The sequence below is a fragment of the Camelus bactrianus genome, chromosome 18 (assembly GCF_048773025.1).
Source record: "Camelus bactrianus isolate YW-2024 breed Bactrian camel chromosome 18, ASM4877302v1, whole genome shotgun sequence".
Lineage (NCBI taxonomy): Eukaryota > Metazoa > Chordata > Mammalia > Artiodactyla > Camelidae > Camelus > Camelus bactrianus.
In genome coordinates, this window is record NC_133556.1 from 9436361 (window position 1) to 9724718 (window position 288358).

Consider the following 288358-nt stretch of genomic DNA (forward strand, 5'->3'; position numbering starts at 1 on the left):
TTCTGTCATCTGCAGAAAGGGACAGTTGCATTTCTTCCTTCTTGATCAGTGTGTCTTTTATTTTCTTCTCTTGCCTTATTGCACCGACTAGGACTTCCAGCCATATGTTGAATAAGAGCAGTGAGAGTACACATCCTTGCTTTGTTCTCAATTTTAGAGCAGGAACATTCAGTCTTTTCTCATTAAGTAAGATGCTGGCTGTAGGTTTTTTGTAGATGTTCTTTGTCCAGTTGAGGAAGTTCCCTTCTCTTCCTAGTTTGCTGAGGGTCTTTATCACAAATAGGTGTTGATTTTGTCAAATGATTTTCTGTACCTATTTATATCATCAATTGATTTTTCTTCTTTAGTCTGTTAATACAATGAATTACATTGACTGATTTTAAAATATTAAACCAGCCTCGTATCTGTGGAATAAACCTGACTTGGTCATAACATATAATTCTTTTTATATATTGCTGAATTCTATTTGCTAATATTTTATCAAGAATTTTTGCATCTTTAATCCTCAGGAATACTGATTTGTAGTTTTTTTTTTTTTTTTTTTTGTACTTTGTAACTGTACTTACTGGGAAGGACAGGCAGAAGTGTGTCTACCCTATCTTATCTTGAATGAGAAAGGAGCTTTTAAAAATCCTAATATCTAGGCTGTACTCCAGATCAACTAATCCAGAATCTCTGAGGGTGGGACCCAGGCACTAGTATTGTTTTAAAAACTCCCAGGTGTTTCCAATGTGCAGCTAGAGTTTGAGAATCAGGAAACAAATTTGCATGGAGGTATGAATGATTGATAGTTCATTTGTATCCATTAGGGTCTCAGCAAATGTTTCACAATAAGGAATGTCAATGAAAGGACCACTTCTAGAGCCGTGGGCAGAGTCAAGGGAACCTACAAAGGATGGGGAGGCATCAGGGATTGGCAATATCTTGAAGTTCTTACCACTCCTAGGTCTGAAGGGGCAGGAATGGGATTGGGGTTCCTGGATTATGATGAGACCTGTGGTTGTGATGCCAGAGACATGGCTAGGGAGCAGGAGAGATACACCCCAGCCTCTCTCTGCTCCAGCTATTGGATTTCCCACCTGTACTTCCTCTTTACCCAAAGCTGGCTGACTCAGGAGGAGTCTAAGAGATACTGTCTTTGGTGGCATCATCCTCCCAGAAGAGAAGCCAGCCAGAAAAGAGCAGAGAATGGATGTGGGGGGTACCACACCCCTTTCAAATACTTGGATTTCAACCCAAGCAGATTTTGAGTTGGAGAAATAGGGGCCATCCAGATGAATGCAAGGGAAGGATATTCTGGCGTACTGGCTTTCTGAACAGGTTTAACTCAAAGCACAATGTTTCTCCGCTGAAGTGGAGCAGTGCCATCTCTGGACCAGCAGCATCGGCACCACTCGGGAACTTGTTAGAAATGCAGTGCCTACTGCGTCAGATACTCTGGCAGTGGGGCCCAGTGGCGTGTGTTTTAACAAGCGTCCCTTCCCCCTTCCCTCTTCCCAGGCGATGCTGATGCGTGCTTGAGTTTGGGAACCATCCTAGGGGTTGGCATAAGTGAGCAAATACCCAGGAAGCATCTTGAGAATGGAGGCAGATATGCAGCCAGCTTGGCAAAGGCAGGTGTGAAAGGAAGATGTGATTATTCTAGAATACCAAGATAAATAACAACTTGGAGAGACTTCCCTTCCTGCGCCTGCTGCCATACCTCCAGCTCACTGTTTCTGGTCATCGTTCAGCAGTGTTGTGATAACTGTGGACCAGCTCATCAGCTGGCTCAGTGCTTTCTCCGCAGAGCCCTTTAGAAATACAGACACTGGGGTCCCAGATCAGAACCTGTGATCCCGGGGCCCAGGAATCTGTATCCTCAGTGTTTCGCCTGGGGATGCTGGTTGGAATAGCACCGAGCTGGAGGCTGTCCAGGGTCAACGCACGTGACTGAACATCTCTGGCTGAGGAATCTCACTAGGCATCACTTTATTTTATCCTCCAACTACTCTTTGCGTGGATGGTGTTATCCCTGGTAGGAAACTGAGGCAGAGGGAAGGGCTGACTTGCTTAAGGTCACATCACTGGTAGAGAACAGACTGGTGTTTTAAACCCGGGTCTCTCAGACCCACTTTTCACTGCACTGTTTGGCCAGTGGCTCCCCACTCCCCCACTCCCCCACTCCCCCACCCCTTTCTCCTGTCGCCTGCCTGGCTGAAGGATGTTTGTCCTGTTCTGTCAAACTCAGGCCTTCCACTCTCTGGAAACAAGCAATTGATGGGAAGACAGCCTTCCTTGGAGGGTTGTAACTACACAGCAAGAAGCAGAGGGGCCCCTCAGGAATATGTTCTGTTCACAGGAATCTTTTTTTCTTATGGATTCTGCTATTAACTCTTAAAGCGAGTTTTACTCTGGAGGGGAATTTGTCACGGAACAGATCTTCCTTGGAATAGATCTTCCCGAGTGCTGCCACGCTGCTGGGAGGCTGCCTGCCACTCCGTGGGCATCTGTCTTCCCGGGCTTAGTCCTCCTCCTCTGTCCGAGGCCCTACACCCTCTTTCCGTGGAGTCACTAGTCTGCGGACTGGACAAGGACTGCTGTGGATGGTGCAGAAAAACGAGGCAGAGGACTTGTCTTCAGCTTGGGATAGGCCAGTGGGACCTGAGATTCTCCCTCTCAGATCAGCCCTTGCTCTGGCCATGTCTTCTTTTCACATCCGTCTTTGTGTTTCCTGGGACTTAGGGAAGGTGGGGCCAGAGGAGGCTGGAGGAGAGAAACAGGGGGAAGGGGAGGGTGGTGGAGCCTTTGAACACCTTCAACTACAAGTTCTCCTCTCCTTGCTCCTCCTCTGGATCTGTCCCCCATCCCCAAGCTCCTCGTCTGCTCCCCATTCATGTCCCTCTGTTCGAGACCAACTTTTTGAAACCAACTTGGTGTCCTGCAATTCTGTTCAATTCTGACACTGCCTACCCTGACTTAGGACAGACCCTGCAGGTGAAGGGCTCAGCCTGAAAGACTGTCCCTTACTTCAGACACCAGCTGCAAGTCTCGGATATCCCCAAGTCACTCTTCTTCTTCATTACTTCTGCCTGGCTGACTATAATTCTTGGGTACTGACACCACTCTCAGGTTTGAAAATTTTCTAGAACAACTCTCAGAACTCAGGAAAGCACTACACTGATAATTGTAGTTTTATTTGAAAGGACACAGCTCCTTTCATGGAACAGCCACATGGAAGAGATGTGTAGGGCCAGGGATGGAGGGGCTTCCCTGCCTTCTCCCCTGGGGCCACCTTCCCAGCACAGGGATCTACTCACCAATCTGGAAGCTCCCCCAGTTCTGCTGTTTCTGAGTTTTTAATCTGAGTTTTCGTCCTGTAGGCACGATTGATTAAATCAGTGGCCATATGATTAAACTCAATCTCCAGACCCTCTCCCTTCCCCAGAGGTTGGGGGTGGGGCTGAAAGTTCCAATCCTCTAACTGAGTTGGTTTTTCTGGAGCTCAAGCCCCAATCCTGAAGCTATCTAAAGGCCCTTCCACCATGGGTCAAATGGGACTTGTTATAAGTAATAAAAGGCACTCTTATCCTTCAACTAAATCCAGAGTTTTTGAAGATTTGTGCCAGGAGCCAGGAAAAAAGATCAAAGATATTTATATCTATATCCACACACATATGTATTATATATATATATATTTTTTTTCCCCCATGCCCCCTAAAGATATTTTTTATTAAGCCATGGTTAAGGATTGCATTCTTTTCATCATGGTGGTCTGGGTCCAGGCTTGACTGGCCCTGCCATGAACCACACTGTCACCATCTTCGCCACCATCACCACAACCATTGCTGGAGACTCACTATGTGCAGGTGCTTCTATGTGGGGCTTTCCAGACACTGTGACATTTAATTCCTGAAAAGGCCTCATGCAATGGAATTACACTCATTTTGGAGTTGGGGAAATTGAAAACTGACTTCTAGTTTAGTGACTTTCCCAAGGCCGTGCAGCCAGTGAGTGGTGGAGCTGGGCCAGGTTATTTTGAGTCCAGAACCTTACTTCTGCATCTCTGTGGATACTTCTTCCTGTCTTTTTTCTTTTAAGAGTGACTGGAGTCCTTTAAAAGGACGCTTTACGTGAGTTCCTGGATTCACATCCTTCATGCCACAGAGCTGGCTGAGCCATGGATAGGGTGGGACTGAAGATGCTCTAGAATATTTCTTCAAGCAGGGGACAGAGTGTTTTTGGCTTTTTGAGTTATTTTAGTGGATAAGGAAGCTGTAGTCTAGGGCCCATCTAGGGTTCAGAGTGAGTCATGGCTTAGAGGCTCCTGTTTCTGGGGACTCAGACCTGTTTCTCTAAGGATCTGGCTGGCAGCCATGAGGTCTCTGGTGGAGTTAACAGCTGGGCAGGGTCAGACCCAGGGCTCTTGCCATCCCCAGGGACAGCATGGGTCTCATGATGTGGTTTGGGTCCCTCTCTCTCCCACTTCATCCTCCAAGCCCAGATATCTCACATACCAGTTCCTTAAAGCGTCTAACTCCTTTTATCTGGGAATGAGATGTTTTATTCCCTAGGAGGTCAGGCAGAAAGAGGACAAGAAATCTAGTCATGCTCAAGGATGACTGTCTGGAAGCAGATGTTCCATCTGTTCCCTGATTTTTTTGTTCACTTGCTCACTATCTCATCCATCCATCTATCCATCCATCAACTACCCATCCACACAGCCAGTCATCCTACCAGGATTTATTTGGGTCTGTTTGCAAGAGCCTCCCATTTCTCTGAGGTTTTGCTTGGCTCCAAATTTTGGAGCCTTTTCTGGAAAAAGTGCTATATGATTTCCTTTCCTTTCCTTTCCTTTCCTTTCCTTTCCTTTCCTTTCCTTTCCTTTCCTTTCCTTTCCTTTCCTTTCCTTTCCTTTTTTCTTTTTAGTTAAAATAAATTAAAGATTCATGTTGTTTAGAGGAGTATTTTGAGACTTTCACAACATCCCCAGGAGATAATTGGTGTCTCCCCAGGGAACCACCAGGCGCAGGCTGGGAATGAGGGTGTAAATCACTTGCGTGCTAACAGCAGTTTTAATTAAGTTTTTCCAGAATCAGATGCTTATTTCACTGAGAAGTGCCAGGCCTTGTTGACAAGTGACACGTAACATTTCATTCTCCAGGGATTTTTTTATCATCAGAAAATGTCCTCATGGAAACCTGGTCTCCACATTAATTAAGCAACCAATCAATCAGGGCCTGGTTCGTGGCTCATGGGGGATGCAGACAGGGTGAGAGTTGACCTGGGCCTCCAGGAGGGGCAGAAAGCCAGAGGCCTCCCATGTACTCAGGGCCTAGATCCTTGTACCAGTCATCTCCTCACGCCTCACCTCTGCCTCAGGAGGGAGGTACCAGTATCCCCATTTTGCAGGACAGAGGACTGAGGCTCCAGAATCCTCAGTGATGAGGATGCTCTTACACAGCTTGGAAACAGCAAAGCAGGCACCAACCCCACTTCTCCTTGCCTCCCAGGGGGCACATTCCCCCACAATCTCACCATCACACTGGGTTCCTCAAAGGGTTTCTGATTTAAGGGGGAATGTAAGACCCTGACGTGGCAGAAACAGACAGTTATGGCCCCAGATTATTACTGACCCTGATTGCTGGATTCAGGGACTCTTTCCCCCAGGTTCCCAAGGCCCCATAGGGAAGGGGCAGGGAGGCTGCAGCTTAAATTGGGAAGGAAATGAGGGGCAGGACAGTGGGTCAGATGTCACTCTGCTGCCATCTCTCTTTTGTGGATGGGTGGCTGGAAAGGCATGGTTGGGGGAAGGCTAGAGATGTGGGTTCTAGTCCCACTCCAGACGTGATCTTGGTATGACCTTGGCTGGGCCTTCCTTGTTTTAAAGCCTCTCAAATAGGGTTCACCACCAAGCATCTTCTTCTGGGGAAAGGCTAAGAGTCTGTTTTCTAAGGATTCACTTTAGCCCATTAGAACTATGGACCCCACTGGAAACGACATGGCATAACCCAATCTCTGGATGTGTTCTCAGCTGCTGCTTGTGTGATGTGGCCCTGGCATCTCATTCCGTTCGCTCAGCCCTACTTGCAGTTTGAGCGCGGCCGACTAGGAGACCCCAGTGCCTTAGCCAGAGCCCTTGACACTGGATGCATGTCAGGAGTGCTTGGGGAGCTGTTTAAAATCATGGGCGCACAGGCCTGCCTGAACCTGGGGCTGTATTTTGTGGCCCACTGTGCTCCATTTTGTCTTTCCCACAGACTAATGCACAAGCTGTGGGGTCTAAATAGTTGAGAGATGGAACATCCTGGGGTTTCCTCCTCCTTAGATCAGCCCCTGCCCTAAACCTCCAGGTCTCTCATTGGGTGCACTTCCCCGGGAGAAAGTGCTTAGGACCGCAGGGAGAGGGTAGAGGTCCAGGACCTGTCTCCATCACTGATTTCTGTAGGCCCCTGAACAAAGCACCTGCTAGAGGTTCCGGCCCCCCTCTTCCCTCTGGGAGAACTGCTCCTCTCCCTTTCTCCGTGGGCTTGGGTAGGATTTACAAATGTATCATTGCCACCTCCATCACCACCCACTCAAATAGCCATGGCAAACACGTGAGCCAGACCTGCCCAATCATAATATTCCACCCCTTCTCAACAGTGATTGGTCCAGGGCTGGGCAGGTCACCAAGAAGAGGTAATCAGAGTCCCTCCCTCAGACAGAGAAAGCACCGCAGCTCTGTTTATTTGTGTGTTTGTTTTGTTTTTCTTTTCATTTGGCAATCATTGTGCTTGGCTGAATGAGAAAAGTTAGTCTACATAGTGAGAGAGAAAGATGGCAATACACAGAGTAATGCACATCTGAGAGACAGACAGATAGATGACAGATAGGTAGATGATAGGTAGATAAATAGGTAGGTAGGTAGGCAGACAGACAGATGATAGAGTTCTGGCCCCATTGTTTGAGCTCCTGGGTCCTCTCTCCCTGAAGCCAGAGGCCACCTTTCACGCTCTGGCCCTCTGCCCTGTGAAATGACACTGCCTGTGGCCTCAGTCACCTGCCGCAGGAAGCGCCCTCCACTCTTCCCATCCCACCCTGTCCACTCACCCTCTCTGCCCTGGGCCTGGCCTCCTGGCAGTAAGGGGTTTCTAGGTGTCTTCTGCTGGCCCTTCTGGCAAAGACGCTCCGTGCTTCCAAACTGCTTCAGCTGCCAGGCCACAAAGCTGATGAACGGCCACTCAAGCCACCAAATGTTCTTAACCAAAGTGTTGATAACATAACAGCTTTCCAAGTAAATTCAGAGTCTTTGGTTTCCAAGGGATGGTTGGGAAGGGCTGCGTGTGCTTTTAGGGGCGAGAGAGGCAAATTTCTTTTGTTCTCTGCAGAGCCTTTCTGGGTTTGCCCGCCTCCCTGGTGCTCTGCTGACTGGAGAATCTTCCAGTTGGGCTGGCTTCCAGGCGGGTGACCGTCAGATTCAAATCACTTCTGCTCCCCAGCTCAGCACTGAGGCCCAGGTGCCTGCTGCATTCAGAATGCAGCCGCTCCTTCCTCCAAGAAATCCCTACTTAGCACAGCCAGGGCCTGTACTGTTGTCATTAGGAGGTATAAAATCCTAATTTATATTGCTGGGAGGGTAATTTATACACTAATGTAAATTTCTTTTACTGCTGATTTTTGAGCAACTGATGTGCAATTATTTCCAGCTCCTCTTCCAACGCAATTCTAAAACGGCGGCTGCTAATACCTTAATATTCTTTATGATTGCCAGAGATGATATTTTTCCCGGATCAAATGTATCCAGTGGGGTTTGACATAATTGGGTTAAAGATTTTTTTTTTCCTGAAGCTGTAAGACTTGTTAGGCTTCTCTGAGCCGGGGGAGATGATGGCAAAGGCCTTTGTTTATGTTCTGCTCTTCTCCCAGCTGGGTCCTTTCTTCTTCGTGGAACCACTGGCCTCTCCTGCGTGCCTACTGTGCGCTCAGCTTGGAAGGAAGTGTGTTACACAGACAGTGTTGTGAGAAGAAAAGAAGTTATGTTAAGGGCCCACTACAGGATAGCTCTCTGGGGGAGAAGGGTTTTGCTTTGGGAACTCACAGGAGCATGCATGGCTGGCCTCAGTGTAACGAGACACTGCGCAACCGTGTGTGAAACTTGAGTGGTGATGTTTTGCGCGTTACTATCAGCTGGTGAACATGGTAGAGTGTCTGGAGGTGTCTGGCTGTGCCGAGAAGCTGTTTCCACCTTGAGAGCAAGAGGTGACAGTGTCTTCACAATGTGTCTCTCTCCCTGGTCCTGCTGTGAGCAGCTGAGCACTGGCCAGATGGGGACCAGAGAACACAGGGCCTTTTGATGTCTGTCCCCAAGCCGTGCTCTGGCCTCTGCCCCATGCTGTCCCCTTCCAAGTAATTAACACTGATCCTAATATCATAATTAGCACTAATCTTAACTGCCACCAAGCAGTAGCTTTTGAATTTATCTACCATTTTCCTCACATGTCTAGCTGGGATCTGCTGGAAAATCCTTTTGGCTTTTGAAAAACTGGGACCATTTTAAGAATGTACTTAAAACGATTGAATTGTACACTTAGAAATAGTTAAGATGGTAAATTTTACTTTATGTGTATTTTACCATGATTAAAAATTAAAAAAAAAAACAACCCAAACCAAATTGGGAGGTTGAGCTGGCTGGGAGTGCTCTGCCAGACTCTAGATGGATACGTGCGGGCAAGTCCCATTCCTACTCTGGCCCCCTCTATCTCTCTAGGGACACTGCCTGATTCCCTGGAGATGGCTCTTCCAATCCCCTCATTGCCCCTGGATTAGAAACATTAATTAGTTCCAGGCAGGAACAATCCACACCAGTATCTGACCCAGTCAGCAGGCATTCGTACCCTCTCCTTTTGTGCTCACAGGTCCCAGTTTTGTTCCACATTCAGGTAGGCAGCAATATGCCCAGGGAAGATAAACCTGCCCCCAAACCGGAGAATGAACCTCAAGTTCCCTGGGTCAGTCGTAGTACTGGTCTAGGAGTCAACCTGAGACTAATTCTGGCCAATAAGACATGAGGCATGTTGCTGGGGGCTGCTGGGAAAGATGTTTTCCTCTAATAAAAGAGGATAACACAGGAACCAGGCTTTTTTCCTGTCCTGTCTCACTCTGTCTTGAATGTGGTTATGTGGTGCTTCAGCAGCCCTTTTGTGACCACGAGGTGACAAGCTCCAGGACAGAAAGCCAACAACAGCCTGGGGATGGCAGGGCAGGAAGACAGAAGGAGCCTTTGTCTTTGACGACATTGTTGAGCCACTGTGCCAAATCTAGCACTGCTAACTCCCAGGCTTCTTTTATTGGTGAGAACCAATGTCTTCATTGTTATTGGTCAAGTTTGCTGCTACATCCTGAGCCCAGTGAGACAGAGTAGGACCCACTGGATGCTCCCTTTGTCCTCAGTCCACCTCAGCTTGGAGGGAAGTCCCAGGCCTCTTCCCATGCCACTTAGAAGAAAACATCTCCAGTTCTGCTGCTCCTTTGTCTTCCGTCTTTCTTTCCAATCCCAGTTCCCCTTTCACCAATATTCCTACCTATCCATTTTCTTGAAAAGCCCCCATTCTTTCTCCTTTATTCTTAGGGATCTCATCCCAGGCTCCTCCTCACTTCTCACTTCTGCCCTCGCTCTCTGCTCCAGCGCTTCGGAAACACCTGCCTCCCTCCCAAATGCTCAGTTGCTCTGAGTCTGCCTGGGGTGCCCTCTCTTGGCATCCTTCTGCCTGACTGGTTCCCTTCCTCTCACTGGGGAACCTTCTCTCTTCCCGTGGCTCCTGCCCCTTGGGGTATCTCCTCTGTGACCTCCTGAGGGCAGGGACCCTGGCACATGGTCATGACCCAGCATGCACTTGCTGAGTGACACACGTGCTCTCCTGAGTCTTGTACTTGACTGTTGAGCCCCCTTCCAAGCACTTTACCGGGACCGCTCATCCTCTTGTCCTTACAGCCACATTTGGGGCATGGCTTTTGGGACATTCTGGCAGAGGTATGGGAAGCCCCATCACTTTTTCAGGCCCTAACTAGTGTCTTGGTTCTTTTTATAACACAGTGAGCGAAAGATTCTGAACCAAGATGTAGCCATGAGACTAAAGGGATTTTAAAGAATCTCTTTCATTTTTAAATTCAAGACAATGTTCTGAACGGAGATAATACTTGCTCTGATTTATCAGCCCTTTACTGGAAAAAAAATCCACCCCCTCCAGAAGTCTGAATAGTGGAGGGGGACGAAGACAAAGAGAGTTTTGTCTGTGGGCAGGCTCTGTGGGCATGACCTGGCCTTCCTGGGGGAGGGCCTTTTGATCTGAGATGACTGGCAGTGGTGGCACCCAATCACAGCTTTTCCTTGCTCATTTGGGACCCTAGGAAGAAGACTTCATCTGCTTTCATAACAAAGTAACAAGCGTGCATGATTTTTCAAGCCAAAGAACAGGACAAAAGAATTATGCAAAGCATTTTATGCTTTTTGTTTCCTTTCCTCAGTGTAACATGGATGTAAATGATGTTCCAGAGCAAAATATCCAAGGCTTTGGGGGCCTTCCCAAAAGAAAATAGATGTGTCATATGCCAAAAAGTCCCTAAGCCCGAGACGCAGGATTTTCCATGTGTCTCCTGGCACTTGTAGAGAATACTATCCCCATTTTACAGATGAGGAAATTAAAGCACAGTGAGATTAATTGGTTTTTCTTAAGGTCACACATCTGAGAAGCTGTGGAGCTGGATTCTGAACTCGGTTTGTCTCCAGAGTCTGTGCTGTTCTATCTCCTAACAAAATGACAAAATGAATGACCCCATTTCTGGCTTTCTCATCCTGGGCTTCAGGGAGGACCATTACAGCGATGCCAAGATAAGGCACATGCTGCTCAACATCAGGGAGATGGTCCATTCATGCATCCAAAAACTCAGCACAGTCTCCTTGGAATGTTCCTTAGGGCCGAGCAGGAGAGGCTGGGGTGTGTCTGCATGTGCATGGACTGTGGCTGAGCAAGGAAGGGATTGTTTTGGGGACCTGTGGGTGAGACTCGTCTCACCTCCATCTCCATCGCCCTGCTGTTGTAAGCACGTCTCACCTCTGTCCCCTTCCCCTCCAGGCCTTTGTCATGTCAGGCCCAGGGGTGCTGTCTCCTGAGGGGCTCTGCAGTGCTCCCCGCAGGCTGTGACTCAGGAAGCCCTGAGCCGCTTTCTGGAGCACTTTCCTGCCTTCGTCTGGAGAGTAAATCTCTTCCAAGGGAGCACTTTTATGTTACCAGTGTTGGCCTCTGACCTCTTCAGACAGTTACAGTGTGTGAGTCAACATGGAGGGTCAAAGCTGCCCCTTCCATGGGGCAGACAAAGGTGCTTCGCACAGGCAGGACCCAGAGACATCATGGTGTGGAGGAAAGTGAATCACGGCCTGCTTTAGCTGTGTGACTTTGGACCAATTTCTTAAGCTCTCTGAGCCTCACAAAGTGGGAATGATTCTTCTTATCGTACAGACTTAATGAAGTTAGTATGTATAAACGACCTAGCATGCTACTGCTTCATGGCGTGTGCACCACAAGCAGTGGTTCTCTTTCTTTGCATGGGAGACTTTTCAGTGTGGAGGCAGAGGAAGCAGCTGGGTACAAAGGTAGACTACGTTTCCCAGCCTCCCTTGCAGGTAGGTGGGGCTGCATGACTGAGCTCCCACCAGTGCAATGGGGCAGAATTAATGTGGGTCATTTCCATACATGGTGCTTAAGTTCCTCTTTCTGAATCCTCCACTTCTGTTTACATTCTATTGGAGAGAATTTTGTCAACATGGCCATAACCAACCAAAAAGGGACCACAGATTTTGGTGGATAGTTAGCAGTCTTTATCATATAATCTTAAAAAAATTTGGCATGAACTTGCCTTGCTCCTTCTCCTAACCCACTGGCTAAGAGGCAGATGTAATGGCAGGAGCTGAAGTAGCCACTTTGGACCCAGATTGGAAGGCTGTGTGTTGAGAGTGGCAGAGGTGCCCTTCTAGCCCTGGATTGTTGAGTGAGAAGTAAGATTCCAACTCAGTGAGGCCATTGTATTTTGTGTCTCTTTGTTACCACAACTCAGACTGTCTCTTAACAGGTAGACTCCTGTTACTGATGAACTCGTTAGCTGGCAGAAGATCCAGCCTTTAACTCTAATACATTAGCTTGGTCTCCTTACTCAGGACACTCTGCAGAAATAGAAGGACACTCTCCAACGTCAACACGAAGGGAGTCTCACCCTCATGACTGGTCCTCCTCACAGTTTCTCCTGGACAGCCCAGCGACACAATGGCATTCCGGGTTGTCTGCCTTGGTATCATGGAGATGAAGCATCAACCTTGATACCCAGTAAAGATCTCTAACTCTGATCACGAGAACAAGAACACTTGAGAAAACAGCAACAGGCTGAAGGAAATTACAGGACAAGTCCTATATGCTTAAAATGGCTCAAGAAATAAAAAGAAGGCAGAGGAAACACACGGAAAGAATAGCATACTAGGTTTTTTTTTCAATACACCACCCCCACCTGGTATTGATCCAATGAAAGTCAAACCCCAAACAACTCATGCAAAAACCTCATCGTGAGCTTCAGAAAATGCCAGACATGTGTATGTAGTTAGACTTTGTGATTCTCTGAAGAAAGAAAACTAGCTTAAATATTTTAATTGGACTCGCATGTCTCCTGTGGCCCTTGAACATGTGCTTTCAGGATGCTGCTTGATTTAATGCCCACATCAGGGATGTAGTTCATTTTCCAGAATAAATGGTTCTTTTTAGTCAAGAAGTAGATCCATTGGTTCTTGCAAGGTCTTTTTTTTTTTTTTCCCCTACCTCTTTCCACCTAAACTAAAGTACTTGTGAATCAGAGATGGGTGCAGAACCTTAGACTCATGGAGGTCGATGGAGCTTAAAATCACGTGCTCTGGCCCTTTACAGATGAGTGCTTTGGCTCACAGAGGCAAAGGGACCCGCCCGTGGGAGCAGCTGGTTAGGGCAAGCCGTGGGATTAGCACATGTGCTTTCCTCAGCCTGTGGGAGAAGAATCTGACTTTTACGTTTATGAGCTTGTGTTTATTTTTCACTCTGCTCTTGCCTTAAAGAGCTCTGAGCACAAAGGCAGACCATACTAAGTGGCTGAGAGGCGCGTATTACTTCCGTCTGCGGGGGAGGGTCTTCAGAGTTTACTCTTTGTTTTTATTTCGGTTGTGATGAAAATCTGCCCCACTTTCAGGCCGGTTGAATGATACCCTGCCCCTGGTCCCCTCGGGCCTGCCGTGGTGGGGAGATGAGGGCCAAGGCAGGAGCCGGGGCTGGGTATACTGCGTGCTGGCTGGATGAGGCATAGTACATTTGAGTTAGAATTTTTGTTCTCGTGCTCCATGCCTGCATGATTTGCATTTTAGGCTGGGTTTCTCCTGCTGGGGTATAGGGTTCAATTCTTGGTAGCAAATGTCACAAAATCGATGGTGGGTGGGGCAGCTGGGAGCTCTCCAGAGCTCCCCTAATCTTCTTATGTCAATGTTCCCTATGCCAGCCTGTGAATAAGGCCAAGGGAATGCTCTCTTGATCAACTCTAGGAAGATCAGGGTAGAGGATGGCAGGCAAAGCAAGGATCATGAGCTGCCCTGAGCTGTCCATCTGTTTGCTTTCTTGCATCTTGAATTTTGGGGTAGAGCAGTTACCTTCTTTCTGTTCCAGACTACCAGCTCTGCCCAGTCATGCTGGCCTCCTTGCAAATCTGTGCCTCTGGCTGGAGATGGAAGCTGGAGTGAAGGGATGTTGAAGGCTCAGGACAGCCCACCCACCCATTAGAAAAGCTGCTTGTCATTTGGCCTTATCAGTAGCAGACTGCTGCATCCGATTATGCCTTGGGATGCATCTGTCCAATGAGGATGCAGCTCTTCTGTCAATCTTTGTGGGACAAAATGTAACTGAGGGATCTCTCTCTTAGCTAACCTTGTATGACCCCCACATGCCCGGTTGAAAGAGAAATTCTTTAAAACTGTCACTGGTTTTCACCTGGATGAGACAGTCTTGATGCTGGATTAAACCGGACCTCCTTCCCCTCACTGCATCCTATCAGACTTGTTGAGATGGCTGAACCAGCCCAAGGGGACCCCACCCACACCTCTGTCCTTGCTCAGTATTGATCCTTGAGGGCAAATAGACAGGGCTAGTGGCTGTAGGCTGTTCCCCGGAGAGCCTTTCTGGGGCCTCCAGAGTAGGTCTGAGGCACCTTGAGACTTAGCCGGCATGAACCTACTGCACTGTTCTCAGCTTCATTTTTTCTTAATTAGCTCTAATTACTCTGTCATCATAAATGTACTGACATCAAAAGCCTTCAAGTTCCTTTAAGCAGCTGGCAGTAATCGGCCTCATTAATCTTCCCGATTCCCGTCTTTTGAAGCTGGTTTGCTTTAGAAACAACACTCTATTCAGCACTGCTTCCCACCTCTCCATCGCATGTCCCGGTTCTGCAGCGAAGGTGTGGCCAAGCGCCCCGGAGCTCATCAGCACCCTCCCGCCCGACCCCCGTGCCTGTCACCTGGTCTGAGTTCTGGGGTGGGGGCCGGCGCCTCTCCCTGGGAGAGGCTGGGAGGCCTTGCTCTGAGGTGACAGAGCATGAAGACAGAGCATAGGGTGTCACCCAGGTCTGTCTGGTGCATCGTAGGAAAGAGTCAAGGCCCTTGCAGATACAACCCCTGAAACAGTTAATGTTGGGTGTCCACTCCACTCTGCTCCCCCACCAAGTTTTGCAGCTGAGATTCCAAGCTGTCCAGTATCCCCTTCTCACTTGGGCTCCAAGAATCTGATCAAACTTTGTCAGGCTTATCTTCTTTATTGTGTCTTTGATAATGGGGCCAGTGGGGGCATCCATGAAGTTCAGGTGCTAAGGTAACAAGTTTTGGAAGCAGGATGACTTAGATAGTGTTTTTTGAGGGTGGACTAAGGCAATGTAGAGACGAGGGTGAGAAATCAGTACATAAATGAGGGAGACTAAGGTCATGAGAACTTAGGGGAGGGAAGGGGAGAAACGGTGTGAGTGTCCACCATGGGACAAGTTGAGGCTGGAAATGGGGTGTAAGCAAGGACTCTGGGAGCAGCACCAAGTGTGTGGTGTATGTGTGTGTGTGTATGTGTATGTGTGTGCAGGTGTGTATGTGTATGCATATGTATGTAAGTGTGTGGGTATGATTGCATGTGTATCTGCGTGAGTGTATATGTATATTTATATGAATATGTGTGTGCATGTGTGTATGTGTCTGTTTGTGCAGAACTGAATACAGAAGCAGGGCTGGGCAGAGTGAGGGAACATTGGAGTTTCCTTCCTGTGGAGTCTGGCAGATGCACAGAGACAGCTAAAAATCCAGGGCTGTCATGAGAATAAGTTACCTGGGGACTGGGCTGACATTTGACAGCAGTCATCATGCCCAGATTCCTCCTCACGCCACTGTCCCAGGCAGAGCTCCTGGCTGCTCCTGGCAGGGGTTGGGCCCCCTTCACTTCCGTCTTCCATTTGGTGGTCTAAATTCCTGTTCTCAGATGTCTTTTATGAACTATCTCAAAAGGTTGAGAGATCTTCATGCAAACTGAATTCTTGAAGTTCCATCTTGACAGTTCCTATTGGGCTCCAGACTGAATCCCCACTAAAGGCTGCACCACGCACACCTCAGATAGTCTCTTCTTGCAGAACCAGGCTCCGCTTTCCTCCAAGGCACAAGAAGCTCCCTTCAGTGTCCCCTAGCCCCATCCAGGTGAATCACCAGGTAGTACTACCAATGGCTGCCATTACTGAGTATCCACTTACTGAGTGTCAGGCATCTGACTTTACGGATATTTTTCTCCTTGAATCCCCTGAATCAATGGGGTAGGCGCTACTAGTTCCATTTTACAGATGAGTCAGTAAAGTCTCAAAGGGCCAACGTGATTAAGTGACAGAGGCAAGAACTGAATCCAGGTTTGTGTGACTAAACCTTTTCCTTTCCACGATATCTTACCATCTACCAAATCAATGGCTGGCTTGGCACTGATATATACCAGGAGGTGAGCCACAGACAAGCACACCTGCCCAACTTTGTACCAGGAACTGGAGGGTTTACAGGAAGAAGGCACGGTCCCTGCCTTTGGGGGTAGCGAATCACATCACCCATTACTGCATGACATTTCTGTTTCCATCGGAAGACAAACAGTTCCCATTCCCAATGTTGACTAAGTCCATTCTCAACTCCTAGCCTGTGCTCTTTCGGTCGTGGGATGTCCCTGTCCCTTACGCAGAATGCTTTCTCCATTTAATTTCTAAAAATGAGCCATTCTGTTTAGAGAGACTTGTAGATTCACATGCAAGTGGAAGAAATAATACGTACATCTGGGATACCCCTTTCCACATTTCTCCCAGTGGTAGATAACATCTTGCAAAACTATAGTTCAGTCTCCCAACCAGGAAATTGACATTGCCTGTATTCAGCTATTCCAAGTTTTACGTGTACTCATGTGTGTGCGTGTGTGTATGTGTACGTGTGTTTACTTCTATGCAGTTTTATCACATGTAAGTTCAAGTATCCATCACCATAGTCAAGATAAAAAACATTTCTATCAACACAAGGATCCACAGCCACCTTCCATCCACCCTCATTTCATTTTAATCTTGATCATTTGCCTAGCTCAGCCCTGGCTAGGATGCCTCCTTGAAGTTTGCTGCGTCCAGCTCAGACACCAGCTCTCTGACCGGTCATCTGTGGCCGTTAGCATTTGCTGCCTTGGAAGCAGTACGGAGTACTGAAAGGGAGATGCCTTCAAGGTCAGAGCAATCTGATCAGATTCTAGACGCTGACACTCTTTTACCTGTGTGGCCTTAGGAAAGTGCCTATTACGTCATTGTGCCTCAGTTTCCTTTTCACTAAAATGGGGGTAATTTTCCAGCCTCCCAAGGCTGTTGAGATAATTAAAGGAGGAAATGCACACAAAGCCCCCAGCCCCTCCTGGACATGTGGCCCACCCGGCTTTCCTGACTGCTCAGCTGGACCTCAGGCAGGGGGCTCGGGAAATGCTATTTGGGTTCAACCTTGGGCCAGCATCTCTTGGCTCCTGCTCCTGGGTGGAGCCTTAAAAGAGACAGTCCTTGTTGGGACTGGACAGGGCAGCTCTCCCATGTGGCCAGACGGGCCTTCCTAGGTAAATGGATGTCCCCTTTGTCCCTTTCCAACCTTTCTGCTTTGTAACAAGATGCTCATCAGTCAGCAGGTCCAGGTTCTATCTCCTCGGAGAAGAAAAACTGTGGGCTGGTGGGTGGCATGGGGGCGGTGTGGTGTCCCTTCCGGGGCTCACCGCTTGGAACTGCCTCCCTCCAATGCCTCCTGCCCCACTCCTGCCTTTAGCAGCTCAGCCCTGCAGCTGACAGAACTGATTACTGCCTGTGAGTGATAATATAATTCAGTTCCCCTCAAGGAGAGACGCTATCAGAGAGGCTTTTTTAAGAGGAAAAAATATATAATATACTGGTTGAAAAGGGCTATCTTTCTTCCTGGAAGAACGGTTATTAATCTCTTCCTAGTACATTTTCATATCATTTTGGACATTTATTTCCAGGCGGTGATATTATAAAACCAGGTGTTTGTGTCAGTTCTGATGCTGTGTAACACGCCGGAACATGAAAGGGCGTAATTACCGCGGTGGCCATTGGAATTGCTAACGAGATCCTGACATTTTCAAATCGGACCCATTTCTCAGTGATCCAGAAGTGAGCCCTGCAGCTGTGTGGGCTGCATGTCAATGAGGCAGCTCCCAGCTCACAGGAAAGGCAGGAGGAAGGGGTGGGGTGGGGACGCGTCTGTTCTTTGAGCTGAACCCCAGGGACCGGAGCTGAGGAGTGAGAATGGGGGAGGAACTGACCCTCTGCTTCAGATCTGCCATCTCCACCCACAAGACAGGAAGTCGGTCTCAGGCTTTGGGGCCTTCATTTTCTGATTTAGGGTTGTCAGTTTCAAAGGTTCTTCGCTGAAGACTTACTTGGGGTCTGACACTGGGAAGAGAGAGATGAACAAGATGGGATTCCTTCTCCCTGAAACTGGAGAGGGAGCTCCCCGCCCTGGGCAGGCATCCGTTCTCTCCCTCTTTCGCTAAATGCTGGGAGCAGCACAGCAGCTGGCATTTGTTAGAAATGCAAATTCTCAGGCTCTGTCCCCAGACCTACTGCGTCAGGAGCTCTGGGGGAAGGCGGGAATCTGTGCCCCATCCCAATCAGTCATCAGTGGCTTCTGGTAGAACTTCTCTCCTTTGCTCTTTCTCTGCCCCCACATGCCTGCTTTTACCACCTGGATCATTGCAGCAGCATCTTACTGCCCCCCAACTCCCAGCACACCATCCTACCTACACAACCAGGCCAGACTGAGTAAGCAGGGAAGAGGTAGAGGCTGGGATGTGCATTATGAGGCTCCTGATGTTGCTGGTGAGAAGAGAGGTGGGGTCCGGGGACAGAACATCAGAAAGCTGGGGAGAGGCAGGAGCTGGTGGAAAATGAGAGCTGCTGCTGCATGGGCCAGTACAGATGATGGAACGGGGCCTACGGAGAACGGGCGGGGGACGTCCAGCTGGTGAATGCTGTGGAGCGAATCACAAATGCAACCATCGGTTTTGCTGTTTCCTCCTGCAGTCCTAGGGACTGGATGGGCTTAGCTGGGGGGTCCCCACTCAGCATTTCTCATCCAGCAGCAGGAGAAGCTGAGCTGAGACCATCCTGAAGGCTTTCTCCGTCCCATGTCTGACCTCCAGGCTGGACGTGCTCCTCAGGCATCTCTCTGTCTCCATGTGGTCTTTTCAGCCTGGTGGCTTCAGGGTAGCCAGCTTTAGCCTGTACTCCAAAGTGCACGCCTTCAGGGAGCCGGGCAAGAGCTGCATCGCCTCAGAAATCACCTGCGGGTCACTGCCTCTGTATTCTCTCATGCAGCGAGACAGTCAGCAGACCCGCCTAGGTTCAGCGAGGGGGCTGTGTAGACACCCTCCTGGCAGGAGACTGGAAAAGATCTGGAAGAACACTGGGGAGCAGAACCATTGTTGTGGCCACAGTTTGAGGCTATGATCTGCCGCTGTGGGTTCCCGGTCAGCTGAGTCACTGTCCTATAGGAGGAGGGTTGCTTGCTCAAGGGGGTCAGAAGAGATGATAACAGATAAGATAGATGTGTCTGGGGTTGAAGGGCCTGGTCGCCTGTGAGAGCGAGGGGGCGTGGTGGGGCTGGGGTTTAGAAGAGAAACGGAATTTTAGTATTGGAGTTGGAGCCAGGTGTCTCTCAGCAGGGTCAGCAGCTGTGATTTCCTACTTCTGTTCCATATCGTCCTAACTTTGCAGGGTCCAGCTGGACGGGCAGGACTTCTAAAACTTCCTGGAGTGTGTTTAGAAAAGAATTCTGGTGAAGTCAGTGATGGTAGAACCACTGCACACGTTGTTATGCAGACATCAAGATGGACGTTCATTAAAAGTTTCCGAACAGTTTTCAAAGACCTGGGAGCACCCTTTGATATAACGGTGGCAGAAAATAACCACAATGTGCAATTATATTCATAGAGTGAACTTGATTATGTTAAAAAGCACAGAAGAAAGACAGGATGTAGTCTAAAGCAATGGTTCTCGAACCTGAGCGTGAATAACCCAAAGGGCTGAGCGTTGCCCTGGAGCCCCTGAGTAACTGGGGTGGAGGTGGGGCTTGAGAATTTGCATTTCTAAACAGTCGATGCTGATGCTGCGGTCCGAGGACCACACTCAGGACCACTGTGCTAAAGGTTAGAGGCTTCTTTTGCTGTTAGATTTGTGCCTGATTGCTATCTTCTTTGTTCCATTCTCTGAATTTTCTGTCTTCTACAATGAATGTATATCAGATGTGAAATCAGAAACAAAAACATCTAATGAGGCACAATACGACAGGAATTCTTCTGCGGGTGGGAATGAGGGATGTTCCTCCAGAGTGAGGTGCATTAATTCTGCCAGCCCAGCTGAGGATGCAGGTAGTTTGGGTAAGGCCTCTGTGTACTGCTCTCCCTCCCTTTTGCTCAGGATATGTGGAACCAACTCTTGTTTTCACTTTGGACCAGGGCTGAGCATCATCTGGCTCCTGGGAAGGGGACAGTTTAGGGGTCAATACTCCCGTCTGGCTCAGCTGGCCCCTTGGTGGCTGAGCAGACCTATAGCTGCAGGATTGACGTCTCCTGAACCATTAGGGCCACAAGAAGCCAAGCAAGCTGTCCCACTCCAGGCACCACGCTCGTTGTGAGGAATTAGTCTCAGAGCCTGAAGCAACCCCAAAGAGCAAACATTGGCAACACAATTCCAGTCCCTCTGAGCCCCCACCTAAGCCTCTTCTTCACTTTTCCTTGCTTCACTCTTCTCTAACTAAGTTCTCTGGCCTTACTTCTGTGTATGCTGTACTTTAACTTGTCTCTCCTCTCCCAACCCCTTCAACCCCAGGGCCTTTGCACATGCGATGCCCAGCCCCAGGAAATCTCTGCCCTCAGAGCCTTGCCCAGTCACCTCCTCACCACCCAGGCTTCAGCTTTGTCTTTGTAGCACATCTCCCTGCCCCTCTTCACTTTCCAGTCTGCTGTCCTGTTTCTTCTCCATAAACCTTGCTGTGATCTGACGTTACAATTTTATTTATTTATATTTGTTTCCCTCTACTTAAATAAAATATTTCCCATGGCAGAGAGTCCATCTGTCCTGTTTATCAGGAATCATCAGCACCTGTTTCCCCAGTACAGAGAAACCCCTTAATAAATGGCTATTGAATAAGTTAACTCCTTCCCATCCTCATAAATACCAACCCCCCCCCACCTCCCCGCCGTGCTCCTTGCTGCCCTCACCTGCCTGCAACTGACCAGTTGTATCCAGGTAGGGGTTTGGTGATCATCTGGGATGTTCAAGTCTAAGTTTTTAAACCTCAGTGTCCTGTCAGAATTCAGCTCTTCTTGAGGAAGGAGAAAGGCAGAGAGTCTTCACATGCCTGGGGCAACAGACGGACTGGTAGAGGATGTTTATACGTGAAGTAGACAAGGAAAAGCTACAGAGATTCAATTTCTTGGGGGCCAACCTGCTAAAGAACTCAGAGGTGAGGGAATCAAATGTGACAGCCAGGGTGAGCCCAGGACTGACCATGGACCAACACGAGCCCAGTAGCGATTGGCTAGTGTAACTGGAGGGGTCACCAGGCAGGTGCCATCAGGGAGGTCACTATTTGGGTTTGTGTGATGTCTTTCTGAAATTTAAGGCAGGTGACCAAGGAAGAAGAGTAGCTTTGAGAAGTAGAATCTAAAGGATCCCAGGTTATTGGATCCCAGGAAAACAGAGGTCAGGGCAGATAACATGGGGTCTCAAAGCCAAGTGAAATAGTAGAAAAGGAGAGCAGGGCTTCCTGACAGGGATAACCCCTCATTCAGCAGCAAGAGGCAGAGCACAGATGTGAAGATGCAGAGGTGGATACAGACGTGTCTGTGACGGGCAGCTGCAGCAAGGCGCACAGAAACCCTTACAGGCTAGACAGTGAGCCCGAGGAAACGAGGGGGTCTGGGGCTCCAGCCTCCAGAGACATGATTGCCTTAAGAAGGTGCTGGTCCTGGTGGTCCAGGGACCCCAAGGAAAAGATGCTACAAAGAAGATGCTGGGACAGGAATCCAGAGAGGGACTTTGGCCAAAAGACTTGGCTGCTCCTTAATGGAGAAGAACTTGGTGCTTATCAGCGCCTGTGTGTCCTGTGTGTTACCTGGTGGTTCCACATTATCCCAGGTGACTTGCTTAGGGACCTGAATCCCATGCCTAGACCCTTTAGGGTGCCACGAGGCCAAGCACACAGTAGGTGCTCAAGAGATGTTTGTTGAAAGGAATCGCCTATCAGTTAAGTCCTCCCCTGCCTTCCTTAAAGCTCTGGACTAAAGATGGAATACTTAAATTTAAATACTTTAAATACTTAAAACACAAACTACTTACCCCCACCACAACCCTGGGTACAATCCTGATGAGGTGCCCACTCCCCCCATCCCCGAGACACCAGGGAGGGCCCAGCCATCCACGTCACATGTCACGGCTGCTTCTGCTCCATGTGCTGCTCTTGGAGTTGTGCTAAATGGTTGCAGGAAGTGGAGTGCGGATGTGGATGGATTTGCAGGGATTTGGACATGAGACCAAAACTGTGTTCTCTTAGAAAAACCTATAGCCCATGGGCTTTGCAAAGTTGGTCATTTTGCTGCAAAGAAATTAAAGCCAGTTTTTCCCCTCCTTTGTTGATGCGTGCTGGAGGAAGTAGTGGATTAGCCAATCGCTAATTTGTCAGAAAGGGTAGGCTGTGTCCCGTAACACTTACAGATGTCAGGTATCTGCTCTGTTGGGCTTTGTGCTGAGTGCTTTTGTAAAGGTGTCTTTTGTTTGTCCGGCCTTTTTGCATGTGCCCAGCTGAATGATCACTCTCATTTCATCTTCCCAATGACTCTGGGTGTTGTTATATCCCCCACTAATAGATGAGGAGTCACGTGGTTCCCCTAAAATGATCCTGCTGGTGAATAAGAGAGTCAGAGTGTGATCCCATGGATCTATCCCCAGTGCCAGTCTGCCACTCTGACCTTCACTGGAGTAAGCACCTTCTGATAAGCTGTTCTCTGGGATGGTGGCAGTGAATTGGGTGTGGAGAACACTTCGGAGAGGCCTGGCCTTGGCTGACATGGTCAAGTTGGCATCATTTGTCTTGGGTAAATAAGTGAGAAAGAATAGGTCTGTTTGGAAAGCAGGCTCTGGAAAATTCCAAAGACAAGGTTAACTCACAAGGAAGACTCTTTTTGGCATGTGCCTTTGCCAAGGCAAGCCCTAGGCATAGGGAGAGGTGGTAAGGGGTCCTGACACTGGTGGCTCAAGGAGGCGCCCAGTGGGCGTAGGTCAGTCTAGGCCCCCATAACACTTTTGACCCGGGAGACAAGGTGAAAAGAGCCACAGTGTAGGTCACCCAGGGGTAGTGACTATTCCCTGTGGATCAGAGATTCTTAGGTGAGTGCCCTGGTCCTGTTCCTCCTTTTATTCCTTTCTCTGTCCCTCCTTTCTATGTTTGTTTGTTTGTTTGTTTCTACTATCTATCTATCTATCTATCTATCTATCTATCTATCTATCTATCTACCTACCTACCTACCTACCTACCTACCTACCTACCTACCTATCTCTGTTTACCTCTCTAGCCCTTTCTCTCTCTTTGTCCATCCATCCATCTTTTCTGTCCACTCATCCCTGGCCCTTATAGAAGGTATTTAGGGTTGACATAAACCTCACCGAAGTCTGAGTTTTTCCAGGGTTGGCTTTGATGGAGGCCATTGTCAAAGCCTCAGAGCTGAGTCAGAGCCTCAGGCTCCTCATCTGTAAGACGATATAGTTGGATCAGAGGCCCCTGAGGGTCGCTGCAAGCTTAAATGTCCTATGAGTCTACGAGTGTTTGTCTTGGAGCCAGAAAACCTCCTGGATGATGGCCCCCTGAGGAGATTCCAGGGTTCCCTTCAAGCTTGCAGAATTTTTTGGCAGCCACAGATGGGCCTTGGGGGCAGACGGGAAGCCAGGAGCCCAGAGGCTGCCTTGTGTGGGGGAGCCATTTGACGGAGGATGATTTGTGAGGGCAGAGCTGCGGGCAGCTGGGCTTGGGTTTCCCCGGGTTGCCAGCTAACTCTGACATCTGCTGTTTTTCGCTCCAGTGAAACTGACTTGCTCCAGATAGGCCCCCGCAGACCGTTTTCAGCTGTGCTGGGAAGTGCGGCAGGGCCAGCTGCGTTTCATCTCAGGGCCCTCTGAGAGACAGCAGAGCACATGTTAACTGCTTGAGCTAAGAGGCCAGCGGATTCTACAAGAGAGCCCCAAATTCCAAATGATCGCTTCTGAGCAGGCGGACTTTTATTCCCTGAGGTGTTACCCTCACTTCAAAGAGGTATCTGCCCTCGATCTGAAGGAGGCCTGCCTGGCTTGGCCCTCCCCTTGGGGAACAAAACGCACTGCTTCTGAGTCTGTTTCACAGAGTAGCTTGGCAGAGGAGAAAGATCATAGGCCAGGAGTCGGGACACTTGAATTAGAAACATGAAATCTGTTGCTTCCTGGATGAGGGGTCCTAGACAAGGCATTTGATTCTCTAGGACGTCCATTTCCTCATTTGTAACTTTTGAGGATTGTGTCTTTTCAAGGCCTGATGCCCACTGAGCATATACTTTACATTTTTTGGAGATGGAGAGCAGTGGGCACCAGTCTGAACTTCTTTAGCAAAAGGTATAAACACAGAAAAATACAGTAGTGGCAAATATCATCAGGCCCCAGGCCAGGGACAGTGTTCTAGTTTTGCAAAACCCAAGGAAAAGTCTTTTCTGCACAGGCCTGGATAGAGTGAGCGGTACTGAGGGGTCCTGGCTGACCCAGGCACTGGGAGGCAACCAACCGGGCTAGATCAGTGTGGGTCCCTGTAACTCCGCTGGCCTGGGTGAGAAGGTGAAGATAGTTGGGGGGGCGATTCCCCTACTACCTCTACCAGATAGCTACCCCCTGATAGTATTAGCACCAAGATGAACCCCATAGGTTCTTATTAAATATTTAGGTTCACATAGGAGTGAATTATCATGACTGAAAATGCCTTTAGATGTGAAAAAAAGACAAGTGAGAGGAGGAGAGAATGAGAAAGAGAAAGAAAGAAGGGGAGGATGGTGGGTTTGGGCCATGTCAACTTAGCTGAGCCAGAGCTACATTTCCCAGAATCCCCCTCCCAGCTTAGTCCGGGGTTAGCCTGGGCCACAAGGGTCATGGCGCATGATATAGGAAGGTGAATGTGGAACAGCAGCCACATTCTTCATTCACTTGGCAGGTGGGAGCCAGCCCTGGGCCCTGCTGCAGTTCCCAGGGGCTGGTCTCTGGCTCACCTAATTGGCTTCAGCTTCTCTGATTCCAGGCCAGGTGTGTGTTTGGCTCTGTGAGGAAGGCCACCAGCTTCTCCTGCACATCAGCCCTGTCATCGAAGGTGGAGACTCAGAGGCAGTGAGAGACCAGGGCAAGTTCCAGCCCATCCGTATGGCTTGCAGGTCGTCTTTGTTTTTCCTTGCTTCATATCCGTCTTTCCTACCTGACCACTGACCCTGTGGACCTCAGGCTCCTGCACCAGACACAGCAACTACTTCACATAGCCCACAGGGGCCCAAGGGCAAATCCCCATTGTACATTCCATATTATACACATCTCTTGCTGATTGTGATTCTCTGATCAAACCCTGACTGATAAAGGAGGTGAACGGGAAAGAAAGTGAGAAAAGAAAATGTTGGGGGTGAGAATAATGGTAGATGAAAAGAGTATGAAGCCAGAGTGGTGTGTAACCCCTGAGAGGTGTGGGCAGGTGCCAAAGGACTGGGGTGAGGAGCAGGACCCCAGCCAGCTCCACTGGCAAAGGAAGAGACTGCTTGCAAAATGAGAAGTTGAAGGTTGCTAGTTTTGTTGGGGATGAAAAATAGAGATCGCTTTTAACTTGTGAAGGTCACAACCGGGACTCCTGGCTTGGGCTGAGGCTGCTTTCTTCTGGGAATTCCATTTCCTCTCCCACATCCCAGGCTATTAATTGTCAACCCTGGCTCCACATTGGAATCACCTGGAGACCTTAAAAGATGCTTAGGCCCAGGCCCATGCCAGGACAATTAAAGCAGGATCTGTGGAGTATGGCCTGAGCACTGGTCTTTGGAAAAAGCTTCCCAGGTGTTTCCAATGTGCAGTCAGGTTGAGAACTGCCGACCTAGTGTAGCAGACATGCCCGAAGGTGACCTGCTTGAGTCATGCCGTGTATCACCCTCTCCCCTGGGAGCAGGTGAAACCTGTGCCTAGCTTCTAACCAACAGCATGTGGCAAAGATAATGGGATGTCCTTCTCTTGATTAGGTTATGTTATATGGCTAATGGGGTAAGGACTTGTGAACAAATACCCTGGCCCCCATCCTGAAGGATAATTCTGAAGATGTTCTGAGTGTTTACGGGAGTTGAGTGGGACGGAGTCTGTCTGCATAGTGAAGACTGTTTTCCACTGTGCTGGAGTGTGGTGCCTGCTGTGTTTCGTCTCTGAGCCCTCCTAGGGAGAGCAGAGTGTGTGTTAACTGCTGTGCTGTATAGAGTGGTGACCTCTGTAACTCCTCCTTTATCAGTTTTTCTCCCTTCTGAGCTCAGTCTTCCCACCGCCTTTTCCTTGTTTCCTGGGATCACCTTCCAAAGAAACTCCCTGCACCCAACTCTTTGTCTTGGGCTCTGCTCTTGGGGGGATCCAGGCTAAGACAGGGGCCCCCATGTACAATGCACACATGAGGAGGAGGGCCTTGGAGCCGTTTGCAGGCAGTAGGGCCTCAACATGAATCACTGTATCCAGGTGAGATGCCAGGATGGGAAGGGATGTCTGGAAGGGTAGGTGGTCAGTGCCCTGTGGGGACAATAAAGTCACTGAACTGTCACTACCACGAGATGTGCACTTTGAGACCAAGTTGGAGCCTCAGGTCTTGGGGACAGCCCAGGGCTCAGACCCTACTACCTGCAGAAGGAGAGTGGGGTGTGGGAGAGAAACACTGAGCTTCAAATCAGAAAACTTAGCTCTTGCTGCCTACTTTGCTGCGTGCTGGCTGTGTGCCTTTGGGCAACACATTTCACCTCTATGGGTTTCAGTTTCCTCATCCGAAAGATGAGGATAGTACCATGACTTTGAAGGTTTAGTGACCAAATGGGTGTCAAACCGTTTTGAAAACTTTCATTTGGAGACTGTAGGGCGTGGTAATATCTCCCAAGTTCTCCACACCTCATTTCCCAGATTATTTTTATAGGCTCCCCAAGGGGAGCAAGGTCAGGTGAGAAACTAGTTGTGAAAATAAAGCCAAATGGACGGTAAGGGAGATTGCCAACTGTTAACTCCCAGCTGATGCGTGGTCTGAGACAGTCCATAGAGGAGTCCGTGGACAGGGCCTGGTACCTTTGACACCTGAGCGCGACCAGGAGATGCTGAGTTGTAAGATCTGATGGGAAGTCCCACTGTGCATTCAGTGTCAGAAGCAAGGGTGCTGGCTGTGATGAGGGATCACTGTAAGCAGGAGTGGGGTCCCAAGGGAGAGTCAGAGAGAAGGTCAGATGGGGATCTGATTGGAGTGCTCGGGGGAGAGGTCAGCAGAGACCTCTGCAAAGGGGAGGCTCAGGGGCGGCAGCGCTGGTGATGCCCAAGCAGGGGGTTTCCATGCTCTTCAAGGACAAGATGCCTGAGTGGGGTCAACTCTCTGCCTGTGCCCAAGTCTGCAAGAGCAGAGACATCACTGGGAGGAGCCAGGGGCTCTGGGATCCTAACGCATGTGTTGTAGCAGGAGGGTGAGAAGAAAGAAGAAAGGGCAGTAGTGGAGGTGGTGGCTGGGATTTCTGGGAGTCGGCAGCGTGAAGTGTGAGGGTCAAGAAGAGGTGTTCAGGATTGAGACCAGGGATAGAGAATCGCCTGGATCCACTCCCTTTTGGAGGGCTTCAGGAGCACGGCTGGTGGGGTGTGCACCTCCACTACTTCGTAAGGGCAAAGAGGTGACGACATCTGATACCCACGCGTGGTGCAGGGGAATTATTACCTCGTGAAACTTCCTCCTGAGTTGTTTTGGATCTTGACAAGTTATCCCTTTATGCTGTTCTCCATGTGGTAGCCAGGAAAAACTGAGAGACTGCCAGGATGTTTTAGGGTTTACTGCTAGCGCAGTAAAAACGGCGTAGCTGTGGGATGTTGGGAAGCAGAATCCATTCACCGTTGGCTGATGTTTACAGCGTCCTGAGGTCGAAGCCAGGCACCTAGCTCAGCCGGGTGCAGGATAACATGCCTCCAGTAAATAGCTGCTCTTGGGGACTCAGGTTGTCCCTGGCTTTTCCTATTCCATAGGGAAATCATATATAGAGAGAGCACGCCTTTTGGGTCAGACTCGAGGAAGGTTAAGCAAGGCTTCCTGGGGTTTTGCAGGGAAAAACTGCCCCAAGCTGGACATTTCTACAAAAAGGAGGGCTCCTACCCACTCTCAGAGCTTGAGGATGAGTTTGGAGTCATTCAAACCCCACAGCATCGAAGTGTTAATGGCATAGACTGGGGCCCAGGAGCCACAGTGGGAAAGGACGGACAAACAAAATTTTGCTGGGTTTCTTCCTCTCTGGATCCACTTTCCATCCATTTTATGGATGAGGAAACTGAGGCACAGAGTGGTTAAGGAGCTCACTCAAGGTTACACAGCTAGCAAGTGGCATGGTTGGGGTCATTGGCTCCAAGGTCCACACTTGCTGGCTCCATCCTCCCTCCCTCCCTCTCTTCTCCTTCTCCTTCTTCTCTCTCTCCCGCTCCCTCTCTCTCTCCCTCATTGCTTAGGCTTTAACATTATAAAAGTAGTACAAACCCAGTATGGAACATTTGGGAAATACAGAGAAGGAAAAATGTCCACATTCACAATCCCAGACCCCAATAAATTTTTATCCCCCAATCACGCACATTTTTAATGATTGCAGCTCTAATCTAGATACTATATTTATGCATCTTTTTTTCCCCCACTTCATACTGTGTTGTGGTCATCTTCCATGTTTTCTCACGCTCTGCTTTGGGTCTGTGCCGCAGTACACTAGGCACTGGGGATCCCAAAGAGAACAAGAGAGTGAGGCCACAGTCCTCACGGAGCTTTCTGGCTAGTGGAGAATTGCATACATTTATAGTATAGAGTCCTCATGAGAATCTGTGTTTCCTAGGTTGTTCCATTACCCTTGGTACAGTCACAATGCTGCATTCTACACTACGTAATGTTTTGCACCAAATTTTATTCTTACTTGTTTTCCATTATATTCGCTAGTCCCTGAGTCACTGTCTTTCTTGAACTCTCTAGTCTCAGCAAATCTCTCAAGCAAGGGTATGAAGTAGCCATTTGTTATTTGGCTATTTTTAATTTATATCACCATAGGTCTTTGGAAAAAATGTTACTTTGACCCCCGTGTCTTTTGGCTTCCTCTGTCCACTGTTAAACCACATCTATTTTATGATTCTGCTACATAATAATTGTTTTACAATGATTGTTATATAATGCTATGAAGAAAATGACAGAGTAGCTGTACCATGATATACATAATCCCCTATTGTTGTGTACTTAGGTTGTGCCCCTTTTCCTCCATGATATACAACGTGGGGATGAACATCTTCCATGCACGCTCCTGTTCTTTCCATTTACTGAAATCTCACCTTTCACCACTGAAAACATCTGCCCGGTGAGCTCTCTGTGGCCAAATCCAATGGACTCTCATCCATCCAGCTGATGGGTCAAGTAAGGAAGGTGGAAATTCTTTTCTGTTATCGGTTGCTACAAGATATGGAATATAGTTCCCTGTGCTATACAGTAAATCCTTCTTGTTTATCTCATATATGGTAGTGTGCAGCTGTTAATCCCATACTCCCAAGTTATTCCTCCCCGGCCCCCTTTCCCTTTGGTAACCATAAGTTTGTTTTCTATGTCTGTGAGTCTGTTTCTGTTTTGTAAATAAGTTAATTTGTGCTGTTTTTTAGATTCCACATATAAGTGATATCATATAATATTTGTCTTTGACTTACTTCACTTAGTATGATAATCTCTAGGTCCATCCATGTTGCTGCAAATGACATTATTTCATTCTTTTTATGGCTGTGTAACATTCTCTCTATATATATACACACACACATACATACATACCACGTCTTCTTTATCCAATCATCTGTTGATGGACACTTAGGTTGCTTCCATCTCTTGGCTATTGTAGATGTTGTTTTAGGACCTAGTCTTTAATGAATTTGACTAAGCCAGACCCTGTTCCAAGTACTTTGCACACGTCTTTTAACATGACCCACATAGTCCCTTTGCAACAGGTGCTGTGACAGTCATTGCTGGTTGAGGAAATTGGAGTTTATTAGCCATCCCACCTGAATGTCCCATAATCTTCAAGTCCTGTCATTTCCACCCTGTTGGTTATCTCCTGAGTTCTTCTTCCCTCCACCTCCTCGCCCATCTCTGGTCTGGCCTTCAGCATCTCTCTCTTTGACAGCTGTAGCATCATCCCAATGTCCTACAGCCTTGAGGCCTTGCCTTCAGCAAATCTTCTCAATGCACAGAGTGGTCTTCCTAAAATAAAGCGCTGTTATGTCTGGCTGGCTTGGGCTGAAGTTTGAGGTGAAGGCATTTCCCCTTTGGCCTTTGATTCTGAACACAGCCATGTGTGTGCCTCCCTCCCCCCAGAACTGTATTGATTCCACATAGTTGTGCCAATTTCTGCCAGCCGCCCCTTCTGGGGTTACCTGTAAAAAGAGGTGGGTGTTCCTATCCAGAGGATGTGTAACGCCTCCCCATGCCAGCTCCTTCCCCTGTTGGCTGAGCCATGGTGCAGAGTCTGAGCATGCCTGGAGTGGAGCCCTTCTCTCCAGGTCTGGCCTAGACTTTTCTGCAGTGGTTTATACCCGCTTGAAATTAAAATCATCCTACATCTTCCTTCCTGCGCCCCCACTAAGCAGTGAGTCTCGTTTCGAGGAGGACGCTCCATGCATCTGGTAGAAAGGACTGGAGAGGGCTCATTTGCACACAGTCAGCTGAAACGCATCCAGCCCTTGGACAGGGAGTCCACGGTCTGGGCCAAGGCACACTGTTCGTGCTCCTTGGATGCCAGTTGGTTAGTCTTTCCCATGGCTCTTGCATAGGGCTTGGGGGCCTGGCAGGGGATGTGGTCAGGGACTTGGCTGGCAGGTCATTACATTTCAGGAAAGTTGGGCCCAGACCATAAGCTGTCTGGGCCCTGAGCCTGATGAGAAAGTTCTGGGGAGCAGTACTTCACAAATGCATTCTTCAGTGCTATTAAAGCAGCATATTCCTTTGGAAGCAGAAGAGACGGCCACCGTTCCCCGGTGTTTGCTCAGAGGCCCAGTGACCCTGGAGGTTCTGTTCCATTTGGTTGACAGTGTGCGATGACAGTGTATGTGGCAGCCGAGCTGACTCAGGCTGGTTGTAAATCACAGGGTAGGACCATTCCCAGGGGTGGAATGAGTTTCAAATTTCCACCAAGAAAGAGTCAGTAAATGTCTTCCAGAAACTTCAGGCTCCAAAAAGTGTGGCCACATGTATTCCTCTACAGTCAGCAAGTGGACTCGACAAAACCCATCCTGTTATCTCTCGAGAGGAACTTTGTCATAAGCACTGAAAACCTTGGATGTGTTCAAATCTTTTAATCCTTGGACCATTCCAGTAATTTGTCTTAAAGAAATAATTAGAAAAGAACACCCAAGATTTATACACAAACGTGCTTGACATGTGGTTTTATAACAGCAGAAACAAAAACAAAATACAAAACACAGACACATACGTATGAAAACAGCTTAAATGTCTAATGATAGGGATTAATTTAATTTAGGTACACCCCTGTTGGGCTGCATTCAGCCATTTAAGAAAGCATGTTTTCCAAGAAATATGAGACCTAGAAAAATGCTCATTTGCTACAATGTTGATCAGATAAAACAAATATGTATGAATAGAAGAAACATTGAAAGGGAATATCCCCAAATACTAATAATCTCTCTGAGAAATGGGATTATAGGTGAACTTTGTATTATTCTTTGTACTTTTATGTGTGTTCAGATGCCTTCAACATGATATGCCGATGTTGTAATCCTTAAAGAAAAGACGTTTAAAAAACTTTAAAAACCTTGGCATGGGGTTTAGGAGAACAGACTGTCTGCACTGGTCAGATGTGCATTCTGATCCTGTGGGAAATGAGGAAACCAGAGGATGGTGGGGGATGCAGAGGCTCAAGCCAGTACCCGGGCAGGAAGCTTGAGATGTTATGACTGTCTTGAAACATCTGAAATGGAATCAGGCCTTGGAATGTCCCAACAGCCAGGACAGAGCTGTCCAAAAAGAGCCAAAGGGGACTTTCGTCTGCCCCACCATTGTGCCTGCTCCTGCTGCCCTTGGCAGTTGCTTGAATGGCACCTCCCCAGCCAGAAACCTGGAACCACCCTTGCCTGATGTCTCTGCCCCACCCGACTGATCTCCAACTGGCTCTTGTAAACTTTCCAAAGGCCTGTCTTCTACATCTTCACTGCCCTATTTCAGGACCCCCTCTTCTCTTGACCAGGCTATTGGAAAGAGTCCCAGCTTGCTCTCTTTCAGTTTGCATTTGTCACCACAGCCGGACTGTTCTTTCAGAAATGCAAATCTGCTTCTGCCGTGCCCTTGCTTAAAACCCCTCCGAAGCTCTCTGTTGTGTTCAAGGTAAAATCCAATCTCTTAGTTTACAGTCCTTCTTGATCTGACTCCAGCCTGGTTTCACAATCTCACCTCTCTATACTTGGCTTTATGCCCTTTGCTGCCTCCATCACTTCAGCCTCATAACCGACCCTTTCATGGACCCGCATTCTCTCTGCCACATTATCCTTCTCCTCTTCTTTTCATCCCTCTGGAGTCGGTTCACTGTCATCCCCCACCAGGCAGAGCACATTTCTCTCTAATCTGAGTTTTTCGTAAAACTGTGTCATTCTTTTCGTCTCACTTGACACATTGCCTCATTTGGGAGGATTCACATCTCCTCCACTAGAGCATAAAGTCCTTGAGACAATGGCTGGTCCATCTTTGTCTTTCATAGACTCCAGCATAGCACCTGGCAGGTGATGGGTATTTCTAAGTGTTTGTTGAATGGCTGACTGAAGTGAAGGATAGCAAGGTTATGCCTCATCATAAAGAAGAGTCTGCTAACCAGCACTAGGATTATGCTATTTAATCTCCAGCACCAACTCAGATCAGCTGTAAGTGGCTCCCTCGCATCCTTTGTTCTGAAGGAGTTTAAGGGTGCTTCTCACATAAGGGATAAGATGTTTCAGTTATTTCAGGTTGTTTCAGTTACTTATTGCAGTTTAACAGATCACTTCCAGATTTAGAAGCTTAAAACAATGGTGATTATTTATTTTGCTCACGAATTTGAAGTTTGAGTAGGACTTGGTGGAGGTGGCTATGTCTGCTTCGTGTGGCATCAGCTGGCTGGCTGGGTGGGTGGACTGACTTCGTGGGCCAGCTGGAGGATTCACTTCCAAGATGGTGCACTCGCATGGGTGGCGAGCTGGTGCTGGCTGCCAGCTGGAGCTCTCCTGGTGCTGTTGGTCAGGGGCCTCAGTTCCTTTCCACACAGGGATCTCCATGTGGCCTCCTGGGCTCTCTCACAAGGTGATGGCTGGGTCGGTTCCAAGAGGGTTTCAAGAAACCTGGGTGGAAGCCACTTCTGCTATATTTTACTAATCAAGCAAGTTACTAAGGCCAGCCCACATCCAAGGGACAGGGGGTGGAATTAGACCCAATCTTTCAATGGGAACAGCGTCAAAAATTTTGCCCTGAGCATAAAAAAGGATGGAGATGGCACCAATAATGGCCTATTTTCCGATTGTATTCAAACCAGCAGAATCAGCTGCACAGCAGGATAGCATGGATGTTTTGGAATTGCAGAAATATCAAAGCCCTAGAGTCAGATTGCTGGATCTGGCAGTTAGGTAAGCTTCCTGGGAAGGCAGTCATCTTCCTACTAGGGGAAGAATTCACACATGGATCAGCAACTGCTTTGTGGAGATGTGGTAGAGGGCAGTCAAGCTGCCAGTGAGGAATGGGATTGGATTGAGGTGAAGGACATATATTTAGTTATATTTATCGGCTCAGTGTGATCAGTGATTGCCATACCATTAGCTTGGTGTTCCCAGCTCCAATCATCAGGCTCTGTGATGGAGCAGACTGGGTGATGGTGATAGTCGTGCTGATGATGGTGATAATGATGATGAAGATGATGATGTAATGATGATGGTGGTGGTCATGGAGATGGTGGTCATGGTGGTAGTAGCAGTGCTGCTGATGATGAAAAAGATGGTGGTGATGGTGGCGGTGATGATGATGATAGCTAGCATGTGTATAATATTTACTATTTGCAGGCACTGTCCTATGTATTTTATATATATAAAATCACTTAACCCTCCTACTGACCCCATAAATTAGATTATTATTACGCCCATTTTACAAATGAAGAAACTGAGGCAGAGAGAGGTGACATAATGAACTCAAAGCCGATCAGCCAGTGGATGGTGGAGCTGGATGGCCATCTGGTGGGTGTGCAAGGGAGACTTCCTGATCAGTGTAGCAAGTTGACCCTATGGTTTTCAGTTTTCATTCTTCCCCTAATGGTAGTGGTCTTGTCTCGCTCTGTGAGGGGCCCTACTCAGCACGCATCTGGCCCTCTGGAGTCAGAAGTGCTGGAGTTGGCCTGAAGGTGGCCTGTGACCAGCAGGAATATCATACAAGAAAATGCAAGCGTCTGATGAGGAGGTGACTCCAAAGTTCTTCCTGGGCAGAAGGCAGTAGTGTTACTGGTCTGAGTACTGGTTCTGGGATGATGCCGAACCCCTGACACATCTCTTCACATCAAATGGCACCCTTTGCTGGGCCTGGAGCATGATTTTAGAGCCACCAAACCTACCACATACTTCTCAGTGCTCTCTGGGCCCATCAGGTCCCTTTTTCACATTGTGGTTTTCATTGCTTAACAGGTAATTCTTACCTTTTCCTTGACAACTCCTCCTGCCCTTTCAGGGCTGAGTGCAAGGGCTTCCTCCCCTGTGGGAAACTTCTTCTTTTATGGCCCCAGCCAGAGGCAGGCCTCCCTCTGTGCTTGTTCCATGGTTCAGCCCCATCTCGGAGTTAACACTCAGGACATGTAACTGTCCTTAGGATGCTCTGGCTCTCTCCCGTGAAACTGGGCGCCCTCGTCGGTGGGGAACCCTTCTCATTCCATCCCATATCCCCACTTTGTGGCACAGTGTGGGACCTTCATTGATGGTTTTAAATGAATGACCCTCCCAAAGCATAATACGATTAAGATTCTCCTGCTATCATGTACGCCTGCTTGGGGACATTGCCTCTTTTCAGAAACTGTAACTATATATTTTTAAAATCTCATCTTGATATCCCTTCCTTAAGCAATAATTTATTGCCACTCTTTAAGGAGTCACAGTGTCTAGAACTCTGGTTCTCCAAGATGAGCATTCATCAGAATCCCCTGGAGGGATGGTGAAAACAGAGATCCCAGTGTTTCTGAGTCAGGAGGTGTGGAGTGGGCTTTGAGAGTGTTCATTTCCCACAAGTTTCCAGATGATGTAGCTGTGGCTGGTCTGGGGCCTCCCTGAGAACCTTTGCCTGAGACTTCATGTACCAGGAAGTCGGATAACACTCAGGCTTTGAGAGTATGCACCCCTTACTTTTGTTTTTAGGATCCACAAAATGTATGCGCTGCAGTTTGATTCCATCAACACACGACTCAATTTCTGTTTTTAATAATAACCCTAGGAAACAGAAGTGTATCTTGTGGAAAATGATACCTCCATCAAACAAATGCCTAACACCAAACATTTGAATTACACTCTGATCTTTCCACTTATTAAAGACAGCATTAAATTATTTGATGTGTTAGTGGCAGCCCAGAGAGGAGGAGGACACCCTGATTTTCAGAAAACCAGCGAACATGCAAACAGTGGGCTTTTCAATGTGCTTAGAATACATGGAGGAATTTCTTTTGGGGAATGTATTTCATCCAAAAGGCAGAAGGTACGTGAAATGTGAATACATATAAGATTGATGTTAAAAAAAATTCATTTTCATGAGCTGTAACACAGATAAATTGGAGATTTAAATGTGGGGGACCTCAGGCTCTAGGCAGCTGGAGAGGGAAGATGGGAAAAGGAAATGACTTTTAAATATCCTTGACCAGTGGCCTCTCTCTGTGTTGGTGCTAGTTGTAGATTACAGCCTGGCAATAGATTTTCTTCTGTATCACACTGCTTGTCTCCCAGGCAAAGATGGCAAGGACCAGAGAAAAGATGGTGAGATGTATACAGATGAGTTTGTTTGAAAGGGACAGGCAGTTCATGCACGGTTTAGGTAATCCCAGGTAGGGAACCTACCAGTGACTCAGCACTGAATCAAAATCCCTGATGTAGGGGAACTCAGCCCCTTACCCAACCAATTTCCCAGTTGTCTGGTGAGAGCCTTGGGGCACTGTCTTTCATAATCTTATCCTTATACGTCTATAACACCTAGAACACTGCAAATATATAGAAGAGACTAGGATCATAAATTCCACTAAAGAAGATGGTCAGTCCCCCAGATAGTAGCACGTATTTGCTTTTCAGATCCTCAGACAGGTCCAGCATCCCTGGATGAATGATGCTCCTGGTGACGTGCAGCACAGAGATACCGATGGGCTTGGAGTCAGTCAGTGAGTCAAGGGAGGGAGGGGTCAACATAATGGTCTTTGCCTCCTGAGCCTCTGTTTTTTGTCAAACTCTTTTGCTGGAAAGAAAGAGAAACCCACTGTGCTAGCTCAAGGGAAAGAATTATGATGAAGATACAGCAGGCAATGCCATGGACGTCTGATCCCAGGAATGAAGTATAGCTGGGATAGGACTGCCACGTTGCATTGCAGAAGCTGTTACTGCACAACTCCACAGACACCGTTTGTATGGACTGTGACGTACATGGTATTCTCTGGAGTTGAGTGACATGGCAGCCTTGCATGGGAACATATCTGAAGAGCCAGGGACCAGGACCTCTTTCTCCATCTATCAGGTTTGAGGTGATCCCTCTCAGTTCTACTCGTCTTTGTGTGTCTTCCCCATTCTTCTCTTTCATCCATCTTCTGTTTACACCTCTTGGCTGTGGCCCAACATGGCTACCTGTCACACTCTCTTCTTGACCACCTTTCCATTCCAGCACCTGCCACTGACTGTCAAAAGTCTCCATCTCTTATTTCAGATTCTTGGGCGGAAGAATTTGATTGGTCCCGGCTCAAGCCTTGTCGCTGCTCCATCTAAAAACCTTGGGGGTCCTCCTAGTTACCCTCTCTCTCTTTTCCTACCATATCTAATCTCTCCGCAATATCAATCCTTGGCTCAGCCATCCCGGTATATCCTGAATCTGGCTGCTTCTCATGCCTCCTGCTGCTACAACTTTGGTTCAATCCATGATCTTCTTTTGCTCAGATCATTGCAATAGCCTCCCAGTGACTCCGCCTCTTTCTGCCTTTGTCCCCATTCCTTCCATTCTCAGTAAGCAGCCAGAGTGTGCTCAGAGGTTCATGTTAGTCAGGTCACATCCTCAAGCCCTGCAAGGACTCCCTTGCATCAGAGTAAAAGCTAAGGTCTGCACAATGACCTTCAGGTTGCTGTAGAATCTGGGCCCAGTTATCTCCCTGTTTCTTCTCCATCTACTCTTCTCTTCCCTTGCTTTGTTCCTACCATATTAGCTCCTTCGTGTCCTTAAACATGGCAGGCACGCTCTTATCTCAAGGCCTTAGCATTTGCTGTTCCCTCTGCCTGGAATTCCCTTCCCCTGGAAGCCACTGGTTTATTTCTTCGTAGGTCTTTCTCTGTGTATTCCTTTGGGCCTTCCCTGAACCCCTTTTTGCAACAGCATCACTCCCCAACTCCTTACCAACTTTTGTCGCTGTCATCATCTTCCCCAGCATCTTCTATTGTCCTATGTATTTTGCTTATATGTTTTATTTGTCTCTTCCTACTAGAAAGCAAACCCCACGAAGGCAGGAATTTTTGTGGATTCTATATTCTTAGCACCTAGATCAGCACCTGGCACTGGAAAAGCTGCACTGAATGAACAAATGAACGAATTTAGAAAAATGAGTAAATCAATCTAGAAACTCATCACTCATATTCTAAAATAATACTAACATTCACTTGTTGAAAAAACGCCACACACAAACATGTGTGATATATACAGGTAAACAGCTGTCAATTTCTAATTTTTTTCCTCAGCAGGAAGCTTGAGCCCAAACTGTTGGGGTCCAGTCGGGGCCCCTGGCTACCCTACCTTTTGCCCTTCCAAGTATTGCTTCCCTGCCAGTGAACCCACGTCCTAGGAGAGGAGTCCAGCCCACATCAGTTTCACTCTGCAGTTGTTTCCTGCTGACCAAAAGGGGGGGCCACAGGGTTTAATTCCCTTGCCTGAGCCTTCTTTTTTCTCTTTTTCCTTTGAGTCACTTCAGCTTTCCCAGTGACGTGCTCTCCATTTCCAGAATTCTCCTTGCAGAACTCTTGCTACAGGAGGGTAACGATGTCCCCCGGGGAGCAGGGCTGTTCTTCAGATAGAATCCTGGGAGTGATCTGAAAGCCATCCTCCAGCCACAGAGGGAATCCTGCAGCAAGCGGAATCCAGACTTTGACCAGAGGATGGCACTGTGGTTGTTTCCAAGAGGGAGCCGGACAATTTGAAAAAGCAATTTCCAAATGGCAATAGCAGCTGTGCTTTCAAACCCTGCAGGGAACATCAGAAAAAGTTAACCCTCAAATGGTGGGGGAAGCTGGGCTGGAGGCAGACGTGGGGATCTTGGTGGTGGAGACCAGGCCTGGAGGAAGGCAAGGGCTGGGAGAGGGGCCAAAATGGAGAGAGAAAAGGGAGATGCAAGGCCGCCAAACTGCTGGGGGCTGGCATCCTCCTGGGTGGAGGCTGAGGGCTCTGCTTACCCAGCGCTTTTGAGGGCTTTTGACAGGGATCAGCATCCCCTGTCAGTGGGGGCTGGTCTTCCAGAGTTGGATTCAAATGACAGGGGACAGTGGGGGAGCGGTGGTGGGGTCCCTCCTGCTTTCCTCCTTCTGTGCCCACTTTATGGCAGTTACTCAGAGTGTGAGTTTTGGTCCCCCAGAGGGTCCAGACCAAGACTTTGGGTTTTCCATAATGCCTGGCATGAAATAGACATGCCATACATGAATGTCAGAGAAATAGATAATTGACTGATTGAATGCATGAATCTTAGACAAGGGGAAAGAATGAGGAAGGCTCTTCAAGAGAAGTAAGCAAAAAAAGGGTGATTTCAGGTGTCTTTCAGACTCTCCAGGATTTCTACCATCATTACTGCTGCCAGCAAAACACCATCCCTTGGTGCTTTTGCAAAGCGGTTTCATTCATGTTATCTGTGTCTGTCCACCTGTCTGTCCATTTGTCCATTCCTTGCTCCCTCCTACTTCCCAGAGCTCCTTATTTATGCCTCCTTTCTAACACTCGATCACATTCCTCCTTGTATTAGAACCATTAGGTACCAACTGGACAGGGGTATTTGAAGGCATCCTGTGGTGTCTAGGACAAGGCGGGTGCTTGGTCAGTGTCTGTGGGATGCCCGAGCACACAGGAGACACTTTCCCCAGGCGATCTTCACAGCCTTTGTGGCATTTAATCCTGCATCACCTCTTTAAGGCAGGTATTATTGGGGTGAATTGTATTTTTCAAAGATGACCACATCACTTAAAAGGTGTTCTGTCCACAATTCCAATGTGTGGAGAGGGGCTCCCCCCGATACCACCAAGCAAGACAGGTCTTGGGAACCCTGAGCCCACGTGTAAGAAATCCAGTTACTCTGGAACCTCTGTGTAGAAGAGGTCAGACCACAGAGCGGTGGGAGAAGCCTTGGCTGTTCTAGCCCCAGCTGTTTGAATCTTCCAGCTGAGGCCCTGGACACCATGGGGGCAGAGATGAGGCATCCTGTGATGCCTGTCCTAATTCCCAACCCACAGAATCCATGAACGTAATGAATGGGTGTTTCTTGCTGCTATGTTTTGGCCTGATTCATTATACAGCTGTAGCAATGGAACGCTCTTCTACCTTCCCTTTTTTTAGGTGGGAAAAACTGAAGCCTAACAAGCAGATGAGCTGGCGCGTGGACCCCGCTGTCTTAACCCCCAGCCTAGCACACCCTCCAGAGCATCTTTCCTGATGTCGGCTTTCATGGTCAGGCTGAAGCTGAAGAAGAGACATGGACTCAGTTCAAGGTCGCTTGGGGCTGGGGGAGGCCTTTGGTTTTGTTCAGGCATCCGCCAAGTGGGAAGGCAGGGTTTGAGATCCGCCGGGGATCTAGCCAGTGAAAGTGGAGCTGGCAGTTTGGGGTTCCTGGTTCAGGGCAACCGACAGTTACTGGTATGAGACTAGTGGCCTCGGGAACATCGGCAAGTGTTGGGACCCTTTAAAAGCAGCTGCTCACCCTGCAAACCTGCCAGCAGCTGGTTCATGAAGAGTCACAACTCTCATGCAGGGGTCAGTTGATGTTACTGTCACAATGGCTCGCATTTGAGGGTGCAGCCAAGAGGCCACGGGGCAAGGAAAATCCAGCAAAGCACAGCATTGCTATGAAGACATAGTTGCTACCCATTTGTCTTGGCCAATAATGCCCCTTTCAGGAACCTCCCTGAGACCAATCAATAATCTTGTGGCACAGTCACCTTGAGATAGTTCTTTTTTTTTTTTTAATAATTTTTCATTGAATTTAATTTTATTTATTTTGGGGGGAGGAGGTAATTAGGTTTATTTATTTTTAGAGGAGGTACTACAGATTGAACCCAGGACCTTGTGCATGCTAAGCATGTGCTCTACCACTTGAGCTGTACCCACCCCTGAGATGGTCTTGTCAGTGGAGGTTCTCATCACAGCCTGACTTGGGGATGACCAGCTCTTCCTGGTGGGAGGGCCACAGCCTCTCAGCGGGTCTGGATCACAAGCTGGTGGGCTCCCCTTCTCTGAGATGAGCAGCAAAGCCTGGCTTGGGGGTTGTTGACAAGGAGCCTTTCCATGGCAACAGCCCAACTCTGCATGTGAATTTCAGCATCTGCGGGAATCAGACACCGCAGGTGGGCTTGACAGACCCCACCGCCATTGACAGCTTTGTGGTAATAAGTCCTGAGGGGTCTCTGGCTCTCCCAGGTTTCCGGAGAAGCCCCCTTTCCCAAGTCCAATTTGGACCCCTGGTTGGGAGGTAGCTGGCAGGAAGATACTATGATGCAGAGGGCAATAACGTGACTTCTGGCAACTATGATGGTGTGTTGTACGCAGCCAAGACCTTGTTTGTATAGTAGCAGCAACGTAGTTGTTGTTTATGGGGGTCATTATGCCTGTGACCCATGTCAGTTGCAATGTTGAGCTGTTTGGGAGCCGCTGTGCTGTCGGGATGTGCGGTCATGGCGACATTGGGTCCGTGGAGGCTGCAGTGCTGTCCAGTCCTAACGCTGGTGGGTTGGTGGGCCGGTGGGCTCTGTGCTGTCCTTCTCTGTGTTCACAGGGTTAGGCAGTCGGCAGTTCTTCTGCTTTGGATGGTTCAACCCAGTGCTTCTCAGACTTTAAGGTGCTTTCCAGTTACCCAGGGGTCTTGTGAAGATTCAGGTTCTGATCCAGGAGATCTGGTGCACAGCGGGAGAGCCTGCATCTCTCACAAGCTCCCGGTGGGGCCAGTGCTGCTGGGCTGTGGACTGTATTCTGAGAAGCACTATCCAACAGAACCTTCTGCAGGGTTGTGGGTATTCTATTTCTGCACAGTCTGAGGTGATAGCCACTAGACACGTGGCTACTGATCGCTTAATAAATGGCTAGGGTGACTGAGGAATTGACTTTCAAATTTTATTTAATTTTCACTAATTTAAATGTAAATAGCTGCATATCATTAGTGACTATCATATTGGATGGTACAGCTCTGGAATGTACTATAGTGTGTATAAGAATTTCCTCGAGGGCTTCTTAAAACACAGATTGCTGGGGCCCCATCCCCAGGTCTGGATTAGAGGTCTCAGGATTTGTATTTCTAATGGGTTCCCAGATAATGCTGATGCCGTGGGTCTGGGGACAGCTCTCTAAGAACCATGTCACCTGCTAATCTCTCATCCCTGAGCACCTCTGAATGCCAGCCGCAGCAGGACAAAAAGCCATATGCCATGCCAATGTTATAATTTGATTTGATTCATACCTCTAATGGGATGCAAGCTGGACTCCATCAAGGGAGACATTGTGGGAAGTTTTGGCAGGGGCGTTATTTTGAAGCCAATAGATGGATCCCTCCTATAGGCTGGCCTCTAGAAATTCAAAGGCTCCTACCTGGGAGGGACTTAAGAGATCATCTGATTTGCACTCCCAGTTTACAGATGAGGAAACTGAGGCCTAGCCCAGCACAGTCAACTGTGAAAGGTGCTACGTGACATTCAGCACTAGAACCCAAGTTTCCAGAGTCCTAGCCCAGAGTGGGCACCTCTGCTCTACACTGTCCCTGAGCCCCAGCTGGAGGGGGAGAGTGCCTGGGACACAGACCCTGCAGGTTCCACTTGCAGAGAACAAGGAGTCTCTTCAGGGATGACATGGGCCCTGCAGGTTTCATCCTGTAACCAAAACGAGGAGGCAGCTCTTGATGCCATCACTGGGTCCAGTCGTCACCACCCAGAAACTACAGCACTGTGCTTTTTCTCCTTCTTTCCTATCCCTCTGGGCGATTTGGTTGGTCTTTAGCAGCTCTGGTTAAAAAAGAAAAAAAAAAAGACATGGGAGAAGATTGAAACCATTGGTGGCAATGCTATTTTGAGGACCTTATTTATACATTTTAATAATCTATGTCGTCCCTGTTCCCAGCGCTGAACATGCAAGGACAGATATACCATGGTGACATAAAATTGTTGCCATTTGTCAAACTCCCACTGTGAGCCAGACATGGGGTCAAGTCCTTTATATTCCCAATCTCATTAAAACTTCACAAAAAGCCTGCGAGGTAGATGTTATTGTTACCATTTTTCAGATGGGAAAATGAAGGCCTAGAGTGATTAAGTAACTGACCCTGGTCATGCAGCTGGTAAATGGAAGGCTAGAGAATTGAACACAGTCTGCCTGATGCCAAATTCTGGGTCTTTTTCATTGTGCCAAGGAGGGGTAACCTGGGAGGTGCCATAAGCCCCCCCAGCTCCGCCTTTGCCTGCCTCAATCCTGCTTAGCATCCAGGAGTGAAGGCAACATACCTGAAGAATGAATCAGCCTGGCCCCGAGCCAATGAGCCAGATGCATAAGTCAGAATGATTTTAGTTATAAGTAATAGAAACCCAAATTAAATGAAAAAAAAAAAAAAAGAGAGAGTTACTGGTTTGTTTCCCTGGGAAGCTCAAGGGAGATGAATGTGGTCTTCAGGTATGGTTGGATCTTGGGTTTTACCCATTAATCATGGGACGTCTCTTCTCTTTTTCGTTTCCTGGTGCTTTTTCTCTGCTTGAGTTTTATTCTCAGGCACACTCTCCCCATGTGCCGGTGAGGATCCCTTCCAACAGCTGAAGATCTACCTTGTCCTTAAAGCTAGGGAATCCCAGTGAAAAGAAAGCAATGCCCTCCCCTCAACTCCAGCCACAGTCCCAGGATGAATCCCATTGGTTCTGCTCTGGTCATGTGACCCTTCACTGACCAATCACTGCAGTGAGGGGGATGCAATAGTCAAATTATACAGACCTGAGACTCATAACTACTCCTGAAGATGGGGGTGGGATCTGTCTTACCTGGATGTGTCTTTGAAAGTAGGACATTTTCTGTTACCAGAAGAATGCCTTAAAAAAACCCTACCACTACTGCCATCTGCTAAACTGGTCTGAACAGTAAATTGAAGGCACCTTCTCTGCTCATGGAGTGGCCTGGAATTAGGCTGCTCTATGTGCTGTGCCAGTTCGAGATGGCTTTTTGAACATCAGCTCCCTATTTAACCTCCTAATCTCATTGTGCATCCTCTGGACACCAACACCTGTCTCACCCCATGGGATCTGACCTGGCCACACTCCATAGAGCTGATCACATGGACTGCTGGCTTCTGGTGGGGCAGGGGTGTGTGTCTTAACCTCCTGGCTTCCTGGCTTCTCCTCATGGTGCCCTTAGTGGCTCTTACTTTCACCCGGCAGCCCTCCCAAGACCCTACTATCCCCTGTGAGACCACCTCCAGCCATACATTCTCAAGGAGAAGGTCATTGAAGGAACTTGTCTTCACATTTCCTGAGTAACTGGTTGGCTGGACATATCTTTGTGTTGCTCAAGAAGTAGAAAGTGGCTATTCTGATTTGGAAGATCCAGACTGTGACATTCCATTTCTTTGTTGACTCATTTATTTTCCCAAGCGGAGATTATCCTTGGGCCCTACCAGCTTTCTAGATGGCATGTCCCCGCCGGGGACAGGTCAGACCTCATGATGATCTTTTGGATCCTACCTAGCTCCCAGACTGTTCCACCACTGGGACCAGGCTCTGTGATGTGGTTCCTGAACCTGGGGTCCCCCATAGTACCCCCTCATACCCTAGAACTCCTCTTTCTCCTCTCTGAACAGCATGGCCTGAGTCTCATGCACTCTGGTGCCAAACTTCCCTGATGTATGGCAGGGATTTTTAGCATCTGGAGGGATGCAAAGCAAAGGAGTGAAGATTTGCCTAGGGAAGGGCTGTCTAGGAAGCACAGCCAAGCTCATTAGGCAGCCTCATTAGGAAGAAAGGAAAGGAAGGGGGTGTAGACAGATGTCAGGTGAGTGAGGACAGGCTGCTTGAGGAAAGGGTTGCTTGTGAATTTTTAAAATTGTGTACATTATATGCATTGAAGCATCTTTAGCATAAAGAAGAGCCAGTAAGTGCCATACAACTCTGATGAACACTTAGACTCTCTCCAATGGGGTGAATGAAAGTGTTTGAGTCTCTTAACCAAGATTTTGTAAAACCCCTGTTCTGTGCCAGGTGCAAAGCTACACCTATGTCATCCTACTAGTTTTAATTCTCCTTATCTTGCCCAGAAGGTGTGAACTGTCTTTAAGTGGCAGAAGCAGGATTTGAACTCAGGTCTGCCCGACTCCCAGGCCAAGAACATTGTTGTGATAAACACAGCGGTGGCGGAAGCCCTTGAAGTTCCTGGGACAAGGTGGGATGGGGGTTCAGTCGCAGGGCATAACAGGTGATGAGCATTGCTCAGGCAAAGGGGCAGAGGCCAGGTGAGATGGAACCCTTGCGGAAATGCCACCATGGATGTCAAGGGGCAAGGATGCTAGGGCCCGGGGTCAGAGAGTTTTGTGTTGATATAATGGGCCATAGAGAACCTTGGAACTTTCCTGAAAAGGGAGTGCAGGGTCAGAAACGGTTTTTGGTTGGGGGAGGGTATAGCTCAGGGGTAGAATGTGTGCTTTGCATGTAGAAGTCCTGGGTTCAGTCCCCAGCACCTCCATTTAAAATACATAAATAAACAAACCCAATTGCTCGCCCTCCTCCAAAAAAAAAAAAAAAAAAAGAAATGATATTTGAAAAAAATTGTTGGTGCAGTTGAGGGCAAGACAGTATTTCAAAGAAAGGGGGGTTGGTTAGGGAGACATGTTAAGAGGAATTCTGTGCGTTGCCCTGATTTTCAGATGAATCCGGATTTCACTGCCGGCTGGAAAGTGGCTTCCTCCTCAGCCTCATTCTTGCCTCCAAGAGAGGCCTGGAGGCTCCAGCAGCCAGAGAGCGTTTCCTCCTCCCCCTGACAAAGGGTCACACGGTGAGGGGCTTTTATTTCTCCCGGAGAACAGGAAAGAGTCCTCATGGGCCTGGCTACCGCTTCTGCACAAGTCTTTATGAGCTGTGAGACGTAAGATTGTAAGGCTCCCATATTTTGCTTTAAAAAAAAAAAGCCAATAACTTAAGAGAGTGTTTTCTCCATAAGGGAAACTTCAAAGATTCTAGAGAATAATACACTAAAAATTATTGAAAGGCAGCATTGCACACATCTTGACTATTGGCGCAGAAGAATGCGGTGAAGCCAGGCAGGCCTCTTCACAGTTAAAGAATTCCTTTGTTTTTCTTCATCACTTGCAATCAAATGCAGGACCGAAGCTGTTAGGCATTTAGCTGTGGCCATCTGTAGGGCAGGCTTGCCAACCAGATTCTTTTTCATCCAGAGGCAGGAACTATTGAAAACATCTCTGCACTTTCCGAAAATAAAAATTGAAAACCTCCTTGCTGCTGTTGCGGGGGAAGGTGGCCTCCCGCTCCTTGCTGTGGAGCAGATGGGAGTTATTTAGGGCAATTATGCAGAGAGGCAGAGAGTGGACGGCCTCAGAGTCTGGGACTGCGTTTACAGGCCGGGTGAATTTGGCCAAGTTCTTTAAACTTGCTGAGCCTCAGTTTGATCACCTATTAATTGGGATAATAATATTTATCCAGACTATTTCACAGGCTTGTTGAGAAGATCAAATGAGGTTGTGTTTAAACTTGTGTGTGTGCAATTGTGCATGTGAGCACATGTACCTGCTTGGAAGAGAGAGGATTTTTGCTTTTCCTATATTTTCACTCTTTCCCATGGGAGAGGAGAGGCTTGTCTCATGGATCAGGGCTTGGAAGCCATCCACTGAGGTTTATTGAGTCCATGAGTTATTGGCAAACGCTCTCTGCTCCAGCCCCACCTGCGTGACAGAGCCAGCCGGCTCGTGGACCTCATCACTCGGCTGTCTGTGGGCAGTGTTGCATGTGGGGTCTGTAGGCCACAGCACATCTGTGGACAAGTCTTATTTTTATGTCCTGAGGTGGGAGATGGGAGGGTCCACTGTGCCTTATGTTTTGGAGGTGACTGTGTTGTGAGGAGAATAAGTTCTTGCCTCACCCAGGAAAGAATTCAAGAGCAAGACATGGTCAAGTGAACATAAGTTTACTTAGAGAGATATCCACTCCATGGACGGAGTGTGTGTCCATTCCATGGACAGAGTACATTTCCCTCAGAAGGGAAAATGGCTTAGGAGATACACACTCCATAGGCAGAATGTGGGTCATCTCAGAAATGTGAGAGGGAGAGAAGCCGAGAGGTGTGGTGTGTTTAAAGTAAAAGTAGGTGCACACTCCACAGACAGAGTGCGGGCCGTCTCAGAAGGTGAGTGCGACAGAGCCAGAGCGAGAGCGACAGAGCGAACGAGAGCAACCACGAGGTGTGGGAGTTGCTACATTTTATGGGCTCAGCAATTTCATATGCTAATAAGTAGGAGGATTATTCCAGCTACTTTGGGGAAGGGGTGAGGATTTCCAGGAAATGACCCCGCCATCCACTTTTTGACCTTTTAAGTTCAGCCTAGGAGTTGTCATGGTACCTGTGGGTGTGCCTTGAGGCTCAAGGTCTACTAGAAGTCAAATCTTCTGCCATCTTGGTTCCAACCAGTTTGTCCTGTCCTCAATTGCTGTGCTATTCCTTCAGTGGCTGTGCCCTGCCCCCCTTTCCTCCCACTTCAACTGGGCACTCTTCTGGTGCAAGTCCAGTGGTTATTTTGGCTCCCAATGGCTAGTGATTTCTGGGTAGGGAGGAAGGAGTGAGCCTAGGGCTTGGAAAACCCTACAGGGACAGAACATGTTTAGGGATTGTTGTTGGACCCACATGGAAGACTGACTTTTGGCAAAATTGTGACCGTTGCAAAGAACATCATTGAGTTTTCTCACTCCCTCCACTGATTTCTGCAAAGACCCTGATGCACTGCAACCCTGCATTTCAGAAAGACCCCGATGCCAGTCATTCATACTTTAAAGAGAATTGAGTGTCCTCTGTGCCCAGTGGATTTGCATTTGAGAATTGTTCTCATTACGGAAGGGAAGCTTCTATCATCTGTTAGAAAGATTTCACCGAGAGGCGTCAGGGGAAGGGTTCTCTGATTCTCTGATATTCTGCCCCCTAGATTTCCCTCTCTGCTTCCTAAATGGGAAACTGGCCCTGTCCACTGTCCCTAGGAACACAGGGGCCTGGCCCTGACATCCTGCTTGGGACACGCAGAGCCCTTCTCAAGTCCTGTCTCTGCTCTTCATGTTCAGGAAGGGGCAGCAGCTGACAGTCCCAGTCTCTGTCTAAGTGAGTCTATAGGGACTCACTTATGTGACCCACTGGCCTCCAAACCTGAATATCATGGCAGCACAAATGCCCCTAAATGGTTGAAAAGTAAAAGAAAGAAAAAGTTATAATTAGCTCATTCATAATTGTTCCTTCAAGGAAAATGGAGCATTGACCTTGTGGAAACAACTCGTTTAACCAAAATAACCCAGATTTACTGAAGACTTACTCTGTGCTAGGCCCTGGGCTAAGTGCTTTGCACTGATGTTTGCATTTAAGCCTGACCTCACTCTTTGAAGTGGGTACTATTATCATACTCATTTTTTAGATGAAGAAACTAAGGGTTGGACAGATAAGTAAATTGCCCAAGTCCACCCAGCATATAAAGAGTCAGAGATGGGCCGGAGACTCAGGTCTGGAAGATCTGATGCTAAAGCCTGTGCTTCTCATCAGCCATCAGTGGGTACCTCCTCTGGTTCTGCTGATGCGCCAGTTGTTTACCCACCATTCACCTTTGCATGAGAGAAAATCAACTATTGTGACTTAACCAAGCAAGAGTTTGTCTTCCCCACGTAATCAGAAGCTCACAGGAAAGCAATCCAGGCCTGGTTCAGGCCCTTCTATCTTTCTGCCCCATTGTCCTAGCGTGCCTCTTCCATCCTCATGGTCACAATGTGGCTTCTGAACTTCGCTGCTTTCTACCTGCATTCCAGGCAGAGAGAAGTAGGAAGAGACAAAGGGATTTCTCCTTATTGGGCTTCATCTTTTTAACCTGGAGCAGCTAGTTTCCTTAGAAAATTTCCTTTTATATCTCCTTGTCCAAAACTATGTCACAGTGTCATCCCTAGCTGAAAAGGAGACTAAAGATGGAATATTTTAGCTCTCTCACTTCTACCATAGAGGAGGGCAAGGAACACAGGACCGGGAGTAGTTAGAAGAGCCAGTCTGTAGTTTTTTTCTGCTTAGGTAACACCTTGATGGCTTTGCTCCAAAGGTTACTGGTGGGCACGGCCGAGGCAGAGCCAGTATTTTCCCTAGAGGGAGAATTTCCATCGACAAGCTGCGCCCAGTCAGCCCTGGCTTTCCTTGGTTCTTCCTGGGTAGCAGCGTGTATGTCTTTACTTGTAGACTCAGTGCTGCAGTTGCCCAAGGCAGCCCTAGCGGGTGGGGGCTGGTCTTGTGGGAGCTGAGGGTTTCACACAGTTTCTCAAGTTTAGACTTTCCTGACCTCTGCTCCACGTCAGCCCAGCTAGAGTCACTGACTTGAATTTCATTCCTTGTCCCAAGTGTCCCAAGCCCCAGCTGGTCTGACCGTGGGGAGTTGGCTGTCTTCTCTAGGGCTTGCCAGCGGTTGTAGTCACCCCACCAAGGTGGGATCAACCCCTCCTCCTAAAACTGTGGTTCAGGTATCGAGGCTGATGATGCCACAGATGCACTAAGAAAGCAGGAGAGGATTTATTACTCATACGATGAGGTTTCCTGGGGAGAGGAGGGTGGGCTCCCAGGCTGCTCCAATAATGGCATGAAAGGACAGGGAAAGGAGACTGGCTTGGGGTTTCACAGTGGTGTCTTAACTTGGGTGGCCTGAACAGAAGACCATAGACTGGGAGGCTTAAACAATAGAAATCTGCAATCAAGTTTCTACAAACTGGAAAGCCCATGATCAAGGTGCTGGCAGGTTTGGTGTCTAGTGAGAACCTCTTCCTGGTTCGTAGACGGTCGTCTTTTCACTGTGTCCTCACACGGCAGAAGGGGCAAGGGAGCTCTCTGGGGTCCCTTATATGAGGTCCCTAATCTCATCCGTGAGGGCTCTACCCTCATGACCTAATCACATACCAAAGACCCCACTTCCAAACGCCATCACCTTAGGGGTTAGGGTCTTAACATATGAATTTGGGGGAGATAACAATTCAGTCCATAGTAGGTGATCAGGGCGTGGGGCCAGTGTGGGAGTTCCCATTCATATGCGGTTTGATTTTTCCAACCTACGCCTTGGCTTTCTTATCATCTTGCCCAGATGTGGGACAGAGGGGAAGGAGGAGTGGTAGGACTTGGAGCCTGACAGCAGTCAAACAGCCAAAATGGAGTCAGACTCTTCATTACGCTGATCCTTTCCCTTGGGCTTCCCTCATGTACCTGGACCATGGGCTGTGGCCAAACACCCGGGACAGGGAAGATGCTGCCTCCTGACTTTGGGCATCATTTACTGCCTGACTTTCCTCAGCAGGGTCCTGCCCCCTGAATGGGTTCTCTTGAATCTCCATCTACTCCTGAACCACATTTTAGTTCACCAGAGCCCTGGACTTTGTCTACTAGATCCCGGTTAACCCTCCTGGGACTGGTTGGTCTGCAGCTGGTTTATTTGGTTCTTCTCTTTTTCTGCCAGCTGAGTTGCGAAGACCCTAGCATCATGCAGAACCATGTGGTCAGAGCTTTTGGGATGAGGACCTATGGGATGTACTGAAGTCATGCCATGAAATCTACCAAATTTGTGACTTTTAGCCCTGGCCTCCCCATTAGACTTACAACTATTTCCATCCAGTGAGGAATGAAAATTCTTCATCCTCCTCTTCATCTAAGACTTTTTGGGCATCTCCTGGTGGCCCTAATCCACAGCACCTGGACATTCAGGGATAGAGGTTTAACCTCCTTCCCGAAGGGACTAGTGGTCAGAATGATCAGGTTATATATTGAAAGAAAATGAGAAAAAAAAAATAGGTGCAAATAATGGGATAGGCAAGATCATGTGATTTTAAGAGCTCACTGAGGGTTGGTACAATCATGGAGGCTTCCTGGGGGAGACAGGTCTGGTACTGATAAATACTAGTGTGGGAGCAGCCATCTGATGCCCCTCTTCTAACATGTGTTCTCCTGTTAGTGATCACTGAGGTGAAGTTTGATAGTGTGAGCCCATAACATTCAGAATTCTCTAGGATGATCATTCTTATGGGGGAGCTTGTTAGAACCACTAAGAAGGATGAGGTTTGGGGTACCCACAGGTCTCTGCAAATCAGGAGCGAGTCCAGTGGAGAAAAGGACGAAGGTTCCCCATCCTCAGTCTGTGAGTGCTCCCCTAATGCTCTCCAAATGTCTTCCATACAAGGAGAGTGACTTTTCAGATCCTTATTCCAAAATCCATGATGGACAAGCAAGTGTTTTATAATCGAACATAAATGTTAGGGAGCCCTCTTATTTTCCCATGAACATTTTAGGCAAATCATTCTACTTCTTTGGGTTACCCAGTGGCCTAATGGGTAAATGGCGACACCAGTCTTAGTAACCCATCATTATATATCGTTGTAAATTTACATGGAGTTTCTCCCTGTACAAACTTATTAATTTTACTCATCACAACTCTATGTGTGCTACTTTATTTATGGATAATATAGAAAAGTGGGATTTGGAGAAATCCAGCACTTTTTCTAACACTCTGTATGTGAGTATATGTAAGTAAAAGAGTCAGAACCCGAACACAGGTCTTTTGGATAACTTTTGTGGCCTTATTGCCTTTCATAATGCAAAACAATCCAACCATGCAAACTGAGCCCATCAAAAATCAAAAGCAAACCAAAGCCCTTTGTGCTGTCGGTTGGGACAACACACTTGAAGACTCCTTGTGGATGTCCAAGTGCGCCGTGAAGCAGGGAGCAGTGCTGAGACTGTACTTTGCTTTGCGCTAGCCCAGCGCTGGCCGAGGTGCTCTGCTGAGGAGGGCGCATGCCAGGCTCCAGGAGGAGGGTCTCATTTTCAGCTTGACCCTAGTGGAGGCAACAACACAGTCCTCAGCCTTCCTAGAATGCAACATCTCCATCTGCTGGAATCTGAGGTCTTCTGCTGGCCTCATGGGTTTGGCATGGTCTTTGGATGTTGATACGTTTTTTGATACACACACACACACACACACACACACTCACTCACACACACTCACACTCACACACAGCCCTTTCTCTTCCTGTTGTTGCCATATTGGCCTTCAAGTCCTTCTTGGTTGCATTACAGGGTGAGCTGGAACTCTTGATAAAGGAGTTCTGTACAGTGATGACAAGAATTGATTTCCAATTTCCTGCAGAATGACTCTATCATCGCTAGTGACTCAGGCAATTTAGCTCATATTCCAGGCCTGCCTGGGGGTTATAGATCATACCGACAGCTTCCCAGTCATGCAGGAGGGGGGATTTTGACAAGATGAGAAAGGAGACATTTTCAGAGAGTTTTGTGTTGGGGGTGGCCAGAAGGGAATGGGATCCTGTTGAGAGTAGCCATGTCTTGGCCATGATGGGGAAGTTGGCTTGTGGTTGGGTTTCCAGGGGGCTGCCCAGGAGACCCCTTTTCCCTTCTCCATACACTCATCAGCCTTACTTAGCGTGAGAACATTCAAAGCCCCAGGCAAAAGATAGAGGCGATTAATTCCCAGTAGACTATCCTTACCAGATAGTCTGAGACGGTGCCTGTCCTTTAAAAGATGAGACACACAAGCTGGGCTTTTTCTTTCTCAGTGGACTCCATTGCAGCAGGTGGAATTCTTTGCATTTACTCATGAATTCATTTTCTTCTGCCAGACTTGCATTGATTGTGCACTGGGTGCTGGATAAACTGATTTGCCCTGGAATGTGTTGAAAGGTCAGACAGCACTCTGCCTTGGCGGAGTCATCCAAGCAAAGCAGAACATGGTCAAGTCCCCAGGAGGCCTCCTGTGGGCTGTGACTCTGCACTAAAGTGTGATTCATTTAATCCTCAAGGCCACTCTATCAGGTGGGCCAACGACCACCTAGAGTTTGGAGATGTGGAAACTAAGGCACAGTGGATAAGTAACTTGCCCAAGGTCATACAAAGTGAGGGGCAAAGCAGAGATTTGAACTCAGGCGCTCTGGAAACAGAGTCTGGGCTTCTAAGTGTTGCATTGCATCCCCCATAGGTGAGGGATGAATATAGATGGCTTTCCATCTAGTGGACTGAATAGAATGCCTGGAAATTGAGTGTCAAGCACTCTGATTTTATTAGGACTTTGTCGAAGTCCTTGGCACCACAAGCAATCACTGGAGGCCCAGGAATTAAGCACATACATGCACAAGTGCAGGTGTGAGTGTGCACGGACATACACACATACATGTACACACACGTGCAAACACACACACGACAAAAAGCTCAAGAAGCAGAAGCAATGGTTCATGACACAGCTCTGCAGAATGGATGCACTGATTTCTCCTCAGTCGTTTAGCCAAGAAAGTATCTTAGAAATTGTTGCTGAGCTACTTGCCAAGCCGAGGCTCACTAAGCTTGACTAATGTAACAGGAAGCTGATAACCAGATGTGTTCTGAGCACCGCCTGGGAGCTGGGCGCTGTGCTGGGCTCTTTGATGGATATTATCAAAGGCCGCTGCCCACACACTTTACTCTGTGAGGACTGCTACCCCCATTTTACAGTTGGAGAGACAGAGGCTCAGGCAGATCTCTCCAGGTCACAGAGCTAGCAAGGGACAGGGACAGGATTCCAACGCACGCCTCATGAGTCCCAGTCCACTCCTTTCCAGGATAATACAGACACTGCTTCCCATGCACGCTCGGTCGATACGTACCTTATTGTGACACATCAGCTCTCTAGAATTGACCTGCCGGGTTTCCCGTGAGTGTGTCAAGAGCAGAACCGGCCGCCTGATCCCAGCCCGAGAAGCCGGCCTGTGGTCAGACGACGCTCCGGCGGAGGCTCCAGCGTGGCCCTCGTCTCTCCTCCTGCGAAGAGCACCACACGGGCTCTGTGCGCTCCGCCCCTCCGCTTCCCCGTGCAGTCTGTTTGCTGTGATCTCCCCTGTCCCCACCCCTTTCAGGAGCCGCGTCTCAGGCTGCCCGTCATCTTGGCTTTCACTAATCGCTTCCGGGGATGGAAAGAGACAATATAATCACTCCCTGCACACCTGTCAGGTAGACGCTGCATTAGGCAGCCTGTTTGAGGTTGTTTTTAGTTCTGATCAAAGTGATTGAAACAGATGTACCTCGTGGGTCTTATTAAACGGCAGAGAAAATTACTCATCAGACGTCTGACTTGCCCCGCGAATTCTTCGTATGCAGGCAATGCTGCCTTTGCCCTCTTAAATAAACAGGTGTTTAGTTTTCTGATCAATAGTTAAGATTGGGCCAGCTGGAGGAGAATCCATTTAATCCCAGACACATAAAGGCAATATTGTGATGCACTTCTGACACAGAGTTTAGAAGTAATTGCTCCCTTGGATGGAGAGAAACATTATCTGTTTCTCCTTCATTCACTTATTTATTCATTTATTCAATAACTATTGACTGGGCACCTATCTCGTCATGTGGCTGGTCCGCTTTTAAGTGCCAGCAATGTTCTAGTGATGAATCTGACATGGTCTCTGCTTCCAGGAAGTCCATGGCCAGGGATGAAGGAAGAAATAAATGTATAAACGATGACATTAGATGTGAGATAGATGGTGGATTACTCATTCGAGAGATCTTTATAGATATGTATAGGGCAGACAGCTTCTAAAATGGCTCTAATTATTGCTGCCTCCTGACACCCAGGCTTCTGTATAACCCCTCCCCTTGGGTGCGGGCTGGACTGGTGACTCACCTCTGATAAGAGGCTCTGGCAAAATGATGGGATGTCACTTCTAAGATGAGGCTGCTTCTATGGGTTGAATTGTGTCCTGCCCACAAAAGATACTTGGTAGTTTTAACCCCCAGTAGTGCCGAATATGACTTTATTTGGAAATAGGGTCTTTGCACTTGTAGTCAAGTTCAGGTGAGGTCATTAAAGTGAGTTCTAATCCAGTATGACTGGTGTCCTTATAATAAGGGGAAATATGGACACAGAGACAGACACACACACAGGGAGAATGCCAAGGTACAGGTGGAGATGGGGAGACGCATGCATGAACTGAGGGACACCAAAGATGGCCAGCAAATGCCCAGAAGCTGGGGGAGAGGCATGGAACAGAGTCTCCCTCACAGCTCACAGAAGAAACTGACCCTGCCAACACCTTGAACTTGGCCTTCCAGCCTCCAGAACTGTGAGATGATATATTTCTGTTGTCCCGCCTCCCACCAAGTCTGTGATATTTGTTATGGCAGTCCTAGCACACTGATCTAGTTATAAAAAGACTGTGACTTCTGCCTCACTCCCACTCTCTCTGGTCCTCTCAGTTGCTCTGATGAAGCCAGCTTCCATGCTGTAAGCTTGTCCCACGTGACAAGGAGCTGCAGGTGGCCTCTGGGCCAACAGCCAGGGAAGAACTGAGGCCTTTTGCCTAACACAGCCTTTGAGGAACTGAATTCTGCCAACAACCACAGAAGTGAGCTTGGAAGCAAATTCTTCCCCAGCTGACAGCTTGGCCACAGTCTTCTGAGAGACTCTGAGCCAGAGGAACCAGCCTGGATTCTTAACCCACAGAAACTGAGATGATAAATGTTGTTTTAAGCTAATATGCTATGGAGAGTTTTGTTATGCAGCCATAGCTAGCTGATACCATCTGTCAGATAGACTGGACACTGTGTGATGCCCCAGGGCAAAGCAGGTGCCATGGTCCTAGCCCTGTGAAGAGGCAGTTTGATTAGGGAAGCCTGGTCTCTGATCTCTGGCTGTCCTGAGTTTGAATCCCAGCTATGTCATTCATTTGCTGTGCTGTCTTTGCAATTTCCCTGACTTAGGTTTCTCCCTCCATAATAAAAGGAATGGTAATGGGGGTCCTCTGTGGATTAAGTTAATTTTTGTAAAGACTTTAAATAGTTTATTTCACATTCAATGAATATTTACTGGGTGTCTATGGCAGGGCACGTAGGGGGTGCTGGGGTGACAGAGGTGACTCATCTGAAGTGGGCCCCTGCTTTTGTGGAGTTTACCTTGCAGCAAAGGAACCAGAAAATGGACAAGTAAACAAGGTACATGTTACAACTTCAGGGAGTGCTGTCTCCTGCGTAGAAAGAGGTAGAGATTTCATTTTACATAGTTCTTTTGGGACAAGAGGTTGGGGAGGGACTCTCTGAGATTATATTTGCCACAGACCGGAATGAATGGGTCAAGTAGGGGTCATGGGGAAGAACGTGCCAAGCACAGGCTGGGTGAGTGAATGCAGGTGTGGCCCAGGGTGCATGGATTTGGGAGGCATCATGAGGGTAGGACTGAATGTTAACAAGTTGCAATGGAGTCACCACCTCCTTGTTATAAATGTACATTCTGGGGCCCTTCAGACCCACTGAATCAGAATCTCTGGGGTGGTGAGTAACAAATCTGAATATGAATGAGTTGATTTGGATGCGTGTTTAATCCTAGGATTTGAGCCTTTAGTAAAGATGTCATTGATGAGGAAAACAGGAAGCACTGCACCATTGGCTGCTTCAGGGATGCCACATTGCTTAGGATTCTCAGCGGCTGCAGAGGGCAGCAAGCTTGCTGGTTGTCCCTCCTGCTTAACTTCTAGAAGCTTTGCTGCCCTCCTGCCCAGTGCCCTTAGGCATCCTCTGTTGCTCACCATTTAGGTCTGCTTCCTTTTGAGAGCTGCAGGCTCCCAGGTCGCTCCTCAGTACAGTGGCTTGTCACAAGACGGAAAGGGCACTGGTGGTCAGAGGAGTTCTTCCTCTTTGGTGGGGATGTCAGAGCTGAAGAGGTAGCCTTCCCAACCTTTCTACGCTGGACGAATCTTTAATGAATAACTTCTTAAAAAATGGTAGTGGTTTGAGGGGGTAATGAAGTAGAATACTGGAACCAAGGTCAAAGGATTTGGGGAGACTCAAGGGGTCTTTTAAATCTGTGTTTGGGTACCTCCTACCTGACTACTTAAATTTGGGAGGGCAACCAACCAAAATCAATCAATCAATCAATCAATCATAATGAAACACATGCCTTAGAAGCCAGTATATGGACTAATCATCTTATTTAGTTGATCAGATACATTTATAATTACAAATCCTTAGAAAATTATGTACTGCACCATGCAGTTTTAAATAGCTACCAAAATTAGAAAAAAGCATCACTAGTTGTTCAGAGAGGGTAGATGTGCTGTGTGTCTCTACGTTTTATCATAGCATGTATGGTCTGTGCTCTGGAGCGCCCAGAGTTTGAGTCTGGAATGTTTGTTTCAAAATAGCTTTTTTTTTTTTTTCTGGAATCAATCTAAACCTGAAGAAGGTGGTAGGCTGCAAAACATCTTATTAATTCAATCATTTGCTTTTTTGTTCATTCATTCACTGATCAAGTGATTCTACTGAGAACTAGGGATAGAACTATGAAACAGACAGTCCCTTGTGATTCTTCTCTTCTTGGAGGCAGTTCCTGTGGGGCCCCCAGGACTGCAGGCCCAGAAGGTGTGTAGCACCTGCCCTTCTCCATGTGTTCCACCAGCTATGTGCCCTCCCCTCTCTCCCAACAAGAACCTGCACCAATACATATGATGAGATGCCTCCCTGCCAGTGAGCATTCATGCCCCATCACTGTACAGTCCCCCCTTTGTCAAATAGTGATTGTGGCTTGCCTATCCATTGTCCCATTGGGTGAGGATTTTGAAAATCTCCTCAAAGTGTCCTTTTGCCTTTTTTCCCACCCTGCATCCTTTTTTTCTTTGAAAACTGGACATGATGGATAGAGCTCCTGCAGCCATTTTTGACTATGGCGGTGACCTTGAGGATACAAGCCTCTTCACTAAGGATACTGGGTCAGAAACATTGGAGAAGGCTGGGCATTGATGATTTTGTGAGTTTCTACAAGGCCATGGTCTGTCTTCCTTCAGATTTATTTTATAAGAGAAAAAGGAAATCTCGATCTTGTTGTCAAATCATTGTTATTTCAGGTCTCTATTACTGGTATATCAGGCAGAAACAATTTTAAATGGATACAAACACCTTACCTGATGTACTCATGGTACCTGCCATGATTGTTGTTACGATGGTAGTTATGACAAGCTTGACATGACCCACTTGGAACCAACCAAAGCCTCGGTGTTTGTTTTCCCAGCTTAGAGCCTGTTGACCTTCAGGTACCAAAACTCAAATGATAACCCTCAAGGTTTCCTTCCCTTTCCTATCGTGGTACCTCCCATTCACCCTCATCCTAACTCCAATGTGTTCCTTTACTCCCAACAGTATCATCAGCTGTATTTTGCAGATGAGAAAACTGAAGCTCAGGGAAGTGAACTAAACAGTCGCCTAAGGTCCAGCTGATAGCCAATGACACACAACCCAGAACGCACCGTGCTCTCGGGGCCGTGGTGACACGCAGAGTGCTGTAAGGGGAAGAACATGGAGTTCGGGGTTTGACAGATCTGTGTATTGATCTTGGCACTGCAGCTTACCCATCGTGTGACGTTGGGTGGTGACTTCATTTTTGTTGAGCCTTAGTTTCTCATGTTTAAAATAGGGGCAATAAACACAGTGTGGATTACTAGATACTGGGAGTGAAGTACTAAGTTCCAGCAGCTGACTTGCGGTCTGTGCCTTTTTCCTCTCTCATCAGGTTTTACAGGAACCACAGAAGGTTTTCCCACATGGATATATGAAATGCAGGAGGAGTGACCTTCACTTGGCCACAGCCTGTCTTACCAAACTGCTAACTAAGGAAACTAAAGATGGCTCTGAGGCCCCTTCTCTATCTAGAGTGGCCAGAAATCCTTAGCGGCAGCTGCCTGAATAAGCTTTCTCCTAAGGCTGATTGTTAATCTCTTTTCCTTGGGCCCTCTGCGTTAGCATTCTGCCTTCCTGCGGGGAGATGTCATTTGCAGGAATGGTTGCTTTGACAGTAGACGTACTAAGAAGGGCGTCTCTAAATCCCGTGCGTACAGCCTGGGTCCCAATCACTCAGGCTCTTGGGAGCTTCTTCTCTTTCCCTAACCCAAGTGGATGCCACTGAAGAGACAGAGAGAAATCTTTGAAGTGGAAGGCACTTGGACTAATGGCATAATTACTCCACAGAACCATTTGCAAAGTAATTATGGGCTACTGTTAGGATGCTCCAGCCTTTTTTTCTTTTTTAAAGTAATGAGGCTTTGCTTGGAGTAAGTGATTACGGGAAAAAAAGCCAATAATATGTGTATGCATTTAAGAAGGAGAGAAATACCCTTCATGCCCTCTCCTTTCTAAGCAATCTGCCCCCTTTCCCATCTCCCTCATGCCAAACCAGAAACTCACCCAGAACCCACCACGGACCCCAAGTGTGCATCGTTGCATTCTCTGCCCTGCTTGCAATGTTTCTGATATTAAAATGCAATTTCGGGAAATACTGGTTGTAGAATAATTTGCTGAGAAATGCACTTCTTCTAGGGATGGAAGGACCTTGAGGCCATGTTGTTAACGTAATGAAGCCCAGGGGTCTTCTAAGTGGGAAAGTTCTCGAGCAGCTCTCATCAGCACTTCATGCCAGAGCTGGGCTTCCTTCTGGCCCTGGCTCACCTCCTAGGATGTCCGCTGGGTCCCTTCCCTCGGCATGGAGCCTGCAGCCTCTGCTCGAGTGGGGCAGCACCAAGCTAATTGAGATACATATTACAATATTAACTTTTTAAATATCGTATTAGCTTTCCATTAGGATAAATGAGGTACGTAGAAAAATTGTAACAGAGCATTAGTCTCTGCCTGCACTTAGCATGTTGATTATGTCTAGATGAGATCCTCAGAGCCTACCCCAGAGACAAATGGGAGGAGGGGGCAGGCTGAAGCCAACAGCACTCTTTCTAGGTGGAAATTCAGTCTGGGGGTGCAGGCAGTAAAGGAGAGAGCAGCATGGAAGGGCTGAGTCTTGGGCGGAAGGGACTGGGATCCATCCAGGTCCTCCCTGATGTGGGTGCCCTGGATCCCAGAGAAAACTGAAGGAATCTTCCAAGCAGCCTGGCACTTAGCCGATAACACCAATTGTGAATAATTATATCACCGTTGGCTGAGCTTCCAGAAAGGACAAGCACTTTGGGGACATTCTCAATTAATCCTTATTTCAGTGACCGAGGAACAGGGGGCCAGAGAGGGAAGGAACCGTCCCAAGGTCTCCTAGCCTCTCCAAACAGCACTTCTGTCTGGGAAGGAACTTTGAATTTAGTCTTGCACGACTATAGTCTGATGCCTTAGTGTCTGGCTCTGGGGTCTTACTGAGCCTACGGGTCTGGGAGGTGCAGGGCCGTCTGCAAATTTCCAGCCAGGGTATCCTAGTCTTCTGGGGCTGCTTTAACAAAATGTCACCGACTGGGTGGATCATAAAGAATGAAAATCTGTTTATTGTGGTTCTGGAGGCTGGAAGTCAGATCAAGGTGGAGCATGGTCAGGTGAGGGCCTCTTCCAGGTCGCAGCCTTCTCCTTATAGCCTCACATGGAGGGGGCGAGGGAGCTCTCTGGGGCCGCTTTCATAAGGGCACTAATCCCATCCATGAGAGCTCCACCCTTATGAACTAGCCACCCCCCAGAGGCCCCACCTCCTAGTACTGTCACATTGGGCATTAGTTTTCCACCTATGCATTTTGGGGGAGTGGGCACAGACATTCAGCCTATAGCACAGGGCCCTGTGGACAGCCATCCTTTGGCTCTGTCTGGGGCTGTGTAGCCACATGGCCCATCAGCCACAGACACGCACTGTCGTCAGTGCAGGATGGTCATTTACTATGAACACCAAAGGTGCGTGGGGACGAGGCCGGTAGCCAGTTCAGATACTGGCCACTGGTCATGATCTGCTCCTGGGTCCCAGGGGATTTGGCTAAAGGAGACAGCCATGCCAGTGTCTGATTTCTGGGTAGCTGAGACCTCGAGTAAGTTAACCACTCTAGGACTCCATTTCTCATCTGTAAAATGCACTTAGTAACTCTATCTCATGGAGTTTTGAGGGATTTGATGAGATAATCCACATGATACATTTGGCACAGTTCCCGTATATATTATGCTTAGAAACATTAGCTGCTATTTAAGTATAATAAAAAGTACTGTTGAGAGCTGGGTTTCTGGAATAAGACCACTTGAGTGGGCCAGCTCTTGGCTCTTCTGTTTATTGATTGTGTGGGCTTGGGCTGGTTGTTACCTCCCAAGGCTCACTTTCAGAGTGCTAAGAAGATTAAGAGTGTTGATACATTTAATGTACTGAGCACAGTGCCTGGCCCATGGTATATTTTTTATTTACCTCTGTGTTCAGCTGTGAGGAGACACATCCATGGGTAGAGGAGGAGGCTGCCTTTTGGCGTCCAGACCCGCGTAAGGCCTGCTGGACAGTGTAGAGTTTGAGGCTGGCAGGCAGAAGGGCGTGGATGTGCCCGAGACCGGCTGGGCACCCAGGCTGTGACAGTCACTGTCTGCACTGCCTCCTCAGGCCAGGCGTGGTCGGGGTGGGGGTCTCTTCTTAAGGGGGTGACAGCCTGCTTGGGAGCATGACTGTGCTGTGTGTGTGCTCCAACATCAGCCCCTTCAGGACAGAGCTGCTCGGTCCATCTTTGCCTTTCCTGTTCAGTTCAGTCCCTGGAACATGGCAACACTGCTGTGAACTGTTCTGAGCTGCCCATAACACAAGAAACAGAGGTGAACATCCAAGATGGTGTATAATTAAGTCCCCTATTGTATGGTGCACATAATTTGAACAGAATGAGTCCAGATGACAGGTGGAGCTTTTTGGAAGAGGTCACTTGAATGGGTCCTGCTTTGAATATGAGGATGGTGTCTGGGTGGGGGATCAGTGTGAACAGTGACCAGGACCTGAGTGACTGTGGTGTGGTGGGTGGAGCAGAGGGGCCAGTTTCTCTGGAGCAGAATGTACGTGTTAGAGGTCAGAGGGTGATGGAGGGCCTTGAGAAAGGGGCAGGAGTTTGAACTCAATGCAGGGGACTTTAGCGAGATGCAGAAAATTTCAGAGGTGGACCGACCTCCTAGGAGTATCTTTGGAGACTGACCTGGTGGCTGTGTGGGATGAATTGAGCGTGTTGAGCAGGGAGCAGGGACTGGAAACAGGGGGCTGAACCTGCAATCCGGGGCTCAGCAGAGCCACCCTCGCCTCTTGTCCCAGGATATCACGCTGTCTGCCTTGTGTTGCCAAGTAGTGCAGTCACTTACCCATGACCTGCAGATTAAGTCTCCTGTTGTGTGAGTAATGAGTTACTCTTGGAAGCTTTTGTGCTAACAAGTAGAATATTTATCCAGGTCCCAGGGAACCCAGGGACTCCTTGGAAAACAGGAGGTGGCTTGGAAGTGGAGTCAAATGAAATCCTTAAGGCTCTGCATCTACTGATCCTTTCAAAAGTCAGAGCCTGTTGATTTTGCGGGCAGAATATTTTCAGTGCGAAGAAACTTCCTGTGAGAAGCCTTGAATGGAAGCCTGCCTGGAGCACACAGAGCTTTTTTTCCAGTCTCATTTGTAAAGACATAATGCATAGGGCATAGGCAAAATAAAGGGGGCAATGGCTGCAGTCTGGGGACCTGGAAAGGGGAACTGCCAGAATCCACAGGTAATGACCCCCCGGTTAGACTTCCTTGTACATGAGACTCCATCTTGGAGTCTCTTACTGAGAAACCCAACTTTGACAGGTGGTGCTAAAATGCTGAAGCCTGGACAATCAGTTATTTCCTCTCCGGGCACCAGTGTCTTGTCTGCAAAAGGAAAATGGGGCATTGGATCAGAGGTCCTCAAAGTGTGGTCCAGAAAACCTTGGGGTGGGGGAGGTGCCTGAGATACTCTCAGGATGTCCGGGAGGACAAACTATTTTCACAGTCTAATTACTGTTGTCTGTTTGCCATTTGCACTGAGTTGCCATTTGCCCTGACGGTGCCAGAGGAACGGCGTCTTAGCTGTGGCATCAAACCACACTGACCTCGTTGTCTTCTCTGCTACGGTGTTCATGCAGTAAAAAAAAAAAAAAGTTTCACTTAAGAATGTCCTTGATGAAGCAGTAAAAATGGTGGATTTTATTAAATCTGGACCCTTGACTACACTTCGTTCTGCTACCCTGAGTGACCAGAGGGGCAGTGCCCATACTGAAGTACAGCATTGAGAGAAAGCACGCCTCTAACTGTGAGAGTTGTCCACTGGACAAGGAGCACCACTTTTCCTCAAAAGAACAACGGACAGAGAAGCCACAGCACACATTTCCTCAAAAATAAACGAAGTGAGCCTGTCACTTCAAGGAAAACAGCACACAGGATTGGTTACCAGTGATAAAACTCAAGCTTTTAAGTAGATATTAGATTGTTGGACATTCCTGCATTGATCAGTTAGTCATGTCTGCTCTGGCCCTGAAGGGGACACAGTGGCACGTGTGTCATCAATGAAAGCCCCTCTTGATTTGCTGGTCTCTGACTATGGGATGTCCTCAGAATGTTTGAATGAACTCAGGCCATTCTGGAAGAACCAGGTAATAGCAGGAAGTAGCAGGCCAGGCCTGGTCAGCCTCGTGCCCCTGTGGGCAGGGCTGGCCAGGGGGAAATGATGAGAGGGTTCTATTTTTGGCTAGTATTCCAGTTTCTCTTTTCAGCAGTGTCTCTCCCATCCACAAACTCAGGTCCTGGCGTGTTTTGTTGCCCTGACTTAAATCTTATTGTATGAAGGGACATGACAAACTCAGTTTTACTGAAGAGTATGTAACTGGTCAGGCTAAATGGACTTGCCTTCCTGGGAGATTCAGCTTTTATTGCCAGACAAAGTCTTCAGCCAGTAAATTTCAAACTTTGAAAACTCTCAGCCTCTCTTCTTTTTTTAAACATAAAAGTCTCAGATCTTCCATTCTGATATTTCTCCATGGAGACTTAGTATTGTCTGTGGATTCCTATCAGTCAAGAAGACTTTGTGAAGCTTTATTTTCTGAAGTTTGTGTTGTGAAAACATTTTTGCGTTTCCAGGTACGAATTATAACATTTGATGATACTCTTTCAACCCTCCCCCCATCCCCTGCTCGAGCCCCTGCAACTCCAAAGTAGCCTTAAAAAGTGCAGATTTCTCTCCCCACTCAACTCTCCGTTGAAGATCCCTGTGTCAAGTTGTGGCGGAATATATTTTCCAAGACGCCATCAATAAGATTTCCCATTCCACATGGGCTTTCAACAGCAAAACACTGAGAGGTGAGGTCTGTGTCCCCTCCAATGGAATCTGGGTCATCTGTGACTATGGAAGAAGAGGCACTATGTGACTTTTGGTACTAGATCATAGAAAGCAATTCAGTTCCCATGTGGTCCTGTTGGGACTTTATTCTTGGAGCCCAGCCACCACACAGCCAGGAAGCCCAGGTAAGAGGGGGAAATCATATGTAGGTGCCTCAGCTTCAGCTGAAGTCCCAGCTGACGGTCAGCATCAACCACCGACAAGTCAGTGAATGTGCCTTCAGAGCTCCCGGTGGTCGAGGTTTATCAGCTGTGTCCCAGATGTCATGGAGTGAGATGAACTGTCCCCAGGGAGTCCTGTCCAAATTACTAGTCCATGAGAAAATAAGAAATTGTTGTTTTAAGTCTCTACATTTTGGGGTGGATTTGTACATAGCAACGGTAACCGGAACCAAAGTCAAAAGAGAATAAGAGACTGTGTCATTGGCAGATAAGGGGAGAGATGTGTTTTGGAATCAACCTTCGCCCCTCTGGCTAATTTACCCTTGACCACTATGGTCCACACTGCAGTTGGGGAAAGACAGCCCATGGGATCAAACCTTGGTTAACTTTCCTATTTCCCTTTCTTGATGTCTGTTAGTGGTTATATTCATGTAAGTTTTTTTTTTTTTTAAAAGGACTTGGAGTAAGTTAAGCTACTTATTTGGGCTTCAGCCTCCTCATCTGTCAAAGGAGGAGTTGGACTAAATCTCTCAGCACCTTTCCAGCTCTGATGTGCCAGTTTCCTCTCTTCATTTTATTTTCCCCATGTTTCTCCTTTTTTCAAGTTTAACAATGAAAATGGTAAGCTCAACAAAATCTCCATGTCTCTGCTAGTATCTAATTCACTTGGGGCAAATAAACTGCAGGAATAGCTTTTTCTGGCTCTGTGAATTTGACAAGTGTGTTTGCATACCGCCTGGCGTTTTGTCTGCATTTTCTCACTTTTGGATGCCAGGAGTCCCACTGACAACACAGCGTTCCAAGGACAGCAACCATTTGTCCTCTTAATCCTTTCATTTTTTTTTCCAGCCTCTAAACTGAAACATTTATGAATCTTTTTTCTTAGGAAGTTCAGTCAAAACAAGGTATAGTTTTTCTTTTCAGGGAAACTGATTGGAATAGATTTATGCAGATGGATTAACATATAATTTAAGAGCCACTGACAGACCAACAATGGACAACTTGGGTGGGTACTGTTAACTCAACCAAAATTTGGAGAAAGAGGGGTCCTGCTGTGTCTCTCTACCCCCACTGTGTTGCTTGATTGTTTTACCAGTAGGCATGAATGGGTAGATTCACTAAATTAGAATAGTCCTTCCATACTAACTACTATACATAAAATAGATACGTAACAAGGTCCTACTGTATAGCACAGGAAACTATATTCGATATCTTTTAATGGCCTATAATGAAGAAGAATGTGAAAAGGAAAATATATATGTATAACTGAATCACTATGTTGTACACCAGAAATTAACACAACATTGTAAACCAACTATATATACTTCAATTGAAAAAAGAAAAGAATAGTCCTTTCAACTTCCAGACTTCAGGAAGATGAGCCCTTATGGGTCCTGGTCAATTAGAATGACCTGGAATGTTAAATCACCTACCTTCGAGGAGTTAGGCACTTGGAGAAGGAGATTGAAGGTTGGAAATTAACAAAATGCTCAGGAGCCATAAAGATATGTTGACTAGGAAGATTACAGGGTATTTAAAATAAAATTTATTTATGTACATTGTATATGAGCTGCCCCTGTTTTTATTTATTTATGTATGAAATATAGTTGATGTACAATATTATGTCAGTTTTAGGCACACTATGTAATGATTTGACATTTGCATACGTTATGAAATGCCCCATTTTCTTTTTGAGATCTAAATATTTGTGAGTGCTTACTGATAAACACTGGCAATGTATATATTTTTATGGCATAGTGGTTACCTGGGAGTTTGCATGATCTTTTTCTTTAAAAGTTAGTCATCATATGTATTTCATATATACATCTGTGTTGTCATCTAAGAATCAAAATAAATAGATAGTTATAAAAATGGACAGAATTTAGAAATATATATTCTGGACTGTAATATAACCTGGAAAGAAAAGATTTATTGGAAGTTTGTTGCTGCATGTATTCTTGGGGACCCTCAGCATAATGCTAATTAAATTGGATTTGAACTTTTTCATTGGCGAATTGAACCCGTTTTTGCTTATTATGATAACTAATATCTTCAGTTTTATTGATCATATTATTTCATGCATTCCCCTCATTCACATTCTATTATTTTGCTTAATGGATAAGTTTTTCTTTGCTTTTATTTTCTCTTTCGATAGTTGATGGTATGCGGCCAATATTTAATTTTCATAAGTGGTCAGTTTTACAGTTTTCAAAAACATCTTTGCTCATGCATTTCCTATAATTATTAAATGCAAGACTAATACAAGAACTTTGGACTCCTCTTTCTGAAACGAGGAATGAATGCTGTGTTATAGCTCTCCCCGCTCAACTCCCGAGACATGCTAACATCACCTCGGGTTCATTGTTGGATGCAGGTGCTCATTCATCTTGACTTTTTTTTTTTTTTTAACAATATATAACCTGTTTTTCATGAATCCCTTTAGACTCAGGCATTCGTTTAAGTACCATATTTATGTCAATTACTTAGGCAACATTGGTGAATGGTGGCAGTGCTTCATTTTATAACTTTTCAGGTGAGTCCTTACTCTTGATTCATCTGGTAGGTTTGGAGATTATAACTTTGGTTAAAGTTTTCAGGAGGACAGAGTGCGTCAGTAACAGACTTTTCTGTGGCACTGCCTCTCTCAGACTATCTTGCCTTGGTCTTGGTACATGAACAGCATTTGGGCTAGGCAAAGAATTCTTGGATCACAGAATTCTCCCTCAACATTCTACAGACATTGCTTCGCCTTTTTCTTTATTTGCATTGGTAGGATCTAGGGTCAACCTTATTTTGGTTCTTTGTAAGTGACATGTCATTATATTTTATTTTGTTTAGTTTAGTGGCATTTTCCCCTCCAACCCTGATATTCAAAAATGTCATTAAAATATGTCTACTTTGTCTCTTTTCATAACTTTCCTTAAAACTGTGAGTCTTTTTGATTTACACGCTCAGATGCTTTTTCAAGCACAGGAAACTGTCTCCTACTAAATCACTGATTTTTCTTTTCCTTCACTTATTCTGCTTTCTTCTTTAGAAATACAGCTAATCTAGAGATTAGATATTGGATTTCTATACTACATGTGTATTTTCTTCTCTTTTATTATATTCATCTTTTTGTTCTTCTCCTCACCCCACTCAATCTTATTGCACTTACCTAGTTAAATATCTCCACAACCAATCTGTTTTTGTCCCCATTGTTGATTTTGCTTTTTAGGGCCTCCAATGTAGATTTTACTCTTGTTGCTGTTTTTAGCTTTCTGGCACTCTTCCTATCTCTGCCAGCTTCTTTTTCACTTGAGCCTGTATTTCTGGTTTTTCATTTCATCACTCAAAACTTGCCTTATGAAACAAAACATATGCCTTCTAAACATTTCTTCTGTTTCCTGTAATCAGTTGATTTCCCAGGTAAATTGTTCCCCTGTACACCTAGAGCAAAGTTTTAATATGTGTATTATATAATCTTTTTTACACCAAAATTTCCTCCCTGTATGTATATATTCGTGTGTGTATATATATATATGGATATGGATATATATAAAATCTCCATCTCTCTCTCTCTCTCCCTCTCTCTCTATGAAACCTGTGAAAGGGAAATTCATCACAGGGACATGGGGTATCTCACAGCACTCAGAATGACAATACGGTGGGCTTCTAAAAGTACTTAGACCTGGACTCAAAAGCCCCTAGACTCTGTCTGCCATTTCCTGCTCCTTACTGGGCATCTGTTTTGTTCTTACCCCTCCTACCTTCACATCCTATCATCTTTCCCTTCTGTAGCCATTATGGTGGAAAACGTAGTGATGACAGGTTTCAGAGCTTTATATCTTACAGCTTCAAGAACTAGAAAATCACTGACTTCTCAGTTTCCTTCCCCAATTCCCAGGGGATAAAACTGGCCCACCTTGAATCAACTAGGCATCCTGGGACCAATCAAACTGTAGCTAGTAGGTGGAGTCTGGGGGAGAGACTGTGATTGGCCAGGCTTAGGTCAGGTGTTTACTTTTGGACCAATCATCTGCAGCCAAGAGTGCAGCTGATCACACTGAACAAAATGGCTGCTCCCTGAGTGGCTGTATGACTAGGAGAAACAGGTAAGGAAGAGCACTTTCCAGAAGAGCCAAGAGGACTGGAGAGACAAAGCTGTGTGCCTATTACATGAGTAAAGGTGATATGGATTTCCAAAAGAGGGCACCTTATATGCAGCTTTTCCTCAGATACATTTGAACACAAGTATTATTTTGGTGGAGAACCTTGGGAATTGGTGTTATGAGGAATGCCTTTTGGAGGTGATGTTGTAGAGGATGTGGGAAGAGAGGTGGGGAAGGTAGTGGGGTGTGCATGGGGACATGGAGGAGCTCTGGCTAGCTAAGGGAGCCGATTTTACACTAGAGATGGACTCACTGCCTTGGTTTCTGGCTGGAGGCTTGGGCTCTGGATCTCGGAAGGTTCACAGTAGTGGTGGTGGTTGTAGGGGTAAAGGCTTGTGCCACCTCCCACTTGCCTTCCCATATTGTTGCTACAGAGGTCTACCCTGGAAGGACCTATTTGTGTTTCCAAAATTCCAGTTTCCTTAGTAGGACTCTTCCATTTGGAGACAAGATTCCAGGCCTTCCTTCTAGGATCTACCGGTCTGGTTCTAGCCCTTGGCTGTGAATTATGTCTTTCTCATTGGCCCACTGAATAGTAGAAACAATTTTTAATCATCAGATTTACCATGCAGATATATGACTGCCATTAGTTAATGCTGAGATTTATTGCAATGAAATTTATACTCTCCAGCGTCCTTTTAAATGAGGCAAAGTAAGATAGTGCAACTCTAGTTAAATGTGCTCTGTGTGACTTGAGTCAGGGATTGTAGCTGAACTACGGTTGTCTGTGCTCAGCTCATGGAAAAGCAGGCTTTCTTCTACTTTAGCAAAGCCCTTCATGGTAAACTTGTTCACCTGAAAGAGGTAAGGGCAGCTTGCTGAGGGGAGATAGCTGGGGAACCCAGAGACCAGGGAGTTTCAAGTTTCTTTCCAGTTACACATTCTTTCAGGCTGAAATCTCCCCAGGATGGTCAAAGAACTAAGATATTCTGTTTTAAGGAAGTCCCACCATTTGCCTTGCACCTCGGCCAGCAATGTGGTCTGGGACAAGGCTCCCAAGAAGCCCCCTGGATTTGGCCAAGCATAGTTTGAAAGCCACTGCTGGTTATGAAAGACCTTAGGGCAGGACCTGGCTCAGATTGTGCTTAGAAGATGCTCAATCAAAAGGAGCTCCCCTTTCCTTGCCCTGACACTAAACTCCTTCCTCAGAACTGTCACAGCATTTTATGGCTTCTTTCTGGAACTCCTATTACTCCTTACTTGTGTTAGATAATAATTCAGATATGTGACTTACCTCCTTATATCTGCTTATTAGTCTGTAATGTACTTGAAGGAAGATTCATTAGTTCTCCTGAAATGCAGTGAAAATCCACATTTCCAAGATTATTTAAGTGTGTGAATGTGTGTGTGTGTGTGTGTGTGTGAGTGTGAGTGTGATGCATGTGTGTGTTTTAGTTTATTCGAATCAGGATTCAAAGCCCACCCATTACATTTGGTATTTTGATCTACACTTTCTCCCACCTTCTTTTTGTATTCCTTGCAATTTATTGACGAAAAATGGATCATCCATGCTATATGATTTCTCACATCGTGGTTTTTGCAGTTTGCATGATTCAGCATAACACCTTTAAATAGAATTTAATAAGCATTTGCAACAGAGATACTCATTCATTTCCCTAGAGTGTATCATCCGCTTTCCTAGGTCTGTGGTGTCGGGCCCCTTCATTGCTGTATTCTTCAGCGGGGCTCACACACTTCTCTGCTTGAGGGTCCTTTCCTCTAGCTGGGCCAGCCTGCTTGTCATCCTGATACAGCACTATCTCCTTTACAAAATCATAGACCGTTAAGGCCCAAAGGACCTAGAGTCAGTCTCATATCTGTGATCCCCATCCAGCTGGAGTGTCCTTCCTTTTACTGCCTCTCATGCATATTCATCACCTTCTTTCAGACCAGACCCAGACGCCCCTGGGAACTCAGTATGATAGAGTGGGAAGAAAGCGTGGGCTTTGGAGCTAGACTCTTGGTTGGCTACTCCCCAAGATCTGATCTTGTACAAGTCATTGAATCACTCAGCTTTAGTGTTTTCATCTGTATTCTGGGAGTGTTGCAAAGACTGAGCAAACCAAAAGAAGCAGAACAAAACATTCTTCCTGTTTCTTAGGCCAAAAGCATAAAGTTACTTTTTACTTCTCTCTCTCACATCCCTTACTAGAAAAAGACCATAAAGAGAAGCTCAGTGCTGCATGATTTGGTCAAGTCTCCTCTTTGAGCCTTTTTAAATACAGGAAATCCTTAAGTAACAGGAATAGCTAACATCTATTGATCATGTACTCCCCATCAGGCCGTAGACAAGGGCCTTATATCTAATGACTCATTTGGCCTTGAAACGGTCCTAGGAGGTATTATTATCATCACTCTCATTTTTACAGATGAGGAAACTGAGGCCCAGAAAAAGGAAGTAACTTGCCCGAGGTTACACAGCTGGTAAGTGGTAGCATCTAGATTTGAACCCAGGTCATCAGTTTCCAGGGGCTTCTTAACCCTGGCTGTGTGGTTGAGTCCTCGGAGAGCTATTACAATATTGAAAGCCAGACCCCACTCCAGATCAATAGAATCGGAGTCTCTGAGGGTTGGATCCAGGCGTGGATACTTCTTAAAAGCTCCTAGATGGTTCTAGTGGGCAGCTAGGTTGAGGGCAACTGACTGTAGTTGTGTGTTGTATGTCTGTTGACAGGATGTAACTGCAAGCGAGACTCACGTCCATGATCATTATTAATCGTATCTGTCCATCTTCAAGTCTCTATTCTTGAGTGTCCTTGGGTGTCACTTCCCTCCTGTGGAGCTGGGTTGGGTGTCTAAGTCCCCTCAGACCTAACAGCTCAGATGTCTGTGAATCAGAGAAGCTCACAATCTCATCAAGTGACCTGGTAGCCAAGGGCGAGGTTGATGGGGGGGCCACACTGGTCACTTTGTTGGTAGCAGCAGGAAGACTCTTCAAAAGCCTTGGCAGGGCCTGTCACATCCCAAGTGACACACACACATGTGTCAGTCACATTTACGTACTTCTCAGGCCAGTTGAGGTGAAAAACGTGTGGGCTTTGAACCGTGGGAGGACTGCTTCATCAGCTGTCAGCTGCCAAACACAGTAACAGTAAGATTCACTGTGAACCCTAGATTTTGTTAGTCACTGTGGTCCCTCACCCGTCTGGGAGATTGACGGTACTGTCTTGTCAGTTTGTCAAATCGAATGACAGCCTCTCCAGATTTGGTTCTGCGTGGACCAGAGAAGCTGTCACAGAAACCTTGTCGACTCAGTGAGCCAGCGGCACCTCGCCGCCGTCATGCAGTGGGAATAAGGAGGACAGGGCAATTAGGTGCTCTCCGGTGTTCACACAAGACGGCTGACAAATTAAAGCTTGTCAGTTTCCTCAAAGCCACCCAGTGATCATACGATTTTGGATGCGGACATAGGAAGGCAGGAATCTGCAGCAGCCGTTGCGAATCCTATTTTCCAGTCTCTTCTTTCGGTTCATCAGATGTGCCTCAGTCAAGCGGGACCACTGGCAGAAGCACCAGTTGTCTCTCAGCCTCACACAGCTTCTGTCAGTTGTCAGTTGCACCAGGTGGAAAGAGAAAGGATGCTGAGTTTGGACGCCAGGGTTTGTCTTAACTAGGCTTCCTCTGGCTTATTTTGTTGTGTGAAAATGAAATGGAATGTATCAGAATTCTTTACACAGAGTGGGCTTAAGTTTTATTTGTGAAACATTTATTTCAGCTGCGTAAGTGGGTAAATCTCTGGGTGTCCTGGGTCAGGAGGTAAAGTGTGTTTTTTATTGGGGGTAATGGTCAAGAAAATTTGAAAACAACTAGTCTGAGGAATCCAGGGTGAAGGAAGGAGTCCTACAAATTTGTTCAGGTGGGCAGATAGAAATAGCCATAATTCTGAGTTTTTACTGTGTGCCAGGCACTGTTCTAAGCACCTGAGAAGTATTGTCATTTAATCCTCACAGCAACCCTATGAAGTAGATACCATATTCCTAAGCCCATGTTACAGTTGAGGAAATAGAGGCATGGCAGGTTAAGAACTGTGGGAGGTAGAATAACAGCCCCCAAAGATGTCCACACCCTAACGTCTCAGACCTCGGAATGTTACATTACATGGCGAAATGACTTTGTAGATGTGATTAAGGCTCTTGAGATGGGGAGATTATTTTGAATTATATGCGTGTGCCCAGTGTAATCATGAGGGTCCTTAAAAGATGGAAGAGGGAGGCAGGTCAGAGTCAGAGGGAGACCTGAAGCTGCTATACTGCTGACTTTGAAGATGTGGGGAGGAGGCATGAGCCAAGAAGCCCAGCAATCTCTCTCTGGGCTCTGCCTGCCTCCATTTTGACTTTTTGCCCTCCGCCTCTCTTCCAAGTCCATAGCTTTCCTTGAGACCTAGCTTAAAGCCCTCCTCTTCCAACTGACTTTCCTTGATTAATATCGCTTCAGTAATAGTACGTTGTTGTGGGGATGTCAACTTGGACTCCTGTTAGCAGATAGAGTGTGTCCACTTGACCACACCCTGAAAACACAGTGTATTCTTATTTTAAAAATCTCTGTGGCATCTTTTAAGGCAGAGTTGATGTGCATCTGCTGAAATAAATCAACATTCTTGTTTTCACTAACTTAACTAACACATGTTAATTTTGGGACATAAGATGTCTCTTTTTGAACATACATACAACCCCTCCAAAGAAAATTTTGTGTGTATATGAGCTAAGAAACATTGAGAAATGATCAGCTTTCTTTTCCTCTTCTTTGTCATGGTGAGATCTGTTGAATTTCAACTAATGTTCTATCTAATACACAGGAACCAGAAGTTGCAAGAATAGAAATACAGAGAAATGAAAAGGAGCAACTTATTAAGATATGAAGATGTACTTTTTTTTTAAATGAAAAGACATATAAACTGTGTATATTTTGTTATGTATTCCAGGTAGCTAAGATTTTGTACAAATTGATTGTTATTGGTTCCATCCATATGCGTTTTGTAAAAATTAAGCATTATGTGATTCCATGGTTATATGATTCCACCCTTGGGGTATTTCATAAATTCTTGAGATTAGAATCATGGCTGTGTAACTTGTGATTTGGACATCTATTTGGCAAACTTGTGTTTGCATTCAGTTATCAGATGACTGCATGAGATCAATGATCCAGCAGCAAGGTTTCAGCTCTCCCTGTGCTATTCTCTAAAGAGATACAAGACCAGGAGGAGTCAGGGAGGTTGGGCTCCTCTCCCAGAGACCTTAGGAAAATAATAACAGGACCTTTCTGGATCTCCATTTCCTCATCTGCAAAAATCAAGGTATTGTATTATAATGGCCTCTAAGGTCCATTCCATTCTATGTTCCTGTGATTCTGATCACAGTGCTGATCCAGGCATGCATGCAAAGCACTGAATATTTAAATGATTGCTCACAGGTTGAACATTTCATCGCTGTCAAGAGCCCAGACTTGCACGGAGAGGCAGCACTTTCTTCTCTACTTTCAGGCTGAATGTAGTTGTACTTCAGATGACTTAATAAAGGAGGTGGGTGTCCTCCTTTGCCGGGGCGCGTCCTTGTGCTGTGCACGCTCTTATGTAAGGGCTGCTTACCTGTCCCACCCAAATGCAGCCAGACCTGTTTGCCCATGACCTTGTGTTAGTCATCTGGCCTACCTGTTCTGAACCAGCCCCATTTGCACTCCCTCTCAGGCACAGCTGCGTCTCACTTACTGTTTCTTTAAACTCCCTTGGGGAGCGTTTACACCAAGACTGTAAAGAGGCAGCCAAAGGGTTAGTTGTGATCTATAACCCCCCCCCCCACATATGCACACACTCATTCAAATATATGTATTTAATTTCATCTTTTTTTTTTTTTTTTTTTTTAAGAGCCGTGAGAGTTGCAGACTTTACTGTCGGACATACTTCAGTTCAGGTTTTGGCTTTGATGTTTTCTATTTGTGTGACTTTGGACAAATTCTTTAACCTTTCTCTGCCTTGGTTACTTTATATGTACAATGGGGTGATGGTAGCCGATGCCACACAGGCTGGTTAAGCTGTTGTGGGGACACCAGCAGAGAATGTGGGGGGCTTGGTGCTCTCACTGAGTGGGCTCTCAGTAAAGGCTAGCTCTTACTGTGTCTGGATAAACTATGAGACACAGTTCATCTCTCCCTTTTCTGGGCAGCCTCTGGTGCTTTTCATTTAACTTTCTCCAGCTGCCAAATGACAGACTGAAGGCTGGTGGGTGATTCTCCTCCCTAGACACTGCTCAGCTCTCCTGATGGGCTGGCTCGTCAGGAGTTTGGGGGGGTCCAGGCTCTAGCAAGGGATGAGTGTTGGTGGCCCACTGTGATTTCTAAGTTTGCTTCTCTGGCCTTAGTGCTAGAATAGAATGATCTGTGTTTGTAGGTCAATGCCAGAAAAGCTTCACGGGGGTTCTAGTGGACTGGCCGGAGCTTTGGGGACCTGCTTCTCCTTCTCCAGCTTGGACAATAATGGCTCCTCAATCAGCCGCTGCGAAAGGGACGGCTGCTCACAGGCAGCGTGGCCTCTGCCAGTGGGGACCTGCCCAGCTGGTGGGGGGCGGGTCTGATCGGACTGTCCTGTGCTTTCATCACACTCAGGCCCTGGGGATGAGGATTCTTTGTGAAGCCTGTGGGGAACTTAGGGACAGGCTTCCACCTCAATACGCAGACCAGTGGGCCTCACACTTTAGAGTGCCTCAGAATTACCTGGAGGGCTTGTTAAAACACTGACTGCAGCCGACTCCATGGAGGCCCTGGGTCCAGGCTGGACCTCGGCCCTCACCACCCAGCTTAGCTCAGCACGGCCCGGCCTTTAAATTAAAAAAAAAAAAAAAAAAAAGAAACCAACCCCCTGCCCCCGCCAAAACCTCCAAAACCCAAACACTGGTTGCTAAGCCCTCAGAGGTTCTGATTCAGTTGTTCTGGGTGGGACCCCAAAATCTGCATTTTTTTACAAGTTCCCTGGTGATACTGGTGCTGCTGCTTTGGGGACCATACTTCAGGAGCCTCTGATCAGGACCACGGTAGCCTCTAGGCCATCAGACAGCTCCCCCAACCATTCCCTTGCAAGCTTGTCTGCCCCGGTGAACCAAGGCCTTGCTCGTATGAATTGATGGCCTCCAACTGGGAGGAGTCAGCGACTTGCAATCCACACTTGTTAATGAGCTGCAGGGAGACAGGACGATCTGAGACCTTGGTGCCCTCTGTCACTGTGTCGTAGTTACAGTGGGGCAGGTTGAGGGGTGTGACATGATTGATGGAAAGATGCCAACAGGCACATTAGAGGTTGCACTATTTCTTTAATGGCAAAGACTATGAGAACTTGCAGAGGCACTTACCTACAGCAGGAGATAGCATAGCCGGGTCCCAGGCGGCGGCTTGAGCTTTCCAGCCCCGCCAACCCCCAAGAAGACGTGCAGCTGCTGCTGACGCCTCCTGCAGGGCGTGAAGATTTTACGAGGCACAAGAAAGAAGCTTGCTTTTGCCAGACAAGCTCAGAGAGGTTTCTGTTCCATTTTGGCACAGCTTCCCCATATGCACATTTTGGTGACTCTGGCCAAGCGCCTGACTGCTCAGCTGGTGCAAAAATGGATACAAAGCCTTGCCAGCACATTCCAGAGAGATGGGTGAATTGAAGGTCAGCTTCTCGAATAGAGCGTACCTCAGTGGGTCCACTCAGCTCCTTGCTTCCTGTCTGAAGTGTATGCCGGCTCTGGGCCCCTCCTGCCTTGGTGTCCATGTTGACACCTTCCCCTGGAAAATCTGCTTTTAGATGATCAGACCTTGCCATGGGGGGGAGCTAATACAGGGTGGGGAGAGGACTTTTGCACAGATGATAAGTCAGAGCAGAAATTTTATTTTTCTTTATGGGTAGAAGTGGCAACATGAAGATAGAGAGAAAAAGAGGATAGAAGAAGGCAGGGGAAAGAGAGAGAGAGGGATCCCCACTGTTCTGAGCATCCCCAGACCAGCTGCATCATGAAGCCCCTGACTCTGTGCTGCTGGGAGGAAGGCCTCTTCCCCATGGCAGCAGCCGTCTGGTCCCAGGAGGACCGACCTGCCTCTGCCCCTGGGCTTTCTTCTTTTGGTGGCCAGCCTGGCTGTCATTAACCAGGCCTTGCAGGCACTCTTCACATGGCTCCTTTAACTCTTCCTTTGCTTCCCCAATCCAGACTTGAAGCTGTGGCCTCTGCCTCCATCACCTGGGCCCGTGCAAGAGCATCAGCACAAGAATTGTGTCTAGGCTAGTGTGTCATTTGCTTGCCTCGTCCCCCACCCTCCTGGCCTCCCCTCTCCTGACTCTGCCAGCCCCACAGCCAAGACACCTCCACATCCCCTCCTCTCTGCTCGGCAGGTTTCTCTGTAGTGGTGCTTGAATAGGCAAGTGTTTCCCAGGAAATCTGTCCAGGGGCCTCTTTCCACGAGACATGTCAGTTCTTTCTCTGTGTTCATTCTTTTGTCTATTAATTTATCAAGCGTAAATGCATTGAGTGTCCCAGTTGCCAGGCCTTAGGTAAATTTCCAGTGATCCATTGTTCCTCCCGTGACTGGACGCCACATGTACCTGTCAGGCTGTCACCTGGTAGCTGCAATGCCACTTGGCTGTTTTGAGCATCAGCTTTCCCAGTCTGGTGGTTCCCACATGCTGTCAGCTGACTGCTATCTGAAGCACTTGCTGAAAACACAGATTCCTTAACTCCTCCCATGGAGATTCCTATTTGGTAGGGCTGGAGTGGAATATGAAAAGCCATAGTATTTTTAAATGATTCCCAATGTGGAGGTAGATAATAGAAGAGGATACTAAGGTTCAAATGAATATTTAAATAATAATGATTATACCAAAAATTTTGAAAAAGAAGAGTGCATGGGGGAGAACAGGTAGATATTAGACCATATTATAAAGTCTTGGTAATAAAAACAGTGGCTAGTCAGGCAGATCAATGGAGCAGAGTAGAAAGTTCAGAAGTAGATCCAAACACCTGGAAGGATTTAGTAAATGATAAAGGAGGAATTTCAAACCAGTGGGGAAAAAATGGATCAATCCAAAAAGAAAAATAGATTGATCCATAAGCTGGGTTGGGAGCACTGGGAAGCCATCTGGAGAGAAAAAAAGGCTGGACCCATACTGCTTGTCTATACCAGGGTAAATTCCAGATGAATCAAAGATCTAAGAGTAAAATATGAAAGCAGAATAGTATTAGAAGAAATCAAGAGAGAAGTATGTATTACCTAGCACTATGTGGGGCTCCAGAGACAATCTTTACTATTGCTATTGTGTCCTATATATCTTATTACTGTCATTCTTATGATTATTCATATTATATTAATAGATAAAAATGCCAGGTGGTTCAGACACACACCCTTAGATAGACTTACATCCTTCCTGTGATCTTCATAAGCTCACGCTGCTCTCTCCCAAATAAGAAACCATAAGAAGAGATGCAGCACTGTTGGGAGTGAGAGTCTCTCAAGAATGTATGTAGGGCAGGATGGAGCCCACTCAGCTGGACCTTGTACAGGCTTAGGGGAGAAAAGCAGATATTCTCTCAAAAAGCCTTTCTTCACTCATCCTTATCGGTTGCCTGTTCCTGATGAGGCATTGTGTCTCTTGGGTGAGAAAAAGCATCACTGATGACTCAGGGGTGGGGCACCAACATCATATTCCCATCTGAACTCGAAAGGTTATTTAAGTCTCATGACTAGATTTTGGGATGATGCTTACAGGCTTGGAAGGTAGTGAAGGAGAGGAAGGGAGGGCTTATTTGTGTCATAGTTGACCTTGGGTTACACAATGAGTTCTTAGATACAACATTATAAGTAGAATTTTTAAGAGACAAAACGTTGCTAAATTAAATTTCATCAAAATCAAAAACTTCTGGTCTTTCAAAACCACTGTTCAGAAAATGAAAACATAAGCCACAGATTGAGAAAATATGTCTGATAATGGACTTGTGTACAGAATAGACACTTCATCAAAGAAGATTTATGATGGCAAATAAGCACATGATAAGATACTCAATGTCATTTGTCATTAAGGAGATGCAAATTAAAACCACAATGAGATACCCTGGCACACCTATTCGAATGGCTAAGATAATCAAAGATTGACCATACTGAGCATTGAAAAGGAACTGATTGTCATACCCAGCTGGTAGAGATATGAACGATACAGCCACTTTGGAAAATAGTTCGATAGTTTCTTTAGAAATTAGACATACACCCACTATATGAACCAGCCAGTCCATTTCTAATATTCACTGAGGACAAAAGAAGGTATTTTTCTATGTAGTGACTTGAACATGAATGTTCATAGTAGTTTTATTGGTAACAGGCAAAAACGAGAAACAACTGAAGGGTTCATCAACAGGTCAGTGGGTAAACAGACTGTGGTATATCCATACAATGGAATACTACCCAACAATGAACAGGAATGAAGAATTGATACAGGCAACAACATGGATGAATCTTAAAATAATTATGTTGAGTGAAAGAAACCAGACAAACACTTATATGATTCCATTTATATAAAACTCTAGAAGATGCAGACTAACCAGGGACTGAAAGCAGATCAGGGCTTTCTTGGGGTGGGGGCAGGAAGGAGGATTTCCAAGGGGCACAAATGAACTTTTGGGGGTGATGATATGTTCATCTTGTTGAATGTGGTGATGGTTTCATGAGTGTATCCATATGTCAAAACTTATCAAATTCTACAATTTAAATATGTGCATCTTATTGTGTGTAAATTATACCTCAGTCAACACTGTTAAAAATGAATTAATGACTGAGGTAAAAACACACATTCACTGGAAGGGGGAAATTCCTGAAGAGAGAAGAGATTTAGCAGATAGATGGAAATTTATTTTGCCAGGATTCTGGAGGCTGGAAGTATGAGGTCAGGGTGTCCGCAGGGTTGGTTTCTTCTCAGGCCTCTCTCCTTGGCTTGTAGATGTTCACCATCTCCCTGGGTCTTCACTAGGTCTGCCCTCTGTGTGTGTCTGTGTCCTAATCTCCTCTTCCTGTAAGAATACCAGTCCTATAGGATTAGGACCCATGCCAGTGACCCCATTTTAACCTAATTACCTCTTTAAAGATTCTACATCTAAGTGCAGTCTCATCTCAGGTGCTGGGGGTTGAAGTCAACATGTGGATTTGGAGGAGGGGGACACAATTCAGCCCGTAATACGGTGTATGTGATAAAGCAACTGTGTCTGGCATGGCAAAAAAAACTCCCCCGAAAATCAAGCAGATAAAGAGTCCAGCTTCTTTGCTCCTTCTTGGTCATGGAATCTCAGCTGAGTCACTTAAGGCACTCCTGGTAGCTCCAGTCCCCTCATCTGAAAGTGGCAGTCGCTGTAGTCTGCTTGCCTGGCCACTGTCTTGCAGCCCTGTGGGAAAATAGGGAGATCGGTCGAGCTCGGTGCCAACCCTGGGGGCACCTGCCATCAGACTTCTGCTTAGTGAGAAACAGACACCCATGAGGACACGCTCCATTTGCTGCTGTGTCCTGTGCCTCACTTCCCAGAGCATCCTACGTAATGTAGCAATACGTGCATCTGCAGCATTGCTGTGAGGACTTCGTAAGATAAAGTACAGAAGATAAGAACGCTTGGTGCGTAATAGGTTCCCAGTCAATGGCAGCTTTTCCTGCTATCAATGAGAAAGTCAGCCTCTGGACCTTTGGAGAAAGCACCTCCTGTTCTCCAAGAGCCCTGCTAATCTCTAAAATGGAACGTTTTGATGCTGCTTCCAAATGTCCTTGAGGCACGATGGTTATTTTTCTTCCCTAACTAGTAGCAGGTGTTTGGCTGTGTCCATTAAAAGCCATTCCGTGCTCCCCTGACAAACGAGTTTTTTATTTAGTGGTGTAGGATCAATAATGTGGTATCTCATGCGTACTATTAAAATGGAAGATGTCTGCTGGGCCGACAATCGTATTATCGATATGTACTGAGCAATAAATTATGTGAAACAAAGTGGAGCAACCGGCTGGCCTTACAAAAGGCTTATCTGGGGCCTGGCTGGCTTTGTTACAGCCGTGGCTGCATTTGGAAAAGCACTCGATGCAGCCCCGGGCAACTTTCCATCTGAAGTGGCTGCTGGCTGTCTCGTCTCTTCGAAGTGAGTCAAGACCTGCTCGGAATAAGCTCTTTTCCTCTCCTTCTCAATTTGGCTGTGACTGAGTATTTTCTCATCTGCCTGCAGCGCCTGTCCTGACCCCCGACCCTTCGGCAAGGCTGACTGCCTACTTGTTACATGCTCCGTGCCCGGTGAGATGGCACTGTGGACCCCCAGCCCTGTTCACATTAGGCATCCTGGGCTTTGTTCCTTTTTTCCCACCTTTACTCCTCAACCCCGACTCAGGCTGGCACTCCTCTGCGTCTAACCTACAGGTCTTGTCTCCTAATTCTGGCCCCTGACGATTGATCCAGTTTTTCCAGGGTTCTCACCAGGATCCAGTTTGCACTCACTTCCGGTCTGTCAGTAGCTGATCTCGCTGAGTAATCATCCCACTCCCATCTGTTGTCAGCCTTCCCCTCGGCGGGAGTCGAGACGTCTCAACCGCACTAACTCTTTTTTCAGGATTTCTGTTTCAATCATTGTGATTTCCACAGAACCTAGCCCTTGGATGCCATCACTTTTGGGTACTGAGTATCAGGGTGTGCTGGGACCTCAGCTTCTTGGGAGTTCGTGAAGAGGAAGCAGCTTGGGGATCAGGCAGGTTAGAAGCCGAGAAACTGACTTGGTTGTGGGGCTGACCCTCGACAGAAGTGGGCAGAAGTCTGATGCATGATGCCAGTACGACTTGGTAAACTTGGGTTGATACGAGGTGGGGGAGAAGTTGACAGTTGAAGTAGAATGTTATGGCCCCCACCCCCTGAATGGGGGTTCGGTGTGGAGAACCCATCAGTGGGAGAAACCGGACATTACAAGAGTCCAAGGCATCTCTTTAAGCCCAGGTGTGATCCTCCAATCCTTCCAGTGTGATCTGGCTCTCAGAATGAGGTCCATTCCTCTAGTTGGCCTGAAGGAATGCCCCTCCATCTTGGAAGTCTGCATATTGGGAACAGTGGCCAGGTTAAAGGAGGACTATTTGAAAGGGTACATTAAATATTACAATGTAGTTTTATGATTGCAAACACAAAATGCCTGATACTTACTTAATAGAGGCTGCAGATAGTAAAGTTCTGCCAAAACGTTTTGGATAGGGACACAGGAAAAGCAGAGATTCTGAAGAAAGAGGGAGCTACTCTACTCTCTCCAGGGGCTATATTGACCTCTTGGAGGGAAGATTACATGAGAGAATTCCATGATTACTAAGAAGGGGGCGGATTTACCCAATGAGTGCTAGTGAATTCCTGCAGCCAATATTTCGTGCTTCCTTGACCTCTGAGCTTTCAACAGGAAGATGGAACCCCAGAATAAACGTTACATTGCTAGCTTCCCTTTGTAGCTGGGTCTGACTGTGTGACTAGGTTCTGGCCAAGGGGATGAAGGCAGAAGTATTGTATGGCAGATTCTAGGAACTCGCTTTAAGAGAGGCATCAGTCCCTGGCTCCTTTTCTTCATCCCCACTTCCATCTTGCTTCTTGGCACAATGTCAAGCAACCTTGGACTGTCAGGATGAGGACCGTGTCCCAAAGATGGCTGAATGTTGAGCTAGAAGGATCCAGGGTCTTTGGGGACACTGTGGAGCTGAGCCTATAAGTGTCCCCCCCCCCCCCCCGGACAGATTTACATGAGTAATCACAACTACTATCATTTTAAAGCCGCTGCTATTTTGGGTTTTCTAATTCCACCTAATGTAGGATTAGAATTAATTCGAGAAAACTTAGCCTAGAAGAATGACTCCAACAACGTGCCATTGGACTCTTCCCTTGGTCCTGCATTGTCGACCAGTTTTTCTGAATGACAGCCCTGAAGAAAGAAGGGATTTATATCAGATTTTCAGGCGACATAAAGTTGGGATTCTTGCTAACATGATAAATAGTCTCTGAAGATGGCCATTGTCAATTCTTCCCCTCCCTACAAGTTTGTGGTGATTCTGACATTAAGAGCTGGCATCTCATTTTCCTCCTCTTGAACCTGGGCTGGTCTCAGTGACCCACTCAGTCAATAGAATGTGGTGAAGAGATGCTCTAGGATTTCTGAGACGAAGTCGTCAGGGGCCATCTGGCTTTTACCTGGGTCTTTTGGCACGTTTGTTTGGGGGATGCTCTTCTCTCTCAGAACCCAGCTGCCAGGCTGTGATACGCCCAGGGTCAATGGTGAGGCCACATGCAGGTACCCTGGCCAACAGCCCCAGCTAAACTCCTAAGTGATGGCCATCACTGCCTGCCGGGCCTGTGAAGGAGCCACTGTAGATGCTGACGCAGGCAAGCTTTCAGATGACTGCTCTCTCAGCTGCCATCCACACGAGAGCCTCACTAGGTCCCAGTCCATCTGCAGAACCACAAGACACGGTAAGTTGCTATTTGAAGCCACTACATTTAGGGATGTTTATTGCATGAGAATAGATCACTGTAGCAGCCAGTATGATCACAGAAAGTCTAATTTGGATTCCAAATCATCTCTATTAATTGGATAAAAAAGAGCAAGAGGAGATTTGAGAAGTAAAGATTATGTCTTGGATACTGGTTTGCTGGCTGCAGCTGACCAAAAATAAAGTCCTGGTTGATAGGAGTAGCTGCCAGGCCTGTGAATAAGCCATGTGTGACATCAGTGGGATGTGGATGCAGGCAAAGCTGGCACACAAACGGCCTTAATTCCCCAACCCTCATTGTCCCTTTAAGTCATCTCCAAGTCTCTGTACCATACTCAAGCCAAAGAGGAATGCCAGCCTACTCTGGGGGGATTTAGTTCTATGCTTGTCCCATCTCTCTGTACTGGGGTCCTGTCCTTCCTCTTGGCTTTACTACTAGGCTGCCTTGGCTGAACACCTTTTCCAGGTCTCCCCTGTTTTGCAGGACCCTTATTTTGTCATACAATCCAATCTGGACAGACAGAATATGTACCCTATTTTTCCCAGCCCCAAATTAATGACTGGCTAATGTCTGTTGAACTGTTTGTCTCAGAAATATTAGCTAACCCCCAGGTATACACTTCTTGGGGTGATGCATCCCTCTAGGCAGAAACTTTTGCACTAGAACATTGCTGTGTAAAAAGTCTTCGTCAAATAGATACGGAGACTCTGCTAAACCAGTCCACCTTCTGCAGGGTACAGCAATGAGAAGAACTGAAAAGAAATCCAGTACTGATGGGAATAATTCCATTAAGGTGTCACCAGTATTCCCTGGCACTCATTACCCACAGCAGCCTTACTTACTTTTCTCTTTCCTTCCGCCCCTCCCTTCCTCCACCCCCACCTCCAACAACCAGGGATTCTACTGAAGAATTGGGTTTAATGTCTGCTATTCATTCCCTAAGCATTGAAAGGGATAATTGGGAGGTAATTGCATTACAGCACAGTTTGTAGTTAACCTTCTATTTTGGCTCTTAACATGCATATCTTTGCTCCAGGAGTACATTAAGGGTAATTATAGGCAATTCCCTGCCAGATCCAGAAAAGGGGGTTGCAATGAGCATAGGATCCCACCAGGAAGGGAGAGTTAATGGAGCTGAGCTTGAAGCATATCCAAGAAGGTAAGTGAATTAAGGTCATCTTGACATGAACTTTGGCCAAGCAGAGCTGGGAGAATTAGTGTCAGATAAAAGTCCTTTCTTGAGAATTACTGCCTCCTAACAAAGCTCAGAGAAATTGTCATACACTTGTTTATTCACCCAAAAGCTTGAGTTCCTTCTCTCTGCTGGGCTTTGAGTCAGGGGCATGCAATATTGAGAAGGCTTTCTGGTGCTTGGAATCAACTGACCTTCGTCAAGACACCGCCAAGATAGGTCTTTGGGTTCAGATGCGATGTGCTTTAACCTTTAGTAGCATTTAAAGAAATAAAACTGTTGTCTCCAAGAAGAATGTCTAGGAAAAGTCAGTTATCTTCTGTAATTGTGTGAAAGCCCCTAGAAAAAGGAACATTTATGTGTAATAGTATTTCCTTCCATCGCAAATGCAAAATAACCGAGAGGAAATCTTGGGTATGGAAGCTACACTTAAATAATGGAACTGCAGCGGGCTTCCAATCGCCAGTTCCAGTTCAGTCCTAATTAGCACAGGATCTTGGGTCAAACTGATCACCTGCCACGTGCCTCAGTTTCCTCACCTGCGTAAGTGAGCTGAACCTGCTCACTTCTGTCACTGCTGTTTTTTCGTCTAATGAGTCCGTGTCTTCCTCCTGCTTAATATTAGGCCAGACGGTCTTAAAAGAATGCTATTCAGATATGGATATTGTTGAAACAGCTTCTTTCTGTTCTGACTGTCTGTGACTATTCAAAAAAAGAATCTGGCAACTTCTAATTTTCTGGCTGTTCAGAGGCAAGTGAAGAATGGGTATTTCTTTATAGACCAAAAAAGATTCACTTCTGATTCCTTCCATTCTCATCATGGATCCGGCTGAGAGGTCTTTCCTTTTCTTATCCTCGTCCCTTCAGCACAAAGGGAAGTGTGATGAGCGGGGCAGATTTTGGAGTGTTGAGTTTCATTGACTGTCTGGTTTTCTTTGCAGAAGCAGCCCTGGTAGTTGCTCAAGAATTCCAGACAATATTGATGAGGATTAATGATCCTGTAAATAGGTGTTTAAAATAAATAAAAGGATGAAAATAGGGATTAGGGAGAAACTACAGTGGGTTAATAAATTAGGCGTTCGACTGCAAGTTCCTGCAAGATTATTTTTGCAATTAGCGGGAAACATTTTGTCACAAACAAAATAAATCTGCAATCAGAAAATAATTTGCAATCAGCTCTGCAAGTAAAATAGCATACTTTCCCGTCAGTCGAAGGTGTTCTGAGAATTAAATGATCAAGTCAAGAGTGACGCTTTCAAAAGGTAAATGGTTAGAAGCGATTATCTCAGCAATTAGTCAACTCTGAAGCGTCACCTGGGGAGGCATTTCACAGAAAGCATTTGCTTTGAAGAAACTGTCCAACTGCACCAAGACTGGAAACACCTCGGTGCGGGGAGGTAGGTGGTCCCTTCCTGGAAATCAGTGATTGCATTGATATAAAATGCTCTGCCAGCCACGAAAGCAGATGTCACCTTCATTAGGACTTGACCCCCAGCCACCGCACAGGAGTGGCTCTCAGTGGATGACTAACAAGCTTCCCAAATATTTCCAAGGATCATGGTCTTAGTTTCTTTGGAGACTTAAATGAGGAGTGAAAGTGGTTTCTGCCGACAATCAGCCATTCAAGCAGTTAGAGGTCCACCTAGGAGGGACCATTAATACGCAAGTTATCAATGTGTTGCCTAGTTTTTACCGCTGGCCGTAAAGACTCAATTCAGTCTTAATGAGCATATTTCAAGCAGTGACTTTCCCTCCTTCCTCTGGCACTAACGTGGAAAATGCAGATTGAGAAGGACAAACAGACTTCTAGTGTACTCACAGGGACTGCTAGTCTTCCCACCGTCTAGGGAAAAAAAACGGTCTCAATTTGCAGAATTTGTGTACTAGAGGCAGGAAGGTTATACAGGAGTTCTCACTGTACCTCCGTCTCAGCCAACTGGTTGCTATTCATGCATTATCCAGCATTTTCCCACCTAATTCTTCTCTTAAATATTTATAAAACTTGTGCAGGCTGCAAAGATCCAAGAAATAAAATAGAATTATCTTAATAAAGAAAAGGTTGGGATGTGTCATTCTGATTTAGAAAGCCCATTTCATGGTGTGTGTTAGAACAAGAAATAATTAATTTGAAAAGTCCTTGATCTCTGACTGCAGTCGCATTAGTGATATTATAGTATTAAATATAATAGTATTTCACCTTCATTATCCTTGTGTTCATTCAGAGCCCTTGTCTTCACGGTAAGAACCGTGTCTGTGGCTGGAGATGATTAAAGTATAAAAGATCAAAACTGAAAGGGGTAATTTTGTGAAGCTGACTATTTACTCTGGATCTTAGCCACTTCTGAACTCAGATAGATATCTCTTTGTCTCTCTCTGCCTTTTCATTTTGGAAGAGTTTGGCTAATTCATTTTCATTATTCACCAGCTTACTTTCTTTCACAGTTTTGAGTTTTTATATTCTACCCACAGTCAAGTAAAGCAGAATTATGAACTGAATATTTACATCTTCCCCAAATTCATGTGTTGAAATCCTAAACCTGTGTATTTGGTGGTGGGGCCTTTGGTGGATGCATTAGGTCATGAGGGTGGTACCCTTATAAGTGGGACCAGTGCCCTTGTGAAAGGGACCCTAGAGATCTCTCTCTCTCTCTCTCTCTGTCTGCCACGTGGGGATACAAGATGTTGGCAGTCTAACCTGGAGGAGAGATCTCACCAGAACCTGGCTGTGTTGGCATCCTGATCTTGGACTTCCAGCCTGCAGAACTGTGAGAAAAAAATATTCTTTTCTGTTATTTATAAGCCACCCAGTCTGTGGCACTTTGTCATGGCGGCCTGCATTAAGCCACTGGGTTTGTTATCTGATGGTAGATTGCATTTCTTTATCCTGCCTGCTTTTGTTGATGTAGGGGAGGACGGGACAGATCAGTGCCAGCTGGAGAAGCCCACACCACTGTGGACGAGACTTGTGACAGTGGCAGAGGGCGGGGGCTGACCTCCCTGGCCGGCTTTGCGTATCCTGTGCACCTGTGGGGAACTCTGCCTCATTTGCTTTGAGACCACTCTTCCAGAAACTGCTCCGAGCCTCCAATCCCTCTCTGGTTTTCTTTCGAGACAGGGGACATCCATACTACAACTAGGGACACCACTCCAGACCTCTGGTCAATTTCTGGACACTTCCTTTCCATTCTTCACACTTTGTTCTTAGACTGGGCCTCCTCTGTCCCCTGGGGTTGCCGTGTGTGTGATGTCCCTCCAGGAAATTCTGCTTGTAGAGCAAAGCCTTCGTTTGTGGCTCTTATTCTGCTCAGTTTTTGTTGCTGTTGTTGATTCTCATAGTTTTTCCTTATTGGTTTTTTGATTTTTCGTTGTGAACTTATTTATTGAAATACTTATCTGTGATAATTCTTTGAGGGTATGTTCAGAGGATGCATGTTTGCTTCAATTTGCTTGGGGACATTTGCCAGTTGCTTGAAGGTGCTACCAACTCAGGACCACCTTAAACTAAATTCTCAAATTGGGCTTAAAAAAAAAAGATCAATTCAGTCCCCAAACCCCTGTGAGGGCCTACTTGTGGCTGGGAATTCTCCAGAGAGATGAAGAAATAAGCCCTTTCCACCTCCCCACCCCTCCTCCTTCCTTCCAAGGAAAACTTAGATGGGAAGCTACCTGTTCATCTTCTCTTGCAATGGGAGATTTCCTCTAGCTCTTGCCTCATTGAAAGACTAGCCCCTAGTGGTCTGGGCATTGTATAAGGAAGTCAGATCTTACTCCCAACCCTGTATGGGTCCTGGGCTGTCTTCTTTTGCTGAGTGGTAGTGCAGGATTTGGGGGGATTGAAAGATGCCCGGGGATACAGCATTCTACTACATTACTGGGTTTCTGCTCCATTTCATTTTTTGACTTTGAGAGATTTTCTTACTTTCCAGACTACTAGGCTATATATTTAAGAAGACATTTTTTTTTTCTTTTTTCACCCAGCATTTTTAGATATTTTATAGTAGTTAGATTTTTCAGGCTGTATAATTCACAGCACTGCCAGAAGGCTGCCAATAGTACTTTTGTCTCTCCCCATGACACTTGTTCCATTTAGCTGTCTAATATAGATATGTATTTGCTTATCTTTTCCCTTATGTTGGATTGCCAACTTTTTGTATGACCCATGTGCGCATCACCATGACTTGCCAATATCAATGTTGAAGGAATAGAGGGCTTAGAAAATAAATGGGATTTATCTGCATTTGTGGGTCTGTTTTTGCTGTGATTGGGAGATGCCTTAGACAGGAGAGGCTATGCTATGCTGCAGGAACAAATAAACCACGAAATCTCAGCGGCTCAAGCAAAATAAATTTCTGCTCCTAATGTAGTCTGAGGTGGGTCTCACAGTTCTCTAGAGCATCTTTCTGCCTCCTTAGGGATCGAGGTTTCTTCCATCTTGGAGCCAGGCCATCTGGAATGCCTGGTTTCTGTGGTTACAGTGACAGGCGGAGCATATCATGCAATATTTTCTAGTTACAAGTCTGGACATAGCTCATATCACCTGCATCACTTCTGCTCGTATCCCAGTGGCCAGAAATGGTCACATGGCTCCACTCCTATGGTGGGGCTGGGAAGTGTATGGCCGTACATAAATATTTGGTAAGCTCTAACAAGCTTCCCAAGATGGGAAAAGAGATACAACATCTGCCATCCTCAGGAGCTATTAAATTAAATCTATCAGTAAGAGTTGCTTATTTGTGTATCATTTTTGATACTAATGAAAGCTCCAATTTGCCTGTGGGTGTGACAGGTCTTGCCTGAATACGGGGAGGCATATCAGAAGTTTCAGCTCTCCTTTGGCCAGTAAGCCCATGAGTTAAAGCAAGATTGGAGGTTCTCGTTTAGATCAACCTGAAAGTCCACTGTTATAGACAGCCTGTTTCTCATAAGGAGGGTCTACAGTGCCTTATATGCTCCAGCCCTGGTCGGACCCGTAGTGGTCTTTGTGTGAGACAGAGGATGCCCTCCTTCTCCTGGACCCAAACTCAGGGCTGCCCAACCCTGTAGTCTGCACTTCCACCAAGAGGTTGAGGGCTTGAGGTGGGCCAAAGCAACGTGTTCAAGAAATGGCAATTTTGGGAATAGGAGGTTTCCTGACTTTTCTGATGTCAGCCCGTTCTGTCTGGAAAGGGTTTGAAATTAGGAGATGCACTTCTAAGACTAGACCTAGGCTTCTGCATTGGGAAAATGAGGCTTTGTTCCAGCTCTTACATGCTGTGATCCCCTGTAAACATGTGCACTTCAAAAATTTCATTCATTCAAAAAATATCTACTGAGCATCTTCTCTGTGTTAGGCCAGGTGGGGAGCCCAGGGGTCCAGTGATCCTGAGATGTGGTCTCTGCTTTCATAGATCTCTGAGTCATTGTTTCTTAGCCAGGGGAATGAATATATATGAATACACACACACACACACACACATACACTTGGGGAGTTACATATACATTCCTAAACATAAATATTTAGCAGAACTGGAGCAGAGACTGTTCATTGGTGTGTTTAAAATTGCCCCCAGGTGATTCTGACAGCTACCACCATTTGATAGCCCCTACACAAACTAGAAAGGGGAGCAGACCAAGTGACAAGTGTTATGCACAGAGAGAGTTAAGAAATCTAGTGTGAGAAGTGACTGGTTCTGTCCCAGAATTTCTTGAAAAGCTTCCCAGAGTGACAGGAAAGGGAAAGGGAATCAACAGTTATTCTGTGTCTGCGGTATGTCGCCTTACCTAAGTAATTGCCCCTTCATCTCACGGTAGTAACTATGGTGTAATGTTCTTATCTTCATTTTAGAGATGAAGAAATTGAGGATAATCCACATGCCCAAAGCAACATAGCTAGTAAATGAGGAAGCTAGGATTTGAACCCAAATGAAGTGGTATTTGAATTGTATCTTGATGAATGAATGCTTGTGTATCTATTAGCTATTGACAAAAAATTGCTGTGTAACAAGCCTTCCAAAGTCCACAATCAAAACAAATATTTATTCTCATGGATTTATGGGTGAGCTGGGAGTTGGTTGACACCAACTGAGCTTGGCTCGATGGCTTTGCTGGGCTCAATTATGTTTCTGGGATGTGGCTGGAGACTGACAGACTCAGGTTGGGGTTAAGTGAAGTGGCTCTCTTCCTGGGACCAGCAGGTTGGCCTGGGGAATGCTCTTCTCATGGTGATGACAAAGACTCAGGGGGGCAAGGAGAAATTTGTGAGGTCTCTTAAGGCTTAGGCTTGGAGCTGGTGGGCACTCCCACCTCATTCTGTTGGCCAAAGCAAGCCACATGGTTGAACCCAAAGCCAAGGGGTAAGTAAATCTACTCTTCTGTTTTAATGAGGGGAAATGCAAAATCACATGGCAAAGGGTCTGGATATAAATAAGGAAGGGCGAATAATACAACCTAGCCCAGGTGGATTTCCAAGAAGTTTAGAAGAGAAAAAGGAAAGAGAATCAAGTAGAGTGTTGTGGAGTGAAGTTGTTTCCCCTCAAATTCATATCATGAAGCCCTAATCCCCAGTGTGACTATTTATGGGGACAGGGCCTTTTAAAAAGGTGATTAAAATTAAAGGAAGTCGTAAGAATGGGGCCCTAATCCTTTAGAACGTGTGTCCTTATAAAAAGAGGAAGAGACCCCAGAGAACTCTCTCTCCTGACTCGTGTGCAGAAGAAAGTCCATGTGGGGACACAGGAGAAGTTACTGACCTGTCAGCAGAGGAGGGAGGCATCTTAATCTTGGATTTCCAACCTCCAGAACTGTGAGAGAATAAATTTCTGTGTTTTAAGCCCCTGGCCCATCCCCTCCCTCCCCATTTGTGGTATTTTGTTATTCAGCCTGAGCAGAATAGAACACAGAGGAAAGAGGAAAGGGGAGAAAGTAGAAAATATTTGTTGAGCACATACAAGTGTACCTTGGAGATGTTGTGGGTTCGGGTCCAGACCACTACAATAAAGTGAATATCCTGATAAAGGGAGTTGCACAAATTTTTTGGTTTTTCATTGCATATAAAAGTTATGTTTATGCTATACTGTAGTCTATTATGTGTGCCATAGCATTATGTCTAAAAAACCAAGGTACCTACTGTAATTAAAGATATTTTATTGCTAAAAAATGCTAAGCATCATTTGAACCTTCAGTGGTTCACAAACTCTTCCCAATAGTGACAAAAGATCACTGGTCACAGATCACCGCAACAAATATAGTAATAATGAGAAAACTTGAAATATTGTGAGAATTACCAAAATGTCACACAAAGACATGAAATGAGTGAACACCATTGAAAAAATGGTGCCAATAGACTTGATCAATGCAGGGTTACCACAAACCTTCAATTCGTAAAAAAAAGCAGTATCTGCAAAATGCAATAAAATGAAGTCTGCCTGTACCCTTTGCCAGAGACCATACTAGGACCTTTTACTCATGTTACTTTATCCTGTCTTTATAATCGTCCTGTCCTATAGGTTTTATCTCCTTTTTAGAGAGAAATAACTACCATTCAGAGGGGTAAAGAAACTCTCCCACGGCTACTTACTGATCACTGGCAGAGCCAGGATTCAAATTGAAGTCTGTCTCACTCTGAAGCCTATGCCTTTTGCCTCTAAAACGAGGGTTAGCAGCATTTTCTGCAAAAGGGCCAGGAAGTGATTATTTTAGGCTTGACAGGCCATACAATCCCGAGGGTAACTCAGCTCTGCCATGGGAGCGCGGAAGCTTCCACAGACAGTATGTAAGCAGATAGGCATGGATATATTCCAATAAAATGCTATTGACAAAACCTGGCAGTGGGCTGGTGTCACAGGCTGTGGTGTTGATGACCTCTGCTCTATAATATTCTCCTTTTATGGGGTTTGGCCTGTTCTGTGCAAGGGACTCTAGACAGAAAGATGAGCATGTAGGGAGGCACGGATGTGCGGGACGGCATGATGTATTCAAGAGGTAGAAAATAATTTGATGAGATGGGAGCAGATGGTGTTAATTTGAGGGATGGGAATTGAAGAGGCAGGAAATGCAGAAAATGGAACTGGGGCCTGGGTCATATTTACCTACTTGTTGAGCAAATCTCTACCATGTGGCAGGCCCTTGGCTGGGCTCTGGGAGGCCCCAGTAAAGGGGATGAAGACCAGTCCTTGTTTTTGAAAGAGGTGACAATTTGGAAAGGAGAGAGAGAGGTGGAGAAAAATGATGTAGGAGGAGGGATGGGCAGAGAGTGTAAACACTGAGCTTCTAGGTCCTACATGGGACATTGAGTTGAAGTCCTATGCGGAGGGTGTCATCATCAGTGGTCCTCCCAAAGATCATACAGGACCAAGGATTGCTGGTTGAACAGAGAATCAGAATCAATGAAATAGAAATGTCCCAGTATCTTGCTTAAGAATTTCCTAAATGTTGCCATGGACTTTTGGAGACTGAAGCTGGTACAACTGTTTGAATGAGTTAATGCATTCTGCTTGGAAAGGAAAAAACAACCACGTGGTGACAAAGAATTTGTTCTCTTCTTTGGGTGGCAGCCACGGGATTCCTCGCCAATTAGTAGCATCTGGTCCTCATAGAAGATTCATCCCTGCCTGAGCTGGCAGGTACCTCTGGATGTGACACTCTGTGAAATTCCTGATGGGCCATCTGTGATGTCTTTTCCTTCCCAGATACCTCAGCCTTCTCTCCCACTCCAACCAGTCTGCCTTTCATTTGAAATATTTTTAAACACTTAGAACTGAGAGCAGGACGAGCTCTAGCTATTTTTTTGAGACTAGCGTGAGATGCTGAGTTGGTTTTTTCCAAATTTAATCAAAGGAAACAGTATTGAGCACTTACTACATGTTGGGCCTTATAGTCAACGTTTTACCAAAGAATTTCTCGGGAGAACGTTGGGAGGATGCAAGGACCGTTATTATTCCAGTCCACAAATGCGGAACCCAGATCTCAGAAAGGCTACTTCCCTTCACCAGTCAGTATCTCACAGTCTCTAAGTGCCAAGCCCAGGCTTCTGGCCCAGTGCTGTCTGAGGCTGCAGCTCTGACTCTAACGTCTACATATTGCAGGATCAAAAATGCACGTCATGTAGAAAGAGGTGTTTAAATGGTGATGCTTCAGAGAGGGGGACAATTTACTTTTCTGCTTCTGAGTTAAATTAGGACCCCATCATTCTGAAGGGTCCCTTCCTGATAAATGTTTTCATAATAATATACATAGCAATAGTATTTAATTTGTCAGTTGTTCCACAGTTTTTGAGATTCTCTTGCGGGACATTAATAAGCAATGCTTTGCCCAAGGACTTCTGAATCTGGTCTTTCGCAGACTCATACTCTAGTTTCTGCCTTTAAGCAGGCAGGGCTGTCTCCTGGAACTCTTTTGTACTCCCTGCTCTGAGAAAACCTGACCCTCCACTTCCCTTCCATCTAAACCGAATTAACTGGCCTGTTTTCCAAATGGACTCTGCTGAGAGGGGAGGCAGGAAATGAGGCTAAGCTCACAATTCAGACACGTCATCTTCATTCACTGGGAAGGAAAAGGCTTGGGTCTTAATGGAAAATAAAGAATTCTACTTATGAATCGTTCAGTTCCCTGTCAAAGGCTCAGACTGAGAAATTTAGAGTTACTCAGCTTGTGGTCTTTTATCGTAAGTAACAGTGGGATACAATGGGCCAGGGTAGCAGACGAGGACTCTCGTTGTCCTCCTGAATTGATGATACATCTGGCTACTTCACCCCCTTTCGATTTCAAATGCAATTTGTCCGAAGCCTCCAATTTAAACCACATAGATCTTCTCTAAACAGAATAATAGGCTTCCCATGAGAAGACAAAGGCTCTGCTTGTGCGCGCACATGTGTGTGTGTGTGTGTGTGTGTGCGCGCGCACGCGTGTGCATGCACGGTGGTGGCGGCAATGGATTGGGGACGATGAGAAGAGATGCATTCTAGCTGATGATTGAATTTAAAGCTCTTTCATTTCTACTGGAGATGTGGGATTTGATGAAATGATGAACGGTCCTGCTGGGCCTGGCCTGCCATGACTTCAGAAAGAGGCAGAGACCCGGGGAAGCCATGGTGTCTGAAAGATAAGCAATCCTGGGCAGACCTAAGCCACCCTCTCTTCATCCTGGCCTGAGGCCCCATCCCTGGACCCACCGTGCGTCTCCTGAGCCATTACCTTGGCCTCCAAACTGCTTCCTGTGTCCAGAATCACCCTCTCCATCCCGCTTTCAAGCGTCTTCCAACAGGATTTTTCCAACACACGAGTCTTCTTAGCTTACTCCCCTGCTTGGAAACCTTCATGGGCTGCCCATTGCCACTGAATTTGGTCGAGACTCTTCAGGTCAACGTTGAAACCCTTTCAAAGTGTGTCCACGACTGAAGTGTGTCCTCTTCCCCACTCTCCACGGGCTCCTCACTCTTCCAGAATGTGGCTCTCATGCTCCCCAATATGCTCTTTGTTCTCTCACTTCTGACCTTTGTCCGTTGTGTCCCCACCACTGGAACTGTTTTATTTCCTCCTCCTCCCATCCACCCACACTTGCTTAACAGAAATAATGCTCTGTGTCTGGAATGGCAAAGCATAACATTGTTAAGAGTTGGAAGGATTCTGTGAAGTTGGGGAATTTAATTTCTCTGGTAATACTATTTTCTCATTTCTAAGTCTCCTTCTGTAATTTCTTGCTCAAATGTTGCATCCCCTGGAAACTTCTAACCCTCCTGGCAAGTTATAGGGTCTCAATAAATGCTCAATAAATTAAAGCATGAATAAATGTGGTTGGTCAGAGGGAAAATGGTCTTTTTGTTTTATTTTGTCCATGGCTACAGAGTCACAGTCTCTTAGAATTTTTTCTCAGAGCTGGAGATGAACTAGTCCAACCTCAGACTGAGAGAGAGAGGAGAGAGAGTTTAGGCAACTTGGTTAAAATTACACAGCAAGTTAGTACCAGAAGTAGGACTAGAACACAGCATTCCAGGGTTCTAAGCTTTTTCTTTGCTGATATGTGGCTTTATTATTGAACAGGTTTGGCTGCTTGTTGCTCAAGCATCCAATACTGAGACAAGTGTTGGGTTAGAGGAAGCTGGGAATCATGGGGAGAAGGTGGACTCATGTCCCAAAGAACCAACTTCCCCTCCACAGGTTTTGTTTGAAAATTATATAGGGAAAAGAAGAAGGGGCTATGTGCCGAGGAGAGGGTTGCAGGGTGCATAATCAGCTCATGGACATTCTTTTGATTGGTTGGTGGTGAGGTAACCAGGAGTCAACATCATCAACCTCTAGTTCCATCAAGTCTGGGGTCTATGTGCTTGTGGGCTGCATGCTTTTACCTGGTGCGGGTTTCCGTATCGGCAAAACAGCTCAAAGGACATGGCTCAGAATTTCATCTGCAGCCCTTGAGAAAGAATTAAAGGCTCTTGACTTTGTATAATGGTAAACTATTATTATTTTGTCTTGCTTGACTATTTCCCTTTTTTTCTGCATTTTCTCACTTCATAATTAAATTTATTCTTTGAAACTTGGGGAAGGCCTAGGAGGCTAAAAGTTCTTCTACAAACAAGAGGCAGGCAGGGGATGGGGGTTGGAGGGTTTGTCCTGGGAAGGCCCCATAGGGTCCCTCCCAGTTACAGATTCTGTCATTGCATTGGTTGTTCTCTTTGTATCCATTATATCCGTGGGGCTGTTTTTGTGGCAAAGACTGCCTGGCCATGTGCTAAGTCCTCCTTCTTGCCCCATGATCCTTCATAATATGTGGCCTTCGCTAATGAGTTCCCTCATTCCACAGACACTGCCTGGGTGACAATTATGTGGGAAAGACACAGTCTGGGCCCCAAAGGAGCTCCGACAGACTAGAGGCACAAAGATAGAGTAAGAGAAACACAGAGCAGGAAGCAGCTGATTCTAGTGTGGGCGGGGGCAAGAGGCTTGGGGTGGTCGTCTCTGAGGAGGGGGCGTTTGGATTGAGTCTGGAAAGTAAACAGGCCTTTTCAAGAGGAGAGCGCAGGGGAAGAGCATGTTCCCCACTGACAGAAGGTCACGTGTTAAGGCCTAGTGGCAGGATAGTTCATGGAGTGCTTGGAGAAACGGGAAGAAGGGCCATGTGCCTGGGGGAGGGGGGCTGGGAAGGGGCAGGAGAGGGGACTTAAGAGAGTCAGAGGCGCCAGCTTACCAAGGGCAACATGTGCTAAGCTCAGGAATGGTGCTGTGTTCTGTGTGTATGAGGAGGTGTTAGTCTGCTCGGGCTGCCATAACAAATTTCCAGAGACTGGGTGGCTTAAACAACAGAAGTTCATTTTCTTACAGTTCTGAAGTTCTAGAAGTCCAAGATCAAGGCATCAGCAGGGCTGGTTTCTCCTGAGGCCTCTTTCCTTGGCTCACAGATAGCCGTCTTCCCTTTGTGTCTTCACATCATCTTCTCTCTGTATGTGTCTGGGTCCTAATCTCCTCTTCCTATCAGGACACCTGTCCTATTGGATTAGGGTCTCCCCTAATGACCTCATTTTAACTCAGTTAATATTCAAAGACCCTATCTCCAAATACTGCTATATTCTAAGATACTGAGAGTCAAGATTTTAACCTATGAATTTTTTTGAGGGACACAATCTACCCCGTAACGGGACAAATAGAGGTTTTTAAAGGATTCATTTGGAATGCTCTCTTTTTCTTGGCCTGTTTTGTGTTCTAAATGGCATTAATCCTCCCTTTGAAGGGCCTCTAAATATAGATGCCATCTGCTGCCGTGCAGTATGTCATCACTGATTCTCCACTTAACAGTGGCTTCCTCACGGGCTAGGAGGAGAGGCTGCTGTAAACCCAATGGGAGGCACGCCCCCCACCCCTGTGCAAGCTTCAGCCAATGAGGAGACAGAGAAAATCCCACAGGCGGCGGAACTCCAGAGCCTTCAAGGTGATGGAAGGATGCCAGGATTCCGAGGTTCTGTGAGTCTTGAATAGTCAGGCACTTGCGTAATGCTCATTGACTCAGAAAGAGGGGCTCCCCTGGCTCTTCCTTCAAGTGCGGAGCCTGAGCACGAAATGGTGATGGAAATTTCTGCTCATTAAAAAAAAAAAATGTTCCTTCCTACGGAGCAAAGTGGCACCTGCCAGCCCTGGTTGATGGCATCTCCGCGTTGATGAGGGGGAACACTCATCATGTGGGTGTCTGCCCTGCCTTCCAACGTGGTTTGCTTCATGACATCTTTCTGGAGCCCTCCTCCTGCCGCCCCTCTGCTGGCTGGTTTGCTCCACACTCTTGCTGTGAAGGACAACCTGGCCCTCCCATTAATTACTTTTAAAGTTCTGGATTTCAATTAGGGAGTTAATTACTTTTTGCCATATTGCCCCCATTAAAGACATTTTCATTATCAAGTCAATTTGTTAAAATTGAGGAGCCTTGCCAAGACAGAAGAATTATTGTCCAAGGAGCCTCCTGCTCTCACTCTTGTCTCTTCCTGCTTTGAGGTAACAGAGTAGAAAGCTTTATTTTAGATTTTTTTTTCAATCATTTAGCACATATTTGTGAACCACTTATTCTGTGCTCAGTACTGTGCAAGGCTACGGAGGATGCAAAAGTAGATGCATATATTCAATATCTTGTAATGACTTCTAATGGAAGAGAGTCTGAAAAAGATTTTACATGCATAAATATACACACACACATATAATATATATATATATATATGTATCTACATAAGAATATATAGACGTATACATAAAACTGAATCACTTTTGCTATACGCCTGGAACTAACACAACATTGTAAATCAACTATACTTCAATTTCTAAAAAACTAGATGCAAAGACATGTGACAGATGTCTTCAAGAGGGTCAAGATCTAGCAGAAAAGAAATAATTTAATTATTCAATTAAATAATTATTGAATAATTAAATATGATTACATAATTTAAATCACCTATGGAAGCACTATAGGATGGGCATGCACAAAATATTATTAGAACAAGGAAGAGGGAGGGGGTGATTAATTTGGGAAGACTTTGCAGAGGATATGAATTTTATGTAGAGCTTGTAGGATGCACATGCTCACCAAATAAGGGTCTTAGTTTCCAAGGATTGTCATAACAAAGTGCCACAAGCTGAATGGTGTAAACAATAGAAATTAATTTTTTAGTAGCTCTGGAAGATAGAAGTCGGAGATCAAGCATGTCCTCAGTCAGGGTCCTGTCCCTTCTGAAGGCTCCAGGGAAAGATCTGCCCCAGGTTGCTCTCCTAGCTTCTGGTGTTCTTGGCTGTGGTGAGCACAACTCGGATCTCCACATGGTGTTCCTCCTGTGTTTCCACATCTTCTTGCCTCAATTCATGTCAGTCTGTGTCTGAATTCCCCCTTTTTGTAGTCATATTGAATTCCAGTCTACCCCAACGACCTCATTCTAACTTGATTACTTTTGTAAAGATCTATTTCCAAATTCAGGCATATTCTAAAGTCTGGGGGTTAAGACTTCAACATAAGAATTTTTAGGGGACACAACTGAAACTATAACAGTGTCCAAGGCTGCACAAAGGCGTGAGGTCCTGAAAGGCTCAGCCTATTTGGGGAACAGAGAGACATGATGTAGCCAGACCCTGGGTAACTTTAGGCTGGCCATGTGTAGGACTTCTCCAAAGGAGTGCTCAAGTCTGTTAAGTGAGTCCTTGCAACTTTAAAATAATTATAACTTGTTATTTCCAGTCTTTATTAGTATATTCACATATATGCATTATTTTATTTTATTTAAAAATTTTTTTATTGATTTATAATCATTTTGCAATATTGTGTCAAATTCCAGTGTACAGCACAATTTTTCAGTCATACATGAACATAAAAATATTCATTGTCACATGTTTTTCTCTGTGAGCTACCATAAGATCTTGTGTATATTTCCCTGTGCTATGCAGTATAATCTTGTTTATCTATTTTATACAGTACATAAATGCAATTATTCATATGCTTAAAATCGTCTCCCCCACCTTTTCCTTCTTGTTTTTCTCACTCTTTTCCTCTCCCATGCAGGCATATCATCCCCCCCACCCCACTTCTGCCTCCACCTCTACCCCCATCCCACACCCCTATATTACTAACCCCTGTAATGGTATTTATCTAATTCTATACAGATGTTTATACACACGTATAGAAGTTTTTCAGGTCATTGTTTATTTGACAAATAATAGTATCTTTTTATAAATGCTTTTCTGCATTACTTCATAGGAGCTTGTGGAAATCCCTCTAAATCATGCATTTTTTAATGGGGGCAGTATTGACCCCAAGGGGACAAAAATTGGTTCTTGGGTCTCAGGATGTGAAAAAAACTTAGGTGTTACAATGGTCTGTATTGAACTGAGCCCTCCAAAGCTCAGTGCTGGTTGACAACATAAACAGATGGACAGTGTATCTGTGGTATTAAAATTCATGGGCTGGGCGATCATGAGAGAAAGCTTAGGAAGCACCACTCTGAATCATCTGGTCTGACTCTGAATCTTCTCCCTTAAATGTCTGCGCTCTACTTCATGGTGTGTGTGTGGGAACCACCATTCATTCAGCTCTTCTTGCATTTTTATCATTCATTCTGTTTCCAGGTTTTTGCCATAGGAAGTAGGCTGCAGGTAACTGATTGTCGCTTTTATTTCCGGGGCAAAGCTTTTCAGAGTGGGAGCCTTGGTCACAGGATGTCTGATTTTTAAAAAATTTTTGCGATGAACGTTACTAGAGTGCATTTCCCAAAGATGGAAACATTTCCCCTCCGAGGAGACTCCTTTCCTGCAACAATTAAGTGCTGTTGCTGTTTCCAGTGCTTTTCCATCCAGACGAGCGGGAAGTGGTATCTCATGGCGGCTTTAATTCGCGGAGGATGCGAGCATCTCTTCACATATTCCTCAGCCATGTGGGTTTGCTCTTATGTGGATTGCCTATGAATACATGGTTGATTCCACTTTTATTTGGTTGTGTTTATCTTTTCTTCTAAACTCCCAAGAGTTCTTTCTGTATCGTAGCTATTAACCATCATCTAGCATCTATATGGCAAATACTTTTTCCAGATCATTATCTGACTCTTGAGTTTGTTTATGGCTCTTTTTCATACTAAAATTGAAAATTTTTACATAGTTCGGTATGCATGTCTTTATTTTACAGTTTTTGTTTTTCTAGTCTTAGGAAATTTACTTTAACTGTCAGATTTTACATGTGGTCGCCTAGATTTGGTTTTACTTTTTATGTTTTTAATACATTTGGGTTATGTTTTTTTTTTCTGGGCAAGAAATAATACAGAGTATCTGTTTTCATTTTTTTTCCAGATTGATAATGAGTTTGCCCACACATTTTATAAATAATCCATTCATTGTCCTTGAATTAAACTGCCATCCTTGTCATAAATGAATTTCTCACATTCAAAGACGTCTAAGTCTGGGTTCTTTACCCTGTTCCACTGATTTATCTATTCCTTTGTCAAAACTAAATTGACTGATAATTCTTTAAGACATTTATACAATTCTGAAAACCAAAACGCAACTCACCAACAAAAATCCCTTGTCAGGATTGTATGCAGAATTGCATTAAAATTATATATTAAAGTTTGGGAACACTGAACATATAATATTTTTCCATTTGTTCAGAATTTGTTTTATGTGTTTTAATAAACATTTATTGCTGTCCTCATGTGTGTCTTGTACTTTTCTTCATAAATTTGTTCACATGTATTTTATAGTTTTTGACGTGATGGTAAAAGGAATGTTGTGAGAATAACGACAATGCGTTGGTTTTTGTTCATTTATCTTGACTACAACCACCTCTCTGGACAAGTGAGGGAATGGAATGGAGTTCAGTGCAACCGGGACATTTTATAAGAGTTTACAGGAGTTGTACCTGGGATTCCTCTTCAAGAACACTCAGGTCTGTTGAGAAAGAGAGGGGTTATGCTTCTCCCTGTGTTTGTCATGCTGGGGTGGTGATACATTCGTCTGGGAGAACTGAAGTCCCCTTGAGTGCACACAGGCCATGAGACCCAGGCCTGGTGCAGGTGGGGTGGGGCAGGGTGGTGCCCTCCCCGCCTAGGGGAGCCCCTGGCCTCCCGACCTGGTGGAGGCCCCAGCTGCTGCCACTGTTGTCTGGTTGGGGTGACCCCTGGAGAAGCTGTCTTTGCCTTTCTCCTGGCTGTTATTACACTCTCTTGGCTCTTCCCAACTTTCCTGGAGGCTGGTTTAGGGCCAGCTGGCCTGTCAGATTCAAGGAACTGGAAACCCCACCCATTCCGGACGGTCTTAGTCTGCTGGGCTGCCACAGCCAAGCCCCACAGACGGGGCAGCGTAAGCAGCAGACCTTTACTCCTCACAGTTCTGGAGGCTGGAAGTCAGATCCAGGTGTCGGCAGGGAGGGTTTCTCTTGAGGCCTCTCGCCTTCGCCTGCAGACAGCCGCCTCCTGGCTGTGTTCTCACATGGTCTTCCTTCGGCGTCCACGTTTCCTCTTCTTATCAGGACGTTGGTCACATTGTACTAGAGCCCACACTAATGGCCCCGTTTTCACTTAATCACCTCTGAATAGTCACATTCTGAGGTACAGGGGGTTAGGGCTTGAACATGTGGATTCTGGGGGGCCACTGAGGGCAGCTGAGAGAGTGAACAGAAGGTCCTCAGGCTCTGGTTTTCAGGGTGCTTGCTTCCTCTTCCCACACTGCCATTTTACAGGGAGACACTGAGCGGCAATCCAAGGTAGCTCATTCGCCAAAGATAGAAATATGAGCTTGCTATGTGCACCTGCAGTCCTCTGCCGTGGACACCAGCTCACATTGGAAACCCTGAGATTTCTGGGCCCAGGCTGTGGTCATCTTTGGCTTCAGCCACCAGCCTCCCCTGAGACCCTCTCCTTGTCTGCCCTCAGCTTCCTCCACTTCCAACCCTCTGCCCTACCATCACCCACCAATGATGTCTGCAGGAGGTAACTCATGATCCCGTGGGACAGGATAGTATGCGGTGCCGGGGGGTGGGGGTTATTCCTGTTTCCTGGAACTGCCTATGAGAGACGAGAACACAAGGTGCTCAGTAAGTACCCCGAATTCTGAGTTCAAAGAACCACAGGCTGGTGATGGAGCCACTCCTCCTGACGTCGTCAGCTGGCACTGAGATGGGGGAGCAAGGGGAGTTCAGCGTCAAATCCAAGGGTAACGTTGTAGAACAAATAGGACCCCCTTAGCAACAGGAGCAAGGTTGTTTCATTAAATGTAGCTGAAGCAGGGCTTACGAAACAGAATTCCATCTTGTTGAAAGAGCAGCCTACAGCCCAGGAGGAAGGGAGGCTTGACAGAAGAGTTGTAGCGCTAACGAGAAAAAATAAAATCCATTTTATGTTTATATGCTAATGAGTTGAGGCCCTCACTTAACCGGCTGTTACTGGCCTTAACTGAGCAAAGGTCAGACTATGATACCTACTGGGGATTTTTGTATGGTAGAATCGGATTCAAAAGGACCCAAAGTTTGTAAAATAGGGAGAAACAACGCTGCAATGATAGAGGAGCAGGTGATGGTGTCTATATTTTGTAGTGAGATTCATGCTCTGTTCCTATAGGGGAGATAAAGTAGTGTGCGTGTGTGTGTGTGTGTGTGTGCGCGCACACACACACACAAACACACATCTTAGAAGATAAGGCCTGAAAGGTGATCATCTAGCCCAGGGATAACAGATGTGTGGTATGGGAGACATTATTCACCCATTCCTCCTCTCATGGCAGACATGAGTAATCAATCATGGCACTGTTTCCTGCAAAGACTACCTATTCTCTGTTGTAGAAAAGGGACAGCCCACTGTGGCAATCAGGGAGGGCTTCCTGGAAAAGGTGAGATTTAAGTGGATGATAGGCAAAATTTAGAGAAGTGACCTCTAAACTTTGGTGGGCTAAGGAGGCTCTGGAGAACTTGTTAAGACCAGATGCTGGAGTCCAGGAGATCGACTCAGTCTGCATTCGGGACAGGGTGAGAATATTCATTTTTCAAGTTCCTCAGGTGAATCAGATGCTTGGAGAATGAAAATACTGGGGTTTGGTGAGCCAAAGAGGAGGAAGAAGCAGGACTGTAAGTTATGATTCTTGGTCGTTCTAGAGAGAAAACATAAGCAGAGGTGGGCTGGAGGTCAGGTGCCATCAGCCCTGGAGGTCATCACTGCAGACGAGGAAGGACCAGGAGCGTGGCAGGGCCCGCACCTTACAGGCACACTCCTGGGCACTGGATTTCTGCCACGTGACGAGTGGGAGCAGCTCGTGTGCTCACAAATCCTAACTGACCTGTGAGCCACCCCTTCTGCTTCTGAAAAGTGGTGTTTTAACAAAAGCAGTCAATGCAGGGTATTTTGATCATGCTTGATCTCCAGCTCACTGTCACATCTGGGCTGATTGCTTTATATATCAGAAAAAAGTCCTGGTTTCTTTCTGTCTGCTTTCCTTCCTGTCATTTAATAAAAACAACGAAGGGAATAACAATTTTTAAAACAAGAGTTCTCACTTTCTTAGTACATAGTGTGTTCAAGAGACAGTGCAGTCCTTTGAAACGTGAGTTTCGCCCTTATACTGGCCCTGCCCACCGAGGAGATGCTATCACTGAACCCATACCCAATCATTGTACAGAGGAGGAAACTAAGACCCAGTGAGTAGTGATTTGCTCCTGAGAACACTGGACTTGGACTTCATGTCCCTGTCTGTTTACATCAACCCTGCTCCCCATCCTCCCAGATTTGAAGGACCATCCAGGGGTCCACTTTGGTCTGTGAGTGATGGCGCTGCGTTTAAACAATTGGGCGTGGCAGCATCTGACGCATTTGGAAATTGGTGGAGATCTTCTTAGGGCACCCCCAACCCCCCCGGGAACTCCCAGGATTATTTTGGAAAGACTTGAGCGGGTCAGGTGTGGGATTTCAAATAAGCCAGTGGAGATGAAGAATGGTAGTAACTTGGTGTTAATATTCAGGTGAACTCAGAGGGTGGGGAACCTGGAGATGGTTCTGGGACAGAGGGACAATTTAGGAGGTGACTGGAGACTGTGGGCTTCTAGACACCAGCCACCCTGGACTCCTGCCCTGCCATCTGTTCACCCCGTGACTTTGAACAAGTGAAGCAACTTCCTGAAATTCAGCTCAGTTGTATGATGGGATTAAGAATCCCTGCTTCTTAGGAATCCTGCTCAGATGAGTGACTCAGATGGTCAGCACCTGGCCTGGTGCCACTTCAGGGAGGCCGGCAATACATACGGGCTTCCTGCCTCCAACAGGGCCTGTGATAGACTGCGAGGGAATCTGTGGTTCCCATTTGCAGTGGGGGGAAGGAGGGGGAGGTGGAGGGAAGAGGAAGAGGGGAGGAGGAGAGACTGAAAGAGAGAGATACTCCTGTTTAGAGCACCCCCAAGAAGGAGGCCTGGGTTGGAATCCTGGCTCCACCATTACTAGCTGTGTGACCTTGGAAATCTCTTAAGTTTCTGGAGCTCCGTCTCCTCTTCTGTAAAATGAAGGAGCAAATCCCTACTGCCAGAGTCACTGTGAGAAACAGGTGAGATGAAATTTTGAAAGACTCAGTCATGCCCAGAAGCCCATAGTGGTCCTCTCTTTTTGTCTCCCGAGAGATGGTGTTGTGGCTTTGTTAAATTAGCAGTTGTTAAGTAGAGCTCCAGGGTGTCAGACGATGAGCCTTGGTTCAGTAAAGACCAGAGGGAATTGAAATAGGGAAGTTTATTACTCACAGGTCCTGGAGGAGGTACCCGGCAGGCTGCGAGGGGCCCCGTGGAGAGGTCAAGGCAGACCCATGGAATGCAGGCAGAGAGACAGACTAGGGCCCAGGCCTTTATTAGAGCCCATCAATAGCATGCTTTGGGGGGCCTGGGCTAAGTCTATATTGGTCAGTTCAAACAAAAAAGAGCAGGGTTTTGGTAAACTTCCTGGGGGGTTCTTATCTAAGGTGTTACAAGGGGAATGCCCTGGGAGGTGGGGAGACTGTTTGTCACTAGGGCCACTGGGGGAGCCATGTCAGGAACAGACATTTACTTGTGACTCTAGCCTGTTACCTAGGGTATGTGCTTGCTATCATAATAATAATATAATGTATTAACATAAATATATAGTATACATTATATGCTATATGTAATATGTGAAATATATAATACTAATGTAATAAGGGGCTGATGTCTGTTTACGGCTCCTGCAAGACATTTGGTTAAACAAAACGGACGCTGAGGCAGGAATACGATGGATTAGCTGAGCTAAACTCTCGACAGATGGGGATTTGTGCTGAGGACAGACAGCACAGCTCTTTCTGGGTACCAGCTCATGTGGGCCAAAGTAAGGGTGTTCCATAAATCTCCCAGGTATTGAGCGCCGTAGTAGGTTAAAGATAACCACATATTCTTTGAAGCTCTTCCCACTGAGAGGTGGGGTGTGTGGTTATATATCTGAGAGGGCTCTGTGACTCCATGAGCACTACAATATGGCAGAAGTGATGCGGTGCCAGTTTCTGGGCCCAGATCTTAAGAGACTGGCAGCTTTACTCTTTGTTCCCGGAATACCTGGAGCTGCCCTGAGCCACCGTGCTGCGAGGAAGCCCACACAGCCCCGCAGAGAGCCCAGGAGGCAAGGAACCAAGGTCCTCAGATGAAGCCCCAGCTGAGCTACCAGCCAACAATCAGCACCCGTGTTCAGGTCCAGCTTGCAGCCAAGTGAGTACGCCATCTTGGAATTAGGTCCTCCAGCTCCAGTGGAGCCGCCCAAATTGAAGACGTGTGAGTAAAGTTCACAACTGGTGTTTAAGCCACTGAGGCTGGGGGGACAGTTTGCTATGAAGCCACAGGATAGCGGGAACACACACACACACACACACACACACACACCCATGGCACCAAGAGTTTCTGGTGCTAGAAATCAGAAGATCATCAAGGAAATAAACAAACCATGATAAAAGTCCATAGCGAATGTCACTTATTTGCCACAGCACAGCCCTTTTACCGTTTCCAGTCAGCTGGCCACAGATGCCCCCTCCACCTGGTGGCCGAGTCTGTCTCTTTGAGCTTTGCGGGCAGCTTGGTGCTGTTAGGAAGAGCTTTAGGCTTCTCTCCATCCCGGGCAGAGCCCACGGGCTCACTGCAGCATGGAGGGGACACGGCGAGGGTCCAGAGACGGGGAGCTGCTGCTGGCACTTAACTGAGGAGGGAGGAAGCCCTCTCTGAGCCCTCTTCCCTGGGACCAGGTGGAAACTGCACTCTCCTTATAATTAGAGGCACGAAGAACACCCTTGGGCTTCAGCATCCCCATAAAGCACTCCACAAGCACAGTGGAGCTGTTGACAATGACAAAACAGATGGCGTGACAGAGATTGGAGTTACTCACCAGAGGGGTCATATTACCTCCAAGAACGAGGCCGTAAACAACACAGCCCACTTCCCACCTTCCAAATTAGCTGGAAAAATAAAAGAGAACGGAGTGCTCCTGTTAGCAGCGGGCTCTCAAGGAGGCGGCTTCAGTGATATGTCACCAGCAGCATCTCGCCCTGCCTGTCTCGGGGAGCCCCGGCTGATGAGCTGAGCTGAACGTTATTAATGCCACTTTGCCGAAAACGCTGCACACTCAGACTAATGCCTTATGGCATTTGCTGCTTTCCTGGGGCTCCAGAGCTGGAGAGAGAGAACTGAAATAGCAATTCAGTGCTGGTCGTCAAGGCAACAGGATCCTTCAGGATGCACTGTGAGGTTCCGCGCTTGGCACCAGGAGAAGATGGGAGAAAAGCAATTGTAAATGCAGCTCCTACCCTCCATGAGCCTACATTCTCCTTGGAAAGACAAGTCTGTGGTTTGTGAATCTCTTAGGGCAGTATTTCCCTACTTAGGTCCTGGGGAGCATGAGTACAGTGAGATATTAACTGGTGTTAATAAAAAGAGAGTCGTGTGGACAAATAATTCTGTAGGACACGTCGGACAAAACAAAGTTAAATGCTGCTGGGCTTCTTGGAGTCTTTAAAAAGCTCATGTGCTTTGGTCTGTTGGAGAGGGAGAGATGGTCTGCTCTGTCTCCCCAAATTATCTGACTATGGAAGCTCTCCTTTATAGGGCATTTTGGGAGATTGATAAACCACAGAATGGCTCTGAAGACCCTTGATTAGGAAGCAATAGAAAGCGCTGGGTGATTAAGTTCCTAGAGTGTGTGGAACAGCTCGAGAGCACAACTAGACTCAGGGCAGGAAAGTTGGTGCTGGCTGGGCAAGTGGGGAGTTGTTGTGGAGGAGCCGAGCCGAGTCCTGCAGATTCTAAGTGGGTGATGAGGGCAGAGAGTGGCTCCCTGGGGGGTGTGGATGGTCCTTCTCCTGGAACCCAGAGAGCCCTTGTGGGAGAAGTAAAGTATTGCCTATGATTCAACAGTTCGTATACATCTCATTACCAAGAATTAGAGAAAGCACATTTTCACATACTCTTCCTGCTCCTGGGATGAACTTCCTTCTCTTGTTTGCACAGACCAATGCCTTTGATAGTACATCCAGTTATCACCTCCTCCTAGAAGCCCTCTCTGATGCTCTGGAGTGAATTAGCTCTTCTCCATTCTGCTCTACTTTTTTTTTTTAAATACCCAAACCCAATTGCCAATGTCATCCATCCATTAATTCCTGGTTCCTTTTTGTTTTGAATTTTTTTTTTTTATTGTGGCAAAATATATCTAATACAAAATGTTCCATCTTAGCCACTTCTAAGTGTATAATTCAGTGGCATTAATTCCACGCACAGTGTTATACAACCAGCACCACTATTTAGTTGCAAATTTTTTCATCTACTTTTTGTCTCTATGAATCTGCCTCTTCTAGATTCTTCATATAAGAGGAATCCTACAACATTTGCCCCTTTCTGTCTGGCTTCTTTCAATTATTGTAATCCTCGAGATTCATCCATGTTGTAGCAGGTGTTACAGTTTCATTCCTTTTTGTGGCTGAATAATAGTCCATTGTACTGACAGACCACATTCTGTTTATCCATTCACCCATCAGCGGCGCTTTTGACTCTTGTGAATAACGCTGCCTCGAACGTGGATCTGTAAACATCTGTCCGGTCTGCTCTGGTGTATTGTCCCTGCTTCTTCCTCAGCGGTGACCGTGTTGTAGCAAAATCCATTTGTTTGCATGCTGGATTTCCCCTCTGGAATGTGAACTTTTCCATCAGCAAATATTTGCTGAGCCTCTGCTATGTGTTTGACACTCTGCTGGGCACTGTGGGTGGAGGGATGTGCAAGCTGGAAATCCTGCCCTTTGGGAACACACTTAGAGGTGTTCTACCCGCCTGACACATGAGCGCAGAGGGACGCGGTGTGATGTGTGACGTCCGGAATCTGATCAGAGCTGTGGCAGGGACACAAAGCACTGTGAGGATGGGAGTGGGGGGTCCCGTGTCGGGGATGCTCCAACATTTTGCACAGAGTATATTCACTTCAAACTAAAGGGGGCATTCCGTAATTTAAAAAAATTGGTCCCAAATATTACTTTGAAAATGGAATTGCCCTCTTTCTCTGTTGATCCGTCCAGAGTTCCGTCTCTCTCAGTCTCTCTTTCTCTGTCACTTACTTACACACACACACACACACACACACACTGCTCCTGTGAGTCCATAAAGAACTTGGATAAGGAGGATTATTGCACTCTGAGAAAGATGTTTAATACTCTTCTCCTTGGAGGCCCAGCTCTGTCTGAAGCCACTCACAGGGCTGGTGGGTCCCCTCAGGCTCCCTCCCTGTTGATTGACAGGGAGCTCTTGTACACAGCATCCAGTGCTGCTGGGCCAGGCTGCCGTCTCAGGGTCAGGAGTCACATCGTCAGCAAATGATCACTCTTTGCTTACTTATTAAAAGACAGTGTGACCAGACTGGGTAGCGCCCCGAGCCCACCTGGGCCAGCTGTGAGTCCTGGGTGAGCTGCCTCTCTCAGCCTCAGGCTCCTCTCTTAAATGGGAACAGCATGCCCACTCTGTTCCCGAGCTTGCACAGTGCCTGTCAGCTCTGGATGTCGCCGCTGCCGTCATTATGATGAGAGTAGCCGCTGTCTTGAAATGGCAACACTCTTCATGCTAAGCACTGAGCCAATGTGGGGAAGAGATGAGCCTGTAATGGACAGACAGCCAGACTCGGGAGCCCCACCTCCCCCACCCGGACTGTGTGGAGGCTGACTTGCAAATGCGCCAGTGCCGGCCCAGAGGCCGGAGCAACGGAGCAACGGAGCAAGGGATGCACCGAAGTGCATCAGGCGCCTGGGGCCCTGTTGGGTTGCAGGGTGGGGTCACCGTTAAGGTGATTATTCTTTCCATCCCACCCACTTCTTCGTGCCTCTGGGAGGATGGCGCATGGTCGCTCTGCACAGCACAGACGGGTTATGTGATGCGAGAGCAAACACTTCAGAGGCATTGCCGAGTCTCGCTGAGTGGATAACGCTGGGCAGTTCCAGCACAAGGTGGCTGACATCACGGGCACGTGCTGATGGCAGCTGAGAGGTTGTGATGATCTGTGTCACCCCCTGAGGGCCCATATCCAGTGGAGGTGCATCCCCAGGGCTGGGCCTGCGTTTGCCCCTCACGTCATGACAACCATGCAAGGCGCTGTGTTTGCACCTCCTTTAGGTACAAGGGCATCTTTGTGTGACCTTGTAGCTTGGAGACTCATGGCCCCCTCTGTCCTGCCTCCCTTCGCTGTGCTTCTGTGTCCTGAGCCATATGCAGATGCTTTTCTTTGGTTATGGAGAAAGGGCTGGCAGCTGTGCTGGTCAGAGGAGCAGGGGCGCCTCTGCCAGCTGGGGTCAGAGTGAGGAGAGCCCTGATCTGTCCTCCACCCACCTCTCCAACCTTGTCTCTCACAGAACCTCCTTTCCCCCCAGCACTCTGGATTTACTGAGTCACCAGGGCGCCCCCCACACTGCCGTACTGTCCCATAAATCAGTGCCTTTACTCGCATGGTTCCCTCTGCCTTAAACACTGCTTTCCTCAAGTCTCTTTCGTGAATACACACTCAGCTTACGTGAAGCACGTCTCACAGACCCCTTCCTGAGCCTCCTCCATTAGGTGAGGTTGACCATTGCCCCGGCCGAGCACCGCCTGGGTTCCCACCAAGCCTTACCTGTATAGCTGGATTGCACCTGACATATCTTATTGCTGTGATCTGTTTGCAGATGTGTCTCCTTTCCCCTCAGCTCCTTCTAAACTGGGCTACAGGATGGCAGGGACCTTGCCTCACATATCCTGTGCCCCCAGATCCTAGCACCCTGCCTGGAACCTGGGCCCTTACCAAATGCTCACACACTGATGAACAAATGAAAGAAATGAATTAATGCTGTATGCTGAATGGTAAGCCCTGTCTTATATTTGCCAACCCTCTTCTATAATGTTATCCCATCTACTTCTGCTTGGTGAGGGAGGGGAGGGGGTGACACCCTGAGAGCAGCATTGGATGTGGAGAGGAATGGTCCATGGGAACTTGCTGCTTCCTCTCCATCTTGCCCATGACTGGCTTTACTACAGGATAGATGTGCTTCCGTCTCCTTTGCCAGGTGGGCACGTGTCCCAGGGAGCAGGGCTCCACCTGCGGCACTGGAGAATCTTCCTAACGTTTCTCTGCCTGATGGGTCCCTGTCTATTGAAGTTCTGCCCATGTCCTCAGTGCAGCCTTGCCTGCTGTTTTGGAATCCACATGGTAAACAACAGTTGGCCTCCATCCGTGAAGCCAGCTGGCTGACAACTGAATGCTCGCCCTGGGTTTGTGTTGGGTTGGTGGGTTCCCCCACTAATCAGGAAGAAGGCGGGTAAGTCAAGTGCTGATCTGCCTCCAGCTTGACTCTAAGGTTAGCAGAGGCATCATGGCCACAGTCTTCAGTCTGGATGAGAGACAGCTCTTCTGGCTCAGAATCAGATTGAACTCACCTTCTGAGTGATGCTGAGATGGCTTCCGGGTGGGAGGTGTTTTGCATGTCCTGTCTCGTTGAATTCTTACAGGAGACTCGTGAACTGTGGGAGCCCACTTCCTAATTTATGGTTGGAGAAAGAAATGTGAGATGTAAAGTGGCAGGACTGAGACCAGAATCAGATATTCTCACTCAGACTCCAGTCTGCTTCCCACTAGTCTTTTGTGTGCTTTCCCTTTTTGATTTTTGTCCCCCAAATATATGGCAGACCTTAGTGAGTCCTAGGCTGGGAAAAACCTCTTGTTCCAACAGTCAGCATTGTCTCTCTCGGGTACCTGAAGTGGCCGAGATCTCAGGAGCCTGTGGGGAAAGATGAAGATGTATTAATATGAATGCCCCGACTATGATACCTTCTGTCCCCGACCTGTGAAATCCCAGGTCCACAGCCTCTGATCTGCTCCCGTCTCCATCTAACACATGTGTCTAGGATGTGTCCATGTGCCCTCTGCCACCTCACTCCTCTTTGTCTGCGGTCCGCTGGGCACAGATTATCTAGGGAAAGGGCCTCTCCCACCTCTGCTGCTGGTACCTTCCATGAGAAGCTGCTCCCACTGGCCCAGCTGTTCTTCACTGAACCCCCCTCAAGCCTCAAACAGGATTCTTGGGGCTCCATCCCAGGGGTGTGCCAGCGCTGGCTCCTGCTGGTGGTGAGAGCCTACTGTGTGCATTTCTTCCCAGTGATGTCCATGTTGTTAGCTTGAGACGGACCATGGTGAAAGTTACTTACGCTGCGGAAATTGGTAAACGCTACATATGGAGAAGCCCTTTCCCCAGCCTGTTGTTAACATTTACACATCACTGCCCCGTCCCTGCTGCACTTTGTGTCCTGGGCCCTGAAAGAGCACTGGGCTGCCTGGAGTCCCCTGTATCCCCTTCAGCTGCAGTGCTGTTTCAGCCCCTCACCTTCTCTGCAGATGCCTGGAGTTCCCTGTATCCCTCACCAACTCTGCGCCTTCAGCTGCAGTGCTGTTTCAGCCCCTCACCTTCTCTGCAGAGTTGGGTAACATGACAGCGCGTCCATCTTTCCTCAGGCTCCACCCCTGAAAAAATACCTGCAACTACAGCCCCCTTTCTCCTCCTGCGAGAACGCCCCCATCCAAAGTCAGACAAGCACGCGTGAAACAGGAGAGCAGAACAGTGGCCCCAGGGTGTATGAGTCCACTGAAACAGATGCGGGGGTGGGGTGGGGGCATAGTTACTTTTCCAGATCTTAGCTCGGGCTTGGTCCTGACACTTAATTAGACATGTGCATTTAAAACTTTTGTTTCTCAAAAAAAACAAACAAAAAAATCCAACAACCCATGACCACCCAAGTCACAAAAAAACAAAACCCAAGGCACTTTGACGAGTAGACAGGCACGTCTCTCATTCCAGAAACCTGGCCTCCAGCTCTTACTCCTTCGCTAACTGTGCTTTTAGGTGTGTTGCTGAAGGGCAGGCTTGCTGCTTCACAGGGTGCCTTGGATGTGCTAGGGGAGTTGAACTGCCTGCCAAAGCAACCCTTGGACTTCAGTGGCTGATCTCAGTATGTTGATTTCTCACTCACACAGCTGTCTGCAGTAGGATGGGGAAAGGGAGTGAGGACGGGGTCTGGAAAGCTGTTACGGGCTAGCCTGGAGGTGGCAGTCATCACTTTCTATAATACTCTGTTGGTCAGAATTTGGTCCCGTGGTCACACGGTACGGGAGGCCCAAGGAAGAAGAGATCTGTGAACACCCACATCTGTGCTGTGTCGGGAACGTCCTTTCCCCTCTGGGTACCATGTTCTGTGTCTGAAACGTGGAAGCCTTGATCGATGGGATCTGCGAGGCTCCTTCTTGCTGTAAGAGTTCGTGAGTCTCTTGTTTCCTTGTTGCCAAACCAAACGAGCAGAGTTTTCAAAGCAGATTGGGTTGGTTTCTCATTCTTGGCTTGGCTCCCCGACATCTTTCACTGCGTGGTCGAGGCAGCCTTTCCCCGACCAGTCTGCTCAAAATGCTAATCAAAGTATTAGTGCCCCATCATCATCTCTCTCGAAACAATGTCCAGACCTATCTCTTTCCTCCTAAGTCTTCGGAGAGACCAAATTTGAACTCATTTTATCAAGGCCAAATGTCAATCATAAGAAGAAATCTATATGAAATTTTAATTGCAAGATGTTCGGTGCAAATTTAATGAGTGAAATAAGAGATCTGAGAATTCCCGCATTCTCGGTTCATGCATAATGTTGACTTAAATTGGCTCTCTGGAGGTGGAGGGAATTGCATTTTTAGAATTTACACACCGAGAGAGCAAATGGAGTGGACCCTGAAGGTTAAGGTCATAAATCAGAATCATTTAACTGGCTTTGAGTGATTGCTGTAGACTCTAATGGCAGAGAGAGCCGGCTGCAACCACCAGTGATTACTCTGCCTCCGATTATTGAAAAGCTCCTCAATATTCATAAATCAGTTGTCATTAATCCCCCAAATAGTACCTGTCGGCTTTCTAAACAAATTTCCAGCCTGCTAATGGAGATTGAAAGAGGCTTATGGGCACCAGCTCAGAATGGAAACAAATGAGGGCATCACTCTGACAGACTTGGAAACATGTCTTTTTGGAACGTGACGTCCACTTTGGGGGAAAGATGTCCCCGCGGAAATGGCTCTTGGCAAAAAAGGGCGTATTGACAGCAGTGTCTCCCAACCCTTTGTAATTTCTGGAGACAATGGCCTTCGTGTTTTATATCTCAATCTCTGAAATTTTGCTCAGGACCAAATCAAATGATTTAAAAGCTTCAATTCAATTGCTTGCTCATCCTGTTTACCCACAGTAATTGGAAAATAAGTGCACAGCACAGCGAAAGGCCATGGCATTTATTGGATAACATGGGAGCAAGCGAGGGGACAAAATTGTAATTGGAGCGTCAGTCACTGGAGTAACAAATTTGGGAAGAAATCGAGAAATGGAAATGAGCCTGAACTCGTGGGGACATGATACAGAAAAGCGGTTTCATTACCATGGACACTTGCGTCTATGTTCATTTTCTCTTCGCCTTGTTTCTGGGGTGGATTCATAAATTATATATAATGGTGACCAGACTTCTGGGTGAAGGCACCATGTTGACTCGAATAATAGGCAGCACTCTGTAACTATTGCATTTTAAATCTGGCAGAAAATGAGATTTGTGTGTGGGTGTGTGGGGGAAATGCTGCAGAGATTTGTCTCAAGCCTGGTTTCACCTTGAAAAACCGGAGCCAAAGAAGGAAGGCAGAAAATACATGTTGTTTTCATGTGCAGTAGCTCAAAATGATGGCACAGACTCTTTTAATTCCAAATTTATTAGTCATAGAAAGAAGGAACAAACATTTTAGCTACAAAATCTCCCCCAACTCATTTCCCTCATTCGAGGCCACTGAGGGCCAGAAATGAAGGAGGACTTGCCCCTGGTTGATGAAGGTAGAACTAAAATCCAGGCCAGTTGCCACAAAAAAGAGCAACTGCTAAAAACCATATTCCGCAGGGAGCGTGATTTGAAGCACCCCACGCACAAAAGCAATTTGGCAGTAAGTATGTATGAAGAGTCTTAAAAAATGTCCATATTCTCTAACTCCTTCGAGATTGTTTCTATTCACCCTTAGCACAGATTCTCATTTCTAGTAACCGATTCCAGGGAAATAAGTAGAGGCTCACGGAAGCCTTATTTTTTAACACATTTGACACAAACTACCAGTCCGATGGAGGGGGAATATTTAAGTAAGCGATGGGCGATTAAGGACCCATTTGAAGTAGTGCTTCAGAGAACGGATGACAACACCGGGCAAAGGCTTCCGGAAAATGAAAAGGCTCCAAATATATCCAGCCAGGGTGCTCACACCTGCGCAGAAGATGCCCAACTGAACAACTAGACGCAAACGGAGAAAAAGGAATGATTTCCTCTGGGGGGCGATAGAGGGGAGGGAATCCGTTTTTAATACGCCGGTTAATGGAAAAGCTTTTTCAGGAAAAGATATTTACAACCTGATTTATATATACTATTCAAACATGAGAAGAGATAGTGTTGGAAAGGGAAAATTTTTGTTGCTTTTCTATAAAAATGATTTCCCCCCAATCTTTTCACTTATGAAACCAAGGAACAGGGCAACTTATATAAAAAGGGGAGAATAGGGAAAAAAAGGAAATGACCTATGGTCTCATCATCCTAAAGGAAAACAAAAATACCAAAGACAACTGATTGTTAAAAAACAATGTGACTGAGGAAGCATTCTCTGCTGGAGTCTGACAGCCGTCGTCTTTAATCTTGCTGCTGAAGTGATCTTTCCTGAAATCTGCCATTGGCTCCTCTTGGCCCGCAGGATGGAGTCCAGAGTTGGTAGTGCCCACCCAGGACTTGGCCCCATTGTATCCTTCCTTGTTCGCTAACACTGATCCTGCCTTGCTCTTCTCCCCATGTTCATGCTGCTCAGCCTACGAGGAGTGTTCTTTCTTGATCCTGCCCTCCTAACGAACTCCTCTTCCCTCGTTAGAGCCCAACTCAAATATCCCCTCCTTTGTGATGCTTTTGCTTGTCCCATTCATTGCCCCACCCTGGAGAAGACTGAGTGCTGTTCCCTTTGCATTTCCACAGCCCTCTTACTTATCGTCCTAGGCAAAACTTAATGAAGTCACGTTGTATTTATCTGTCTAAATTTGTCTCCTTCACTGGCCTCTGGGCTCAAAGACTTAGGAACTATATCTGACTCTTTCCTGTGTCCTCAATGAACGCATGGCACTTAGCCCCTTGTAGGCAGACGCAAAAGATCAATTCTATTTTTGCTGACATTTTTCTAACCAGTCCAAACAATACTCCTTCAGAGTACATTTTGTGAATGTTCTGATGACAGAAATGTGTCCATCGCAGAAACTTCGGGAATACAGAAATATGAGGGAGGAAATGCAGATCACCTATGATTCCATTGTCTAGAAGTCACCACGGCCCGCGTCGCCCGCTATGGTGCTCCCATCCTGCGTCTGAGCACCTGAACCTACACACGTAGACATTCTTGAAAACAAAATTCACACAGAATTTACATTCTGCTTTCATTGCATCATATGCATTGACTTAAATAGTCTGTAACAGGATATTTATGTCTACTAGTTTAACCAACCTCTGATTATTAGACATTTAGCTCTTTTAGGCAATTTTCCTTTCCCTCCCCCTTCTCTTCCTTGTTTCCTGCATCAAAAATGGGTCCCCAGGCACCATGCTCTGTGTGAGCTACACACAGCTTGTATGCACATCTCTGATTATTTGCATAGCGTAAATACCCAGTGGGATTGTTACAGTTTTCTGAGGGCTATGACCAGATCCCCTCTGGTGATACACTGAGGTTACAACTACTGTTTTTTACTCTCTTAAAGAACCACACACACATTTTTATGTGAAAAGCCAGCAGAATATTATGTTTTAGAAAGAAGTCACCTAGAAACCAAAGAATGTATCTTACACTGCAAGGTAGCAAAGATTCCAGTGGAGATAAATCCATCCACAGAAGCTTCCCAGCTCTCCTTCCCGCTTAGCAGGAACCTCTTCTGAATGCTCTTCCCTGTTACGTTAAACCCATTTTAGGGCAGGTCTGCTGTGAGCCGCAGCCAAAGCCTCTTAGTGTCTAAAGCACTCAAAAGACTTATTTTTTCCCTTACCAATGTGGACTTTTTTTTTATTGAAGAAGTAATGCATATTCATGATAGAACTTTTTAGCAAATAGAGGAAAGTATAAAATGTAATAAAAACCACTCAAAATCATACCATGGTTTATATTTGGGAGCAAAATTTTCATGTCCAACAAAACACTAGTAATTGGTAACATCACCTGTAGAGCCCAGGTGTATTACTGCTGTATGAACCCTAAGTTGGTAGCCATCAACTCAGGGTCATTGGCTCCATCCTAAACTGCTGTGTGACTTCTTGGCCAGTCACCTACCCTCTCTGTTCCTAAATTTCTTCATCTGTAAAATGCATGGGTGGTTCTGATTCTCTCAAAAGACTCAGCCTTAAAGATGTTATGAATTTGTAACAATGCAGTTCTAGTAAGAACCAGATCCATGGCTAGTCTGACATGGAGGCATATTGGTAACTGCCTATGTGACTAACAACGTTACTCAACCACATGACATGCCCTCCCCTTAAAAATCTATATCTACCCTTTTCCATTTCTCCATGATTAGCCACACAGGAAGCACTTGTGTCTCCTTTGATAAATCTCACATGGTTGCATCTCTGTGACTTTGCCTCAGCTCCTTCCTCTTCCTTGAGACACCCTTTCCTGACCTTGTCTATAACAGGACACGGTTCAAATGCCATCTCCTCCAGGGAGCCTTCCCTGCTTTCCCCATGGCAGAATTAGTTACTTTCTCTCCTGTGTTCCTCCAACACCATGTACCAATGGTTATAACAACTCTTACTCAGTGACATTGCAACGTTTGTGAGTATGTCTGTCTCCTAACTCTGGGGACAACGTGGTTGACCTTTGTGATCCCCAGACCAAGGTCATAGTAGATGCAAGGAAAGAACTGAGCACTTTGTTTGCTGGGTGAGAATTCCTTATTATGAGTCTTGGCATAGATAAGACACAGTGATTGAACATGCTCTTCCTTGGAAGGAGCTACGGTGACAATGGGGAAAGTAAAAGGAGGCGTTTGCTGCCATGGGGCTGGGAGCTGTGGCGCGAGGCTGTGATTGTTCTCTTGCATCACTGCAGGAAGCCTGTTGCAATCTGCGAGGGGAGCTGAATGCCTCCGTGGAAGTCCAGAGGACGTGGCACAGCCAGCAGACAGCGGCACATCTCAGATTAGCTGGAGCCCCTGGGTTTTAGTGAGGACTACGGGTCTCCGTGCATTCACAATCTAAACTCTGCTACTTTCTTGTTAATTTGCAAAATACCCGGCAACATCTTCAGGTGTTGGGAATTGGATGGAATTGATTTGGCATTGACTTTCCAGTTTTCGAGTCTGTTCCATAATAACCATATTGGGTTGATGCTGTTGCCTTTAGTCATGATATTTGCTGATAAAAGGAGCACATTATCAGATTTTTTTTTTCCCTATGAGAGACATATACTGAGACTCTGGAAGAGCCTTTCTGGGAAAGAAGCAGAAAGAATAAACGGGACAGAATCCCATTCTTCCCCAGCCAGATCCCTTCCTCTACTTCCAAAGGCCCTTGGCTTTGTTCCTCTCAATGTCCTACCCCATGACTCCACCTGCCTGGCCAGGGACCCCCCTGACAACCCCAGGAACTTGCAGGTTCCTAATGAGATAACAGCACAGGGTACAGAAGCTGCAATCCTTATCTCCCGGAGCTGATGCGTGGATTTGATGCTGTCCGAAAGATAGGCGTCTTCATGCTTCATTCTCCTGAGTTACCCGTTTTTTTTTGTTTTTTGGTTTTTTTTTTTTTTGTATTGTGCCCACTTGACTCAGGCTATAAATCCTCATGGCTGCGATAATCGGCCTCTTTATCTCTGCAGGACTTAGGCACAGCCAATGTTTCTCCCGTTTGTCTTACAGTACAGTCATTCATTGCATAACTATTTACTGAGCACTTACTATGTAAACAGTCTGATGTTAAACATTGAAAAGCCAGCAGTGAATAGAGGCTCCTGACCTCAAGGAGAAGGAGACAAAGATAGACATTAAGCCATTTACCAATACAATTGACTTCTTGGGGGCACAGGGAGCCTACTCCAGGGGGCTTAATGGCACTGGTTTGAGAGCACAGACACTGGGGTCCGACAGTCCAGCATGGACAGACGTTCCAACTCTTATCAGCTGTGTCACGCCTTGGAGCCCTCTGTGGCCTTTCTAAGACTCCGTGTCTTCATCTGTTAAGGAGCTGGCAGCAGTGACACCTATCTAAGGGACCATTGTGAGTTCTGACTGGGGGGAATCCTTGCAAAGCATTTTCCACGGTTCACTCACTTTGTAGGTACTCGTAAACGTTCACAATAATTAAAGGTCTGTGTGAGTCCATTCATACTTTGAGCAAAATCTCTCAGCAGAAGCACTGGAGCCACCCTGCAGGACCGTGAGCAGGTGGCCCACAAGGGGCCCTGGGCTCTGAGGCCATCACTGGTCTCGGAGAACAGTGCTCTGCTGGATGACCCTGTGTGGGCAGTGGGGTGCTTGCCAGATGAGGGGACGGCCACATGATGCTCTGGCTGAGTGCTATACGGCTGCTTCGAGAACAGAGCAGGAAAGTGTGGGGAAACTTACTAAGTGGAAGAGGGAAGTGGATGAGGAACAAAGCCTGAAGTTGGGGCAAGCTGCCTGTTCTCCAGCTGCTGGGCAAGGGTGCATGTTCCCCATGGGCCAAGTGGACTGGGAGGATAGCTGGAGCCGGAGCCATCCTTAAAGGATCCCAGCTAAGAGGACTGCCTGCCTGGGCAAGGAGACTCCAGGGAAAAGAGCCACCAGGAATGAAAGGCTGGCAGGAAAGGGCATGGGCCTCATCAGCGAAGGGTGAAACCTTGGAAGTCTCCCTTACAGTCTCTGAAAAACCCATGCAAGTGGCCTCCAGAAGAACCACCCACTGAAGAAGGCACCGCCAAGAGCATCGCCAGCATCACCAAGTGGCTTTTGTATCTTTACTCCTCATCCCACCTCCCGGCCCAGCAGCAGCCTGTGAATGAGTTTTGCACTGCCCTCCCCTGTGGCTCTTTCCCTGCTTCGGTTCTACTCATTATATTGCTATGGGTTCCTTCAGGGCAGGAGACAACATGACTTTTAGACCCAGGTGAGCTGGATCCCTGCTCTGAGCCTCGTGTCTCAGGGTGGGGGTGGGGGGTCTTCCTCAACATTTCCTAAATCCTTCTTTAGTGCCTGGGACCTGCCAGGCTGCCTGGGCCATCTGAACAGGATGCCCCGAGCCCCGGTCTGTCCTAATGATCCCACCCTCGAGCAGCTCCTTTCTTGACATTTTCTAAGTTCCTTTTCTGTGGTTGGGACTGGCTGGGACCAGCTGTGCCATCCAGGTGGCTAAACCCTGTTTCTCCCTTTTCAGGCACTTTTTGATCCTCTACTTCCTATGTGAGGTTGACCAGATGCCCCAGGGAGCTCCAGAAATCATGCCTATGATGTCACCCTGGGACCTCATGGCTCAGCCTCAGATGCAGGGGGGCAGCCTGGCAGGCAGCTTGCTTCTGCTAGTATGGTGTTTCTTTAATGAGGCTGCACGAGGTCAGGTAGATTGTTGCTGACATGCTGATTCGGTGATTCTCACTCACATCTGACACAGGCCAGCTAGAGTTCAGAGCTTTCAGCTGCCAGTGGTCTACCATCAACCCCAGGGCTTGAGCCACATGTGTGAGCTGACACGTTGACATCTGTCCATCTGTGGTACCACTTCCAGTCTTCAGCGTCCAAGGGTGGGGGCGTGGCGGCAGGTTTTGTTACAACAGGTGCGCTCCTATTGTCTGCAGGTGTCAGGTAGCCCTCTGGGGGTGGCCGTTCCCATCGCCTCCGCAGACTCTGTGCTTCCAAAACGTCCTTCCAACCAAATCTTCTCTTAACTCCCATCAGCGCTGGAATGCCATGGTCTCCGGGGTCAGTTTTTATCTTTGCTGAATGAAGGACAGGTATTCTTTGTAGGAAAGTGACCACTCTTCTCAATCCACCTTGGGTCTTGACCTCGTCTCTCTGCTAGCAAAGGTGTGCGGCTGGTGGGGTTGTGCTCAACCTCAAGTGCGTCACATTTAGAGATTACTGTCTAAGACCTTAAGACATGGATGGAAAACGCATTCTTCTTCTTTTGCACTAGCAAATTCAGAATGGTATTTTCAACTTGGGGGGAACCTTCATACTGTTTTCCATCATGGCTGCACCGATTTACATTCGTACCAGCAGTGTCCAAGGGTTCCCTTTTCTCCACATCCTCACCAATGCTTGTTATCTTCTGGTTTTTTTGAGAATAGCCATTTTTAACAGGTATGAGGTGATACGTTCTTGTGGTTTTGATTTGCATTTCCCTGATGATTAGTGACATTGAGCATCTTTTCATGTACCTGTTGCCCATTTGTATATTTTCTTTTGAGAAATATCTATTTAGGTCCTTTGCCTATTTAAAAAATTGTATTCCTTGTTTTTTTTTTGTTTGTTTTTTTTTTGCTATTGAGTAGTATGAGTTCTTTCTGTATATTTAATATTGACCCCTTATCAGATATGGTTTGCAAATATTTTTTTCCAGTTTTGTAGGTTGCCTTTTCACTCTGTTGGTTGTTTTCTTTGCTGTGTAGAAGCTTTTTAATTGCAACCCTCTTACCTATTTTTGCCTTTGTTGCCTGTGCTTTTGTTGTCATATCCAAAAAAGTCACCACCAAGATCAATGTCAAGAAGCTTTTTCTCTGTTTCCTTCTCGTAGTTGTACGGTTTCAGGTCTTACATTTAAGTCTTTATTCCATTTTGAGTTGATTTCTGAATGATCCCACAATCCCACTTCTGGGTATATAGCCAAAGGAAATGAAATCCAGATTGTGAAGTGATATCTGTACTCTCATATTCATTGCAGCATTATTCCCAATAGCCAAGAAATGGAAACAACCTAAATTTCTGATGAATGGATAAAGAAAATGTGAAAACACACACACATACAGTTGACTATGAACAATGTGGGAGTCAGGGGCACTGGCCCTCCATGCAGCTGAAAATTCTCATATACTTTATAGTTGCTCCTCTGTGTCTGCAGTTCTGTGTCTGCGGATTCAACCAACTGTGAATCCTGTAGCCTGTAGTATCTGCTATTAGAAAACAAATCTGCACATAAGTGGACTTACGCAGTTCAAACCTGTGTTGTTCAAGGGTCAACTGTATGTAAGCGTCTTGGGATATTACATTGTGGAATATTATTCAGCCTTAAAAAGGAAAATCTTACCATTTGTGGCAATAGGGATGAACCTGGAGGATATTATGCTGGGTGAAATGAGCCAGAAACAGAAAGACAAATACTGCATGATCTCACTTATATGTGAAATTAAAAATAGTCAGACTCATAGAAGCAGAGATTAGAATGGTGGTTGCTGCGGAAGGGACAGGGAGAACCTAGAAGATGTTGCTCAAAGGGTACAAAGTTTAGTTGTGGAAGATGAAGAAATTCTGGAAATCTAACATACAGCTTGGCGACTATGGTTAGTAACACTGTATTATGTATTTGAAATTTGCTAAGGTGGTAGATTTTAACTGTTCTCACCATAAACAAAGAAAAAAGAAAGAAAATGGTAGCTGTGTGATGTGATGGACATGTTAATTCGCTCGACTGTGGTGATCATTTCACTATGTATACAAAACATCGTGATCCACACCTTAAATATATACAATTCTCATTGTCAATGACACTTCAGTAAAGCTGAAAAAAATTCAGAACAGTACATTTAACACGACCAAAAAATGAATCATTGCTCGCCTCTCCCTGTGTACTCCGGGCAAGACTTGTATTTGTGGTTCTTCTGCAAAGCACAGAACAATGTTGGGAAGAGTCATGGGAGCGGCATCCGCGGGCAGCCCCGTGGAGGATGGATGTGGTGTCGTGGGTGATGCTGTGACTGGCAGTGAGTCTGGGTGTTGTGGAGGCAAGAGGATCTGTACTGTTTCAGTACAAACAGGTTCCCAAGAGTCATGGTACTAAGGCTGCGATCATTTTCTTGCCGTGGGAGATGTGAAATAAACCAGGAGCTGCACATGTGACAATCATAATAAGGCAGGTCCTTGAGCTGCTGGAGCACGAGGAGATGGCACGGTGTCTGGAAAGGACAGAGGCGGGAGCCTGAGTCAGATCCTGATTCTCCTGCTTCCTTCCCATGATCTCAGCCCAACTGAAGGATGTCTCAGGGACAGGAGACAACAGGTGGTGTGGACTACAATTGGGACCTAACAAGACTCATGGGCTGGAGGCTGCCCAGCTGCTGCCTGGGAGGCTGCCTGGAGTATTTGCCTATTGGGATGGAAGCTGGGCTGGGATCAGAACGCACTTGGACCCTCCAGAGACCCACAGTGGGGCGATAGAAAACCAACAAAATAAATAAGCACAGTATGTTGTACACCAAATTGTGTTAGTTACAATGGAGAGAAGAAGCGGGAAGAGACACGTGTCAGTGGGTGGATGGGTGAGGCTCTGTTTTTAACAACATGTCATCAAAAAGGAGACATTTCAGCAAGGACCTGAAGGAGGTAAGGGAGGAGCATTCCAGGCAGAGTGGACAGCAACTACAAAGGCCCAAGGTGACTGAGGATAGCAAGGAGGCCCTGATGGATGGAGCAGTGTGGACGCAGGGGAGAGCAGGGGGCGGTGAGGACCGAGAGGAGACTGGGTCCAGCTTGTGTCGACAGACCAGTGGCTCTTAACCTTGGCTGTGCATTAAAATCGCCTGGGGAGCTTTAAAAATCCTGGTGCTCAGGCCACACTTCATATCAAAATCCCATTAAATCTGAATCCCTGGGGGATGCAATCCAGGAATCAGGATTTTCAAAGTCTTCCAGGAGATCCCAGTCCTGTGCCGCCAAGACTAAGAACGAATGTGGGGAACCTTGTGAGGGTTCTGCTCTCAGCCAGTAGGGAGTGTGGAGCAGAGGGGTGGCCTTCTGCGACTTATGCTTAACAGGATCTTGGGTTTGCTGAGTTGAGAGTAGACTGCCGGGGACAAGGGTGGAAGCTGGGAGACCTTGGAAGCAAGCTGACTCTCCACGAGGACTCTGTCTCTGAGGACCAGCCGTGGACCCAGAGGAATGCGGCCCATCTGGGGTTGTCCAAAAAGGGCCCCAAGAGGCCGGCATTAGGGGTGGCCGGGGGTTGAGGGCCAGGTGCTGAACTAAGTTGCCCACCGAGGAGAGCACACCCCCACAAATACGTCGTGGGAGAGGTAGGCTCGCAGCTGTGCACCCCCTGCTCCAGACAGCCCTGGGGCTGCGCCCCCACTGCAGGAGTCTGTGGGAGCCTGCCTGCACTGCTCCTCTCCCCACTCCCCTGCTCTGTCCCTGCAGGGATGAGGAGACAAGGGAAGCTGGGGCAGAGAGGAGGGGGTGGAAGGAGGAAACAAGAAACCACCCCTCCCACCACCCCAAGCACACACCGTACTGGCCTGAAAGCTGGCCTGGTGGGCAGAGGGCAGGGGTTCTAAGTGGACAGAAGCATGGAGGGCTGTTATTAGCCTAGACTGGACTGTAATTATGTGATTATTGCCCCAGGCAAGACAATGTCATTACTGGGACAAGACTTCCTCCCACTGAAAATGACTAGAAAGGCCATGGCAGTGGACTGCAGTGACATTCAGGGATGGCCAGGGCCCACCAGTATGGTAGCCAGTATCATGGTCCAGTCCCAGGGCTGTAGCCATTAAATGTTAATAGCCCCATGTGGCTCCCACCAGCCACATGGGGCTATTAACATTTAAATTAGTGAAAATTAAAAAAAATAACAAATTCAGTTCCTCAGTCACATTAGCCAAACTTCCAGTGCTCAGTGCCCACGGCTGGTGGCTATACTCCTGGACGGTGCAGACATAGAACTTTTCCACCACCAGAAAATTCCATTGGAAAGTGCTACCCTAGAGAGTGGGCATTAAATGATCAGGACCGACCATGGGAGAATGTGTGAAGCTGGTTTCTGTCCCCATTCTGCTGAGTCTAGATGGTTCCGTGTTAATCGAACTTAAAAGTTACTGAAGACTTGGGAAGGATTATTTATTTTTTTAAGACGAAGAGATGGGGGCATGTTAATATGCTGCAAGTGAAAGACGCTGTAGAGGGAGATGGGGTGATGTAGGGGAGGGCAGGGTGACCGGAAGGGCAAGGATGCCGAGCCTCCGTCCTTCCGGAGGGGAATGGAGTTGCAGGTGTGCCCCTCCTTAATGTTCTGTAAGTGGAACCAACAATAACAGGGTTTTATAAATACAACACCTCCGCTGTGTTTACAGAGCCTCCAGTGGGATCTCTGACCAATTACTGTCAGCACATGGAGGGACAGTGTCCCAAACCACTCATTTTCGATCCTCTGCCCAATCACTGTTTCTTCACTGACAAATGTGAATGGCAGATGGACTGCATGTGTCTCCGCAGGCACATCCAGAGAAAGGCCATGTATCAGAGCGGGGGCTCGGCTCCCATGGGTTCTCAACCGCAGAAGCTGGGAGAGTCTTCCCGTACACATATGTGAGTGCGTACACCCATGCTAAGGCAAGCCCCGGAGTAGGGGCATTGAGTCATTCAATAATTATACCCCCGGGGCTCAGAGGGTGCAGGGTGAGTGCTGGTAGTGATGGCAAACATTACCATGTAGGGGTATCAGGTGTAAACACCCTCTGGCACGCAGGGACAGAGCCCAGAGCTGGTGACGGAAGACAGCAACGCAGGGCTCTGCACCCAGGGAGAAGCCGAAACAGTCATCAGTGGAGCCATCACAGGCGGCCCTGGGGAGAAGCAGTTTCCTTATCAATACTTTGGGTAAAGAGTCAGTACTCAGGGTATGTTTTGAGTGCATTCATAAATGAAGAGGGAAGGCGATTCTGCAGAGCATCCCAGATTCCTAGTAAAAGTGAGGGGCTCACAGCCTGGACTGGCTTGGAACAGGCAAAGCATGGGGCATCTTGTAATGGAGACGAAGAAGCAGACAATGCAATGAAAGAGACAGGGAGGAAAGAGATGGCTTAACCATCCCCAGTTAGCTGGTGGTCATCATGCCTTCTCAATGGAGAGGTGGATTGGAAATGATGGTGGGGGTTCCACCGACTGCACCACCAGCTGCATATCTTTGTAGCTCGGGCTGGAGATGCATCTAGGTTCGTCTGACTCTTGGTTCCTTCCACTAAGCCAGGCACTTGAGAGCTGGAAAGCAGAGAGGAGGTAGGGGAGGATTGCCCTGGAGACTTGTGCTCTTGTCTTTAACTTGATTTCAGTGTGATTATACCTTTGACTTAAAATTAAATGTGGTTTCCATTCCACACATGGGTTCAACTCTTCTCAACCAACTTTTATTTCCTCTTTAAAAAGTCCTTAGTCAAGGGAACCCCTCCAGGGCTGTGAAGCATATGTCTGGTCTTGGTGAAACAGCTCTGTTGCAGTGTAGACCACGTGGCAGGAAGTGGACAAACCAGGAAGTGGCCCCACATCGTCGAGGAGGCAGGTGTCTGAGGACAGGGGCCTGGCTTTAGGGTCCCAGCTCTCTGCTTAGTAATTATATTGCCTTGCAGAAGCCTTTCTGCCTTTGGGCCTCAGTTTTATCAGCTGAGGAATGGGGATAATGGTCACACTCACTTCTAATGTTTTGTAGGGATTGAAAGAAGTCAGTCTGTGTGATGTGCCAGAGACAAGGTCACCCTCTCTACACAGTAGCTCTCGTTTGTACCATTTTTATTATAGTCTCAACCCATCAACCTAGCGCCTCAGACACCTGGGAGTGGCTTGTTTCCCTCTCCCAGGCACCCACGGTCCGACATCTCTGAACAAGATAAGTAATGACATTGAGAGGAGGAAAATCAGAGCTGTAACGGGAAGACATGATTTGGAACATGATCTTTGCCTGTGTCTGGAGCTGTCAAACTATTTTGGCAGTTGAATTGTGAACAATGGCAAAAGCTGGAGCCTCTGGTTTGCTGCCGTGCGGTGATGATTCCTGTCTTTGTCTGGAATCTCATCTTGAACCGTGAGAGGGAGGCAGCATGATGGGAAAGACCCAAGCTGTTGCCGTTGCTCAGTGGCCAGCCTACGTGTGACCTTGACCTCACCCAACCTTGCAGGGGGCGGCTTCCCCACTTGCAAAATGGGTGGGTAGGACCAGGTGGCCTCCCAGGGCCCTTCTTGCTCTGTGATTCAATTACTCCCTGAGATGGAGAACACGGCCCAGACCCTCTTCCATGTGAGCGATGAGTTTTACCTCTTTATGGGGGAGGGAGAACTGTGTGTCTGTTTCTCTTACTTAAAGAGCAATAGGCTCCTGTAGAACCCTGTGATACGAACCTGCTGGTCTCCTTGGAAACAAAGAGGAGATGAAATTTTGAGTTCTTCATTTTTCACCATTTTGAGTTAATACCTGAATGTGTGTGACCTTTTCTAAAATTTGACACTCTTTCTTAGCACTTATGGATTATGTAAAGCACAGATCTATGCCCGAAACTCTAGTCTCTGTAATATGAGAAAAGCTCGGGTATATCCACTCACAGCCGAACATATTACCGCTTTTATGTGCACCTTTCATTGGAAAGATTGACTGGGATTTGGACTTTCTTAGAGACTCTAACACAGTTTAGTGAGGAGTGGATGCCCGTGGAGGACTGAAGGATTGTTTCAGGCTCAGGTTCAGGTTTTCGGGCACGACACAGGCGTGCTATCGGAGTGCTACGGACCCCCTCTGGGAATCTCGGACGCCCTAAGATATCCCAGCATTTGGGGAATCTGTCCAGTATCTGACACTTACTTCTCCCCTCTGTCTCAGCTCTTCCCTGGACCCGGTCTTTCTCTGCCCTTGGCTCCACTTTCTCCAGTTCTGCCCTCTCCAGCCCTCACTCTAACCCCTAAAACCTCCACCAGAGTCTGCTTACCCAGGAGAGGTGGGAGCACTTCCTCATTCACCTCTGATTTTTCTCTCATGCCTGCAGTGCTCTCTCCCCAGTACCTGGGGTTGGGTAGGCAGTCTAGCTGAGAGGAACAGGGGCCACTGGTCAAGAGAGTGGCCTGTGGTCAGCCCAGGGTTGAAGCTGGAGCCCTGGGTGGCCCATCAGAGGAGGGAGCACGGTGATGGGGGATATCCTCAGCTGGGCAGCACACAGAGCCCAGCCACCACGTCTGTGCTCCAGGCAGGAAGAAAAAGAAGTTGTAAAGAGTCAAAAAGGCGTTCTAGCCAAGTCAGACTTTAAAAATAAGCTTTCCTGGAGGCTTCCTCACCAGCCACAGAATTGGGTCAGAGGATCACCCCTAGATTCTTCAAAGAAGGTGACTTGGGAAAAAGCCAGAAGGCCAGGGGCTTGGACCAGTGAACTAACTGTCTGTACACAGATGGGAGAAGAAACCTGGAGCCTGAACTCCACGGACCCACCTGGAGGTCCTTGGCTGCAGGAGCCTGGATCTCGGCAAGGCAGGCTTGGCAGTGTGAGCCTTGATATCGGGACAGGTTAGCACTTTTCAGAGCTGCAGCCTTCAGGGAAGGGAAGGGGCACTGTTTTTCCCTGGGGAAGTCTCAGAGGGAAACTGATTTGCTGATGTTTTCAATTTTTAAATTTTGGGTCTTGCAACTGTGTTTTTAGTTTGTTGGGTTTGATGCAGGTTAGCAATTAGAACTCAAATTAAGATCTTGTAGCACTTAGTGGAAAGTTGGGAACTGATTTAGCAGTGAACTCATGGGAGGGAGGGAAGACAGATGCTAAGCTAACTGTTGCCTCCTCAGAAGCCGGGGCAGAACGGATCTTGAGCTCTGGGCTGGTGGTCCCTGCTGAGAGATGCTATGGAGAGACTTGGCCAAGAGAGGAGGTCAGTGGGACTGATTTCCTATAACACGTCCCTGCTCGGTGAACTTCTTGAAGCCAATTGTCATGCCTTATTCATCTCTGGGGCCCTGGAGCCTAGCGTGATTCTCAGCATGTCGTAGCCCTCCATTAACGTCCATTCATCTTGCGATGAATCTTTGGACTCTCCGCACACATAGCCTCAACTCAGTTTCTGCAGTTCAGTCTTCTGTTCATTTCACTTTCCTTGGCACGAACAAGTCTGGTGACAAGCGGGAAGTGGTGCTATGTTTCTGAAAGAGCTTTTCTTCCCAACCTCAGCATAATGACAGTTCCTTCCTTGAGCCCCCAGATGGATTATTGTTGGAAAACACAGGCTCCGTGGTCAGAAAGAGGTAGCTCCCAGTGACTGGATACGAAAGCACATTATAAACCTACTGTGATTCAAGCAGGTGGCCCTGGCTCAGGACAAAGTAAATCAGGGAACCGAGAATAAAGTGCACAACAGGCTCAATATATGTGACAGTTTAGTGCACAGTAAAGTGAGGGGGATGATTTTAGTCAATGAATTATTAAGAGTTTGGAAATTAAATTTCAGGATGCATTAAAGGTGTCATTTAAAAAAATTCATAAGACTACTGGAGTAAAATATATGTGGGCTTTTATATTCCAGGCAAAGATGGAATTTTAAAGATGGGTGCATTTGGCAATCTAAAATTTTAAAGTTTTAGTTTGGCAAATTACCACCATAAACTAGAAAGAGAGTTGAACATGAGCTGGGACGTCTACTTGCAACATACATTACAGAAAAAAGTGTGATCGTCTTACTATATCAAGAATGTTTACAAATCACTGAAATAAAGGATGCTTATAAAATGGGCAAAAGACACAAATGGCAATTCACAAAAGAAGAAATGCAAATAGCCAGGAAACATGCAGACAGCTCATTATCACTACTAGTTAAAGAAATAGAAGTTTAAACGAGATGTCTTTTTTTACATTTTTCCAATTTTCAAAAACTGTCACTTTTGAAAAAGACAATGCCAGGGTTATTGAGGAAAGGGGTATTTGCATACACTGATTTAACCGAGTACCATCTTCTTGAAGTGTGATTTTACAACATATATAAAAGCCTTTAAATGTTCTTATTTTTTGACTTAGAAATTCCATTTGTAGGAATTTACCCTGAAGGACAATCCTGGGGACAGGTTAATATTCATTTGCAGGAATATTCATTTCATCATTGTTTATAGTAGAAAGAAATGAGAAACAGCCTAATTGTCCAATAGAGGAATGGTTAAATATAATTTGGTACAGCAGTGCAGTGGAGAATTATGGGACAATGAGAAATAGTGTGGAAGACAGGGAGTCATGATTAGAACACAAAATGAAAAAACGAATGTATAATAGTATGTATGATTCCATTTTAAGTGTGGAAATGAGTGTGTGTGTATGCACATATGTATACACAGAAATACAGTTGTCTTCAGGTATTGTGGGCAACTTCTCGGCTAGTTTCAGTGTTTTTCATATACAGCTTTTACTCATGTAAGCAATATTTAATTTAACCCCCCCCCCCGAATTTAACTATTTACTAGCTGTGTTCTCTCAGGCAAATTACTTAACCTCTCTGAGCCTCAGTTTCACATCTGCCAAATTTGCATAATAATATCAATCTCTTAAAATTGTGGTGCAGAAAAAATGGGATAATATGTGTGCTAAGTCTTGACCCATATTAATCACTCAATAAATGGAATGCCCTTTATTTTCTCTGGTACATTCTCTCTCCCTTATCAAAATGTGCACATAGGAGAAGTTCTAATATTAAGCTATTCTATTTTATGGTGAATTTAAATTAATGTCTTTTTTTCCCCCAGATGGATTTTATTCTAAGTCTGTAGGGTTTTCGTTATAAAATGAAAGGTTTGTTTCTGTAACATTCTATTTAAAGGATAATTGCAATCGTTTTCCAATTTGCAGAAAAATTGAAGTCAGTGCCTGCCTAGGAATTTTCTCAATTTTCATCTTTCCACTCCAAAACCACATCAGAAACTCGTCCTTAAACCTTTGTCTCCTGCTACCAAAATGATCATAGCAGAAACTCACATGAGTGAGAATCTGTATTAGCAAAGGCACATTTGGTTATTTGAAGAGACCCAGCTTTCTGCAAAGGGGATGATGATTCTGCAGATAAAATGAGTATGGGAGACATTTCATCGGAGGGAGCGTTCTCTCCTGGGTGGAGTGTGAAATCTCCTGGTTTCTCCAAAGTTATAAGAGAATGCAGCAGGGGACCACCCGAGGGGTGGTCATTAGTTGGAGTGACAGCCACCCTGCTTAGCACCAGTCTGCTTGCCCGACCTCACAAGGAGCCGTAGGTTAGGTTTCTGGGGATGTAGTGTGTGAGTGCACCAGGCACCTTGGACCAAAACCAACATCCTGAAAAATCGGCAGCCCTTGCCTCAAGCTGAGCAATGATCCCTGGCAGAAATCAGATGAAATCGACAATTCCCATTGATTATGCTTTTTCAAATATCAAACTCCGTCCTAGGAAACAAGACATTTCTCCTCCAGACTGTTAAAATGGCCCTTTGCCAGCTTTCTCCGGGGTTCGTTAATAACTCCATCCTGGATTCGGTCAGGCGCCTCCTCTTGCAGCGCTGGCTCAGCCACGAACCTCGTCAGAATCCAGGTCTGTGTTCCTGGCAAGCAGCTGCCTCTTACACTTGAAAACTGATGGGGAGAAAAATGGTCCCTGCAGTTCCTATCAGCCTTAAACAGAAACATCTGCTCCCCGGGAGCCTTTTGCTGGCTTGGTTTGCAGGGAATGCGTTCCGGGGGTGGGGTTGGGGGGTGGGCGACAGTGCAGTCTGCCCCCTACCCTGGGGACATGGGCCAGAGGGATCTGCTGCAGAGGACGGTGGGCTGGGAAGGGTCCAGTTGCCTGGAACACGAAGCCCGCGCTGCACTTTTTATAAAGCTTTAAAAGCACAAATCTGGGCTTAAAAGGAGAAATATTGCCAGGTGGTGAAAAGTGCTCCTGAAGATTAAAAAAAAAAAAAAGAGGGGAAGCTGATTGAATCCAGAGTCTTCTGTTTCTCTTTTTCCATCGACTGAGCCGCAAATGAAGATTTCTGGTGCGGAAGCGTCCGCTGAGACAAATGGTTTTCTTTTCTCTGGCTCTATCTGGCATCTAACCACATTTCTCTGTTTTTAGGCACAGATTAAACAAGGTGACATAGGTAAGAGGCCTCGCCCAGGGCATGGATACACAGTCCTGGCTCCCCCTCCCTCCCCTTCATCTTCCTATTTTTTTAAATGGTGGTTCTGGGGATTGGAACCCAGGATGTCACGCACATGCTTTACCACTGAACTGTACCCCATCCCCATCCCCATTATCTTCTGAAGGCTCTTAGGAAGGTCTGGATCCTAAGTCCTTCCTTTTTTTTTTTTTTTTTTTTTTTTGCTTTTGGACCGGGACACTGAAGCATCCAGAAATCAAGGGTTTGTTTAAAGTCCTCCTTTTGGGCTCTTAAAATGCTTTGTTCTTGCATCTTTTGAAGCGTCTGTTTAAATCACACAAATCCTCTGGTCTTGATAGGGAAGAAACACCCTGAGTTATAAAACTGAACCCCAAGCTCGTGTGATAATCAAAAATCACAACCTGAATTCAAGTCTATCAAACCTCACGTTTCCATGTTGAGCCTGGGGCAGACAGGAAATTTGGGGATGGGGGTAGGTGTTATTCCCTCTCGTTCCCTTCTTTCTCCTGCTGGTCCTCCTGATCTTTCTATCGCCAGCTCCTTGAACCCTGCGCAGTTAGGGTCTGAGGAGGGAGAGGAGGTAAGGGGATGCACATCCTGTATGCCCGGAACTTGAGGGCCAGGATGTCACATTCTCTGTCCCTGAGGAGGCTTAAGTGGGGAGCCTTTCTCTTGGGGGCGCTTTTATTTCTTCAGACACCCTTACCCCATTTCTAGAGACCTGTTACCTGGAGTTCCTTTGATGTGAGTGACGCATCTTTCTGGGCCCTGTTGCTTATTCTTGCTGGGGTCCATTGCTTCCCTAAGGGGCCCTGTGGGATAGGATCTAAAACCACACTTGGTCCATAAGAGACCCTGTATGCTCTGTCCTGACACTGGGAGAGGAAGGACCCGACTGCCACCATCTTTCCTAGGGTTCATCTGTCAGAGACTGGCTCACCCATCTCTCACCCTTTATATTTCTCAGGTTGGAAACAGACACCAGCCCTTTATGTCTTTCTATTTAAGGGATGTGTATTAAGTGCTTTGGTGGCTCGTGTTGAAGCCCATCTCCCCTTTCTCTAAGTACAGACCCCGCTGTGACCCTTGCCCTTGGTAGGAGGTGGGATTCTCAGCACATCAACAGCTGGTTCTAAAAATCCTTTCTTATTCTCCTTTCCTTGAGCCTTGACATCAGGCTCGGGTTAGGAAATAGTGTCCCTTCCCCTTGGAGGTAGGACTGGGGTTGTGACTCAGCACAACTTTCTCCCAAGAGGCTGTCTTCAAAAATCTTCCCTAATCTCCAATTCTTACCCCGAAATTTAGACTGCTCTTTGGTAAATTCCTCATGTGGCTTGGATCTCCCTGGGGATGTGATAGTCATGGTCTTTGGTTCCTTTGTCTGAGCATGAGCTGTTCTCCCCCTGTACTGACATCAGTCCTGCGTTCCCCCTTGCTTCTGAGCTCTTGGAAGGGGGATTCAGGCTTGGGGAATTTCTACCTTAACAACCATCACAGAGCCTACAGCATGGTATGGGCTTGGTGCATTCTTGCCGAATCCATGAATAAATGCCACAAATTCTCTTTCACCCAATGACCAGTAATTTATTGAGCACAAAAACTATTAAAGGCTGGGCCCTATGCTGGTGCGGAGGGAGCAGTGAGGACCTATGCCACAGGGTGTGTTTTCAGGGTGCTTCCACACTGCTTGTGATGACTGTGTTCCTGGATGTAAAAGCTTCAGTGAGTGGCTGGTTCCAGGGCTGGGGCAGAGGAAGCACAAGATGAGCCTAGAATGTCTCGGTGCCAACAAGTAAGAAGTTGCTTTAAATAAAACAACAGGGTCATGCCCAAAGGACACAGGAACCAGCCTGAAGGAGCTCCCAGGGACCAAATCTGAGACAAGTTGAAAAGGAAATAATGGATTATAATACATGGAATAAGATCAATACCCAGGAGTCCGCACTCCATTCATTAGTAGATAATTAAATAAACAAACTGAAGAGGAGGGAAAGCGAACTCTTGCAGTAGAAATCTAATTATCAAGTGTGGACGGAAGGATGGAGCTGGGCAAACACCACAGCAATAATTGCTTTATGCAAAAATCACCAAAGGATGGTAAAATGAACCGATAAAAGTATGATGAGAAACAGGATATTCACATAATTTCAACATACCCCCTTCCAAGTTACAAAGGGAAGAGCAGTAACTTTACAGTGGAGAAGCCTGCAGGTCCCACCTTATCAAGGGAGGACGTGAAGCTCGCTGGGGTAAGACACATAATGTCCCCAGGTGGGTCCTGATCAGATGTACCCAGAAGGGCATCTTCATTCACTTCTGTGGTCCTCTTGCCAAGACATACTGAATTTAGACATGAGGGGAACCTCAGAAAGATCCAGATTTGGTAAGGTTCTACAGAATAACTGGCCAATACTCTTCAAAAGTATCAAGGCCATAAACAGTAAAGCAGAGCAGTCAGAGACTGGAGGAGACATAGCAACTACGTACAATGTGGGGTCCTGGAGACGGTCCTGGATCTGGAAAAGACATTAATAAAACACTTGGAGAAGGCTGAATAAGGTCTGTAGGCTAATTCATAGCATTGTATCAACTTTGGCTCACTAATTTAGATCACTGTACTGCGGTTATGTAACATATTAATATTAGGGCAGGGCTGATGAGGGTATATGGCAATTATTTGTACTATTGGTGCAGCTTTTTAAAAAAAAGTCTGAATTGATTTCAAAGTTGAAAGTTAAAAAACAAATTAAAGTGTAAAAGTTAAACTTTACATAGTGACATTCAGTAACCCTTTGCAGCTGGCCCTGGCTGCCTTCCGGGCTCCACACCCCTACCCTTCTCTAACCGGCCTGAATGGTTTCCCAAGCTCCAAGTGCAAGTAAAGACTTAGGTCTAATTTTCACATGTGATTGCTTAAGGATAACATGCCTTATTTCCAGGAAGTTAGTAACTCTCTCCTGAAGCTGATGCTAATCTTGACTTTTTCAAGCATCCCAATCGAATCCAAAACGAAGTTGGTTTAACCCCACATCCACACTGAGGATCCAATCAGAGCCTGCTGCTGCTTCTCAGGGCCACATGGTGTCGCTGTTGGCACTCTGTCCTGCATAATCTCCCGGGCCCGGAGAAAGACCCCTGGGAATACCTGAAAAACGAGTCACTTCCTCATCCCCAGGTTGGCTGAAGGTGCCCAGGCTTGGTTCACTACGGCTGTTGTTCTTAGGTCCCAGCCCTTTCAGTTCACATCCTGAGCTTCCTTCCAGAACCCATCTCAGCCTGGAAACTCTGGCTTGGGTTTGGTGCTGGCATCTCATAGTTCACGGACCCTCCCCTTCAAAACACTCCTCCTTCCCACTCGGAGGGGAGACTGTTGGGGATTACTTCCCAAGTAATTCCGAGGCGTCTGCACCTACCTTTCTGGGAGGGATAGCAAATCCAGTATGGCTTTCTGTCCCCTCTCTCACTAGGCAAGAGAAAAGACCTGGGCCATGTGACACTTCATTTATTCACTTTTCCCAGCAAATATTTATCAAGTGCATGCTTTGTGTTGGGCTCTGTGCTAGATTCCAGGGATTTGCAAATGAGAAAGACAGAGTTCTTGATTGCAAATCGAGACCCAGAGGCCATGAAGCAAATCAGGAGAAATGAGGGCTTTATAAGGGTAGGGTGCTGTGGGGGCACAAGAGGAAGAGGTCGGCGTGGAAGATGGCACTTGGGTTGAGTCCTGGAAGACAAAAGAGGGACTGGCTGGTATATGGTGGAGGGAGGAAGGACATTTGTCTCAGAGGGCGTAGTAAGTTTGAAGACCCCAAGTCTGAATTCGAGCCCCTGATGATTTTCCACAGCTGGCTCCCCAGCACCTCTGTTGTGGTTTACCTCATCGTGTGTATTTTTCCTTTTTGTTCATTTGCGTCTCCATGCTGGTCTGAGCTCCAAGAGGGCAGGACCTTGCCTGCAGCGTCAGCTGTGTTCCTGGAGCCTGGGGCATGGTAGATTCTCAGTTAAAAAAATGATGAGTTGATGAACTAGTTTAGTGTATTGGTGGCAATACAAGTAGTGATTCCATCCGGCTGGAATGACTGGATGTTTGAGAGGGAAACAATTGCAGAAGATGGGTCACCTAGACCCTTGTGTGCTAAGCTGAGGAGTCTTTACATTATCTTGAGGGCAACAGGGGGCCTCAGAATATATTGAAAGGAAGAATAATGCCATCACATTTGGATTTTAGGACTAGCTCTGCAGCAGCGTGGGGGCCACCCAAGAGGGGACGGTGAGGGGGACATTGAGACCCACAGGAGGTGCTCACAGGGGCTGGGACAAATAGCAAAGTTCCTGAACCAAGGCTGTGTGGGGCAGAGGAGAAGGGCATATGGCGGACATCATGGAGGAGCTGGGGTGACAGGATGCTGGGGTGACACAGAGGGCTCCGGTGGGATTTGGCCAGGGCGGCCACTAGATGGTGCTGTCATTCCCTGCAGGAAGGCTTAGCAGAAGGCTTGTATGCTGGAGACAGGAGTTTGGTTCTGGACCCTCGGAGTGGGTGGTGCCTGTCTGTGGGACATCCCAGATGAAGTGTCAGGCAATGCCTTGGACATGTGGGTCTGGAGATGGACAGGGAGGCATGGGCTGTGAAGGAGATTTGGGGCTCCTCAGGATAAAGATGGAGGTAAAGCCATGGGTCTGAACGATGCCATCCAGTGGGAGAAGGTTGAGAGAGGTGGGCGCTCTGGACAGAGTCCCGGGGATTATCAATGGGAAAGAGAAAGAAAGACCTAGACAAGGAAACGGAGATGTAAGGAAATCCAAGAGAACACGGAGCTACAGAGCTCAAGGGAGGTGTTTCTAGGAGGAGGGAGTGGTCCACGGGGTCAAATGCAGTAGCAGGATGCAACCGGGTAAAGACTGGATGGTGCCCATTGGTTGGCCTTTGGAGGTCCTGGCGGAGAGGCGGGTCAGAGGGAGCTGGTGGTGGGATGAGGCATGAGGTGGGGAGGGAAGGCCACTGCTGCTCAACCACATGGATCCCTCCCTCTCCCCACTGCCTCCCCACTTTGATGCTTCTGCCCCTGTACGTAGGCTCTCATGAGGCCCACCACTGTTTCCCACCTCTGCACCCTTCGAGCCCATCTCCAAACTTAGCTCTTTTCTGTATCCTGCCTCCTAGGTAGCATTAACCCCTCTTTCCTCTGTGTTTCTAAGACACTTCATTATACCTCCTAGGACAGTGTGTTAAATTAACAAGCGCTTGAATGGTGAGCTGTCTCTGTGTATAACCCATTACCCACATGTTTGTATCTGGATATCCTCCGTGTCTTTCCCTCCCTTGGTTGCCCCCTCTCTGAGACAATATGGTGAAGCAGAAACAGAGGCTCTGAGAAAATGCCTTCCTAGGTGTGGGAGGAAGATTCTCTCTGGAGAGTTTGCAAGGCTGTTTTCTGTTGTCTGACCTGGGTCACCCTGGGCCTTGGGGAAGAGAGAGAGGGAGGGCATGAGAGAAGGAGGGAGAGGGTCTTAGAGGAGGAGCTGGAAAGGGTCTTAGGGTGGAGGTGTGGCTGTCTTGCGGGATGGAAGGGTGACCCTGACCTCCTGCCCGGATGGAATGGAACCAACCTAGGAATTTCCTTCTGAGTTCTGATCATGAGACGAGGCACAGGGGGCTCCACCATCCATAGGACCCTCCTCAACTCGGTGGACCAGAGCCTTTTGGAGAACGGGACCTGGGTCTTTCCTCGTTTTGTTCCCTGGGAGTGCTTGGTAAATATTGTCGAGTTGCACCTAGAGGCAAGAACTGGGAACCAGGGCACTTGCTGGATTGACTGGCTCCCCCTGGCAATGAATCACCCTTTCTTTCTCTCATTTCCTCCAACAAAGACATCCGAAGCTTAAAGAAAGGCTACCTGGGAACTTGGAAATCCTCGGCAAAGCCCTGGGCTTCCTTTGGGGTGGGTGTGAGCCCACCCACCCCGGGGCCTGGAGCTGAGCTGGGGGGCGCCAGGCGCTGCCCCATCTCTGGAGACGCATGCCGGCTCTCCTCTGAGCGCTGCCAGTCAGTGTAACATTCACACTGCCATTGATTTTTATGTCCTTCCACACTAATTAGACATGTTATTACTAATCTTTGGTAATCACCACAAGGGGCTTGTGGAAAGTCTCCGAGATTTCAATCTAGATTAAAAATAAGAAACATTATCACCTCTGGGAAAATGCAAAGAAAGCACATGTTATTTTAATGTTTAAATCAATAAAGCTGTCCTGCTTCTGTTTTGTGCTAGTATTGATGAAATTTATAAAAATCCTGTTTAAGTTTCCTTCTGTCCATCTCTTCCCTGTAGGGGCACTCAATTGATTTCTCTGAGGGCATCTGACAGAGGGCTACGGGGGAAAGATTGCCAAAGACCCACGTGCCTTGGGCCCTGATTGCAGAGACCTGGGGAGTGGTGGCGGGGGAGGGTAAAGGACCCAGTTTCCCTTCCTGTATTTTGATTTCCATTGATTCCTCTTATGAAAGAAGCATTTGAACCCACAAGAAAGAAAGAGAGAAAATCCTTTCTTCCTTAATTCATCTCTCTTCCAATGGTTAGATGACAAACTTTGTAAAACAGCCTGGCTGCCCTGGGCAGATTAAATCATGAGAAGGGCATGAAGTAGGGGCAGGGGTGAACATCTTAACCAGGGGTCCTGTCACTGAGGAGTGAAGAAGAGAAAATTACCTTTGAACCAAGAGAATGCCATCTAGCATATTCTCTCAAACAATTGCAACTAATGTGTTGACACAGAAAAAGGAATGAGCCTGCTTTAAAGTTCTGTAGAGACAGACTGTAATTTGTAATACCTCTGATCAGAAATTGAGGCGCCATATGGACCTGAAGTGAAATAAAGCGCAGTTAACTTTTCGCCAGGCGTAGTGTGTGAAGGGGTGGGGTGGAGGTGGGGACGAAACCCATCTCCATATGACATTGCCGCAGCTACGTTTCTGGCATCAGAACGGGGACAGCTTGTGCACCCAGAAGGGTGCCGTCGTGCACCACAACGCGGGAGGCGGCCGGCTTCCCCGCGCCTGCTGCGCGTGCCGAGGGTGGCACCCAGCGAGCTGCGGGGGCCGGGGCGGGATGCGCTGGGCAGCTGCACCCGCCGGCCCAGGACCCCCTGCCCCGGGCTCAGCTGTGCCTGTGCGCCCGGTGCAGCAGGAGAGCAGACACAGCTTTTGGTGCGAACACAGCTTTCTCCCTGGGTGAAGAGCCCCGTATTTCCCACCCCCCAGGGCTGTCGAGGGCCTCGAGCTTGCTTCTGTTATTGTGCCTCAAGCACTGTTGCCCATATCTGTCTCCCCTTCCAGACTGGGAGCTCCTTGCAGGTGGGGCTTACCTGATGAACATGATGATGGACGTCATTGTGAGGGCAATATCACCGTTACTGTTTATTGAGCACCTGCTACTGTGAGCCAGCTCTGATTTGGGCACCTACTTATCACAGCAGCATCTCTTCCACTAGCCCAACAAAGTAAGTGTCTTAGTCGGCTTTGCTAAAACAAAATACCGTCGAACAGGAGTCTTAGATCACAGACATTTGTTTTCTCACAGTTGTAGAGGCTGCAAGTCCAAGATCAAGGTGAGGGCCCTCTTCCTGGCTTGCAGGTGGCTGCCCTCTGTCTGTGTCCTCACATGGGGGAGAGAGAGACAGCAAGCAGGTTCTCTGGTCCCTCCTTATAGCCCTAGTCCCATCATGAGGGCCCCACCCTCCATAGCAGCATCTTTATTGTCATCTGTTAATAAAGTAACTGAACTTTAGAGCGATCCAGTGACCCTCCTGAAGCCACTTAACCATTAGGAGGCAGGACTGGAACTGAACCCAGACTTTCCACCTCCAAAACTGGTCTTTTCCCCTTCTGGCCATAGTCTGTCCTGAGCTGAGCCCGGGTACTTTGGATGGGTGCTCACTGATGTTGGCTGAAGACAGGGTGTCTTATTTTCCTCTGCTTGTGATTTTGAACTTCTACTGTAACTCCCAGCTTCAGTGAAGTTCCCCCTGATGGAAAGACTCCAGTGACTCCCTGAGGCCTTTTCCACGAACCCTCGTCTCACTCAGAGACTTCACTCAATCACTTCTGTTCACAAGGAAGGGAAGGCGGCGTTCCTTAGACTTACCGTCAGCCAGGCACTTCATGTAGTTTATTTACGGTTCCATCATCATCACAACCTATGTTCAGAGATGAGGGAAGTTTCAGAGAGGTTAAGTGAGTGACTTGTCCAAGGTTTCGCAGCTGGCGAGCAGCCAAACAGTGACTGTAACCCAGGCTGCCTTATTATGATTTGATGACACTGCCTTTATTAGCCAATGGGGCATTTTGTGAGAAGACCAGGGGTTCCAGGCTTCATAAGTTCCAGAGAACCCCACGCCTACCCCCTGCAAGTTTTCAAACTTGAGTCTTAATTTTCTGGCTATTGCTTGGACAGCCTAGTGGCACCCAACTCAACACACGTGTGCTCGTGTAACCAAGTCCAGGCCAGTAGGGCGTAAGTGGAAGTGCCTCCAATCCAAAGCAGTTTGCCCCAAATGTCCTCAATTTCCCTGTTCTTTGGCTAGATGCATATATGGAAATGAGGCAACTTCAAGTCCAAGATTGGTGATAAGGGCCTGGCTCCCTGCAGGACCTCATGGAATGGATCTTGCCCACCCTTCCTGGACTGTTACGTAGGAGAAAAATGCACTACTACATTGTCAAAGCCACTGAATCCAGGGGATTCTTTGTATAGCAGCTGGCCTGGCCATTTTCCTTACTCCTCCCCTGCCTGTGATGATGGCTCCATCCAAGCTTAAACTCGATGACCATCTTTGATAGGGCTCCTCTCTCTACCCTACCCCCTCCAGACATTGTTGAGGCATTAAATCACCAGATACATACTGAGAAGATGGAAACACCCAGAAAGTGAAATGATTACCGTCTCAGTGCACAGAGAGAAACCAGGATGGGCTGAGCACTTACTAATCTCAGACACTTTAATAAACTTCGTGACTCATTGTGTTACCTCAATATTACTACTTAAAAATTTAATTTTAATTTTATTTTTTATTGAAGTATAGTTGATTTACAATGTTGTGTTAGTTTCTACTGTACAGCAAAGTTATTCAGTTATATATATATATATTTTTTCAGATTCTTTTCCATTATAGGTTATTACAGGATATTGAGTCGATTTTTCTGTGCTATACAGTAGGACCTTTTTGTTTATCTATTTCATATATAGTAGTGTGTATCTGTTAATCCCAAGCTCCTAATTTAACCCTCTCCTGCCCCTTTCCCCTTTGTTAACCATGAGTTTGTTTTCTATGTCTGTGATTCTGTTTCTGTTTTGTAAATAAGTTCATTTGTATCATTTTTTAGATGCCATATGTTGGTGATATCATGATATTTGTCTTTCTCTGACTGAATTACTTCACTTAGTATGATAATCTCTAGGTCCATGCATGTTGCTGCAAATGGCATTATTTCATTCTTTTTTATGGCTGAGTAATATTCCATTGTGTGTGTGTGTGTGTGTGTGTGTGTGTGTGTGTGTGTGTGTGTGTGTGTGTGTACACACAACTTCTTTATCCATTCATCTGTTGATGGACACTTAGGTTGCTTCCATGTCTTGGCTATTGTAAATAGTGCTGCTATGAACATTGTGGTGCATGTATCTTTTTCAATTAGCATTTTTTCTGGATATCAATATTACTCTTCAGTGACCTTTGGATAGAGTTCACACTTTGCTCCCTGAAGGCCTTTTTGAAAAAGACAAGTTAGAGCTCAAGCATCATGTTGGTGCAGGAAAGCATAAACGAGACCCTCCTTATCTGGGTGTGTGCTCGCTCCTCCCCCTCTGCTCTCACCTCCCACTGTTCCGACCATTTAACTCCCCTGTACATACATGTCCCCTTTCCTCTGCCTGGAATGCCAGTGGCATCTGGTCTACCAGAAGGTCTTAACTCATCCTTTGAGACAAGCACAACACCTTTCCTCCATGAATGCTCCCTCCCTCCCCTGCTCTCCAGCACAGCTGCTTGGGGCCCATGCTCAATGATTACTACACAAGCCAGATGCCCACACCGTGGCTCTTTGTTATCTGTCCCATGCTAGAATATGGGATCTCCCAAGGCAAGAGCCTCATCTTATTCATTGCTTTGTATGAGTCCTTGCACAATTCTTGGCACCTGGAAGGGTCTCAGTGAACACTGAATGAAATTATAACTCTAACAACAATCACGCAAGGTCCAGAGGATTACCCCCATTTGTAATGAGAACATCTGACTCGGAGACATTCTGACTTGCCCAGAACAGAGGTACTTAGTAAGTGCCAGACTTGGGTTTTGAACATAGATCTGTCTGATGCCCAAATCCATGCTTTTGATATCATCTTACAACTGCCTTTTGATATCCCTACCAAGGAGAGAATGATTTCCTTTCAGAAGAAGGGATTTTCTGGATTAAAAGTGTCTAGACATCTCTCACATCTTAATGCGGATTTATTCAGAGCAAAGCGTGATCTCCCTGACTGGTGGTAAAACTGAAATAAAGAGCAGTGGCCGCCACTCTCCAACAGCCTTATCTGCACAGCTCCCTAGGCATGTGATCCTCACGGGCTCTGGAAATGGCCCTGAATTTGCCCTTCCTTCCTTCCTTCCCTTCCTTCCCTTCCTTCCTTCCTTCCTTCTTCCTTCCATCCTTCCTTTTTCCCTGCCCCCTCCCTCTCTCCCCTCTTCTTCCATTTTTAAGGACAGAGCACAGAATAGGTCTTCCCCTTCGGCACTTCTGACCCGGGGAAGGTGAATTTATTGGGGATCGTTGGCAGCAAAGAGTGTCTCTTGCTGTGGCCACCTTTTGGGGACTTAGCCACTAATACCTGAGCTGTGTATCCAGTGCACGAGCAGGTGGGGATGGTGGCTAGTTGGGCTGCCACCAGCCTTGTGTTTGGAGTGCCTGGACATCCGGGATGGCTTTCTCTTCCAGCTCTGGCCTCCCTCTTCCCAGCAGATGCTGACTTTAGTTGCCCAGGGTCCAGTCCATCCAGTAAGTGTTCCAGTAAGCTGTCTACTCCCTAAACCAGCCTGCTCGAAGTTTTCACTGAAGTTCTGCCTTTGCTCTTTCTACGCTCTGCGCCACCTCTCCAGCCTTCTCCTGTGGTCCCTTGGGACTGGAATCTCAGACGCAGGATGTCACTGAGAAGGTTTAAGGCAGGGTCTTCCAAGTGGCTGGAGCACCTCAGGGTTTCCCAGAAGACGCACCTCACTGTGGGTCTTACACTCTAACAGTTACCCATCTTATCCTAGACTTTGAGCTCTCTCGTCAAGTTCATCACTTTGTGTAGGTCCCAGCAGAGTTCCTGGCACCTAGAAGGCTACCAATGAACACCAGATAATAATCGTCATCCCAACATCAGTCCAGTGAGGCCCATATGACTAGCCTTGTTTATATGCTGGCAGTTGAACTGTGGCCTTTGGGGAGGAAAAGGAGCTGGACTCCTTCCAAAAATGTGTGAAGATTCTGCATTTTGTTCTAGTATGTATCTCCATAGATTATCATACTAAAACAAGTTTTGAACGAATCACAGTGCTTCCTGTGTACCCAGTGCTAACGCTTTACTGATAATTATCTCTCTAGATTCTCACAATACCCCTTTGAGAAGGTAATGTGCTTGTGCATTTAAAAAAAAAAATCAAGAAACTAAAATCACCTTGCATTGAGTGAGTAGGGCAACTGCATCCCAGTTTTCCGAGCCCTGCCCATGGAGCTCTTAGCCAATCATATAGAGAGAGCATCTCCAGGGGGTTAAGAAAAAAAAAAAAAAGAAGATACAGAAAAGAAAGAAACTAAGGTTTAGAGAGGCTAAAATTCCCCCAGCTATGGGTGGCCAAGCTGAGGGATTTGAATCCAGCTCTACCTGAGGCCAGGACAGTGCCCTTCATCGCCCTGACCCCCTACTCTGCTACCCGGTGTTTCCAGAGCTTCTGATGCAGTGATTCCCCTGCAAGGGGCCCTGAACCGAGCACTCCCGGGAGACTAGCGTCCAAGCGAGAGAAGCAGAGGCTTTAAAATGAAGCTGTTATGAAATTTATTCTGATGCCAAAAGGGGGTCTTGAGAGCAATTGCACCAGCTCTTATCCTCCACTGATCAGCTGGACTGTGAACTATAACATATGCAGCCTGTAATGAATAAGAGAGAGATTTATTAGGCTGTGTCATATTCGGTTAAGTACTTTCTATGTAACACGAGGGTTTCACTTGTACATATTACATTTTCAATGGGTTTCCAACCATTTTCAATCCATTATTTTTAACTCCTTGTATTATATTGATGGTAAATTAATTACAACAATTACAAGTCAAAAACCCATATTGTCCAATTATAATTTAATTCATTTGCGCTCCTCTCTTTGAGTTTGGCTAAAAAGCGAAAGCATTTTAGAAAATGGTGTAATTTCTTCCAGAATCCTGTCACTGTGGTCCCTGTTCCTGCAGTGGTTTGAAGATGGGATGAGGATTCAGAAGCTGGGTGAGCTGGCCCCCGAGGTGACACCCCTCAGGGTAGCCAGGCAGCCTGGGTTCAAATCTGGATTCAACCATCTGCTGGTTGTTGTAACTGTGGAGAGTTTACTTAATCTCTCGGCACCTCTGTTTCCTCATCTGGAAAATGGGGTTGGTGACAGAGTCCCTACTTCATAGGGCTATTCGGAGGATTAAATGAGTTACTGTAGCGAAGCCCTCCAGAACACACAGTGAACCCCCATGGAGTGTTGGCTGTAATTCTCATCACTATTCTGTAGGGGAAGAAGGGCACGTGGCTTTAGGTAATGAGGCAGTTCCAGTGCATCATGCTTTTCTGGAGCACGTGTTGTGAAGACAGACCCAAAGGCACAGCTGTTCTCAGCATAGACTGTTCGGGGATCAATTGGAGATGCCTGCCATGGGCACGGCCGTTGGGAGAGGTGACAAGTGAGACCCTGGCTCTGTTCAGGCTGGGATTGTGCTTCCTTTAATGCCTCCTCTATTCCTAGTATCCAGCCCAGCACTTGCCCCCTGCCAGGCCAGGTTGCAATAGCAGTACTGAGCCCTTGCACTTGGGTGTGCCCGAGGCCAGCCCTACCTGGGTTGCTCAGTCACTGAGTCAACCAATTCCTTTGCTCTGCTTCAGTCAGTCTGGGCTGGATTTTCTGTCACAGAGAACAGAAGGTTCTTTTAAAATTTTCTTTTGCCCTTTTAAAGCTTATTTTTATTTAGTTCCACTTATTTTAAATGCAAAATTCCATGCTCATCGTCCAAACATCCTTATGATTATTAGTCAGCCTTCGAAAAAGAAGGGCATTCGAGAAACGTGACAACATGGATGAACCTTGAGGAGATTATGTGAAGTGAAATAAGCCAGTCACAGAAAGACTAACACTGCAGAATTCCACTTATACGAGGTCCCTAGAGTAGTCAGACTCATAGAGACGGAACGTGGAATGGCGGCCCAGGCCTGGTGGGCTGCGGAAGAGCGGGGGTGAGTGACTAGTGGATGTGGAGTTTCAGTCGGGGAAGAGGAAGGGAGTTCGGGAGATGATGGTGCTGATGGTGATGCAATAATGTGAAGGTACTTAATTCCACCGACCTGTGCACTTAGAAATGGTGAAGATGGTACATTTCGTGTTATGTATGTTTTATCACAAAAATGTTTATGGTCAAAGATAATTAAACACCAAGGAGATGAGGACAAAAGCTGGCTGCCTTCTCCGTGGGGCCAATTCATTTCAAGCTCCCTGGGTCAGATCTGGTCTCTGACCCTCCTGCTTTTCCCCTGTTGTAGTCCTGCTATATCCTCCCTTCCTCCTGCTGTTCCTTCTGCTGGAATCCCTCCTCTCCTTCCTCATTGGCTTCCCTCCCACGCGCCTTTCGGCCATGCTCTCTTGTGGCGTGGTGTGTTCTACCCACGCAATGCATCCCCACAGAGGGCCCCGCCTGCAAGGCTGTTTCCAGACCTGGCGCTTTCCCCAGGCCCGGTGAGGGTCTTATCTGTCACTACAGCTTGCAGACCCGGCACAGAGCTGACGTCAGGCAATCGTTGGAGACCACCTTGCCACCACCAGAGAGCTCTGGTGGTGACGGCTGAGGTGCCCCAATTGCAGGGCCAGTTGTTTGCCCCATGGCTTCCCCCTCCTCCCCAGGTTGCGGTTTGTTGAGATTCCTTGTGGCGCACATGGGTGGACTGGGCCGTCTTCCTGCAGTTTGACACTAATGAGAGCCGCCAAGCTGCCTGAGCCTCTCTGCTCCGGGCTGGGCTCTTAATCTCCCCATTATACCTGGCTCAGCCCTGCGAGGACACAGGACGCCCTGGCCTGGGGCCAAGAGAACTGTCAGCCGCAGTAAGCCTGACACTGGAATGGAATTAAATCACATGCTTATTTTTTTCATCTTTTCTTCCCCCTGATGTCACCAGCAGATGGAGAATGCTTTCATTGTTTCCCTTTCCTTCCTTTTTTTGGGCAGGAAGCTGCTTTCCACTAGACCCCCAACTAAGAGGGAGCAACAGAAAAACAGGACAGAAAGGCAGAGAAAGAAATATGCAAACAGAGGAAATGAGAAAGCAAAAGAACTTGAGAGCAAAGCATAATGGCTGTTGAGAGTCCGGGTCGGGGATAAGAAAAGGATGCTGATTTATGGGAGGGACTCTTGTACCAGGAGTCAATTGGTGTGGGGGGGGGTGCGTAGCTCAGTGGTGGAGCGCCTGCCCAGCATGTGTGAGGTCCTGGGTCAACTCCCAGCACCTCTATTTAAATAAATAAATAAACAGACTTAACCCTCCCTCCACCCCCCAAAAAAACTCAGACTAAGAGTTCTCATCACAAGAATCAATTGGATCACAATGTATGTTGACTCTAAAGAAACATCCTGCATTATCCCATGGTGGGATGAGAGAGAAAGATCTAGTGTCCAATCAGGAGACCTGTCTCCCAATTCCATGCATCCTTTGAAGGTGCCCACTAACCACAGTGTTCTGTTCATTCAGCTGGCTGTAATGAGATTTCCCTCTCTACTTTGACTTAATTGGTGGAGGAACAAAGCAAATATTTGTGCAGCTCGAACGCTGCTCTTGTGATTCGAAGGTAACATCTTTCAGTGTCCGCTTCTGAATTGCAATACACGGGCAGGGCAGTCAATTTGCTTTGGGATCAATAGATGTGGTCTCAGTTGGCAGAGACCTGGAGGCTTCCTTTTGAAAACAGGAAGGTGCAGGGCCGCTCTCGATGCCTGGCTCAATTTAACAGGGCAACTGGGCAGTAGTTTTGTTTCCAGGTTGATTGCTTTTCAGCTCAAAAATGATAAAAAAAAAAAAAAAAAAAAAGACCTTCCCAAGGTCAACAAGCTCAGTGTTAATCTTGCAGAAACACAAGAATCTAAAACGTGGTGCCCACTGCCTGGAATGCGCTGCATCCCGTGAAGTCCAGGGGAATGGGCACCTCTGTGGAAAGCCTCCCTCTGCTGCTGTGTGGGGGGCACCTCAGGCTCCGCACAGTCTGTCTGCCGTGTCTCAGAGGTGACATTTACAACGTCGAACCATGGCGGCCATGGCATTTATTGTTTTTTAGATGTTGCATTTTTTAGGTTCCTTTGGTTGCACATTGTTAAGAACCCACATGAGCTAGATTAAGACCTAAAGGAAAATGTATTAGGGAGGCATATATGTGCTTTTGGAGTTCAGGGAATGAATTCAGTCAGTCAAGAAGAGACCAAACAGAATCAAAGAGCAGTCAAAGTTGGCTTTCTCTCTGTATTGGTTTTCTGGTGTGTGTTTCTATCCTCTTCTTGCTCTTTGCTGATTAGCTTCTCTCACTTCCCCAACCCCATGTCAGGTAGGAGGTGGGCCCCCCACTGGTCCCGAGTCCAGGCAGCGCTGGTCAAGGTCACGGCCACGGAGTCTGCATTAGTTCCCTAGGGCTCCAGAACAAAATACCAACACTTGGGTGGATTAAAGCAGCAGGAATGTCTTGTTTCGCAGTCCTGGAAGCTGGAAGTCCAGTGCTGAGGTGCTGGCTTCTCTCTGAAGTCTCTAGGGTACAATCCTTTGTTGCCTCTCTTAGCTGTTGGTGTTGCTGGTACTCACTGGCGTCCTGTGGCTTGGAGATGCAGCCGTCTAGTCATGTGGCTGTGTTCTCAGTGTGTCTCCACATCCTCTTCCTTCTGTGTGTGTCTCTGTTCCCAAAGTTCCCATTTTTATAAGGACACCGTTCATGTTGAATCAAAGCCCACCCTAATGACCTCATTTTCACTTGATTACCTTTGTAAACACCCAGTTTCCAAAAAAAGGTCATATTGTGAGGTACTGGCAGTTAGAATTTCAACCTATCTTTTGGGAGGGACACATATAACGCAATTCCACCCATAACGCAAACCAGCTGTGGCTGCCTGTTGGGAGCTGCCCGTTGACTGGGCGGACAGGATACTGGTTACGTGGCCTCCGTGCTGGGGCGGCTGCTACACACAACAGTTCCCACCAGCCCTTGAAAGGGTCAAGGATTATGTCCGTTGCAGCTTTGCCTGGAAAACAGTGAGTGCTTAATAAGAGCTAGCATTTATTAAACCCTTGCTGTGAGCTCTGCGTATTCTTAGCCCTGAGTATACACTATTAAGTCACAATCTTCAGGTCAGCTCTGGTAGATATGACTTTTATCCACATCTAATAGAGGGAACAGGCTCAAGAGGAAGTGACCTGGCTGGGACTTTAAGCCAGTGGACGTGGTGACAGAGCCTTCGCTCTTGTCCACAATCTAGATGAGTTGATACTGAGTGTGGAGTAGAGGCAGGACGGGTGAGAGGAGACTGCTTTCTAGCTGGGGACTGTCAGGGAGGAAGACAGGCCACCTACAGCAGGCCCAGGGCCCTTCACTGCTCGTGCGCGAGGGTTTGGGTACCAGGAGGAACACGTGTCCTACTCTCCCCCTGCTCTGTCCCTGGGGTCTGAGCTCTCCGTTATGCTGCTGTGTTGCTCAGTAGGCTCTTCTTGGAAAATCCGAGGGTGTCAGTGGCTCCCTCGTCGCCCTTCCCCAGTTCTGCCCTTCCAGAGGCTGTTACTAAGGCTTCTTTTCAAAGGCCCTTTGGTGCCTGAGACAGGCTTCATCAGGGCAGACGGGTCGCTAGCAGCCACAGTCCGCCTTGGGGTCGGGCTCAGAAAGCAGACCTGGTGTTTGGACTTCCTCTCCCTGAAGTCCAGCTCCCATGCCTTGTATTCTAGTTCCCAGTGGAGGTGGTGGCCCTGCTTGGCTGGATTCTGATGGCTGGTATGTCCTCTTTCCTGGAAAGGAGGGGAGAGGAAAGATGCATCTTGTTGCCTGGACATTAATGGGGCTTTCTGATGGACAGGATGGCTGTCCACAAGACTGAGGGGCTCACGCACTGGCTCTGGACCCTAGTTGCCACCACTGGATGAGGCACCTAGTACCAGGGCCTTCAGTGCCATGGACGTTTTTGTCATGCCTTGGACGACATGCCTGGAGTTCCAGAGGCTCCCTTGGGACCAGCCTGTAGGGCTAGACAAGCTTTGCCACTTCTGGTCTCACCCTCAGTGCTGACCACTGACTTCATACCTACCTGGCTTCTGGTTCTGCTGCTTCCTAGGTGTGTGGCCTTTGGGTGTAACTTAATCTCCCTTTACTGGCTGCAATTCAGTCTGGGAAGCAGGACTAGAATTAGACTTTAAATCTAGAAGGGGAGTCTCAGGATCTGAGAAGTCGCCGACTGGCTTTCTGAAGCTCAGGTGATGAGGGGGTCAGGTATATCCAGCTGCCAAAATTGGACAGCAAAAGGGGGTTCACGGAGAGGTTTCCGGGAAGTTACTACCTCTCTGGTTCTACTGCCAAACAGCTGGTGGTGGGCGGGGCCATTTTGGTCAGCCGGATCAGCATTTTGGCAGAAGAGCCAGATGTGGAATGGAGGAAAGGAGGAAAAAGCTAGGACCTGCTGGGCATCTCTGTGTCTGTCTGTCATCATACCTGACCCTGAACTCCTTCAGAGAGCCCCTGCATCACTTCCCTCTGCCCTCACCCCAAATCTCACACAGCTTCCTCTTGTGGCCATCTCTAACTCAGAACCCTACAGGGAAAGGTCAACATAGTCAACATGATTGACACTGAATGAGCCAGCAAGCTCTTTGAGCATTATTTCCTTGTTGGTGAAGTAGGGATGCTCAAGCATCCTGTGTGGGGTAATGGGGTGACAGACAGAAGGCACACAACAGCAACAGCAGCAACGATGTTGCCCTTGCCTCTGGGGTGGGACCTCGCCACCCACCATCTTTCTGGATTGCCCCCATCCAAGGATATGTTAGCAAAGATAAACCTTTCCAGGACAACTCATCTGATTGAGTATTTTCTTTCTTTTTAATTTTTTAGATATTCCACCTGGAATGCCTAACTAGAAGAGACCTCTCCTCTGACTTCTCTTCCTCTCAAGGCTCAAATGTTCTCCTCTCTATCAGGCGGAGCAGAAACGAAGACATCCATGGCAGAGGAGGGAACGGGAGATTTGGCAGAGAAGAAATAAAGGGGAGAAGGCACGAGAAGCTGTGGGGCACTGAGTGTCCTCTCTGCTGGTCACGATATGGCGGTTGCAAGCAGGCCATGAGTCTAGGCGCGTGGCCCCGTATTGCAGAGAAGGGGGCATGGGAACCAGCCGACTGGAGCGGGAAATCCCACTCTGATTCCTCGTCACACACAGACTCTGTATGAATTGGGTCTCACTGCTTGAGCCTGCAGTGGAAAACAGCTGAACCTGGTTAATCTTTCTTCCAAATTCACACATGTTGGTTTGCCTGACTGAGGGAGGCTTCCTCTCCTCCGGACCCCCAGCCCTGCCCTCCAACTCTGTGAACAGATGCTGGACGCCCGACTCTTGCCGTGTGGAAAACAAGGAGGTGGGCAGAGCCACCAAAGAGCCGCTGCCAGTTGACAGAAGTGCTGGGTTCTGCTGCGCATCCAGAGACTCACCGAAGGGTAAGCCCTGGTCCTTGGTGACATTTCCTGTGTTAGGACCAGTCTTAGGTTCTCTGTATCTGTGGTGCAGTTCCTCACCCAAGGTGGATGTTTGATAAATGGCAGTAGCCAGCGGCCTTCCCTCTGGTCCTTTATCTGAGGTCACGAGAGGGCAATATCTGACAGGTACAGGATGGGATGTTGCTGCAACCCCTGGGCCTGGCAGAGTACATATATTTGGGATGATATGGCAGACGCTGCTGGTATGTTATCATTGTCATATCGTAATAGCATCTAGCAGTAGCTGGACGTTTTCTTAGCTCCAAAGGCAACATGGAATACTCTTTCTTGGAAAGTCAAAAGGTCTTGAAGACGTAGACAGTTGCACTCGATGCAGGTAATAGCTTTTACCCTGAAGTATTTCAAGGGTTTGGGTTCATCTCAGAGGAGACCTTGAAGATGTGGCACATAAAGGCAATACTTTTACCCCTGAGGCTGGAGGGCATGAAGGGGGTGGGACAGCGGAGCGCAGGCGCATGCGCACCGGGCCCCAGGTAGACAGCGGCCGCAGGGACGCCTCGGCCGCAGGCTCAGGTTCTCCCGCGCTCCTGCTGCCGAAAGGCAGACTTTTATAAAGTCTCGTGGATCCTCAGGGCTTTCAGTGGGATTCAAGAGACTGAGAGACAGGTGCGCGTGTGTGTGCGCGCCGTCCTGGCTGTGTCCTGAAATTTTGGGTGTTGTTCCTGAGGCAAATTAAAACAAAAACAAAAAAGAAATCTAGAATTTCTCCTTCTTCATGCAAACTCAGATCTGCAGGATCTGCAGGAGGACTTTTGATTAATGCGTTGTGGTCTCTAGCGAAGACCTCTTTTAAATACTGTAGGTTTTGGTTTTGAACACATGGAAGATGAAGACAAAATGGGTAAGTGTTTAATGTCAGAGGTTAATGAACAATAGGCTTCAAAGGAAACAGCCTTACTGGACGATTTCTGCAGGAGCAAGGATTTTGATTTCTACGTGATTCTCCCTCCAACTTTGGCTGAATTCACTCATTCATCCGTTTAGTCATTCCACACTCCGGTATTGAGTAGTTTCTGTCTGTTAGCACCTGTCAGTCTCTAACTGAAAATGTGTAAAAATCAAGCACTTGCCCTCATGGGGAATAGAGGCCAGTGGAAAAGACAGATGAGAAAATGCTGCATTTACTAGAGGCTAATTTTCAGCTTCTCTTTTTTGTAGCCAAATGAACTTGGGGTCAGAAAACACCTATTTATACAGAACCTTCTGTGGGTGGCTCTACCCTGGGCACACAGAGGGGATGTACGTATAAGTAAGCCTTAAGACACAGTCTGTTTTCTAGAAGTTGAAGAGTTGGCTAGAGGAGATGGCAGCCACATTTACAAAGAGCTGTGTAAAGGAACCATGTGAGAAATGGCACCAAATGTGGACAAACAATGTGGTTTAGGACATTCGTGAAACCTTGCTGTCAAACTTCATGCCTGGCACATAAGTAAAAAGTTATTCTACACTGGTTTGTCAGGAGGGAGGATGGATGGAAGGGAGGCTTGTGGAAAGGGGGTATTAAAACTCCATCTGGATAGAAAGACATAGTTTTGTTTTTCTTATTAAGGTAACATGTGGCTAAGAAGTGGTTCTGAAGGATAAAAAAGGAAGAGTTACAAAAACGAACAGTGAAAGTCTTTCCCACCTCCGCCTACAGACTCCATGAACTTTCAGCCTGTAGCTCCTCTGTTGGTTCCCATCATAACCCTGGATGAACTACTCCACAACGAATTTTTGATTCATAATTTTAGATGGTTAGTGCATCTGCCCTCTGCTTCCCGTCCCCCACATCACTGTGGCATTTGTGGGTTTATAATACTTTCATTCTCTTCTGAAACCATAGAAAAGTCTTCCAACTATAGGCTGGTGAAAAAAACTGAGAACTCACAGACAGTACTTAACAATAGTGTGATTATGTAAATATTATTCACTGTAGAATTGAGCAGTGTGATTAGACCCAAGGGAAACACATGGAACCCTATCATTAGGGTTGGCAGTTGCTGTGATAAAAAGCCAAAATCAACATGGAACTGGAAATGAAGAGGGCAGGGTCTAATCTGATTCTGAGGTCTTAGGACTTGTGCAGTTTCCACCGGGTGCACACATACCACTAGCGAGCAATTGTCGTTATTTAAGAATGATACAAAATATTAAATTTTTCTTTCAATGTATGTGGATTATTTTCTCAAGTGGCTACTAAGTTGTTGAGACATAAATACTTATTACGTTGCTTAACCCTAACCAAGCAGGACTGTTAGCTATTCTTTTTGGACCAAAGATGCTGTAAAAAAAAAAAATTATGGAGTCACTAAGATTGATGTGAACTGAGAAAGTTTGGGAATCTTTGATATAACCTCTGGTCTAGAAAATTCCCATTGGCTGCTGTGTGGAAAACAGCTGGGAGGGGCGTTAGCGTGGAAGCAGGGAGAGGAATCAGGAGACTATTGAGGTCAGTTCAGTGATACATAACTGGGGCGTGAGCTAGGAAGGAGACCGAAGAAATGCAGAAAAATAGATGTACTCAGGACACCTTGCACCGAGAGGGTGGACAGGGGTCAGTGCTGTGGCAGGTGAGCTGGGAGAGCGGGGTAGGAGTTGATGCCATTTGCTGAGATGATCTGTAGGCTTAATCAGCTATTAGCAGGAGGCCCTAACTCCTTGCCGTCTATTGGACGGAGGCCTTGATTCCTAGCCACGTGCATCTCTCTATAGGGCTGTTAGAATACCCTCGAAACATGGTGGCTGGCTTCTTCCAGAGTGACTGATCCCAGAGAGAGCAAGGCCAAAGCCACAGGACCTTTTAGGACCTGGCCTTGAAAATGACACGCTGTTGGGTCTGCCTTATGCTGTTGGTCCCACAGACCAACCCTGACACAGTGTGGTGCTGGCCTACCTTCAGGGCTCTGCTGGGCACTGAAACGATCATGTTCTTAAGTAATTTCTTGACCACCTGACTGGCGCTTATGGATGCTTCAGGCACCGTCTAGAATAGTGGTTCTCCACATTGGGTGCACATCAGAATCTCTTGGAGAGTTTAAAAGATTTGCTGCCTCCCGAAGTCTAGGTGTCTGAGTTTCTGGGCTGAGCACCTGGCTTACTTGATGGGCTCCCTTTCAGCTCTTGAATTGCGCTTTGGAAAGTCAGCCAGCTGAGCATGAAACATAGATCAGAATTTGTTCCTCTTAGTGCTCTAGTTTTATTTTTTTTTCTCCTTAGCTTGAAAGAAATCGGTTCTACATCACTTTTAGACTATACTGACTCAGTTAAATGCAATCTCAACTAAAGCACAATTGCTTAATTAGACAATAATATCAGAGAAATTGACCATTATATCTAGTTATTGACTTTTCAGATGGCTTCTATTACCATTTATATTCTTTCCAGTTGGGTTTTTCAGCCTGAAAAATAATTTATTGAGAGATTGTTCTTCGAAGCTGTTTTTAATAGTCTAACGGCTTTTTAATTTTCAAATCATTTATATTCATCAGTTGGAGCCAAGAAAGGATTCAGATCGACTCTTACTGCATGGCTGTTTCTTCCTCTCTGGTCATTAACTGGTGGTATTTGGAAATAAAGCCACCAGAAGCAGGATATTCCCCCTATGTATGATGTCAAAAGGGTACATCATGAAGGAAGTGAACTCTGGGCTGGGAGCTGTAACAATGATATTTTAAAAGTTGCTGTTTATTGCTTGACTACTCTGTGCCAGGCAATTTATGTAGGTTGCCTCTAACCCTCTCAATCATCCTAGAAGACAGAGATCATTATCATTCTTTGGTAGACTGGGAGCCCAGGGCCCAGGTATGAGGAAAGTCAACACCATCGTCATCATGGCTGTTGGGTATTCATGTCCCCAGTTAATACTATGTCTAACTTTTAAGAGTGTTTCTTCCTACTCTCATGGAATTACCCCAATTTGGGCACTAGATTAAATTGCCACTCTGCTTATGGGACAGTCTCCTGGCGCCAAGCCCCATGCCAAGCCCTTCACATGCACCATTACATGCAAACCTCACAACAGCCAATGGGCTGTTGTCCTTACTTTTTATTGTTCTTACTTTATAAATGAGGAAACTGAAGCCCTGAGAGTTCAAGGTTAGGTCAAGGTCACATCACTTCCGAGGTGATGGAAGGGCAGAGTCAGGCTTTGAGCCCAGACAGCCTCTTTCATGCCCCTTTCTGTTCCACAAAGCTGAACATCAATCAGTAACACAATTTCAAAAATTCAGACCGAGGAGAAAGTTCCATGAGATTGGCTGTTGGGTGAAAATAATAACAACACTGTTGTCACCACAGGAACACTGAACTGTTTTGCTGTGGTGGAACTTTGTTATCGTGAATAGTGGCAGGAAATCGCGTTTTCTATTTGGGTCAGTAGAGGAAATGCAGACTCTATATTGAATTAGCAAGAACTTGTGCTTTGAAAGCCATCGGGCAGCTGGACAAGATGTGCATAAATTTCTTACTTCCTACAAGGTTAGTTAGACAAACTTGATGATTACTACCAGCCACAATTATTCCTGGGACCTCAGATGGCCTTGCTACAAATATAGCATCTAAAACAAGCTGGCCGAGGTTTCTGGATCTTATGCACAGCCACCCACGACCAGAGTGCTGTAAAGGAACCATGGATGAAGTAAAGTGTGTTTGGATGAGCGTGACCAGCTGATGGTGGGCAATAAAAGCCATGTCCATCAAGGAAAGCTTGGGAAATTTCTGGCTGTTTGATAGGGAGAGGGGAAGACTTAGGACAGGGGGCAAAGAGTGTACACTCAGAATTTGGAGGGGATATTATATTAGACTTGTTCTGGGTGGCCTCGGGCTATAACTGATGGAGAGATGGTGTCTGTACGGAACTGCGCCATCATCTCCATCTCTGCAGATGCATATGGCGACACTGGGATGGCTTCTGGAGGAAGGGCTGGATTGGGTGACCTGTCATTTAGCTATCTCTCCTTGTAGCCTGATTAGGGCGCTTCTTAACATCAGGCAGTGTGACCATTCACAGAAGACCTGGATGTCAGCTGGAGCCAAGAGAAGATCTAGAGAAGAAAGCCAGAGGTCTAGGGAAGAGATCTAGAGAAGAAGGCCAGATTCTCATTTGTCCCCCGTGACTGTATGATGCCCTTGCTAAGATTTGCACAGATTCCTAGAGGGCGTGCGGATATGCTCTTTTGACTGTGAACTCCTCTCCCTTGTGTTGTGGTTGGACCATCTTATCAGCTGTCTGTCTATCTCTGTTCTACATATAACTAGCTTGAATCAGTGGGAATGTTGCTTAAACAGAGATTAGTCTGTTATTTGCAGAGCGGGTTCACGTGTGTATTCTGGTCAAGGAAGGGCAGAGTATGTGTTAGGAGACTTCAGAAGTCTTTTTTGTTTCAGCAAAATGACCTATAGTTGAACATTAGGCATCTCGTTCTTAAAATGTGGTTTGACAACTCGTCAGCAGGGAACTTTTTCTGACCTTTGATCATAGATCACTCCCTATTTGGCTCTCTCTTTTTCCCCCTTCCTTCTCCATTCTTTTTGGGAGCAAATGTCTTATATAGGACACTTCGGCCAACTCTCTCATTGCCTTACTGCTTGCTGGTTTCCAAGTTCTGAGACAGTGGCTTTCGAATGTTTTGGCCAGGACCCATAATAAGAAACACTATACTGTGACTCAACATGCTCATGTAATGCTGACTCTTATTACCTCTGATGGTCATATATTGTCTAGTCTGCACAATGCTATGCTGTGTGAGCCTTGCTTGTCCTATCCCCTCATATTCCGGTCCATTTCATCCCCAAATTTTTATCATGATTCACCAAATTGATTTCACAATCCACTGATGTGTCAGGACTTGAAATTTCCAAAGCACTGCTTCTACCTTTTCAAGCGCAAGTCATTTGCCAAGTACCTTCCTGTCACTTTTTTGCTTATGTGAGTCCCAGAATGCAAACCTTTCAAAGTGAGGTCTTGCTTTTGAAACCCTACACGAATCAGCTTAGTCCTAAACACAGACGGAGGTAAAGTAAACCCAGCATTTGTTGATAAGTAGAATAATCTGGGCCCTCTCAACTTCACTGAAATCTGCAAGGGACTGTGTCAGGCCTGGAAATACTAGGATGGGGCCATCTGTGGCCCCGTTAGAGGTTGGGCAGGGAAGTCCTTTGTAAGTGATATGTACCCTCAAGATCTAGACTATTCAAAAGTATTTGCTGACTGCTGTGTCCTGGACCTTGCGCCAGACTTTCCTGCAGAAACTAGAAATGTGGGTCATCTTCCTGTCCTTGAGGAACTCAGGAACTGATGGAAAGTGAATTTATAACACATTGTGATCGCGTGGTGCCAGAAGTATGAATGGCGTGCAGCGGGGACCCAGAGGGGAAGCAGCACAGAGGATGCTATTTGGATTCGGTCTTGGAGGTTGAAGAGGCATGGTTAAAGGGAAGGGAATTTGAAGCAGAAGGAACAGCATGTGCACAGGCCATGAAACTTAAGCCTGGTGCGTTTGGGGGAATGGAAGTTAGTTATGTATGGCTGGAGTAAAGGATATGATGCAGAGGTGAGGGAAGGTGGGGTCAGATTGTAAAGCTTTTGAGCTTGAGCGGGAAGCCATCCAGCGTTGTAAGCAGGGGGTGCAGAGATGGACCAACGGCAGTGGGACTTGGGGAGGGTGGCTGGTTAGGAGACCAGGGAACCTTGCCATCCACATCTGCACCTGTTAAACAGCGACATCCGGCATGGCTGTGTTTTTTGTGGCGTCATCAGAGAAACCACAGCTTCTGGGACCCAGTCAGGGCAGTGCCCTCCAACCAATGAGACCGTGATCTGGCAGCTTCTCTGGAGGGGCTCAGCCGAGAGCGGAGGGCCCTGCATAGCCTCCGTCAGTTCTCCTGGGAGGGGGCAGAGGAGAGGAAGCCCACGTCTGCCGGGCACTTTGGTCCCAAACGGTACAAACGTTGGACTTCAGTCTCGTGTTGTGGGTGACCAAAGACCCTTTTCATGAGGTAGATGATCTTAAGGATTAGGTAGTGGCTGTAAGCAGCCGTCCCCAACTGGCTCAACCGTACCTGGCCTCGATCTTGCCAAGTTGGGGGTTCATAGGATCCGAGCAGAACGTAGAGAGAGAATGAGGGGAATCATCGGTTCAATTGTTCCTGAATGTTCTACCACTTAAAAAAAGTCCTGGTAAATCACATGAAACAAACGTCATAGTTTGGTGCATGCTAGACCTAATATTATATGGTATGATGACATGTGCTATGTGTGACATTCTGCACTCACAGAGACCTCTTCCCACGTCCCAAATGTTATTACTGTGTTCGCTAAGTGTCTCAGTCCATTCCCAGAACCTGGGGCTCAGGCTTCTAGCCTCTGACTTCCACAGCAGCCAGATGAGCAGTGGGGGTGTCTCACGCTGAGGCTGAGGCCCTGACCAGGCAACCTGCCGCATTTGGGAATGTGGGGCTGTACCGGGTTCCCTGTCGTGACTTTGGTCCTGGGCACCTGTGTGATGCTGGTTTGCAGCAGTTCTGTACCAGCCTCCCAAGGTCCAAGCTGACCCAAGAAATTGGAAAGGATGAGCTGGGGGTTCACACCGTCATGACCCAGGGCCTTGACCACACGAAACAAACACACTCAACAGAAGAAGCCCCAGGGCTCGGTGCTGAAGCCGAGGGTCTGGTCTTCTCACAGCCTCGTGAGGGTCTGTCTGCCGCCAGCCACGGCTCCTTGTTGTCCTGCGGGAACTTCACAGAGGACCCAGCGTTCTGGCTGAGAAATTGTTGGGAGATTTGACTCACCGAGGAAGCCAGACCAAGCATCGTGAGAGGCAGGACACAAACAAGGCTGCAAAGTGAGCATTCTGAACAGAGACCATGAAAGGAAGGAAAATTGTCTACCATAGGCGTCGCCCTCCACTTTCCACCACTTGCGACGCTGACAACCTGCCTCCTATGTAATGAACCATTATCAGGAAAGAAAGGAGAAACTGGCCTGCCACTGATGGTCTCCTTTAGCTCAGACACGTCTGTCCTGGGAAGGCTCTTTCTCTGTTTTTTCCCCCCGTGAGTTGTTGGGTGATGAGACACTTGGCTTGACTTCTGCCCTTCCCATGCCCTGCGGCTACAATCGGCAGCTACCTGGAATGATGCAAATCTTACCTGTTACTTGGGGGGGAAGGTGGACCGGCTTTGTCGAGTAAATAGCATCCTGTAGGTGGAGAGAGGACCGTGGCCTCGTCAGGAGGAGGGGTGGTCTTTCTCGATTCCAGATGCAGCCGGGATGACCCGTGTTTATTATTAGCCTTTTGGTTACAACATCCCTTCTCTAGGGCAGAGGCAAGAGCCAGTGGGGACCTGGGCCAACGCCTTGTCAGAGAGACGGGCAGCTGGTCCTACTCAGAACATCTCCTCCTCTTCTGAGCTGATCATTGCCCTGGAATCAGATTTTGCTGTTTTTCCCCACATGCCCTCTGCGTTCAGTCGATCGACCCTCCCCATGTAGGAAGTCTAGGGCCTGAGGCTCAAGCTGGGACCTTCCTTTCACGTTTTAGAGGCAACTGAAATTCTGCCTTTCTAGTGGCTGCCTCTTCTTCTTTGATGCTTAGGAGAGAGCCGGCTTGGATGACAGCCCATTAGCGAGGGCTGTGGACAGCTTCAGAGCGGGGTATGTAACCCTGGACGTCGGGACTGTTTGGGAAGCTTTTGGCTGGAGCAGCTATTACTGATCTTGACCAAATCCTGAAACCTGGGGGATAAGACACTCCTTCCTTTGCGGTCGCTGACCCACGTCAAATGTGCTAAACCCAGGACTCATTTTAAAAATGGAGACAAGTGTTGGCTTTCTTCTCCGAAGATTAAAGTGGGGCCTCTGTGGCAGCCTTTCTCTCCGTCCAGTGTTCCCCATCCCCGCCCAGTCACCTCCACCAACTCCCAAAAAGCATCTTCTCTTGACTGTATCTGTAGAAGGTAAAATTTATTCATTCCAATATTTTTGCCCTGAGTTTTAGAAATTTATTTTACAATTTTGCAATAATCTTTAACTTATGGAAAAGGTGAAAGTACGATTTAAAAAATGTGTTTTTCCTCTGAACTAATTGAGAATAAGTTGTTGACCCGATGCCCCATTCTTACTAGTCTGGTGCATAATTCCTAAACAAATGTGTTCTCCTACAGAGCCACAATACAAGTGTTAAAATCAGAACGCTAACAGTGAGGCATTACCGTCTTCTAGGCCTCAGGCCACATTTACGTTTTCCTGGTGGTCCCAGTCATGCCTTTCTTTACCCAAAATTCTTGTCCCTTAATCTCCTTCAGTTTGGAACAATATTCCCACAGTGTTTCCTTTGACTAGGATGGCCCTGACACTCGAGCTAAGTTTTTAACCCCACCCCATCCTAGGACTTTGGCTGTTCTTTGTGAGAAAAATCATTGTCCTTAAAGAAACATTTCCCTTGTCTTGCTTCACCTCATCCTAGCCCTGTTAGCAACGCGGGAAGCACTGGATTGGGAGTCCAGGAACGAGTTCTTTTTCTACTTCGGCAGTTCCCTCACCATGTTGTCCCCACGAGATGCATTTACTCCTGGGGAGATGCCAGGGGCCTCTATGGACCATCCGGAGAGCGAAGTGCCCTCAAGACCCCTCGTAGTGTCCTCTGTGGAGCAGCTGTTGAGGACATGAGGTTATGCTCCATCACAACGTGTCCACCTCACTTTGGTACAAAGAACGTTATCCTTTCCCCCATTAGCTTTTCTTTTTCATCCCACAGATGTTGTTAACTGCGTAGGCTTCCTTGTTCACATTATTTATGAGACTTGCTGGTTTATCACAGTAAATACGTGTCATTGAAACATGTTCACTTGCCCGACGCACAGCAAACCAAACACTGAGATGCCAAGGTTTGCAGCAGAGAAAGGGTTTATTCACGAGGCAGCCGAGGGAGGAGACAGGAGACTGAGTCTCAAATACACCTCCCCAAAGGTGAGGGGCGTGGGGTATTTATGGGACAAAGAAGCAGGATGGTCAGAGGTGTGGGGAGTGTGGGGAAAGGTGATTGGAGATAAGAAAAAGGAGAGGTGATGGTCATTCTATGCAGGTACAGCTAAGATACGTGTGTTTTCACTGGATGCATGTCCAGAAAATGGCAGCTTTAGCACGTGCTGAGGGTGGAGTTTTTCACCCATTGACATTAAAAGGTCACCAAGCAGACACTCACACATGCCCAGCTGGAGGGTCAGTGGTTCAAACCAGTCAACCCCAGCTCGAGCTTGAACCGGACACATCCCATCTTACAGGTGGAAAGACTGAGACCCAGAGAGGTGGCCCAGGTGAGGGGCCTCTCTTGTTAGTAGTAGAGCTGGGACTGGAATTCAGGTCTCCTAAATCCTAGGCCACTGCCAGAGATGTTACAGGGCTTCTGCCAGGCCATCGAGATCGTATGTAAGATTCTGAGGGTTTGATGCCTCAAGACCTCACTATTGGCTATTTGCAGGGGATAGACAGAGAGCAGAGAAATCTTCCTCAGCATCAACTTTTTTAAAAAACAGATTTTTTTGTTCCATCCCAGCGTTGACATGATCTTTCTCCTCTGGACCTATGTTAATTGACCACCTCTTCCCCCACCCCAATCTCTTCCCTGGGTCTGTTTCCTCTTGGACACATGGGGGTGTGGGGTTGGTGAGAAGTCCAGGCTCTCACAGGGCGCACGTCACCTGACACAGGTTGATCTGGGATGAATCCTTAGCTCTGTGCTGACTTATAAGGGGAAATCTGTATCTTGCCTATTCTTCTCTGTGCAACCCTGTTGTCTTAACTTGTGAATATTGATTGCGTTTAAACCAGCTTTTTGCCCCAGGCCTGGTCAAGGCACCAATTAGATTGCTGGCTCTCATGCCACTTGCGTGAGACCATGTATGAGTATGTATATGAGACTGGTTCCAACATACAGTCTTTTTTGGAAAGGAGAGAAGCTTTATCCTGAATAATTTATTGGAAACCCCTTTCTAACATAGAAACAAGAGTGGAGTGAGATGAGACAGTGGTTCGGCAGGACATCTTAACTCATCATTCTGGGGTCCCGTTCTGTCTCCTCTCCCATGCCCAGTTTCGGCTGAGTGAAATAAATCACTTTTGGAGGGGAGAAGGAGGGTGTTCTCAGGCCATGTTCTGAGTTCCTGACGAGAAACGTTGAGCCACATGGTTGATAAAGCAAATGGCTGGACAGATAATCTGATGGGCACAGGAGGACTTCATTTATTTGGCATCTTTGCACTTACTTTACACTGGTAAACCTTAAAAAGCAAGTATTTTTAAAAAATCTGTTTAAAAACAGCCACATGTATTGTTAAACATTTCCTTCTTGCTGTTTTTTTTTTTAATTTAGAAAGAATAAAGACTAAGAAAATACGGAGAACAATTAAACCAGTCATGATGCACCTTCCACCCACAATGAACAAATACAGGTTTCCTCATAATTGTTTTAGATTGTTTTAAAAAACAAAACAAAAGGTGAATCTGAAGTCCCATCTGTATCCCTCCCTAATATAATCTTCCTCTTTTCCCAGAAGCAAACATTATCATACCTCGAAGGGTGTACTTCCACTTCATGTTTATCCATAAACTGCATATGGATTGCTTCGTATGTTTTAAAATTTACAGAAATGTCATTAAAATGTACATACTGTTTATATCTTTCAGCAACTCTTTTTTTTTCCCCACTCCTGCTTTGGTTTTTGGTAGCTATCTCTATTAATTTATTCATCTTTTGGTTTTTGGTAGGTTTCCATATTGACATATGTCCATTTAGTTAATTCATTTGAACAGTTTTAGTAGAAATATGTAGCATATGGATATGCCAAAATTCATCTAGGCATTCCATTTTGGATGAGCATTCAGGTTCTTCTGAATTTTGTGCTATTATTAATAACGTTGCTGCAAACATTCCTTGAGTGCTCATGAGAAAATTTCTTTAGTATAATCCTCAAAGTCAGGTACTAGGTTTAAATTTTACTAAACGTTGCCAAATTGCTCTCCCAAGGGGCTGTATTAGATTGCTGCTCCTCCAGCAAGGTATAAAGTTTCCACTTCACATTTCACCACCTTCTCACCAACATTTGCTATCGTGTAATTTTATGTCAGTGTTTTAGTTTGCATCTCCCTGGTCAGGCTGAGGGTGGGGATGAGTACTGCTTCATGGTTTCACTGGCTGTCGGAGTCATTCTTCCTTTGCAAACGGAATCTTCTCATGTTTCTGCCCTTTTATATTTTCTTTGTTTATCTTTTTCTTAATGATTTGTAGAAACTCTGGATATTAATTTTCATGGATTATCTAGACTGAAAGCATTTCCTCCCCGTCTGTTGCTTTTAGTTTTGCCCAAAATATCTTCTGTCATTCAGGAAACTTAAATTTTGATCTATTTAAGCTATGAATTTTTTTCTGCTTGAAAAAAAGTTTGTAGAAAGATGTCTTTGCTCTTGGTCATAAAAGCAATTTCCAATATTTTCTTCTAGTGATTTATTTCTAGTGTTTATCTCTTTAATCCATTGAGAATTTGTTTGTACGTTTGTTTGTTTGTTTTGGCACGGTGCGAGCTGCTTCTATTCTAGCTCTGGACAGCTTCTTTCCAAGACGTCTTGCTGTGGGTGAGAAATATCCTCTTGTTTAAGTCGCTATTGAGTGGGCTTTCTATTACTTGGAGCCTAACGCGTTCTAACTGCTACATCCATTCTCTCTACACCCTCCTAAAACTCCCTTTATGTGTGTCTTGGAGCTTATAACTACTTTTTTTCTGCTTGTCTTCTCTACTTATATTTTTCTTTGCTTCATTTTGGGAAATTGCCCAAGCTCTGTCTTCCATTTCATAAACTCTTTCTTTGAATAGTTCTAGTCTCTTATTTAACCCATCTAGTGAGTAATTTTCCCCCAATGACTATATTATTTCTATACATCTTGTTACTTTTTCAAATCTGCTTTTTTTGTTCCCAGTATGTCCTTCTCATGCCTGAGAGACTTTATTCCTTTCTTCATATATGTATACTTCAAGTTAACTTTTTGTAAAGTCCCACTTATATTGACCTATTATTTGCGATTCCTTAGGCCTGGCCATTTATTGTATTTGCTGATGGTCCCCTAGATCAGTACATTTCTTCAAGAGTTGTCTGGACCATGTCTTCTGCAAGAACTGTTTTCACACCAGTGATACATGTCCTGGCTTGCAGAGGCTTTCCTATGGGAATTTTCATAGTTGCTTCTATTAGGGCCACAGAGGAAATCTCAGCACCAAATTTTTTACGTTGACATCTTAGCTCAAGGTTTTTATGTCATGTAGATAGTTTAAAAGTTCTGATCTCAGACCCTCAGGCAGTGCCAGTGCAGTTTTGGGGACTCTCTCTTGGGCCAGTGGGCAAAGTTTTGCTAATTCTATTCTGGGGGACAGGAAAGACATTTACTATTCCTGGCTCCTGTCAAAGGGCTCGGTTCTAGCTTTTATACCAAATGTGGAGATTTGGCCTCAATTTCAGCTTCCATGGAGGCTTTAAAACCTCAACCTGCGAGACATGTACAGTTTCAACTCATTGCAATGTTTCTGGCAGCTGAGGTTCCTCATTTTTGCTTTTGAGCTTGGCTATGTATTCTGAAGTTTTAAAATCCATATACATTTTATAGTATTTCTGTGGGTTTTGAGAGGGAGGGGGCTTCATGCGTGAGCACAGTCTGCAAACCTTGACCTAGAATCCCTTCCTCTCCTTTACTCGCAGCTTCCAAGTTACACATGGGTTGTGCTCCAAATATTCATTTGTAAGTTAACAATTGTGAAGTCAGAATATGTTTTCCCATACAAAGAGAGTGGTGTGGTGATTAGTTAAATGGCAGTGCAAGCTTGAACTACAAGATTTGGGTTTCACTACAAGAAATCGAGGTAGCTTCCTTCAGGATGCATTCTCCATCATTCAAAATCTAGCTTCCAGCCTTGCACTCAGAAATGTGATTTACTTGCACACCAGTTGTGGATTCATCTCTCAGGTGAGGACGCATTCAGATAGAGCAGTCTGATGTGTAAAGTCAGAATGGCAGTTTTATTGTTTGTCATGAGGACTGTAACTGTTGAAGGAATGGAAACTTCACCTGTCCTGGAGCACTTTGTCTCCCTGGAAGCAAGCTCTGTGGGAAGCCATGGAATAATCAGGAGATTTCCTATTGAGCATGGAATCTAAGTAAAGGGGTTTTTAATTATGTGATTTTTGAAAGAATAATGGCCACAGGGCTTGACAGTTCGCAGAATCCATGTCTGTAACAGGGGACTTCCTTGCCGGTGAGGCCATCACATCCAAAGCCCATTTGACAAGGTGTCCTCTGCCGCCTTGGACAGAGCGTGGGTAGTCACTGCCAGCATTTGTTTCTCTGATTCTTTTCGATGCTTTCATGGATGAGCCTGTTCTTTTTTAGATTTAATATCTTCAGCCCAGTCTTGGGCCTGGGAGCCATTCTGTTTTAATGTGATTTTCCAAATTTCCTCTCTGATTCACTCTGGGTGATTTCATAGTTGAACTCTCAGTGTATAATCTTATTTCTAGCTTCCCCATAGTAGGAAAGAAAACCCACTCACAGCTGACCCCCTTTCTCCCACAGCAATGCGTCTAACTATTATTTTTTTCCAACTTTGTATCAATAAAAATTTCAAATTTACAGAAAAGTTGGAAGACTAGTTCAGGGACCACTTGTATGTCATCACTTTTACCAACATTCAACACAGGTATTATTTTGTGTGTTTGCTTTATATTTATGTATATAAACATCTCTTTTTGTTTGTTCTGATGAACCATGAGATAGTAAGTTGCACACATTATGCAACGTTACCAATCAATAAATCAGCATCCATTTCCAAGGAGTAACTTCGTTCTTTTACATAACCACAGTACCATTGTCACACCCAAGAAAAGAAGTATTAATTTACATGTCATACTGAAATTTCCCCAATTATTCCAACAAGACCTTTCCTGCAAGCACTATTATTGTTCACATCTTTGGCAGGAAATGCATTCAGAGTTTGAGGCGGCAAGCACCTTAGCTTGCCCTCAGTGCAACCTCAGATAGAGACTATCTTCTTTCTCTGCTCCTCCCACTTCCATCTGTTCTTTGAAAGGGAGGATCGGGTGTGAGGACATTATAACAAGACCAAGACGGGAAAGCCAATTTATAGGTAAACGATAGAATTAGGATCTATTATCTTATTGACTCCAACAAACCATACGTATTCATCCATATGTTTTCCAAATACACTTGGGCTTGAACTTTTATATTCAGGCATTATCCTTTAATAGCTGGGGCCAGGAGCAGCCAAAAGGACACACTGAATGGAGATCACAAGGCTCCATCTGCTTTATCGTCAAGTGCCACTTCTTACAAGAGTTCTGTTGCCAAGTATTACTTGATTTCATTTCATGATGGTGTCTGAAGGCATCTATCTTTAAAGCAGTTAACCCAGCCTGCCTGGCTTGTAAGTGTCCATGGAAATATCCTGTAAGTATGTCCTGGGTCAAGGCTGGGACTATTTCAGGGTTTCCTGGGAAGGGGGTGGGCAGCACTGGTCTTCAGAATGCCAACCCTGGCTCTAGGCAGCTGGAGGATGGTTCTCCCTGAGAGAACGTGACTGTGTTCCCTGCATACCTTTTGGTCTGGTGAGTTCAAAGCCTGGTGAATATGAAGGGCCGCTTACCGAGTCTTGTGTCGTCAGGACACGTGCAGGCCCCTAGCCACCATTGGAGCAGGGCTGTACTCTGGTTCTGTGTTGAGGACTGAGACCGCCTACGTACACAGAGCTCAACCTTCTGGACAGGACTGAGACTACCTGTGTGTCAACATGACTTTATTAAATTGTTCCAGGAAATTCTTGCCCAGAAAGATGAGACTGTAAACCAGTAAATAACTTCACTGCTTGGATCAGAAAATGTGTCAAAATCAATTTGTTCAGGCAATCATTTGCTCACCTGGGCAAACAGCTCAATGATCAAACAACTGTACACGTGTCCAGACTTGCTCAGAGACCCTCAACTTGCTGTATCCATCAATCCCAAACTGCTACAACAGGAACTCTTCCCTGTGCCAATCAGATCTTTACATTGAAAGACCCACCTTACATCACTCGAACCCACATTCCCAAACCTTATCAATAGCTACCTCTCACGTCTTCCTTCTGCGATGCTTCTGAGACTCTGTCAAGGTGACACTCTCTCTGATTGCAGTCAGTTAATAAACTTAGTTTTGCTTCATCAGCAGGTAACTCTCATGGTCTTTGAGGGGAGTCTGTAGTCAGCAGTGTAGTTGACGACCTGGCCCTTTACCGAAAGTTTGCTGAGCCCTGGTTTGTAAGATGAAGCTTCCTGGGTCCTCTCAATAGCCCTAAGAAGAGATAATGTTAGGAGACGGACTTTACAGGTGAGGCTCAGAAACGCAGAGATGTGTATGACCGGCAGTAGGTCACACAGCCAGGCTGCCTGACTCTAGAGGCAGATTTCACTAGTGACCTGCTCCGTGTCAGCTTGGATTCCAGAACACGTGCTTCCCAAACACACGAGCTTCTGGTTTTGCCTCTTGCTCCCTCTTCTCTCCCTGCCTTCACTGTGTCAGGTCCCTCCCTCCGCATCTGGCTTCCTGAAACACAGTCCCACTTCACTGCCATGCCTCTGTGATTTACTGCATGTGAGCATCACCGTGGAGCCAGTAAGACATTCTTCATTTTCAGACCTGACACATGAGGAGCCATAAAGTAAGTCTCCAAAGTCAGACTCAAGGGCCTCTTGATTAAGAGTTAAATTGCAGGTATGATTTACTCAATTTGAGCTGGGGGAAGCAAGGGATGTTGAAGATAATGTGTCTGACAAACTCACATTTCTGCCTCCCACGAGTGCCCGGGTACTGGTGGGAGCCCCGTGGAGGCTGCGGGAAGTCTGAACGTGGGTGTGCGTTGGGGAGGAGCGGGTGATGTGAGTGACTGGCTCATCTGGGTCTGTTTCAGGGAAATGTGATTTGGAAAACTCTTCTGATGCCTGTTTTAATTAAGTCAAGTCAGCAGAATAAGGGGTGAGATCCAAGGTGTGAGGGGGACATTCTGGAAGGAGCAGGAGTTCAGAGGCAAGAGTTCTGGTCTCAGTTTTGCCGTGTAGGAAGTGTGGGGATCTTACACAAGGACACACGAATGGGCCTCAGCTTCTTTACCTAAAACATGGGTTGGGACTAAATTACATAAATTTTGGGGGGGCTGACTTAGAAGAGAATGAGAGATGACGAAGGAGATCCAGTAAGTTTAGAAAATATTTTTGATACATTTTACCATGTAAGGGAGCTGAGAATGGACCAGGCATCAGAGGACAGTGTGGAGTCAGGACAGGGTATCTTTAAAATGGAACGTGATAGAGCACTTGATAGAAAGATAAAGGATGGTTGTAGTAATGAAGTCCTTGAGTGCTGAGAGGGCGAGTCTGCGCAGCTCAGGTGGTCTTTGATAGGATCAAGGGCAATTCATTGCCTGTCACTGGACGGGAGGCGGGCTCTGGGGGCACGAGTGCCAGGCGACAGCTGGATTTGATAATGGGAGAGGCAAGCTGCTTCGCTCCTCTGATAGTTCCTATTTTCTCAAAGAATCACAAGATGATGGTGTCTGCACAGGCAGTAGGGAGGTATTTTGGAGATTTGACACGAGAGAAGTTGTAGCACCTCAGAAAGTGAGAAAGTGAAATTACTAGGGTCAGAGGGCAGGTTGTTGGTTAGTGCTGATTCGAGATACATGGGCACAAATTTAAAGGGAGACGAGTTAGCCTGATTGTGGGATTTCACCTGCAGCGGAGTTCAGTTTCCTGAGCACAGGCGCAGAGGAGGTGGGCGGCTGGCTTTTGTGAAGGATGCCGCCTGACAGTTGAGGATCCTGCAGTGAGAGACGTTTGTAAAAAGCGAGGACACAGGGAACCTAAACTGGGCAAAGAGGGAGGTGAGAACTTGAGAAAAGTGCTAGGTCATGAAAAAATGGTGGGAACAGCAAATTTAATGAAATTGATAACACTGGTGGACTGGGGCACTAAAGGGCGCTGGAAGGTGGTGGTCAGGAAAGCGCATCTTTGTATAGGAATTTAACTCCCTTCTGCATGATGTGTTTTGCAGGTTGAAGACAGGTGCTAAGGACACAGGTCCAGCCCTGGTGAGGGGCCACCAGCCAGGCCCCTTCCTTCTCCCTAGTTTTACAGTCTTTACATACTGCTGGTGAATACGTGGACAGGGGACAGATTAGCGTAGCCCATTCTCACTATTACAAGTCGAAGTCAAATCACGCGTCCTGTTCACCAATCTGGCATTAGTACGTGCTGCCTGGGTGTAAATGCATTTTTAAAAGGTTTATTTTTGTTGGATTAGGTGGAGAGTCAAGTTTTCCCTGTGCTCTCTGTATGATTCGCCGTCTGCACTGTCAGTTGGTAAAGGCTGTGTCCTAGCTGTTGATAAGCCCAGCATAGACAGAGGTGGACTCATCTTAGACATGATAAATGTTGGCATCTCATCAGCAGAGGAAGAACCTAAGACCTGAACAAAACAACAACCCTTGATAGGAAGGGTGGCAGGGCCACTGTGCTGGAGGGGTTAATACCTGCCCCATCTTAGGAAAAACACTATTCACTCAGTTGCCCAAGACTGAAACCTCGAAGTCATTCTTGGTTCCCTGTCCCTTTCACCTTCTTCAACAAATCAGTTGGTGTCTTGAGTGAATAAAGGAGTGAAGGAATGAATGAGTTCTACCACTTCTGTTTAGATCTCGTTGGTCTAAACTGGGGCCCCAGTTTAGAAAAATCATTACTGTCTCACTTTTCCCCATTCCCACATCCAAATGAGAAAATAACTCACTTTAATTAATTATATGGAACTAAATAAATGTTTCAGGATGAACTTGCATATTTACTTTATAGAATGCTTATAAACTTGAAAGGACTTTAATTACACTTGATAATATATTGCAAATTATTTAAAGAGCGTGAATTCATGGGCAGCACGTAATTTATTGTATGAGTATATTTGGGGTGATTATCCACACATCTATTGATGCTTCCTACTCCAAATACCACACACACATCTTAAATTTTAATTATTATAAAAATATACCAAACCATTGTTGATATAAATACACATGATTAACCAGTATAGGGTTAAGCAAATAACCTGCAGCAAACTAAATTGATAATTATGGTCTAATTATAAAATTGTAATCTAAGTAGCAGCAACTGAAAATCATGATTAACTCCAGACAGTATTGAGGACGGACACACACACACACACACACACACACACACACGTCCTTTCATAAAACTATTGAGTTGGAGGGGATTGTAAGGATCATAGACTGGGTATACTGTATTTTCCAGAAATGGACACTGCAGTATTTCTGGTCCCTTGAACTTTGTGACTGCCGTGGCCAATAGAATGTGGGGGAGATGATGTCATGAGACTTCAAAGACTAGGTCATAAAAGGTGATGTGAGCCTGGCTCTTTCTCAGGATTCTTGCCATGAGTGCTTTAAGGCACTAGTAGTTTTTGCAGTAATTTGGAACACAAGCATATTAGAAGCTTGGCAGTGTTGACCTGGTTTCCATGGCAAACAAATTTCCTAACAGAGTACTGCATTAGAATGCTTGGGAAATTTCAATAATGCACTTAATTTTGTTCATGACTTCCTTGTGTCAATCATAAACATTCTCTTCAGAGATTACTATATAGAAAGTAGGCTTCCCATATTTGTAAGAATGAATGTTTGCAGAATTGAAAGCTGTTTTCCGGTAAGAACCGCAGAAAGGGCTTATAATTTTTACATCTGCTTGCGGTTCCCTGGAAGAACCCTATGGGCCACCAGACACCAGTAGGCTGTGGACAATTCATTGTGAAACAACAATGTAACTCTCAAATCAAGACCCCTATCTTTGGCCTCTGTTAAGATCTCCATCCATAAATCTCTACAGTGACTTCCTTCTCACACTATCCATCATGTTTGTTTTATTAGAACCTACACTCAAACATACAGAAAAGTGGTGAGAATAAAGATTAGAAGCTCCCATGGAGTCACTGCTGTAATAACACAGATAAGCATTTTTTCATTGCAGTATAGTTGGTTTACAATGTTGTGTGTCTGGTACAAAGCATAGTGATTCAGCTACACACACACATATTCCTTTTCATATTCTTTTTCGTTATAGGCTATTACAAGGTATTGAATATAGTTCCCTGTGCTGTACAGTAGGATCCAGTTGTTTATGTGTTTTATAATTGTAGTATCTGCAAATCTCAAACTCCCAATTTATCCCTCCACCTCTTTTTCCCCCCTGGTAAGCATAAGTTTGTTTTCTATGTCTGTGAGTCTGTTTCTGTTTTGTAAATAAGTTCAGTTGTATCATTTTTTTTAAGATTCCACATATAAGTGATATCATATGGTATTTTTCTTTCTCTTTCTGACTTGCTTCACTTAGAATGACAATCTCCAGGTCCATCTATGTTGCTGCAAGTGGCATTACTTCATTCTTTTTCATAGCTGAGTCATATTCCATTATATATATATGTATATATACATACATACATATATATACACAACTTCACACAGATTAGCATCTAACCAACTTTATTGCCTATTTGAAATATTTTTCAAGAGCTATCATTAAGATACAGTTAAGCTTTCTTTTGACTCTTCTGACCTCATTTCCTCTCTCTCACCAGTGCTGTGCACTATTCTGAAATTGATGTGTTTCCTTTTCATTCATATTATGTTAATATTTGTAAGAAATATTAGCACTGATTTTCGTGATATAAAAGTTATATTAATGTTGTTATAATATATTATTCTTCAGAGATTTGTTTTTTCTTCATTCAATGTTATGCTTCTAAGTTTTTTTGACATTGATTTATATAGTTCTAGCTTACATTTTAACTGATGTATGATATTCCATTCTAGAATATATTTTAATTAATTACCCTATTCCACTATTGGTGAGTATTTAGGTTATTTCTCTCTCTTTCTTTCTTTCCTTCCTTCCTTCCTCTCTCTCTTTCTCTTTCTTTCCTAATTTTTGAAGTATAGTTGATTTACAATGTTCTATTAATTTCAGGTATACAACATAGTAATTCTATATTTTTACCGATTATGCTCCATTTAAAAGGTTATTTCTAATTCTCACTTTTATATAAGGTGCTATATGAACAGACTTTAGTCTCTATGCATGGATGTGAATTCCTCCCCAAAATGCCTGTAGGCATGGTGAGAGTGGCACTGTGTGGATCAAAAATGTTCGTGTTAGTGGATATCACCAAACTGTTGTACCAGTTAACATTCCCAGTAGTGCTTATGGCAATTCCTGTTTCTCCATTGCCATACTTTAATTTTTGTCAGCTTGCTGGGTGTAAAGTTCTATCCTATTAATGTTTTCATTTACATTTCCCTGATTACTAGCAGGTCTAAGCATTTTCATTTTTTTTCATATTTATGAGCCGTATTGATTTTCCTCTTTTGTGAATTACCCATCCATACATAGTTTTGCTGCTCTTTCTATTGTTATTTACATTTTGCTGTTGATTTTTGGAAATCATTTACATAATCTCGAGGGCAATCTCTTCTATATAGGTTGCTAACATCTTCTGCTTTGCTGGTTAACTTTCTTCTTTGTTTATGGTGTCTTGGAAGGAAGTTTGAAACATTAATGAGGTCAAATCTATCAAGGATTTCTGTTGTGATTTTGCTTTGGGGGACTAATTAAGAAATCTTTTTCCACCTAAAGACTTAGAGTTATTTATTTACGTATTTTTATTTTCTAAATTTCACTTTCATATGGATAACCCATCGTTCTGGCACCATTTATGGGAATAGTTCTTTCCTTTGTTGTTTTTTAATGCAAATGGTGTGATTTATCAAGATCACTTTCATGCAGACGTGTGTTTATGAGCTCTCGATTTGCCTATCTATGCACTGATATTTTGGGTCAAAATAAGCACTTTTAAAACATTTCAATATCTTGACCAGGACCTCTACAACACCAAATGTAGTGGCCAGTTCCCATCATACGCTTTCTTGACCCATTAGCAACATGGGACACACTTGGTCACGGCCTCCCCCTAGGGGCTTTTTCCTCCCAGTTGCCCTCACCTCACCAGCTCCTAGTTTCCGCAGCAGGACTGGATTCCTGTGCTCAACCTCTTCCTGTCTCAGAGCCTCAGGGCTCCCTCTTCAGATCTCTTTTCTGTCCACACTTACTTACAACCTGCCTGACCATATCCTGTCCACTGGCTTAGAAACTGACTCCACATTTATTTCCTGGATCTGACCTCAGTGTAACAGGCACCTCCTTTCCTGCTATTGCTCTGGAAATGGTACTTCTTATCTGATCTGTAAGCAGTTACTCCAAAAAATTTTAACTTACGTATCTGATAAAATTTAAAGTTAATAATTGTTTTTGTTCTACTTCTGAAAAGTGCAAGATATTTAGAATGCTTTTTAAAAACCTGAAGTATAGTTGATTTATAATATTGTGTTAGTTTCAGGTATACAGTGAAGTGTTCAGTTATGTATATACATATATGTATCTATATTCTTTTTAAAAGGTTCTTTTCCATTATAGTTTATTGCAAGATATTGAATATAGTTCCCTGTGCTATACAGTAGGTCCTTGTTGTTTATCTGTTTTATATAGAGTAGTGTGCATCTGTTAATCCCGTGCTCCCAATTTATCCTTCCCCTCTCTTCCCCTTTGGTAGACATGTTTATTTTCTATGTCTGTGAGTCTGTTTCTGTTTTGTAAATAAGTCTGTGTGTTCTATTTTTTAGATTCTGCATATCAATAATATGTCTTTGGCTTACTTCACTTAGTTATGAGTATGATAATCTCTAGGACCATCCATGTTGCTGCAAATGGCATTATTTCATTCTTTTGATGGCTGAATAGTATTCCATTGCATATATATACACCACATCTTTATCCAGTCATCTGTCGATGGACACTTAGGTTGTTTCCATGTCTTGGCTATTGTAAAGAGTGCTGCTGTGAACATTAGAATGCTTTAACTCCAATTTCCTTTACTCTAATTTTGTTCAAGTATGTTAGTTCTACATTGCTTTAACCCTTTCCCCATTTAAAATTTTATTATTATTATTATTAATATTTTCACTATAAATTCTTATTAGACATCAACCTTTCTTCTTATTTTGGTGAAGGGGCATGTTATTGCTTCTTGTACCCTCTAAATCTGTCTTTCAGTTGACCCGTTATTGCTACTTCTTTTTTTTTCTGAGCCTGTGTTTAACCCATCACATGAGTTTCAAGTGTTTATAGTTTTTCCTTTTCATTTCTAGGTCTATTAGCTCCCTTCCAGATCTGCCTCTTCCTTTTTCACACGGATCTGTTCTTCATTATACTTTCTTCTTAAACCATTGACTCTTTTGTCATTTTAAATCTGTTTCACATTCTCTCTCTTCTTCTATTATATGCAGTTCCTGGGAGCCAAATCTCTCTAAAAACAGACCTGCTCTCTCTCCTTCAGTGTGGTTCCTTTTTCTCATATTTTGGCAATTCTGTGTTATGAATTTACATCAATCTGGGATGACTTATTTCTGTGGGAAGTCTTCTTGCTCTGGGTTGTCAATTTTTCCCTTCGGGGCAGTTATGTAATTCTTTCTGCTGATGCCACCCTGGGGGGTCCACTGACCTGCAAAGATTTTATGTTAAATGTTTGGCTTATAGTTCCTCTATTTTTAAAATAATGTAATTTAACTTTACACTTTTGTGAGGAACTTGCCTGAAATTTGGATATTTGATAGGTAACTTTCTTGCCAAAAGCTTCACTAGACAGGAAACTTCCTTTAGCCTCCCCAGGAAAGTAGATGGAATTCATCTATTTCCTCTTTAAGGATGAGGCAATTTTTTGCATGTCTGGACTTCATACCCATAGTTCAGTTTCCATTCCCTACCTTTCTCAGCCCTGAACACCTATTCCCTGTGCCCATGTGGAAATGAGAACCCAAGCCTCTGGGATGTAGGGAAGAAATCAGTGGTTCCCCATAGAGTCAGTCTGGTTTTCCATTCTGTCTAGTTTTTCTCATTGTGTTTGGCAGTTCAGGATTTCACCTTCTTAGTTTTGAACCCACCTCTGCATTACATATTTTGTCATGATATTGCATGCAAAATTTCTATGTGTTTTGGCAAAGGTGGGGCTTCGCACGCGTATTACCAAAAGCCATCCCTGCCATGTTTGTATTCTCATTTTCATACCAACGGCACTGCAATAATCACCAGCCAATTGGAAAGAAAGCCTGAAGCTTTCACAAAAGTTAAAGTAAACCTAACCAACCAAGGAAAAGATATTCAAGCCAGTTTGTTGGTTAAAATAACGGAGCTGATAGATCGGAGCCTCCTGGGTGACATACGCTGCTGTTGTTTTTGCTTCAGATGTTCCTCAGTCCACACCTTGGTTTGGCTACTAGCTGGTAGCATAATCCTGGGGGTATTGCTTCTCTGAAACTCACCTTCATAATCTATGGAATGAAGATAATACCTATTTCCCGTGTTTTTAGTGAGAACTAAACGGGCTTGTATGTATAACAGTTCCCAAAGAGTACTTATATTCATAGTAAATTTGTATTTACTTAGAAAATGTTCCATTCATCTAATTTTATTAACTAGAGTACCTTTCTGTCTCTATCTCTATCTCTGTCCTGTCATCTCCATCTCTTTCCCAGTGCACAGGGTGGTGGGTCCTCTTCCGTAACCAGTGCCTACACAGCGCTGGTTCTGCTAGTTGCAATAGTAAACACTGAAAAGACACATGGAAGACCCATTCCTTGCAGAGGACGCATCTTCTGTTCAACTTCACATCCCCTCCGGCTACAGTTTGGTCTAACTGTTGCTGTGGTAACCAGCCGCCTGCAGGTGTAACTGGGCAGCACCTCACCTCCTCTGTACCAGGCATCTCTTGCTTTTCCCCCTGAAGCTTCTCTCACCTGGGATGCCTGTGGGAGCCATGCAGCCGTCCTGACACCTGCGCGTGGGCAATCCTGGAGTGTGAGGGAACCGACACCGGTGGGGCAAGCCTTGACCATTGGTGGATAGGAACTTGCCCTTAAATACTGCTCTTTTCCATCCTAGGAAAAAGAACCCTGAGGTGCATTCTGCTTGGCTGTGCTCTGGAGGTCAGAGCTCCCGTTTCCTGTAGTTCAGTGATTGACCAACTTAGTATCACAGCCATAGATTGGCTTTGCTCCTCCCAAGTTCACTCTCTCCAGGTATACTCCTGTTCCTTGGGATTACTTTTCAAAATAAAATACCTGGACATAAACCCTGGCCACTGGTGCTGACTTTGCGGAGAGCACAGGCTAAATCACCTGGCTAAATTCATCAGGAGACTAGATTTTCCACAGGAGGAGGTGGGACTCAACTCCATCAAGGATTTAAGTGCTAAGATTTAAGGGCTACTGCTAATGTGAAGACGTTTCTATCAAAAAGCTTGTGAAACCAAGATTATTTCAGTGGTAGAGATCTTTATAATTTATACCAAGTCCTTTTTCAAAGAGGCTATGAGATGTCTTTATAGATAAAGAGGACAGTTAAAAATCATTTAAATTTCGGAAGCTGACAACCAATGCCACACATGAAGCCTCGCATTTGCTGTGTTGAGTGTATTGGGTGACAGACCTACCCAATGACTGGAACTCTGTAACCCGGGAACCCTTGAAGAGAAAAGCCTTAAACAGACAATTGTGGGATGTCTCAGAAAATGGTAAAAATTAAGAATGTATTTGCCCCTAAATCTCTCCTGTTCTTGGGGTGATAGACATGATTTCAGCTCCCTGGAAAGACTCTAATTCCCACAATGAGAAGGTCAATCTGACATCCAGCCAGAGGTGACCTTTTCACTCATCTCTTGTTTGCAGATAGTTGGAGGAGAGATGGTATCACTTGCTTGGATGGCCAGTGAGTGAGTGGTCAGGGCCTGCCTGATCTCGGCCCCTAGGAGGAAGCTGGTTGTAATTGCTGGTGTCAGAAATGGGGCATCTGGATAATATCTCTCCAGCAGAGAACCAGCTTCTGATTCTTTTTCCTGGCTGTGCGTTTGGAGGTGAGGAGCCAGACGCACAATGAATATGCAGGAGGACGAGGACGCGGGCTGCTCCCGGGGTCTCCGACAGCCGGCCCCGCTGTGGCTGATGCGTGCTCTTGAAACAGGCCATACTCGGGGCCGAGAGTCGCAGCTCTCCTCGTGTGTCGTGCAGGTGGGTGGAATCTACCTTTGACAAAACTATGCAGAGGAGAAGTCGATCTATAGGAGCTGGAGGGGAGGAAATAGGTCGAATACTGGCCTATTTGAAGAAACCCTCCATTATAGGCCCCTGAATGGATGTAAACTTGAGCAGACTGTTTAGAAAGGGACAAAGTGACCAGAAACGAGAGCGTGGAGAGGTGGGGACAGCTCTAGGGAATAGACAAAGGAGCCTCAGAGTTTTGAAAACCCATGTCACTGAGAGATCAGAGCACAGGGAATAGGAGTGGCATTCAAAGCAGTAACAGTGAAACCGTTCTGAGCTGGAGAAAGGCCTACATCTGCAGATCAAAAGTACCCACTGGGCCCCAGGTGGAAAGAATGAAAACAGATCAACACCTAGAAATAGCCTGGTGAAATTCTCAAACTCCAAGGACAAAGAAATGATCACCCACACAGACTCCAGAGAGCCAGCTAATGACAAAAAGAGTCAAAGTCAGGCTTACCTTCTGCAGCATTAAATAGGAGACAATGTGGACGAATGATGTCAGCGTTCTAAAGGAAAAAGGAGATGATGCTCTGGGGTGAAGTCCCAAGGGAGGCACCCTCAGCTAGGCAACGACTCAGGGTCACCGCCGCCTGCCTACCTGTGCTCAGAAAGCGAACACAGACACCGGCCACACAAAGCACGCGTTGTGATGAAGTCTCCACAGACCACCGAGTCGGGCACGAAGAAAACGACAGTCCACTCTGAAGTCATTGAAACACAGAAATTAAGTTTAAATCGCTGTTGTAAATATGGTTTGAAAGCTGAATGCAAATGTCATGGTTGGTTCGGGAGAGAGATGATGTTAAAAATAAGCTGGGTGAAAAGTCTCAGACTGTGTTTATGAAAACCATGGGGTGGGGACACGGCGCTCATTCCTCCAGTTGAAGGGGGAGTTCCCCACGGCTCTGGGCTGAAGGGGACATTTCCACCACTTCCATGTGTGTCCTCCTTGGTCAGTGGCCAAGGGTCTCTCTTTTTGTCCCCATCTCTGCATAGCAATTCCAAGTGCCTTCCCCTCTGATGGGTCTTCCTACAAGAGCCCGGGACTGTTGCAGGCAGGGTGTCTCCTGTGGGTGGTGTTTGAGTTTGAGTGAATTGCACGTGTCGTGCGGGCCACTTTTCAAAGGTAGTCTAGGTCCTTCTATTCTGCCTCTGGGACCTCTGCTTAGGAAGGTCCCACCCTCCATCTCCCCTGCCATCTTCCCCCTATTCCCAGATACTTCTTCCCTACCCTACCCCAGGTCCAGTTTTATCCAGTCTCTGGAAGGGGAGACACTGAACTTATCCATCTTCTTCCTCCAGCCCTTCCAATCTACATTCTCCCTTTATGATTGGCTGTGGAGGATGCCCCTCGGGGTAAAAGCAAGAGAAGGGAGGAGGGATATTTATAGAGAACAAACAGATTCACAATTTTTGGACATAACCCGGTCACACTGGTTTCTATAGCCTTTTATACAGTGGAATATAACACACCTACAACACAGCGCACAAAGATGCACAACTTAATGGTTTCTCACAAGGAAGACAGCTGTGTACCCACTGACTGAGTCAAGTCCCCAGAAGTCCCCTTTGGGTCTCCCCTACCCACCCCCTGTCACCACCCCTCCTTCCTAAAGGAACCACCACCCTGACTTTTATTAAGAACCACTTACTTGCTTGTCTTCACAATTTCGCTGCCTAAACATGCATCCCCAGCACTCTAGCTGGGTCTTGTCTCTTTTCTTGAACGTTGCATAACCGAAGTCATAGGGTATGTGTTTGTTTGTGGTGGTGTTGTCCAGTTCCTCGTGCCTGTAACTGAGGCCCATCTGCCCGTGCAGCTGCTCAGCTCTCCGCGGCTGGAGAACACCAGAAGTCCCCCACTTGTCGGCCGCTGATGGCCATCTGGGCTGTGTCCAATGCTTGGCTACTACAGCAGCACCGCTGTGAGCGCCGCGGGCCCCGTCTCGTGGTGCACACGAGCCTGCATGTCTGCCCGGTGTCTCCTAAATCAACCCTGCTTTATCACCTTAACTTCTGCGATGAGTTATTGATTTGGGTCTGTGTATTTTAGCCCTGGCACTTGTATCCTGACGTATGAATGCTTGAGTGACATTGTTACAGGGCATCTGAAGGCATTTTAAATGACAACACCAGTAAATGTCGAAATAATAGCACAGGAGCTGCCAGACCCCCAGGAGAAGCTCTCTTGTCCGCACAGGGCCGCATGGGGTCCGCGGCCCCGCGGCCTGGGGCAGGGGTTGCTCTTTTCCAGCTGATGTCCCCACTCTGTAAGCAACAGCCTTCACACAGTCACACTCTTCCTGGCCCATCAGCTTTGAACTTGGGCAATGTTTGATGAAAAATTTTTTCAATTTTGTGGCTGGGATTATTTACAAGGTGGTACATAAACTGAGCTTTATTAATATTATAAAACATTAGTTTAAGACTGAATAATTCAAAAGCACATAAAAAGCTGCTTCACTGTACCACTGAATGGCTCCTTCCTCAGCCACAAAAATCGCCAGCAAAAGCTTTAAAATCACTGTTTGGAAAAGACTCAATTAAATTTGGATCTCAGGGCCATTCTGGTTCCCTGTCTCTTCGGGAGAACTTGGGGGGAAAAGAGAAATGGAGGACATTTTATTCTTTTAAATATGTATTGAATATATAAATATAAATAATAAATAAATGTTACATACTTATACACGAATAAATATAAATATAATATCGGAAGGAATATACCAAAATACTGTCAGAAGTGGGTTTTTTTTTTTTTTTTGGTGGGAGAGGTGGTATTATGGATAACTTCTTCCTTTGGCTTTCTGTTTTTTTCCAAAATTTTTGTATTAAGTACGCTGCTTTTTCCAACTAGGGAAAAAAACTTTTAAAATATTATTTAAAGCAATGAAGTCATCAGAAGCCATATGATAAATGCGAGGATATAATTCAACTAGAAATATGAGGCTCTGTATTTCACTCACTTTTTTCTAGTCGAGGCCAGAGGAAAATCTTAACTAATGTGTCAGCTTCATCTTCTGATAAAAAGAAGCAAATCGGGTCTCTTGGAAGCACCAACTTTTATCCTAGCCATTCAGTATAAACTATAACAGGAATTTTTCAGGCCGATAAATCATTTTCTCAGGGACACTGAATAGCTAATAGACGGTGTCTTCAGGAGCAATATTTCTTCCTCTCCCAGACATCGACTCTCAGACCCAAAGGCCATGACATTAAATTCCCGTTCAGGGAAGGTGTTTTGATGGGTGTCAGTTATAAAGTAGTAAGGTTTGCTTTCTTTCTGTGTCCTGCCTGGAATGAAAGATGGGACTGGGGAACTTGTGGAACTGATTGACACACGGCTAAGTATGGTAGGCTGTATGATTTCATCAAAATATTTTCTACTCCCACCCCACTGACAGCAGGCCTGGCTGTGTTATCTGTTAAGGGCAATGGCATACGAACAGAAGTGGTGTATCTATATCCAGCAGAACTTTTAAAGAACACTGCAAGGTTCATCACTGTTCTTCTACTTATGTGATAAGATCAGTATGTCCAGAGATAGTCTACATCTTCACCCTGGGGCCTAGAATAAAATGTGGATCAGAGGGGCTGCTGACCCATGGAGTACAAGAAGCAGGAGCAAGAATGAAACCTATGTTGTTCAAGGCCACTGAGCCCAGAGGGGCTGCTTGTTACTGCAGCAACCTGATGAAAACTGACTAATACCTAAGGCTTCTTTCCTCACATGTCGACCAGCTTGCTGATTGAATTCTCAGGTGTTGGTTGCCTCTGGTGTTTCTTACTCCTCTTAGGGGTGAAGAGGTGGGGTGGACACCACTTAGATTTGAACCTGGAGAAACTTCCAAGCCATCACTTTGGCAATGGAAGGTACATTTTCTATAACTTCTTCAGAGGACTGTGGTCTCAGCATGGACGCCCCTTCCTCCGGGTTGGTTTCTCCGTCCTACAGCTAAGTCTGGATTACGTGTCCATGTACCTGCACTCCCCTGCATCTCCTCTAGTACTTGCATCATCCCACTGCACTGTACTTGTCTCTCTCCTCCTGGAGACTATTCATTCTGTGAAGGCAATAATCATACTTTTACAGGCTGAATTGTGCCCCCTCAAAGATTCATATGTTGAAGTCTTAACTCCCCGTACTTCGAAATGTAACTGTATTTGGTGGTAGAGCATTTAAGGAATAATTAAATTAAAATGAAGTCATTAGGGTGGGCCCTAATCCAATATGACTGGTGTCCTTATTAGAAAAGGAGATTTAAGAATATGAAAACGAATATATGTATGTATATGCATGACTGGGATATTGTGCTGTACACCAGGAACTGACACGTTGTAACTGGCTGTACTTCAATTAAATAAAAAGAAGAGGAGGTTTGGACACAGACATATACAGAGGGAAGATGACACAGGACACAGGGAGAAGATGACTGTCTATAAACCAAGGAAAGAGGACTGGAGAAGATCCTTCCCGCACAGCCTTCAGAAGGAACCAATGCTGCTAACACTTTGATCTTGGACTTCCGGCTGCCAGAACTGTGAGTCAATACATTTCTGTTGTTGAAGCCACTCAGTTTGTAGTTCTATGTTATGACAGCCCCAGGAGACTAGTGCACGTCCCTTACTCACTTCGCAGCACTGAGCACAAAGCCAGGAGGAGAATCAGCATCTGATGAATGTTTTTTGAGTAAATGAAGGGATGAGTCAGTGACCTAGAAGAGCCAAGATTCATCAGCCCAGTTTATGCAATTGAGTTTAATCAAGTACTGATAAAATGCCACAGATATTCAGAGAAATCAGACATCACTCCTGGAGTCCTTATGCAAAAAACTGGACCTGGAGATGCAGAATAAAACACCATTTACCAGTCGCGTCTTCCAGTGGTCTATAGTCAGATGTAGATGGAGACGGGGAAGTCCAATTTAGCTACAATAAAAGATGAAATTCAGTCTCATGAGAGGCATATAAACAATATGAGATTGGAGCGCAGAGGAGGACAGCGTTACATTCAGTGTGAGAAGGCCTCAGTCTTTCCTCAGCCTAGAAAGATTGGTTGTGTCTCGGCAAGGAGAAGTAGTGGGGAAAGAGAAATCAAAGGCACAGCATAAAAGCACGTTCCAGGAACAAAACACAAGCTGTTTGGTTGAATCATGACGGTGGCCACCGGAGAGAAAGCCATAAAAGGACCGTATCTGGGAAATCTTGAATGCCCGTCTGGAAACATTTCTGAATCTATATTTCTGCATTTATCTCTTGCAAAGACTGCAACTATGACTGTTAGCTCTTCCTCCATCCTGCCACCACCTTCCCCGAAGAAGCATCCTTTGGTTTAATTATTCATGGCAAAAACTATCTTCTTCTTGTCTCCATTTTTTTCTTTTTGCTATAATTTTCAATAGGAAATTTCTGCATGGTCAATTAGCCCTCCAAGAACACGCTCAGTTCTGACAGATGGGCCAGGCCTTTGTTAAAACACCACTCGGTATGTGTGTATGTGTTTGTGTCAGTGCAGAGACTGGCAATTAGTCCAGAAAATGAATCACTTCCTTCACACAAAGGCAGCCAGAAATTCTCTTACTCACGTTCAGATCTGGTAAGTCACTTGACAACCACAGGGCTTTCTGGGACAGGGTGTTCAAACAAATCTCTCTCCTCAGCCAAGGTAGTCCCTGGGGACATCTTTTTCACACGCTGGTGATCACACCCACGTCTGTGTAGCTTGTCACCACACCTCAAGCACAACCCTCGGACTTGGAAGCACCAGCCCCGTCTCCATGCCTGCCCTTCCTGACCTTATCCCAGGGTTGCTGCAAGCTGTCTGCCCCCTCAGTGGGAAAAGTGTGTTGGAAAACTGAGCTGAGCAGAGGCTGGGAAGGAGGTGGGATATAGAGATAGTGAGGACTGGTCAGGTCTTAAAGGGGAAGGGAAAAGCACTACTTACGTTAAATTTGTATCTAAATGTCAATTTATATCCCGCAGTGATGCCAAAACGTTGTGAGACCACCAAGACTTGGTGTTGCAGATGGGGCCTCTCATCACACAGGCTCTCCATGTTGGCTAGGTTTTCCCCACCTTAATACATCTGAGAGCCACGTTCATTAATAACCAGAGCAAGGGAGCATAAAGGAAATGGCCAGTGAGGAAGCCATAGTTTCATGAAAGTCCCCACCCGGACCCTCAGTTCTGCTACTGGGCTGAACATTTGTTCTGGAATATGACACTAGCTGTGAAATCTGCACCCTTGCCTAGGGCTGTGTTGCTAACAAGATGCTTGACATGTACCCGCAAGTATTTGCTTTGAGCCCTTCCCCATCAGAGCTGAACCCTAGAGAAAGATAAGGCAGAAAACACCTTCGATTCTGGCCCTCAGGGTACTCATCTGGAATGTTCCACCAGGAGCTTCAACACCTGAGTTCAAATCCTAAAGCTGCCAGTACTAACTAGAGTTTTGACCTGAACTTTTCCAGAGTCAGTCTCCCCCCCTGAAAGGAAAGGAGATAGTGGGGTTTGGAGGTATCTAGGCTCTAACATCCTGTGATGAGAGATTTAACCGAGAAAAACTCTGGAGCTTATATGTCAGCATCCAAGGAAAGAGATGTTCTGTCCATGCCTCCTCCCCTCCCACCACCAAGCAGCACGTCAACTTTTGGGTCTTCCTGTCCCCTTTGAAGCTATTTTTCATATTCATTTCCCCTCTTTCACCAGAGTCACTCATCTGGGCTGGGGAGGAAGCACATAGTTTACATCTGCCCAGGCCCCACCTCTCCTCCTCCAGGAATTCAGGGCCGCCATCTTGGATGGTCCCATCTTCCACATGGTTGGTTCCTGGAAGACCTGGGCTTTGCCTGGGTGGACAGGCCAACCACATGTCCTGGGACTGAGCACCTGGAGCCATTTCAACTGTGGGAGGACTTTGGCAAAGCACTTATCTCCCACCCCAGTTCTTTTTCATCTTTGCGCTCCTGTGAATTTAAAGGGAAATGAGAACCAGATGCTTCTGATACCTTTACACTTAGCTCATCAGAAAACTGTCCAGGGGAAGGTGTTTGAGAAATGGAAAACCTTTTTTGAAATCCTTTGTTTGGGAAGTAAAAATTGTAATGTTTTCTAGAAATCCAAGTTCCATCCCACATCCTTTATCCACCTGGGTACCATCTGACCCTGCATCTCCAAATCAGGAAGCTTGGTTTAGCTGGACCATCTGTATTTGAAATAATCATGATAATTGATCACGTTTGTGCCATTATCCACTGTTTTCAATTATCCCGTTGGACTCTTACAGAAACCTGGTGAAGGAGGCCGGGCAGGGAGATTTAAGTTTGCCACTGAAACCATCAAAAGGAGTAAGTGGTCAGATAAGCTTGTAACTGGCACAGCTTAGACCAGATCCCAGGCTCCTGATTTCGAGACCAGTGGTCCTCAAACTTGAGCCTGAATCAAAGTCCCCCGCACTGGAAGACTGGTTGAAATATAAATTGCTGGGCCCCCACCCCAGGGTAGATTTGGAGTGTGTTTCGAGAATTTTCATTTCTAAGAAATTCCCAGGTGATGTGGATGCTGGTGGCCCTGGGATGGCATTTTTGAGGCCACTGTCTTATATGTCCCCCCAGCGGATGCCATTTGGACCCTCCGTGCACGTGTAGAGTTGCCTTCCGCAGTATTATCCAAGCGAAACAGAGAGAAAAGGAGTCTTGTTTCACTGAAGCAGAATGTCACATATTTGCAAAGACTGGTCAGTCACAAGAGACCATTTTTGGGCTGGGACTCGTCAACTAACTGCAAGCGAAACCTCGCCAACTCTGCATCTCACTTTTCCTTCGCTCCGCTTCCCCCACTAGGGCTTTCTTAACCTCAGTTTGTTTTGTCTCCTAACATCTTATGACATTTCCCTGCTATTACATCTGACACCTCGGAGGTAATGGGACTGAATATCACTCATAATTCATAGTTTCCTCTCAATGACTATTGCGCTCCTTAATGTTATCTCCATATGCGGAATCCCCACTGGGGCAATATTGCCTTTTTGGCATCGTCAGTTAATTTGTTCATTTCCATGTACCTTATTGAAAGCACTCCGAGTCTTAATTAGTACTCTTTAGCTGCTTCTCCCTGCAGTCCCGTGTCACAGAACCAAAGGCACCAGAGCACGGTGAGGAACAGGCCTAATTAACAGGCCCATGATTGAAACTGAAGAGATGGAATCTGCGGGAGTCAGAGATGATTCGTATATAAAATAGGGGGGAGCTGAGGCAGTGGCAGGGGCATAGTCCAGAGGAGCAGTTAGGATGTGCTGTCAAAGATATTTGTTGTTCAGGGCTGCCAGGCATCCTCTTTCTTCCTAGAAACTGCCTCCCTCCCTCCCCACCCCCAATTCCAAATGGCTCTGGAAGGGAGGAGGCTGTCAATTGCAGAGCAGTAATCCCATCCCCTGCTGAAGTCTGGGTAGCTGATCCTGTCTGGCTGTTTGGAGGGCTCCATCCTTGCAGCCATGGTTCCGGCATAAGCATGTGATTCTAGCATTCTGACAAGAGCATGCGATTCTAGCTGGATCAGCCAGAGCTCCCTCCCAAGATTCTTCTGCTGGGTATAGTTGGAAGAATGGCCTTTGGCCCTGGGGATTGTGAGGTTAGAAAGATGTGACCCTGGTGGCCTGGAACCATCTTCCCCATGGCATGGAAGAAGTTCATCTGCAGCAAAGGAATGAGGCCCAAGTCTAGAAAGAAGCAGATCCAAGAGGGGGAGGGAGGACAGAAGGCCCCAGAGACAGAGCTAGAGCCCTGGCATTTCCATGCCGATACTACATTCACCCCTCAAGTCCATCACACGAGAACTTCCTGTGATTAGCATTGCCTGCCTCCCAGCAGCCCAGCTACTGTCATGCAAACCTGACTTTGAGTTGGTTCCAACCAGGGGAAGGGGTGGATGTGGATACTTTCTTATCCCCCACCACTTTCTGGCCCACTCCAAGGAACTAAGGATGATTCCATGGCATTTGAACCTACAAGACTAGTTTCCCTTAGTTACCCGAAGCCTGTTCCTGTACTGGGATGTGAGCCACAGATTGTGACATCCCTTTGGATGCTGTGGAGTATAGGGTGGCCACCCATTTGGGGGACATCCCTGCAGAGTCACTGTGAACCCTGTCCCTGCTCTGAACCAGCCTCAGTCCCTTTACCTTCACTCATTCCACAGAAAGTGTGTCTGGAGCACCTACTCGGTGTTTGGCACATCCAGGAATAGAACAGAGGTGCTTCCTGCCTCAGAGACCAGCAAGGTATGGGAGCATCTGGACCCGAGCCTGCCCAGTGAAGACGGTTCCTCTGTCTTCTCTCCATAGGTCAATGCATGTACTCAACATCCAGACCACAGGCCCTGGTGGCCCTAAAGGGTATGGCACAGAGCTGCCCATCCCTGGGGCCCCTTATGACAAAACCTAATTCAGCTTTTGTCTCACAAAAAGGAGATTCACACTAGAGCTGGGTGTGGACCAGGGGATTCATAGAGCCCTGTGACCCTGAGATTCTAGGATTCTAGGGGATTTTTTGCTTTGTCTCGTTTTGTTTTATGGAGTTGTATTTAAACTTTCTTCTTGATTAGAAAAAGAAGGCATATTCATTATAGATCATTTAGAAGATAGAGTTTGCACCCCTCATGATGATGCTCTCTCTGAATCTGCTCAGCATCATTTCAGGCCAAGAGTGAGGGAAGGGCAGCCCGGGGCTCCTCTTTCAGAGGTGGATCGTGGCCCGGCTTCAGCACTCTGAACATATCCTTTGGGGTCTTATCACCCACTCCCACTCTGGGTGGCATCTCAAAGTGTGTGTATAAACTTTGTAAGTAATAGCAGCTGTTTCCCCCTCAAATCACATTTCCTCGTGCCCTTTGGTTTTTCTTCCTTTCATTCTCCCACAGCATCTGGAGACGGGGCCCCACACTTTGTGTGAGAGGAAGATCTGAGTAGGAGGCACAGAAGGAGTCCAGTTTTCTGGGGCTTGTTTAGGGAGATGGAGAGTGTGAAGACAGCCAATCAGGGACCAGTGGGAAGGGGTGTGGGTCGGGAAGGGGGCTCCAGTGGCAGATGTCTGGGTTCAACGAGGCTCTGAGAATGGGGAGAGGACCAGTTTGGGCACCTACGTCTAGGGAGATCTGTGTCCTATCAGTGACAGTTTCACCAGGTTGGGGTCTGCTATAGGACACTGGCCACCTCCTAAGTTTGTGGCAGGAGATCTGCTCTGGCCCTCAGCCATCCTCCTGCAGAGGGAGATCTCCTGCAGAAAGACTGAGGCTGAGACACCGCGAGGGTAAAGTCTAGTTAAGTGCCAGAGTGGGGTCAAGCTGGCTTTCCTCAGAGGTGACCCAACATGACCCTCTGAGATCCAGAATCTGTAGAAATGGCCAAGATGGATGAGAAGGGTCCTTGAGACGATTCAGTCCTCGGTGGTGATCAGCCAGGTGGTCAAGGTGGAGGACGGACTCCAGGGAGCATCACAGGGTCTTCATGACAATCCCTAAGAGCTCTCTTATCTTCAACGGTCCCTACCTCCGTGACTGTCGCCATCTCTTTTTAACTCATGTGTTTTTCAACAATTGCCATCATAATAACACCATTTATGCTTACCAGATTTGTAACAATCACTGATGACTCATGGAATTGCTGCTTTGTTCACTGGCGTCGTAGAACCCCGGTGAAAGTACTGTGCCATTGGAGTCCCCAACCCCGAAAATGACAGCCTCTGTGGAATATTTGTAAACACGTTAATTTCCTCCTCAGGAAAATGTGGGTTTTAGGTTTCACTTGACTCGAGACCCGACTTCTTTGGTGGTGCATTAGGTGGTATACGATGTGTGAGAGGTTGAAAACCATAGAGGAATTTCCATCTGCTCCACCGCCCCTTGAGAAGGCGGAGGGCTGCAGGGCTGGGACCAGGTCTTTGCACAGCGAGTGCCTGGCTTGTAGCAGGTGCGCAGTAGAAGCTGCTTAAACTGTAGGACTGAGCCCCTGACCCCTGACTTCCAGTCCAGAGTGGCATTTTTGGCAGATCCCAGCTGGTAGATGGCAGCTGTTTGTGAGGGACTGCCTCCACGGGGCTTGCGTGGCTGTGGATGCCACAGGGGTCTGCGCACCCAGGTCTCCTGGCTTGTGCTGTGGAGATCCACAGCCTCTGTCCTCTTAGCGGTCAGATTCTGGCTTAGTCTGTTCAGGCTGCTGTAACAAAAATATCGTATGCTGAGTGGTTTAAGTAACAAACATCTGTTTCTCACTGTTTGGAGGCTGGGAAGTCCAAGATCAAGGTGCTGGAAGACTTGGTGTCTGGTGAGGACCTGCTTCTTTCTTCACAGATGACCGTCCTCTTGCTGCGTCTGCACATGGCGGAAGGGGCGAGGGAGCTCTCTGAGTCCTTTTTAATAAAGGCACTAATCTCATTCACGGGGGCTCCACCCTTGATACCTGCTCACCTCCCAAAGGTGCCACCTCCTAATACCATCACCTTGATGTTTAGGTTTCAATATACGCATTAGGGGGAACATAGACATTTCGGTCTATAGCAGACTTCATTCCTTCCCATCCCAACTCTTCTTCCGAAACTGTTCCCTTTTGCACATCAGGATGAGGTCCAGCCTGTCCCTGTTCTGGATTTCTGTCAGCCTGTCCATCCCAGGGTTTCCTTTCTCCCACATCCCGGGGATCTATTCTGAGTTCAGGGTCATATGAATGATGCAAGTGACCCAGGAGGCTTTTCAGCCTGGAGAGTGGGTTGCAGCACAGCGATGGGGAACAGAGAAAGCACAGACACAGCAGAGCAGACACCTCGTGCAACTACAGGAAAGGTATTTTACGAAAATCTTTTCATTGCTATTAAAAAAATACAATGGAGCCTATTTGAAAGGCATTAACCTGGAAATCCTTGAGCGCCTCTTCTCTTCCTTTGTGGTCCACGCTATCATTGCCACAGCCAAAGGTGTGCTCTTAACCCGTGTGTACTGGAGCTGGGTTTTATGGGTCACAGCAGCTGATTGTACCCATCTCTGCATTCAGTAATGCCATGTTGAGAGTATGAACTCCACAGACATCTGCATACACCACACATTAGCCCCCTACCCAGAGCCAGTTGTAGAACACTTACCAGCACGCCATGCTTCTGTGTGACCTCCACTTTCTCTCCTGCAGTGCTAGCCAGTGGTCTTCCTTTCCCCCATAAAACCTGCTGACCAGTGCCCTCTTCCCCCTGAGGCTCACAGCTGTTCCAATCAGGAAACTGCATGCTTACCAAGACTCAATTACGCCTGTCCCAAACCTGTTCATGCAAAAAATATTTGTGATAGCAATTACAGAATTAGGTAAATACTGCAGTACTGATGGAATATGAGTATGAAGGTAATAGAGTTGTCATTTCCGTGGAAATTAAGTTGAAAGCTCGGGGAAGACTTAATAAAGGCAAATTGCTTATAAACTGCTGTCAAATTGAGTGCAGGCAAAGCGACTGTGAAATTTGGGGGAAGATTATATAAATCGGGAAGAATTCTGGGTTCCAGTTGCTTCTAAGTGTCTTCAGTTCTTGTTCTACTGCAAGTAAATAAAACAGGAGATTAGGAAATCAAGTGGAACTCCAAGTAGTGAGGATGTACCCAAAGAATGGCTGCATATTCATATGTTTTTAAGTTAAAATAGGAAATCGCAGGTGTGCTTGTATCGTTTATTTGTGATTCCATACCGTAGCCCACTTTCCGGCGATGCTGGGCTGTCGGTCCCAATCTTGCTGGCTAAGAGACTTTTGCTGTGACCTGTGCCTTCCAATTATTTTAGCCACACAGTGGCTTTGTTTTTGGCAAAGACTTAGCCTTTTAGTCTTAGCTCCGCCATCTTGAGGGTTTCTACTTGTCGGTTACACAGTTCGACCTGAGACTGCCTTGTTCACCTTCCAGCCACTGCTCCTCGACTTGAGCCAGTTCACGTTTCCCTTACACCCTCTTGTTCTGCCCTCCCCCACGCCCGCCCCCGCCTCTGCTCATGCGTCTCCTGCCGTCCAGCCCTTCCCCCATCCTTAGAGCAGGCTGACACCCTGCTCTTTCTTCCAGACTCAGCCCTAGCATCGCTTTCTTCGACTTGTTCTGATCCCTCAACCAGAAGTAATCTCACCATCCTGGACATTCTCAGACAATTGTATTTGTGTCTTACTAACGATCTGGATTATTTCTTATGGAAAATTAGCTGTTTACACCCTAAGACTGGGGATCTGGAGGGGACTTTAGAGATCCTGGCATCCACCACCCCTAATTTCGCAGATGAGAAAACAGGGCCAGACAGGACTGGTTCAATATGGTCCATGCAGTTAGCAGTAAGATAGAGAATGATGTTGAATATGTGAATGTCTGTTCTCACCTAGAATGCGGTCTGCGCGCACCTCTATTCAATGTGCTCTGCACCTAGTAGGTGTTCCTACATATTTTTCTTTAAGATTAGATTTATTTGACCAAAACTCAGAGCCTCCCCACCCCCCTTATGAAATATGTTCCCACTGGAAAGAGCTATATATTCATCAAAGAGAGTTTGGAAAGTATACAATGGTATGAAGAAGAAAATAAAAATCACCTTTGGTCTTCTTATCCAGAGACGAGGACTTTTAAAATTTGGGTTCATTTCCTTCAGACTGAGTTGAAAGAAAAAGAAATCAAACAAACCAGTATTGTGCTTGGAAAAAATGCTTGAAGGAGGAAGGGCTTTTTGAGTCAGTGAAGTGTTCCAAATGCTATCTCTGATGGCTGGCCAACCACCCGTCTACTCAGGAAACAAGAATCTGGTGGGGCAGACCCTCCGCTCGACACAAGGGGTTCAGAGATGAATTGCATATTGTAGGTGCCTGCCCTTGAGCATTTCAGAACCTAGTGGAGGAGCCAGAGTATAAACAGATAACCACAGTGCGGCTGACAGTGGAGAGATGAGCAATTTTAAGGCGGTCTGTAATTACATGCAACATTACGTGACATGGATTTTATGGCCTGTAATAGTGGCTGGGGTGGTTTATAATTTCTGTTATCAAACCCAAAGCCACATAACAATGACCAGGGAAACTTTCTTTAAAGGTGATTTTTCGTAAAGAGGAAATAATTGGAAATTCACAAACCGGTAATTACAAAAGCAGGAAAGGTTACTATGGTGTATTTTATAACTGTAATCAAAAAAAAAAAATTACAGGGGGACTTTAAAAATCTTCCATTAATTAACTCCATTAAAGGTTACTGTCTGAGATGAAAGATAGATCAACTAGAAACCACACTTAATGAGAAGTTTAAGGGATTTGAAATTGGCAAGTCAGGCAGACGCTGGAATCAAGTGCCTCTTGTCTCTGTTGGTGTTGACATTGTCTGTCTCCATCATGACAGTTACTTTGGCGATTACTGTCATAATCATATGCTACGGTCTCCTGTCGTTAAGAAGGATGTTTTGCATTGTTGAGCCACTCGAAAATAGTCACCAGATTTTGGCCATTGTTCCATTAAGTCTTGTTTTTATTTTAACCCTTCTGGTCAGTTTTTTCCTGAGCTTGATGCCTTTTGCCATGTGGAATAGTTGGGGCGGTCAGAGGGGGGCTGTCAGCATGATTGAAGTGGATGCGGGCACAGACCAGGAGAGAGAACAGCCTGCGTGGGTGCGTGGTCCCCCAGAACAGCACTGTTTCAAATGCCGCCTGGCTTCTGGGGATGGTAAGAGAGTAACTGGTCTCCCTGTGTATCCCCCCCCCCACCCCCAGGCGCCAGGACTGTGTTTTTGTTTCAGCAGAGGTGGCTTGGAGTAGCTCTTGCTCTGTACATTATCCTTTATTTTGGAGAACGGCAAGGGAAATGCAATTCTGCCCAGCAGGATGGCTGGTGGGTGAGCTGTGTTACTGGTGCCTTGACTGTGGGCAGGTACTTCCTCATTCTGGAACTCAGTTTTCTCTTCTGTAAAATGGCAAGATTCGATAAGATGACATTTCTGGATCTTTCTAGTTCTAAAACCTTGTACAGCCACTCTGGGCTTGGACATGTCTTGGAAGGGGTGCTCTTAGAAGTGGGAGCCCCTCTCCTGACTCCTGGTTATAAGGAGTGACCACCATTCACTGTCTCACCCTGCGCCCACCCAAATCCATCTCCCACCCCTCCCTGCAGGCCCCAGTGCTGTTGGTCCACAACACTCCACGGTTCACACCATCCACGGCCTCAGGCATTTCTGCAGAAACATGGCTGTCTTCCCCAAACCCTGATTCATTTTTCTCTTCCCCAACATGGAGGATGAGAACACTTTCCCTCCTTCCTGGCAGGTAGCTTGAGATCCTGTGACTGATTTCTGGCCAAATTGGATTCAGGAGGAGGTCAAGCATGGCCTCATAGGCTGACTTGGAAAAGCCTGTGCGATCCCCCAGCCCTCTCTCTCTGCTACCTTTCTTACTGAAGTAGAGATAAAAGCTCAATTTCAACTGTCAGTGGGAATTCTGCTGTCCCCAGGGGTTTAAATCCTATCCTGTAATAAGTGGGAAACCATCAAAGGCTTTACATGAGAGGAGAACCACAACCAGAACTGTATAATGGGAGGACTTCTGAGAGTCCCGGGAGCAAGAAGTAAGAACCAGCAAACATCTTCTGTAAAGGGCCAGACTGCAAATATTTTCAACTGTCTTGAATAATCTTCTTTGCTTTAGGTTGGGAATCTATACAGCTCCCACCCTCTTGGGGAATGGATTGGCTTGAGGCAGTGTGGCTTCCAGGACCTAAACTGCTCTTCTTGACTTGAAGAGGTTTGTCTGTGTCACAGGCAGAGGGCCCCTGCTCCAGACTTCCTCCTTTAGGGAACTGTTGCACTTGTCAGTAAGGTTCGAGCTGCACTGATGCTTAGAAAATCTTGCTTGCTTGAAAGAAGATGGGGAAGCTTTTAGGTGCATGTGTGGGGTGGAGAGGGAAGGGAGAGACTTGAACCATGGTACCCGTGGGATTACAGAGACTTTCCAGAAGCTGAGGACACCTCTCGTGAGGAGCTGGGTGAGACTCTGGGTAAGCTGTGCTGCTTCAGGACCCAGACGGCCACGTGAGGCTTGTGGTCATTGGGCCAGTTTTTCTTCTGGAGCCTAGTTTTGGGGAGGATGGGGGTGGGTGCCCTGAGGTCATCTCCAGGAGGACTTCCACGGTAGAGGCTGTGGAGGGGAGGGCTGATGAAGACATCAACACAGGAACCGGGCATCATAGGTCACACCCAGGGTTTCTCAGAAGCACCCAGGGTGCACGCACGAGGAGCCCTGGAGACCTGCATGGACAGGTGGGGCTCCCCACCACTATTTGGGCATTCATGGAAATGTCCATTTCCTTCATTTGCAATCACAGATTTTAGAGATCTAAACACATCTACAGACTTGAAGAAATCACCCCAGGACAGGACATGTTTCATGTCATAAATGTTGAAGACAGGAAGATAAGAAACCACCTGTAGGTGGGGGCTCCCTGTGTTCCCCTCTGCCCCTGCCAAAGGCTCATCTCTGTAAGGCTGCTGCAAAACAACCGGGAACTAGAGGAGGGAGAAGTGCCTTCCTTTCTGATGGTACAAGACACTTCCAGGGTCCTTTTCTCCCTCCCTCCAGCGGGGATCCACAGGTCTTCCACTGCATCATCAAAGCCCATGTGTTGGCTCAGAGGCCTTCACAATGTGATACCATAATTACGAGGAGAGGAGGGTTGGTGCTTTACGGCCATCTGCTTCGTGGGCCTCCTTTCAGTGACTGTGCAGTGCTGGGTCATAATGGAAAATGGGCGTGGCGCCGTTCATTTGAGAGGTCTTTAAAGATGAGGTTTCTGGGCTGGTTTCCTGATTGATTTTTTTTGGTAATGTTGTCACACTATCCTTTGAGGCCTTCACATTCCTCATGATTTACCTCCTTGGAGAGTAAATGAACTTCAAAGGACGGCTGGTTCTGATTCATGGATCAGTTCTGGCCTTTGGCTCTTCCTCCATCCAAACCAAGGGCTTCCAGTGTGAGAGGGGCTGCGGGGCTCAGCGGCTCCGGGTGAGCGTGCTGGGGCCGGCTCTTCTCCACCCCACGGACTGGCGGGGTTCCCCGCCTTGGCTGGATCTGCAGGCTACCTTCCTTCCAGCATCGGGATGCAGGAGGTCTGACCTTCAGTTCTCAGTGCTCCAGGGCTGCAGACCCCAGGAGAATGCCCACACCTGCTCAGAAGGCACATGGGTTCAGCGTCTGCAGAGAAAGGACAGCAGGCTACATGTCTAGCCATTTAGCCAGCCGCCTTCCTGCTGCACGTGTGGCTCGTGGTGTAGGGGCTTTATTTTTTACCCATGTGGATACTCCAATCAAGTATGAATTTCTGGGTCAAACTGGAGCTGGGTGCTCTGGGTTAGGAGTAGCCTGTTGCTGCTGCTGCTGCTCTGGTTCTGAATTCATTCTCTTTCTCCCTCAGGCGATGGCAACAGCCCCCTGACTTCTCTCTGCTCCGGTCTTGTCCCTTCTGGGCCACACTTGTCACTGCTGTCTGCAGAGCTGCGAAGCTCCCTGACTCCAGGGGCCCCGTTCACATTATATGCTATGAAGTTTGGGGGCACCACTGACCTTTGTGAAAGGAGCTCTCTGGAGCACGCAACGCAGTGGGTACGGGCTGACACTGATCTTTCTAAAATATCAATCTTCCCTTGTTACTCCTCCATTAAGTCCTTTTGAGGGCTCCCAATGTCTGTAAGACTCAACCTGAGACCCCTAGTTTGTTACACAAAGCTAAGTGTGCAGCTTAGCTCCCAGACCTGGCTAGTACCTGTGTTTCCACATCTCCACCCTTCCAGCTCCCTCAAGCTCTAGCCTTCAACCACCTCTGGCTCTTCACAACTTCCAGATACCGAGAGCTGGATTGTCCTCTTTGCCCCATGCAGTTGTGACCACCCTTCCATCCCTCAAGATCCAGCCTCATCTCCTCCCCCTTTCCTTACTGTCCTCCAAGCCTCCTCTCTGAGCCTTGTACTTCTAAAACTTATATCCAAAGCTGTCCTGCAATCACATGTGTTTATTGGACCATGATGTCCTTGTGGGAGGAAACTCTGTCTTATTCCTCCTGTGTCCTCTGTGCCTCGCATGATATATGACCCAGAGTCAGCAAACAGTTGATATCTGAGGAGAAAATGAATGAAATATACAACAGCCAGAGGCCTCTAGGACCTTGTCCACCTGGGCAGATATCACACTTCCGGAGAGACTTCACTCACTGAGGGAGACTTTGTCATAGGACGATTGCGTGCCATGCTGTAAGCGGTGGGCACCAAGGTTACTCACAGAGGGAAGGGTGTAGACAGGAGTATTTAGGGATTATTTCCCATGATTCCAGATCTCAAAAGAACCTCAGGGGTCACTTATCTCTACTGCCTCATCCACAGATGAAGAACTTGAGGTCCAGAGGGAAAAAGAGACCTGCCTGAGGTCACTTTGAGGGTTGGCTGCCAAGCAAGTAATAACATGTAGGCTCCTCGATCCCCAGTCCAAGCTTTACATAGAAAATCTCATCGAGCTGGAGCTAGCAGGCATTTTGATGTTTTCCTGTAAATAATTTAGAGGGAGGGGTATAAAACAAAACAGGATTTTGTTACTAAATATTGATACTGTAGCTGCTGCTTGGAGAAGATTGCATATGATGTTTTCAATTAGATTCTCTTTATCTGCCTTTATCTGCCTTTTTTTTTTAAAGGACAGGACTGTAGTGCGTTATTAACACTGACAACTCCAGTATTCACATCGTGCTTCTGAAGGCATCAGGGGAGATACTGATCTATCAACACGATCCTCATAAGGAGCACTGTGCTGATTTCAGATGAGACCAGCAGGAATTGCTTTCTTGGCACTCCAGCCAAAAGATCCTTGTGTGCTCCTACAAGGGTGTTCAATCCACCGGTGCTTCCTGGGCATCTGTGCCATTTTCATTACAAGGTATTGAACAGAGTTCCCTGTGCTGTACAGTAGGACCTTGTTGTTTATCTATTTTACATATAGTAGTTAGTATCTATAAATCCTGAACTCCAAGTTTATCCCTCCTCACCCCCTCTTCCCCACTGGTAACCAAAAGTTTGTTTTCTATGTTTGTGAAGTCTGTCTTCGTTTTGTAATTAAGTTCATCTGTGTCTTGTTTGTTTGTTTGTTTAAGATTCCACATATAAATGATATTTTTCTTTCTCTTCCTGGCTTACTTCACTTAGAATGACAATCTCCAGTTCCATCCATGTTGCTGCAAATGGCATTATTTTATTCTCTTTTTATGGCTGAGTAGTATTCCACTGTATGTATGTGTATACACACACACACACACACACACACATCACAAGGTCTTTATCCAGTTATCGTCAATGCACACTTAGCTTGCTTCCGTGTCTTGGCTATTGTAAATAGTGCAACTATGAGGGGACCTATTTCCTGCTAAGGGCTTTATAGATATCATCTTCACAGCAATGCAGTGAGGGGGAAAGCACACATTTTACAGGTGGAAAAACTGAAGTTCAGAAAGGTTAGGAAGTGGGCGTAAGAACATAGGACAAAGCCAGGATTTGAGTCCTGGTCTGCTAGGCTGGTGAAACCCAAGGTCTTCTCACTGTACCGCAGTGTACGAGGAGTTTGGTGTAGGACAGCCCCACGTGCCAAGGTGAGCATGGAGGACCGGGAGAGGCCTGGCGACGGCGCATTTTACCATTCAAACCTTTGAGAGGGAAAGTGGAGCAGTAACATTAATTCTGCTGGGACCGCGGGTGTAAATCAGCACTCTTCTGGGCAGTCTGGGGTTGATGGTGAGCCCATCTTTATGTTGGATGCAGTCTCCCTTTTCAAGACATCTCTTAAGACAGAGGAGTTTTTAGAAAGAGCAGTGGTTCGTAAGCTGGGAAGATGAAGAGGGATAAGGGTGTTGGCTAATTTTATGTTACCTTGATTGGGCTAAGGGATGCCCAGAAGGCTGATAAAACATTATTTCTAGGTGTGTCTGTGAGGGAGTTTCAGAAAGAGATTAGCATTTTAGTCGTTAGGCTGAGGAAGGCAGATCGCCTTCGCCAGTGTGGGTGGGCACTGGTCAGTCTGTTGAGGGCCTGAACAGAATAAAAAGGCAGAGATGGAGGGGACTTGCTCTCTGCTCCAGGTGTGACATCCATCTTCTTCTGCCTTCGTACGTCTGCTGCGCTGGTTCTCAGGCCTCCAGGTTTGGACTGGAACTGCACCACTGGCTTTCCCGGGTCTCCTGCTTGCTGATGGCAGGTGGTGGGACCTCTCAGGTTCTGGAATTCCACGAGCCAATCCCTTATAATACATCTCCTTCAATATAACACTATATAGCATATTTGGTTCTGTTTCTCTAGAAAACCCTGACTCATATACTAAATGAAGACTAGAATCCACCCCACTGCATTGCTCTGCAGCACATAAACAGAGGAGTGACGGGTTCTGGTGGGGTGAATATCCAGCTGCAGCCAATCTCTGATGGAGCAGGAGCTTTGATGCTATTGACCATAGCATCCAGCAAAGGGATCGAATGAAGGTCTTAGAACAGGGAAGGGGTCAGAGGATGAAGAGGTGGCTGAAGAGGCAGCTGAGCCAAAGATGACATGAGCTGCCATTTCTCCCATGAAATTCCTTTTTGGTCTCTATTTCTTCTGTAAGGAGTGTTATTGGGTGACACTCGGTAATGCTTTGTATACAATAGAACTTCAATTAGCCAATTGCTCAAGGGAATGGGAGTGTTGTGGTTAATTGAATTATCTGATTAACTGAGAGTTAATTAACCAGAAAACCTTTGTAGTTCTAAGCCACGCTGGAAATATTCCACCATATCTAAGTTTGCTTTTCTTCCAAGGTAGAGAAGGGGGAAAAGTCAAGGAAGAAGGGTAATAAAACGAGCTTTTAAGGAGGATCCAATGTGTGTTTGGTGCTTTATATATGTACTATTACCTGGTTTAATCCTTGTAACTATTCTATGAAGCCAACATTACTATCCCATTTCACAGACAAGAAAATCTAAAACTACCTTAACTGTCACTGAATGTTGCCTTGCTGACTGAGGATGAGTCTCAGAGGCATCTCTGGGATATCAGTGCTAGAAACAGGTCTGGTGTGGGTTTTGGAGTTTGACAGCCCCACTCAGAAACCCTGGTCCTGACCCCAGCTAGCTGTGTGACCTTGACTAAGTGGAGGGGTAGCATGTCAAGGGAACCACAAGCCTGCGCTCTGAGTCAATCAAACTGGGTTCAAATTCTGAGTCCGCCTTTTCCTGGTGGTGTGGTCTTCAGCCAACATCTTCCCCTCTTTGCTTCTCAGCTTCTTCATCTGCACAACGTGCCACCACCTAGCTAGCAGGGCTGCTGGGGGCCAGAAATGGGTCCTGCGTGAACTGCAGTGGTGATGACAACCGTCCGTGTGGCCCGTGGTCATGGCCACGTAAGGGGGGCCCAGCGGACCAAGCTAAGGAGGCAGTGAAGAGGCTTCCGTCCCGCGACGACCCCTGAAGTTTCCTTCGTACTGAATCTCAGACACTAACACTGCTTTCTCATTCTTTCTCTCTCCTCAAATTATGATGTGAAAACACATTCCTGAAGGTACATATTTGCTAATTTTGATTTTACTGAATGTGCACCTCCGAACAGAAGAGAACACGGTGGGGCCGTTGTTATCCACTCAATCAAGCGCTAGTTTGGCTAAGTCACCAGCCTCTGCTGCCATCGTATTTTTAGGGAATGAAAAGAACGGTTCTTCTCACTCAGAAGGCTGGATTTACATCGCTTTCACTTAGCAAGTGAATAATTGATAAGCTGGGGCATATTAACATTGAACAAAAGAGCCCAACGGTACAAGGGTCCTGGGAAGGCTGCCTAAATCAATATACACTCATGAATTTTGAGTGCAAAAGGTTGAACTGAGAAAGAACACAGATTTAGACCCCCATTAATATTTGAAATACACCCTGCTCACGAGAGGCTCGCAGGAGCCCAAATGTTAACTGCAGGGGCTTCGGAGAAATGGCTTCTAAACAAATTTGAAAGCAGTAGATTTTCCCCTCCAAAGATTTCACAAGAAAAATCAATCATCTCTGTTGTTTCTGCTGTCAGAAGGCATCTATTAAAAATCTAATTAGAGTATTTTTGCCAATTAAACCTACCCGTGTAACACTTGTCGGACTCAATGTTTGTAATTGCTAAGAAAGCCAATGCGTCGCCCTCTGTGATCACCCCAGATGTGGTGAAATGTTCCAGCCACTCCTGTGAGCTCCATCCTCCCCATGCAGGAGCCAGCCTTAAAATTTGATTAATCTAAACATTTTGTAAGTTGTCAAAAGAGGTTTCTTGCCTGATGCCTCACGGTCACCCAAAGTGCCAGCCCGACCGAGGCCCAAATCACATCATCAGTCACAATTTGCTTTTGAAATGCCTTCTGCGAGGCCCCTAGTTTGAGCTATCAAAGCTGGAAATTTTAAACCAAGTGGGAAAATGCTTCTAATCTTAATGATTCATTGAACCCAGAGTCCTGCTGGAAAGTCATCTTAGTATCTGATACTGGCACTCTGCTCTGGCCATTGAAGACTTTTAAAAACTACGTGTCCACTGATATTCTAATGACAGTCTAGGAGACCATTCTCTGGGGGTAAAGGCTCACCTTTAGAAGTCATGAGATAGACTCTCACAATCAGAAGGGGCCTGCCTGAGTGGTCATTTCCTTCAGCCTCCAGCATCCGTGAGGTTTAGGAGTCATATCCTTGGGCCTAAGAAATAGAAGTTCCTCCAGCCAGACTCAGGCTCTGCTTGCATACCCCTGCCACTGGTGGACTCACCACCTTGTGAGGCGGCCCTTTGCATCCCGAGACACCTCTGACTTTTGGAAATAGGCTTCTTATATTGAGCTGAATCTAACCTGCCTTCTTAGAACTTAGGCCCAAGAAGATGACTCCTAAACCTCATGGATACAGCTTTCTGAGCACTGTTTACTGGATTGCCAGTCCTGCTCTTCTCCTATGAAGCAGTTAATTTAGAGAATAATTCAGAGCATGTGCTCATTACTGGGTCTTAGAGGCTAAAAGGAAAATTTGGCCCCTACACTGTCCAGATGGTATTTGCTCTTTTCCCTGGAATTCTCATGCTATGTATCTTAATGAATGAATTAATGAAATTTTTCAGTTGCATGGTTCTAAGGAGGACCTTATTTTTGAAAACTCCCCTTTCTGCCCATACATGTGGTATCTGTGTTTTCCTTCCAATATCCTAATTAACAGGCGAGGGAAGGTCAAGGCTACAACTCTTAGACTTGCTGGAAGGGACTGGGATTCTTGAGGGGAAGTCACATATAAAGGTAAAAACACTTGCCCACAAATTCCAAGAAGCTTTTTTAACAAGGGCCAGGAACTCTGTTAGCTGTAGAGTGTGGTTTGTCCCATCATGAGAATGATCACCATGACTAGGGGCCCCTTTTTAAGTTACCATCTGCTTTCTTACCTGGGGAAAAGAGAGAAGTTGCTGTAGTAGAAAGAACATGGTGTACTGAGTCATGGAGATCAGAGGTTTATTTATGGCTCTTCCCATTTCTAGCTGTGACAGTTTGGGTGAGTTGCTAAAGCTTTTTGAAAGGGAGTTTCCTTTACTTACAACTGGGATAAAACTTCCTATCTCACAGGGTTGATATTATTATCAAAATAAAGGGAGATGATCAAATGATTGACTGTGGTGTATCAGTGGGCTAATGCTGTATAACAAAGTACCCCAAACTCAGGAGGTAAAAAAGTAGGCGTGTATTATTGCTAACAAGTCTACATGTCAGCTGAGAAATCTGATAGTTTGGGCCAGGCATGGCTGGTCTTTCTGGGCTGGCTCATGCATCTGTGTTGAGCTGGTGGATGGGCTGACAATTGATTATTTCATTTACATGCTGGCAGTTAACTGGTGGGCAGCTGGAGTTATTGGATGTCTCAGCCTCTGGCAGGCTACCTTAAGTTTATTCACATGGCCAAGGCCCCAAAGAGCAACAGGAGCATGCCTAGCTTTTGAAACTGGCACCACATCAAATTCTATTGGCCAGTAGATTCCACCTCTGGATAGGAGGAGCTTGAAAGTCCCATTGCAAAGAGCAGCCACTCTTGCAATGAATCTGTCCCACTCCTGGTCTCTGGTGCGACTGCTCTGAGTATGGCAGCTATTCAAGACAAAACAGCTATTTCACAGAGTGCACATTGCCAGGATTGATCTTGCAGTGTGATCCTGCAGCCTCTTAGGGGAAGCATTTACAAACTGTCCATTAGGAATCCCCTATCTTAATCATCTTATTGTTAACATTAACAATATCTCAGAGTTATAGTTCTACTAGAATCCGTGAAGTTGGGTGGGCTTCTGGATCAAACTACTGATCGTAGAAGCTGGACAAGTTTCCAGGTCAGCCTGAGTGCAAGGGCAGAATGGGAAGAGGTCCTGGTCAGACTTGCATCAGCTCTTGTTAAGAAGAAATCCTGGGGTTGAGGACCTGCCCACTCTTGACCTGGGAAGAACCCATTGTTATCTTCACCCCAGCTGGGGAAATGTTGTGTACGGCTGAGTATTCCTCCACTCCTGGCCTGGCATCAGCCTCCTTTCATTGACTCCTTACTTGGTCCCCGTAGTTTCTCCATCATTCTCCCCATTTTACCATCACCAGAGCTGAGGCTTGGAAAGCTAGACTGATTTATAAGTAGCAGAGCTGGAGTCAAACTCAGGCAAATGCAGCTTGAAAACCTGGCTTGTTCCTTCACACCTCACTGCCCCTGAGGTCAGTGGCAACAAGAACAAAGGAGAAATTTTTGTGAGTTGGGCACAGGGCTACGTAAGCATTGTTATCACTTATCACCCAGACTGCCCTACTTCTTTTAACCCTGTTTTACAGATGAAGAAAAAACAGGTTCAGAGAGGTTATGTAGCCTGCCCAAGGTTGCGCAGCCAGGAAGTGGCAGAGCTGAGATGAATGAGTCAGGCTGAGTCCCCACCACCACTTTGCTGCAAGACCATCTTTGAACAACAGGAGAAAGAAGAAGCTCTGTCTGTGAACCCATCCCCCCTTAGAATACAGGCTGATCACTCTCTCAGGAAAGAGAGTAACAGCCTAATAGTCCCTGGGAAAAGGCAGGTGCTCCGGGGTGTGGGAACTGGCTGAGCAACATGGTGCTGCCCTCGTGGGGACTCAGGGACCCCCTGGGCTGATTCTAGTTGCTCTGGGAGAGGGCAGACTGGCTGAAATCAGCCGCCGTATGTCTTTAATCTAGGAGGTCTCAGAAGGGAAGCGCCAAGGACAAATGAAACGGGCCTGCAAAATTGTTCTTGGCTCTGCAACGCCCTCTGATTTTCTTGGCATCGCAGCGCTCATCAGCATCCCAGGCGGAGGCGGGGGTAGGGTGGGCAAGAACACCAGGGGCTGAGCAGGAGCTGTCGGAGGAAGAATGGATTAATCCTGGGGATTCAGTCACGTGGAGAGGGTCACAGTGACAGCATCAAAGCAAGACTGGCTGCCTGAAGCCCTTCCAGCTTAATCACAGACCCCCGGCTCCTGCCACAAGCCCCTCCGCAGGAGGTCCCAGGTGGCCACCCTGCCCGGGTCATACCAGCTGCTTCCTTCCTCTCTGCCCACTCAGCCCCCTATGTTGTGGCGCTGGTGTTCTCAGAACCTCTTCCCTGAGCCCTGGGCACCCCTGCACCTACACTTCTCTCCCTCTTCAGGTGGCCAATGCCTGGGTATCCAAAACCAGAGGATACAGCCCAGGGAGGAGGCCTCACCTCTGCCCCTGCCAGCCTGCTGTCTGGGCCTCTGCCCGGGGTGTGCTTCGGACCTAGTTCTGGGAACCAAGGGAGGGCCCCCCAAAGTGCTAGGTCAGGGATTCTGTCCTCTCCACCTGCTCTTGGAGGCCTTCCTCATACCCCTCCCCCACCACAGAGCCCATGAGGCCCCCCATGATGTCACATTCATTGTCTGTCTCCCGCCAGCCTGAGCCCCGAGACCCAGGCCACTCTATACACTGTCTGGTGTCCAAACTCCAGCAAGTGGAATGGAATAGAATCCGCTCCCACCAGAGACTTTCTCCAGCCCAGCCAGCATTTAATTTCCCTCCTTGGATCCCTCAATGCTATGCCCCTTGCCACCCTTGCTCTAGCTGTCTAAAATGATACTGCAAGAGATTTTGGAAGAAAGATGTTGTGGGGCCCTGGTGGTGAGCCGTTAGGGTGAAGCAGTCAGGAACGGCTTCTTGAAGAAGGGAGTGCGGAGCAAGTCAGGGTGGGGCAGGGGCTTTGCAGGAATGATGAGGGAAGGGCCTTGGGTGGGCAAAGGGTCGGAGGGGATGAACCAGCCTGGCATGGAGGAGCGGCCTGTGTGAGTGTGCTCGTATGTGCATGTGTGTGTGTGCATGTGCATATCTCTGTGCATGTGACTGTTCATGCATGCGTATGTGCTCATGCACGAGTGTCTGTGTGTGCACGTGAGCATGTGCACGTATGTGTATGTGTGTGACTGTGCACATGTATGACTGTGCCCGTGCATGTTTATGTATGTGTGTGTGCACGTGCGGTGGGGGGGCAGGATCAGTGTTGAGAAGCCAGGTTGCTAGGCAGCCAGTTGCCAGATCTCTGAGTGCCAGTTTGAGCTGCCTTGAGTGGCAGCGATGAGTCTGGGGAGAAGCTAAGTGTGCAGCTGCCTCCCTCTGGTTCCGCCCCCAGGCTGGCTGTGCTGCCCTGGACCCGCAGTGCGGCTGCCTCAGCCTGCAGGGCTGGGGCATAAATACCCGCGGTCAGCTCCTCTGTCCCTACTTAGCTGGAGTGTGACCACTAGTGAGACCTGATGACTTGGCCTCTGGCTGGTGGCCTCCTCTCCACACCTGTCTTGGCCAGGGGTCTCCCTGCCTGGAGCCCCTCCCACCCCATCCACCCTCCACTCAACTCTGCTGTCCGGTTGGCTGCTCTCAGTACGATTCTTCTGCTGATGACCTTTAAAGGCTGAAACAGCATCCGCACCCCTTCAGTGGCATTTACTGCCTCCCTTTCAGGCCTCCCAAGCCTCCCCACCCTCTGCCCTCCCACATGCTGCCAGCGCCAGCTGCCCTCTTCCCTGAACACCTAAGTCCATGTCTTTGTAACCTCATTCCTCTTTTCTTTTCTGCTAGAAATGCTCCTTATTATCTTGTGAAATCCCATTATTGGCTAAAAAATCACTTCTGCTCTGTAGCTTTTCTGACCCTGGCAGGCAGAACCAGTTTCTCCACAGCCCCCAGTTCATTCGGTCAGCATCCACTCTTCTCCCCGTGCTGTGGGCCGGTTTACCTGGCCTGCCTTCTCCTGGCAGACTGCTGGCTCTCCTGGGCAGGGGCCTTGCCTGACACCCCCACAGCACCTGGCATCGGGCAGTGCCTAGCAGGCGCCTAATTCATGTTGGCAGGAAGGAGGGACCCACCGGCCAGGCAGGGCCTCCTCTGGGGCATCCGTTCTCCCCGGTGACTCACAGACATCCTGGGGGTGGCCTCGCTCTTGGCTGAGCTTCCCCTTCTGGGTCTTATTATATTCTGATGCTGGGTTGGGTTCACTCCAATTATTTTCACAGTCCCGAAGGGCTGCTGGGGACTCGCACAGGCAGCTTTCTGACTTCTTGCTAACCACAGTCTCCGGGGGTGTCTCTTTTCCCAGCTCAAGTTTCTCTCCTATCAAATTTCAGGACCACATTGCACTTCTAGCTGGTGATGCTTGAATACAGTGGGTCCTGTGTTGGTGCCAGGGTGCAGGGAAGCACACACTGGCATGGCCTAGAGGGAAAGGAGCCCCCGAGCCCGAGCCTAAGGTTGTGTGAGGTGGTGGGTAAGGCTCACGGGCAGAGAGGTAGGCACCCACGGTTGTGGGAGCTTGGTAGGTGTCCATTTCTTATCTCTCGAATAGGCCCACCTCCCGGAGTCACACGGGACCCCACAAGATCAGACTTGCAATGTGTTCAGTGTCTGAAACAGAGTGAGTCCTCAAAGTGAGCTGTTGTTATCCTGAGCGTCGTCAAGGCTACTTTTCATCGTGCCGTTAATTCACAGCATTTCCGAGCTGGATCTAGTCCACATCCCTGCGTCTGTCATTCAGGAAACAAACACACTCACGCAGGGGAGGAGTTTGGTGAAATCACGAAGACGGCGTGGGAGGAGGCGGTACAGCTCCTGGCGAGTGGGGGGCCAGGCCACAGCTCTTTCTCTTCACCCAATGCTGGCATTTGGGACACGGGGTGCTTGGTGCCACTGGGAGGAGGGTGTCAGCCGTGCGTCTCCCTGACTTTGCCAGCCCCGGGGCTGCGGAGCTGCCACTGCTGGTCCACACAAAATGCCCTTGCTGCAGAGTGATCAGAGGTGAACCTGGACCCCAGGGGGTCTCTGCTCTGATCCGCATCTTTGTTCTCCTTGTGTGAACATCGGCAAACTCTTAATTGAGCTCAGAGAATTTTAGGCTGAAAAGGATCGTTTGAAAGGCAGGAAATGTGTTAAGTGTCTTGCTCAAAGTCATGCAGCTATGAAATAGGGAATCCTGCCCCTCAGATGGGGCTCCCCCTCCCACCTCTCGGCCTCACTGGCCACCTGATTGGCAGCCGTCACCACATAGGCTGAACTGACACTTGGAGGGCTCTGGCTGCTGGGGAGGAGTCAGCCCTGGCTCCATCTTGGCCCAGGGCCATAGTGTTGGCTCAACCTTCTCAAGGCTGGGACAGACACATCTAGAAAGGATACTGTGGTCCAGACAAATGGGTCATGGTCAGTAGTCACAATCTCGGAGGTTAATCAGAGGTTTAGGTGGAGATGGAACCTGGAAACTGGTTGCTGGCAGTGGGCCTGCTCAGTGGGGATGAGAGCAGGGGGAAAAGATGGGTAGGCTTGAATCCCTGCCGTCACCTCCTCCTCAGAGTGATTCCATACTGGCCGAGAAGCTGAGGCTGGTGCCGTGGGGCCCTCCACGCTCTACTACGACGGGCTTTGGGGCTGGTGGGCTTGTGGGCTGTGCACATGGTGATTCCCAAGGTGTGGTGGGGAAGGCAGGATCTGATGAGGGTGGTCTATGTCTTCAAAGACAAGGTATTTTCAAGCCTTAGAAGCCTGCGTGGTGTTTTGGGGATTCCAAGTGTATATGCATGATCTCATCTTAGACACTGTTCCTGGGTGTGACTGACGAGCATTCACCTGCTGTACTGATGAGCAACTCTCAGGCCTGGATCTGGAACCATGGCCGCCATTTTCTTAGGGACCCTTCAAGAGGAATCTGGAAAGAGTCAGAGCAACATCCGGCAGAGATGAGAGCAACAAAAAAGAACCTACCAGGCTATGCCAGCCCCCTTGGACTTGAATTGGACATATTATGGGACAGAGGCAGGAAGGAAGGGCTGGCTCCTTCCTTCCTGGCATGTGGGGAAAGCTGGGAGGTGGGTGAGCTGCAGGAATGGGTACATCAAGGATCGATGCGTTATAGATCAATTCTTCAACCTCTGCACCCCTGGGGGGCTGGCTCACAGTCTTGGCTGGACATGTGTAGACACCCTTAGGCAGTGCCTTGAAAAGGCTTTGGGCACTTTAAAGTGGTGGTTTTAATTTCAACAAAGTTGTAGTTGCAATTAGATCTGTCCAGATAATTAACTCCAATTTACCAGGTTGCAAGTAGTAATTAATTGCTAAAGTCTTCCAGGTGAGCCTTGGGGAGGACAGTTTTTCCTCTGAGGATGGAGGCTTTATTCTGAAGGCTCGGAAACCTGGCCACCTTTGGTAACTTGTTTCCCTGTGACTCCTTCTGGCTCTGCCTCTTCCACAGGTTGCTGGTGACTTTGGGCAAGTCGTCGACCTGCCCAACTCTCAGTTTTCTCTCCTAGGAAAGGGGAGCAGTTCCTGCCTCATTTAGCTCCTGAGAACCAATGATCAGGAGGAACGAGATTCGTGGGTTGGGATGCACCCCCTCCTCTTCCTGCAGGGCCTCCTGGCCGTTCCCGGGTGCAGCCGAGGGGCACTCACTCAGCTGCTTTACCGCTGAGCTGGGGTCATGGTTGCCATTTTCTTCTGGATCCTTTGAGAGACATCGGGAGAAAGTCAGGGCCAGGCTCTGAGCCCGGTCATTTTTGGGTGTTGCTACTGCTGTCCAAACTCTGCTTTGTTTTGTGGATGTTTAAATTTCTCAACTCAGCCATGAAGCATCAATTTTTCCTAAACCTACATGGAGTGCTTTTGGCAGTTTTTCCATTTCCGGAGTCTGTATCGAGTTGTGGTTTTGCTTCACACTTGAGGACTTCTTGTTTTCTAGGATCCAGAGCAGTAATCTCAACCATGGAAACATATTAAAATCAGCTTTCCCACTGTGAATGTTTACAGAAACGCTGATTGACACTATAGCGGGGGGTGGGGGGGGCTGGTTTTTTGAATAACTAGGTCAATTGGGTATCTCTCTGAAAAAAATGACCCTACCTCTGCCTTACACAATAGCCCCAAATGAATTCCAGCTGGATCATAGACCTGAATGAGAAAGAAACACAGAACTTAAGGAAGGTAATAGAAGAGCATCTTTATGGCTGTGGGGTCAGTAAAATCATATAAGCCCCCCAAAATACCATAAAGAAAAGGATGTACAAACTGGAGTTCAGTAGAATTAAGAGGTTCTGTTCATCAAGAGATGTGAATTAAGGAAGTGAAAAGGCAAATCACAGAGTGGGAAAAGAAATTTGCAATTCATATATCCCAAAGGACACCTATAATAAATATTTAAAGAACTACAAATTTATACAAAAATCCAGACACCCCAATTTAAAAGTTGGGCAAAAGAGCCACCCGGCAAAAGAATATATCCAGGGGAGAGCCTAGCTCAGTGGTAGAGCATGTGCTTAGCATGCATAAGGTCCTGGGTTCCACTCTCAGTACCTCCATTAATAAACAAACAAGTAGCCTAATTACCTCCCCCTCAAAACAAAACAAACATACAAAACGAACAAGCCAAAAGAGCACATCCAAATGCCAGTAAGCACACAGACAAGTCTTCCCTATCATGAGTCATCAGGAAAATGCAAGTTAAAATCAAAATGTGATACCACTCCACACCAACATTTATAAAATTAATGAGGACGTGGAACAATTAGACTTTCACACACTACAGGTGGGAAAGTAATTGGTTCAATTCCTTTAGAAAATGCTTTGGCATTTTCTACTAAAGATGAATCTACATATCTGCTATGACCCAGCATCCAGGAAAAATGTGTCTCCATGGGCACCAAGCACCATGTCCAGGGATGCTCACTACAATATTATTCATAAGAGTTGCAAAGTGGAAACAACCCCAAAGTTCATCAGCTGGGGAGTGGATGGATTGTGGAATACAGAATGGAATACTATACAGCAGTTATTGCTGTATCCAGTGATGGGGAGGAATTTCACAGTACGATGCTGAGCAAAAGAAGTCAGGAAAGAAGAGAGAGAGAGAGAGAGAGAGAGAGAGAGAGAGAGGGAGAGAGAGAGAGGGAGAAGGAAGGAAGGAAGGAAGGAAGGAAGGAAGGAAGGAAGGAAGGAAGGAAGGAAGGAAGAGAAAGAAAGAAAGAAAGAAAGAGAAAGAAAGAAAGAAAGAGAAAGAAAGAAAATATACTATATGATTCCATTTATACAAAGTTTGACAACAGGTAATTTTATGGTAATGAAGTCAGAATAGTAGTCACCTGCAGGGTGGGGTCCAGGAGTAGGAAAATGCAGAAGGGAAGCTTTTGGAATGCTGGTAATGGCTTACCTCCTACTTTCGGCAATAGTTCCATGGATATGCTCAGTTTCTAAAAATGTTTATTGTGCTGTATATTGAAGATTTGTGTCATTTATTGCATCATGCTATTCTTCAGTATACAGGATTACTGAAAAAACAAACGCTGGCCCTCGAACCTCCCCCTCCACTAACTGGGTGAGAGAACCTCCCCCTCCACTAACTGGGTGAGAACAGAGGAGACGCGCGGTGGTGGCTTGAGTGCCGGTGCCTCAGTCACGCAGGGGATTCCTACACGCAACCAGGGCTGAGAGTCCTTCCCTCAGACTAGGAACCAGTGTCCTTCACGTCGTCGTCCCTTCTTACTTTGTCCCATGTGCATCTGGTTTGGGGGTCTAGTTCTGTGGTTGGTCCCCTGAAAATGCATCACTGAACTGACCACTCTGATCCTTCCGCGGGTCATCCAGGCTCCGCGCCGGTGGCCATTTAACACGACCAGTTGCGTCGCTGTGCCTCTCTGCCTGGCACACCATTTACACAATGATTAAATGGTTCTTAGTCATCCTGAGTGTCTCACCTAAGGTCATCAAGTAGGATTTGAACCGAGGCTCCTGACTCTTCTGAACCCAAAGAGGACAGGTCCAAAGCCATATGCAGAGGGAGAAATGAAAGATATTTGAATAGGTAATTTGTAGGAGGTGGGCAGTGAAGAAGGGGCTCAAACGTGCCTTTGGAACTTACATCAGATGCAAGCTCTCCCCGCAACCCCCATTGTTTCCTTTGAATTCTATTCAAAGATTTTGAATTTATGTTATAATCATTGCTGGTTTTTTTTTTTTTTTTTTTTTTTTTTTTTTGCTTCTCACCTCAAGTAGGGTCTCAGATCAAGCCCGCCTCGCAGCAGCAGTCCACCGGAGGATGCATTTTGCCTTGCTCCGACACTCTCCACCACTGTTCTTGATCTACAGCCCTGTAGGAAGACTCCAGACTGGGGATCTTCCTCAGAAAGGTGTTATGAGTGGAGATTAGTTAGGCAAGTGGCAGAGTGAATGCATAAGCAGTGATTTTGCATAATGAGGCGTGTGAAATCCCACTGGAGGTTGTTAAAACAGCAGACAGGCTGTGGTAAACAAGGAGGAAGGTAGGCTTTGAAAACAGATGGCTTTGAAAACCTGGCAAAGCCCTGTTTCAGACTTTTAGAAATTGGTTTCGTTAGTGCAAGCTATTTTTTAAAAATTCTATGTGCATATTTTAAAGTTCTGCCTTAATGAAAAAGTTCCGTGGGTAATTGAACATCAGTTTACACCCTGCTGTAAACAAGCTAACAGCCAGCTGTGATGGACAGCTTGTACAGAGCCCTGCACTGTTCTTGTATATTTAGATTCAAATACACGGCTTGGGTTTCAGGTTGGGGTAGCTTTGCTGAGTGGGTGCAGGGCGGTGCCTGCCCCTCCTTGCTAAACAGACCACCAGGGAGCTCCCTGCCAATAACCAGAGCTGCTTGGAAGGGTCTTCCCACATCTGTCCTCCTTTCCTCCAGGAAATGGGCTTGACCCCTACTTACCTTTCTAGCCTCACGTCTATCACTTCTGACCTTATTCCTCTTCCCTCGCAACTTAGTTTCAACCATTTTTCAACATGGCGTGATTTCTTCAGTCACCTGCCTTAGTGTGGGCTAAACCCTTTGCCTAGAGTGCACTTCTTTTGATAGACCCCAAATTCTTAATAGATTGCCCATCAGAGCCCCACTTCTAGATGTTTTGACCTCTCCTAGATGATGAGGATGGACCTCTCCCAGTCTCTGTTGAAGTAATCAACCGACCTCCTAATTCAAAGCTGCCTCACTGTCTTTTATGTATTTATATCCAGATGGGATAGAAATTTGGGGGCCACATGTAGTAAAAGCTCCTTCAACCAAACTCCACTTAACCAATTCTAGATTAAAATTTTGTTCTGCTTAATAGTAATGATAATAATGATGATAGCAAAGACTTACATAGTACTTGCTGTGGTCCAGGCATATTGTGAAGCACTTTACTTCTATTAAGTCATTGGATCCTCACAGCAAATCTAGGAGGTAGATGCTGTTGCAACCCATCTTATAGACAGGGAAACTGAGGCACAGAGAGGTTAAGTACTTGCCCAACTTTGTATAGCTAATAAGTGGCAGAGCTGGGACTGGAACTCAGCCACCATCCTTGGTTTTAACCACTATGGGTCATGGCCTCTCACCTCTGGGAAACGTAACTCATTTTATAACGACCTCTTAAAGCTACGAGACTTCTTTCTACTGCATCCGGCACCACTGCCCTCCACTGAGTAGAATGCGCATCAGGGGTCAGTTGTGTTTATGCCAGTTGCACTTGTTCTTGCGATGACATCATTTAATTATTATATAAACGGATGCAATATGAGTGCAAAAAGAAAGAAAGCTTGTGTATGAAAACTAAACTCAGTCTATGAGCAAGTCTCAGTATAAACAAGTTGTTAAAAGTATTGCTGTCAAATTAGGATGGATGCAATAACTGAAAAACTGGGGGAGGGCTGTGAAATCTTCTCCCATTGCTTCCAAAGTGTCTTAAGAACTGAACTAGAAATCGTGGAAGATTAACTGTGACCATATGATGTGGTGACCATCTTGGTTTCTGCTGTGGTTTTGTTAAGTTATTAATAGTGCCCCTTCTCCTCTCTCAAGTGTCCCAGTCTCCGTTATAAAATATACGGTCACCCTAATTAAGGGTACAGTTTAAGGCAAGACAGAGAAGCCAAAAACTAACCCACAGGTTTGCCTTCAAAGAAAAGCCCTTGGCTATTAATTAAAAACCCTGCTGTCAGAAAGCTAATACCAGCCTCTGAAGGCAAAGCATGGAACCCTCCCAGCCCACTGAGAATCTGGGCTTCAGAGAAGGTCCTTTAAAAGATTGTTCTTGCATTCAGAAGGTAACTACTTAGGAAGTTCCCTGCTGGTGTGAGATGGGGAGTGAGATTCTTAAACTTTTTCACATGCAGGAGAAAAAGCAGGTTCCTGCACTTGAAGCAGCTTCAGGATCAAAGAACCCTGCCCTGGGCTCCAACATGGTGCCATGATGTTCACCCCTCCATTAAGCTGGATTCTAGGACCCACCAGGGCAAACATTAACTTAGCTTAGTGGAGACTCTGGCTTTGCTTCAGGTGTAATGAATAATACAATGATAGTCATTTAGGGTCTGAACAGGGCAAACATTATTCTTTCGATTTTTTTGGTTTGAATCATTATTGAATCATCCAGTGCATCTGCTTTTCTGGGTCACCTCTGGGAGTTGTCACATTTGTTCATTTTGCTGCTCTTTTTAGTACACTTTCATCCTGAAAAGCAGCTGCTTGCTCAGATCTCTTCTTTCTCTTGGGAAAAAAGGTTCTTAAGGATGAACATTTGTTGAGAGTTTATAATTTCCAGGAATGGTGCTGGGGAATTCAAGTCCATTGTCTCATTTGATCATCTACACAATCCAGGAGATGAGTTTTTGGGTCTCTAACTTACCCATGAGATTGAGGTACAGAGATGGGAAGGGACTTGCCCATGGTCACATAGTTAATAGGTCAGAGAGCCATGGTTACATCCAGCTCTTTCTGCCTTCAAACCTTTATGCTCTTGCTTCTTCTGTTACAATATTTCCTCTCTGCCAAGCTGTATGATCCCCTAAGATGCCATTGGTCAATAGTAACAAAACAGCTTTGGTAGAATTATGCTGCCAATTAGATCTCTGCATTCCTCAATATCCCAACACACTATTCCCTTCTTCCCAGGCTGGCATTGTGACCTGGCACACCTCAGTGCACGTCCTCTTTTCCCAAACACATTCTAAGCTCCTTGGGAATTGGGAACCTCTTGACTGCCTTCAGTTCTCCTCTAGTAACTGGTACATCCGGCGGCTGGTGAGCATCAGATCTTCATTCGTCTCTGAATGGGCAGCAGGGGGCTTTGAACACAGGCCTTTGTCTGGTGTGTCCTCGTATCAGCTGGAAGACCTGGTGGCCGTCAGACAATGGAGACTGGGCTGGAGGAGGGCAGACTTGGTCATCAGCCCAGACTTGCTCTCTGAGCACGGTTGCAGACCTCTGCCCTGAGATGCATGGGTGGGAAGCCTGGGGTCCCGTTCTCTGTGTCTTTAGCTTTCAGTATCTGAAGCTGGAGCTAGATTGACACCAGTCTCCGGCAGGAATTTGGGAGGCACTCTCAGCTACGGCCCCTCCCCTCATGGGGTCGGTCTTTATGGCACCTGGGATAATGACAATTTTCTGAGTCCAAGATTCATTTCCTGCTCCCCTTGTGGTTTTTCGTGCTCTGATCTTCCAGACAGGTTAATATTAGGTGCTCTTGCTAGAAAATTTTTTTCATGGAACCCCAGAATTCCACTCCCAAAGTCCAGCCCAGGAACCCTAGTGACTTTCTGTTTGGAGACAGCCTCAAACAGAATCTTATTAGATCTCAAGCACAAAACCCTAGACCAGCTTCCCATTCTGTAGGGGTATTATAAATGTCAGTGTCCGGAGCCATGATTCTTGGGAGGAGACTCAGATCAACCTGACTTCAGTAAATAGAACTTAGACCAAGATGCTCCTGTGTCATTGTTTCCTAACTGTGTTATTCACCACCTGTGGGCCAAACACAAAAATCCTCCAGTTATACCAAAGGAGGCTTGACGAGCTGAGTTCTTGGGCATAAACAATACATGTGGCAGATAAAACTCTGCGAAAATGGCAGCCTCCCCCCGACAGGGGTACTGGAGGGAAGGGGCAAGAAGATCTCTGACACTTTCCAGCTTCGATGTCCCGGAATTCTATCATTATACTTTTCTTACATATGGATTTCCTCTTCAAAGCCTCAGTTCTGTTGCCATTCTTCCCGGAGGCGTCTCTGATTCTCACTGGGGTCGGCCCTGCCCCTCCGTGCCCTGCGAACCCGTGCTTCCTAATGCACAGTTCCTGTGCACTGGCTCAGTCTGCCCCTCTGTTAGTCAGTTTGTCCCTCTAGAGTGTATGCTCCTAGGAGGGTTATGAGCCACTGTTCAATAAATGTTTTTTCACCTAAGTGGCACAAAGACCCATTGTGCTGGCTTGAGGCAGGCAAAGGACATGCGAGGTGCCTTGTGGGGAAGAACTCGGGCCAACTGAGCAACTGTGCTCCAGAGACTCTTCTGGGCAGAGACTGTGAACCCTGGAGGTGTTCCGTGCCAGACCTCAAAGCTCGCCATTTGAGGACATGTGTGAGCCCTGCACACTGTTAGGAGAATCTTCTGTATCCCTGGGGTTAATGGATCCATTCCCTGTAAGTGGAACCTGATGTCCAGTGCACATCAGGAGAAGAAAGAGACCAAGGTGGTGGGGAGGAGAAGGATGTTCTGTTGGAGTTGGTTAAACAGTCGACAGCTGCACTGACTTAATTGGGTTTTATTCTATTTGATCTTGGATAAAGTGGATTTTTGAGAGTCCATTTTCTCCTTCTTAAGTGTTCCTGCTTAAAAAAAAAAAAAAAAAAAAAAAGAACACACACAAAACCCCATCCTAATGTCTGCTCAGTTCCCAGAGCCTTGCTAGCCAAGCTGGCTACACACGGGGGCAGTAGCGCACCACCAGCCTCCCGGAAGCACCCACGGGAGCTGAGTCGCGAATCTGGAGCATTCACCGGGAGTTTTAACTCTAGTCAGGTATTTTTCCATTTCATATACATCGGCGAGAAATATCACTTAAGATAAAGTTGGAAATAAATTAAGCAGGGAACCACATAAAGAGGTTTATATTTGCTTTTCTGCCATCGTCTGTGGGTTTTTATACTTTGAATGTTTTCAGACTGGATCACAAATCCGCAGTTTGCATCCAATTGTGCCCTAAGTCTGTTCCCGTCAACTTGATGGTGTTCCCAGGAATTCCAGGTCAAGGTGGAAAATCTCTCCATGTCAGCTAATGGCTTTTGAATGCCTAGCATGTGCCCGGCACTGTCCCAGGGGTGGTCACGTGCATTACTTCAGGAAGTTCACGTCATTATCCTCATACACCGGAGGAGGATCCAGGCTCAGAGGGATGAAGTGCATTGGCCAAGGTCGCACAGCTAAAAGACAGAAAGGAACTTTAATGCACATTTTACAAAGGCAGGAAGGATGCTTGTCTTGTTCACTAATGTACTCCTAGCACTTAGGGCAGTGCCAAGCCACATGGCTGACACTTAATAAATATTTGTCAAGTGAGTCGGTGGCTGAAGAGTTTGTTGACTCCGAGCACAGTTCTCTTTGAACTGTACTGCGTCTGACAAGGGGGTGGGCAATCCTGCAAGCCTTCCTAGCGGATGCTCTCTTGCTGTGACAGCCCTTGGACTTGAGAGGAAAGCCCTTCCTTCTAGGAATTCCGCAGACCTGCACTCCAGAATCAGGACGCTGGGGAGAGATATCAACGCATCTTAAAGAGCCATTTCTTGCTGAACAAATTCACTGTGAGGCAAAAGAAAAACAGCACAGCATGGATTTGGAGCATCAGATTTCATCCTAAGTCAATTGTGTAGAACTGGGAGATAAGGAGCTGTTTGCTACCTATGGGGAGGGGAGCATTCTGATTACAGCCATTCCAAACCACAGAACTGTTCAATGGTGGTCAGGAATAGGAGATACCCCAAGAGGACATTTCTGGGTGGGGCAGAGGCCCAGAACGGGGGAACCACTGAAACGCGAATGATCTGGTTGGAACAGGGGTCCCCAGCAGTCCCCTAGCTTACACACACTATTCCATCCCGCCTGCCTGCCTGCCTGCCCTGCGCTGGAATAAGACAGCTCAGTGACGGAGGCTGGAGTGCCCTGGTGGCCCAGAGAGTGGCAGGGATCTGAGGGGCCGGGGAGCTTGCTGAACTCTACTTTGCCAAGAGATCCAGGAGCACTGAGAACCCTGGAGGTTCTGGGGACATCTCAGAAAGGGGAGACTGCTGAACCAGGCTCAGTGACTGAAAAGACCTTCACACTCTTAGAAAAGTGTGGATTCAACATGCTTGTTGTAGTGCTCATCTCCTGAGAGTTGTCCCACAGTAAAAGACACTGTGACTTTTAGCAAAAGATTGGCCAGCGGGCTTGTCTTGGGGGAGCTGGCCAGACTGTCCCACTCTACAGGCAGGCTTGGGAAGACCCCATGGAAGTAGATATGTGAGTGGGACTAGAGTAAAGAAGAAAGGGACTGAATCCCTGACACCGTCAGCAGGAGGACAGAGGGCTCAGCTCCCCAGCCCCGGCTGGGGAAGGGGAGGCACAGGGCTTCCGGATTACCTGACGGGCATGCGCAGGGACTCCAGCCCCAAGGTGGGCACAGGTGTCCGGTTGTCTGTCATCAGTCATTAGATAGGCTGGAGCCTTATCGAGCAGCAAGTTTCTGGACCTGTTGGTGGGTTGAGCCAGGCTGGTTTCTGGCCAGGTTCTTTTGTTCGCCCCCCAGAATGGATGCTTACTCAAGCTCCTTCTAAAGTGGGATTTGGGCAGGTTAGTTAGATCTATGGGAACCAGCCTCAGTCCCAGAACAGAGTGGGAGGAGATGACTGCTCCCTCCATCTTCCTTGTCCTTTAATTGCTATAGGCAGTGTTGATTCATAGTCTTTGATCCCCAGAACATTTTGCTGTTGATTCGACATTTTGTTATTCCACCGTGATGGTTAATTTTATGTGACTGGGCCGTGGAGCATCCAGATATTTGGTCAAACGTTATTCTGGGTGTGTCTGTGAGCTTGTCTCTGGATGAGATTAACATTTGAATTGGTGGACCGAGGAAAGCAGATGGCCCTCCCTGATGTGGGTGGGCTCCATCCAATCTGTTGAAGGCCTGAATAGAACAAAAAGGCTGACTCTCTTGCCAGGAAAGGGAATGTCTCCTGCTTGACTGCTGAGCTGAGACGTTGGTCTTTTCCTGCCCTTGGACTTGAATGGAAACATCGGCTCCTCCTGAGTCGGCTAGCTTCCGGATTGGAAGTGACACCATCGCCTGTCCTCAAGCGTAGGTTTTTGGACTTGGACTGGGTCAAGTCTGCTTGGGTCTCCAGCTGGCAACGGCTTGGGGCTTCTCAGTTTCTGTAACTGCATGGGTCAATCCCTTCAATTCCTTCTAATAAACCTCTTGATCCTGTTTCTCTGGAGAACCTTTACGAACACGTCTCTTTGGAAATGCTTCTTGAATCTGTGTTTTTCTTCCCACCCCTGCCACCACATCTGCTGAACTCATTTGAGCCAAATTGCTTTGACTGAAGCAGGGTGAACAACTCAGTGCTTCACTTGCTGTCCCTCCTGCCAGCCCTTGCTCCTTGAAGTGGCTAACGGAGTTCGGCTTCATGAATCTACTGGCCTACGATGTCAAGACCAACTCTTTAGGTTGGTATCCAAGTCAAGCAGGATCTGGCCCCCGGGGCCTCTCCAGCACCTCTTCCGCCATGTACACTCTGTGTCAGGTAGACAAATCTTCTAAACACACCATGCTCTGCCCTTTTGCACACGCTGCTTCCTGTCCCTGGGAGGCCCTCTTGTACCCACACCATGTTGCATCCAGCAAGCTTCTTCTCATCCTTCAAGAGGAGCTCAAATGTCACCTTGTTCGTGAAACCCATTCTGATTGCGAGCAGAGCTTGTCACCTCCTCCTCCAGTTCTCACACTGCCTACCCCATGGGAGTGTCCTCATCGGCGTACTTTGCCTCTCATCTTCCTTCCTCTACTGCACATTCCTGGACAGCCAGAGCTGTTTCTCCCGGTGCTGGAGAGGGTTCTTGAACACTTAGTAAGTGCACGTTCCAATCTGTGGAAGGAATGAACAGCAAGGAATGTCTGATGAGTACACTGTCTGTGTCTGACTATAACTAGATTTTCAAAATACTGGTCAGCGAGACAACCACAGATCCTTTAATCCTGGAGGTTTATCCAGATTATTTGACCTAATTCTTTAATACCACATCATCAGATAATTCCTTGTGAGCAACCACGGTAACATCAGCAAATACCGTGCTGAATTCCACCTCCGCCACAGTGTGGAGAGCGTGGCGTCCTTCCTTGAATGCACATAGAGAGAGATCAGAAGATTAGCATTCTTGTAATGAGCGGGAGAGACGCAGTCATCAAAACTGCCCAGGTGCTATCAGTAGGGCATCTCTAAGCAAAGACATTCAGTCAACGGCAGTGAGAGACGGCAGGCTGCACAGGCTGGTCGTGGGGAGGTTTGTTAATTTCACAGTTTAGAAACGATTAATGGTAAAGGAAATAAGATACAGCTACACTTACCTAATTGCAGGTAACTGTTTACCTAAAACACGACCCAGAAAAAAAACAGTAAGGAGGATATAACATTTTCTTTGGAAATAGGACTTGACCTTTTTTTCCCACTTGACTTAAGAGACAGTGGGGAGTCCTAGCCAGGGAGACTTTGCCCCAAGTCTGGAGTGCAGGTCAGGAGACCAACGACTCCCTGTTTTAATGGGCATCCAGGTTGGGAGAGCCTGCTCTTGAGATTTCTCTGAATCAGGAGGACACAACTTGACTCCAATTCTCTGAAATCTGAGAGATGCCTTAGATCATCCCTGGAGGGGGTTTTGAGTTCCAAGTCCTGAGATCACAGATTTCAGGAAGTGTCTGGAGTCCAAGTCCAGGGTCTGACAGATCAGAATTCTGAGTGCCATTTTTATACAGACACTGAAGAGCTTTGCTCAGTGAGTCAAATTCTCTACTCTCTCACACCCATGCCAAGGAATCTCACGAAAAGACCAGTCATGGCCAATAGCCCCCATCTCTAGAATTTTCCCAGAACACCCTTGAACTTGACCACTTATACATGGCTTTACTTATTAATCTATTAATTGTGTAACCTTTAAGGCAGGCTGCTTAGCCTTTTGATGCCTCAGGTTTCTTAAGTATAAGCTGGGAGTAAGTGTCTGCCTTTCACAGTCTGCTGTGAGGATAACAGGACACTATGGATGTCAAGTTCTCACACAGCTGTGGTTGGCTGTAATTACAGGTCGCCCCTACAATTTACTGCACAGGGTCTGGGACACGTAAGTGCTCAACAAATGTTGGATGAGAGACTGAGTGGCTTGAATTGAACAAATGAGTTGCGTTTACTTTTTATGACAGCAAGGGAAGGAAAGCCTACTGCTTACTGGTGACAGACAGAAGCCATCCTGATGCCGCTGACTGTGAGTCCGCCCCAGGGCAGTAGATTGCTCTCAGCTGGGAACAGGGCAGGCGCTGCCTCTGCCCAGTGGAGCCCGCAGACTGCAGACTCCCAGGAGAGCCGCGGAGGCCAGCGGCTCGGTGAGGCATGAAATCCCATTTCACACCTTGACTGGGACCAAACCCCAAGACAATACCAAGCCCTGTATTTTCCCCTTAGAATTGATTTATGCCTCCCTGAATGGGGCCGAGAATTCCAGCCTTTCCTCACATGAGGGACGTAATTATGTCCCCTTCAAAATTCACATTGGAGCCCAAACTCTCAGGACCTCAGAGTGTGATCGTATTTGGGGATGGGGCCTTTAAAACATGACTACATTGAAATGAGGCTGTTAGGGCGCGCCCTAATCTGACTGGTGTCCTTATAAGCAGAGGAAATTTGCACACAGGAGGGACACCAGGGGTGCACCCACACAGAGAAGACCATGTGAAGACACAGAGCGAAAGCAGCTGTCTGCAAGCCGAGGAGCGAGGCCCCAGAATGAAAGCAGCTTGGCTGACACCTTGACCTTGGGCTTCCGGGCCACAGAGCCGTGAGAGGTACCTCGATGTGGCTGAAGCCCCCAGTCTGAGGCCCCCTTTCTCACACTGATGGGTGTCACTGGGGAGTCAGGAAAAGGGTACTGCACTTAGATCCAAAAGAAGTGGGTTTGAATCCTGAGGTTCCCACCAATTATGTGAACTCGGGCAAACCACCTGCCTCTCTGAGCCTCAGCTCCCCGTCTGGAACACTGGGCCCCAGAAGTATCCTCCCAGAGAAACTGGTAGATGAGAATAGAGAGCTGTGCCAGCCGCACAGTCCAGAACGTGCCTCCTATTCTGTGCTCTTAAACATACCGCAGTTTGCCTCTCCAGATAGGTCACGGACCTCTCCAGGGCAGGAGGAACGTTCTCTGTGTCCTCTGATCTCCTCACAGACTCAGGGCACGCGTCGGGTACTGAAGAAATACTTGTATGCAAATCCACTCCTGGGTGCTCCGGATTGGATTGTGGCCTCCCTTCCCCCACCTCCTGCTGAGGTCCTGACTCCTGAGCACCCCAGAATGTGACCTTGAGATAAGGTTGTTGTAGATGCCATTGGTTGAGATGAAGTCATACTGGAGAAGGTGGGTCCCTAATAGTGCCCTGAGAAGAGGGGGAAATCTTGAGACAGACATGCCTACAGCAAGAGAGCCATGTGAACATGGGAGTTATGCTGTCATGAGCCAAGGATCGTCTGAGCCCACCAGGAGCTGGGAGAGAGGCCTGGAACGGGTCCTTCCCTAGTGTTGCCTTGAGCTTCTGCAGCTTGAGCATGGTGCTGCCAGCACCCTGATCTCAGACTTCTAAGAACCATGAGACAGTAGATTTCTGTTTAAGCCGCTCAGTTTGTGGTCCTTTGTCATGGCGGCCCCTGCAAACCAATACACTTGGTATCACAATGGTTACATGGATTTAGAAAAGACTGTGGACTGAATCTCACCACTGGAAATGTCCCATCTAGGGACAGGAAGGCTGTCTGCTGTAAACGGGACGTAGCAAAGCCGCTGACTCATTTGTCGCTTACTCTTTCAGTCAGTCAACGACAAGGTGCAGGGGGAGGCACGCTGGGAACTAGGCGGCCTCTGCGTTCCTGTCCCACGAACGCCTCATGGGACCTTGGAGCCCATCGTGTCTGGCTGTCATTGTCCTCATCTCGAAACTGACAGGGTGGGGCCCTCTGACACCCACAGTCCCCTCCAGTTCTGTACTCTGGCTGCTCTCTGTTCGCTTAGAATCTGGCGTGTGCCTGTGGCCCGCGGAATTGGACGTGTGCCGAAGCTGCCTTCCACTTGATGCTTCGCAGGGAAGCTTCGTGCTTGTTCCAGAGGAGTCTGGTGCTGTGTGGGGTGGGGAGAGGTCTTTTCAGACTTAGGACTCTGGAGCAGTCAGGGCCCAGACAGGAGAAAGAGACCACGCTGGTTATTGGCACAGGGAAAACTTAATGGAAAGAACTGTTAACTAGTAGAGGTGGTTGACTACTGAGGGGCCTAGAGGAAGATTCTAAGAAAGTCCCGAATTTAAACTCGAGAGAAGATACTACCCCTGGGATGACGGAGGGTAAGCAGCCCCCCACCCAAGGCTCAGACTCGTCCTCTCAGAGGACACAGAATCCACAAGAGCAGGCAGCCTGCCATCAGCACAGGGATGCCCTAGGGGTGCAGATGGGTGCTGATTGCCGGTAGTGGCCTGTCAGGGCTGGAGGGTGTGGGTCGGCCGGAGCAGTTGGGGAAAGCATGGTCCCAGGGCAGTGCCGGAACTCACTTGCGTGGGTCTCTGGGTTCCATGCAAGAAAATAATGGGGAACGAGAATCCAGAGGGAAAATGTCCTCCTGTCACTGTCACCTTCCAGGCTTACTCAGAGCCTGACAGTCTGGTAAAGGAGAAGCCCTTACAGGCTCCAGCATCACAAAGCAGGACACAATGGGTGGGACTGGGAGCCGGCATGCTGACAAATGGTTCAAACTATAAACAGGATGGAACTCTTGCTGTGTCTCAGGTTCGACTTCGCCTTGTACTTGAGCAGGTACTGAGCACTTTAAAAGAGCTGATGCCTTGCTGCCCGTCCTCAACTCCTACGTTAGACTCTGGCGGAGACGAGAGGCTAGTCTTGCACGCCTAGTAATCTCTATCAGGTTCTAGGGCTGAGAAGATTCATAGTGCTAAGCCAGAGGGATCGTCCCCCTGAGGAATTCTAACTCAGTGATATTTATTGCGGTTGAAGGACTTATGTTATAGGTTATACGCGGTCCCAAAGGTGTACTCCATGGCATTAGGACACCACATTGGGCTTGAAATACCCTGTTTTAACCTGCCCATATTACAAGAAAATTCATTTCACTTAGGCTTAGAGACGATGGAGTTGTGGTGTCACATTGTGCAAGAACAGAGCTTGTCAATCTAGGTCTTTAGGATCCATATGGTGAACGTGGGAGTTCGTTCCTTTATTTTTCAAAATCCTCTTTTGTAACTAATTACAGGAAGAAATGGTCTTTTGCCCCCGCTATTGTCTACCTTGTGCCTCTTGCCAATTAGCAGTGGTTGCACCTTACAGCTTAATTTAGTATCAGTTGTGAGACTTGAAGAAATCCCGCACCATCTTTGAATATTAATTCAAGTGTGTTTCCCGGGGGGCATTAGACTTTCTGACATCCTGGACTTTTTCTACTTGGGACAAAGTTTTTGGATTTTCAGTTCAAATAAAGCTTAGCTCCCATATACATTCTTCCCTTTCCTATGCTGGGAAAGAACCCCTGTTCTCGTGTTAGCTCACTTCCTGTCAAGGAAAAGAGAGGCTGCCAAATCTTTAAGAGCTAAAAACTCCAGAGCAGCACAACAGCCCTGTGGTGCTCCTTTCCAGACTGTGCTTCCCGAGATTTCATTGAAGGTGAACTAACACGTTTTTAGATACTTATCAGCGCGGGAAGGGCTTTTGGAGATTCAGCCCTTAGTACTGTGCACGGTACATTGCAGGGACTCCGTAAGTCTCTCCCTGGATATTATACCCCATAATCACCTGGCCAGGCACCTTGGTGTGAACCTCTGAGAAGTGCAGATGTGTGTGTGGCTTGAGAGCTTGCTCATTGTCAGGTGATGGACTCCCCCACTGCTGTGCGTCCTAGGGGGACCCCTGAGCATCTCCGATGTTCTTCTGTGATCAGAGCCCAGGGGATCCCGGTGTGCACAGGAGAGAGCTACACATTTTCCAGGAGACCTGACAGTTCACGCATACATGATTTGCTCATGTACTCCCTCAATAAGAGTCCCAGTGTTTCTCAGAGCAGGACCCTCCACAGGACTGCAGAGAACTGAACTCTCTTTTCCTCACAGGCAATTGCTATTTCTTGCCTGTTGGGACCTCCTGAAATATGTCTCCTGAAATATGAAACAGTTCACATTTGCTTTGACTCACCCTTTTCGATTCCTCTCACACAAAGCCTGAGCCAAACCTGGCTGGTAATTTTTCCATATTCTCTCAGGCTGGGTCCCCAGCCAGCATTCATAGTAATTGCTGGACCTGGAGGCAGGGGTCTGCCCCCTCACCTGATTCTTCCCACCAGTTCCTTATGAACGCCTCAGTCAAGAGCTAGTCCACTTACTGAGAAGTCAGCTACCTCCAAGATCTTGGCAGGCAGCACCCCAGGCCCCCCTCAGCCTAGCTTTCAACTTATAACTGAGTTTCTATTCCCAGCGTATCTGCGTGCGGATTCCTCGGTCTCTCCCACAATCCCTTCTCCCACAGGGATTAATTCACTCTTTTGTTTGTTCATCAAACATTTCTGGGCCACTGGACTTTGTGGAGCCTGAGACAAATGCCGTGCCCTTGAGAAGGTCACAGTCCAGGGACTAAGAAAGACACAAACACTGAATAGTGTGATCAGTGGTTGGAGCTATAAAAGTGGGGAGCCCAAGGGTCACGGGGCAGAGAAGGGGCTCTGAGCAGGGGCGCTGGAAAGATGCCTTCAAGGAAGTGGGGTTTTAAGGGCAGAGGATCAACTCTGAAATGGCAGGGTGGGAGAGGCTTCCTGGAACATTTCAAGCACGTGAGAGGTAGCTTCGGGGGGATGATGATCAGATCATTCAGATGAAGATCTGAAAGGCTTGAACTCCTTGAAAAGAGCTTGCGTTCTACAAAGGACTTGGACTGCAGTCTAGACAGAGGAGCCACCGGAAAGCTCCCTGGCAGAGGAACAACTGTCTGGTCTCTGGTTTGGAGGCTGGATTGGCGGCGTAGGCAGGTTTCCTGATGGCGAGAGCGTTGACAGAGCACCAGTGTGAGCAGAGCAGGGGAAGGGGGATGGAGAGAAGGTGCTGAGTGAGACGGCTTATTGGACAGTGGATCCCTGGGAGCATGGAGATCAGGTGGACGTGGGGTGAAGACAGTGGCTGACTCTTCAACATCTCTGAATCCACATCAGTGTTTGGACTCCAGAAATCTCCGAGAGAGCGAAAATTACTGCCACATCCACTTCGTTCACAGACTCCCTCTCTGCATTCAGGGACCATTCTGCTTGTCCCCACCCTGTCTTCATCCCCTCCCAAAGGCAAACCCCTCTTCTCCTTGGGTCGGTCTTGGGACTTCTCCCAACATCCATCAACGCCGAAGTGTCCTTTCTCCTAGACTCTGGAGGTCACTTCCCGCACAAATTTGGGTCTTTGGCAGGGTTGATATTGCTCTTTATATTAACAGTGAACTTGTTCATCAAAAAATAATTAGCACCAGAAGACTGAATATTATTAGGGGCCTCATTAATTTCACCAAGTTTATTTAAATCACAGCAGGATGTCAAATCAATAATGATGACTAATTAAGAAAAACACATCAGATTACCTTAAAGCACATGGAAGAGGTGGCACAAAGGCCAGGGTGGTACGTAGAGATGGTACCTCCTTTCTTAAATGGAGGGACCAAAGTAAGGACTCTGAGCTCTGATGTGCTGTGTAGGTAGCCTTGCTGAATCAGGTAAAGGGTTGACTACAGCCAACAAGGCGTATAAAGTGATAATCCCAGAGCGATCAGGAGCCCGAGACCCACCTCATCAAGAGACATCCCCCTTACCTCACTGAGACCTTATTAGTAGACAGTGTGGGTTAGAGTGAAAAGTAAGGGCTTCTGGAATCAGCTGGTTTTGAATCCTGGTTCCTCCACTTATATCTGTGCAACCTTGGGCAACCCAACATGATGTGTAGAGGACGTAAGACATCCTTTAGGATACTGTGGATTTTAAATGAGGTGTCTGGAAGGGCTTGGTTGTCTGATGTAGAAGAGTACTCAGGAGAGTCCTCTCCCCCTTCCATTTTTTATTACATCCCTCCCCTGGAGAGGGACCAAGTGTCCCTTTGCTTGCTTTGCTCAGGAAGAGCATGGCCAGGCACCCCCCAGAGGCACCCTGAGCCTTTCCTCCATGTTACTCTGCATGTCGAAGCCGCAGTCAGGAGCTCAGGGAACCTGTAATCACCTATTAGAGGTGATTTTATTCCTTCAACCTCCACCCTGTTCCCTGCTCGGACACGGTGGAAAGCGTTGGGAGCTCACGGCATCAGGATGGTTAGACAGAGCACACCAGCTTCAAACAGAACAATTTGTTGTGAGCACACAGCCCTGAGCAATGGCAAAGGGAAGAGTGGGAGGCTTGGTCTACGAAGGAGCATCCTTTCCTCTGCTCCCCGCCGGGCGGGGGCCGGCTGGGGAGCTGGGAGCTGCTCTGGGAATCCACTTGGGGAGGAAACACGAACCAGGCTTTCCAGTTGGTTTGTGTGTTTCGTTGTGCTGTGTTTTGTTTTAGGGGAAATTGTTCTTTAACTGATTCCTTGGAAAGCCACGTGCAAAGCCGAGGAACGCTGAGGGGCTCATTTTGAAGCACATTAGAGGGCTTTCTCCCACGTGTCAGGAACTGGTAGGTTTTCTGTATTGAGAGAATCCCCACTTTAAAGACAGGTAAACTGAGACTCAGGAGGTTATTGCCTGGGACTAGTAAGTGGTGGAGGCAGGTGAGACCTGGAAGGCACACTGGTGGGGTTGAGGGCTGCTGACGCGAGCTTCTACAAGAGCCCCTCACCGCTCTATTTCTACGTGTGTCTGTCTCCCCCTGGCCAGAGGGGGCGCTGTCTGAGAATTAGGAGTGTGTCCAGCTCACTTCCTGTATTTAAGCAGGAATTGCTTAAATTGTTTAAATCCAATGATTGAAACAAAAGAGGCCCTAGTGATTGTAAAGATGAAGAAACAGAACTTATTACTTCAGTACTGTCATCCAAGTGCAAACCATTCTCAGAATTTAGTGGAGTTGACTTCTGGGGGAGATTTTCCTCAAGTTTTATTTCCTCTTTTACAAGTATGTTAATGCAATTAAACATGTTAGTACATTTCTCTTTTCCCCCTTTTCATACTGTAATACATTTTACACTTTTTACTGCTATGATTACATATACAAAGTTCAGTCAAAGAACATTTTTACTGTCTGAATTTCCTTTTTGGATGTTATTATTGTTTGTTTTATTTCTTTGATTATCACTGAAAATAATTTTGAGGAGAAGGAGGATAAAAAATGGCTGCTTTGGGTGGACTGAGTCGTGTGTCCCTCTGCAATTTGTATGTTGAAACTCTAACCCCTCAATATAACTGTATTTGGAAATAGAACCTTTACAGAGATAATTACAGTTCAGTAAGGTTGTAAGGGATTGTGGCGAGTGGGCCCTAATCCAAGGGACTGGAGGGAAGGAAGAGACACCAGGGACGTTTCCATGCAGAGCAAAGGCCACACGAGCCCACAGTGAGAAGGCGGCTGTCTGCAGGTCAAGGACAGAGGCCTCAGAAGAAACCAGCCATACCGGCATCTCCATCTTGGACTTCCAGCCTCCGGCACTGTGAGACAGTTTCCATTGTTTCAGCTGCTGTGGCGTGTTGCTTTGGCAGCCCTGGCCGACTAGGACGATAAGCCAGAAGCCCTCAGGAACAGCTGAGTTTGGGATGCTCTGGGTCACAGGGAGAAGGCCCGCCCCTCAGGGGAACACCTTGTGTCATTATCTCAAGAGCCCACTCTCACCTGACATGGCTCTGCTGGCACCTCCATGGGGTTTGTGGCTCCTTGAGTCTGTTGTGAGAATCTGACCTGGGTCTGGATCGGGGTTTTGACAGGTTCATAAGGAAGAGGAGGGATTTCAGGGTGGAAACAGGAAAGTCAAGCACTTACTCAGAGAATTGGAAAGAGCCTGGTTTAACGGGCCCTGGCTCCCAAGTTGGGTCCACGGCCCCCTGTGGGTCTCCAAGACCCTTTCAGAGGGTCCTGGAGGAAGCTTTTTCCCTCCTACGTGTTTGTGTGAGGCCGGATTTCCTACATATAATTTGACCAAAATAATGCATCTCAGCCAATTGAATGAAGAAGCAGACATGGGAATCCAGCTGTCTTCTATTAAGCCAGGCAGTAGAGCTCTGCAAAAATATAAGCCAGTGTGCTGATCTCACCCAGTTTTTGTTTGGAAAACAGGGTCAGTTTTGTAAAAATATGTTATTTGTGTTATCATGCGATGGACATTGAGTTAATAAACAAATACTCTCTCGGCTTGAATCTATAATGTCGTATAAGTTAGAGTTAAAACTTACATAAACTAAAGTATCTTGGGGTCCTTGCTAAGTTTGAAAAGTGTCAAGGGGACCTGAGACCCACATGTTTGAGGACGTCTCAGCTGCAGTACGGCCTGTGTGTCAAGTAGGCGACCAAGAGCAGCTCAGAGCGGTCAGACTCCGACACCAGGCTGACCCTGGACTGCTTTTCGTGAGCAGACGGGACCACTGAGTGTCTCCGTGCAAGGAAGTGACTTAATGGAGCTGCGTTTCAGGATGAACGGAGTTAGTGGAGAGCACAGGCAGGGAGGCAAGCCGGCAACCTCTTGCAGTAATTTAGAGAGGAGCGAGGTGAGGTGAGAATGCAGGCAGGACGGTGGGGACCTAGGGGGCGGGTCGGGGGCTGGGGCGCCAGCTCGGCTGCAGTTCTCCAAGCCAAGAAGCACACGGGTGTGTGAGGGGTGTGCCCTTCAGCGTGCACAGGGCTCGAAGCTCATGGTTTGGGCATTTCTGCAGGGGCCCTGGGAAGGCAGTTTCCATGAGTGGTGGCTGTTTGGTGAGCGACTGACTCCCTGTTTAAGGGCACAACTCCAGGCCCTGTGAAAGGGAAGCTGGTTGGAGCCAGGGAGCCCCCCAGGGTGGTCAGTAACTGGGGTGCCTATCCAGGGGGCAAAGGGAGCTCCAAATCCCCATCTCGTTCTTGCCAAAGCCAAGATCTTTTCTCGTGATATCTTTCTGTCTCTTCTAAGGGAGGCTAAGAGGTGGGAGCAGACACAGGGGGCAAACCTGGGCCTCTCCTTCCACTCTAGACATACAGTCAGCTGCCAGCTTGGCATTTATTTGCTGGTTGAACCCATCTCAGACTCAACACGTCTAAAGGAAAACCTCAACCTCCCCACACCTCCCACCTCTGTCTACACTCCACAAACGCCCAGGTTGGTGGGTTCCTCACCCAGTCCTCCTCATCTCGGCAGATGTCACCACCATCCACTCAATGGCTCAACACCAAAACTCCTCCTTTGCTCATCCCCACACCCAGTGAACCATCAGATTCTGCAGGATCTAGCTCCATAGCACGATCCTTAGAAGCTGCCGTTCACCCCCCCCGAATCCCATGAAGACATTTACACAATGGCCTCGTAACTAGCTTCCCTGCTTTTGCCCCTGTCCCCACCCGTTATTCACATAGAATGAGGCTCGTCGAATACAAACTGGACCACATCACTGCTCCAAGTGAAACCAGACTGCGGCTTCTTCCTGAGCTTACCATATTATTTTAAACTGCAGCCCACACAGCCTATGCGCATCCAAGTCCCCAAGTGATCAGGCCTCCGCCCACCTCTCCAGGCATCTCCCTCCTCGCCTGCCCTTGCTCACTTTCCTCCAGCCTCCCAGGCCTCCTTTGTGTGCAGCCCGCATACAAATCTGTGTGTTTCTTTGCCTGGAGTGTTCTGACCTTACTTTTTTTGTCGCTACTTTATCAAGCCTGAGTTCTTGGCTCAGATGTTACTTCCTCAGTGTGGTTTACTCTGGCCTCCATGCTAAAGAAGGCCAGCAGCTGTTCCCCATCATTCCCCCTTACTTATTTCCTTCCTAGTGTGTTTCGCTGTCTGAGATTACTAATTTATTTGTATATTCTCTAGCTCCCAGCTCAGTGAGCCTCCGTGGATCATGAGGACTTTTCCACGGCTTTAGTGCTTTGAACGATGTTATGGTGCAGGACAGAGGCTCAAACAATGTTTGTTGAAGGAATTGATGAAGAGATGGGAGCCATCTAGTTGTGGGTCACACAGTGGGAAGAGGACGGTTCTCAGACACAGAGCAGGGCATGCAGGCGATGCAGGAAGTTGAGCTTTGAAGGCCATGCTGACAGGGTTGGGGCCTCAGACTGCTGCTGCCTTCTTCCTGGGCAAGTTTCAGTGGGTCTGGGAACTTGACAGCAGAGCCTGCCACGTGATCACCAGTCTGCTCAGGGGGACGGGGAGGCAGGAGACCAGGTTCCATCTACCCTAGTTCCTCTGGGGTTCCTCTGCTTCCTGTCAACTCCAGTGGACAGCTCTGTGGCAGACGTTCCTTTTCTTCTAAGTTCTGTTCCCTTCACAAGGGGCCCCTCCAGCTCTCAGCTCACGGGCAGAGTGGAGAAAAATCTCTCCCTACAGAGGCTGTCTCCACGCAGCTGTCTTCTCCGTCTCGTGCTCCCGTGTCCCGTCGGGTCTTTCCTCCAGCGTCCCTGCAGGAACCCCTCATCCCAGTTTTATTAACCCAAACACCTTAGTGGTACCTCAGGTTGACCAAAGGGATCACTTCTTCACAGGGAAGAAGCATTAAGGAATTCTTTCCCGGACCCCCTGAATATGGGGACCTCAGACAGTCCCCCAAAAGGAGACTGAGGGCAGTTTTCTGGATGCTCGTCTCAATAAATTTGGAAGAAAAAGATGGCGCAGATGATCACACACACATCTGCTTCAATGAAGATCACAGAAGGATGGCCCAATTCCCTCCAAAGGGCTCAAGCTATTCCTTGTCCCGACACACTGACCCCACAGAGCGAGTCTGCTCCTCCCCTCTTCCCGGTGAAGGGAGCGTTCACAGCTCAGTGGGAGGTCACGTTCTGGTTCGCAGGAAGACAGAGCAAAGAGCTCTTGGGGGTTTAAGTCTCCCGTCATCAGCTTTGCTCTCTGTTCTTGCTTGTCCTTCAGAATCTGCAAAGAGCCCCGTTAATGAGCAGCAAATCTGTCCTCACCAACCGCAGCAGCCGAAGTTTCCTTCTGCCTCTGGCAATTCCACCTGCTGTGCTCCCTTCACTGGGGCCCAGGTAGAAACTGGAGCAAGCCAGGGAAAGTTTAATTGGGCCCCAAATGTGATTAACCAAGACTGGCTCGCACAGGCTCTGCTGGTGTTCAGCATGCCACAAATTCTAGCATTACCCAGTGGGTCCTAAAAGCCATTCTGCTTTTAATGTTCCTTGCCTAGTTTACTCAAGTTGGAATTTAAATCAAAGGGTAACATCTATATTGGGGATAACTTTATAGTTTATCTTAATATAACAGCTAATAAATGTCATGTTTTAAAGTAGCTTTTTAAAAACAATAGTTTTAACAATGTTATATACTTTTAAGGGAATCTGGTAAGCAATTGACTGAATCTGGTACACTGTAATTTTAGGCATTATAAAGACAGAGCTATGGGAATGGGGAGAGATAGGCTCAAAGGTACTGAAGCAGAGCCAAAACAGATACTGGGATACTCACAGAAATAAACACAGAGCACCCTGTACCACCCCACCCCCGCCAACTCAGGTCCATGTAGGACTCCTTGTCAACAGATTTCCTTACCAGCCTCCTTTAAATTGGAAAGAAATAATGATTAACACAGGGGACCTTCCTGGAATTAACATTTCTGGTGCTAGCGTTTGAGAAAAAACTCTTCACCGACTCCATTTTGGTCGTATGTGTCCAGGGAGATTGGAAGAGGTGGGTTTAGGGGAAACAGCTTGGGAAGGGAATCAATAGCCTTAGTTGCGCCCTAGGCCGTGCCTCTGACACGATCTGCAGCTTTGGGTGGATCCCTTCCCCTCACAGGGCCTCATGCTCTTCATCTGTGAGATGAGGGAGCCGGGCAAGGTGGTCTGTGTTGTGGTTTCTGGCTCTGTGGTTTTATGGCCCTATCTCACATTCCCAATGTCTTGGATTGCGTTGATAAGTGTGCATTGATTTGCTGAGCATTTATTATGGATTTCACTCCATGCTGAAGTCTACAGTCAATTCTAGGCCACGAATACTGACTGTCAGTGGCTGGATGCTGTGGTTGCAAAGAGGTGAGACATGGTTCCTTCCCTCTGAAAGCACATTGTTCTATTTCAAAGAGTGAAGAAGGAGGAGGAGGAGGAGGGGAAGGAGGGAGGGGAGAAGGGGAAGGGGGAGGAGGACAGGAGGAGGGGAAGGGGGTGGGAAACGGAGCTCAAGGGCATCTGCTTCCAGGTGGATGACAGAGCTGGTGGAAAACCAGAGTCCTGCCTGGATCAACCAGGAAAGCCAGATGAAAGACAGAAGTTACCTGTATGAAGAGAGTTATTCAGACAAGGAGAACTAGGAGGGCAGAGACTCTAGGAGGAAGTTGGCTGGGAGCTGAGCTGGCTTCTGCAGCCACTGTTGTTGGTAGGTGGGTGTCTGGCACTTCTGGGCCTGGGCAGGGGTGGAACCCTGTGCGGAGCCCTGTTGGATTGGTTTGTTTGGGCTTTGACAGCTCCTACAAACTGGGGGGCTTAGACAATAGAAATGAACTTTCTCACAATTATTGAGGCTGGAAGTCTGAGATCAAGGGGGTCCTCAGGGTGAGGGCTGGTTCTTCTGAGGCCTCCCTCCTTGGCTTGTAGGTGGCTGCTTTCTCCCTGTCCTCACATGGTCTCTGTGTCTGCATCTTAATCTCTTCTTATTGGATTGGATTAAGACCCACCCTAATGATCTCACTTTAACTTAATTACGTCTTTTAAGACCCTATCTCCAAATACAGTCCTATCTGTAGGACTTCTACGCATGGATTTTGTGGGGACGCAATTTAGCTCAAAACACATGCAAATTCTGAAAGTGGACCCTTTCTTCTAGAGGAGGGGGCTGATAATAGGAAGAAATACGAGCCCAGCTTTGGGAAGGAATTTGGAAAATTCAAACCTTTGGCTAATGTTCCTCTTAGGAAATTGGTCAAATGTTGGGATTTTGCAGGGTTTGAGACTAAGATCCAAAGCAGGAAGGCTTGGAAAATCACAGTAGAGTTTTTGACAGTCTTGTGAGACAAAGATTAGATTCAGCACCCGCCAAGAGCTGGGGCCGGTGTTAGTCTGCTCGGGCTGTCAGAACAAAGTGCCACAGACTGAGCAGTTTAAACAAGACTTTTATTTTCTCACAGTTCTGGAGACCAGGAGTCTAAGATCAAGGTGTCTGCAGGGCTGGTTTCTTCTGAGCCCTCTCTCCTTGGCTTGCAGATGGTCACCCTCTTGCTGTGTCCTCACATGACTTTCATGACTTTTTCTCTGTGCACATGCATCCCTGGTGTCTTTTCCTCTTTCTATAAGGATGCTGTTCCATTGGATCTGGGCCCGACTCTTACGGCTTCAATTAACCTTACTTCCTTAAACATCCGATCTCCGAATGCAGTCGCCTTGTGAGTTAGGGCTTCAACACATGGACTCGGGCCGGGAGGGACACAGTTCAGCCCATGACAGAGCCCCGGAGAGTGAACCAACCTCTTTTTTTCCCTCTGTGAAAGAGGTATTTTAATTTCCATTATTTAAGACAAACCTGAAGGGCTTTAGAAACAGCAGTGACATTTTATCCCCATAACCTGTAATTCAAAAGCTCCTGACCATCTTGCCTTTGCTGCTTGTCTATAGGGTATTCATGAATCATATCATGAAAAGGTCTTTCTCGCCTGCTCTCTTGCTCCACAATCCAGTTACTGCACAGCGGACCCTCTGGTCTTCTGAGGTTTGCTTATATGGCTTCCCCTAGAAGCCATTCCCTAGGGTCAATGCTTAAACCAACCTCTTAACAGAGAGCTCAGGGGGCTAGCAGTGAGCCAGAGTCTTTCCAGGGCTGTAATTCAACCTGAAATGGTGGAATGAAGATGCTAAGACAGTGGGGATAATGATGTTCAACAGGTACATGTGGCAGGGGGCAGACCCAAACTTCGCTGACCCATGGATGCCTGTTTGTGTGAAGCATTTTGCTGGGCAGACACTCCAAGGCACATTCTTCATGAAAATGGACTGAAGCCATTTCTGTACAGAATTCAGAGCCTCTCCTACCATTCCAGGCTCATCTTGGGCTCTTACCCCATGTATTCTTTGTTCCAAGCATACCCTGACCATCCCCAGGGCTGGGATAGCTTCTCATTTTTCTACCTGGCAAAATTCCAGCCTATCCATTCAGCTTCAGCTCAGTTCTCTTCTCTTCTCTGTAGCATTTTCTGGTCCCCAGACCTAATTTATTTACCTTCATCTTGTGCTTACCCCTTATAATTGCCATTTTAACAACACTGTGTTATCACAATTTTTTAAGCTGCAAAATGTTTCAAACACATAAAGAGGTATAGAAAATACTTTATATGTATTCACATATCCACCACATATCTGAAAAATTAAAGCATAATTATTGAAACCTCTTTGAAATGTTTCTGAAACACATTTTACCCTCCCTTTTGCTCTGGGGGAAATCTCTGTCCTGAATTTAGTGCTTATAACTCTGGCTTTCATTTTGTATATCTATGTACATATGCACATATTAAATATAATACATTTTCATATTTAAAATACTATATGAAGTGTCATATATTTGCTTTTATTTCTTGACATTATAATTTGTTTCCAATTTTTTTTTTACTGTGGTAAAATACACACAACATAAAATTTACCATTTTAACCATTTTTATGCATACAATTCCATGGTATGAAATACTTTCATAATATTATGCTATCATCACCCCCATCCACCTCCAGAACTCTTTTCACCTTGTAATACAGGAACATCAAACAGTAACTCCCCACTCCCCTCTCCCAGCCCCTGTCAACCACCATTCAACTTTCTGTCTCCATGATTTTGATTACTCTAACTACTTTGTATAAGTAGAATCATGCAGTATTTGCCTTTTTTGTGACTCACTCATTTTACTTAATATAATATTCTCAAAATTCATCTATGCTGTAGCTTATGTCAGAATTTACTTCCTTTTAAAGGCTGAATAATATTCCATTATATATATGTATATATATATTTATATATCGATATATTTATATATATACACGCCCACATTTTGCTTATCCACCCATGGATGGACACTTGGGCTGTTTCCATGTATTGGCTATTGTGAATAATGCTGCTGTGAAGATGGGAGTATAAATCTCTCTTCAACCTTTTTTTGGGAGGACACAATTCAAGCAACAACAAGGTCCCACCTCTTGACACATCCAGCTTGGCCACTGTGCCCTCTTCTTTCTAGCTGGTTATAAGATTGGTCGCCAAGCCAGCTGACCTTCTTGGCTTTGCTCGTGATTGCCCAATGCCCTGATGATTGTATGAGCCAGCAATGGCCTTATGCCTCACCTTACTCTGGATTCAGCTGGTGTTGACATGGCTGTCCAGACAGCTCCCTCATTCCAACCCTATTAACCCTGTCATAGGGCTGCCTTCTCATCTAGGGCCTGACAGGTGTCACCAGGGCAACGTTTTCAAACAGCGTGCCACCACACACTGTGTTTCCTGAGTTTTGTACAAGCATGTAGCCTAATTTGCACTGGTGCATAAAATCGTTCTTTCCTTTAACTGGGAATGCATACTTTTTCTGTTCTCTCTGGAGTGAAATGTTAGCAGAACACGCCGTGTGGGGTTGGGTACAATCTACTGGGTATGGAAAGTAAGAGATATTCACAACACCCAGCCGGCACTAAGAAATATCACCTATCGTGACAGCATGAAAGAAACACACGTTTTTTCTCAGTCACACAAGTCTGAGGGTGGACAGATAAAATTCATGGTAATTTTACAAATACTTTTTTCACCCCCAAACTTGTTTACTTTTAAAAATCAGTATATACCTTCTAATTTTTTTCAGCAATGGTCCCAAAAGCTCTAGTATTCAAGAAAGTATATAAAACAGTTGATCTGTAAAAGAGTAAGATCTGTTGCAGCTAGGAATTGGCCATTATGCTTTGGCTTTCTGTTTTTAAGGCCTGAGAGTAACTGTTCAAGGAGGCAGGTGGGGAACCATAGGGGGTGGGTTTGGAGCCAAGAAGAAGGACTGTGGGGCTTCTCCGGAGCCAGGTTCTATTTTCGGAAGAGAACAAAACTCTCACCCAAAAGCGTGTGTCGTCCGGCTGGTTCTACGCAACATCCTGGGCAAGTCAGACGTGTTCCAGCATATCTGCTAAACGTCATCTCAAAAGGGAAGAGTTTCCGGTGGGCTCACAAATTCATCTTTTCTGGAAAAACTTACTGATTTTTTTAAAATTTATTTTTAATAAGAGAAGTCACATAAGCTGATGAGACCACCCCAAAACAGCCCCGGGGCATATCATGGAGCGTGAGGGCATTGACAGGTTTCTCGTAACTCTATACAATGTCTGAAATACTTATATTCATAATGTTTACCCAGAGAAATACAACCTAGGGGAAAATCAGCATTTCTTATTTGACAATGTTTTTCGTGCAATTAAACATACTAAGTAAACCTAATTTTTTTAAAACATTTTTCATTTTACAAAGGAAAGGAACAAATTCTTTGAGACTTTCCAGGGGCCCTCTGGGAAATGTCAAACTAAGTTTGAGAGCAAGAAGTTTTCATTTAGGACTTGATTTGAGGAAGGCAGAGTTGTCAAAAATGCCAAAAGATTTCAACACTCGACTAAAGAGAATCATAGGTCACTGTGAAACGTATAAATACTTAGCTACCTACTTAACCAGAGTAACAATAAAACATTTCCAAAGTAACTACAGGAGAGAACGTGGTTATAAAAAAAGTGAGACGACTGGGTTCCCTTATATAATCAAGGACATGATAAAATCATCAGAAAGCACAGGGAATCATTCTGATGAGACACAGAAGTTTTGTTTCCTTGGCAGATTACTCGAAAGATAAAGAAAAAACTCTTACAATCTCTCATTGGGAACAGACCAATAGTCCAAGAAATCTTTGTTGTTTTAACAGAGAAAATGAAAATTTAGTTTTATATCAGTATTGATACTAAAGCTCATTAAAAAAAAAAAACACACTAATAAATCATCCTAATCTTAACTACCTTTGACCTTATGGTATAAGGTTCCCTTTTCAAGACTTACTACTTAGTTGCAAGTTACCAAAGGACTTTGGAAACGGTTTTAAGGCAGATATTACAGAACATAACTATTATTAAAAGGCATATTCTTAAAACTTATTATACACATCAACTTAACACACATGGTAACTCAGAAGATGCTGCTGGTTTATTGATTATTTATATTTATTAATATATTCTAAATATATTCTATGTTTATTATTTTATATATTATAAATATTTGTTAGTATTCATATTATAACTGCTGTTTTTAAAAATTCTTCTCAAACACTTTTTTTTTGGCAAGGGAGGGAGGTAATTAAGTTTATTTATTTATTTTTAGAGAAGGGACTGGGGATTGAACCCGGGACCTCATGCATGCTAAGTAAGCATGCACTCTACCACTGAGCTATATACCCTCCCCCACCATAACTACTCTTATTTACTAAAGATGTAATCAAAGTATGTGAACTTGAAAAGCTCAAGTTTGGTTAGTTTCTCTATTTCTGAGTTTTAGGAATATTTAATTTATGCAAGCACTTATGTGTCTCTAATCCCATATGAATGGTGTCCTTAGAAAAAGGGGAAATTTGGACACAGAGATTGGCCCACGCACGGAGAAGACGGTGTAAAGACACAGGGAGAAGATGGCCATGTGACTGAAGGGATGCAGCCACGAGGCAGGGAATGCCATGGAGTGCTGGTAAACATCAGAAGCCAGAAGCGGCAAGGAAGGACGCCCCTGGAGTCATCAGAGGGAGCATGGCCCTACCAACCCCTTGATTTGGACCGTCTAGCCTCCAGAATGGTGAGACAATACAGTTCTGTTGCTTTAAGCCACCTGGTTTATGGTACTTTGTTACAGCAGTCCTGGAAAATCGATACAGGTGCCACGCCAGGGAGGAGAGAAGTGTGGATGAACGGACGGAGGAGCTGGTGGAGCAGGCTGACAAGGGATCTGTGAGACAATGACAGGAAAACCAGGGGTGATCCATCTCAGAGAAGCCAAGAGAAGGAAGAGTGGTCAAAAACAATGCAGGGAAATTTCTGCAGAGGGTCTCAGAGAGTAGGCAGGGAGCTCTGGAATTTGACAATCACTGTGGACTTGAGGAAGAGCGGTTCTGGGGGAAGGTGTGGAGCCAGGATTGCCTGAGAAGTATCCTTGGGCCAGCCCTCCTTTCCATACAGGCTGCACCAGCCGTTCACCGCCGACTCGCGCGGAGCTAGCACACACACCGTCAGCGCGCTGTGCCTGCGAGGACCAGACTGATTTATGTCTTGTTTCTGGGTCTTCTTTAACTAAGGATGTGAAAACAAAACATTTGTTACAAAGAAAAGAAAGGTGTTTTATAGCAGCTTGGGGAATGGAACTGTTTATTAAGAAGAAGAATGCAAAATACAGAATAAATGCAAGGAAATTACCCTTAACAAAACAAACCTCTCAAACATATGAGAAAATGCTCAACTTTACTTGTAATTAAAGGAATGCAAAATAAAGTAGTGAGATACTATTTTTCTTCAATTAATTTGGCAAAGATTTAAATATACACATACATGGTAGTACCCCATGAGGGAAGGCTAGATGTGACCGGGCATTTCAACAGAACAATGGGAGTGGAACCTTTTGGGATGATATTTTGATGGGATATTTAAGAATCTTAAAATATGCATACATGCTGATCCAAAATTCCATTTCTAGATTTTTTTAAGATTAAAGTTTTATTTCTCGCTTTTGTTATATGTTGGCTAGAGTCTTCCTGATGAAAGATCAGCCTCTATCTTTTACCTGTTTGTTTGCTTTTTTGAGGGGGAGGAAGAAGTAATTAGGTTTATTTATTTGTCAGAGGTACTGCGGATTGAACCCAAGATGTGCTCTACCACTGAGCTGTATCCTAGCCCCCTAAATTTTTATTTTAAGAAAATAATTAAAGCTACGTGCAAAGCCTTTATTATAAGAATATACATTTTAGGGTTATTGTTATTACCCCCAAAATGAAAGCAAATGAATATTCAATAATACAGAACTGACTGAATAAAGTCATAGTAATATGATTAGACAATACAAAGTCTAATGTAAGTAATAATTTAGGAAACATTTATAGACAAAGAAGATAGTCAGAATATATTAATTAGGAATGAAAAGGTATCAGAACAGTATTTACAGAAGGAACCAATAAAAAATTTATGTATCTGAAACAAAATTAATTAACAGTAGTTAATATGGTGTAGTGGGGCAATGGGTGATTTTAAAATTTTGTGCATTTTTCTCCTTTGATTTTTCTCTTTTTCCTAAAATGAGCACGCATGCATGCGTTGATTGCATATTTGAGAGGAATAAGCTCTATAAGGATTGAGTCTATTCAAGACGGGTCTGAGAGAAATGTTTGATTCACTGAAATTTTATTAAAGGACAAGCAGTGAGAGGTAATTTCTCACCCATTTGATTGATGAAGAAATTCCGGCCAACCTACTTGCCAACATGTGGATTCTTTTCATTCACTTTTCCCAGAAAGTGAGTGTAGGGCCACTCACCTGTGGAGACCTGAAGATGGCCACTTAAATGGTTACACGACATCGTGCGACAGAAGCAGAAATCAGGTTCCTCATTCACAGGCTGCCTACTTTGCCCACCACAGCATCCTCAACCATTCTGTCTTGACTTTTATCTCTTACAGTCAGGATTCCTATTTTGAAAGCAGATTTCGCCACTTCTCAGCTCATTTTATCATTTTTGGCCCAAACTCCCTTCTCAAGGCTTTTGAAGAACTTTCCCTCCTGGATACGCTGAACACTGTAGACAACAGAGGTGAACCAAAGTCGTCCTGACCACGCAGGTGCAGCGACGAGTCAGACCCTGCGATCCAGCCCGCTGTCTCACCCCAAAACAATGGAGCCCCACGATAAGCCCCTAAAACTCTGGGCGAAGGAAGAAATTGAAAAGCCCCCTACCAAAGGCAAGTAAATACTTTAGTGATGATAACAGGATCAGTAACAGCTGGAGAACAACTGAGGTGCATTTCAAGGATGCGGCGACCACTGAAAGCACTGGATGGGCTGCACAAAAATCACCGTGGTCCCTGAGAGGTCGTCCAACAGTGCTATTTAGGAAGGAAGGCTTAAAAGTAGGAAACAGACGAATGATAGTTACGTAGATCCTCAGTTTGGTTAATATGCAGTTAGGTTTGCCACATAATATATGGGTACTTGATTCATTTCCAACTGGCCACTTTATCTTCTGCAAATGATTAGTTGATTATGATTCTACTGATGTCTTCTTCCCTTTAGATCGCTATAATCAAATGCAGGAAAAGCTCTGAATTATGTGTTCTTTCGGGAGCTATTTGAAAAGCCCACCTTACTCTTTTTATGCCCGGAGGTAGGACTCTGTAGGCTTTGCTGTGGTTTGGATCAAATTAAAGAGAGTTTTTTTTTTTTTCTCCATAAAACAGGATAAAACACTCCTTTTTTTTTTTTTTTTGTGGATTGAAGTATGTGTTGTAAATATTTGCATCTACCAAATGACGAACTGTCTCTCCTCTTTGAGCTGAACTGGGGGCTAAAACATTTTTTTTAAATAAATAGAAATGATAAATTCTAGGATAGCAAAAGACAGAGACCAATTGAAAGGTTTATTATTCTCCTTTTATTTTCTATAATTTGTAATGCCAAGTAGTATCTAGATAGTAGCTACATGCTAATATTATCTGTTAAGCTTGAAGATGAGAGTCATTAATGACATGAATGGTCCAGGGCCAGCAGCAGCACCTGGGAACGTCTCAGACATACAAATTACCAGACTATACCTCAGAACTACTCAATCAAAACCTTGGAGTAGACACGGTAATCTGAGTTTTAACAAGCTCTCTTGGTGACTTTAGTGATGCTAAAATTTGATAACCACCATCTTAGGAAAACACATAGAGGACAGAAGATAAATCCCACGGAAATTCAGGGAACTGCCGCATAAACAAACTTTCTAGGTTTCAAGGGGTCCAGGAGTGGCTGGTAGATTTATTTTTTTCAGTTGAGAGACAAGTTGCTGCCCTTCATGGTGCCCACCACAAAGAGGGAGATACAACGCTTAATGGAGACTACCTATTACACGTGTGGGGATGCTGTTCTGATCCGGTCACTGGATGATCCAATTGGTTGCCAGCTTCAAGTGGGGCCCCAGGCAGGAGAGGGCTCTGCAGCGGGTCTGGAATGCAATGCTAGTTGTTTGGACACTCGGACCTTACAAACTTGTCAACATGTGATGTTCTAATTATCTGGGGGCTATGGGGACGGTGCACAGTATCTCTGACAAATCCCCACAGAGGAATCACAGTGCAAATCCCTCAGAGTTCAAGCCAGGGATGAGTCTTGCATGGGAAACCCAAGCTTCAGACGGGCACTTTGGCGAGATGAACTTTTTTGTATTTTTTTCAGCTTTGAGTCCTTGAGTCAGATTGGGTTCTCCATAACACATGAAGATCAACCCTGGAATAATAGGAATGGGTATGGGGAAAACTGAGAGGTGATTAAGAAAAAACATAAGGGAGAATTTTGAACCTTGGGCCACTTGACTTGAGGGAAAAATGGAAAGCTATACAAATCTAGGTACAGTGGAGGCTATTTAAAAGGTGTTTATCCAGGACAACTTTGGTGATGGAATTTAGCGTTTGTGTGGGGCCACTCTCCCTGGGGGAACAAGGAGGTGAGGAAAGCGATGGTGTTAGAAATTCTGCAGGTGGGAAATAAACTTTAAAAACTATTCTAGGTCTTTCAGTTTAGAGATGTCATGTGTTTACAGTCAGCCCTGTGGCCTGCTGCTGGTGAGCTCCCAAACGCGAAGGTTTTAAGACAACTCTGAAGATAATTAGATGTGATCTACATGCTTTGAGTGAGAAGTGAAACAGCTTCTTGGGGTGCTCTATTCTAGTTTCCCCATCTTCCATTACATTTACTGCTCTTAAATGTCCTCTGGGATACAGGGTGGAGCAGGGCTGAGGCATGTAGTAAGAAGACTGAATTATGCTGGTTATTCTCTGCACCTTGGATTCCTTCTCTGCCCATCTCTGCTGCCTAGCTCTGTGTCCCAGGAGGCTGGTCTCATTGGATGGCATTGTCTGGCCCCCTGGGACCTGAGGCTGCTGGTTAGATCTGGTGAACAGAAGGCACTGGCAGAGAATGGGGTGCTCTGTTTTTCTCTCTGGCTTCTCTCCTGTGATGGACTTAACCTCTGGACTGGCCTCACACAGCATTCTTGACTCCTCTTGCTTTATCAGGTTTGGGGTTGGTCCCTCAACCTCCCTCATTGGTGTCCCAGCACTGCCCTCACCCCTCTGATCAGGCTCTTCATTAAGAAGTTTCTTTAAAACCTCAGCTGGGTTTTCTGTGTGTCCCTGCCAGGGTCCTGATGGGCACAAGGACCATGGTTTAATGTTATCAGTGTTATTTTGGATTTGAAGCCAATTATATGTATTTATTAATTTATTTAAGAAATATTTCTGAGCCCCTACAATGTGCTAAATCTAGAGAATATACCAAAAGCAAACAAACAGATGCAAAACGTAAAACAGCAATGACAGAAGAAGAGATCCAGCCCGCGTGAAGCACACAGTCCCATGGGAAGGGTGAGGGGAATGTGGTTTCTCTCAGCGTGCGTTCCTCCATCTCTAGGATGTGAATAATATTAACGTGTATGTATATGTTTGACCCAAACCCACGCTTAATAAGCATGTATTTCTTCTGTGGTTGTTTTTGCTTTTGTTTTAATTTTCCTTTAAGAATAATCTCTTCATGCTTGGTCCCTCTTTTTCCCTCATCAGGAATTAACAGCTGAATCCAATCCGAGAGAGTTTTACTTCTGAGGTTTGACAGGGATACCAAGGCATTTAGGCTTTTGACCTTTGAGTTGACGTAGTTGTTCTCACAGAGGGAAGGATGTAGATTTATGGGGATTTACCCTTTGCCCGTATCATCACTGATCCTCTGTGTGCACACTCAGCATTCCTGAGATAGGAAGATGGAGAGACAGCGGGTGTCAGAGATGGGAGGGAACTTGGGAATTACTTATGAGTGAGGAACCTGAGGCCTGGGGAGGGTGTGACCTGCCTGTTGTTACAAGCTAGACAGTGGCCAGGCTTAGACTGAAGTCTGGTTCTCTGTTTCTCCTAAAGTGTTCTCTGTGTCAACCTATGACCTCAGGATTACTTTCCAATGGTCAGACGATCAATGTGCATTTGAAAATAACCTTGTTCTCAGCATATGAAACAGTGCTTCATGGAGAACAGGCCATGCACATTCCAAATCCTGCTTCTCTCCAGTCTGGAGAGTTCTCAAATTTCCTAAGCGCAACGACCAAGTGGCTGGGGACCTTTCGTGATTCAATTCATTAGCTAGCGGTGGTTCCAAGCGGTAACGTAAGTCTCCAAAGGGACCCGCCTCGCGTCTTCTTCATTAACAGGAAGCCTTCCCTTGGTATTTCTCTCAGGCGCTCGTCCAGGTATGGATGAGAGGCACGAAGAGGCAGGGGAGAGGGCTCCAGGCTTAAATGCCAGCAATCCAATTAAAGGAATGTTTAACCTTTGTAAATAAAGCCCCTGCTTGGCCTGCTTCTCGGAGGGAGGAAAATTAACTGATTTAGTATGACGCCCCATACTGAGCAGAGAGGACTGGTGTGATAACATCCTTCCTGGCAGAGGGAGCTCAGCCTGCTGTTAAAAATTGTTTTCCCTCGAAGGCCAGCTGGCAGCAGATGCAGGCAGACATGCAGCGCCTCCTCAGGTGCCCTCCCGGGTGAAGGGGACTGTTTGCCTCTGTATTTGGTTTCAAAGGAGCCGTTGGAGGGTGCAGTCCAGCTGCTTGGCTTCCATTAAGAACATGAGAAATAAAATTTAATGTAAAACAGCAAACAGTGGGAGGACAAGCAGAAAACAGAGTTGAATATTTCACACACCCTTGGATGGGGAAGACCTCCGTGGTTTAGAAGCAGGACAGGACACCACGAAGGAGAAGATCAAAAGGATTCTATGTCTATGTACGTAAAAATATTTAAGGCAAAGCAATTGAAAAATGCTTGCCACAAGTGTGGCATCCAAAGGCTGTTGTTATTATGGATAATTAATTCATTCATTTAACATTTATTGGGCTGGCTGCTAGAGATACAGAGATCAAAGGCTCAGAGCCCTAGGAGTCACCCTGCAGAGGGAGATAGAATTCATCATCCTTGTTTCTAACTGCCTGTTTATTCATTCATCTACAGTTGTGGTGGGTCAGGGCGCTTCTACGTACATATTCACCATGCTGATAAGAAAAGCTGTAGGATATCATTAGATAAGTGGACACGCGCAAGAACTGGAAATCTACAAAAGAGGAAATACATTTGGTTAGAAAATAGCAGGTAAAAGTTCTCCATCTTGTTAATACTGATTGAACTACAAATTCAAATGAGGTTGTTTTAGACAATTAAATTACTGAACTGTTTTTTTTTTCAAATGATAATCCCCAAGGCTAGCACAGATGTAGAGAAATAAGTAATATCATGCTCTTGTAAATAAAAGATCTTTAGACAATATATTGACAACATTTACCAAGAGTCTTTAAAACGTCCATATTATTTGAGAGTAATTGTAATTCTAGGAAATAATGCAAAGGAAATCATCAAAGATGTAGGCAAAGGTTGATATGTATGGCTGGAGTGGGTGTGCTCTGTCCAACAGACACGGAATCCGTGGGTTTCTCTCTGGAGTGTGATGTCAGCAAACCACCTACCTTTCCTGTTTCTCCAAAGATTCTGTGGGTCCCTTGGTGTCACTTAAGGATTCTTCTTTAGAAAGGCCCCCACTCACTCCCTGAAGGGGGCTTCCTCCTGAGAAGTTGGGGGAGGCATACTGGAGAAAGAGATTTAAATCCAACACTGGTTTCGAAGGCTGAGAAGGGTGCGCTCTGGGGCCACCAGTGCCAAGTTCCTGGGGATGCAAGATGGCCAGTGGTTCTGGGACCGTAGGGCCCACCTGCACCCAGCACCCTGGGGCTGCAGACACCCTGAGAGCCTGGGAGCCAGAGACGAGAGCTGTGGGGTCTGTGACCTTGGCCACCCACATTCAGCGCCCTTGACCGAGAGCCCACCCTGAGAAGAAAGGGCCTTCTTCCTTCCTACTGAAACTCTGATGGCTGGTTGGCAGCTTTGAGGCAGGTGGTGGGGAAGCAACTTTCCCTGAAATCGGGTACCTTGCAGGGTGCCTCCAGCCCTAACAGGTGACGCCTGCAAGGAGAGTAGTGGTTGAGGCAGAGGCCTGAAGATAAATCCCTCTTGAGTGTGGGAGTCAAGATGCCCCATTTTGGACCATGTAAGCCCCCAGCACTTTGGGCCAATTCAGGGAGAGGAGAATCCGCAAGAGGGAAAATGAGACGTCCTGCTAGTAAGACGCGAAGAGGCTTGGTTACTCATTGGAAAAATGTCAACAGTCAGACCAACCTCATGTATCTTATGGTTGTGAATCGGTCATATCCATCATTCTCCGGTGAGCATATAATTTTATAAAGACAAAAAGGCTTTAAACTCTACCACCCCGCCCACCCCTATGGTTAAGCAGTGTGTGAGATTGTCCCATGGGATTCACACCCAACTGGTCATTTGGGTAACCAGGTGGGTGTGGGAGCCCTTCTATCAGTAAAAGCTCTCCCTTTAGGGATCAGAGAGCGGATGTGGCACGTTAGCGCCCTCCTGGCAGGCTCCCCGCCGCTTCATCCAGGCCTTAGGGGGCACGTCCCAGCAGCCATCGGGGTGTCGGGCAGGCCTGTCGGACACCTGCTCCCCTCCTGAGATACAGAGTCAGAGTGTTTCTGACATCAGCGGGCTACCCCTGAGCTTCTGGATGGCTTGGAGCAGAGAAATCTTAAAACCCCAAGGCCACAGACACCCTTCTGTACCCCAGGCACTGAATAAATCAGTGGAGATCTCCAACTCCATAACTCTAACAGAGCCATCTCTGACGGCTGCGGCAATTTGCTCTCTCGTGGGTTAGCGGCCGGCCGTAAGTGATGAGGAAACTGGCAGCTCTTTGTCTTCCTTCACTCTGTTTGTCATTTGGCAGCTGGCTTATTCTTTATCTATTGCCCGTGACTCTCTCTCTCTGTGTCTCTCTCTCCCTGGGCACTTGTGGAGCAGATGTATCTCCTCCTCTCCCTACAGACAAAACCTATAAAGCCATAACATGTTTTTAATGCAATTCAGCTTTTTGAAAAATGCATAATTGGAGAGTTCCAAAATAATTAGTTTATTATAGTGGGCCTGTGAAAATGAACTTGCATCTCATTTATGAGCCATTAGATCCCGTGTTCTACGAGTCTGATTGCTATTAATGCCACCAGCATATAATTTAGCAGACTTTATTAAAGTGTGTCACAATTGAACATCTCTTGCTCCCAGCCCCCACGTCGGGGGTGGTGAGGGGTAGCTGGGGTGGGTGGTTCTTCCTGTCACAGAACTCTTCCCGTAGCAGGTCTACAGCTTTATTCATTTATTAATTGATTTCCTTAATGGTGGTAAAATATCCATCACATAAAACTTACTATGTTAGCCATTTTCAGTGAATAGTTCAGTGGCATGAAGGACATTCGTTGTGCAACCATCCCCAGACAACTTTGCATCTTGTAAAATGGAAACTCTGAAACCATTTGAACAGTAACCCACTATGGCTTTTGCTACAAATGTCCCCTCCCCACATCCCTGGTGAGCTGCATCGTGAGGCCCCTTTTCATGAGAACATATGACGTTCATTCTGCTTCTTTCAGAAGCAGTTAAGCAAAGGAAAGAACTAAAGCATTGGCATGCCAAGGAAGAAAGAAGAGAAATGTGGGTTTTTTTCAGATAAATATAATGAAAGTAAAAATATTATTGAGTACATTCTACACATCTTCCACACGCGCCGGGTGCAGGGTGCAGAGGGATGGAAGCAGAGCAAGTCACATCCCCTACGTAAGGAACTGTTGGTCTGGTGGGAGTGAAGAGGGAGGACTGATGAAAGTTTGTACTTTATAAGAGGCTAGTAATAATGACTTGGTAACAAAAACCTAAAGAGGAATTGGAGTTGATGGTGGCAGTTCTGGAACGCTGGAGGGGCAGCGCTCAGGGCAAAGGACCCAGGTGTGGGTGGAGAAGATAAGAACTGTTTTTCATCACTCCCTTTACATGTCCCCCAGATAGCGGCCCTAGGTAAGGGAAAAGGCTGCCCCTGGGTGGGACACTGGGAAGGGGCAGGGGACCCCAGCAGGTCGTCTGTCCCAGGGCCCAGCATGTGAAGTGCATGCCCTCAAACACAGCCTGAAGATGCTGAGCATCAGCATGACGTGATATTTCTTTTTCCCTGCATGGAGGTCATCAAAGGGCTGGCCGGAGGGTGACAGGGGTCTTCAGGCAGAAGCAGTGCAGCCTGACACACAAAATGAGATAGTAACTCTGCCTTATTTCTTTGTGGAAGAAGATGGCTAAACGGCTACCTCCCCACCCCCACCCCCACTTTTTCCTGTTAAGGGGGCAAGTTGAGCTTTGTGACTTGATGTTCTGGGCTTACTCCGGGGATGACATGAGTCTTTGACCTTTTGGCTTATGAAAGAAAACAGCTGGATTGTCACAAAAATGAAGTCTAAATAGTGGGGGAATCTGAACCTGGGGGCAGGGTGAGTTCTGAGATCAGTGGATGATTGAGAGGTGGTACTCCCAAATGTGAACTCAAGATGGGAAGGGTCCTGAGAGGGGTGGCATAGTGATGCTTGGGGACTGATCCCAAGCATCAAGGTCATGGGAACCCCAAAGGAGGACTAACTGGTAAATGGGGGTGTGCCCCATGAATCTTGGAACTCTTGCCTTCTTGCCTGGGCAATACCATGTGGACTTGGACCGGGAGGGTCTTGGAGGCAACCGCAATGGATCAAGACCAATAAGGGCCCTTCCCAGCATGTATGGATGGCTTGATCTCCTCTCTCCCCTGACACCACCCACAGCTCTGATATAACCCTGTGGAAAAGAAGGAACCCGATAAAAACTGATAGCTGTATCTAAGCAATCTTGCCAAGGGTCTCCAAAGCTTAACTGAGTCAGGAAAAAACAAAAATAAAAACCCATAAGAGCTTTGCTCCAGAGCATTGTGGAGCAGATTCTGTTATACAGACAAATGGAATATGGCCAATGAGAATCAAGTGGTGGCATTTTACAAACTCATCAAGGGAAAACTCTATGGCCCAGAACCTTACAGGGGAATACCTATTACATTTAATTTCAGAGAACTAAAAATTTCTAATTTAACTTCCAAGTAACTTTTTTTCAGCTATTTTACTTCTAATTAATAACAACTGCTACACGAAAAAGCAATTCACGAGGCAGTATGGTCTGGAGGAGGCCAAAAAGGAGAATAAGGAGGAGGGAGGGGGAGGAGGGGAGGAGAGGGGGGCGGAGAGGAAAACAGAGGGCAGTAACCTTGACTGTGATGTTGGTTATCATTGTAATTTTGTGTAAACAATTTCTGAGCCCCCATTTTCTATGTCTGTGAAACAAAATGATGGGATTGTACTAAATCTCTTCCAACAAAATTTTACATAGAAGCCCAGTATCCCCAATAGATACCAGTGGGGCTGCTTACATTGCAGAGATGGGGGATGTGTGTGTGTGTGTCTGTGTGTGTGTGTGTGTGTGTGTGTGAGTGCAGAGACATTAACTCTATTTTGGAGCAAGCTGGGGTAGCTCTGTGTGCCCGAGGAACCGCTCTCTGGTTGAATGTTCTCTCATTGGCACATGGAAGTGTCTGGAAGGCATTTGGGAGGGGAGCCCGAGGCATTTGGCTCAGGGGAGGCCCTGCATGAGTGTTAAGAATCCGCAGAGTCAAAATACAAGAGTGACAGAAAACATAGCCAGACCCACCCTGACGTCAGCTGGGACGCCCCATCAGACGAAATCCAAGGTGTCTGACGCATTTTTAACTGGGCTGCCAGTATTATTTCCCAGAGGGTGGAAGGGGCGGCAAGAGGCAACTGCTACTCGGGGCTTAACTGCAACCAGCAGAGGAGACTTGGTGGGTGAAGCAGAATTGACTGGAGGCCTGAGAATAACTGGGGACGGCACAGAGCCAGTGGTAATCAAGGTGGGGGGTGGTCTCTACAGTGAGAGGCACTGTGCAGGCCCTACTGGGTTTCAAAAGGCTCGGAATAATAATTGGTACCATTCCTGGAGGTTGAATGGTGTGTGCAAAGCATCCAAGCACTGAATGCATAATTTTTCAAGGCCCTGAAGAGGAAGGGAGGGAAATTCATAAGAACCCTGTCTGCTGAGCTTAGGTGTAAAACAGCACATCCGGACGAGGAAAATGAGGGCATGTGGCTCAGAATGGATTTGCAGGAATGTTATGTCATGAAGGTGGAAGCCCCGCATGCTGGGCGCCACCAAGGTCATTGAGGGAAACGCAGGAATCATTTTGTGATTCTAATTGGGCAGATGAAGGGTCAAACATGGGCAGGTGGGCAGGGCCCCTTCCAGCTCCGACCGCGTGGTGACGATGGATGGAGAGGGGCAGGTATTGTGGCCCTGTTTGATTTCTGCCTCCTCCCTCTAGAATAGTGGATTTTGGACTGAAAACTTGGGCCCCAAGTGAGAAACAAGGAGGGAGCAGGGGGTTTGGAGTGTGAGGCACAGGATGGAGTCCTTGCCCTCTGTGGCCCTGTGCTTCCATCTCCTCCTACATCAGATGGAGACGGTAACCTTCATCAGCAGATCTCACGGTGTGGTCCTCAGGCAGCATCAGCAGCATTGCCTGGTCACTGTCACAAATGCACCTTCTCAGGTCCGACCCCAGACCCATTGCATCAGAGCGTCTGAGAGTGGGACCCGGAAGCTGTCAGAACAGACCGTTCCGAGAGTCATGGATGCTCAGGTCTGGAACCCTGGTGCATCCATATCCCACTGTTGGAGGAGGCTGAGACAAGGGGCAGTATAGGACCCACCCTTGCATACAATAAGACGTCTTGAAACAATTAGCTTTCAGTCAATGAGCTGAAATGTCCTGGCTTGGATGAACCACATCCCAAAAGCTTGAACAAGAGCACAGATGAGATCACCAAAGTGCTGTCAGCTGGCAGAGCCTGTTTCAAAAAGAGCAAGTCAGATAGTTTCTCGTCTAACCAGATGGAAAGATTGCAGGAGGAAGTTATAAGGAACGGCTGGAGTAGCCAGAATGGTTCTGTTTCTCTCCAGTACTCTCCCTTCAAGCACCTTCCTCCTTTCATTTAGTCAGTGTAATCAACAGAGTTAGAGGTGCACAGAGCTCCTCCACGCAGGGAAGCATAAATTATTTCTCCAGCGTTGGAGTACTAATTTGTAACGTAGATTCAATTTGGCTTCCGACCGGGGAGGGATGGCACCTTTTAAGATTTGCCGTATCATTTAGGGAAATCGCTCACTTGACACATTAGAACAGATTAGAACGTGTCGGTATTAATACCAGGCATTTCCCTGTTGTCACATGATTTTAGAGGAACAATCATTTCACGTCTGAGTAAAAATCTTACTCAGAGGCTAAAGTTAATGTAGCATATGGAACTGTGTGGAAACAGGGCTTGTGCGTCTTGTGAACATAGGCAATGGCCCATCACGGTGCTGGTTAACATATTTCTTCACTTCATCTGTTTTACTGGATATGAGACGATTACTGTTTTGCTTAGAAGAGGACTCGGCCCCTCTGAACCCAGAACGACGAAACACAGACTCACAGTTCAGAGGTTAAAAGAGAATTGATCTGTGAGCTCTCACCAATCCCTTGCTCTGCTCCCTGCTCTCTGAAGGATAAATCTCTCTTTTTTTTTTTTTCCAGATAAATCCAGATTGGTTTTCCAATAGATTGGCTTTTGGCCTCCCCGGCTGAACAGCACTTTGACATAACCTGGATAGCCTCCTATGGCTCTGAAGAAATCATTTCCAACATCTGAGGTTAATTCACTAAATGAAGTGTTGGATTTTCTCTCATGGAAGCAAGAAAAATTGTTTGGATGAGGTTACAGAAGGCTAGGCAAGCTCAGAGAACATTCCCTGGGGCTCCACCCCTGCACAAAGACATTTTATTGCAGAGATAAATGAATAAACAATAAGAAAAACCCTTCTTTTTTCGATGAATTTTTAACTTTTTTTAATTAAAGTGTAATTGATTTATGACATTAGTTTCAGGTGTATAGCAAAATGATTCAGTTATACATATACATACATGCATATGTATATAGTATTTCAGATTCTTTTCCATTATGTTATTACAAGAAACTGAATATAGTTCCCTGTGCTATACAGTAGGCCCTTGTTATTTCTCTATTTTATATATAGTAGTGTGTATCTGTTACTCCCAAACTCCTTATTTATCCCTCCCCACCCTTCCCCTTTGGTAACCATAGTTGGTTTCCTATGTCTGTTTTTGGTTTGTAAATAAGATTTGTACCACTTTTTTAGACTTCACATATAACTGATATCATATGATATTTCTCTTTCTCTGTCTAACTTACTTCACTTAATATGCTCATCTCTAGGTCCATCCATGTTGCAGCAAATGACATTATTTCATTCTTTTTTATGGCTGAATAGTATTCCATTGTACAAATATACCACATCTTCTTTTACCAGTCAGCCATCAATGGACATTTAGGTTGTTTCTGTCTCTTGGCTATTATAAATAGTGCTTCTGTGAACATTGGGGTGCATGTATCTTTTCAAATTATAGAAAACCCTTTATTTTTGCATGACCTTGTACATTTTGAGCGATTTTTCACCCACTATCCTAAGGGCCTTGTGAGATAAGTAGGATAGGTGGATGGAATTCGCCCCATTTGGCAAATGGGTAGATGGTGCCCAGGGACTAGTTGAACATGGTTGGTCACACATCACACATCAGGTTACACCACACAAGAGACAGGGGGCTCCTGGCCTCTTTCATTGGACTGTGGTCCTTTCTCATTCAGTTGAGTCTGACTCCAAGTGCCCCCAGAAAGGGAAGAGAGAAGAAAGCAATGTACAAATCACATGATCCCAGCATGGAGGGATCCCTGCTGCTGTGGCTTCCTGCTTCATCTCCACACAGGTCTCAGGGCCCCTGTCATTATCATGTTCCTTAGAAACAGGCTATCTGGGGAAAGCCCTCGAGTCCTCTTGGAAGGCCCATGCAGCAGCAAGGACTAGCTGATTTGATGTGTGTAAGTCTTGCATCATGACTTGGTGGGAGATCGGGTCCTAGAGAGAGAAAAACCAAGCGGGAGGAGAGATTAAGGCCTGAGGCATAGGCAAGGGTCCCAGGGCTGAAGGGGGGCTCAGTGAGCGCCCTGACCTTGCAGGTGCTGAAGGTCCCTGAAGTATAGAGGTATTTGTGTTTGTGTGCAAGAGGGTAGCATGCAAGAGCCAGAAGGGTCTCATCAAGACATTCCTGGGGGAAAGCCTTTCATGGAGAAGGAGGTCCCTTGTGATCTGAAAAGGAGCTACAAGAAGGGGACGGGTGGCCCACCCCAAGAACACAGGGGTGTCGAGAAGGCCTTGGGCTTCTGGAAACCACCAAACCTAAGTTTCCACCCTAATAGAGGGTGGAAATCTATCACACTTCTCTGTGCTGACAATATCTGGATAGTCTTTGTTCATTTCCTCTAATTCATAGTGAAAAAATATATGTTATGGGCTGAGGTGTGTCCTCCCTGAATTCATGTGTTGGAGTCCTAGTGCTCAGGACCTCAGAATGGGCCTGTGTTTGGAGACAGAGTCTTTAAAGAGGTAACCAAGTGAAAATGAGGTCACTGGGGCGGGCCCTAATCCAACGTGACTGGTGTCCTTATAAAGCGGGGAAATCTGGGCACAGAGACAGACATGAACAGAGGGAAGATGATGTGAAGACACAGGGAGAAGGTGGCTGTTTACAAACCAGGGAGAGAGCCTGGAACAGATCCTTCCCTCAGAGCCCTCAGGAGGAACAGCCTTGCTGACACCTTGATCTGACTTCCAGCCTCCAGACTGTGAGACAATACACTTCTGCTGTTCAAGCCCCTGCACTAAAATGATTGGTGAACACCGGGTTTGGCCCTGCAGCAGAGGCAGCAATTCTGAAGTTGCTTCTCCGCTGAGGGCCCACTTCAAGGCACAGGGCTTGGGAAGTCAGACAAATACAAAGTAAAATCAGACTCTGCTGCCTAAGAATTTTGAGGACCTTACCAAGGTGCTTCTGAGCCTCAGTTCCCTTATCTGTGAAATGGGTATGAGAATACCTGCCTCATAGTCCCTCTGTGAGGATTAAATTAAACTCGGTGTGCTGGCGAGTCATGTGCTTACTGACACAGTGTGTAAATCCATCAGGGCTGTTGCTTCCTTGAGTTTTGATTTTCTCATCTATAAACCAGGAATCATATTACCTGGTTAGTAGTCTCAGGATGTGATTTACATAAGATACAGCAGGAAAGGCACTTTAAGCAGTCCTGGGCACATTTTCAAATGCTCAGAGGTGAGTTACTTCCTTTTATTCACGAGGCCAAGACCCTGCAGTGATCCTGCTCCCCAAGTCCTGGTATTTTTGCTGGTCCCTATAGGCTGCATGACCCCCAATCACTCCCTCCCTGAGACCATTCTTGACAATCTCATTGTGTGTGTGGGAGGACAGAGTAACTTTTCAGCAAGTGACTCCTTGAGAAAAGCACCAGAAAACTGTTTTTGGCAAGAAAGTCAGATTAACCTAAAGACCGTTCTTGGGAAAGAACTTGCCGTGTGAAACGCAGTGGCACTGCCCTTGGAGGTACCCAGTGTTTAAGGTAATCTGAACATCTTTCCGGTGCCACTATTTTAACTTTACCAACAGGAAATGTCAGTGATGGACCAAAAGGAATATTTCCTTTTGCCACCTGGGCTTTTTAAGCTTCAGCTCAGCTCTGGGAAGTGGGGAGGGGGCACTTCTAGAGGTGGGCTTTTTACTGAACACAGTCACTGAGTCAAAGTTACGCTTGTCACTTGATTCGTGAATGGAAATGATTTCAAGTCAACGTAGCCTTTACATAAACTCTCCAATTAAAAGTACTGGATATTCTCCAAAGTGGCAAGTTCCCTCTTGGCTTGGCAGAGGATGATAATGAGTTATTGCTATTATAACCATAAAGCTGTTATTTGCATGAGTAAAATGGAGCTAATGTGTAGATAAAATTAAACTTTAAGATGAAATATTGTTAAAACAAAACGGTTAATGAATTTAGACACGGTATTGAGCAGGTAAGTTTGGTAACTGATTGGAATGGATAATTTTAATGGGTCTCCTTGAATCAAAATCAATATTGAAAATTGTACAGCATATCGGAAACATATCCCATCTCCTTTTTCTGTTAATTTTTGGAGCATTTCCAGCATGGATCCCAGGCCGTGTCTCGTCAATCCTAGTGGGCCAGGAGGGAGGGGGTGTGTCAGCTCGCTCTCGGTTCCCAATAGAGGGCAGCTAATCAATCCTGAAATCAGGAGAACTCCACTGACCTTCTCAAAAGGAACCTCCCAGAGATGTAAATGCAAATCCTGAGGGCCAGTCTTATCCTGGGCCAACTTCAGCCTTGGGAGGGAAATTAGTAGCTGGGCTCGGGCAGGACCCTCCACGAGAGGGCCTCCGAGCCGTGGGGTTAGTGGCTGAGAAGCAGAACAGCTGTGACGGAAGCACCCACTGCCGTCCTTCCCACAGTTCCGGTCTCTGGAATCCCATGGACGCCTGGTTCTATTCAGTTATAAGGTTCTTCAAGCGTGTCTAGGTCCCCTAGGTGATGTGCCTTCCCTGGCACGGCCAAGAAAACCCCACGTACCAGATGGCTTAGATTAGGGATTGGCCAAATCCAGCCCACCATCTGTTTTTGTGTGAGCTGAGAATAGTTTTTACAGTTTCAACAGCTGAAAAAAAAAATCAAAAGGAGAATAAGATTTCATGACACGTGGAATGATATGAAATTTGAATTTCAGTGTCTATAAACAAGGTTCTAGGGGGTCACAAATACACCCGTTAGCTTCTGTATTGTCTGTGCCTGCTTGCTTGACATCACGGTGGAGCTGAGTGGTCACCATAGAAATTGTATGGCCCACAAGCCTGAAATATTTACTCTCTGGTCCTTTGCACAAAAAGTTGGACTTGCTTCGGCTAAGTGCTGTCCATGCAGGCCTAGAGCTGGGGACAGCGGGCTGTAGGGATGAGGGCTAGATACCTCAGTAAGATCAGGATTTTATTAGGAAGAAAGAAAGAGGGAGTCATTGCTTTGTAGGAAATCAATGGTGTTCATTACATTTGAGAAGTCATCTGATTTCTCTGAGACTCCTTTCTGCTCCCTGCAGACGTAGGGTATAGTAGATACATTTCTGGGGAACTGGTGAGGTGTCAGGAGAAGGCATGGGGATATGATTGGGTGGCAGACGAGTAAATGAATGAATGCATGAATAAATGAATGAATAGGAAGCAGTCAAAGATGAGGGTGGGGAGGTAAGCCGGCCTATATCATGCCAAAGAATTCTGGCTTTCTTCTGCCGACATATGGTGGCCTTTGAAGTGTGTCAAGCAAATGACAAAGTGACATTTGCATTGGAGAGAGAGAACATGGCATTTTGTGGGTGGCCAGAGCAGAAAGGTCATTTGGTCAGAGAGCAACAGTAATGGAATACCTCTTGAACGGGCAAATCAGCAAATTGCTTTCTCCTTAACCCTTCCTTCAGGAGAGGGGAGAGACAAGGAGGGGGCAGCTCTAGGGAACAGGATGTGGGATGATTTGGGTGAAGCACACTCAGAATAATCCTATTAAAATGGGCACGTGGTCAGAAAGCTGTGTGTCATGCAGTGGTCCTCAGACTAGGAAGGTGAAGAGCAAGGCACAAGAGGGACCTCATGAGAGAAAGTCGGGAAGTCTGTCTCTGACGCTCTGAGTTCTAGTCCTGACCCCACCAGGAACTTGCTGTGTGACCTCAAGCAAATAGATCTACCTTTCTGATTTTCTGTTTTATCACTTGAAAAAGAGAGCTCTCCAATGAGATCATTTTTTAGAAAATATGAATGCACTAGCAGGAAGAGATTCAGGTTTTGAAAGAGCTGAAGTTGAAACACTTGGAGCCCTCTCTTTCAGGAAAAAGAATACAAAATTGGATGAGAAAGTAAAAATGTATAAGGAGGCAAGAAATCTTACAAATGACGAAATAAAGTGGTGAAAAACACCCTTAAAGTCACAACATCCAGGAAAATATCAAAATATTATTATTGAAGAACTGCTTGACAAGCTCTCATACGTTTTTCCCTCCATTTTTTGGCTGCATCCTTCTGGAACACCTCTGCCTATGACAGTGCTTTTATTACATTTTCCAAAGAGAGGACAGAAAGGTAACTAAGCCTGTTTGGTGGCAGCTTGGTTTGATTATTAATAATTGCACAGCAGGAAACACGTGACTCTCCGACAGCTCTACTCTCCAGATCTGTGACCTGCAAACATAGGGATTCTAATATTTTCTATTTGGCATGACTCCCTTCAGAATCAGAGGATTTCCATTTTTGACTGGACGCTGTTGAGAACTGAACTCCCTACCTCACATTGTTCCCTGTCTGATGTGACAAAAACATGTATTTCACACCTTGTTCCTGCTCCATTGCCCATAGGCTTCTGATGCTGTGTCAGGATCCAGGGGAGCTGGCTGTGTGCAGTGGGGATATTTCTGAAAACCAGGATGCTTAGAACAAGTGACTTTAAACCTATATGTGTCGAGGGGGGAGGGTATAGCTCAAGTGGTAGAGCGCATGCTTAGTATGCACGAGGTCCTGGGTTCAATCCCCGGTACCTCCTCTAAAAATAAAAAAATAAACCTAATTACCTCCCAATGCCTCACCCCCCAAAACACATACACACACACACACACTCACACACACACAAGAAAAGAAAATCAACATCTGAAAAATACATTCTGGCTAAAAACCAAAGTATACATTAAAACAATTAATTCAATAAATTAATTTTTTAGAAGTGGGGGGAGGGCATAGCTCAAGTGGTAGAGCACATGCTTAGCATGTGCAAGGTCCTGGGTTCAACCCTCAGTACCTCCATTAAAAATAAATGAATAAATAAATAAACGTAATTACCTTCTGCCCCCCCCCAAAATTTAAAAAATAAACCTATCTGTGTCAATGAACCTGAGCTAAATGTGTCTCTACAGCCTCTTAGACCCAGCTATTCAATGATACTGGGACAAATTCCCATCCCTGATGGACAGATTATATTCTTTCCTAACCTCACATAAATACCTCCAATAAAGTCTACATGGATTAAAGACCAAGAAACACTTAGAAGAGCACTGAAGAGAATTTCTTTATGATGTTGGAGTAGTGAAAGATTTTAAATCAGTTGGAAAAGGAAAACATCATAAAAGGAGACAATAATAAAGTTGGCTTCATCGAGATTTTAAATGTCTGTGATGACAACAGACATTATAAAAACAACTGCTATTTTTTCAAATAGACTCAACATGGTTCCAAGTGTTTGGCATATTTTATCTCATTTAATGCTAATAACAATAAAATCAAGAGCATTATTATCATCTCCATTTTAAAGATGAGGAAACTGAGGCAGAGAAAAATCAAACAATTTCCCTAATGCCACTGTTAGTTTATAAGTTGCTGAGCGCTGAGTTAAGTTAGTTTATGGGTAGCTTGACTCTCAAACCTACTTTCTTAGCGAATGTCTTATCCTATCTCATCTTCTTGCCATGTTCTTTGTAATAAAATGAAAAGGCATGCCACAGACGAACAGAAGATCTTTGCAGTTCATAAAATCATCAAAGGATCAGCACTCAGAATATATAAGGAACTCCTTCATGTCAATTAGAAAAAGACAAATAGCCTAACTGAAGATGGGCAAGGGATAAGAACAGATCATTCACGAAAGAGGACCCTGAAATGACCAAACACATGAAAAGATGCTAGATGTTGCCAATAACCAGGGAGATGCAAATTAAAACACCAAAGGGATTCATCTCACACCCAGCCTATGTGCAAAAGCTGAGAAGTTTGGCAACAGTAAATACTGGGGAGGATGTAGGCACCAGAAATGCTTCTGAGTGTCAGATGATGCAATTACTTCCAGGAGAAATTTGACAGAATCTGACGGAGTTGAAGATGTACAGTCCTTGTGACTCAGCAATTTCAAGTCAATTTGACTCTAATAGAATCCTTCACGCTTGTGCATAAGACAGTACCAAGTTTTCTCTACTTTACTGCTTTCATTACAAAATATGAATATGAAATAACTCTTGCTCAGTTAGGGAATGGAAGAGTAAACTGTGGCTTATGCATATAATCCTAGACAGCAATTAAAATGAATGAATTAGATTGACATGTATTAAGCCAGATAAAGTCTAAAATAAAAAAATTTGAATAAAATCTGACTGCAAAAGAGTATGTATAATTTATCATTGTGGTATAATTTTAAAATTCATGAAGCTTTGTATTTTAGACACTTATGAAATATACACTGAGTAAAGTACATACAATGGACATCTACATAGAGTTCAATTGTTACAAAGTGAACCCCTATGTGACCAAATAGCCAACACCCCAAAAGCCCCCATGTATACTTTTCTAATCCAACTCAGTCCTTCCTGTTCCCCAACAGGTAACCATTAGCCTGATTTTTTGTGTGTATGATCCCAAACAAAAACTTAGTTTTGCTTTTTTCTGAACTTTACATAATTAAATTAAACTCTATGTATATTCTTTTTGGCCTTGTTTTCCTCACTCAACATCACATTAGGTATATTCTTCCACGATCATGTGTATAGCTGTGGTCCATTCTTTTTCATTGCTTTATGCTATTCCTTGGCATGAATACACTGAAAGGAATTCATCCATTCCTCTGTGGATTAGTATCTGCGTGGTTTCCACTTTTAGGCAATGTAGTAAAAGTGCATGTATAGATGTGGTATATATAGGGAATGGAATATTACCCAGCCATAAAAAGAATGAAATTTTGTGATTTGGAGCAACACGGATGGACTTGGAAGGCACTATGCTAAGTGAAATAAGTCAGGCAGAGAAAGATGCGATGATATCACTTATATGTGGAATCTAAAAAATACAACAAATTAGTGACTATAACAAAAAAGAAGCAGACTCACAAATACAGAGAACAAACTAATGGTTACTAGTGGGGAGGGTAGAGGAGAGGAAGGGACAAACTACTGGGTGTAAGACAGGCTCAAGGATGTATTGTACAACTCGGGGAATATAGCTAATATTTTGTAATAACTGTAAATGGAAAGTGACCTTTAAAATTGTAGAATAATGAAAAAAATTAAAAGTACATGTAGAGAAATGATGCTTCATATGGAAGCCAAGCTGTTTTCTATTTCTATGGGATGGAAGGGGATTTGGGAGCTTCAGATGTTAACGTCATGTCTTATTTCTTTCGAAAAAAGAAGTACCGAATCAAACAAGGCAAAATGTTAACACCTGTTTGAATTCTATGGCGAGCACAGTGCTGCTGTATCATTTTCTATACCGTTTGATGTGTTGAAATTGCTTACGATTTTTAAAAGAAAAGGCAAATGTAAAGCACTTGGAGTGTGAAGGCATTCCCCGCCACCTCGCTGGCTCCTGAGGCAGATCGCAAGGTTCCAGCTCTGATCCCAGACGAGCAGAAGGAGGGCTCTGCTGTGGAGCCTGTGGGTCAGCAGAGCTGCCTGGCTGGCCGCTCTCTCGTCTCCATTCTAACAGGCTGCACAGGTGAGCCCCCACATGGCACTGGCTGGCTCCCTGCTCTCCTGGGGCATCTCCCATTGCAATCCCCCCACATTTGGATTCTCCCCTCAACTGCGACGAAACAGACATGTCACATCTCCAGATATGCAGCTGGTTGCACAAAACCTGGGCGTGAGGAGCCCAGGCTGCCCACCAGGACAGATGGGGGCTGGGGCTTAGCCAGTTCTCTCTGGATTACCTGCCAGGGCGGTGTCAGGGCACCAGGAGGGGAAAGGACGGGAGGTTATGGCTTCAGCCTATTAACCAGGTGGGACAAGAACATACCTTGATTCACTTAGGCCCTTCCTTAAACATGGCTGGAACATGATCAGAAGGAATCTGTCCCACACATGTCCCCTTTTGCCTATAAGGGTGCCTTTGACAGATTCCACCATTAGAGAGCTATTCCTTTGAGTCAAGCCATGAGATTCCCGAGCAGAAAACTAACTGTAAAAGAGTTGGGATGGGGAAGGATTGATCACTGTTCAACACTTCATCTGAGCAGGCACTCTGCATGGAGCTTTGCCTATACGCTCTACATTTTACGGGTAAGAATACCCATGACTTGCTCACAGCCACACACGTAGAGTGTGGTAGGGCCAGAAATCCGAGCCGTGTCTGCCAGCTGCTGAAATCCTCAAACCAGACTTCCTCCCATTTACAGAATCCTGTGGGAGTGGTGTGTTTAATAAAAACTAGGGGATGTTTTCTTTTTGATTATGAAAGAAAAAGAAAGAAAAGTTAAAGAATTACATAAGTTTTTTTTTTTTTTGGCACTGTCTACACACAAGTTTTGCAACCCCAATTTGGTGATAACCTTGCGTGATAGCTCCCATTTTTCCAGGGTTATCATGACACCTTTAAAACAGAATCAAAATAAAATAGATGCTACTTAATATTCAGAATTCTTTTTTACATTCTCAGTGTTTTCTTCTTTAAAAATAAAGATTTAATTTTTATCAGAGGAATGCATGCACAAGTTTAAAAAAAATCGAATAATAGTGAAGTGCTTATAGTAAGAAGCAGCATTCCTCTGCGGGGCTTCGTCACCTCCAGTTTTGCTCCCTAGAGGCAACCACTATCTACTCTTTTAGCTCTTTCTTCCAGCATTTAGCTCCATATTTCTTAATAATACATGCAGCAGGACCATAAACAGATTTTTGCTTTGGTCTCAGAATTGTGTCGATAACCTCAAAGCTGAAAATAACAGGCACTAAGAACTCCCACAGTCAAAAGAGAATTGACAAGGTGACAGGACTGATCTCCCAAGACCTCACTAACATCAGGCAGAAATGACACTAGTCCCGGGTTCTATTCTAAATGCCTTAGATTCATTTACTCATTTAACTAGTGTAGGAATCCTACGAAATCCTTCTGTGTTGCAGACGAGGTAACTAAGGATCAGAGAGGTGAAGTGATTCTGACCAACAGCAGAAACAGGTTCTGTCTCAGGTGGGCTGGCTCTTGATGGCTAGGTGATACGGCCTCTCAGTGGCCTCGCTGCCCTCACCCATTCCTTCCACTCCAGCCAGTGTGGGCAGAACACCAGAAACTCTGGAAGGATTTCGCCATCAGCCTAGGGGGAGAAATCGGGGTCTCCTCTCTTCACTTTCCCTTGCACCTTGCACATTGCAGCTGTCAACCAAGAAATGGGGGGAGTGTGATCTGAGTAGAGATTAGGGGTATCTTCCAGAAGGAGGGGCTGGCATGTCTGGTGGGTGTCTGTTTGCAGCCGACTGGCTGATTGCTCTTTGTGTCTGTTTCAGCAAGGAAGAAGAAATGAGAGGGAGATGGGAATAAGGGTGTGGAAAGGATGCAGGATTTCTTGTAGACCAAAGGGGCACTGGAGATGTTAGTCAAGCTCGAGCCATCTTGGTGGCAGTCTGCTGGAAGGGACAGTAGCAGCGAGAGGCCGGGGTGTGAGGTTGGATGGAGTCAGGAGAGGTGAACCTGGTGGTGAGAAGGCTCCTGAGGCCCTTGAAAAAACTCATGCAAATTTCCTATGAGCAAATCAACACTAAGATTCTTGCCACGTGGTCAACATCGAAGACCTGCCAGTGTTAACCCGGAGGCAACAGCAGCAGTATCAGGCAAACATCGAGGGGTTTACAGCTTTGTTTACTCTGACCCCCACTTCCTGACCAAAATGGAAGGGGCTGAAATTGCTGACATGTCTCCTCCCTGCTTTGAGTTCCTCGGCTGAGGCTCTGCTGGAGGTGGGAGAGAAGGAGGACGTTCAACAGGACCTAAGACTGAAGTTTCAAAATGAAGGAAGGTGGATCGGACATTCATGCCTTTCTCAAAGTGACCAGAAAACTGTGGGGTCTGGCCAAGAGGTTACCAGGTGGGAGGAAAATGAAATTCAATATAGCACAGTTGCAGGAAGAGATCAGACAAGAAAACAAAACGATCTCATGTATACACCCTCATCTCAGCTGTGAGTGAGTAGCAGACGGGGGCATTGACTGAACACACACACACACACACGTTACTGTGTCTTGTTGATTTATCAGTTTAAATATTTTCTATCGTGTTTTTTTGTTGGTAAATGAGGAATTAGCTCTTTTTCATGCTTTCTTTCTACACACACACCTTTTCTTCCCTATCGTATCAACTCAGCTGTATGTTCAGAAAATCAATCATGGAATTTGTTATTTAGCTGTCTCAATATTATGATGACATCTCCTTTCTTGGAAATGGTGGTGGGGGGTGGTAAATAATTACTTTATTTTTTCATTTGCATTGTTTTCTATGTACCAGTCTCTGAATTTTACCATCAGACCCGTCGGTTTCCTGTATGTGGTTATTTTCTCCCCAAATGCTCACACATATGAAATCTTCTTTCCGTTATTTCCTCCTCCTGGGATAATCCCTCCTGGAAGTCCAGTCCCCATGCCTGTTTTCTGAATCTGCTGCATGGCTGTTATCCTGAAACTCCCCTTGGTCGATTTCTTGCATTGGATTTAGTTTTCCTAGCGCCCGTCTTCCTTTATTTTTTCCTTCTTGGCTGTCTGGAGTCCACTCTCCCCCTCCTCCCCTCCCTGTTTTCCTTCCTTCCCTTTTATTTCTTTGATCATTGCACGTCTGAAAATATCTTCATTATAGTTTCCTCTTTTTTGGCTCGTGTGACTGGGCGAAATAGTCTAGATTTTTATTAATTTCAGTCTTCCCCCACCCCCCCTCAAAAGCAAAGGCTGTGACAAAAAGAGCTTTTCATGTGTCTGTTGGCCATCAGTATGTCCTCTTTGGAAAAATGTCTGTTCAGATCCTCTGCCCATTTTTAAATTGTTTCTTTTTTTATATTGAGTTGTATGAGTTCTTTATGTGTTTTGGATATTAACCCTTTATCAGAGACATCATTTGCAAATACCTTCTCCCATTCAGTAGGTTGCCTTTTTGTTTTGTTGGTGGTTTCCTTTGCTGTGCAAAAGCTTTTTAATTTAATATAGTCCCATTTGTCTATTTTTGCTTTTGTTGCCTTTGCCTGAGGAGACATATCCAAAAAAATATTGCTAAGACTGATGTCAAAGTTTGTACTGCCTATGTTTTTCTTGTAGGAGTTTTATGGTTTCTGGTCTCACATTTAAATCTTTAATCCATTTTGAGTTTATTTTTGTATATAGTATAAGAAGGTGGTCCGGTTTCATTGTTTTACATGGAGCGGTCCCGTTTTCCCAACACCTCTTATTGAGGAGACTTTCTTTCCCCCACTGTGTATTCTTGCCTCCTTTGCCATAGATTACTTGACCATATGAGCTTGGGTTTATTTCTGGGCTCTCCATTCTGTTCCATTGATCTGTGTGTCTGTTTTTGTTCCAGCACCACACTCCTTTGATTACTATGGCTTTGTGGTATATAGTTTTAGATCTGGGAGAGTGAAAACTCTAAAAAAGAATGAAATTTTGCTATGTGTGACAACATGGATGAACCTTGAGGGAGACAGAGGAAGAAAACACCATATGATTCCACTCACATGTGGAATCTGAAAGACAAAACAAATGAACAAACAAGACAAAACAGAAATAGATTCACAGGCACAAACAGTTCACTGAGAACAAACAGGTCATTGCCAGAGGGGAGGAAGCTGAGTGGACGGACAAAATAGGTAAAGGCATTAAGAAGTACAAACTTCCAGGCATAAAAAACCCAAACAAGTCAAGGAGATGTAATGTGCACATAGAGAATATAGTCCATAGGAATTGTAACAACTTTGAGTGGTGACGGATGGTGACTACACTTACTATGGTGATTATTTTATAACGTATAAAAATCTCGAATCACTACGTTGCACACCTGAAACCAATATAATGTTGCATTTCAAATAAAACTTAATCAGTAACTGAAAAAAAAAAAGGTATTTCCAACAATGTTTTCTTTTAAAAAATGATCATGTGTTTAGGGAGAGGACTTACGCAGGAGAGGCACTGCAGACCTGGGGAATCCTAACACATTAAGCACAGAGACCACCCTCCAAACTAGCCTGCCGACCCCCTGCCCTCTCACCCCGCCATCAGTGATTTCAGATCTAATGAAATCCTGGTGGATCTCCATCCTGGCTGTGGGGAGCACACTCTTTCCCCTCCAGCTTAAACTGCCTTTGCGGGCAGTGCTGCTCAGCAAGCTGGGGAAGCTCCAGTCCCTGCCCTCCTCACAGAGCATGTTGTCACTCCTAATGGGGGAATGATCAGCTCCTGCCTTCCCTGTCTCTCCTGATTAGAATCACTGCGCCCTCCACACTGGGGACCAGACTCGGTGTGGTCCTGCGCCAGCCCTGACCCAGGCAGCAGCCGATCAGCAGCCTCGGCCCTGCCAGGACGCGCGGGACCTGGGGTTACCCTCGCTGCCTGTCAGTACTGGCCCTTCTGGCACTACTGGTGCTTGCCCGACCGGCTCTGCTGATTTATTCAGAATGAAGTGCGGGTTCTGCCTTTCTGCATTTAACCTTCAGTCCACTATGGAGAGTAGAGCTCTGAACTGTGTCCCGCCTGGCCTCAGACTGCCTCCTGCCCCAGGGAGCTGAAACTTCTTCCCTCTTGTTTCCAGATCCCAGCTGGCTCCCACTGTGAGGGGAGGGCCAGCCTCTTGTACTTGTAGGACCAGCTGACCAGCCTGCGAGTTTGAGCCGCATTGTGTAGCTGCTCCCTGAGCCCTCCTGGAGCCCACCAGTCCCTTTGTGCAGCTTTGCACATTGGCTGATCCAGCCAGTAGCGGCCTTAGGCCTGGGCAAAGCGGCTTCTGTCCTGGCTTTAGCGGATCCCACCGGGGACACTTCAGAGGGTCCCACCAGGGCTGTGCTCTCACCAGGCCCTCCCCAGGGGGCAAGAAGACCACCTGGTCCAGGGGATGTGCCCACCTGGAACCCACAGCTTCCCCTCTAGGCCACACTCCAGATACCTGATATTCAAGAACTGCCCCAACAGTCACGACTCTGCTTCTAGGACCTTTTCAAGTCTCTCTGCTGTGCGCTGAGGTAGCATACACGAGTCTAGGCTTAACGCTTAGCCAAAGGGTAGCTGTTTGCATGGGGTGTGGAAACAGTTGGACACGTGCGAATGTGCAAGGCCTTTTTCAAAGCAGGATATAACCCAGAACGGGGAGAGAGGGGTCGGGGGAGGGCTGGGGGTGAGGGGCTCCGCAAGGCCATACTCAGCACAGAACCGAGAGGAACTCAACAATTCTAAATTCTGACTCGGCTTTTTAGGTTGTCATGAAGGTCTACTTGTCAAGAAAGAAATGAACATTACAACGTATTTTATTTAGCCGTCTGGTAGCTTGACTTACAACCTGTGACTATTTTTCTGCATGGCAGGCAGACCTCCATTTGTTCTCTTACCCTGGACCCTGCAGATGTCAGAGGTGGGTCTAGCCCCAACCCTTGTCCCATCTGGTCCCAAATACCTCGCTTATCACTTGTGCATGATCTTTTTTTTTTTTTTTCCTTGAGACGCCATATGCTTCAAACTGAGGTCGGGCCAAAATGTGACATAAATAGTCCTTCAGCATCACAGGAGTTAGAGGAAAGCTAAGTATGTTCAGAAAAATTACAGGATGTTGATAAAAATAACAGGGGCTTTAGAAACCGGCAAACCTAAATCCCAGCTCAGCTAGCAAGAAATCTGACTTCTCCAAGCCCTGATTTCCTCATTTGCTACAAGGGGGAAGCCTTCCATACCTTAAGTTCGATGGGGATTAAATCTGATGAGTTAGTCCAGTGCCTTGCAGGATGCCTGGCTCGTAATCAACACTGAGTAAACAAGCCTCTCTCTCCAGCTAATTTTGGAAGGTTTCATTCTCCTAGAACAGAATCCATCAACAGTAATTTGTGTCCTTTTCCAGCACACTGGATGGAAAAGACATTTTGCCACCAGAACCTGGTGTCTGTGCCAAGAATCATCCTTTCTTGGACCTTCCAGTCTATTCTAGGACACCTGCCTCCACTCTCCCCATCTCCAAAGCTCCAGCTTTCGGATCCAGTTTTTCTAGCTGAGTGGGCTGCTTCCCTCTTGCTTCACCATTGTTTGGAATGATTATCCGGGCTTTTGTGTTTGTTCCTTTGCCGTGAGCTTTCCCCGTAAGCCATTCTGGAATGTATATTCTAATGCATCCAGATTGACCTTTGTCCCTCCCAGGCTCTGGCTCTCACAGCAGGTCTGCGTGTGGGCACCAGCCGTGGTTCAATTAGGGCCATGAATGGAGCTTCTGTGGTCCATCTCCCCGGGAAATAGAAGGCAAGTGGTGGGGTAATCGCCTAAATCCAGAAAACTGGGAGAGAGGGATAAAGTCCTTTGTTGTGCCCAGAAGAGGAAGTAAGGATCTCCAAGCCTAGTAAATTGCTGGGCAACCTAACCTGTAACTCTTCCAAGTCTTCATGATAAGTTGGTTTGCTCTAGGTTTCCTGACAAAGTTGAATTTTAAAAATTCCACCTTGCATTACTTCAATGAAAAGAGAATACATTTTAGCCTATTAATAGAGTTCTATAACTGAACTGTCAGATGGAACCTGGCTGGGTCTATGCAGAGGATGTGTAGAGGTGAACGTTTGACAGGGAGAGGATCTAGAATGACTATCATTGCCGTGACCTTCCCATTGGGAAATTCTCTCAGGGACTATAGCCTGACAAATGGCACCCATGGACCCAGCTGCTCAAGGGAGAAGCCTGGAGCCATCCTTCCCTTTGTCTTTCCCGAGCCTCCCACAATCATTAAGTCCTATATTTCCATCTCCTTAGTATTTCTCACCTCCGCGCATCTCCACCGCCACCATCTTTTGACAGGCAACCCACATAGTCTCCCTGTTCTCCTACTGTCTCCAGTCCAGAGAGAACCTCTCATGGCTTCAGAATGCAAGGAGACGGTGTGCATGGCGGTCTCCAGGGACTTAGTCAGAAAGATGGAGCCAAGGGCTGGAGAGAAGGCAAGGGATCTGCTTTCAGAGCACAGTGGTCAGAGAATGGCCAGGTATCCCAGGTACTCCCAATGGCATGTGGGGAGAGTGAGGGATGGGCTTTAGGTGTGAACCAGAAAGAACTTACTAAGCTCTGCAATGGCTGGACTTTCTGGAGGTTCTCAAGTCACCCTTGACAGCCAACGCCTTTTAGTTTAAGTACCCCCGTGACCTGAGAAACAGGTTTTGAGACAAAGGCTTGAAAACAGGTAGTTTATCCAGGAAATGGTGACAGGGAACAGGAATTAGGGACCAGTGAAGGATGAAAAACCAACACAAGGATGAGTTCAGAGTTGGCTACCATGGAGGATGGTACTTGATCCCAGACCTCAGGGCAGTAAAGGTGCACACCTGTGTAAATAAATCCTTTACATGGCTTGTCCTCAGTTTCCTGTCTGGACTCTGGCTATTACAGACTGGATTGGGTAGGGCATTTAGGGAGTGCTGGCCATCATGTTTGGGAGTCCAAAATTTAGAGCAGGTAGCAATAGTATCTGCTGTGGCAATGGGGTTGCAGGAACTAGGTAAAGACTGCAGGTTCTGGGACCCAGTGGGTTGAAGTTCAGAATCAGAATGCAGACCTTTTTTTTTTTTCCTGATTGCTATGTTTAGTTACTTTATTATTTATTTTTCATTGAGGCATAATTGATATACAATATTATATAAGTTTCAGGTATATAACACAGTGATTGACAATTTGTAAAGACCATATTCCATTTATAATTGTTATAAAATATTGGTTGTCTTTTCTGTGTTGTACAATATATCCTTGTAGATATTTTATACACAGTAGTTTATACCTCTTCACTCCCTATCCCTGTCTTGCCCCTTCCCTCTCCCCACTGGTAACCACTAGTTTGTTCTCTGTATCTGTGAATCTGCTTCTTTTTTGTTTTATTCACTAGTTTGTTGTATTTTTTAGATTCCATACACAAGTGATAGCATACAATATTTGTCTTTGTCTGTCTTATTTCACTTAGCATAATGCCCTCCAAATCCATCCATGTTTCTGCAAATGGCAACATTTCATTCTTTTTTATGGCTGAGTAATATTACACACACACACACACACACACATATCTCTCACATTGTCTTTATTCACAGAATCTAGACCTTTCAAAACCTTTCAAGGCAGCTCAGGAAATATATTTCCAAATTGTTGCTAGGATGGTGGAGAAGCACTGATCCCTCTGTGGGTGAAGCATGGCCCCAAGTTGTTAACCCTCTGCTCTTCTGGTTTTCCATGGATGAGAGGTGCGGCAGTTTCTGCGGGTGCCCATGCTTGGCTTCAGCCTACTCCAGACTGCTGACTGAAGTTGCTGCTGGAGTCAGAGATGGGGCTGAGAGAGCTCGCAGGGGCACCCAAGGCGCTAGTGTTTCCAAGGAGCCCTGGCAGCCTCAGGTTCAGGATGACCAGTCCCTGAGTGGCGTCAGTGTGGGCCTGAGTGCTGGCCGCCTTCCTGTCACTCGTCCTCCCTTCTCTGCCCTGCACTGTCTGTGCCCCAGAAGGCTGCCCTGTTTGGACTGTGGCAACAGGCTTCCTCACCCTCTGGCTTCTGAGGGAGCTTGGCCCACCAAGTCAGGGAGCAGGAAGGGTGGACTCCAAGTTGATTCTCCCAGCTCCCTATCTGCAAGGTTGCCACGGCCTGGCTGCATCCCTCCATGAAACGCTATAGTCGGTCTCCAGCCCCCTCTCTCTTTCTGGGCTCTGCTAAGCCCTCCTCCCTCATTCCCCGAAGGCTTAGGACTGGTAACAGCTTATAATTTTGTCAGTGGCTCTTTTTATTCAACTTTCCTCCAGTGACCCAGTTTGAATGTACCGTCCGGATCCAGAACCCCCGCCGGCTAGTCAGGATCAGTCCCAGAGAGGAATTAAGGTGGATCCTGGAGGCAGACGTGAACTCAGAGGAGAGCTGGCCAGTGGGGGAGATGAGGGGTTTGCACCTGATGGCAGATGGGCATCAGGTTCTCTTCAGTTCCCTCCAGAAATTCAGACCTGGGCTGGGGAGCGGCAGACCATGTCCAGACCCCACTTCCGAGAGGCACAGACACTCCTGATGCACCACAGGCTGGACCCCAAGGCTCAGCAACCTGCCGGGTCGAGTCGAAGGAGCAGGAACACACACACGGCCAGGTGGCCTCGTGGTTTTCCTTACCACCAGGTAGCCAGGGGGCTGTCACAGAGCACAGGGAAACCACAGGGTGGAAGAAACAGATGTACATGTCAGGTGCTTTACCCGTGTCCTCATTTGTTCATCCCCACTCCTGAGGCTGCTTTTGGCATCCCCATTTTATGGAATAAGGACCACGAGGCTTAAGAAGGTCTGACAAATTCCACTAAATCACACAGACAGGAGTGAGGACAGAAGGATTCATTTTCATGCTCTTTCCACTGTGTACACAAACTCACTCCTCCCCGACACAGGATGGCCTCACGGGGGGCTGTGTGGATAACCCTGAATGTTGTCCACGTGCCACCCCCCCAGGCACCTCCCCCATCCTGACAAGTCGCCGCGAATGTTGATCTGAAGGGTAATTTTCTTGTCAACTGAATAATTAATGGGCCGCACACTAGAGTGGCCCTCTGTTATTCTGCGTCTCGAAGATATATTTCAAAATGAATAGCTGTTTAACCAATCACTTGGCAGACGGATTACCCTTAGGTGTTTCTGTCAATCAGTGTTTTCACACATTGAGCCTGAAGTGGGCAGAATCAATTTGGGTATCTGCTCCGGGAAAGCGAAAGCAGCCACGGATTAGACATTCCTGGGAGAGCGGAACTCGTCGCCTGTTAGCGCCGTGCAGCGTGAGCATTGCCCTTGCAAGCTCCTTGGCCCTGCGCTCGGGCGCTCCGGTGTCGGCCGCCGCTTTTAATAAAGTGGGAAGAGGTCTTGGCTGTGGTGGCTTTAAGATAATGTCTTGTAGGGCACGCGCGTCTGTTCTTTCTCAGCCATCAGAGCGTTTATGTTGCTGTTCCTTTTACAGAGGCTCGAGGCGGGAGTTTTACAAGGGCATTGCAAAACTTCTGATCTCTCCAGAATGGGAGATTAAGAGGGCATGCATTCATTCCAAAACAAAATCCTGATGCACCTGAGGGGTGCTTCAGAAGTGCCTTTTATGGGAAGAGAGTTTTACCAAAGTGTCAAGGGATTGCCAAAGGATTTGGAAGCCATGGTAAATTCTTGGAACCAACCACTCCAAGGCACCTGGCTTCTGTCCGAGAGTGGCTGAAGAGGCAGAAATACTGTAGAAACATTGCTGGTGTCCATCACTGGCTGCATCTCCACACGAAATGCTACAGTCAGTCTTCAGCCCCCTCTCTCTTTCTGGGCTCTGCTCAGCCCTCCTCTCTCTTTCCCTGAAGGCCTATTCTACCCTGGGGGTCACCTGCAGAGCTCCCATCCCCGAGGCTGGCCTCCAGCATCTCTCTGCTCCAGTCACAATACTGAGCTCAGGTCTTGACCTGAGGAGCAGGCCGGATGTTTTGGAAGTTAGCTCCTTCTGCGCAATCTTCAGCCAATGAGTGGCAGACGTTGGTGAATAAATACTTCAACTTCCTCATTCCTCAGTGACAAAGTTGTGAGGTGAATCTATATGGTTTTACAAAGGACCCCAGTGGGACCCAGTGCCTGTGGCCACAGCAGGAAGACATTGATTGACAGCCCCATTTGGCTCTGCTCTCACAGAGGCTCTAGAAGGATGAATGGAGTTTCCTCCACACTCCTCCACACAGATGAGATGTGTCTCACCTCACCTGTCTCGGCCCTCTTTTACCTCAGTCGTGGCTGACAATGTCAGCCTCACGCGGGCACTCTGATGACACCTTGTCTCATCTGAACCACGAGTCACTCTCTGTTCCGGATCTTCTCAGAGCATCTAGATTCCTCCCACAATCTAACATGCACAGAATCCAAACATGACGGGATTATTGCCCCATGGGCCAGCGCTTAGGGATGGGTCGATGGGAGACAGAACCCTTTGGTGTTTTCCCTCCCCTGGTGGACATGCCACGTGACTAAGAGTATCTCAGAGGCCAAGGCCACATGCCCTCTGGCGGGACCAGCTCAGGAGCACTCCCCTATAGCTGCTTTTCCTCCTCTCTTGATGCCTTCCCCATCTGCTACTTCTGAGCCCCTTCAACACCAAACCAACCCTCCCTGGGCTCAGCCCCCATCTTCGGGTGGGCTCTCTGGAGGAACACAGGCTCTCAGAGTCAATCCCAGAAGAACCCCTAGAAAGCGGACTCTTAGGGCAGGATTCAGAAACTACATGGCTCCCTAATCGATCAGATGGGCGCCTGGACCCCACTGCCGGGGGCAGCAGGGTGGTCATGTCCCCCGGCCTGCAGAAGCCTCACAAGGGCTAAGACTCTCATCAGTGGTGGATGGAGAGGAGGTGGGAGGGGAAGGTTTACCTCAGGTAGGGGGGCTTGGCAGGTACAGGGCCATTGGTCAGCAGGAAGCTTCTGGAGGCGGCTGGCTTCTGTTAACAGCTTTATAAGCCTTTCAGAAATAAAATGGAAGACTTAGGTCAGCCGTCCACGTACTCAGGGCACACTGTGAGCATCGGAAAGCCCCATGGAAGCTTTTAAGGAGTTCTCCATCTCTCTGAGCTGCAGGACAAACTGTGCCGAAAATTTGGCCCAGAGTCAATTTTAAGGAGAACAGAATTTAAATAAAGGCTGAATGCATAGACTTGATGGGTATCTTGGGTCCAAATAAGGGCCTTGATAGGGAAATATTGGGACCCGAAGACCAGGGATGGGGATTTTGGTTGGCTGGCCAGAGAATTTTGAAACCTGGATTCCCCTGGACCTGTAAGGTCAGCAGAAAAAGTTCCTTCCCTTGACAGAGAAGAGGCAGTTTCTTCTTGCCTGGAGGTTTGCAGAAAGCTCACATGAAGAAATCGTCTTGTTAGGTGATGCTGGTTCACCTCAAGACCCCTTCCTTCATCCCTCCTTGCCCCTACAACGATAACTAGTCAGCTGCCGCAGAACACAGCCACCTCTGCTCTGGAAGGAAATGGTGAAATTAGCTGAAGGACCACAAGGCTCGGCAAGGGTGTGCTGAGAGGGATCCTGGGGGGGAGATCGGTGTAGTCAGCCCAGCTGTGGTGGTGGTGGGTGGCGGCAGGACACACAGCTGACATGGGAGAGCTTACTGATAAGCAAACACTTCCTCGTCACTGGGGGTTAATGTCCTGGCAAGGTCACTTGGAGCCAGTCCTATTCCACTGCTGGGAGGGCTTCTTGAAGCTTCCACATGGTGATGGCTCACCAGCAAATACGGTGGAGTTGCTAGCACCGTTTTGGTAGAGTAATGAGTTAGTGGTCCAAAGGTTGAGAGAGGTGAGAATGTGAGAATGATTTACTCCATGAAACCAGAAAATCCAGCTCCTTGCTCAACATGCTTTCTCATCTCACTCCCTTCACTGAAATAGTAAGAAATGTGCTGGGGAGGGGAGTACCAAGTTCTTTGACAGGTTAACTGGCGGCTGCTGTCCAGAGGCTGGGGCAGCAGTAGGAGATGCAGCTGTGGAGCTGAGCTCCCTGTTTCCAGCAGGGATAATGGGACCCCAGGACTGCAAAGGCTGGGTTGGGGCATTTAACTGACAAGGCAAAGCAGAAATAATTATTATAATGGACAGCAAAGCTTGGATGGCAGCCAGTGTGCCCTAGACTTGTAGGAATTGATGGCCATGACTATGGCATTCCTGGGGACAAGAGACATAGGAAGTTGTCTGTGGTATTATTTAATGTGCATAAGCACAGACACAAAAACCGACAAGAAGACACTTGAGGGCTGGTGCTTAGAAAGCTGATGCTAGTTTTTGGGTGATGACCTTGCACCCAGGTTCCAGTAGAAAGCTAGACGCTTCATTGATTTAGGAGGTCCCCTCAGAAGAGGACTTTGCCGTACCATCACAAGCATGGAAAGTACGTATGTTCCCAACGCTCTCCCCCAAAGGACCTTCAGTTGGGGTGACTACACACTGGAAATAAGGCAACAGCCAGACCTCTCAAGAGCTGTGAGATACAGAGTGTGAACTGACATTAATAATCGGGGACCTAAAATAGCAACATGACCCTTGGTTTGGTGTGATGACTTATGGAACCAGGGGACTGACACATGCCGTCCTGGCCCGAGTCTGTTTCACAGAGGATTCAAAGGGTTTACAGATCTACGCTGTGGGTATTTTTTCTAGTCTTCAAGTGCACAATTTGGATGGATACAGAGAAGGCACACACTGGTTTTATGACCTGGGCGGTAAGAGCTTTTGTGAGAGGAATGACCAAATGAAAACCCAAATCAATACAGGAGGAACCTTACAAGTGGAACCCATGATAAGAACCACCATACAAAGTGATCCCCATTGTATTTCATTAGCTCATCAACACGAATTGTCTGGATTATGATGTATGACAGTGGTCTGTTATGACCTTAACCAAGCAATTGCACCAGTTGCAATAGCTATGCTAGATGTGGTGTTTACTAGAACAGATTAACAGAGCATCTGGTACTTGGTGCATGGTATTTGATCTGGCAAGAGTATTCTTTTCATTCCCTATCATTAAGGAAAAACAAAACCAGTTGACTTTTACATAGAAAGGACAGCAATACACATGCTGTCTCACCCTATGTTAACTGTCCTCCTCTCTATGATAGCACAGGCCACAGGAACCTCTATCATCTTGACATGCCAGACATCACAGTGGTCCAGGGTATCGATGACATCACGCTAATTTGATCTGATGAGTGGGAAGTGTCAAGCATTAGCGATGCAGTAGTATAATCCATGTTGCCAGAAGAAGGAGGAATATCCTCTGAAAGTTCAGGGTTACTCTATGTTAGTAAAATATTTACGAATTCAGTGCTCTGGAGCTGAAGGAGCTAAGCTGTTGAACCATGTGACCCCCACCATTAGGAAAGAGGCTCTGTGGTTGATGCCTCTTTGGGTTTGGGAGGCAGAATACACTGCATTTAAGAACAATGCTCTGATCCATTTATGGGATAACTTGTGAGGCTGCAGGTTTGAGCTGGTCCAAAAAAAAAGGGGTGAGCACCATAGCAGACCTGGGCTGTGGTGAAAAGCATCTTGCTGCTAAGGCCATGTGCCCCAGAAGACTTGAGAGTCACCACAAATCCTGACAGGAGAGTCACAGGGCAGACTACTGGGGTTCCAAGCAATCTGAAGCACGGCCATGCTTTCTGTGGCTGAGAACTCTTGTTATCTGAAATGTCTCTCCTGGCATGTTGTTGTGCCTTAGTAGAGACTGAACAACCATGGGACATCATGTGACTATGAGAACGAAACATCCCATCATTGAGCCATAAGGTTGGGCAGACACAGCAACACTTTACTGTATGATGGAAACGGTATGTTCAACGTTTGATCTGAACAAGTCCTGAGGGTACAAATAAGACACATGAACAGACGGTCCAGACTTCCAGGATAACTGCCTCTCTTGGGCTAATGCCTCTCTTTAAACTTACACTTATGGCTTTGTGGTCGTTTCAGTTGATCAACTGATAGAGGATAAATTCAGACATGGTTCAGGGATGGGTTAATAAATCACTATTATATATGAATATATAGTAATATTATATAAACATATATGTAATCATATTTACATAATTATATAACACACTGACATTGGCACCTGTTAAACAGCATCTTCCCCACAGCAGTCATTCAGTGACCAGTAGATAGGATGACTCATTGTTGACAAATGTTAGTCATTCTGTCTCCTAGACTACTTTGGGCTAAAAAATAGTCATGGGAGTAGGGAGGGAGGTTATGCATAGGACCAAGGCTAACCTAGAAGTAGCTAGATCAGTGCTGAGACCGATTTCCCATAGCAGTGACTGGCTTGATAATTCATCACCCTTGTATTGACTTTCCTTTTGTGTTTGTTAGCTTTTGCTGTATAACAAACTGTTCTGAACTTAGTAGCTTAGAATAACAACTGTATATTTGGCTCATAAATTTGTGGGTCAACTAGGTAATTCTGCTTATCTGGGCCAGGCTTGGCTTAACTCAGCTGGGCTTGCTCATGCATCTGGAATGGTCTAGGGTGACTTCTGCTCGGACTTCATTGTGGTCTCTCGTCCTCCGGCAGGCTAACCTGGGCGTCTTCACATGGAAGTTGCAGAGCACCAAGAAAGCAAAGGAAAAAAGTCTGTTGATGCCTAGGCTGGAACTGACACAATGTCACTTCTGATGCATTCTATTGGTCAGAGCAAATCACGAGGTTTGCCCACATTCAAGAGATAGGGGAATATACTCCATCTCTTGATGGGAGGAGCCCCCAGGTCACGTTGCACAAGAGCATAGATACAGTGAAGGGAAGAATGGTGACCATTCTTGCAAAGATTCTGTCACACCTCTGTGAGCGTTAGTCTTATGTGTCAACTTTGCTCGGTTATAGTACCCAGTAATTGATCAGACATTAATCCAGATTTGCTGTGGAGGTATTTTGTCAGTTGGTTAACATCTACAATCAGCTAACTTCAAGTAAAGGAGATTACTTGGGGTTATGTGGGTCAGCCTCCTTCAATCAGTCGAAAGACCTTAGATGGGCAAAAACTGAGGTTTCCCACAGAAGAAGAATTTGTGCCTCAAGACGGCAGCATCAACTCCTACCTGAGTTTCCAGCCTGTTGGCCTGTGCAATGGATTTCAGATTTGCCAGCTCCCACGTTGCATGAGCCAATTCCTTAAGTAAATCTCCATAGATAGATAAGTGATAGATTCTGCTTCTCTAGAGACCCCTGATTGATACAACTTCCTCCTCTGTTTGACTTTTCCAAGATCCCATTCCTGAACCCTGGGATCACTTCTGAAAACAAACTGTTCATAACAGGTTCTTGTCTCATGCTTTACTTTCTTGAGAGAATCTAGCCTGAGATAGTAGGTTTTTGAAAAGATGACCATTTATATTGCTTCTGTAAAATTCTGTGATAAGCCAATTATCTGACATTAAGGACTTTTATTGGTAGAGAAGTTCAAAATATTGAAATGAAAACTGGTTAATGTATGTGTACTTGAAGCTTTATCGGAAAATTAAAATGCAAATGAAAGATGTCAAGTCAAGTTGGGAGCTGAATCACCAACATTTGTAACCATGGAAAACTTAAATCTTTGAGATTATTGGGGTTCTAAGTTATCTGGAAGCCTGGTAGGTAGGATTTATAGCAGCAAATCCTGCCCAAGGCCCCCTCCCCACCTTCCTCAGTAGAATCTAGAATCTTCCACCATGCCATTTTCCACCACCTGCAAAGCTACTACCCTGGTATCAGCCACCATCATTTCTTACCTGGATTATTAGACTCCTAACTGTTTCTACTTAGTACCCTTCTGTCTACTCTTACTCCAGAATTCAGAGGAATCGTGGTAAAACACGAAGTCAGATTATGCAATTCCTCTGCTCACAATCCCCCTAAACCTCCCATTTTGCTCAGAGAAAAAGCTAACATACAATAGCTGTCAAGGCCCAACATGATCTGGCTTCAGTTTCTCTCTCTGACATCATCTCTTGATCTTTTCTGCCTTCACTCCAGTCACTCTGGCCTCCTCACTCTTCCTCAAGTGCACTAGACATGCTCAGGGCTTAAGACCTTGCTGTTTACCCCCCTGGAATGCTCCTCCCCGCCACATCTCCCTGGCTCACTCCACACGACCTCCGTCTTCACAGCTCCAAGGGCACCATCTGCCCTGTAGCATAGACACATGACATGCTGGAGACTGGCGGGTGAACCCCATAACTTTCAAGTTAGGAAAACTGAGAAACAGAGTGCTTGAATGACTTCCAAGGATCTCACGCAAGATGGAAGACTGGCAAAAGAAGACATGTTTCACAGTATCTCCTTTTTGAGATGTCTCTCAGAACAATTCTGTTTAGAGAAAGAGAGGTTGGCAATGGATCACATCCAGAGAAAACTGTCATGTGTGTTTCTAGGCGTAGCATGGAGTTGACCTATTGTACTTGTGCTGAGCAGAGTGACGGGTGTGGACTGAACCCCACACTGTGTGGGGAGTGGAGCTGGACACCTCGGCACCCCCCATCACCCACTGCAAGCACTGGGGCAGGGGAGTAGGCATCCCCCCCACCCCACCCTGTGAAGTGACTGGTTGGGGGGGGAGCAGGGCTCAGGCTTGTACTCTGTGACCGTGTCATATTCAATATTCCCTGGCAGGTGTGGAAAATGACTCACTCCCATCACTCCTCTGAAAAATGTCCCTTCATGTTTCATAAGCAACAGCTTTGCTGTGCCATTGTCTCTGTTAGTTATTTTCCTAATTCATAATTATCTTAGTTCTTAAAATGTAGGCGTACATTTAAAAGCATGATCCAATAGTGCATGATTGCTGCCACATTGTGTTTGAAGTAATTACCATTCATTTGGCTTTTGAGGCTGTTGAATGAATTTTCCACATGAGATTCCTTAATTTGTACATATTTTATTGCTATAAAATAGGTATTGGCAAGCTGCCTAAACGTAGCGAAGGCCTTTAATTCCTATCACTGTGTGATAAAACAAATTGAGTGCAAACTGAGAGGCGTAAGATAGAACACTTGAATTGGGTTCGACTCGGGGTTTTCTTTTTTCTTTTTTTTTTCCCCCTAAACCAAGTTTCCCCAGGTGTGAAACACAGGTAAGATTAAGGTAGCTTAGTTCAGGCTGAGAGCTCAGAATTGTTTTAGCGTTTGTATAAAAATGATAATGTCCCTCCTTGATGGCAAACCTCTCTCTTCCCATGATCTATTATTCCTTGGGGGAAAGGATGTTTGAAGAGAGAAGGTGATTAGCATTTTTCATGCATAGTAAGAGAAATCCAGTGCTCACAAAACAGCCGGAGAATCCTTGGTCAAGGTAGAGAACTGGGCTAGATGTTGAGACCAGGGTGGGTTCTGCCAAGCTGTGTAGCCATTCGAAGTCCTTCTATTCCCCTGAGCCCAGCTTGCTCACTTGTAAAATTAAGGCGTTGGAACAAGTGATTTCAAAATTTAGTTTGTAATTTGTTTTTCTGAGGTCATCAGTGTCTTGGATTTATCCAAGATCTTTTCCCTCAGGCTTTCTCTAGAGTTTTAAAAATCACATCTGTCCTGTTATGCCTATATCCTAAAAATAGCGAGATGAGCGATTACACTGTAGAAAGTATTCAAGTGTTGTGTTAGGTGACCTTCAAGGTCTCTCCTAATCCAGAAATTCTTTGACTCCATGTGGTCAACGGAAACTCTTCCTGGCTTCTTTAGCTGGATTTCCCACCACCCTCCCACCCAAATCCTTCCCACCAGCTCTGAGTCTCCCAGCAAAAACAAGCAAACAAAGTAAAGAACCACCACCACCAGCAGGGGTGGTGACATTCAGGATGATGGTCTGAAGGTGGGAAGAAACCAGCCAAGCAAGAGTGAGTTAGGTCCACTTCAGAGGTCCGCACGTGTAAAGGGTCGAGGTGAGAGGGAACTGGGTGTACTGGGGAAACTGGAAAGTGCCCTGGGTGGATGGAGCAAGTAGGTGGAACAGGAAGAGAAATAAATGGGTTTCTCAGATGCTCTGCTTCAGACCAGAGCCATGTGCATCAGGCATCTGGAGAGCGAACATCTTTTGCCAACGGAGCTTGCTACTGAAGCAGCTTTTGTCTCTTCCATTTTGTGGACTGGAATTCAGTAAATTCCTAATGCTTTCTATTCCCTTTTCCTTTTTACCTCACCTAAATTATCCTCAGTGTGTCTCTCTACTCGCTTCGGTGCATTTTCCCTCTACTATGCACTTCTGATTTGATTGTGTCTTTAAATGTCATTCCCTTCTATTGATGTCTTTCAAGCCAGAATTTTATCTCAATAAGCCTGCGATACCCATAAGGTGCTATCTGCCACTTAGTGTTAACCGTCTTCAATTCGCTTTGCTCACTGCCAGGACCTAATGTTGGTTTGTAGACGTGTAGTGACTCGGGATAGCTCTTTTTGTAGCAGAATATCTTACAACTGTTGCTTTCTGTAAAATACTGCCTCTCAGATTGACTTCCGCTGATGTAACAGGACGAGGTGCAATGTTAGGTGCCTGACATACACCCAGAATTCGATGACGTACCTTCAAAATATGAAGAAAATAGTATTTCTGGTTTTATGTTTTGTGGTAGTATTCATAAATACGTGTGTAACAGTGAGTAATGAAATAAAAGATGTAAAAACTGTTATTTTTATGGTAAAGTAAATACATATGGCTAATCTAATTTTTAAAATATTGTAATTTTTTAAATGTGAATCATAACTTTTTCTAGACATATTTCTTTGATAAAATGTCCTCAAATATATTCTATTGGAAAGAAGCAGAAATAGAGTATATTTAATGTCTAAGTTATATAATAATTTAATGATAATTAGCATCTATTTCATATGTGTTTATTATGCTGATTGTATTTGCTTTATCAAAGACTGTCTTTGCTTTGGTAATCTGTGCTGTCCTGCCATTTCTAATGGAAATGTGTGTGGCATGCATCTCAATTTCATGCAATGCAGAGGTCGGTGCTCCACTGAAAGGTTCTTCATCTATCCTTGTCCTGTCCTTATTAAGATGTATCCCCAAGCGGAGAGGGTATAACTCAGTGTTAAAGCGCGTGCTTCGCATGCACGAGGTCCTAGGTTCAATCCCCAGTACCTCCATTAAAAAAAAAAAATTGTGTCCCCAAGTAGAGTGAATGAAAAAAGAAAATCACGTATGAAATCACAACCCGGTGGCATGGTAGTGGTGTGTGGTCACCACAACTGCCATCTGGGCACGGGGATGACAACGAGCAGTTGACAGGTAGGGGGTGAGAAGAGGGGGCTTTGAACAAATCCAGCCAATCAGTCGTAAATTCCGCACCTTTTCACCCACTATGGGCATCAAAAGAAGTGCAAGGGGCTGACAATACTGTTACGGATTCATGCTAATTTATAAAGTTAGACCATTCCTAAATCTCAGTTGGTAGGTACACTCAGTACGAAGTTGCTTGCAAAATACCACACAAGCAATAACCATTGAGATACATCAGTCTTTGCAAATCACTGGACCCTTCCAGGCATGGGAGCTGAGACTGCTTGTCAGTCCCAGGCTCTTGGCACTTGCCGATTCTAAATTTTACCCAAAACCTTAGAAAGGAGACTGAATCTTCACAGACGTGCCAACATGGATTTTGACAATGAATGGGAAGAGCTGACCCCTATAAACTGCTGATCTTAGCAAAACAAAGTGTTGAGAAGGCACTTCCTGTGGCACTTAAATGGAATTCGATGCGAATACATCACAGGTCAGAAGGATCTCTGGCCTCATCTCACTGTAAATAACTCATTTGTAATTATTTATTTAGTAACTGCTATTGTCATTGTAAATAACATGCTAACAGGAGCATCTCCTGTACTCGCCATTTTAAACTTGTTCTGCAAACACTCAAACATGCGCAGAAGTGGGCAGAATAGCAATGACCTGGCCCCAGTACCCATCACTCAGCTTGAGTAATCAGCTTCATGGTCAGTCTTTCTAATCTGTACCGCCCCTTCCTAGATACCCATGTTTCAGTGTGTATGTGCGTTTAAAAAATCCATGAGCACAACGCCCGTGATGCAGCCTATGAAATTAACAGTTGTCCTTTAGTATTGTCAAATGTCCATTCAGTTAATACATTTCCCCAGTTAGCTCATAAATATTTTTTAAAGAGTCAGCTTGCTGAATGAATCCACTCAAAGGCCACACACTGCATTTGATTCTTTGAAGTGGTTTTTAATCTGTACGCTCCCTCTTTCTCTCTTAAAAAACTGTTTTCCTTTGCAATTTATTTTATGAACAAGCCTAGTCAGTTGTCCTCTAGATTTTCCTATAGTCTGGACTTTTCTGATCGCTCCCCCCACAGTGTTAAGCAGACTCCTCTGGATCCTGAATGTCTTGCCAACTGGTAGCTATTTCTGAGCCTTTGTGTGATTCAAGTTGGAGTTTGGGGCAAGAAGTCCTCAGAGGTGGTGGTGTTGCCTCTTTGCCACTTTAGCTCCATCTTGTAGCGCACAGCGTGACACGGGGGTGGCTCGGTCATACCTGCCGGATGGCGGCATGCATCACCCCCTCTCACGCTCCCGTGTGGGTCCCTGGGCATCTTCCATGTCAGGATGCTGCTCCATCTTCTCATGATGTAGTAGCTGGCTTAGCTACTGCGATGTTGGAACTGTACTTGGTTCTACTAACACAGAGATGGACAGCCTCCCCTAGGGGGCTCACTGCCTGGAGGACCGAGGGAGTCATGGGTGCCCACTTGAATTCACAGGATGTTACAGGGATAACATACAAGCGCATGAAGTCAGTGTCAGAGGGCATACAGGGTCTTCTCAGGGGGACGAATGCCAGGAGCTAACCAGGGCAGGAAGTCAGGGAGAACAGCTAAGGCAGAGGCGCAAAGAGAATGGTGCACTGGGGGGCTGCACGTGGTCCCAGGAGCAAGGACAGTCATGGGCACTGTGGTCGGAGAGGCCAGGCCAAGGATGCCTTGGAATCCCAGCTAGGGAATTTTGATTTCATTTTTAAGAAGAGAAATGGGTACTTAGGGGATATTTACATTTTATACTTGTATTTAGTGAAATCGTGATGGCTGTGGTTTGAACACAGAATTAGAAGAGGGTGAGATCTGAGTCTGAGAAGCAGGTAAAAAGGCAGGAAGAGATGAGAGGCCTGAACTTGGGCAGTGGCTACAGGGATCCATTTCAGTTACATTTGAAAAACAGAATCAGCTGGCATCTCCAATGACTTAGATGCGGGAAGGAGGGACAGAGCCAGGGCTGAAGGGGCCCCAGGTTGCTGGCATGGGTGTTCACTTTCTGTCACCTGTCACTTACATCTTCTACTTCCGTTGTATGAGTGTGGATACTTCGGCAAATACCGAAAAATTACAGACAATTATCTTAATATGTGAGCTTCTTTAAAATACAGCCTAGATTGTAAGTCACACAGCAAACTGAGGCAAAACAAAACAAAACAAAAACAGCCAGAAACTCTTACTGTTTGAGTCCAGTGCCCTCACCTGAAACCTTAGCAGCTAGGACCAAGTAAGATTTCCCCCGTGGACTCAGTTAGTGCCCGGGCTGGAATTCGAACACAACTGGGGCCAGGGAATATGATTGGTATTTCAACAGAGTTGAAACACAGCATTCTGGGGCCGGGGCCTGGGCAGGCCACACATCATGTTTGGGGCTGGTAGTGGGGTTACTAAGTCTGGGTCTGTGGGACTTAGAACTCATTATTTAACCTTCTTGGAGCAAACATTGCTCCGGGCTGAGTCCGCTGTCTGATGGGGAAGCCTTCGGAAAGCTTCTCCCTGACCACATTCTCCATGTGTAAATGGCCTTGGTCGTGGCTGCCCTCCCCACCAAGAGGCTTTCTGCAGTTTTAAAGCACGACAAGGTTGGGGAGTCCTATGACACCTGTAACTGAGAGGGTAATGGGTTGGCTCGGGCCCTGAGAAGTCCAGAGCTCTGCTTCCTGCCCAGAGTTGCCACTAACGCCCTGATTATTTGGACAGGTAACTCAGCAGGGACAGGGCCTGAGGTTCTGGGCTCTGTCTCATCCGCCCAAGGAGGCACCTAGAATAGAAGACCCCCTTGTCCCTTTGTTACCAACACTCACTGGCTATAAGCCAAAAACTACAAAGGATTCTTGTTCCACACGTTCAGCACCAAATTCTCTCCTCATCTGCTCCTCTCAACATTTTTCTCCTCTATGGTGGAAAAAAAGGAGTTCAAGTAACAGAGCTCCTTTTCGTGTAGATTAAACCATAGCCCCTGTCAAATCACATCACCCCCGGGGACCGTTCTCACACTACAGTCAGCAGCAGCCTTCCTGTACCTGAAGGACCAGCAGCCCCAGTGGGCCAGAATCCCTGAGCGAGGGAAGGGGGAGGAGCAGACACAAAGAGGCAGGAATATGCACTATTAACATTTTTTTAAACTTCCTTTTTTTGGAAATACCTTTAGACACATGGGAAGTTGCAAAGATAATGCAGAGAGGTCCCAGGTGGCCTTCCCTAGGCTATCCTGATAGTCTGATCTTAATAATTATAATAATTATTAAGTAATTATTTGATTTTAAAATAGTTGTTAAATTCTTAAATAATGAGAGTACTATATCTAAACCAAATGTTTGATGCCGGCACCAGATATGTGCCTAGTTCTATGCCATTGTTTCACACACGTAGATTTCTGTAACCACCACTGTAACATACATGATATAGTTAATTTTATGTGTCAATTTGGCTGGGCCATGGTGCCCAGATATGTGGCCAAACATTATACTGGATGTTTCTGTGAGGGTGTTTTTGGATGAGATTAACATTTAAAATGGTAGACTTTGAGTAAAGCAGATTGCGTCTCTAATGTGGGTGGGCCTTGTCCAATCAGTTGAAGGTCTTCATAGAACAAAGACTGACCTCCCACAAACAAGAGAGATTCTGCCAGCAGATGGCCTTTGATTCAAACCATGGTATTAACTCTTCCCTAATCTGCTGGTCCACTCTGTAGAATTTGAACTTGCCAGCCTCCATCGTTGTGTGAGCTTATTGCTGAAAATGAATCACTTATACAGATATGTATGTACATCCCATTGGGAAAAGAACCCTGACTAGTACAATATAGAACTAAGGAGTCTGTACTTTAGCCAGCTTCCCAGGCGACTGTCAGGCACTGTGAAATTTGAGGAGCACTGTCTCCAACAAGACAACTGTCAGCTGGACGAGCCAATGGATCTAAGATTCTGAGGGTCAATGCGACACTACACAGCAGTCCTTCTGAACAGTGAAGAGAGAAGTTTGTCCTGGTTGCCCCAAGTGTCAGGACACTTTCTACCCCCTGTCCAGCTTGCAGTCTATGGATGGCATGCATCTCGCACCTCCACGTGCACAATGGGGCAGCTGGCTGAGGTTCTGTCTCTAGCAAACGCCTATGTGAGGCTGGTGCTTCTGGTCCATGGAACACACTTCTGGGAATCAGATGAGCTGGATCCCTGGCTCTGACCTTCACTGGCTCTGTGACCCTGGGGATGCTGTCACATCTAGATTTCCTCATTTACAAATTGGGGGTAATACTCTCTCGAGCATACTGTGAGAGTAGGTGACATCATGCCACAGTGCCCAGCACAGGTCTGGCACACAGTTGTCACTCATTAATTCTTCCTTTTCTTCTCCATCTTCCCATTCCTCAGTGGAGATGATCTTCCCATGGGATAATGACAAAAGGTTAATTTGAACACACACAGAAAGAACAGAGCTTTCAGGGCTGCCTTCCCAGTTCTGAGTTGGCATTCTTCCCGAGCCCCCTTCCTGTACTTCCTAAGAGACTGGACCTCGTCCACTCTGCACTGATTTTGGTTAGGCCATAGTCATTTTTGCTTTGGAGTCTGTGTTTTATCATTTCCTTCAAGTCCAAACTGACCTTTGATATATAACTGCTTGAAAAATGAATGTTCTTGGGGAATAATTCCCTAAAAAGGGCAACTCCACCTCGTTCGCCATCCTCTTGGAGACGGGATCCCAGAACCTGCCTCGGAATAATCCTTCTGACCATGCACTTTTATCCTGGGGAGAAAGGTCCTGAAATGCAATTTATTGTAAAACACACAGTGGTTACAAGCTACCACAGTCAATGATATTCCTTTTATTACCACTCAGATGAGAACAGAAAATGACATTGGAAAGCAGTGAACTCACCAGAAGGGCAGAGAAAGTCATTAAATTCAACATGCATCGTATTTCATAATCAGAACCCCGCAGTCAGCACTGACACCACAGAATGAGTTTGTTGCAGTCATGATAATATAAAACCCATTGCATCTGCTTCCCTTGGCTCTTTCTTTTTGGACCCTAGCTGGGGCCAGGCCATTAATCACTGGAGGCAGGGGATGGTGCAGACCACTGCACACTGGACTGCATAAATTGAAGATACATCAGTATTAGAGGGAACGCTGTCTTTAGTTTATCTCTGATCGGGATGGTGGCCTCTGGAAGGCTGCACCCTTCTGGTGCAGTCAACCTCCTGCCTTGAGAAATCTCTGAAAGAGGAGTGTCTACGGTTCATATGAGCTTCCTAAATCTAGAGACTTAAACAAACTCTCCAAAATCTCCTCACCATGCCTCTATTTGTTTGAATGAGAGCATCTGGATGACGTGGATTCTTCAGTCTAGCCAGCAAAGGGCGGGAACAGGAGACGCCAACATCCAGTTCCAGCAGGCACCGGCTGCTCTGCGAGTTTGTCTATTGGAGTCCTTGGGGGGAGAGAAGGAAGAGCTTCCTGGCGTAACTCCTGCTCCCCTCAAGATGCCAAGTTTCCTTCTCCCTCCCCTGTCTCTTCCTCATTTAAATCGTCTGAGAGTGGATTCTGAGATGACCAGGATTGGGGGATGGTACTTGGGTACAGCTCTCTTTAGAACATGGGAATGCTAAAGCCATTTTGACCTTAACTGTGAGCCTTAGTTATTAATTCCAGGGCCACAGGAAAAATCCAGCTTAATATCCTGTTACACTTATAAAAATGTTAAATATTACATAAGGGTGAGAACACACCCATTGCAATTTAAAAAATATGAATCATGCATTTCTGCAGCTTACATTTTGCACTTTAGCAAAAGCCTTGAAAACGATTTCCAGACCAACTTTTTCATTTCTCTCTGGGTACACAGGAAGAACCCAGCCCCTCTTTCATCAAGGTGGGACCACGTGACTGAAGTTCTTGCCGGTGGGTTGTGAGCACAAGTGATGGAGATCACTTCCAGGCATATCTCACGCCATCTTCACCCCCTCTCCCCGATCTGCACAGTGGAAGCAAAGATTCTAAGACGGTAGAGCGACAACTTGGAGAGAGACTGGGCCCCTGAGTTCACATCTTTAAAGAGAGTCACTTAGCTGGGACCTAGAAATTAGAACTCTAGATCATTTCTAGTTCTTGATCATGCATACGAGGATACAAGGAGTATCTCTGTGTGTTCGAGAGCTTATTTACGAGGAGATGCAAGGTTGATAGAGCCCAAATCCCTCCCTCCAGAATGATCCTGCGCTGCCCTCCTGTGCATAGCGCACGGCAGTGTCTGAGTACTTATCGCTGATTCGGAGCTCTTTTCCTTTGAATTGTTGGTTCATATGCTGGGTCCATTTTTACACTGGGTTCTAGGCATTTTTTCCTTATAGGTTCGTGGCATCTTTATATATTATTTATTTATTCAAGAACTATTGCTAACACACCTGGTATAAGCCAGACAATCTGAGGCACCGGGTGGATGGCGGTAAGTGAAAGCACACACGGTTTCTGAAGAAGATAAATCAGCTTAAGTCGGATGATGAATAACGGTGAGTCAGACAAGAAAAGAAAGGAGATTCTAGGCAGAGGAACAGCAAATGCTAAGGCCTTGAAAGAACGATTACTAAGAGAACCATGAAAAGACACCTTGCTCTCGAGTTTGAGACTGTAGAACAAGGGGCTTAGGGCCAGGGCTATGCATAAAATGCTAGGGCGGAGGGATAGCCACAATTAATGAGGCTGAATTACAGGGGGTGGGCTGAGAACATAGATATTAAACCTAATATCTTCTTCTGTAACTTGGGTCTAAATACTGGAACGTAGCTTTGTTTATATCCATGGCTACGTTGATGCAGGAATCACAGCTGAACTCAGTTATCAAAAATCTGTCCTCCTGTGGGCGTTAGGGCACATCAGTGGCACAGGTGAGGACAGCGGCCCACAGAGGCTTAGTGAGGATATGGTACCATCTCCCCCAAGTCAAGGCCTCGCCTTTGTGGAAGTTGCAGAAAGTTCCAACCAGACTTCTGTATCAACATGGTAGATTCAACCTGAGTGAACCTTCCCTTCCTTCCCCAAACCTATCTCAACTACATGCAAGGTATGCAGTGTTCAAGCATGGTCGTCGCTGGCGTATTGTGTGTGTTGGGGAGGGGCAAGTTTCCCCTCTACCCCTCTTGCGTTCTTGTGGCTGGACTAATAATAAACTTGACATGAGACGGATTGGCAGGAGAACAAGAAAGAAACTTTAATTCATGAGCATTAAGGAGTGGCCAATGAAGGCAGCTTTTATACTTTTTAGACAAAGGAACAATAAATTTGTGAGGAATTGACAGGGCAAAGAAACTTAGGTTTTGTGCCCAATTGGTGAAGGAGCCTGAACGGAGTTTGGGCTCTGGCAGCAAATTAAAGAAGTAACAAGGCTTGTTTACGTAGGTTTGTCAGCCCCCAGTCCCCTGGCCCTGGGGATAAGGATGTCTGTCTACCTCCAGATGCAGGGAGTGCGCCCTTCACATGAGAGATTTATGTCCTGCTTCAGGGAGACAGAAAGGAGGGGTCAGAGTGTCCCTCTTGCATTAGCTGTTTCTTAAGTAACTTTAATTCAAAATAATCCATATGCCGTCGAGACATATCTTGGGGGGGTGCCCACTCTGGGCCCCAGCAGTTGCCTTAGTAGTTATTTTTTTTCCAAATCTGTTCCTTCAGTTTTGTCTGGGGCATCTTTCCCTGGAATTTTTCACTCTTAGGTAGGAAAACATGTCAGGCTTTCCTTTGTGGTATTTTATTTTTAATTTTTGTGCCAAGTGTTACTTATATCAAGAATACACGGTAATATTATATAACCTTTTTAGGTTATTTTTAATATTTAGATCTTTAATCTAACCAGTCTACCCAGAATATATATATATTTTTGGTGCATGTGATATGTGGGCGAGGTTTAGGTTATTTTTTTTTAAATCCCTCAAAATAATTTACTGAATGTTCTTTTCTTCTGCTATTAATTTATATGCTTTTTTGAACATTCATGTTGTCTCTCCATACACGTGGGTCTATTTGCTCTATCCTAGTTCACCCATCTGTGTGAGACCCCACCCCTCTAATTATTGTAGCTTTGGGGTATGTTGATGACTAGAAGGGAAATTTCTTTCTCGATTCTTTCTCCAAGTTTGAACTTTTCCTTACCACCGTTCCAGATGAACATTAGCATTCACTTGTTATATTTCTAAATATAACCCTGTCTGAAAGTTCCTTGAAACAGTGTTTTTATAATTTATAGAATTTTTTATAATCAGTGCTATATACAAATAAAGTTTCTCAGGGCTTAAAAAAAGAAATAAGCTTGGGAGTTTTTAAAAGATGACTTTCTCCTAGTTAAAGTTAATAGGTGAAAACCATCAACATGTTAAACTTCTTGGGGAACAATTTTCCAAGCCGGGGGAGGGAGAAGAGAGAGTTCCCTACTCCACAGTCAATTCTGAAAGTCACTGGATTGACAGCTTGAGTATTCTCGAGGGGCCAGGGTAGGACCCGACTGCTGTGTCCAGTCAAGCTGTCATTCACACGTGAGCGCTGCACAAAGACATTCTTGGATCTACAGACTCTACCATTTTTTCACCAAGAGCCCTTTCTGCTGAAAGGCCTGGAGGGCATAATTCAGAACACGTCCACTAGACAGGAGTGGGAACTCTTGAAAAGGAATGTTACTTTTGAAAAGTACATGTGACAGCAAGTAAAACCAACTAACCATCAGAGAGAAGTCACTTGGTACCAGAGGTGTGTGTGTGGCGGGGGCCGGGCGGAGCGGGGGAAGGGATGGCGGCTGCAAGGAGGAGCGCGCGTGTGCCTTAGAAGGAGGCGGACAGAGGTAAAGATCCAAAGACTATAATGCAAATCAGTGTTTCTATTTCTTTTTTCTTTAGGAGAGAATGCTCTGGTTAGGCTGATAAGAATGAAAGTTTCATTATTATATTTCATTCTCTATAAATTAGTAAAGTGGCATTCTCGCTTCCTAACTCAGTCTTTGAGTTTTGTTAACATACACCGATATTCCCTCTTCAAAATGTTAACATAATATTCCTGTTCAGCTGCAGAAGTTAGGGTCCCGTAAATCAGGGTGGAGAAATTCTCGATCAAATAAACATTCCCATTAGAAAAATGATGATGTAGGAAAGGGGTACTCCATGAGGCTTTGTAATTTTTTTCCTTTACTGAACTAAAATAGTAAATATTAATAATAAATAAGAATAGTATTAATAACATTTTACCAATATTTAGTAATAAAGAGATGCTGTGTCATTAATTTCTATATCTTATCTCTCTAGAAGACTTTCAGGATGATCTCTCTGTATCATTTCTGTGATTTGCCTGAAATTCATTTACTGGGTCTGCATTGGGAAATAAGCCTTTTGATTACGACAGTACAGGGAACATAAAACAATCTTTAGGTGAAGTATATTTCCACCATCAAGTACCTTTTCTTTTTGACAACTGATTAAGGCTGAGAAAGAATGACTCATCATGGTGTGTACACGGCTGTGCAGATAAGACCAGTCACTGGCAGGTAACAACTGTGACAGACACTTCAACCACAAAAACAGTCATTCTTGTGTGCGTGCCAGGCATCGTGCTACTAAGCACTCATATGCATTATCTGCTTTAATCCTCAATAAGAAATATTAAAGCCCTTTACAGTTCAGAAGACAGAGGCTTAGAGACACTTAACAACTTGCCTAAGATCCCAAGAGGTATAACTTAAATTTCCTTAATTTATGTATTCACTCAGCCCATTTCTTGAGCACATGCAAAATGCCACTTGGGACTCACCAGCCAACAACAGCAGCAGCATTTATGCAGGAAG